The sequence below is a fragment of the Acomys minous genome, assembly GCF_964271855.1.
Source record: "Acomys minous genome assembly, chromosome: 3".
Taxonomy (NCBI): Eukaryota; Metazoa; Chordata; class Mammalia; order Rodentia; family Muridae; genus Acomys; species Acomys minous.
The window spans coordinates 66376229-66663174 of NC_140485.1; the positions used below are offsets into that span (position 1 = coordinate 66376229).

At 51.5% G+C, this 286946-nt stretch overlaps 1 protein-coding gene across 7 annotated transcripts; it reads left to right on the forward strand.

The window, feature by feature from the left end:
* The first annotated feature begins 28344 nt into the window (after positions 1 to 28344).
* On the forward strand, positions 28345 to 161710 carry NFATC2 (nuclear factor of activated T cells 2). Of its 7 annotated transcripts, none has more exons than XM_084777932.1 (11): positions 28345 to 28732; positions 63073 to 64102; positions 67157 to 67328; positions 98653 to 98855; positions 100216 to 100388; positions 111954 to 112094; positions 128639 to 128694; positions 129183 to 129309; positions 131192 to 131887; positions 150539 to 150624; positions 157643 to 161710. In XM_084777932.1, the coding sequence occupies exons 1-10, from the start codon at positions 28663 to 28665 to the stop codon at positions 150580 to 150582; spliced, it is 2712 nt and encodes a 903-aa protein (XP_084634058.1). In that variant the 5' UTR covers positions 28345 to 28662; the 3' UTR covers positions 150583 to 150624; positions 157643 to 161710. The 7 variants fall into 7 exon arrangements, with proteins under 7 accessions (XP_084634058.1, XP_084634057.1, XP_084634059.1 ...); XM_084777930.1 differs by lacking the exon at positions 28345 to 28732 and adding an exon at positions 42357 to 42678; XM_084777931.1 differs by lacking the exon at positions 150539 to 150624.
* Positions 161711 to 286946: the final 125236 nt, after the last annotated feature.

The following is a 286946-nucleotide window of genomic DNA, read 5'->3' on the forward strand; positions in this document are numbered from 1 at the left end:
AGTGAGATGGGTAAAGACACCTGATGCCCTGACCTTGATCCCTGAGAAGATGTCCCCTGACCTCCACATGTGTACCATGTCGTGCATATACACACATGCACACAAAGACCCAGAGCTATTGTTCTGAACTATTTATGCACTTGACTTGTAGGTCAGTGACACCATCTCCAGTGTTTACAGCTATATTTGATTTTCTTTTCTAAATCATTTGTGTGTGTGTGCATGTGCATGCATGTGTGCATGACTGTGTGTGTGTGTGTGTGTGTGCGCGCGCGCTCACAGGTGCCCAGCAGAGGCCAGAGATACTGATCTCATGATTGTGAGCCATGATATACAGATGCTTGAAAGCAGGAAGTGCCATCCCTGTAGTACTTGGTTTTTGTTTCTTTAAAATTACACTTCTTGGGCTGGTGGAATGGATGGGTCAGCGTGGGGACCTGGGTTTGAGCCCTAGCACCCAAGTCAGGCCTGGTGGTGCATGCTTATGAGTCCTAGCCCTGGGGACAGCAGCCAGCCTAGCCTAATGGTCAAGTTCCAGGTCCCAGTGAGAGACTCCACCTCAAAAAGCTAGGGGTGGCACCAAAGCTGAATTCTGACCTCTTCACAAATGTGCAAATACACATGTGCCTGCGTACAGCCATGCACCCCCATGAAAACACACACACACACACACACACACACACACACACACACACACACACACATTCTTTCTCCCTTAGACTTCACTTTTTTTTTTAAAGGAGAGAGCTTTATAAATGCAGTACATTTTGTTTCTCGCCCTTTTACTGTGAAGCTTTTTGTTGTTGTTGTTGTTTTATATCCTTTAACTATTTTCAACAGTTATATCCATTTCTTCTTGTGGGGGGGCGCAGCAGTGTCATTGTTTGTGGGAGGATACTGCCACCCCAACGTGGAGCCCCAGAGGCCTGCTCTGGTCACGTCATGGGGGCCTTTCCTGTGTGGCTTCCCTATCTCGCCCCTGGTGACTGTCCCTGTGTGCTCAGCGCTGGCTCCTGAGTGCAGGCTGGGCTGTGTCAGCGCCTGCCGCGCTTGTGGATGAGCTGGGCACGTGGTACTAGCAGGAGTGTGTGCGGGGACCACAGGCTGGCTTACCCACGAGCCCCTTGCTTCCTCGGTGACTGCTGTGTGTGTAGGATGAGTTCCGGGCTCACCAGGGCAGCGCTTTCTGATGAAAGTAGAGACACTGGCGCACAGCGTGTTTTCATTTACTTTGCAGGAACGTCCAGATGCTTCGACTTCCCAGTTCTGTGATGACATGTGTGATTGGCTCGGTTTTGGGGCGATCCGTCTCCTGCTTTGCCAGTGTAGTCTGTTGCAGCTGTCCAATAAGGCTTGCGTTCCTTCTGCCTTTGGGGGTCACTTTAGCCTATATGGGCAATCAAACAGGCATGTCTGATCGCGCTTCTGTTGTCTGTCTATCTCACGGCAAGACAAATGTAAATAACTTCTCCCAGTCGAAAGTTATTTGTGGGGGAGCTGGGGGCACAGCTTAGCCAGAAAGTGCCTGCTGTGCAAACTCAAGGACCCGAGTTCAGATTCCAGGTGCCCATGTAAAAGCCAGATGTAGTTGTACAGATCGGTAACCCAGATCTGGGGACGCAGAAAGAGAAAGTTCCCTGGGACTCAACAGCCGGCCAGTCTGCCCGAACCAGTGAGCTCCAGTTCAGTGAGAGACCTTGTCTCAAGTGAAGTGAAGAACAGGCAGGAAGGGACTCAGTCAGCATCAGCTCTGGCCTCCACACCAGGTGCACGTGTACACATGCACCCGCACATACATGCCCATGCATCCAAACACTGGTGTGTACATATACATACTTTATTTGATTTCTGTAAAACAAGACAATCAAGTAGCACATGTAGACATGTAGTTCCTATTTTTTTTTTTTTTTTGGTAGCTGGAGCTGGCCTGGAACTTTCTATGTAGACTTGACTGTTTCTGCCTCCCAAGGGTTAGGATCAGAGGCATACACCACTGCACCCTATGGATATCAATTCCTCAGGAGACATGTGACTATCAGAAGGCACCCTCCAGTGTCTCAGCTGGTGAGCAGATTCTGGATGCTACTTGGCAGAGGTCAGGGTGCACAGAGCACCCCACGAAGAAGTACCTGACGTCCAATGACAAAGCTGCTGAGCTTGCACAGCCTCATGTAATGGGCTCGTGTCAGTTGGCCACCACGATGACAGTATGAAATGGCCTGTCTGTGGAAGCACACCCAGCTGGCCAGTTTTGTCAGCAGCGTGGTCCCAGGGAGGGCATTCTTCATTATGAATCAGTTAGAAATGGTGACTTAGTTGTTGAGGTGAGCAGCAATGCCCTGGGCAAAGTGGTCACAGGCAGCTAAGGTGACCACTGTGGTAACTGTTAGTTGGATTGCAGGACACCCTTGATTATTGCCCAGGCTGCTCTTGCACATCTCAGCCACCAGGGGGCACATGAGGACTGAAAAGTCACTGGATGCCCTGCGTGCAGCTGCCGGAGGAGTTCCAGACGCTTCCTTCAGGCCTCCAGAATTTATTTCGTGGCCAAAGGCTCTGTTAAAAATGTACATTTCTTTTCATGTTGTTGAGTAGACTATTTTGCTGTGCATAGCATTAAAAAAAAAAAAGGATGGCAGGGGAGGGAGTATAGGAGATGAATATTAATTTGGTATTAACTATTTGCGCTTTTGAGCAACTGGCATCTGGAAGCCATGCCAAGTCCCCGTTGAGGATGACTTGCTTTAGAGACGCAATGTTCCGATACCCTGAGTACTTCAGCTGTTTTTGTTATGAAACTTTGCAGGGTGACATGCGGCCTGGTGGTGTTTGCGAGGTGGCCTGGGAGTGATGGATTGGTTCACCTCAAAATAGAACTGTCGGGCTCCAGGCTTTCCAGAAGTCGGAATACAGTAACAGGATTCATTCAGGCCCTGCTAATTTCCGACTTTAAATGAGTTACATAACCTAGAGGCCCCGCCTTCGCGCCTCTCAAAACCACCCTAGAAGCCACGGGGAATCTATCATTAAAAGACAGAAATAACTCTGCTGGGCTCTGGGAAAAAAACTTGAGTTTAAAAAAAAAAAGAACTTGAGTTGCTTTTTTCCCCCCTTCTCTGATACTTCCCTTTACTTCCCCAATTTTTTTTCACCCAAACATTGCATACTTTTTTTTTTTCTTTTTTGGTCAGATCTTTCCATGGGATTTTGTTTTATTTCCCATGTGGCTGTGGTTGAGAGGGCAACTTCAGCGCTTCAGGGGGCTGGTGAATATTTGGAGGATCACGAAGTCCCAGATTGGGTTTCCTTCAAAGCCCAGGGTTGGGGTTTCTCCCCTCCCCGCTCCCCTCTTTTATGAGTGACCTGTTCCATAGCATCTTTTGCAGACTGCTGCCTGCTGGCGTAGATGCCCACATGAGGCTCCTCCCTCTTCTCCACGCTGAGGTTTGATTCTGAAAGAGACTCCTCTAGAACTTGGGGGTAACTGAGTCACCATGACGTCACCCACGGCCTGGGCTTGGGCACAAGCCAGATCCCTTGCATAGCATTTGGTTGCGGGCTGTGTCTGTCCATAGGAAGAGCTTGGTGTTCTGAGCTTGCAGGAGGATGAAGAGAGGGCCGAGCGCCTGGGGATCTTTCCTTTGAGAAAGACCGGGGAGTTTGGGGTAAAGAGAACGGAGGAGGGGGAAGGTGGGGGATGGATTATGCTGAAGTTTTTGTACATTTTTTCCCCTAGCCTGTGGGGACAGAGCCTCTACTATGTGTGAGTGAAGAAACACACATCGTGCTCTTGGAGGAATGGCGCCATTTTCCTCTGTGTGTGACAGGCACGTGGTCCACTAAGGATTCTAGTGCCCAGTGGCGGTGAAGCTTAGTAAACAAGGCAGGGTCTAGGCAAAGGGTAATGGATGGGAGGCAACGAAAGGCAGAAAAGCGCTGCTGGGAACCGGAAGGGAGCCGTGGAAAGCCCTAGAAGGAAGGGCGTTTGGGCAGTGATATGCAAAGGTCCTGGGGTAGGAAAGGCCCCACAGTAGGAGAGCTGGAGTGTCATAGGGCTCACAGGCCCCTGCAGGCCAACGGGGTCTTAGAGCATCAGAGACATCCTGATGCACTTGAGCCGTGTCCGTGTCCGGTTTTCCTACTTGACTCATTGTCCCGTCTCCACCCCTAGCTAGTAGCGCTCAGGCGAGACCACCTCTGCGGCCTGTCCTGCTCATGCACACAAGCCCAGCTGACTCTGAAAGCAAGAGTTTGGGTGAGGTGCCTGTTTGCTTTCCAGGTAACCACCACCAAAGAGCCTTGCCCAGCCTGTGGCCTGGGTGCCTGGGTGCTGAGGTGACTTCTTCCTCAAGTTCTGATGCAGAGATCAGCCACTTGGAAGTAAGAACAGTGCGCAGGAAGACAGAGGAAAGCCCCACCGTGTGTGCCTCCTGTCCCCAAGCGTGCTCGTTTGGGTCAAGTTTTGAAGGCGATGCTTTGTGCAGTCAGAACCGTGGCGCCCAGGCCGCATTCATGCCCCCCTCCCTCCCCCGAAGACAGTAAGAAGAGCAGGCTGCAGGAAGAATGCAGCGAGTGTCTTAAAGACAGGCAAAAATGTGTCCTCATTTGTCCTTATATAGGAAACAGATTTGTAAAGAGGCAAATCGGAGCCGCTAATGACACCCAGAACCCCGTGGATTCCAGCGGGGCTGGGCTGGGCCTTCAGTTGGCTCCAAACAGCTCATCAGCCGGAGAGACTGAGGTGAGTGATTGCCCTGGAAATGAAGCAGGAATCCTTCAAAGATGTGGCTGATAATCAGAATCTAAGCTGCCACTCTGTATGCACATAACTTAGCATAATATCGCCAGGCAGCTCATCAGCAGGCACATTAGAGAAAATGGCCCAGGGCCTCCAAGAGCTGGCCCAGCACACACACACACACAGCCACGGAGCCTCCTGCTCTTCTTCTAGGGCAGCCCTCATGGAGACCCTGCCAAAGCCATGCCTCGGGGCTGGGGAGCTGGCTCATCCCCAGTCTGCACAGTGCTTGCTGTGCACGCATAAGGACCTGAGTTTGGATCCCTCAGAACCCTGGTAAAAACTGCACAGCAGCCGCAGACGTTGAGGGCTAAGCCAGCCGGCCTAGGAGAATCAGCAGTCTCCAGATTCAGTGAGAGACCCTGTCTCATAAAAGCAAGATGCAGAGCTATTGAGAAAGATACCTAGATTGACCTGTGCCCACCTAGCAGCATGTGAACATATGTCCTTGCACGTGCGCGTGCACACACACCTCCCACACTCACCCCACAGCACTATCTTGCTTCTTAGCCAGAAGGAGCAGAGGTATAAAGGAAGTTGGTGTCATACCAGGAACACACCAGCATTGGGCATAGGAAGCAGAGAGCATGGGTCAGAGGCCAGGCGGGTTTGCCCAAACCCCAGTTGGAAAGCCACTTCCCTGACTTAGCTGAGTGGCCCCGGGCCAGTTGCCTAACCTCTCTGAGCTTCAGTTCCACACCTGTCCTAAGAATCAGCAATCAGGCGACAAGGCTGGAGGTGCAGACATGGCCAAGGTTCTTTTCACTGGCAGTCTGAGTGGGTGGCCAGAGACATCGTCCCACCCAAGCTCCGAGGTCCTTGTCAAAACTGGCCCCTACCTGTCTGGCACTCTGGAAGTCATGTGCCTTGCTCTCTGTAGGTTATCAGGCCTGCGGTGTAGTCTTTGCTCCAAGGTAGACGGTGCCTCACCTCTCCTGTGCCTGGCAGGCCGGGCACCCAGCTGGAACATAGTCCCCTATAAGGCTGAGTGAGGCCTATGTGACCACAGGAAAAAAATAAGGTTGCCTCTCCAAGAATCTGTGTACTCAGGGTTTTTAGAGAGACCGCATGGAAGTAATCAAAGTGGAAAATGATTTCAAACTTTTTTTTTTACATTAAAACATTCATTAATAAAACAGAAGGCAGGATTTGCTTGAATTTAATAAATTCCAAAGCTCGAGGGGCGGGATGGGGAGGGATTGGCTGGTGCCCACATGAGGACGGTAGCTTTGTCCCTGACTTCTGCTCCTGGAGTCCCCAGGAGACAGGGAGGGGTACTAGATCCCACATTGTCCCTAGCTGCTATGTCTGGCCCAGGGCAGGGACTCAGCCTTCTTGACGTCTGAGAGCTCTTCCTTTGCTTGGGTCAATGTTTATAAAGTCTGGAAAAAAAAACGTACATAGCATGAAACCATGCAACTAAACTGTGCAATTCAGGGGATGTCACATCATGGAGCTGAGAGCAGCCTCTGGGGGACGACTCAGGAGCCTGAGGGGGTAAGGAGGCTCTGCCTTTCTGTCCTGTGTCACAGCTGCAAAATCCATTGCCCCTGTCCACACCTGCATCACGCAGGGCAGGTGCCCCAAGCCCTATTGTAGATGAGCAAACAACACTTGAGGGTAGAGCAGGTTCACAGAGTACTAAGAAGACATACCCAAACCCACTGTGACATCATGGAAAATTCCCTAACAACACACTCAAAACAGATGGGAGTTTCTCCCTGTGCTGGTTAGTTTTAACAATCTGCCACAATCTAGAACCACATGGATGAGAAGTTTGTTGAGAGATTTTTTTCAGATCAGGTTGGCCTGTGGGCATGTCTACGGGGGATTGTTTGAATTGTTAACATGGGAAGGCCCAGTCCGTTATGGGCAGCACATTCCCTAGGCAGCAGGCCCAGAACTATGTAAGGCTGGAGGAAGTCAGGTGGGTAAAACACAAGCAATTGGGCACTATGAGCACACCCGCTTTCTTCTGCTCTTGACTGTGACTACCATATTTTTCAGACCATAAGACATATTTTTTTTCCCTTCCAAAAGTGTGTGTGGTGGGTGGGGATTAGGGTATATCTTATGGTCCGATTCCTGTTTTTACTGTTTTACGGCTCTAAAAACTGGGTGTATCTTATGGTCAGGTGTGTCTTATAGTCTGAAAAATACAGTAGCTACTTGAGTTCCTATCTAGATTTTCCCCCCAACAATGGATTGTGACCTGGAACCATAGATAAGTAATCCTTTTTCTCCTCTATGTTGCCTTTTACAAAGATGTTTTATCACAGCAACAGAAAGGACCTCTAGAACACTTCTATTCTCATGTAAGAGAAGGTTTGGGCTAGGAAGTCCGTGGGAGCAGAGCTGGCTTGGAAACTGTCCCAGGCACTGTTCTATGCCTGTGTAGAGACTCCATGATGTAGGCAACCTATGGAAGGAAGCAATGAGGGCATGCGCACAGCCCCAGAGCCCATCATCATCATGGCAGGGAGCTTGCGGACATGCTGCTGGAGAAGTAGCTGAGAGCTACATCCTGATCCTCAACATGCAGGCAGAGAGAGACTGGGCCTGGTGTAGGCTTTTGGAATCTGAAAACCCACTCTAGGTAACACCACTCCTCCAGCAAGGCCACACCTCCTCCAGCAAGGCCACACCTCCAACAAGGCCACACCTCCTCCAACAAGGCCACACCTCCTCCAGCAAGGCCACACCTCCTAATGCGTCCCAAACAGTTCCACTAATCGGTGACCTAAGTATTCAGATGTAGGCGCCTATGGGGGCCATTCTCATTCAGAACACCACAGAAACCCAAGCTGCACCCTCATTACCTTGATATGGCTGCCCGAAGTCTCTGAAGGTCCAGCAACAGGGAGGACAGGAGAACGTGGGTGCTCTCTGTGAAGTGGGGCTTTTCCAGACTCCCCACCCCACCCCAGGCCGTTTCTGCTGACATCTTGGTCAAACAGCCCCATTGCTATACCTGGATTACAATAAGGTTGGGAATGTGGTTTTCACTCAGGGAAGCCCTATTTCTGAGGTAGGCAGGGATGCCAGGGGGGCAAACAGCATTAAGGTGGGAGCATATGAGGGCCCAAGGAGCCTTGCCGTATGCCTGCACGTTTTCCTGTATGCCAGAGGTGTCCATGTACTGGAGAAATTAAAATATGTGGGCCCAACCTGGTCAAAGGCATTTCTGTCTCTCTTTTGACCTTAACAATTTCATAGGTTTTTTGTTTTGTTTTACAACTTTTTCAATTGTTTTCAACTTTTAAAAAGCTTAAATCAGCCAAGTATACAGAGTGGACCTAGGTCAGCTGCACCCTTGAGTTTCCATGCAGATTACATTGTGGAGCGAGGTGGATTTGCATTGGAGAAAATGGGCCACCCATTCTCGGGGACTCTCCTTTGCACTTACAGATGGCTAAAGGAATATGGATGTGACAAGTGTTGGCAACGATGTGGAATGTGAGGTCTCCCACTCTGTTCCTGGGTGCGAGATGCAGCCATTACAAAACAGCGAGGTAATTTTGGAATGGTTCTGTAATACCGGGCTCCCTCCATGTGCCTGGCCTGGAGCGCAAAGATGGCCCATCTGAGGAAATGGGCCCAACAGAGTTTTAAAATAGCATTCTCATCAAGATAAAATTTATATGCCATGAAATATGAAATACCTGAAATAGTTAAATTCAGCACTGTCATAGAACCAACAAGCAGTTGCCCTCCTTGAGAAACAAAATCACATCCACACAAGAAGTTTTGTGCAGATGTTTACAGTAGTAATATCGGTAAGAGCCCCAGAGTGGGCATGATGCCAGTCTCCATAACTAGCAAGCGGGTAAATATAATGTGGTATGTCCATACAGTGGAATACCATTCAGCAATAAAAAAAGGATGAAACATGGTGCATGCTATAATAAGCAGAAACTTTGAAAACCACAAGAGTAAATTAAGTTGGTCATGGAAGAGCCCACTTGAACTACACAAAGTGTTGGAAGAGGCAGATCCATGGGAAAACGCTTAGTGGTGGTCAAGAAAACTGGATGTTTAGGGCCTTCTTGTGAGCACTGAGTTTCCTCTGAGCTGACAGTGATTGCACAGGTCTGTGAGCTTGCCGGAAACTACTGACTGCAGTTTCGATACGGGACTCCTGTGGTGTGCGGATGTGTATCTCAATACTTCTGCTTTGTAAAACCCTGGTTCCCAGCCATCCTAACAGGTGTGTGTGCCCTGAGGGTGCAGTCAGTATCTTCCACGAGCTCAGCTGAAGCCCACAAAGATCTGCCCTGGCGCTGTGTCTCATTTGTCCATTAAAAAGCAAAACATTGCAAACGGCTATGGTGGCCCATGCCTCTCCTCTCAGCACTCGGGAGGCCGAGGCAGGAGGATGGCAGGTTTCTGAGCCAGACAATTTCTGTCAAGCAAACAACAAAACAACTCCCCAACCCCCGCGAGAATCAGATTGTTTTCTTATTGCTGAATGTCAAGAATTCTTTATTTTGGACATAGATATGCCCAGGTGTGTGAGGCGCACCTTCCCCCACACCTTGTCTTCTCATTCTCTTTATCGCCCACATCTGGGGTTGGGCCATCCTGGCAGCCATGCTGTGGTGTGCGTTTCATGGTGGTTTTAATTTGCATCAGCTTGCCTCTGCGTCTGGCTTGTGGGTCCTGGTTTAGCTATTGTGCCCACTGTAGCTTCATAAATGGGCCCTGCCTGCAGAGTCCTTAGAAGAGGGCCCTGTGCTCTAAGAGATGCAGAGAGCTTCTCAGGAGAGCCAGGCTGGGCAGCTATCGGTTGCCCACCAACCCCTAGCATGGCTTCAAGGCTGCTGGTGACAGCAGCCACGTCACCCTCTGCCAGTGAGCTGCATTCCTTGATGGCATTGTCTTGGGAGGCTGAGACGTCCCACCAGTGATGTTGAGCGATCCGTTTCTCTGACTCCCAGAATTCTCTGGGGACCATCTTTGCCTCCATCCTCGACATGGTTCCTGAGGGGATTGCCACACTCTCTAGCTGCTGTCACTGTGGCTGTTCCCACCTTCTAATTACGAACAGAACCAACCTCAGGCTGGGGCACAGGCCTGGTACTGTGAGTCACCCCGTGGATGCCGTCACTCTGAGGAGGACAGCTCCTGGGTTGTCTGAAGTCAATGCTTGGCACTCACTGTATGAAAATTATTGCATGCTTCTGGACACAGGGAAGCTTCCAGGCTCTGGTAATGTGAGGATTCTAGGCCTGTCCCAATAAGCTAGAGCATCTACCAAGGTATGAGGGCAGCAAGCCTCCTCAGGTCTCTGCCCAGATGCCTCTCCTCAGAGTGGCCATCCCCAACCCCCCCCCCCCCACCTCATTAGGCAGCCCTGTGACTTCCTCACCAACCCTCTGCCTCATTCACTGAAATGTAAAAATGGTTCCACACATTTGGGATTCTGGGTTCCTACAGGAAAAGAGTGCCTGGTGAGTCTTCAGTGGATGTGATATCAAGTAGAAAACAATCTAGGTAGGAGGGCCCAGCCCACTGTGGGCGGTGTCATTCCTAGGCAGCTGGGCCTGAGCTGTGTTAAGACAGGTAGCTGAGTGAGCCAAGGGAGTGATCCACTAAACAGTGTCCCTTCCTGGTCACTGTTTGCCTTGTACAGTGCACCCATGGCGTGTCTGAACCTGGCACAACTCTGGTTGCATAAGGCAGAAACCTGTATCAGGGAAACATGAATGTCTGCTTGGAACTCAGGAGGAGGAGGCTAGAAGGACCAGTGGAGAAGCTGAGAGGACCAGTGGAGAAGCTGAGAGGACCAGTGGAGAAGCTGAGAGGACCAGTGGAGAAGCTGGGAGGACCAATGGAGAAGCAAGTAGGGAGTGCTGTCCCCACTGGAATTGTTCATGTTAGAGTGTGAAACTCTTACATGGGACTTGGGTCACATGACAGGGTGTTTTTATTGACCGTTCCTTCTAGACCAGCTGCAATAGGGATAAAGGTCCTGGAAGAGCTCAGCTGCTTTTCCCTGGAAGAAGACGAAGGATGCTCAGGCTTGTGGTGGTGGTGACACTGGCTTTGCTACTGAGTTCTGTAGCAGACTGTGGTCTTGTAGGCTCTAGTTGCCTACCCTGTCAAAAGCAGCCACTGGGGTTTCAGGCTAGTCGCTCTCCCAAATCCCTGGGGAGAGCCTTTGGTAGCAGAGGGAGCATTCTTTCAAGCTGCTGCATTGGTTGGCTTTGAAGACTTTTTAAAATATGAATTGTTAAAGTTGTTTTTTTTTTTGCCTGTGACTGTTTTGCATGCATGCATGTCTGTGTACCACATGTGTGCCTGGTGCTTGTGGAGGTCAGAAGAGGGTTCTGGGTCCCCAGGAACTGCAGTTGTCGACAGTTGTGAGCCACTGTGTGGGTTCTGGGAACTGAAACTGGGTCCTCTGCAAAATGACTGAGCCATCTCTCTAGCCCCGGGCTTTGAAAACATGGCATGCATGTGTAGGTCAGAAGACAACATTGTAGAGTTGCTTATCTCTTTCTACCTTTTAGTGGGAGGAATTCTGGGAGGAACTGAACTCTGGCTTAAGTAGCAAGTTCCTTTACCTGTTGAGCCATCTGACCAGCCTGGTTGGCTTTGAAAACTTAGAAGTCCGAATAACACTCATTGGTCAATGCTGCAATACATTGCAGACCAATCAGTGTGGGCCTTAGTATTCAGCCATGGAAGAGCATGCAGGTGGTAGGGCGGCCTTGCTTCTGATCTCTCAAGGTGTACACATGAGAACAGAACTCACAGCCATCACAGCTTGGAAATGGGAGTCCAGATGTCCAAGATCTTCATTCTAGAATATTCTTCATAGTTGCTTCATGTAGCCACAGTTCCACGGGATAGCTGAGAGGAGGTTACCTGTCACCCAGCCAGTAAGCTCAGCCACCCATAGAATTAAAACTAAGGGGTCTAAGTGGAACCGTGGACCTCGAGACAAACCAGGTGTTACCGGCAATAAATCAACAGAGGCTGTGGCCGCACCATGGCCACGAGGTGTTGGCTGAGGCATGGTTTAATTGTAGTACCAGGTGAGCTGCGTCCTGCCCTTCTGGGGCAGCCCCCCTCAGCTGTCACCCCAAGCTTCTCTTCCACAGGCCTAACAGTTGCATGGTCAGACTTTGTTGCTCGTGTCTAACCTGCTCTGAAATGGAGCAAGTAAATCTGAGGTGCTGAAAGAAATACTGTAATTGAAACGAGGCTCTCAGGAACATTTCTAGGCTGTGGAGTGAATTAATGTCTCAGGGAGCTTGTTGGGGGGGGGGGAAGAACAACCCCTTCTCTGCACACACAGCGTACTTCTCAAATTCTCTTGTAGGCACCAAGGGTTTTAATGGCGGTGTAAATCAGATTTTACAGGCCACAGATTTCAAGCATGGGGTTCATTAAATGTGTGAAATCTGACATTTGCTTCAGGGCGTGGTTAGGGTCCTGGGGAATCAATCATGATTGGGTAGGGCTTTCCGATCTTGTTCAACATGCTAGCAGTCTGGGGGAAGTTGCACGAACAGGCCAGGCTCTCTGCAAGCCTTCCTCAAGGCTGAAGGTCTCTGCAGTCAGCCAATGGAGCAGATCCCAGCCTTGCTGCACCTGCGCTAGGCAAGCTGCGAAAGCCAGGGGTGCATTCCTGTAGTAGTGCGTTCCTGTGGTTCGTGGAGGGCCCCTCTTAGGTCTGTGGCTGGTTGGTGAGCACCTGCCCACGTGGGAGCTCCATGCTGGCCCTTGAGAGCCTAAGGATTACCTGGCCTGGTGGAGCTGGCGGTTTAAAGAGCGACAAACACAGAACGCATAATGCCTACATTCAGGGGAGTCCCTAGGGCGTTCTGAGGTCCAGATGTTGGCCGGAGATTTTGCTTTTCCCGGGCAGATCAGGGAAGGGCATTTAGGAGGTGATGGAGACAGGAGGGGTGGATGTGAATCTAGTGGGGTAAGAGTTTGGGGTGTTAAGAGAGGGGATGGTGACAAGGCTGAGAATTGTCCCCATCCACAGTTATAGTGACCACCATTCTGAACTAGCATACCTACGGGGATGAGGACTTAGAGCATGCATACACCAAATGACACACGTGGCATAGGCTGCGGAAGGCAGACCACTGAGGGTTCATAAGTTTCTGGCTTCAGGCATTGATGGGTCAGGGCTGCCACTGTCTCCTGGCTCTGTGTTAGTATCTGCTGCTTTCTGTGCCCCGCCCCCCGGCCCCACCGTGTCCCACTCATTTCTGACGGCAACCAGAGCCTGCCCCTCTCTCAGTGGTACCAGCAAAAGCGCTAGGTCTGGATTCATGGGCTTGTTCACACATTCTTCCCCAGGCACCATGGGCAGCATATACAGTGTCCTAGTTGGCCAGTTCCAGGCCACGTGACATTGAGGAGCCACAGGTGAAGGAATTTCTATCTCAGTCCCCAGGAGAAGGGAGATTGAGCAGGTCCTAGAGAAACTTCAGGGTATTGATAGAAAAGATGGGGAAACCAATTTGCAGAAAGCACCCTGCCTTCTGCATGGGATGCCCGCCTATGGAGGCAGTAGGCTGGGTCACTGCAAGTCTAGAGGAATCCAAAGGATCCATATTGTTACAGGATATTTGATTCATTGTGGACCCCAAGATTGTGTCATGTTGGGGTGATCTTTTTAAGCCCTGTGTAAAGATTGTCTTCGTTATATTCCAATGCTGATTTCTGCCCCAGCAGAGAGCTGAGTACAGGCCCGACTTTGTATTCTTTGGCTGCGCCACATTTTGTAAACGCTCCCTTCAACACCTTCTAATTGGTTTTAATAAAGAGACGAATGGCCTATGGCAAAGGCAAGAGAGGAAGGCAGGACTTCCGGCTGAGAGAGGAATTCTGGGAAAGATCAGGTACATAGTCGGATGTTTGAAATTGAGGAGAGGTAACAAGCCACGTGGCAGAGCATAGATTAATATGAATGGGTTAACATAGGTTATAAGAGCCAGTTGGAGCCAGGTATGGTGGCACACGCCTATAATCCCAGCACTCGGGGAGGTAGGAGCAGTCAGATCTCTGTGAGTTCAAGGCCAGCCTGGTCTACAGAACGAGTCCAGGACAGCCAGGGCTACACAGAGAAACCCTGTCTCGAAAAACAAAAAACCAAACCAAACAAAAAACCCAAATAACAACAAAAAGAGCTAGTTGGGAACAAGAGTAAGTTAAGATCTAAGGCAATTATAAACAAATACAAGTGTCCACGTCATTATTCAGGGCTGGGGCAGGCATAGAAAGTCCTAAGGGTTTTAGTGTTCTTTACTGGAAAAACCTGTTTCTAGTTGTGGTGTGGCTCAGCCTTAGCACACACCTTTAATCCAAGAGCTTTCTGCTTGAATATTGTAAACAGGATTAAATAAAGTCAACCATAGGTCAAGAGGTGGCACAAGCAACCAGTTGACCAGGAATGAATATAGGATTATTAAGAAAAAAAGATGGAGAGGAAGAGGAAGTCAGGACAGATATAGAGATGCACAGGAAGTAAAAGGGAGGGACGTTCAGTTTGAAGGAGGTTGTTTGAGATGGCACGGGAGAGGGGGCATTTCTTCTGGCATGTCGGCTGAGGAGGGAGGTCAGCTGGGTGCTTCCAATGTCTCCTTGAGCTTGCAGGCTTTCACTGCAGCATCTGGCTCCCAAGGCTTCATAGGTAAAATCAAGTGATTGAGATTTTTGCTAAAAGCAACAAAAGGTACTTCTGTTTAGGTCAGGCAGAGCTGAATGATGGTGTCGCTCATCCATTCAAGTCCTGTCCACAGGGAGGGAAAGGGGGCCCTGGAAATAAGAGAAAGCTGTGAGTTCTGAGCAAGAGGGCCCACCTCAGAGGGGCTGCCCAGAAGATTCGTCAGCCATGAGTGGGGCTCAGTTGGTGGAGTGTTTGCCTAGAGTGCATGAAGCTCCTGGCTCCATCTCAAGTACCTCATAAATGGGGTGAAGGTGTAGGCTTGAACCCCCAGCACTCAGGAAGTGGAGATAGGAAGATCAGGAGTTTGTGGCCATCCTTGGCTGCATAGAGAGTTTGAAACCAGCTTGGGCTGTTGATGCCTTGTCAAGGTGAATGAATGAATGAATGCATGAATGAATTAATGGAGTGGATGGATGGATGGATGGATAGATGAGATTGTGTTTATCTGTCATGAAGAGGGCACTGTGGGCTCTGGCCCAGCTTCGTGAAAGGCGCAGAGATCAGAACACAAGGCAGATTCTACTAATAGGTTGAGAAGCAGTGTTTTCAGAGATTTTGAGACACTCAGGCAAATGTTAGAACAAAGCTGAGTAGCAAGGCACGCCCGCCCGTTGTAGAGGGAGGGTCACTAAAGTCCCTTTGACTGACAGGGATGGATAGAGCCGGCTTTAGGCAAGCCTGTATCCAGGCACATGGGAGGAGCTAAAGATGACAGCCCCATCTGGCTCTTCTAGATGTGTTTTCTTGAGTGGGATGTCTTCCCATGGATGACACCGTGGCCTCAGCAGCTCCTGTCCCGAACCTCATGAACTCAAAGTTGAAGGCCTGAGACCTGAGATTCCCCAGTGCCATACCCCTAAGAACCCCATGGAGAGTGGCTTACCCACCAAAAAGAAAGGCATGCTGGGAAACATAAACAATGAACACCATTACCCTGAAGGTTTCCCATCACAAAGACCAAGTACTGGCTGCAGGAGACAACGGGAAGCCATAGATGGTTGCTGAGCAGTCGGGGAGAGGTCTTAATGGTCTGGGCTGTAGGGAGGGAGGGCAGGAACTGAGGCCGTGACTTGGGTGGGAGGCTCTGCACGAAGGGAGGCTGATGGGACTGCACTGGTCAGAGGTCCTAGGAATCTGCTGGCCTCTTGGTCAGGCCTGTGTGTGGCAGTCCTGGAGGATGAATGAGGGAACTCCCCGCCCCACCAGGAGAAGCTGGGCCTTTGGGAGAACAGAGAAGCTTCCATTTGGGGGCCAGTTGGGACTCAAAGGCTCTGGCGCCCTGACTCAGTGGAGGGCGGGGCAGCCCTCGGAGCTGGTGCCATTTTCCACAAAGCTTTCCAGCTGCTGCTTTGTTCATTTGCTTTATTTATTTATTTACTTTAAGTGGTAACAACAAAGGAAACTTAAAAAAAAAAAAACGCCAACAAAACAAAACAAAACAAAAAACCCAACAAAACAAAACAGAAGCCAAGAAGTAAAGAGCCACTGGGTAAAGGGCCTGGGAAAGGCCAAGGAGCGGGAGGTAGGAGGCTGGCACCTGCCCCAGGTGACCCGAACTTCCTCTATGCTATCTGAGGCTAGCTCTGCCCGGCCTGGCGGGTAGGAGCCCACTGGTCTGCTGCCTGCAGACCACGTGGCTCAGAAGCCCTGGCCTACATCCTGCCTCCAGCCAGAGGTCCCAGGGGCTGTGTGGGAAGCCTTAGCATGGGAGAGCCAGGCCCTCCTTGGGCCCTTCTGCCCAGGAGGTCACTGCTAGGACTCAGGCATGCAGGCTGCCTCTGTTTATTCACCTGTGAGGTCTTCCAAGAGCCACGCCACACGGGTGGTCATGTGACCGTTTCCTACTATGAGGCTGGGCCCTGGATCTTTACTGCTAGGACAGAGTCCTTGCCAAGAGCAAATTATGTCCCAAGCCAGGGAGTCTCTGGTCTATGGAGGTGGCAGAGCCCTGGAAACCATTATACCTTTGTTGAAGGGGTTAGGCTGGGTTGGGCTTGAGTTCAAGTGGGCAGACACTGGGTCCAAAACAGTGGGAGCCCTGGGTAAGACCCGGGCTGTCCAGTTAAATGGGAAGGTCAAGTACAGAGTGATGCATTTTTGTCAGTGTGAGTGCATCTCAACCATTGCACGGGTGTGCTCATGCTGAGACACAATCACAGATCAACGGACAGCATCCAAAGTGTACAAGGGATGTTTTCAGCCTGGCGAGAAGGCCCATGCTTGTAATACCAGGCCTTGGGAATTGAAAGCCAGGCAGTTAACATCATCCTTGGCACGGGTCGAAATACCCCGACTCAATAAACAAAACAAACAAACAAACCCCTCCACACAAAATAATCTTAGGCGGAATAAGGCTCATCCCTAGTCCCAGGGCTGATTCTTATAGGCTGGAACCAGTCACTCTGGATTCTGATTGGCTAAAACCGAGGGGGTGGAGTCAGCCTTTTCTGAACTACATAAATAGGGCCCCAGAAAGGCTTCCTTTCCTAGTAAACTTGGAAGCAGGGGCTATAGAAGGGTGTGAAATTGAAACAGAGCTCATGACTGCACAGAGAGGCCTCTGTGCAGCAGGAAAAGCCTCAGCAGGCATCTGTCAGGAAGATGGTCCCTGTCACATCCTTCAAGCTGGACTTCCTCATTCTAGGCAGACCACTGGGGGTCTGAGGCTTCCTGGGGAGGCTCCCACCTTGTATCCTAGTTCATTTCGCTCTTGTGCAGGTGCACAGTATGTGCCACACACTGAGTGGGCACTTGGCGCAAAACCCAGTGTGCGAGAGCCTGGTTGGTAGGTTCTGAAGTTGGTGGGGTGGGCGTGGGGGTCAAGAAGGGAAAGAGGAAGAAAAGTTGTAACTAGGTAAGGTAGAATTTCTCTTCAACAAACTGCTGCCTGGTCCCCTGCCCAGCACCCCTTCCTTTGTTTTAAGGGCCCCTTTCTTTATCTCCCAGCCCAGCCAAGGCCTCCAGAGGACACATGGAAGATCGTGTTAAATGGCTCCCAAATGGGGCCGACATGAGACTCTGTGGGAAGACTTGGATCTTCCCACATCTGTCCCCTGCTGGGAGAAGTTGCCGTCCACACATGGGCTAAGGCTGGGCTGGTTTAGGAGGAGATTAAGAAGTTGGCGTGGATTGGCCCTCAAGACAGATACATCTAGATGAGCTTTAAGCTCTCTGGAGTCAGGGGTCAGTGAGCACTCTGTGAAGGGCCAGCTGGTAAGTGTTTGTATCTGACCACATGGGCCCTATTGCAACCGTTTTATTGTCCCACGTTGCTATTTCCGTAGGAGAACAGCCACGGCAGCCTGTGAACACAGACATACCTTTGTTCCAACAAACTATAAAAGCAGGCAATGGACTAGAATCTGTAGGGCTGTCAGTCCCCGGACTAGGATGAAGAAATAGTAAGAAAGGTGAGGGGGATGTAGCTCAGCTTAGAATCTCCCAGTGAGAGCCTAGGGGGGGAGGGCGATGTGGCTCAGTGCTAGAGCACTTGCCTACGATTCCCCCAGCGAGGAGCTGAAGGTGTGGGTCAACTGTAGAGCAGCTGCCTAGAATCCCCCAGTAAGGGGCTGAGGGTGTGGCTCAGCGGCAGAACTGAGCCTAACATGTTGGAGCTCCTGGGTTCCATCTCTCAGCACAGCTAAACAAGAAAAGAAATAATATAGACTGTTTAGTATCCCCCATGGCAGGATGCTGGTATTCTAGACTGCGAACTCTCCTAAATTTTAGTTCATAGATGATGTAATGGGCATTGGGAAAGGGCCTGTGCCCTTCAGCCTTGCCACCATCACAGAGGCGATAAAGCACATCTGCCCCTGAGTCACCCCCTGCTGTTGGTCACCACCTTCTCTGCCATCGCAATGCATCCAGGCTGTCACATAATGGGCGTGCTCAGTGCACACTCCAGGTCAGGGGCTGCTGCTGTGATATGGAAGGACATAGGTGAGTGCGGGTGTGGTCACTTTTCCTTTCCAGAGGCAGTGGAGGAACCTGATCCAGCAATTCATCCCCAAGGAGCCGGATGTGCTATGGACTAAGATTGGTCACAGGGTCAGCCTCCTTGGCTACTGTTTCTCTTCACTGAGAGGCAGTTTGCCATGCTGCGAACACACTCGAGCAGCCTGGATGACACTTTGAGGAGGACCCTCTGGCTACAGGCCAGCCTCAGAGGCCCGTTGCCTGGCTGCCACCTTGGTTCCAGTATAGCAATGGCCCCCTCAGTTCAACCAAGCAATGCTGGGGCTGCCTCGCAGTCAGAATGAGTGTTCACTGTTGCCCAAAGAATCCAAGGTGAGGAGTTTCCTATGTGAGAATGCTGAGATGGTCATCAACACATGGGCTCCACTTTTCTACGCACTCATTCATTCACCCATACACCCACCTATCAACACAGCCACTCGCCTACCCACCTGTCCACTCATTGACACACCCATCCTCCTACTCATCTGTCTACCCATCTGTTCTTCCATCTATCCATCTACCTACCCATCCACTGATATTACCTCTCATCCATATCTACCCATCCATCTACCCACCTGTCCATCATCCATCTACCCATTCATCCATCCATCTAGTCTCCCATCCATGCACCTCTTCTCCCCATCCATCTATCCACGCATCCATCTATCCACGCATCCATCTATCTACGCATCCATCTATCCACGCATCCATCTATCCACTCATCAGAAGGGAAGGAAGTTTCCTCCCTGTCTGTTGTCCCATGGGTCTATGCTCTCCCACACAACAAAAACTAATCTTTTTCTGCCAGGGAGTATGGGACTCAGAAGCAAGACCTCAACTCACATGTGTATGATGAATTAATCAGTCAACTGGAGGCACAAGCCAGGGTAGGACACTTGGCCTCACGATCCCAGGGCACCCTGAATAGCACGTTCTGGCCTTCGGTCCTCATTAGGCCAGGAGACCCCACAGGGCTCAGAGCCCAGAACAGTTTCAACCAGCTCAGTGACCGAGCAGCCAGCCTGGGCTGGGGAAGGCACTGTTTACCTTGGAAGGTTCTGTGTCTTTTGTAACAGTCACTCATTGTTGCTGGGAGCCCAAAAATACTTTCATTAATGGAAAAATAGGGTTGGCTCCACAAAGCAATATTTTGCCAACTGCAGAGGAACTGGCGGAAGGTTCCGAGTACATCCTCAGGAAGTGTGGCTTCTTATCTCCCAGGGGCCCGTGGGGAGGCAGTGTGCTGCCCAGTGGGGTGTCTGTACCTATCCATGTGGACTCCCTCCGGGGACGATATCCTAGGCTAGACCACACGGAGATAGTTTTCTCCAAAATGACCTGGTCCCATTCTGTGCTACCATCTGGACACATGTGCCCCAGGTTCCAGATAGTCTCATTCAGGGTCACCTAGTGACATGCCCTCAGCCTGCTGGAGATAAAGGTGTGGACCCCTGGCCTCCCATCAGCACCTCCTGAGAGCAGGTTTCAGTGCGGTCTTGGTCAGCTCTGCGGTGAGAGGGTGTGGCCAATGGAAGCTTCTTGAGGCCATACTCCCTGAACTCCAGGTGTCTGATGCACACCAGGATGTGTGTGGGAAGGGAACAGGTGTTTGTGGTAGTGTAAATAGGTGTTTATGTGGGTCGATGTATCCATGTGTGTGCATGTGGAGGTCAGAGGTCACTGTCAGGTGTCTTCCTCTATTGCTTGTCACCTTATTTTTTTTGAGGCCTGGCCTCTCACTGAACCTGGAGCTTATTGCTTTAGAGAGACAGGCTAGCCAGGGAGCCCCAGGATGGGCTCTTCCTGCCTCTGCCTCCCAGACATGCACAGTTATGCCTGGATTTTTATGCAGGTGCTGGGGGAGCTCTGAATTTGATTGCTCACACTTGCACAGCTAGCACTTCATCACTGAGATATCTTCTGGGCTAGCCTGTGCTATTTTAAGCCTTGTTATGGATCCTCATCATGGCTCTCTACCTGGATAGTAGTCATTTCATTCTGGTGACAGGGAAACTGAGGCATACATAAGCTAAATGGTCCCTGACCCTAGGGAGATGCAGAGTTGAAGTTTGTACTCAGGCCAGATTCTAAGCACCAACTCTGGCTGCCTTCCTGACACCAGCTTGTCTGATCATGTCATTCGCTGTCACTCTCCTCGATGGCTCCCAGGGGCTCTTAATATAAAAACCATATTGGTACGATCGCAGATGTAATTGTTCTAGCCAAAGTTCCCAAATAGACATGGCCTGGACAAATCAGTTATTTATTTCTCTCTTACAACAGAGTCTCTGGGCAGGAGATTTGGGGTTGCTATGGAGACTCCATGATCACCAGAGGCCGAAAGGACCTTTGTGTGTCAACTCTGCCTTCCTTACATGCTTTTTACTTCATGGTCCCAAAATGGCTCCTATCATCGACTCTAGCTTTACTGGGAAGAGGAAGTGAGAAATATGCCCACCCTTTTTGTGGCCAGATTTCTGTTTCTCTGCTATGCGGCCTAGGACCAGTCATTTGGCCTTTTTTTGTTTGTTTGTTTGTTTGTTTGTTCTTATTCTTTCTAAGGCTGTGAGGATTGAATAGGTTAATGTGTCAAAAACTTAAAGATAGGCCCAAGCACAGTGTGATTACTCAGTACAGTTTGGTGCTTATTGCTGTTCGTGGGGACCACCTCACACCCCCACACCAGCCTGTGCACCACCCCACATGCTGTGAGGTTCCCCCACGTCTTCACCTGGCAGTGGATCCTTCATTGTGCAGCCTGCCGGCACCTCTCACCTGCTGTGTGGAACACCCGGAGGGTGTGCCTTGCCTCCCAGGTTCACCTCAAGTTCAGGGACACAGCAGGTGCCCAGAGAACTCATCCCGTGGCAGAAGGACTGAACTCAGCTCTTGACTTCTGAGAGAACTTCGTCAGCCTCAGGCAATTGTGCTCCCAGATGTCTGCAAGTCCTCTTCTCTGGCCTCACTCAGCAACACTCAGCTGGGCCTTGGTGAACCCCTCAGACCCCCTGACTGAGACCACCTCTTTCTCAGTCCGTACTGTCTTCTTGCTCCACTTTGTGTCCATTTCTGGCCACAGCTGTGTCTTCGATGTTTGTTTTTCCTCTGAGTGTCCCCCCACTGGGCTGCCAGCTCTGAGTGTCACCCCCACCCCCACGCCCACCGGGCTGCCAGCTCAGCGGGCCAAGGCTCTGTCTCTGGTTTGCTCATAGCTGCATCTCCAGTCTAGCCTACCGGAGGTTTGCCAGAATGTTTGTTGAATGAAAAAACAAAAAGAGGCTCCATAGAGCACTGAATTTTTAAAAAAATAAAATTCCAGTTATGAGCATCTCAGTCTTTTTCTTTAAGGAAAGAAGTCCTGCTGGGCCTTGGGTTGAGCCGATAGAGTGCTTGCCTAGCCTGCATGATGTCCTGGGTTCAATTCCCATCTCTGCCTAAACCAAGTGTGGTGGCACATGCCTACAATCCTAGCACTTTTGTGGTGGGAGCAGGAAGATTAGGAGTTCAAGGCCAGCCTCGGTTCTATGTAGCAAGCTAGAGGCTAGCCTGGGCTATCTGAGGCCCTATCTCAAAAATGAATAAACGAATGAAAGTCTCTGCCTCTGCAAAGGAGATTTCCCCCAGTCTCCATTTTCTTCTGCCCACAGCAGGAAAGAGAAAGGCAAGTTGACTATGAGCCAGTTTCCTCTCTCTCCACGTCAGCTCTCCAGCTTCTAGGAAAATCTTCCCCATCTCTCAGAGGGGGAGCCCGGGGCATTCTGAGGGCTGCCGCTGGCGGGCTGTCCCAGCCCAGTTCTGCAAGCTGGAGCTCTGGGGGGCGGGGGTGGGAGGGTACGTGGGGGAAGAACTCGTAGTCAGCAGCCCATGCTCTCTCCAAGATCCTCAGCAACCTCCCGATGGGTTACATTCCTGCCTGGGGACCCTGGGACCAGTGGCTGATGGAGAGGCAGCGCCATTCAGCACTTGCGAGTTGGAAAAAGCGGCGCTGAGGATTATTTTGGGAATAGTCAGGCCGGAGCTGCTCCAAGTACAGATCAGAGAAGCTATTAAAAGCAAGACAATGCACGCCGCGAGGAGTGGGCTGGGGAGACACCTCACTCGTGGCTGCAGCCACGGGACGGGGCGTTCTTTCCAGATGAGGTGAACCTTTCCGTCCCACGACTTGGGGGAAAACCTCCCCGTGGACGGCCTCCGCCTGTTCCTTTCTCCTTCCTGGCCCCAGGAGCCATCTAACTTATCCACACCTGAGCCATGGATAGTTGGTGTCCCCTGCAGCCTGCCGAGCAGGTGGCTGGCCATACTGTCATACCCAGCTGTCAGTTATTCAGTCAACAAATATTAACCAGACTCAGGGGTGAAATTCTGGAGCCATACCACGACTGGCCATTTTCTCACAGTCTACTGCCTACTATTTGGGACCCTGTGCCTCAGTTTCCTCACTGGCAATAGGTGGGTTTATAGGTTTATAGGAGGCTTCATCTGAAAGTTATGAGGCCCAAATGAGTTGTGTGTGGCAGGCTCGGGACAGCCTGCCAAACTTGCTTTGAGGTAGACATGAGATAGGACTACAGAGCAGGGACCACCCGTTCTAGAAGTCTCGCCAAGCCCTGAGGAGGACACACAGGCCTCTATTTTCCTAGTCTGGTGGGAAGATGACTCATGACCAGTAAACAAAACTGACGAGACAAGCTGGGCCTCTGTCATTCACTCAACGAGCATTTTTGAGGCAGGCCATAGGCCAGGCCTCTCTCCCAGTGCTGAGGACATAGCCAGGCCATGAAGCCAGAGCCCTGGCCTGGGGGAGCTGACATTTTGTGGGAAGGTGGGGCACACAGACAAGACATAAGTGAATGTAGACTTCAAGAAAACAGTGCCATAGAGATTCCAGGCATCGGGTGAAACCTCACTGGGATGGGACAGGGGCGGCGCTGCCGCAGCTCACGGGAGCATATTTCAGAGAGGGTCATGGGAAACTGTCACAGAATAGTGCTGAAGTAGGGTGAGCTGACACACACCTGTCATACCAGCACTTGGGAGACTGAGAGTCAGGAGTTCAAGGCTAGCCAGAACTACATAGTAAGACTCTGTCTCAACCTCCTCTAAATCATGGGGATGACATTTAAAGAAGCCAGCCACAGAAATGTGGGACAAGTGCTCCAGACAAGGAGTTGGGCACAGGACAGGACAGAGGAGATCTGCAATCAGACAGGGAGGCCACGGTGGTAGCCTTCAGTGATCTCTTCCACACTTGGTGGCTTAAAGGACAAGCTTCTACCTCACAATCTAGGTGGCCCAAGGCCATCCTGAGATGACCCCTAGCTGTGGCTGCAATCACATTTTAGGTTGGCTCTTGGCAGGTGGCCTCACCAAAGGCCTGGCTGAGTGTCCTTTACCCTACATGCTGGCCTTCCTGGGAGAGTGGTCCAATGCCATTGCCTGCAGAGTCCCACTACAAAGGATGGAGACACCAAGATGGGTGGCCAGGGACCTCTGCAGACTGGAATGGTGGTCAGACTTTATTGTTGGAGGGAGGGGACACCCTGACAGGAGGATATTTGCTTGAACTGGGTTTTTGTGTGCTGCTGTCCTGGCACGGTGGCTGTAAGCTGATGTTATTAAGCACCCACTGTGTAATCAGCACCCTTGGCCATGGCCTCTTCTCCCTCAAAGGAAAGCAGGGCCGCTGGGCAGGAGAGGGAAGCACGACTTTAAAGGGCCTTGTCCCTGTTGGTGCCCTCCACCCTCCTGTCATGGCTAGGCCCACGAAACCGCAGAGCGCAGACATCTTTGGCTTTGTTATTGCTTTGAAATGGGGTTTTGCTATGTAACCCAGGCTGACTGTGAACTCACAGCACTGCCCCTGCCCCAGCCTCCCAGGAGCTAGGACCTCAGGCAAGTGGTATCACCACACATGGGAAATCCTTGCTGGGCTGTTTCTCATAGCAACTGAGGAGACAGAAAAGCCTGGCAATAAAGAAGAATACGTGGTTTCTGGAGCTCAGTGGCTGGGGTTCAAATCTCACCTCTGCCATTGGCTGGTGAGGCAACCTTGGGCACGTTGCATAACCTCTCTGTGCCACATTCTCTGCTCGATGAAATGGCCACCATGAGGTACCACAAAGCTTCCATGAGCTAATGGCCGCCTCGCAGCAAGCGCACCATGTCCGTTGTCCGGTAGCTGTCATAAGCCAGTAAGCTTACAAGCCCACCTGGGCTATGTATAGAGAGGACATGGGCTCTGCATGCGCAAGTGAAGAGACGCACGAGAGCCCCTCTGAGCTGCCCTGAGTCCTGGCGCAGTTGCCAGCTCGGGCAGTGCTAGCCAGTGGTATCCTGGCAGGAACACCTGCAGGTCTGTTCATGAGGCTGTAGGGAGGGGCACATCTAAGAAAAGGGTCTGGAATGATTCAGAGTGTCCGGTGCCCAGATGTGTCCCAAGGCCACCTGGATACCTCCCCTTTGCTTTGATTCCATTTCTTTTCGGCCGTTTCCCCTCACATGCTGGCAGGTCCCAGGTCCAGCCGAGGGCCTCTATTTTGGGGAGTTCTCTTGGATAATTTAGTGGGCGGAAGCTCCCCCCAACCCCCCTTGGAGCACCCCCTCAGCAAAGGCGGGTGCTCCACAGAAGTGAAAAACAGTGGGTGGTTCAGTTCAAAAGGACAAAATATTTCTTGCTCTGGCAGTGAGAAAGGAAAGAAACTGTCTGAGGAACTTAAGAGGAGCTTTGGAGGGGGCCTAACGCTGCTGCGGCTCATGAGGGCACGTTGGGTGACTCAGCTGTTAGGCCCAGGCTCCAGCCTGGTAGTATTAATTGGGCTTTAAAAAGGGAAAAACGCTTAACTGTGACAAAGAGTGAGGGCCATAAAAAAAAAAAAGTGGCTAATGCTGATTCTCCGGAGTTCCAGAAGGCGTCCCTCATTCCAGCAGCTCCAGGCACCTGTGGAGATGGGGACTCGCCTCCAAGGCCTGAGCTTGGGTGGGACCCGAGTCTAAAATTATCCCCGATAATGAGTCCGCCAGAGGAGGCCCAGAATGCAGGTTTCCTGCCTCGCTGCTGGCCACGGAGGCGGAGGTTCCCAGGGAGGCCTCGGGAGGCAGGGGCTGCCGAGCCAAGAACATGGGCTCGCAGCTGCCAGAGTTGGGGTCACCTTGGGGCCAGCTGTGTGAAAATGGACTTTTGGAGTATTGATGTGCTCATCTGTAAGTAGGGTTCACGATACCCTGGTCAGTGGCAATAATAACGGAACTAGTTTTTTGTTTTGTTTTGTTTTAAAGGGCTTTGGATGGGTGTGGTGGCCCATACCTGTACCTTCATTTCTCAAGGAGGAGACTTGAGGATTCTAAGTTTGAGGCCAAGCTAGGCCATGAGGACTCTGTCTTTAAAAAGTAAAAATAAGAGGAATGAGCGTGGGTGAGATGGCTCAGGGGGCAAAGGCACTTGCTGCCAAGCCTTACAGCCTGGCTTCAATCCTGGAGCTCACACAATGGAAGGCGAGAACCACAGATTGTCCTCTGACCTCTTTGTGCATGCCACGGCACGTGCACACTGATATACCCACGTGATGAAATAAATGTAGTGAAAAAGAAAATGAATACGATTAAGTGCCCAGGATGGAACCCAGGGCCTCCAGCATGCCAGGCAAGAGATGTGCGTCTGGCTAACCAAGTCTCCCAGAAGGCTTTGTAGCTAGCTGGCCTGGCTTAGTCTCAGGAAGAGAGGCCTAGAGGTGACATATGAAGACAGTCAGGCAAGCCCAGTCCCCACTTAGTCACCACTTACGCCTTGACCGTGGGAAGGCTTTATTATTTTTTAAAGATATGTATTTTTAGCGTCTATTATACACCTCACTGTCCTCAGCATGTCCATTAAACACGTTCATTTGACTCTTTTCAGCTCTGGGATGTGAGTCTTGCTAGTGTCTCCGTTTTACAGGGCAAAAATGTGATGACAAGGCAACTTCAGCAGTGTGGGACCTTTTGGATTGTCAGAACCATGCTGCCCAAGAGAACTTTCTGGAAGAATGGACGTGGTTTATGTTTTACTGTCCGGTGTGGGAAGACACCTGGTTTTGAGCACCTGCGATGCAAGCTCGTGCCATCAAAGAACTGACTTTGGCCTACCACTTACTCATTAATTACTTTCCTCTTAGCCATGTGTGGCTGGCGGCTGCCATGTTGGGCTGTGCAGGACTGGATGCCTTTGCAGGAGAGGTGTGAGTGGGGATTTAGAGACCTGGCACACAGTAGACACTGAGTTAGGGGAGGTGTTCACGCATAATGTAGTGGCTGCTCTGTGGGAGGTAACATATGGTTAGAAGCGAAAAGCAAGCGGTGGGGTCTCATTTATGCATATGACGGCCAAGAGGTCTCAACCTGCCTCGGCCTTTGTCTGCAACCTGGGAGCCCTAGGTTGGGTGTCCCATTGCTGTTGCAGGAGATGGGTACGGAGGCCGCAGAAACGGGGCCTCTTCAACAGCTACGCTGCGCAGATCCCCACGCACTGTCTACACATTAGTGTCTGCTGGCTTTCAAACCATCTGGAAAGTGGGTGCTTACAGAGTGGCTGGGAGGAATTTGGGAACCCTGAGACTTGGTTTAATTGGAAGGCAGCACAACTCCCTTACTGGCACACAGTAGGTAGACAGACATGACTGCTCTTCGGGATTGGTACACCATTACTTAAGCTGGGCTGCCAAGGTCCACCCTGGTGCATGCAAACTTCAGAGAGAGTCAGTCCCCTATGTAGGAGTGAGGTGGGACTTTCTCAGGCAGGGTTCTAGTTGGTTTTGGTGGTGACTCTGGGATCTGCCTGGGGTTGGAGGAGCTGCTGTGAACCATGCATGGAAAACAAAGAGGTCCCATGGGTGAAGTCGGCTCCCGTCCCCTCCCCCCCATCAATATCTCTCAGAGTTCAAGTCTCTTGTCAGAAGGGGTGATGAGTCATTAGCCTTGGGAGCTCCCGTGTGTGTGTGTGTGTGTGTGTGTGTGTGTGTGTGTGTGTGTGTGTGTGTGTGTGGTGTGTTTTAATCAGAGCCCACAGCACTATTTCAAATGTGCTTTTCAAAGCTGGCTCTATCTCTGAGCCCAGAAATTCCCGTGGTGCATGCAGGTGGAGAAGGGAAAGAGCAACTGCCCAGCCCAGCCATCCTGTGGGCTGCAGCCCAGCCCATTCCTTCGAGCCGTGGCCCACAGGTGGGAGCCACGTGTGTACCATCCCACACATCTCTTCCGTGGCTGCAGAGGTCCTGACATCTCTCCCCTCTATTTTCCTGTTTATGCACAGCATGCGTAAACACATGCGTTGCCTGGTTTCGGCGACTCTTTTTCAGCCTTATTGCTGGACCCTCCGAGTAATACTGGAAACCTTGGATTTTCTAAATGAATCTAAAAATAAACTCTTTGAGGGGAAAAAAAATCTTGGACAGTTGGCACAGGCGCCATTATTTATTTCTTTCCTTCGTCTTCCTCTTCATCCCTGAACATTCAAGAACATTCAAGAAAGGCACTGAGTGGTCTAGAGGGGCACCCTGGGCAAGTGTCCAAGGGCTCCTGGATACCCCGGGGGTGCTGGCTGAAATCCTGAGCAGCTTCCTCTGAGGGGCACCCTCTCGGAAAGTGGGGTGTCAGGAGGCTGGATTCAGGCAAGGCTGCAGCGGGGAGGCGGTGGCTGTCTGAGTTTGCACGCAGCTCCTGCAGGGCCTGGCGGGCCGCGCCCCCACCCCTGCGCGCCTCCCTCTCCCTGACTTTTTCTCTGCCCCGAACAATCAGGGACTTGTGCTTGGCGGCCAAAGGAGCCACGGAGCTGGCTGGCTGCGGAGGAGGCGACGTCATGGATTCCTGAGTGTGAAGTTTTCAGGAAAGCCCTTAGTTTTGGAGATGGACGGGATCCAGGGGTTTCCATGGCGCTGAGTAAACAGGAGGAAACAGTGAGGGAATCCCGTTATTTTACTGCATTGAAAGCCTATAAACACGGAGCGCGGGGAAGGAAGTCGCGTTGCCGCTGGAGTAAGCGACCGCGAAGCGCCGGGAGCCCGGGGAGTCTGAGCCGAAGCCCGGAGCACGGCAGCGGGAGCACGGAGAGCCGGAGCGGGAGCACAGGAGCGGGAGCACGGGGAGCCAGAGCCCCGGAGCGGAGCCTGGGCTCTGCAGCTTCTGCGCTGCTCCGCCGCGTCCCAGCACCCCGTCCCCAGCCCGCTGAACCCGGCGCCTCCAGATGCAGCGCCCCGCATTGCGCAGGCCGGGTCCCCGCCAGCCCCTCCGCACCATGGGGTCTGCGGACAGAGGTAACCGCGCCGCCCTCCGCATCCCTACCTGCATCCCTGCCCGCATCCCTGCCTGTATCCTCTCATCGCATCCCGGCTCTGCTGCCCAACCCCCCCCCCCCCCCCCCCGCGGAGCACCACGCTGTCCCTGCTCGCAGGTAGATGGGTAGATGCGGTCAAACAGGGGTGCACGCACGCATCCTGGCCAGGGCAGTGACTCTTAAGAAGTGTCTCTAGGCGGGATTCCGTGTGTGTGTGTGTGTGTGTGTGTGTGTGTGTGTGTGTGTGTGTGTGTGTGTGTGTGTGTGTGTGTGTGTCGGGACACCAGGAAAGGGGGGAGGTCTTGCTGCTAACCCCTGGCTGCTTCTGTTGCTGCTCTTGGCTTTGACAGCAGAGGCCATCGTCCTTGTCATCATTATTATTTAGCTTAAAAAAAAAACAACCCACATTTTGCTATTTACTAATACAGAAAGACTTCACTTTCCAGTAGTCTCATCAACAGATGCTCTGGGCCATTCAAGCAATTTCATCCATTTTCTCCCCATTTTGGGGTTTGTGTCTGAGGGCTCTTCCAGCTCCCCCAACCCAATTTAAAGAACAAAATACCACCAGTTGGTCAAAGGGATCACAGGCGCCCCCACTGTCCCCGTTCCTGCTCTTTTTGACTCAACCTTGAAGCCATTCAATTTGGTTCTGCTGGGAGGGAGTTGATGCGTGAGAATACGATATGAAATCTAGCCCATCTGGTTGGGATTGTGAGGGGTTTGGTCTGGGAAGTCAGAAATCAGGCCAGCCTGTGCCGCAGGGACAGGGGCACCAGCGAATGGGAAGAGCTGAAGGGTTAAGCGGAATACATCCGCGTAGGAGGAGTTAGCTTCGTGTCATAAAATCCGAGTTGAACGTAGGTTTTGTGCTCTGCGTAGTGGACTGAAGTCCCGGGGCGGGGGTGCGCGGTGGGGGCGCAGACAAATGACAGTTTTGGCCAGTGGATTGAGGTGGAGAGGGGGCTCTTGCTGAAACCCGATCCAAGCCCCACCCCCGTTAGGCAAAAGGTGCGCTTAGCCACCTCCAACCTCAGTTTATTTTTAGTGGAGCGGGACTTTTGAAAGCCAGATCCTGTCTTTTTACTGGTACCAGTTTATCCAGTCCTCTGCCAGTGTTTAAATGGTAGTGCTGCAATGATACAATGACAAGAGAAAAAAAAAATACTAATATTATGTCAGGTGTCAGGGTGGTGTTGCCAGACAGGCCATGCATATGTGAAGGTCTTGGAGTGTGCACCCCCCTACCCTCCCTCACCCCAACAACCCAAAAGTTAAAGATGGATGCTCTGACAGTGTGGGAGGGGGTGCCAGACTTAGTTCCATGAAGGAGGAAGAGAAGGATACAGAGAGAACTCTGTTTTGTGCCTTACTGTGGCTGCTGAGGGACCCAGCATTCTCTGCTCTGAGCTGAGAATGTTGCTCCTCTGCTAAGGTCTGGAAGGACGCATACCTTGTCTCACTCCCCAGTCAGTTGTCAAGTGTGCAGGAACGGCAGGCATGTGTAAGCCAGTGTGCTTGTATACGCAGGACACAGGATGACAGATTGGTCCTGGCAAACATGACATAGCAATACGGCAAGCAGAGAGCCAGCATCACAAACAGCTGGCTTGTCTAGCCAATCACTATGCCCTGCATAGGAGTTCCCAGAGACAACAGCTAGGGCATGGTTAGACTCAACTGCCCTCTGGATGAGCATGCCGATGGGCAGTCTCTAAGCATAGACATGTCTACATGGCAACAGCAAACTTGCTGTGGGGCATTGGTCTGAAGCCCCCGGGGAGCTTAAAGATGCGAAAGAGGTGTGTTCGGTGTTATCTGAAAGGTGATGGAAAGTATTTTAGGAATAAACAAACTTGAGATGAGCTTTGCTTCCTCCTAGGCCCCAGTTCCCTGACTTCTGCATGGATTAGGAGAGCTGCACGGCTACCGCACAGCTGTGGGCTATCAGGGGGAGTAACTTAACCGCTCTGTGTCTTTAATTTCTCCCTCTGTAAAATGGAGCCTCTAGGGAGGGGGTTGTGGGAGTCAACAAACCCCTACCACGATGCTTTTCTCATCACGGGTGCCCTGTAAACCCTAGGTGCAGTTTCCACCACAGTGACGACAGAGGCTCGTGCGTAATGTTGTGTGGAAATTGGACACCAGTGGAAATTCTTTGAACACATGTGCTTTGGATCATGCCCTGCCCCCTTCTTTTGAAACAGAGTCTCATGTAGCCCAGGCTAGCCTCAAATTCATTTTGTGACTGAGGATGACCTTGAACTTCCGATTTTTTGCTTCCACCTCCAGAGTGCTGGGGTAACAGCTCTGAGCTGCCATGCCCAGGATACAGGGTGCTAGAGATTGGACTCGGACAGTCTCTTCACTGACTGGACCGCATCCACAGTCCCTTAGAGCTCTTAAGGTATTCTTTTTTTAAACCTACTGGAGCTTTGAGATGACACAGACTGGGCTAAGACAATGACTTCAGAAGCCTCAATTTCCTCATTTGCAAAAAATGAATAATGACAGTATAGCCTTTGTGGGGTTGTCGCGCGCGCGCGCGTCACACGAAACCATGCATATAAAAAAGCCTTAGCTCTGTTTCACATGCGGTGAGCACATACCCAGTGTTGGTGTCTGATGGCTGAAGGCAGCAAGGCCAGCGTTGCCAAAAGTCACATACAGAAGGAGGAGCAGAGGGCCCGGCCCTGGATGAGCCATGGCTGTCCCCTGTTGACTTTGTGTTGACTCAGAGTTGTCTGGGGCTGTCTGCTTTAGACTTACCACGTCGTTTCCTCCTCAGAGGCTGTATTTGAGGTGCACTGTACTCGCCCTCCATGGAGGAGGGGAGAGAGGCACAGAAAAAGCAGTAGCTGGCTGAGGGTTACCCAGTAAGAAAGTGGCCGAGTCAGTTTGAAGCGCAGGCTCAGCAATCTTGGATACTTGCTGACATCAGCCTAACTTCTGAATGCCATCGACATACATATAGCTTAGACCTTGGCTCTAGAGTCTTCCTACAACCCCAAGATGTTCTCTGACACATTCTGGAAGGAAAAGAGAGACACTCGAGAGAATGAAGACGTCGTGGACAGGGTCAGAGAAACCGAGGCAGACAGAAGGTGCCGGGTCTAGCCTCGCCTCATCTTAGGACAGTAAGAGAACATTCTCCCTGCATTAGAATAAGGTGGCCAGCAAAGAAGCTCAGAGCAGAGCACCACCAAGGCCCCTCCCTGGTTAGTTCCCCCCCATGGCTTCCCAGGCAGCCCAACCTGCAGGGAGCCTTCTAAGTCCAAGTCTCCCCAATGCTCAACGTTGCAGAAGGAAGCTCTCCAGTGAGAGCTTTTCTTTACAACACTGAGCCAGAATTTTCTGGAGCTGTTTTCTTTTCATGACTTGTTCTGTGAGTCTCCAGTGGATCTCAGAAGAAATTTATGGTACCCCAGAAATCAACATCCTAAGTGCTGGTCATGGAGGTCCAAGGAACCTCCCTTTCCTGTGCCTCAGTTTCCCTACAGATAAGAGAATAATCGTAAATGTTGAGCTGAGCACTGTTTAGAACAGCTGCCCTGAGCCAGGTATGGTGGTGCACGGAGACTCATATAGGCTCACCAATCCTAGAGCAGCTGACCTGTCCATTTCCTGTTCAGCAAGCTGAACACAGTGGACAAGAGTTTGCTCTTGTGCTCTGGGCAAGTGCATGCCTGCCTGCACATGTGTGTACACATGTTTGCATGCACTTGTACATGTGGCTGCATGCGTGTGTGTGTGTGTGTGTGTGTGTGTATGTGTGTGTGTGTGTGTGTGTGTGTGTGTGTGTGTGTGTGTATGGTTGGTTAAGCTGGCTCCTTGGGGCTACTGTAAATGGCCATCACATAATACTGCTTTGACAGGAAGAATGTCTTTCTGTCCTGTGCTAAGGAGCAGAAGTCTGGAGTTGGGGCCTTGCAGGCCATGCTTTCTGAAGGCTCAGTGTGACCTTGCCTGTGTCTTCTGGCTTCTCGTGGTTGGTGGCTGCATTGTGTCTCTGTCTTCCTGTGGCCTCTGTGGATTGGTGCTCGCCCTTCCGAGGGCCCTCGGCTTGGGACCAGCCTTCTCGGTTCTTGCATGGTTTCATCTTCACTGGTTCACATCTGCAGAGAGCCTCTTCTCCTAAGCATCTGAAGTGAAGACTGTGAGCTTTGGGCTTTGGTGAAGTGTGCAGAACAGGACACCACCAGCAGTAAGCTCTTCATTCAGCCAAGGCACCTCCTCCTTGCTCAGCCCCGAGAGGCGTGCCACACTGTGCCTGCAAGCATGCAGAGAAGAACTTTGCCCGCAAGAGGAACAGTGCTCCCAGGCTCCCGAGGAGGCTGTGGGCCAAAGATGGTCTCTGGGCAAGCTTGAAGCCCAGCCCAAGGGCAGAGAGGAATAGGATGGAAGCTGAGAACACAGATGTGGGCCGGGACAGGTCATGAAGGATCCGGTAAGGGGTCTGAAGCTCACTATCAGGATTACATGGGAAAATCCAACAGCAGTAGGCTGTGTGGCGTCCTTAATCTCAAAGGCTAGCACTGACTGACGAAAGAGGGCTGCAGCCTGTTGGAGCGGTTGCTGGGGAAGCTGGTGAGAATCCTGGACAGGAGACAGAAACCAGTGTGGAAGGAGCAAACAGTCAGGAGTAATAATGCCTTCCTGCCTATAAGCTGGTGGCTCCACTGCTCCCCAACTATGCTCTCCCAGGCCCGGTGGGGGTTCCATAGGAATTCTTTCTATTTCAGCAGCTAAGTTACCAAACACCACCACCTGTCTGGACTCCAGTTTCCTGAGTGGGAAGTGGTGTGATGGTGATTATAACACCCACAGTGTCCTCAGGTCTAATGGACATCTTGTCTGAGGGACATCTAGCCCTCAGACTAGACCAACCGGTAGCTTGTGCTTGCTGCCTCATATGCGTGCGTGCGTGCGTGCGTGTGTGTGTGTGTGTGTGTGTGTGTGTGTGTGTGCACACACACGCACGCAAGCGCGCTTGAGTGGGCACTCACAAGCACACACGTTACTGTTTGCTGACCTTGGACTGTGAGCCCAGTGCTAGGATTACTGGCATGCACCATTCTGCCCAGCTTCTTTGTTTTATTTTAATTAGTTAATTAATTTTTTTGAGACAGGACCTTGCAATGTATCCCTGGTTGGCCTGGGCGTGCAGGCATGGGTCACCACGCCTGGTTTATGTTGTTTAAATTTAAGCTATTACCTTTTGCCCATCAAAGGAGCCGCCAGGGTCCTTCCTGAAGGATGATATATATTTTTGTACCAAACCCAGGAGTCTTTCTTCCTGCTCTGGATGACCCACGTCAACCCTTAGCCTGAGTATGAAGTGTTTGTTTCAGTGCCGGGCAGGGCAGGCAGAAGAGCAGCTGGGGTGCAGCAGTAGGCCAGCGTGTTTGTATTTTCATGTCACACAGAGCCTGCTGAGAATCTGACAGAGGCCCACAGCCGTGAGAGGTCCTCACATGCCAAGTAGGCAACTGCAAAGGTGAAGGCTGCTGGTTGCATAGGAGGAGGAGAGAGAGGGGGTGGGTAGTGGTGCTGGGGCACATAGCTTGCAATAGGCCCTGGACCAACCCCTGGCATAGCATAAAACTGGCATAAAACCCATTCTCAGCATTGATCTCCTAGTCACTGGAGACACAAAGGCACACCTCTCATTCCAGTACACTAGAGGCTGAGACAAGAGGACCAGGAGTTCAAGGTATCCTTGACTACATAGCAAGTTCAAGGCCAGCATACAACCCTGTTTCAAAAAAGAAAATACACTGAAAATTAAAGAAAGCGGTGGGGCAGGGAGGATGCTGTGTGCCTTGTTTTGGAGGGGAACAGTGGCACTCCAATACTGAGGTCTGTGGCTCAGCATCTGTTTCCATTACTGCCTAACTTCAGAGATTGTTGGGTGTGGTAGTACACACTGGTAATTCCAGCATGGGGGAGCTGAGGCAGGAGGATGATGAGTTCCAGGCTAGTCTGAGCCACAAAACAAGACCCTGTTTCACAAATGCAGTTGACTGGGATGTAGCCCAGTGGTATAGTGCTTGCCCGGTGTGTGAGAATCCTGAGCTGGAGCCACAACACTGCTTAAAGGGAAAACACCGTGTCCCCGGTGATGAACAGATTGCTCCTGAGAGTGGCTTTGTCTGAGTGTGGAGCAAGTCATTCCAGGGGTCAGACACAGAGAGCAGCAAGAAACCCAGTCACCAAGATGAGCCACAGTTAATGTGACAGTTTAAAAACAAAAGTAAGAGCTGGAGAGATGGCTTAGAGGTTAAGAGCACTGACTGTTCTTCCAGAGGACCTGAGTTCAATTCCCAGCAACCACAGAGTGGCTCACAATCATCTATAACATGATCTAATGTTTTCTTCTGCCATGCAAGCAGAGCACTGTATACATAATAAATACAATTTAAAAATTTTAAATATTAAAAAAATAACAAAAGTAAATGCCAAGTCTTACAATAACCTATACAAATTATAACAGTTTCAAATAAAGGCAGCATGGGTATTGTTTGGCTCCCGTTTCCCTCAGAGTCTGGTTCATCTCCGAATAGACCTGACACTCATCTTTAACTCCGAGGAATTTGCTTGTCACAGGGGCCTTTTGTTCTGTATGCATCTTGGTTTCAATAAACAAGGTATAAAATACAGTATAAGGGTGGTGAGATGTCTCTCCGGGGTAGGAGTGCTTGCTGCCGAGCTTGGACGACCTGAGTTCAATGCCCGGAACCCACATAATAGATGGAAGTCGCTTCCTCTGCCCTCCCCATATGCACCATGGTGTATGTGCGCACACTAAATAACTTAAAAGAATGTAGTTGAAGTATTGGGGTTTATTGGTGGCATCAGACTTGTAGTAATCCTCCTGCCTCGCTTCTGGAGTGGTGGGATTATGGGTATGCAACAGCCCGCCTGGTGATTTTGATCCTTTCCTCCCACCTGGTAGCCAACTGCCTCTGTCAGTGAGTTTCACAATTAGCATCTAGAGCAGCAAAGGCATCCCAGGGTGTGCTGACATTGGGTGTGTGTCCCTGCGTTTCCTATTGGGTTCACAGTGCCCAGCTTCTGCCGGTCATGGAGGCCGTCGTCAGGATGTGAGGTCTGTGTCCAGAATTTATGGCTTATTCCGTAACTGCTGCAGCCAGGATCAGGGCGGTGCACAGAAGGAAGACCCCACAGCATCCTGCTCCAAGGTTAGCGAGGGTTTAAGATGCAAAGGCTGAGCGTTATGCCACGTTCAAGGTCCTCCTGAGCGTGGGAGTGCTGGCGACTGTGCACGTCATACCCCAGGAAGCCGATGATGACTGTTACTCTGGCTGGCAGTGAAGGAAACTGAGGCACAGACAAGGCCAGTGTCCTGTACTCCAGGAAGAGATCAAATGGGACCCAGGCCACTCGAGTTGAGCTGTTCTTATTTAGTGCTTGGTGCTGGCCCTGGTGGGACATTTATGTTTGTACCCATGGGAGCAACTGGCCTTCTGGAAGGTCAGTTTAGAAGTGTGTGTGTGTGTGTGTGTGTACACGCATGCTCACAGGTGCGTCCCTGGCTCCTTATCTATACAGTTACCTTATAAATGTGTATTTTATTGTTGTTTTTCTGTCACTTATTTCAGGGACTCTCGAATGAACTTAGCGGGACACTTCCCTACACACAGGACAGGCTCTTCCCTCTTCTAAAAACTCCGTGTGCACGCAGTGTGCCTCTGGAGCCATCGCATCAGATGAAATGTTTGCCTAGTAACAGTGACAGGTCACGTACCCATGCTTGGGGCTTGGGTGCAAACATGCAAAGTGACGTTGCTTTGACAGTCTGACATTGCCACAGACTACCTGTCCTGGGCCACCACATCAGCCAAACAGGGAGTGGCTCTTCTCATATTTTGTCCCTGCTCTGTCCCCCAGGGGGAAGCATTGGGCCTCTTACCCAGTCTTCATCCTTCCATGTCCTGGGCATCACTGAAGACTTGAGGAGATAAGTGAAGAGCCAGGAAGCCAGGGAAAGCCTCCCTTCCAATGTCTTGGGAGATAGCTCAGCGCACAAAGCCCTTGCCCTGCAAACACGAGGCCTTGAGATCAACCCGCAAACCCATATTAGAAAAGAAAAATTTCAGGTGTAGTGCTGTGTGCTTGCAATCTCAGTACAAGGGAGGTGTAGACAGGTAAGTCCCTGGTACTTGCTGGTCCACCAGCCCGGCCTTACTTGGTAAGCTCTAGGCCAGTGAGAGACCCTGTCTCAAAACAAAGCAAAAAGGTGGACCGTGTCAGAGGAAGGGCTGTCCCCTGGCCTCCATACACAAGCACACAGGTGAACGCGCTCACACACAAACCTGGATTTCATATAAACAGTGGGGGGAAAATTGAATATAATTATTTCCACATGCAATATTTAGGACCTACGTTTAAAATAATTAACTGTCTAAAAATCAGGATCTTATATTTTTATTTGCTAAAATTGGCTACCCAAGATATTCAGATGGAGAAAATGGACACCCCTTGCCCCTGCCCTCCAAGTACACGCATTAACGCTCAAGAATAGGCAACAATGGATTAAATACATATGCGTGTAAAGGATGCTGCAGGGTCAGGCCTAAGTGAGACAGGAAGCACGAGAGGAGACAGAGGGCATCCAGGGTGGCGTCTCTCTAGGGAGGTGATGTCTGAGCTAAGACATGGCCCAAAAAGGGTGCAAAGACCCTGTGGTGGGGTCATGCTGGGCATTTTCCAAAGCCAGTGACTGATCCACAGGCAGAAGGCGCAAGAGAGGGGGACGGTGGCTCAGCACGATACCCTACACAGCTGGGCAGCTGACACAGAGCCTGGCTTTTCTTCTTCATTCTACACTTGGCAGGAAGCTACTGGAAGGCTTCTGTATGCATGTATGCACGTATACATATTTAAAATAGTTTTACTTACGTGTGTGCATTTGCGTGTCTGTGCACACGGTTGTGGGCTCTTGACAGAAGAGGCCATCGGGTCTCCTGGAGCTGGAGTTACAGACAGTTGTAAGCTTTATGATGTGGGTGGAAACCTAACTCAGGTCCCTGGAAAGAGCAGTCTGTACTCTTTTTTTTTGGAGAATGACATAATTTTATTGTTTCTTATGGCTGAGTATATTATTTAGTTTTCTATTGCTGCAATAAAATACATGACCAAAGGAACTTATAAAGTGTACAATTATTTAGGCTTATGGCTTCAGAGGTAGATTCTTTATACATACATATATATATATATATGCATATATATATAATTTATTCATATCACATCTCAATTGTTATCCCATCTCTTCCTTGTATCCTCCCATTCCTCCCTCCCTCTCGCTTTCCCCCTACTCCCTTCCCCTATGACTGTGACTGAGGGGGACCTCCTCCCCCTGTAGCAGTCTGTACTCTTAACTGCTGGCCATCTCCCCAGCTCCTGGTATGTGTGTGATTAAGATGTATTTCACGTGTATAATTGTTTTTGCTCGAACGTGTGTACAGGGCCCACAGAAGCCCACTGGAACCGAAGCCATAGGTGGTTGTGAGCTGCCACGTAGGTGCTGAGAACCAAGTCAGGTTCTCTGCAAGAGCCACCGTCCTCCTACCCACGGAGCCGTGTCTCCAGGCCAGACATATATTTTTAAAGGACCCTTCTTGCTGCTCTATATTCAGGCACATGTGGAAAGAGATCCAGAGAGGAAGCTGCTGTGCTCATGCAGGCGGGAGGAGATGGGGCCTGAGGAGCAGGGAGATGAGTGATGGAGTTGGTGAGAGATGGCCAGGCTTGGGGTGCATTTGGGAAGAAGCTGCCCTCTGTTTTGAGTTTGGATGTAGGATAAGGAGAGAAAGCAGGGCCATTCTGGCTTTTGGTGGACGAATGGGAGGGCCATACATGGCCTTGGGGGTTAGTGAAAACAACACAGCCTCAGGGATTGGTTTGGGAGACATTTCCTTTAAGATGGTGTAGACATCAAGATGGGCCATCTGAGCCTGCATGTTCTGGAGAGGCGGAGCTGGGCATAGTGCATTGTCTTCTTTCAGGTCCTCCAGTGTTTCCTGTGCTCCTGCCCTAGGGCCTTTGTATATATTGACTACTCCTGGCCTAACTTCTATTCAAGCTAGTGCTCCCAGTTTTAGGGACCTGAAGGCTTCCCTGAACTCCCCATCTCCCCCAGAGTTCCCTAACGTGATCGCGGTCACACCTTTTTTTTTTCCTTCCATGGTAGTATCTACTTGTAATGGGGTCAGCGTTGGTGGAACTGAGCTGCGTTCCTGGGCTCCAGCTCAGTCAGTTATCAAGTCTGCTGCGAGCTTCAAGCCGGTGACATCCCTGGCTTCCCGCTGTGCTTTTGTTGGGGGTGGGTAGGCTGAGGACAGGAAGAGGCTTTTATAGGGATGTCAAGGGCTGAGCAAGAGAAGGGCATGGCTCCACTGTCAAGGCCTCTGTCTCAGCCCACCTGGGGCCTCCCCATACACAAAGGCCATGTCCTCTGCTCCCAGGGCTGGGCCTGAAGAGCTTGGTTATTTATTCTAGCATTAAAAGTACTCATTCCCCCGTCCCAAGGCCCGAGCCTTCAAACCAGCCCTGAGAAAAGAAAGCTCCCTGGCTCCCAGTTCCCACAAGGACATTGCTGGTGCAGGGCCTGGGCTGAGCCCTCCCTGTAACAACTCTGTTACTCTGCCTTGGTGCGGAGGAGCAGAGTGAGACGGTCTGAGAAGCCCACTTTTCTAGAGAACAACCAAGTTCGTGCTCTGGGTGCAAAGTGTGGACTGGCTCGTCCCAAGGCTGGCATGTGGGTGTCAGTGGAGAAGCCATCTTCTCTTTGTTAGCTTAGCTTGCTCTTGGGGACAGCAAGACCAGACTGGAGAGCAGTAGTAGGTTCTTGCCCTAGCAGTTGGGTGGCCAGGTTTAGCCTCAGAGAGGAGGATAGTTAAAGGAGAACCTATACGAAGAATGCCATTCATCCATCTCTTCCTTTATCCATCCACCTGTCCATCCATTTATCCATCCATCACCTATCTATCTATCTATCTATCTATCTATCTATCTATCTACATATTCACTCATCTAAATGCCCAACTATCCATCCATTTGCCCAAACATCTCTCTATTCAAATATCCACCCGAGCTCCATTTATGTGTACATCCACTATACATGAAGCCGTGAATAAGGCGGTCAGGGCCCAACACCTTAGCGGATCTCATAGGGTCTTTGGGAGATAAAATTCTCTGATGAGCCAGGCCCAGGCCTTTCCTTTACTTCCTTGTCAGGCATAATGGGACAAAGGCATTATACTTCTACCAAAGATCATTTTAAGAGCAGCTTCTCAGGGGCTGGAGTAGAGTTCAGTGGCAGAATGATTGCCTAACATTTATAGGACCCTGGGTTCAGTTCCCAACATCGAAAAGGGAAAGTAGCTTCCCAAATGGATACCCTCGGGGAGCAGTTAGCGGAATACAGGAGGGAGGATTCTGGGCAGGCACAGGCAATAGAAGCCCACTTGATCAGAAACTTTAGTCATTGTGGCGTAGAGCAGTGGTTCTCAACCTGTGGGTCCTGCCTCCCTGGGAGTCAAAGGACCTTTTCACAGGGACCTAAGGACCTAAGACCATAGGAAAGCCCAGATACTTACATTACAGTTCATGACAGTAGGAAAATTACAGTTATACAATAGCAACGGAAATAATTTTATGACTGGGGGGTCACCACAGCACGAGGAGCTGTATTAAGGGGGTCACAGGATCGGGAAGGGTGAGGACCACTGGGGTAGAGGGATAAGAAAGGATGGGTGGGGGCGAGGGAGGATTCCAGAGCTTTCCACCACGGTTCTCTTGTTTTTCCTTGGCCAAATTTTAGAGTCTGACCTTGGGCCCCTGTCCTAAAGGATGTGGGAAGAAGATCCGTTTCCTTCTAGAGATGTGGATATTCAAGGTCTTGGCTAGAGTCCCCACCCCTAAGACATTGGCTGACCCCACTGTGATACCCTTTTATGCCCTGACCACCAGAAGGTGCTCTGTGACCCTGGAACCCATTTTGTTTATATATTTTATTTTGTTTTTATTTTCGGTTTTTTGAGACAGGGTTTCTAAAACCGTGTAGCCCTGGCTGTCCTGGACTCACTTTGTAGGCCAGACTGGCCTCAAACTTGAAGCGATCCACCTGCCTCTGCCTCCCAAGTGCTGAGATTAAAGATGTGCGCCACCACTGCCTGGGCCTGTTTTGTTTTGTTTTAAATGCAGATTCTGGGAGCCCTGTGCCCAGCTTTTTAGCACTCTGGTTCAATTGGTGCCTGGTGGGGCTTAGAAATTAAATGTTTTAACTGGCCTCCACCAGATTCCAGTGTATGTTGGGGAGTTAGGAAAGCCAGCTGTGCCTCTTTGCTTCTGTGTCCTGTGACAAGGGCAGTGGGGTAGCCTTGCAGATGCCCCCACGCGTCAGCATTTGCAGCCAGTACTCAGCAAACAGATCTGAAAAGAAGGACAAGTGTTTTTGGTTTTGGTGGCGAGAGTTTGTCTCTCTGTGTAGCCCAGGCTGACCTCAAACTGGAAGCAGCTCTACTGCTTCTGCCTCTCAGGTGCTGGGATTATGGGCTCCCAGGACCACACCCAGCTCAGTGACGGGTAGCTTGAGGCAGAACTCCATGGTGGAGAAGTGACTTCCCCTGAAGAGTGCCTGTCCTCTGCCCTCCTTCCTCATGGCTCCTGCTGCAGGAGTGCAGTCATAAAGCCCGAGTTGACACGAGGACTGGAGGGCCCCACCCACCCAGACTTTTGATCCTCTGCTTTCCTTAAGTCTTAATCATCTCGCGGGAGGCCAGCAGGGTTTCGATCGCACCCCGGCCTGGCTTTTAAAGAGCTGTTGTGGTGACATGGGGCACCGTTGCCCGATTCCCCTTTGCTACCTCGTTTCTCAGTTTGAGAAGTTATAAGCTGGGAGGCTCATTGGAGGGCGGCCCTGAGCTCTTCAGCAGCCATCCCATTTTCACCTTGGGGGCTTGGGTCAAAATTTCAGATTCCTGGGCTTAAATCCAAATTTATGGAACTGAAAGCCATTGGGGGGGTGGGGGGAAGGAGCCTGATGATCTGCATTTTACGTCAGCAGGATGTACAAGTTACCTGTCAACCCTGCCTCCCACACACCAGACCACTTCCTGTTCTCACTGCAAGGACAGGGTCCCCACATCATCATCAATCAAACGCATCGCGTGTCACTTCCCCCTGGCCGAGTCCTCTCCGGTTTGCCAAAAGGAGTGATGATCTTTAGCCCTAGTCTGTCCCACCGGGCCACAGTTGCTGCTATATGCTGGGTGGCACGCAGTAGGTGGCCCAGGCCTGGTCAACTGAGGTTGGGGCTTGTAAATCAGAGACAGACACTGCGCCACAGCTGTGGGCATGCCAAAGAAGACAGGGTGCCCCTCCCCAGCAAAGGAGAGGAATCAGTAAAGGCTCAGCGAGCAGTCCCTAAGGTAGAGCTCACGGGCAGTAGCTTCTAGTGGGACCCTGGATCAGGTGGAGCAGAAGTTGCCTGGGCCTGTCGCTCAGGCCAGACCAGGCTGTGCCCCTCCCCGTCCGGGCGTTGCCCCGCCCCACCAGCCACCGCCGCCCCGCCCCCCCGCCCCCTCCAGGCTGCAACAGGTGCCTTGAGCAGGAAGCTCGCGCCACCCGCTCCCCGGACGCGTCCAGGACCCACTGAGCCGTGAACCATCCTCAGCCCCGGCGTGTGCCCCAGGCACTGTGACCCCGGTCTGCGCGAGCCTCCTCCCCGCACAGCGACCCTCTCCGGCTCCGCAGCCCCGCCGCCCTGAGCCATGGACGCCCCGGAGCCGCAGCCAGACCCCGACGGCGGGGACGGCCCAGGCCACGAGCCTGGGGGCAGTCCCCAGGACGAGCTGGACTTTTCCATCCTCTTCGATTATGACTATCTGAACCCTATCGAAGGTCGGTGGAGGCTTCCCCCCTGCCTGGCCCTCGAGCACTGGCGGGGGGGACAGGGCCTGGGAACCCGATGCAGGGCTACCTCCGGTAGCCTGGTGACAGGGAGGGGAGCTGGAGACAGTGGCCGAATCATCCTGAGGGGGCTGTTTCCTGTTCCTCCTGAGGGTCGCTGTTATAGCAAAGGGTGGTCAGGTTCCCTGGACACCTCAGAGGTAGTGAAAGTGATGTCTTTGCTTTTTGCTCTCAGAGAGTGGAGTCCGTGGAGGGGCGTGTGCTCAAGGATGACAGAAAGGCTACAACTGAGCCTGACAATCTTGCCCCTGAGGCTGTGAGACAGTGGCCCTGCGGCATCCTGGGAGCCGGTTGTTGAGGACTTTGTGTTGAAACTAAGGAAGAGGCTTTGTGCCTCATGCTTGAGGGTGGTTTGCCTTTGGTGCCAGGAGGCTGGCCCATTTCCTCTCTGAGTTTACCAGTCACTGCAGGTGGACCAGCCCCAACTTATTAAATGATCTTCCACTAGCCCCTTGCCCAGTGCTTGAGTGGATGGGGCACCTGGCCGAGAAGGACCGGCTATTTCAGAGTTCAGTCTGGGCCTCATTTGTCCCCTGTTGCTGGGCGTTGGACAAATGCCCCTGTCATTTTAGTGTTCCACAGCATTTGTCAGAAAGCCATAGCAGCCTTTACACCTAGTGTCACATTTTCTGGTTAGAAAGCTTGTTGTCTGGGAGCAAACAAGAAAAACCTAACTAGGTTTCCTGCTTTTGACAGCCCAGCTCATGCTTGTGGCAGGCTCAGGGACAAGCCTGCTGGCAGCTTCCAGATGCCTCAATGGCTCCAGCTTACTGGCATCTGATGCCTGGTGCGGAGGAAGGGCTGTGATGCTGGCTGGGGAGGATGTCTGTTGTTGAGTCCCGGTACCATTAACTCCTTTCCCCCAGCAGGGTCCTCATGGGCAACTTTGGGGAGGGACTTGCTTGGTGACCATCTTTATGTTTTGGCTAGAGATGATAGTAATAGTTGAAGAGCTAGTGTTCTGGGGACAGCCTTCTCTTGAAAAGACACAATTAGGAATCAGTCAGCCATCCACACATCAGTTCTCTCTCTCTCTCTCTCTCCCTCCCTCTCTCTCTCTCTCTCTCTCTCTCTCTCTCTCTCTCTCTCTCTCTCTCTCTCTCTTAGGTGAGGGTGGAGGGTGAGGATTTCCGGGGAAATAGTTTCCAAACCAAATCTGGTGGGAGGTGCTTTTTATAGTTTTTCTTGGCAAGGCAAGCTTGGTGGCCAGCAGATCGGTAGCTTAATGACCATGGGAAAGCCTGGTAACCTGTGTTGTTGTTGTTTTTTTAAAATAATAAACCTTATTTTGAGGGTTCCAGTTTCCCATTTATAGAAGCATCCCAGCACCCCTTCCTTCTTGCAACAGGCCTCTGACACTTTAGCATGATGTATCTATTTAATATGGATACTCTGTCATTGAGAAAAGTCCATGCTTTTTCAGTGATTGTGTGTGTGTGTGTGTGTGTGTGTGTGTGTGTGTTAATAGCCTTGAAGTACTGTGTTAGAAATAGGTGCTATAGACATGTTACATATTTAATTTATTTCTATAACAGGATATCAGGGAGCTCAGGCTGGCCTGAAACTAGACAGCTTTCTGCCCCAGGATCCTCAGTGCTGGGGTCACAGGCCTGTGCCCCCCACCTGTTTTAATTTTTTTATATAATGTTTTCCTCATGCTTAGATTAGGGATAGCCATGTTTGGGAGATGATCACAGCAGGGCGGGGCATTATCTTCGCATGTCAAGGATTCGCACCACCAGCCCGATTCATTGCTGCCTACCTGACCTTCCCCGCAGTCGTTTCTCCCTGGTAACTCCTTTCCAAATTGTGCTCTTAGGAGAGTCCCCAGGTGAGACACTTACTCAGGAGTGGCAAATGACAGCGCTCTGGGCATCTGTGGGGAAAGTGCAGGTGGTATCAAGTAGCACACGAGGAGGCAGATGTGAGGTACTCCAACTGTGGAGTCATCTCTGAAGGCCACCGCTCCCCATTTCTTCATGGTGTGGCTCCCCAAGAGCTGAGCTGACCTTTCCCCTGATACTAAGCCTTGGTCTAAGATGCTAGTGACCAACGAAGAGCCTTAAGTTAGCTGCCCACGAGCCCGGCAAAATCCACAGGAGGAAAAGGGTCAACACCATGGCCCGTGCTGAGTGAAAATCCCTAAAAGGCACATAGGGAAGTTTGGGGGAGGTCGGGCCATTGGCAGCAATGGGACGTGGCTGCAGCTCTCACTCCAGGCAGGTGCTACTTCTGACTCCCAGTTTACAGAGGAGAACCTGAAGGCACAGAGACTGGGGCAGGGGGTGGTAAGTTCCTGGAAAAGGCAGAGCCTGTCAAGGGCAGAGCTGCAATCTGAGTCTAGGCTTTGACAGACTGTGGGAGTCTCTCCTCCACTGCATGGCGGACACCTGGGCCGTGGGGCCATGACAACCAAGGACAGGAGTAGTGGTCTAGGGCCAGTCATTTAACATCTTTGGACCCCCTGCTTGCTTATTTGTAAGTGGCTGATGTAATACTTCTGTCTGCTAGCACACCTTGAGCGAATTAACCCACTGAAATCAACCACAGTGGGTTTTGTCTCTAGCATCTATTAAACTCTTGCTTTCACAGCCATGAGTCATTCCTCAGTCACTCAGGCAACTAGTCTTCTAAGCACCGAGCATATGTTAGATGCTGGGGAGGGGAGGGTGGGGACCAGGGAAGAAAGACCCAGCACTACCTATGCTGAACCAGCATCCTTAAACAGGCCTCTCTCTCATCTTCTCTGAGTGCACTGGCTGGTACCCGAAGTAAACGATTACGTCAAAGTGGAGACGGTAGGCATCTTTGCCTTTTTAAAAAATAGTATTTTATTTTCACCTATGTGTATGGGTATGTAACTGCATGTGGGTATGTGCACCATGTGCATGCAGGTGTCTGTAGAGGCCAGGAGAGGGCAGTGGATAGGCTGGGACTAGAGTTGCACTTGGCTGTGTGAGCGAGCCTCTAGTATAGATGCTAAGGACTGAACTCTGGTCCTCTGTAAGAACAACAGACACTCCGGACTGTTTCACTATCCCTCCAGTCCCCTTTGCCTTGCTTTTGACCTTGCTGGGAGGACCTTGGATGCTGGTATAGGGTTCAGATATATGTATTTGTTATGCTCAGAAGGTATCCATTCCTGTGTCCTGGGAATTTTATTAGGAACCGGACTCTATTGGCATAAAAGGCTCTGGGGTGTCTATGTGGGTATGTGCACCCACATATTGGTTGCATATTGGTTCATATAGTAAGAGGTCATCTGCGCATGAGCATCTAAGTATATACTGTGAGTAAGACCGTCATTCCTGGTATAAAGTCTACTTGGCCGCTGTGTATATTTTCTTGTGGTGGTCCTATCAGTTTGATTGTATCCTGAGGCCCTTTCCAGCCATATTCCCCGGGCGGTACTTATCTCTGCTAATGTCGTGTGCACTTGGCCCTAGGGTTCTCTCCTTTCTATGTCACGGGACTCCTGGGAGTCAGTTCTCTTCTGTCCCAGGGACTGAACTCAGGTGGTCAGGTTTGGTGACAGCCCCTTTACCAGCAGAGCCATCTCACTGGCCCTATTTATGTCGCCGCTGTTTCTACAGGAGTCAGTTTTGGTAAACCGTATCTAAGAAATGATCTCCTTCATCCAACCCAGTTTCCAAATTTGTTTGGCTGGAGAGGTGTCAAGAGCACGCTCATACCTCTGCTACCCAGATGAGACATCCAAGTTTATCCCATGTAAAGGGTAGAGATAGGGTTACAGGGTCATGGCAGCTGCCAATCCCACCCTGGAGGAGGTGTGCTGCGGTTGGCAGCCCCTTCTGTTAGAAGTCCCTTGGGCATGCTCAAGGGGGTTCAGTGTACTCTTTCTCCTTCCAACTTGGAATTCCCGGGTCACCTCCAGAAGGACATCACCTGGGTGCTGTGTTGGGGACAGCTGTGCAGCAGTGCTCACTGCCAGTTTGCCTCAGTGGATCTGATTCAGTTCCTCCTCAGACTCCTTTTTGGCTCAATCATAGAGGACCAGCCTTGACCTTCCAGAGGGCAAACCAACACTTCCTGATCAATTGTGTGTTGCTTTTCAGAGTCTGTTTCTGTCACCCTTACACTGGTGGGGGGGGGGGGTCACACTCTTTGAAAAAGCTGATTAAAGTCACAGACACCACACTGTCTGTCTGTCTGTCTGTCTGTCTGTCTGTCTGTCTGTCTCTCTCTCTCTCTCTCTCTCTCTCTCTTACACACACACACACACACACACACACACACACACACACACACGTTTGCGTGAACGGGCTCCATGAACACACATATGTCCTGAGCGCAGAGTCAGCATGCACGCACCATCCACCTGCGGCCCCACTGCCATGTGCTTTTTTTTTTTTTTACACCACTCTTGAGGGAGTCGTGGGCCGATCCCTGGTGTCACCTGCACTTCAGCTTGAGAACACCTGCTCCCAACCCATTCGCAGGGGACAATGAGAACCTCTCATCCTTACAGCAAACACATGGCACGCTGGTTGTGTGCCGGGCCCAGTGGGCGTGGGGATGAATGAGACCCGGTGCCTGCTTTTTGCCTGGATGCCATGGAGCCGGCACGGAACGCAGCCTGGTAAACAAATGGGGACAAATGAGGTGCTGTGATATAGTAACTGGCTTTTTTTTTTTTTGGTGCTACTAAAAATAGGCCTGTATGCTAAGTAAGCTGGCTTGCTGGGGACACGTGACATTCAGAGGTACTGCCCTCTGTGTCAAGTTAAGGACAGGCCTCAGTGAGCCTGCTTTTGGACAAATAAGGTCTCCAGGTGCCCCCAGGAGAGGTGAGAAGAGGCCTCTAGCCTGTCGTTCTAGCTTGAAAGGCCACTGTCTCTTATTGCTAAGCTTTCATCAGGAGCAGAGGCACACGCACCCTGAAAGCAGCGGATCTTAGATGAGCTTCAGGCCTCTCTAGCCCCGGAAGGTGCTGTGAGCCAGGTGCAAGAAATGTAGCCTCACACATTGGCCCGTGCAAGGCTGGAGCCAGGGTACTTGGGGTCTGAGGCTCTGTCTTCAGCCTTTCTTTCCAGCACACAGCCAGAGTGTCCCCAGAGCAGCCCATAGCGGCGGTGTCCAACTGTGTCCAACAGGCCCTGCGCACTGCAGCACTGGTACACGGCCCGGTGGGAGTGGGAGCGTCCATGCACCTTTCTTGAGCCCATACTCACCAGCCAAACAGAACTGGCGGGGGAAAGAAACCAAACAGGACATGCTGGGGTGTTCACGCCTCTCTTCCTTCTACGTTTTTTGTCTCTTCTTTCTTTTCTCTCTTTCTCCTCCTCCACCCTCTCCTCCTCTCTCACCTCATATAGCCCAGGTTGCCCTCAAACTTTCTCTGTAGCCAAGGATGACCTAGAACACCTGATGCTTCTGTGTCCTCTTCCCAAGTGCTGGGATTACAGGAGCGAGCCAGTACACCCCGTTTATAAGGGGCTAAGGAGGGAACCCCAGAGGATGTGCAAGCTAGGCCAGTACTCTACAGAGATGAGCCACATCCCCCCAGCCTCTGTTTTTGCTTTTTTTCTCTGCTATGCATGCGTCCTGGGGACACCTGAGCCCTTCTTCCTTCTGACTGTGCAGGTGAAACCAAAAAAGCCTTGGCTTGACTTGTTGGGGGGCCAGGGGGGCGGGGAGAATTTTGGCTGAGCAGAAATGCCAGGCCTGCGGCAAGCAGATCAGTGCTTATCGATCAGGTGAAGCTAAGGTCTCTTTAGCGGGCTGCTGGAAGCCACGTGACTTTGGCTCCTGGCTCGAGTTTCTTATGTGTGCCATGGCTGGTGAGGACAATGGGCCCCACTGGGGGCAGAAGTGGGGCTTGGTTCAGTGAGGGGTGGGACTCTTGTCCCCGCAGCCCGGGCTTGTGACTGTGGATGGTCATGGGCCCTGAGAAATCAGGCTGCCCTAAGCATGCTGGCTGCAGAGAGACGAGAGAAACTCTTCCTTAGCCCTTGATGAGTCTTTAACTAGAAGAGAAGATGAGCTTCTCTTCTGTGGTGTCTGTTAAGCTGCCTGGTTCCACAGCAGGGGAGGAGGGGGGCGGGACTAAGCAAGTCAGTGAACACAGAAGCCTGTTGGGTTCTGACTCAAAGGCCCTGGACCCCTGCTGGCTGCAAATGCTTCCTTGGTTGTTCACTGTCTGTGGCTGGAAAGTTCTGGAGGCCACTTTTCTGAGTGATGCAGGTTACTCCCAGGTGTTGTATGCTGAGCCATGGCCCAGAAAGAACCAGCCTTGAAAACTTAGCTCCTTGATGAGTGCACTGTGGCTTTCCCTCAGAGGGGACTTCCTCCCTCCCTGGCACAGGAAGTAGCCTCAGGCTCCCAGAGAGCTTGAGGCCAACTCACTTCCCTGCCTGCTGCACCCTTAGAGCTAGGGCTTTGCTGACAGGTTCCAGACTGAGTTAGGGCACCAGGCTTGCCTCAAGCCTGGGCTGTTCTGGTATGGCCCAGGCTGTCTGCTAGTCTACCTGGAGCAGGGGGAAGGGGGCACTGCCTTTGACTTTCCCTCTGGCCTTTTCTTACTAAACTTACTCCCTCACCACCCGCCCCCACCCAAATGCAAAAGCAGAGGTGATGGTACAATGGGCCCTCTCATCCACGTCTCCCCTCCCTATGGCATCTCCCGTCAGCGACCTTAAATATAACTCATAGTATTTTATAGTTAATAGATTAGAAGGGGTCAAAGCTATGGACACCTACCTGCAGGGCAGTGGTGGTGGCGCACACCTTTACTCCCAGCCCTCTGAAGGCAGAGACTGGTGGATCTCTGTGAGTTTAAGGCCAACCTCGTTTACAGAGTGAGTTCCAGGACAGCCAAGGTTACACAGAGAAACCCTGTCTCAAAAAACAAAAACAAAAACAAAAAACAAAAAAACAAAAACAAAAAAACCCCCAAAAAACCAAAAAACAAACAAAAAACAAAAAACAAGCAACAACAACAACAACAACAAAACAAAACAAAACCATAAATGTAAGTAAGTAGGTAAGCAAGCAAGCAAGCGAATAAACAAATAAGGACACTTGAGAAAAGTCAAATATGGCTGTTCTTGGAGAACCTCAGGGCATTGGACCCTGGGTCCCCCAGTATCGAAACCCTTGGATAGAGTGCATAGTGCCCACCTTCTGGCTTCAGTAACGATAAAAAAAAAAGTTTTCAGAGCCATCAAGATGGTACCGCTGGGAAAGGCATACTCTAAGCAAAGCTGGCAACCTGAGCTCCGCCCCCAGGACCCACATGGTACAAGGAAAGAAATGACCCCCAAAAGTTGTTCTCTGACCACCATGTGCATATCAGAGCACACACACTAGTAATAAATGGAAATTTAAAAACTAAAAATGGTACCAGCACCATGGCTCAGCTCATAAAGGTGCTTGCTATGAAGAAGGATCCCAGGAATCCCCCTTAATTGATCCCAGGAATCCACACGGAAGAAAAAAACTGACTCCTGCAGGTTGCCCTTTGACCTCCCCATGTAAGCTCTGGCACACGTGTATATGCGCCATGCACATGTGTACACACACACACACACATATACATAGATACACAAACATAAAATAATGTAAAAATTTTGTTTTAAAGGAAATTCTTTTAAATAAGTAAAATGTTGTTTACCAGGGTTCAGCACAGTTTTGGGGTTGGTTTGTTTTGAAGCAGGGCCTTTCCGTAGCTCAGGCTGGCCTCAGAGTTGTCGAGGATGACCTTGAACTTCTGATCAGCTTGCCTCCAGGACCAGTATTCTAGTTTGCTTTTTGTTGCCGTGAAACTTTGACCAAAACCAACCTGGGGAAGGAAGGGTTTTGTTTGCCCCGCATGTCCTTAGCATAGTCCCTCACTGAGGGAAATTAGGGCAGAGCTCAAGCAGGAACCTGGAGGCAGGAGCCGCAGCAGATGCCACGGGGGGGGGGGGGGGGGGGGGACGACACGGGACTGGGGGTGGGGGGGGTGAAGGGGGGGCTGGGGGGGCTGGGGGCTGGGTGGTGGGTGGGTGGTGGGGGCTGGGTGGTGGGGGCTGGGGGTTGGGTGGTGGGGGCTGGGGGCTGGGTGGTGGGTGGGTGGTGGGGGCTGGGGGCTGGGTGGTGGGGGCTGGGGGCTGGGTGTGGGTGGGGGGAACTAAGGCTCACCTCCTCTGGCTTGCTCAGCTACCTTTCCTGTACAGCCCTGGCCCAGCTACCTAGAGGTGGCAGCTCCCACAGTGGTCTAGGCCCTCCCACATCAGTTAGCAATCGAAACAATGCCCAAGTTGGCCGAGGCAGGTTTTCCATAGAGGTTTCCCTATGAGCAGCCACCACACACAGCTTATGAAAAAAGCTGCTTGTAGAACCCCGGGGCCTCTGCCTGCTAGGGCCACACTGTACTAACTGACCCCCAGTGTACTAACTGACTAACACACCCCCAACCCCCAGATGTTGTCCCCCAACATTTTAAATGCACAGCTACAGATGGAAAAGGCAAGAATAGAAACAGCCAAAGGACAGAGTTATCCTTAAACCTAAAATCGTTAGCATCTACTGTGTAGCACTCAGGCCTCAACTGTTTGTTTGGTTTTTTTGTTTTTGTTTGCTTGTTTTTGTTTTTGATTTTTTTTTTCTCATCCAGCCCTAAAGAGCCTTGCATTGTGAGTGGTTGGCCCAACCATTGCTCTCTTTATCTTTTGAAAATCCCAGTCAGTTAAATTTCTTACTGTTTATCTGTTAAAGAAATAAGATCACATCCCAGGGCTATTCTCTGTGTCCTGGATATTGCTAGATGTGCCACCCTCTGATTTTTTTTTATTTTTTGGCATGTCTCTCTGTTCTTTATAGATTGGCATGTAGTTTGTGTGTGTGTGTGGGCATGCACACACATAGTGTGTAGTCGTATGAGTATGTGACTGCCTGTGAAAGCCAAAGATAAACTATGGGCGCCTTTCCTCAGCAGCTGTCTCTCTGACTTGTTTTGTTTGAGGCAGGGTCTCCCACTGCCCTGGAACATACCATTTTAGCTGGGCTGGCTGCTCAGCCACCCCTTAGGCTCTGCCTGGCTTCACTTCTCCCCTTCCCCCTGGGCTTTGCCACTACGCCTGGCTTTTTTATGTGGGTGCTGGGCTCAGCTCTGCAAGCACTTTACCAACTGAGCCGTCTCCACATCCCCTGGCATTTACTTCCAAAACCCAGAGCCCTGGACCTTTAATGTGTTTTCTCGATGCCTTTTAGCAGGCTGAGCTGGAGGCAAAGTAGGGGAGTTCCTTTTCCTGAGCGGGCACTGGGGCCCAGCCTGCCTTCTAATCTAAGGATTTGGAAAAGGGCCTGTTTTAGTTAATAAAGTACATTTCTCCTAGCCAGCCCTTCCCTGTGAATTTTAATTGAGCTATGCCTGAGCGAGCTTTCGGAAGGCAAGAAAGTGGCCTGCAATGCATGGGATTTGTCAGGGCCTTATCAAAACAGACCTTCGGGGGCATGCCAGCAGAAGGGGGCTGCTCAGTGAGGGAAGCCTTTAAGCCTTAAATGTTTGCAGCAGTCATCTTAAAGGCTGAGGGAAGTGGGGTGTTTGCCTGCCTGATCCTCAGGAGGTGGGCTGCAGGTCTGAAATCCATGGTGGGGGTGGGTGATGGCACCTCTGCAGGGTGGCTTGGGAGGAATGTCTTAATGACCAGGTGTGTGTGTGTGTGGGGGGGGGTGGGCACTGTAAGTGTACCCATATCTGGAAACATGGTCCTCATGTTATAGTCGGGGGTTGGGAAGGTATAAATAAGATGTGTCCTGTGAATAAGTCATTGGTCTGAGTCCCTGGCTGAGGGTTTCTTGGCCCCATGGTCCCCAAGGGGAAGCTTTGCTTGCAGGGGTCAGGCTTTTGATGGAGTGCGGACGAGCAAAGGGTCTCAGCTCCTGGAGGGCAGAGGCTACAGGGAAGCCATGACTGTCCAACTGCCTCCTCTCACAAGGGGCTGCCTCGGAGTGGGTGGGCTTTGTCCTGTTCCTGTGTGAGACTTCTCTGAAGTCTATTTTTGGTGACTTCTTCTGCTGAGGAAGCTGCACATCCCTGTCTGTGTGAAGCTGTTGATGTGATATTCAAGGCCAGGCAAGCCTAGTCTATGGCTAGAGAGCTCAGGTGGTTTAGTTATTGGCTGGGCACGGTGGAAGAAAGCCCCCAGGGCAACAGTACAATCTTGGGTGGGTTTACGCACGTATGTGCTTCTCTCTCTCTCTGTGTGTGTGTGTGTGTGTGTGTGTGTGTGTGTGTGTGTGTGTGTGTGTGGCCTTGGGGGATTCCCTGCACCTAAGTTTCAAGTTTTCTCATGCGTAGCAGTGAGGTTGATAGTACCGGCCTCTCAGCTTGTTAAAGCCTGCTGAAATGGAACACATGCAGGCTCAGTGGACACCAGCTATCAGAAAGACAGCGATCAGGAAGGCGACTGGGATCCCGGAAGGCAGGAGGACTCCAAAATGCCTCAACAGCTAGAGGTCTTGGTGTCCTCTGCTGAAAGGAGACCTTGAGGCTTTGCAGGGTGCACTTGCCCCTCATCTTCTGATGCAGCCCAGGGCACCATGTTTTTGCAAGCATCCTGCCAGCTGCTGCTCTGCAAGTCTCCTTGCTCTGGTGCGCTCCCTTCTGTGTCAGCGTCGCGGGCGCCTGGCTTGGTGGCAGACTGCCGGGAGGCACTACCGAAGCTGCCTCTGTCTGTCTGGTGAAGGCAGACAGCTGTCTTCCCTGGGACAAGGTCAGCAAAGATGAGAGGGTGCCAGGAGGCCTCTGCCAGCACCTCCATGCTGGCGAGACTGGAGGGTAAACGTCCCCTCGCCTCCTCTGGTGTTCTTGGACCCGCTGATCTGGGTGGAATTTCTCAACTTTCAGGGCCCCGTCTGTGTCTGTGTCACCTCTGAATAAAGGGTGTGACAACCTGGATCCTCTCCTTCACACACATGACTCATTTACGGGGAATCCAGTCTGTGCTGTCTTCTGTGCAGTGAGGGAGGGGGGCACGGGTCTGAGGGCTTGGGGGAGGTTTGCTGAGAGTCCCCTTCATTACTTAGAAGCCATCAGTGACTCTTGAAAATGCTTCTCCCTGTAGGCTGTGAAGGCAGCCAGATGGGAAATCCGCTGCCTTCCTGCCCTGCTGGTGGGGCTCCTACAGCCACATGTGCAGGGGTTTAGTGGAGTCACAGGCCTCTGTCCTCTCTCCTTGCTGCCAGTCTGTGTTGCCTGGCAGTGGCATTTTGTGCACTACCATGGCGACAGACTGGGAAGCCTCAGAGGTAGACCTTAGCTCTGATCTCATGAAGCGGTGGGTGGGCTTGGAATAGCCTAGGTAGGGACCTGCAGAATCTGCAACCCACCCTGCTGTGGGCCTGAGACCCCTCCCCCACAGCACTTCCTATAGGCTCCCGAGTGAGGTTTCTATTTTCGTCATTCTATCCCACTTCCTAAAATTTCTGCCTGCCTGTGCTTTCAGACACTTGAAAGATTGTTTCTATGCTGTCCCTCCCTCCCTCTCCTTCTGTCTGTCTGTCTGTCTGTCTGTCTCTCTCTCTCTCTCTCTCTCTCTCTGTGTGTGTGTGTGTGTGTGTGTGTGTGTGTGTGTGTGTGTGTGTGTGTGTTTTTCTTTTGAGACAAAAGTCTCAGGTTGGCCTGGAGCTAACTTTGTAACCCAGGCTGCTCTCAAACTCTCAGAAACCCTCCTGCCTCAACTTCCCAAATATTGGGACTACAGTGTGCACATGGTTTCTCCCCCCTCCCCTCCTCCGCTCTTCCTCCTCCTTCTTCCTCCTTTTCCTCTTATTTTCAAAAGCTCTCCATTGGCCAGCAACCTGGCAGTGAGAGGTGTCCTGGCCTTGACCATGCACAGCCATCTGGTAGAAGCCAAAAGAGGAGAGGCTGGTGGAGACCACTCAGTGGCTGGGGTGTGATTTTTTTTTTAACCTTCTCTGAGCCAAACAGAAGGAATGAGAACATTCTAGAAGAAAAGAGTTGAGATCTTAGGTTGTTGGGCCAGTGATGGCCCCACATCAGGTTCTGTCCTGGGGGTGTGTGTGGGGGGGCGGGTTGTCACTTCTCTGTGGCATAGTTAAGGTGTCACGATTCTAGAAATAGCCTCTTTCACGAGAAGTTGTGGGGGTGGGTGAAGAGGCCAGGTTGCCTCAGACTGTCTTGGCTCTGCAGCGTAAAAACTGTGTAACTTCAGACTGATAACTCACCTTCTTTGACCCTCATTTTCCCCATCTGTAAAACTGGGAAAACTACATTCTCTGTTTCACAGTCTTCTTGTGAGAAAACCCAGCGGATGCCTGTTGGTTGTTGTGTGATGCTCTGTGGTATAAAGCAAATGGCTGTTTCCAGGTTCTGGCTATTATGAATAAGGCCGCTATGAACATGGTTGAGCAAATGTTCTTGTTGTGTGCCGGAGCATCTTCTGGGTATATTCCAAGGAGTGGAATACCTGGGTCTTGAGGAAGCCCTATTCCCAGTTTTCTGAGATAGCACCAGATAGATTTCCAAAGTGGCTGTACTAGTTTGCATTCCCAGGGCCCCGGGGTCCCACTCAAACTAAGGCACCAGCCAAGGACAATATAGGCGGTAAACTTTAAACCCCTACCCAGATCTAGCTAACGGGCAGAACATTCTCCACAGTTGAGTGGAGAGTGGGATATGACTTTCACACGAACTCTGGTGCCTCATATTTGACCATGTCCCCTGGAGGGGGAGACCGGGTGACACTCAGAGGAAGGATAGCAGGTTACCAAGAAGAGACTTGATACCCTATGAGCATATACAGGGGGAGGAAATCCACCTCAGGAACAGTCATAGGGGAGGGGAATAAGGGGAAAATGGGAGGGAGGGAAGAATGGGAGGATACAAGGGATGGGATAACCATTGAGATGTAACAAGAATAAATTAATAAAAAATTAAAAAAAAAAAGCAAATGGCACAGGTGTGTTGACTCTTAACACTTCTGTTATGACAGGCGACTCATTGAGTCACTAACACTTCAGCGAGAGTTAGGAGAGTTAGCAGCTTTACTCTGAGGCAGCTGGGGGGAGGGAGGGGCACAAATCACTAGAGGAAGAGTGTTCTGGAGCTTTCTCTAGCTACTTCACGCATGTCCAGAAGCCAGCACAGTCGGGGATGCCAAGAGAATTCTTGAAGTGCTGACCAGTCCATTTTATTTTTATAAAATTCCTTCCTCTTTTTACAAACCGCCTTTGAAGAGGTTGGGGCTAGCGTGTGCCACACTGTCAAACCAAACAGAGAAACCATAGCATGGCACGTCAGAATTGTTGTTTAAAAGATTCACCCAGTGTCTGTTAAATGTGTTTGGGGCTTTGTGTAGAGCCGAATTGCCCTGTGGCAAACCTGTGTGTTACCCATGAGGACTTGGAGTGTACTCAGGTCTCCCATGGGGGAGGGGGTCTTGGGCTCTTTTGACGTGATGAGCAAGGCCTGGCTGCTGGTAGGACCGAGTAGGTGAAGCCAGATCATTGTGCCACCATTTCCTTGTAGGTAGGCAGGCAGTCTTGATCTTTAGTTCCAGAGAAATTGGCAGAGGACACCCCATGTATTCTCAAGGCCCTGCCTGACATTGAGTGAGCCCCGGGGCCCAATGGCAAGAGCGTGGTATCAGTGAGCGACAGCTTCAGGGAGCAGCTGTAGAAGCAAATGGCCAGTTGAAGCTGTGAGGAGCCAGAGGGAGTAGGGATGAACAAAGGGGTTACAGTGCAGCTCCTGGAGGTGGCAAGCCAACCAAGGATGCTTCCTTAGGTTCCAGGGTGTGGCGCACAGGCAACGCTTTAGGCAGACTGAGCCTCTGCCGAGCGCAGGAAGTATATAGGTTGGCGCTTTGAAGCTCAGAGCCACAGAACCTCGGCTTCAGTTGGTCTTGCTAGGCTAGGGACAGTTGGGTGGCCAGCTGTTGGAGTGGGTAGGCAAATAGCTCAGCTCCACACCAGCCCCTGCTAGGGAGTATCCTTAGGCTGGAGTGGGGCCAGATTCCCCAAGCCCAGGGTGGGCATGGCCCATCAGTTCCTAAGGACTCTGGGTAGGTAACACTAGTTTGTTGTGCCTCCACTTCCTTGTCTGTGGAAGGCGAGCAGACAGTCCATACTGCTCGCTCGTGTAGAAGTGAGTCAGCGTTAAAAGCCAGTGTCTGCTAGGTCCATGCCCAGTATTTTATCTACCCGACACCTGCACTTTTGTAATTAGTATAGTAGTAGTAATAATAATAATAATAATAATAATAATAATAATAATAATAATAATAATAATATTCTTCTTCTTCTTCTTCTTCTTCTTCTTCTTCTTCTTCTTCTTCTTCTTCTTCTTCTTCTTCTTCTTCTTCTTCTTCACAAAGTTCCCCTTCTTGGGGTGGAGGGGCAAATAAGTGACTGTCAGTGGACCTCATCATAGGGCTGGCTACTGTAGTCTGGTCTAGCTATTCAGGAAGACAGTGGCTCAGGAAAAGGAAGCTGGAGCCATGGCAGGGAAGTCTGGGCAAGGGGAACAACGAGTGCAAAGTGTGTGTGTGTGTGTGTGTGTGTGTGTGTGTGTGTGTGTGTGTGTGTTGGGAAACAGGACAAGATAGAGAACCCAGAGCAGCCACAGTTCCTGCCTGCCTGCCATCTCGAGGGTAGGCCAAGCATTTCTCATGCATGGCAGGAGGCATGGAGTGCCCCATAGTGGGCCCATAGGGAGAGCTGTCTCTTTTTTTAAAAAAAATTATTCATTTACTTGATGTGTATGCGTGTTTTGCCTGCATGCATGCTGTACACCTCGTGTGGGCCTGGTGTACAGATGGTTAGGAGTTGCTAAGTCTTGAGGGCCTCTCTAACCCCTGGGTTCCCCTCAGCTGCCTGTGTGCAGGGTCACCGAAACCTGTGCCATCTTGATGGTGCTGGCAAAACAAGATAGTTAGTACTTGACAAACCCCATTCACCTCTGCCTGCCTCACAAATTATACCTCAGAGAAAAGCAGTGGGAGGGCAGGGTGGGGGTGAAATGCAGGCTTAGAGCCTTTGCCTAGATGACGCACTGCCCCCACCTTGCTAGTACTACAGATTAAGCGGCCGAGTGTCCCACTACTGAGGTACACCCCTGCCATTTTCGTGGTTTAATTTTACATAGGGTCTTACTAAATTGTTCATGCTGGCCTTGAACTCACTCTGTCATTCAAGCAGGCCCTCACTAGGCGATGCTCCTGCCTCAGCCTTCCGGAATGGTGTGAACTATTCCTTTCAAAATAAAAGTTAAGATGTGGGGCTGGACAGATGGCTTAGTGGCTAAGAGCACTTGCTGCTCTTCCAGAGAAGTCATTTGCAACTGTAGCTTCAGGGAGCTTTGATGCTCTCCTCTGGCCTCTGTGAGCACCTGCACAGACACGCACATGCACACACACAAATAAAACACAGTTTACTGGCAATGCCGCTATGCTATAGCCAAGATCTTGCAAAGAGGTTTATGGAAACCCTCCTGAGAAAACTGGCAGTGAGTTGTGGGTCGGGGATGCGTCAGCTTCCATCTGGGCTATAGGAGGTGAGTTGTGGGTCGGGGATGCGTCAGCTTCCATCTGGGCTATGGGCAGGTGAGTTGTGGGTTGGGGGTGCGCTTGCTTCCATCTGGGCTGTGGGCAGGTGAGGACAGGGAGGCCCAGTATACACACAGGCTGTTTCCAAAGAGCCCAAGAGCGAGGATTCCAGCCATTTACAGGGAGATGTTAAAGGCTCATCATTTGTGAGTTTTGCTGTCAAATCCTAGGGAAGGCAAAGGCTATTTGTTACCTTCATTCCCCTGATTGCTGTTAAACATTTATAGACTTGGGGAAAGAAAAGAGGAAGAAAAAGGAAAAGAAAAAACAAACAAACAAACAAACAAACCCTGCCACCAGGATAGATTAATACAGCGTAAACAGTGCAATATTAGGCTCAGTGGGTCTGGCTGCTCCTTGGGACTCTAAGGCAGTGTGTGCATACACCTGTACATGCCTGTGTGCGTGCATGCGTGCGTGCGTGCGTGTGTGTGTGTGTGTGTGTGTGTGTGTGTGTGTGTGTGTATGCGTGCGTGCATGTGTGTGTTTGGCTTGCTTTCTTGAGACAGGGTTCTACTCTGTAGTCCAGGCTGAATCTGAAGTCACAGCATTTCTCCTACCTCAGCCTCCCAAAGCTGGCATTATGGGCACTACCACACTCATGATGTGTGTCCACTCTGGCTGCAGTACTGGATTGTTTAGAACGTCCCAAGTCATGTCCTTGAGGCGGAGAGTTGTAAAGTGACTAGAATCTCCAAACAGGGCTGGTGTCTGGTTTGGCTGGTCTATAGAAACTGGGTTCTTAGAACATCATTGAACATAGATTTGGTGCTGATTGGCTCTGTGTTGTGCTATCTGATGGAAAGTGTGTGGTGTGTGTGTGTGTGTGTGTGTGTGTGTGTGTGTGTGTATGCAGCGCCTGCTCGAAGTTCAGATGCACCTTCACGCTGCCTGTGCATCGTATGAACTCGAGCCCTGCAGACCCAAGCTAGAAAAATCAAAGCCCCGAAGGACTCAGACCTGCTTTTCCTCTGTTCTAAGTGAGACTGTGGGGCCTGGAGTGGGTGGGGACTTTTCTTCTGCCACTAGCCAGTTAGCAGCAGAGCAAGGCTGGCTTCGGTTTCCCGCCCTGTCAGCAGAGTTTCACTGTCACATGTTATGCTCCATGTCACCCCCACCTCCCGCCACCTGCTCCACAGAAGCTAATTACGTCTGGGAAATTAAGTTTGTTTTCTCTGCACAATACAGAAAAAAAATTTTTTTTAAAGTCTCCTTTTAGCTGGGCTGGGGAGATAGCTCAGTGAACAAGCATAAGGGCCTGAGTTCGGATCCCAGTGCCCATGTAAAAGAGCTGGGCATGGCTACACACTCCTGTAATCCCCGTGCTGTCAGGCAGAGACAGGAAGCTCCTTGGGGCTTGCTGGCCACCAGCTTAGTTCAAAAAGTTCAGTGAGAAACCCTGCCTCGAAGGGAATAAGCTTGAGAGCGAGGGAGCAAGGTACCTGACATCCTCCTCTGGTCTTGTGTGTGCCTAGATACGTGTGTGCACGTGCGCTCAGGCACACATGCACGCACACGCACTCCCCCCCCCCAGATGTGCCCCCTCCCCTTTTAGACGCCTTGTCCTTTCTTCTGTACTGAATCTTAGTAGTCATTGCTGCCTGGTGCAGAAGGACTTGTGCAGGCCACTGTTAGAATGGGCCATAGCCTCCTCCCCCAGCCCCAGGGCTGTAGACACTAACCTGTGGCTCCCTCCTGTCCCACAGCTGTGATTGTCCACATAGGATGGACCTCTGACGTGCTCTTAAGGGCTGTGGGTGCACATTTGGGAATTTTGATGGATGTCACTCACCCAGCCACCATTTCTACAGATGGTGCCCTCTGCCTCGTGGGTCAGGCAGTGACATTTGGAGGAGTGCTGTCGGTGTGCACCGCTGTCGGTGTGCCACTCGACTTTAATGGGAATGCATTCTTTTACTGAGGAATGCTGGCGGCCCTCTCTGTCGAAGGGCCCCGCCTTGTGCCAGCTCCCATTCAGGTGGCAGCGGCTCCGTGCTTCTCAGGAGAGTCGTCATGGCATCTCTGTCAGGGGAGAGACAGACTTGCTAATCAGTAGCTCATGCCACAATTACTTCACTAGAATTGGGAGACAAACAGGGTGCAGAGAGCAGGCACCCCTGGGAGGAGTGAGTTAGGTGTTCAAGCTCTATGCAAGCCCAGGGACAGTGACGTAACTTGTGGGTGTGGGCGAATAGAGCTGCTGGGGCTGAGGGAACAGCAACTGCAAAGTCCCAAGGCCAGAAGGAAGTGGGTGCTTTCCCCCCAAACCCCACTTTGCTAGGAACCTAGGGAGAGGAGAGGCTGAAGGAAGGTGGCCAGACAGACCCCAGCCATGTTGGCTAAAGTAAGGTAATTTGTCTCATAGAGACCGTGATGGGCAGCCCTTCGGGAGATCGCATCTGCAACGGGCACACCATCTGGGCATTCTGATGTCAGTTCAGCTATGATGGAGTACACTTCCTCTATGGTGGCCTGGAAGAGGTACACAGAGGCCAAGGGTCACCAGACTGTCCACCTCAGCTCCCCAGAGCAGAAGACCCCACTCTTTGTGGCTTTGCAGGACCCTGGGCCTGATTCTTTTATTTGTTCTCTTGGTCACTTCACAGATGTTTGTGGAGGCCTGTAAGTGGCAGGTACTTGCTGTGGTGGGTGCCAGGCAAATGAGGCTGACCCATCGTGGATGGGGAAACAAACCTCCGTGGAGCTTAGGTCTAGAACCATTAACTTCCACAAAGAGCCAGGGAGTAGATATTTTAACATTTGTGGCTTACACAGACCCTGCCAAAAACTCTTAAGCTCTTCTGTTCCCAATGAAGAGGCGAGCCCTAGGCCCTACGCAAATAACAGACATGGCCGCGTACCAATAAAACCTTATCTCAGCAGACAAAATGTGGGCCCTTGGGGTGTGGTTTGCCTGGCCCTGGCTTAGCAGGACTAGTTCACTAAGCACATATGTATCAGATGTGGTGCGATCTGGGTGGTGGGTGCAGTGGAGAGGTGGCAGGAGACGGGGCTGGAGATGATCTTTTGGAGGCTCTCTATGGAGGTGAAACAGACACATGGAGTAAGGGCAGCATTCCTAGGAAGATTCTGAAGGAAGAGGAGAGAGTTTGCTCAGGGGCTCTTGAGTGGGGACAGGTTGAAAAGTAGGTCTTTCTCTGAGCTGTTCGGGGGCGGGGGTGGGGCTGGGTACTGGGCACAGATGGAGTGGTGAGACAGGCTGGCGAGAGGGACAGACAGGCCCCACGATGACTAGTATCTAAAGGGTCAAAGGAAACACTGAAGGGAAGTTTCCATGATGGGCTTTGGTCAGAGGAGACCTAGGGAGACTGGGGACGGGTGGCTCAGGATTGACATGCTGTGTAGGGAACACGGACTCTGGAGCTGAGGACGTGAGGCCGACCCCGCCACAGATGGAGAAGTAGTAGTGGCTCGGCGTCGGTGTCGGTTAGTGAGGACCAGCGTTCCTTGGTGGCTCTGAGGAGATTCCCTAGTGAGGAATGTGAGGGGTCAAGCTTGGGGACCAAGTGACAGAATGAGGTGAAAGAGCAACATAATCTACTGTGCTGACACTCTTGTCAGTGGTGGGCCCTTGTGATGAGACGGGAGCAAGCCCACATGGCTGCTGCTGTTACAGAGGTATTTAGGTCACCTTATATCCCCTCCTGTTAGTGGTTTGAGGGCTCTATAGCCATGATCTTGACTTTTGGGGACCAAGGGGCTGCTTTGAAGGAGTTTCTGCGTTGGCTACTTCTGTTTCTTTGAGGACTTCTCCCCTCCTGGGCCACATCTATAAAGGGACATGAAGGAGCAGGGAATCCTGGTTCTAGAAAGCCTGCCATGTATGGGTGTGAACATATCACAGACTCCATGGATCCCAGACTCCATGGATCCCAGAGTCCATGTGGCGCCTCTGTGTCCTGTGGCCACATCATACATGTGAAACAATGAGGCCAACTGCAGCCCCAGAGACGTAGCAAATTCTAGTAACGGGGTTGTGGCCCACACTGACATGAAATAACCTCAGTCGGGAGAGAGGCTCAGAGTATAAGCTAGTAAGCCGGGGTAGTAAACTTCAGCTGTGGGTCTGTGGCGCTGTGAGCTAAGGGCGATATCAAATCTACTTTAACATCCTTTCGCTGTGTCTATGTATGTAGACATGTTGACACAGGTGTGCACCGTGTATATGGGTGTGCACACACATATGTATACATGCATATGGAGATCAGACGTTGAAGTTGGGTATCTTCCTCAAATTCCCTCCACCTTATTTTTATGACAGGGTCTCTCCCTGAATCCGTAGTTAGCTGATTTGGCTACACCAACTGGCCAATGAGCTCTGGGGGGTCCCTGTCTCTGCCTCCCCATTGCTGGTGTTAACAGAAGTGCTCTATCATGCCTGGCTTTTGTGCAGGCCCTGGGGATCAAACTCAGGGGCCTCATAATCACATGGCAGGACAAAGCATCTGTCCAGTCCCTAAAATTCATTTCTGAGGGGTGGTTTTAGGCCTCAGCTTGGAGGTTCCGAGGCCAGTTTGTCTTCCATAGATGGTGGCCAACACCTGCCGTTCTGGACTTTATTGAGGGAATTTGGGACAAAGAGGCTTCACTTTACTTGTGGCAAGCTCAGAGTTTGGTATGGTGGAGTATTAAAACCAACCAGTGACAGGAGGCCACGCCCAGCCATGACTGTGACTCTGCACCCCAGTTCTGTTTTAGAGGCTTAAAGACCCCCTCCCCCTTCTCTTTCCAGAAGAAACGAGCGCACATAAGGCCATCAGCTCACCCTCGGGACTCGCATACCCGGATGATGTCCTGGACTATGGCCTCAAGCCATGCAACCCCCTCGCCAGTCTCTCTGGCGAGCCCCATGGCCGGTTTGGAGAGCCGGATAGGATAGGGTTCCAGAACTTTCTGAGCCCGGCCAAGCCAGCAGGGGCTTCGGGCCCAAGCCCTCGGATCGAGATCACTCCATCCCACGAACTGATGCAGGCAGGGGGGGCCCTCCGAGGGAGAGACACCGGCCTGTCCCCCGAGCAGCCGGCCCTGGTCCTGGCCGGCGTCAGCCCGAGGTTCACGCTGCCCGTGCCTGGCTTCGAGGGCTACCGCGAGCCGCTTTGCTTGAGCCCCGCTAGCAGCGGCTCCTCTGCCAGCTTCATTTCTGACACCTTCTCCCCCTACACCTCGCCCTGCGTCTCACCCAATAACGCCGGGCCCGACGACCTGTGTCCCCAGTTTCAAAACATCCCTGCTCATTATTCCCCCAGAACCTCTCCAATAATGTCACCTCGAACCAGCCTCGCCGAGGACAGCTGCCTGGGCCGACACTCGCCCGTGCCCCGTCCGTCATCCCGCTCTTCCTCACCCGGTGCCAAGCGGAGGCATTCGTGCGCAGAGGCGTTGGTTGCCCCTCTGCCCACAGCCTCACCCCAGCGCTCCAGGAGCCCCTCGCCACAGCCCTCACCTCACGTGGCACCCCAGGACGACGGCATCCCCGCTGGGTACCCCCCCACGGCCGGCTCTACTGTTCTCATGGATGCCCTCAACAGCCTGGCCGCCGACTCGCCCTGCGGGATCCCCTCCAAGATATGGAAGACCAGTCCTGACCCGACTCCTGTGTCCACCGCTCCGTCCAAGGCGGGCTTGGCCCGCCACATCTACCCTGCCGTGGAGTTCCTGGGGCCGTGTGAGCAGGAGGAGAGAAGGAATTCAGCTCCCGAGTCCATCCTACTGGTACCACCCACCTGGCCCAAGCAGCTGGTGCCGGCCATCCCCATCTGCAGGTGAGTAGGGTTTTGAGAGCAGTTCTCAAGTGGACTCTAACAGGTGGTTTTCTTGTCGTTTACATGGAATTTAGTCACACAGATGACACTTACTAGCTGTGAGTACCTGGAAAGGATGTTCCCTTCCCCAAGGATGTTCACTTTCCTCATCTGTAGAATAGGTACTGTGGGTGTCTCTGATACAGCAGGTGGTTGTGACGGTGTTATTGCACAGTATGCATAATGGCTGTCCCCGAGGGGACATCATTTACTCCTTCACTCAGCAAGTACTTATAAAGTCCCTACTATGGGCTGGATTTCTTTACAGGAGCAGGTAGCTGTGAGCTGGCCAAACGGGCCAGTAAGCCTGCCTCTGTGGGGCAGTATTCAATGCCTGCTTCCTTGTTTTAAGAGGACCTGTGTGTGAGGGCATCTGTTGCCTGTCTGTGCACTGAGCTCGGTGATCAGGAGGCTCAAAGAACAATAAATTACCCTGCTCAATCCTCAACTAACTTAAGAACCAGGCAGGCGGAATCAATGAGTGCGGCTCACAGGGTAGAGGCTTTGGGATGTGTGAGGCCTGAGTGTGTGTCCTGGCTCTGTCATTCACTGCCTGCGTGCACACTGGCATTGTGCTGCCCTCCTGCTGTTGTGCCTGCGGCAGACATTAGTAAACAAGTATGATTCTTTCACTGAGCACACTTACGAGACTTCCCAGAGCAGACATCACTAATCAATAAGACCTCTTCCCCTACCCCAACCCCTGCACTAGTACAGAGCACATTTTTTGGGCCTTTGTTCATTTCCTGTGAGATGAGGATAATAACAGTAATTGTTTCATAGTGTCTTTTCTTCTTTAAGAACTAGGTAAAATGACACGTGTCAGAGTCCTGGCTTAGAGCCTGTGCAAAGTAAGAGCACAGGAGAGGAACAACTCTGTTACCCTGTTCTTACAGGGCCTCTTAGTCTCTGTCCCCATTGCTGTGCTAAAATCCCAGCAGATGCAACTTAAGGAAGAAAGGGTCTGTCTGTTCTGGCCCACGGATCCAGGGCACAGCCCATCATGGGACCCCAGCCTAGGGAATGGTGCCTCTCACTGTGGGTGACTCCCCCCACGAGTGGCACATCTCCCAGGTGAATGCAGAGATTAAGTTGATGGTTATGATGAACCAGCACTCTGGAGCTCCCCTGGGAGACCTCTAGGAAGGACCTCTTTCCTCACAGGCCTTGTGCCAGGAGATTGAACTCACGGTAGAATGACAAGAGTGACATTGGTAACCACCATTGTCCAGGCTGTGTGCCTGCAGTACTGTGTAGCATCCTGCTCTGTCCTCATGTCAACCTGGCTTATGATTATTTGGCATTATATAAAAAAGAAATCTCATTTGGATGCTGAGGGGAAAGGTGAGTGAGGGGTTCATGTGCTGGCCTCTCCTCTCTGCCCTGTCTGGCAGAAGAAGCACAGGAGGTCACTGTCACACGCTGTCACCATCCCCCCCTGTGCTACCCACACACGGAAACTCTCACCTGATTAAGCACTGCGTTGAATTGAGTGGGTGAAGCCTGGCTGAGCCTGTCAGCACCTCACAGGCTACTCTGAGTGGGAAAGGATACGCTTGGTGGATGGTTGGTCTCGGCCGTATGCGAAAACCAGGATGTGCCACAGGATGTACTGCCTCAGAGAACCTTGTACTGTGTACATCTTTGAGACGACACTGCTTATCTGCCCACTCATCCACCTATTCATCCATCCATTTACCGACCCATCTCACCCATTCATCAATCCATCTAGCTAGCCACCCACCCATCCACCCATCCAACCATCTAGTATGAATGTGTACACGTGGTGTGTATGTACACATGTTGTATGTGTGCTTCTGTACATATGACATGTATGTATGTGCCCATGTACATGCGTTTGTGGTATGTCTCTGTGTTATATGTGTATGTATATGTCCTTGTACATGTGTCTGGTGTGGGTGTCTGTGTATGTGCATCTGTATGTGAGCCTGCAGCTGTATTTATAAAAATGTGTGTGGTGTGTGTATATGTGTGTCCCTATATATGAGTGGGGTGTGTGTGTGTGCATGTACATGTGTGTGGTGTGAATATACATGTGTGTGGTGTGTGCGTGTACATGTGTGCACATGAGTGTGTGTGTATGTGTGTATATGGATGTGTGTGGTGTATGTATGGATGTGTGTGCCTATATCCATGCATGTGCATTTTCCAAGGAAAGCTATTAGTGCTAATAGTTGTCGGTTACCTCGATGCTAAGCTCCTCATAGGCCTCCAGTATGCCCACTTCACAACTGAGGAAACTGGGACCTAGAGAGTTGCAGGCATCTGTTCAGAGTCACAGGGGAGCGGTGTTAGGGCAGGGACCTGCACTTGATTATGAAGCTCTAGTCATGATATTGATTGTCCCTTTGCACTTCATGTGGCTTCATGTGCTCTGGCTCCTCCATCCCAAGCTAGATTCCTCTCTGTGCTTCTAGAACCCTCCACTCAGTTAGTGATCATGAGTGGACCTGAGCTCACTCCCAAAGGCACTGCTCATCGAGATGATCGGATATAGAGACTCAGGTATCACCTGGTCTCTGCCGTACGACTGTGGGAGACTGTGCCTAAAAGAGGTGAAGGATTTAAGTCCACGGTGAGGTAGTGACATACTCCCAGCTTCCTCTGAAGTGTCCTGCACTCACCTTTGCCCTCTGGAAAAGGAAGCGTTCAGGCAGAGGGGCGTTTTGAGAGGTCAAGGTTGGGTTCTTCACAGTTCCTAGAGGAGAAACCATTACAGGCGTGGAGACATACAGGAACCAGCACATGATGGAATGAGTTTCATCCTCCCAGCTACACTGGCTTCACCGGGATGAGGAGGAAAGTAAAGGGAGGAGCTCTGCCTTGTGAAGAGCTCTCACTATCACTTCTGAGCGATCGATGGCCCCTCAACACTCAGCATTTCACTCTTCTACCTCTGGGCAAAAGTTTCCAGAAAGGGGGCCGTTTACATTTAGTGTACAGACAGGCCGGTTTGGTTTTGCATCCTCATGACCAGGACTTTTCTTCCCACAGCATTCCCGTGACTGCATCCCTCCCTCCGCTAGAGTGGCCGCTCTCTAATCAGTCAGGTTCCTATGAGCTGCGGATCGAGGTCCAGCCCAAGCCGCACCACCGGGCCCACTATGAGACCGAGGGCAGCCGGGGTGCTGTCAAAGCCCCAACGGGAGGCCACCCTGTGGTGCAGGTATGGACTCACGTTCTCTTACTTCTGTGTCCTGCCCTCGGCAGCAGGAGATTCACTCCACATTGCCGCCCCTTGTGAGATGGCAGACATCTCAGCTTCTTACTCCTTGGAGGCAAGAGAAGGCTGAGACGCTGTGTGTTGAGAGCTGACTGGGGAAGTCTCCAGGGCAGGGTGGAGAAACACGATGTTCATGTGGAAGATGGTCCTGCTTTTATTTCTTTTTCTTTCTTCTTTTTTTTTTTTTAATCAGGCTGGCCTCAAACTCACAGAGATCCACCTGCCTCTGCCTCCCCAAGTGCTACTTTTTCTTTATGATGGAAAGATCGCTAGAATTTGGCAGAGCTGTTAGAACTGTGAGCATTTCTGCTTGCTTTTTCTAATTGACATCCTTTATGGCTGGGGCTTGAGAGTAAACCTGAGATTTGTACAATTAAGTAAGAGGTGTGATTTGTCCACCCCCCCCACCACTTCTAAAATAATTGAATTGAAACATTCTTCAATTTGTATGATCTGGTTAACTAGGAAGTATTGACAGATATTTAGGTTCTGCTGTGTGAACCCAACACAGCTCGATTAGCCAGACTCTCCTAAACATTTAAGTTACTGTTTATTTGTATCTATCTTACGGTGGAACTATTATGTCGTAGGGACCTGGTCATTGTGTTCATAAGCATCCTAGAGGGGGATTGTGAGTTCCAGGCCAGCCAAGGCTATATGGGGGGGGGGGGAGGGGAAGAGGAAAAAAAGAAAAAGAAAGAAAACCCATAGAAATTTCAAAGCAGGAATATAAACCCCTAAACCCTAAAATTCTCCCTAAGTGTACTGGGCGTGTGCCTCTTGTTAGGACTCTTGACTGCGATCAAAGCACGTGCTACACAGGTGTGACAAAGCCATTTTGAAACCTGTTGTTCTGTACAATTAGTACATGTCAAGGGGGAGGGGAGGCACGGGCTGCTCTCTGACCTGGCCGTCCTAGAACCAGTTTCTTCTGTTCATAGACCTTGAGCCTCACCTCCCCCTTTCCTATGTGTCTTGTGGCTGTGACTGTTGCCCTGACATTGGAGTTGACATACAGGGAGCGTAGGCTAGATTTTGCTGTCTTCCTCTAACAGTGGTCAGTCAGCCCAAGTACTGGCTGGCCACCTTGAGCATGTGTCCCCTGATTGTACAACTGGTTGGTCAAGAGGCATCTGTGGGAAGCCTCGGTTGCTTCTCACTACGGGCAATGCACCCTGGGCAGGTCTGTTCCTGGTGGATCTAGGTAAGCACTGGCTTTGGACCCTAAGTGGCTAGGGAGATACTGACCATGGCTTGACCCCAAGGCCTGACCTCTGGCCATTGGTAGGTCAGCTTCACTCTGCTGAGCTGGAAAGTGCCACTCTCACTTTATTTGCAGCCTCTTAAGTCCCCTGCTGTCCCCATGTCCTCTGAGCTCACACAGCCCCTGGCCGCCTCTTCCCTGACTTGACTTCCTTGGATTTCAGCGGTAGCAGCCAGGGAGGCTGTTGGCTCAGGGAGGCTCCATGCTGTTTGAGCTCCACTCCCAGGCCTCCAGGGGATACCTTGTGGGCCTTGTAGGCCTCCGTGCCCTCAGGACCACAGTCAGTAATGTGCTGTCATCTCCCACAGTCATTGGCCTTGTGACCTTTGTGTCTTATTTGGAGTCTCTGTGACAGGAGGGCTACTTGGTTACCAGCCATTTTAACACACCTCAAGACTACTTTCTGGGGGAAAAAAAGTCTGTTATTATTGACAAGGCTTCGTTGTTTGAGGAGGGGACCCTGGCCTGCAGGTTGCTGGGAGATGGGTCCTGACGGAGGAGCTCCCTAAAGGCAGATGAGGAGAAAGGGACCATAAGAGACAGCTTGTAGGTATTGAATGCCTGATGCCCAAAGAGTAGCCAAGGCCCATGAATGGCCTTGCATAGTCCACCCAGCACTGGATTCATTTGTGATGCTTTCCTACATCTGTGCCATCTGCGGGACTTGGCTTTGAATATGAGAAGAGTTGTGGCTCTTTTGTGAGGTGGGGGTGGGGCAGGGGTGGGCCTGGAGGGTAGTGGAAGAGTGAAGACTCGAACCTTAAACCTTCAGACTGAAAGTCTGATGCCTTACAGATTGAGCTATCCCCACTCTTTTTTGTTTGTTTGTTTGTTTGTTTGTTTGTTTTTGTTCCCGGAGCTTCAGGCATGTAAAACAGAGGAATGAATTCGGATGGGGCAGAGGCTAATGAAAGTCTCTCAGGAAGGAGCTGGGACTGAAGACACAGGACCCTGGGTGAGGCAGGGCTCAGCTTGTGCCCAGGAGCCCAGGAGGCAGAGCACTTGAGATGAACAGAAAGAGGCTGGTGTAACTAGAATGTGAAGGGCCGGGGCAGGCGGGGCCCAGGCCATGGTGTGGGGGGCTAGGGTCAGGGGCATAGACCAGGAAGAGGACACAGGACACTCAGGCTCTCATTGTCCGTGTGGAGTAAGAGCTGAGGGGAGGAAGGGCCTGGGAGACTCCTTCAGAGGGCTCTGTGCATTTTGGCGCCTGAGCCGTTTTCATTCACTGGTCCTTTGATGCATAGTTATTGAGTACCTGCTGTGGACCAGGCACAGTTCTGGGTTCTGAGTATGACAGGAACCCAGCAGCCAGAATCGTGCGATGGTGAGCAGCTCGGAAGCATTTGCCACACATGGGACCCTGTCCCATCTTTATTAAGGTGAGGTCTCAAACCTTATTCAAGGTCCTTGGTGTTTAAGGACAGAGCTCTAGTTGCTTCAGCGCCTTGCTTGTCATCCACACATCCTGGGCAGCTCAGCCTGACTTCCCTCTCACAGAGACAGCCAGTGACCGTGCCTCCTGTCTCTTCTCTCTCTTCACATCACCTCCTGGCCTGGCTCTGACCCTCTTGTAGCCCACTGGAGCCCAAACCTACCTCCCCCGAGGCGTCTGACTGGCTCTGGCCAGAGGACCATGCCACCACTGAGGACAGTTGACTGAGGCTTGTGGCTGGGAAGCCATGTGAAGATCTGGGCTCAGGAGATCAAGAGAGAGACAAAGGATGCCCGGGCCTGAGTGGAGGGATCCTGCTGCTCTTCCTGGATCGCAGAGGGCTGCACTCCAGCTCTCAGTGGGGCTTTGCACTATTCATCCAAGGTTGAGCCATGGAAAGTTCCAGAAGGAGAGTGGGCTGGATGTCAAGCCCAGAGGAAGACTATCCCTCTGCACCCACGGTTCATGTCCCTCTTTGGGCCTGTGACTTTGTAATGTGAGTTTTCAGAGGCTGTAGTCTGTTCATTTTCTTCAAAAGACACTAGGTGGATTAGTATTTAAAACTTTATTGAATAGAGTATACTTACTGGGAAATGAAATATGGGACACCCCGTGTTTTTAGCATGGGGAGCAGATTTTAAATAGGGAGCTATGTGACTGGGGATGTGGTTCCTTGTGATGTCTTTGGTAGATGGCTCGCCTCGCAGGCATGAAGCCCTGGGCCCCATCCTCAGCCACTGCATAAACGGAGGGTGGCGTTGCACACCTGTAATCCCAGCACACCTGTGGGATCTGGGTTCACAAATTCTGGAGGAAGCATGGGGCTCTCTCAGGACTTCGTCACAGATGGCTGTCCCCTCACATCAGGCCACAGGTCTCAGCTTTCTGAGCCACGAGCAGTTGCCAAGCCCCTGTGGCTTCTGTTAGGAGACTGGGGAAGTCAGCAGGCTTCCTGTATCTGGTCTGCTGGAGGCCTCCAGGATCATCTGTTGAATTTCAGCCTGTCACTCACTCTGAAGCTGTGCAGAAGGGAGAAAAGCCAGCTGAGTTCCCCTTCCTGGTGAGGTTAGGGAACAGCGCCCCTCAGGCAGTCTCACTCACGTGTGTGTGGTCTTCTCTCCGATAAGTTTGTGAGCTCAGGGCTTCCCGCTTCCTTTTTAGATGTGTGACAGGAAGTGGGTCTTGCTGATGGTCATTTGTCAGGGGGGTGGAACTGGTGTGCTGTCATCTGTGGAGGTGTAGGGGTAAGGGGGTGGGGGATAAGGTGGGCTCAGATGGGAGAGGGAGGGGAGTGGGTGGCCTCCCCTGGCTCAGACTTCAGAAGGGGAGGAGTCTGGGGGAGGGCGTGCCCTGAGGTGGCTGGAGAGCATTTGTTCATACATTCCCTAATCTCTGTTCCCACAGAGATGACCCAGTGACAGACCTGATAAAAAGTAAAAGGTGCTGGTGAGAGGGCTTAGCAGCACACATGCGTCCCATGGCATGTTTTCCTGGTTGGGCTAACTGTAGCTGAGACCGTCTGTCTGTGTAAGGGGACATCATCCTGTCTATCCATATGCAGACTCTTCTTTATTTTCTGTGGTTGTGGGAGGCACCTTGTATGTGACTTGATTCAGCCCCCCCTTTTTTTCCAGAAGATAAAGATGGGGAAAGGTAGGATGGGGCAGCATGTGAACACGGAGGCCCTGTTAGGAGAAGCTGCCTCAGAGTCCTGCCCTCTGTCTCTCCTCATTACCTGTCCCCCTTGTGGCATTACTAGTTTGATCAAAACGTTATCGATCCCTCAGCCCAAGCCAATGGCATCAGTGAGCCGCCTGTGGCTATGTGACCTGCCTGGGGGTTGCTGTAGTTGTGGTGACCTTAGGATGACACATTTAAAGTGAGCAGAAGAGGTGGGGTGTGTGTGTGTGTGGTAAAGCAGTGTCCAGCTGCAGACACCAAGGTGATGGGACTCTCTGTGGGCTCAGCTCCTCCCCCAAAAACACCCAGGAGAAGAAGGCTGTGCTTCGAGCCTCTCTCAGAAGACAAAGTATCCCCAGTAAGCCTCGGTGAGGAGAGAGACATTCTCTTCGGGTCTAGGCAGAGCATAAAGGCTTCCAGAACACGTTGGAGAAGCCATTGTTCCCCAGAGGGAGTGACTTCTTGGGCTCTCTCTGAGCCTGTGTGTCATCTTGAGAGTGACACTCACAGTGAGCTTTCTTCAGTGACCTATTTAGTCTGCAGTGACACCCTGGAGCATAGGTGGTAGGATTACTATGCTCATTTTACAGGCAACAAAACTGGGGCACAGCACTGAGGCAATGCGCCTGATGTCACCCAGGCTGCGGAGATTGCTGAGTGTGGGTGGTCAGAAACCAGGGCCTGTGCTGTTAACCGGGAGAAGAAAGGGAGCAGTGTGTGTGGGGGACGAGGGATGCGGCTCTTGCTGGCTCTGGGGCACTGGGTGTAACTTATGGGGGGCAGCCTTTATCTTTTGGACTTGTTTTTTCTCATCACGTCTATTGGTATGTGGGGCCGGGGTATAACTGGGTGTTAGGGTGCTTGCTTGGAGGAGGCCCTTCGCTTCTAGGTACCACACGCACACACACAAATGGACGAAGGCTGGAAGATGGCTCGTTGGCGGAGTGTTTGCTACATGACTATGTAGACCTGAATTGCATCTCCAGGGCCCACAGGGAAACGGGGTAGCTGTGCATGCTTGCAGTCCCAGTGCCAGAGCCAGGGATGCAGAGACGGGAGGGTCCCTGAGGCTTGCTGGACAGGCAGACTAGTGGAAACTATGAGCCTCAGATTCAGGGAGGCAGGACAGTGGACACGGCTGGGCCCCTCTGAGCACGGCTGGCCCCTCTGTGTCTGGCTGTCTCTGAGGGCATACAGGATCAGATTCCACCATCACGAGGACGAGAGACTCAGTCCCAATTTATAGATGTAGCAAGAAGCGAAGGGAACTTGAAACCGAAGCCAAGAAGCCTAGAGCCCGGCCTTGGCTCTGACTTGGCTTTTGTCAGCCTCTTTACCTGTCCATCCACAGGGTGTCTGCTGCTCCCACATGGCTCTGAAATGACCTAGGCACAGAAGAGAAACATGGGACAGTGTCTGGCCACTTGGAGTTCCAGTTGTGGGGCTGATATGAGTGACTTGGGACAGATTTCAGGAAGGTTTTCCTGCAGCAGCTTACAGGGTGCCCTGCTGGCCATGGTAGTGGGCAGTGGACAGGGAGTTGCGTGTCAGGCTTTGTCTTTGTCTTGCCCATGTGGAACCCCTGGGAAACCTGTGGGAAAAGAGCCTCTGGCTAAGCAGTCCTTCAAAAGAGTGGCCATTGGCGGCGAAGATGGCTCAGTAGTAAGAAAAAAAACACTTGTCTTCAGATACAAAGAGTGAGTTCAAATCCCTAGCACCCAGGTAAAATGCTGGGGGGCAGCTGTGCATGCCTGTAGCCTCAGTGTTGGGGAACAGGGACAGAAGGACACTGAGAGCCTGCTGGCCAGCCAGCTAGATCCATGAGCTTCAATTCTGTGAGGCGTCGTCTCAGGACAGTAAGGTAGAGTGATGGAGAACAGCTGATGTCCTGCTGTGGCCTTTCCATGCATACACATGGGAGTGTGTACACCCAAACACTCAGGTACATACAGCACATGTGCACATGCACACTTTTGCATGCACATACACAAACAGGCAGAGAGACACAGAGAGAGACAGAGACAACACACACAGAGGTAGAGACAGACACACAGACACACACACACACACAGTCAGAGAGACAGAGAGAGAGACACACACATACAGACTGGCAGAGAGACAAAGATGACACACACACACACACACACACACACACACACACACAGAAACAGGGACAGAGAGAGACATAGACACACACAGAGGCATAGACAGACACACAGAGAGAGACACACAGACAGGCAGAGAGACAAAGATCACACACACACGCAGAGACAGAGACAGGGGACAGAGAGACACAGACAGACACACACACACATAGAGGCAGAGACAGACAGAGAGACAGGGATACAGACTGACACCCCCCCCACACACACACACAGAGACAAAGAGGGGCGGGATGGTGACCCTATCTGCAGATCTAGCTCCCTTGTCCTCAGATGGCCTTTGTGAGCCTCCAGATGCTCTGTGGCTTTAGTGGGTGTGGGGCTGAGGCCTGGGCTAACCCTGCAGCAGTTGCTAATGGTGCCACGAATGAGGCTCCAAGCTGACTTGGGTGGCGCCAGCTCTGTCAACAACTCTTATTACTGGACAGTGAGGTTGGGTGGGTCGGTGGGAGCGATGGCTTCTCAGGGGTTCTGGGACAGTCACAGATGTCAAAGATGCTCCCTTTGAGCTCCTGGCGGACCCTAGCTGGCTTATGTCTAGGCGCTGGCTCAGGCAGGATTGCTATCTCTTCTCTGTTACTAAGGAAATCAGTGGAGCTTGGAGGGACTTCCCCATGGAGAATCTTATCAGGAATAGCATGCCGAGCCAGGGCCTCGCCTTCACCAGCAAGCACCCTGTCCACGCTGTACCCTGCCATTGGCTCTGTTGACAGGTGAGGATGCAGGAGCTCATAGGAGTTGTGCTCTCTCTGGTGACACTGATCTCCTTGGGGTGACACTAACACTGTCTTACGGGGTCCCTGCAGAGATTAAATGACTTAGCACAGCACAGTACAGGAGCATGTAGCCACCTTGCTGTGTTCCTCAGTTTCCCTCTGTGGCCTCCTGTGAGGATAAAGCTACTAGTGCTGGCTCCCACATGGCAACTTAGAGTTCTCGCCCCACCCTATGCTGGGATACATGTGATTCTGTGGTGACACGGATGTGACAGACCTGTACTAAGGTTGTGCTCTATAGTACCTCTGCGGTGACCTTGCTCTCAAAAGGTGGTGTGACACTGCCGCTACCATCCCAGGCTTCAGATATGAATCCAACCTCGGGAGGTCAGGGCATGTGGCTCCTCAACTTGGAGACCTGAATTTAGGATCGAATCTTGCCTGTTGGGCACCTTGGCTCTAGGTGGTCCCCAAGCCCAGTGTGTAGAGTGAGAAGGGATTGTGATCCTGCACACATGGGCATAAGCACACACACAGAAATGGTATGTTCCGTAGGTAACCACACATACGTGTGCATGTATCCGTAAGCCTATCTGAGATTCCTCTATAATAGTAGACATGTGTGCACACACATAAATGTCTTCTATATAATCATGCACATATGTGTACACACACATGCTTCTTTGCCCTCCTGCTTTGTTGGTGTGGAGCTTGAACCTGGAGCCTCCAGTGTGGTTAGCAGGTGTATTGTCATTGAACTCTGTCCTAGACCTCATCTTTTCTTGCATGCAGGAAAACACGAAGGATTGCAGGGTACCCATCCTAATTGGTGGGGGCTGCTGGCATCTCTCTTCCACATGCCTGTCTTTGCGCATGCCTTCCTGGGCTTAGCTCCTGGGTCTCTGCTTTGCCCCAGCTTTATTGGGGTAGCTGATGACACTGTGGGGAGGAGATGGCCTTTGACCAGTAAAGCTGGCCCATTGCTCAAGGACCTTCCCCTGTGAAGATGGATACAAGTCTTTTGGTGTTTCTAGGCAGGACTTGAAGACACAGGGAGGTTAAGTAACATGCCTAAGGTCACACAGGAAGTGGGCGAGCCACAAGTTGAACCCTGAGCGGTCTAGCTCGGAGGCCTGGCAGCCTAACTTCTTGGGCTATGACGGAAAAAAAAAAAAAAGAAAGAAAGAAATCTGTAAAGCTGTAGGAATAATTTTCCAGATGGCTCCTAGGGCTTTAGTGTTTGAAAAGTTCAGTTAAGAAACGAGTCCATTCCCAATCCTTCTTTGTCCTTGCCAGGTTTTTGGGGGTGCAGGCTGGATGGAGAGTGCTATCTCCCTGTGATGCTTCCTTCCCTGCCTGGCCAGAGGCTGCTCCCTAGTGTGGGCAGGTGTTGTAGTTAGGCTTGCTGTAATAAAGCACAGGCAGAACCCACCCTGCTTGGAATGTGTGTGTGGTTATCTCATTTTGGGATTATAGCCCATCACTGAGGGAAGTCAGGGCAGGAACGTGGAGGCAGGAACTGAAGCAGAGGCTGTGGAGGCTCGCTGCTTCCTAGCTCAGCTGCTTCCTGGCTCGCTCCCTGTGCCTTGCTCAGACCTCTCTCTTCCACAACTCAGGACTACCCGCACCGTGGTGACATCACACAGAATGACCTGGGCCATCCCATATCAATCATCAATCAAAGTGTCCCGTAGACAAAAAATGCCCAGAGCCTAATCTGATGGGGGCATTTTCTCAAGCGTCCCTCTTGCCAAGTGTGTCTAGGTTCCCACCAGGTTGACACAAAACAACCAGTACAATGGGACAACACTGGACCTCAGGGCAATGCAGGCTCCTGGATCTTGGTGGCCGGGGTGCTCCCAGTATTTCTAGGTCTTGAAAAAGAACACGGGGAGTCTACACAGCCTGTGCTTGGCCCTGAAATTCCGCCCTCTCTAACGGTATGCTGTCCCAAGTTCAAATGGTAACCACGGACCTGTGCCTCAACACATGTGGGGCTCGCCTGTATCTGTGGTGTGACCAGAACTGCATACTATGGTGTGACGAGAACCACATACTATGGTGTGAGGAGAGGCAGGCGCCTTGTGGCCTCAGTTTCCCCAACAGCTAGGTGGAGAGAATGAGCCTAGCTTTGCACAGGGCTGAGCACAGGTCACTCTGGTTCCTTTAGGGGAGGAACTGCATGGCCATGGTGAGAATCTAAGTCCTGAGTATGCTGCACAGGATAGAGCCGCCCTGCCCCCCCCCCGTGACCCCCTGTTCCCCTCCCCCTTCCAGCCCCCCCACCCCCACAACCTGGGTGGCTGCCTCCTCTGCCAGAGGCCTGACTGCCACCTTCTAGACCATCTGTTTGTGCTGTCTAAAGGACCCAGCTGGAAGCTGGGAAGTTTTACATCCCTCATGACTCCTGGGCCGCCGCTGGAATCCCATATTTCCATCTGATAGTCATGGTAAAGCCATGCATGCCACCCAGTGAAGGCCGTCTTGAAAACCTACATCATTAGCGTCCAGGAAACCTCGCCTCTGCCTTTCCCCAAGCCGAGCCATGTCAGCTGAGGCATCGGTAGGGCACCTGTTCTACCACACATCCGCTCACCTCTCTTTTGTCCATCAGAAAATGGCACAGGGATATGGGGTTACCAGAGGATAGCGTGTGGGTGCAGTGTAGCAACTCGCCACTGTGCAGGGCAAGGGCTGTTTTCTTGGCAGCTTCCGCTACTTAGTGAGTGGTGATTAGGTCCTGGGCATGGCCCCAGCCCTGTGCTGGATGCTCCCTGTGCCCACAATGGGTGGGGCTCAGGCATGCTCTGAGAATGTGGTGGAGACATGGGCTGCTAAGAGAGAGCCCATGGCCCCAAGTGCTCATGTGCGTGTCAGAGCATGAGGTATAGTCCCTCACTTGCCTTTCCAAATACAGTTGTTTTGACACGTAGTGATGCCTCCTTGTTGACAAAAAAAAAAAAAAAGAAAAAAGAAAAAAAAAAAAGAGAGAGATCTGTTGTGGCTTTGGTATAGTTTTGACATGGGTGAGTCCTAGTGACAGAGACGTGTGACCTGCAGAGCCTGAAGGATGTCTGATCTTGTCTGGGCAGGACAAAGGGATAGAGAGGACAGATTGAATAGACCTTCACTTCTGATGGAAGGACATGCACAGCACACAGTCCAATGTGTGTGTGTGGGGGGGGGGGAGTGAAAAGAAAAGAAAAAAGCGGGGGAGGGGCGACTAAGGGCTTGTGAAGATGCTACTTGGCAACTTCCTGCCAGTGATATTTAGGTAGAATTGGAGTATGGGGAGGGAGTCATTGATGCCACCGTCTTGAGAGAAAGTACTGTAGCAAAGGAAAGAGTCAATGCCAAGGCTGAGGACACTGCTTGCCTGGTGTCCACCTTGGACATCGGCATAGAGGTCGGAACCTGTCAGGGCTGACTTGGGGGTTTTGGTTTCTACGTGAGTTTTGCTGTGACGTAGCAAAACTCAGAGATTTCTTTTTCTTTATAAGACGCCGGAAGAGCAAAGTCTCCAGAAGCCCAAGGAACTCTTCAGTGAAGTGTTAAGACAATTCTCTGGTAGGCAGCCCAGCAGTGACCATGTTGTGTCATTACTTAAGCGGGCACATACCATGCATGTAGATGAGGGAGGGACCCAGTCCCTCAGCATTTGCAGCATTTGCTTAGCTACCCTGCAGCTTCAACATCATCACCCAACAACCTGCAGGTATCGGATGCAGAGATGGCGACACGCGCCCGCCCCGTTCCTTGTCTGTAGCATGGAGTGGCTTCCTCTGCCGGCAGCTACCCTTCCCCCCCCCCCCCCATCACCAGCTGCGCTTGTGTGTTACTTCTTTACAGCATGCCCTTCCTTCTGTCCACCGTCCTGCTCCCGTCCACCCATCATCCCCTCCACTTGTCACACGGTAGGCGTTTAATCAGCTGTGTCAACTACAGACAAAGTGAGGGTCCCCGTTGCTTCTTTGGGGCTCTCAGAAGCCCCACTTGCCTCGGCCTCTCAGATGCGCCATGCCCTAAGTGTTGGGCGATAGGCATGCGAGGATGGCCTGCCCGCCCCTTGGTGGCTTTCCTCTGCTTAAGGAAACAGAGGAAGGAAGCAGCGATGACTCACAGGGGGCTCTTCAGTTCACCAGGCCATAGGCAGGCTTTTCAGGGCCCACATCTCCGTGGCCCAGGGTGCCCCGGGCTGGCCTGAGGCTAACAGAAGTCGTGACTTCATGGGGGTGAGCACAAGTTAGTTTTATAAAATGAAGAAGACGGAAGAGAACCTTCTTTTTCACTTTCCTTTTTTAATCGAAAAGTATGCTGTGGGTGTTCCCTTGCGGTTCGCCGTCAAAGAGAGCATTGTCTTTGAGCTCTGAGTTCCCCTTGGGGCTTCGATGTTGCGTGTGGCTAACTTTAACTTTGAACTAATGCTTTTAGGGCTGGGCTTGGGTTGGGGGTCCCAGGCCTGGCTCTGAACAAGGGAGCAGGCTTGTTCATTGTGCCAAGTGAGCAAGCTGCCCCATCTCGTCTTTCCTTCCTGTTCTGAGGTGTCCTCTCCTCCCCAGCCCCCCTCTTTTCCTCTGTGAGCACAGGGCAGAGTGAGTTGAAGCTGGACACAGTGACCGTCCCTAGGGGCCATGGCTGTGAGCTGATGAGCAGGGACCAGGAAGCAGGATGAGGCCTAGGGCAGGGGTTTTCAGCAGGAATCTTGGGGAGGAAAAACTACAGACTCATATTGCGGTGGCATGGTTGGTGTGTTCAACCTGGATCCAGTATGTGGGAGGCTGAGGCAGGAGGATTGCTGTGAGTTTGAAGCTAGCCTGGGTTATATAGTGATCTTGTAATTAAAAAAACAAAACAAAACAAAACAAACAAACAAAAAACAAAAAGAAACAAAAAGAAAGAAAAGTCTGAGTGATCCCAAAGCATCTCTGGACATGTGCATGCCATCTTGGCCGAGGCTGTGTTCTCCACTGCCTTTTCTTTTTGGAGAGGTTGCCAGCGTTCTTGTTAAGGGCAAGGTACACAACCTTAGACCCTGGGCGTGGAATTGGTTTGTAGAATGCCGCGTCTTAGGAAGTGTAACAGCCAGAGGTGGGCTGCAGCGATGTTTCTCGGTGGGAGACTCTATCCTACCTCAAACTCTAGCCAAGCTGCAGAGGCCAGTGATGCTGCCCTCCCTCTCTCTCTGCGGCCTTCCCATCTCTGGCCAAGGTTGGGCAGTAACATTCATTTAGTCAGACAGGCGTTTGCCAAGGGGTCAGTACCCACAGGGGGCTTGCGAGTTGCTTGAGGCAGAGATGGGGCGAGTGAGGTCACATGGGTAGTTTAGTGAAAAAGAGCAGCAGAGGGGATGGCTCTGCCAGGGAAAAGAAAATGTCCAAACTGAGCCATGGCAGTAACAATGTCCGCATTTGCCTTGGACAGCTGGGTTGCTCCTTGCTGGGTGCCTCGGGCAGCTCCCTTGGCCTCTCTGGGCTATGGTAGAAATGAGGTGTCTAGCATAGGGCTGGCTTGTCCTGGACTTGAAGGGGCTGGTGGCCTGAGGCCAGGGCGCACTGAGGGATGTTGATGGTTTGTCAGGGGTTTAAGTTGATGATAGATAGTCCTGGGGATGAGGATAACTGAGTCCTTGGAGCACTCTTCAGGAGCCATCCCTGCTGGTCCTCCCCACGGTCCACAAGGCAGGGTCTGTTATCCTCCTGTACTGAGGCCGGTGGCGTGATGGATGTTTCCCAGTCTTACGCATCTCAGGCCCGACAGCATCAGCAGCCAGAGGTAGTGTGTCCCGAGTCCACTCTGAGCTTCCTCCTACCATCCAGGACAGTGGGGGGGAGATTCTTGCTTGGGGACCTGGGGTCAGCACAGGTGACAGAGTAGTGTCCTGTCCCTGATACTCTGTCCTCTGCAGAAACAGCCTGGACAGCCTTCTGGTTGATGGTGGCATTGGATGATGGTGACCATGGCTCTGGCAGTGGGGCATCCTCATGGGATGGAGAGCTCTCAGAGTGGCCTTTTGTCCCCAAGAGGACATGAGAAATACCACATTCCCCCTTAAGGACAACTTAGATCCCCATCTGCAAAGCTAAAGCCATCTCTCCGAATTATTGCCCGTTTCACATCTCTGGCATGACTGATGCCACCAACTCTCATCCTAAGTTCACAGTGGCCCATAGGGAGTGAGAGTGGTAATGCAGGAGACGTAGAAGAACACTTACAGGGGGCCGGTTGTACCCTGGTATTAGTTCCGCAAGCCGTGTCTACACAGACGCACTGAGTCATGGCCACCCTGTGAACAGTATGCGCCTTCTCAGCTGACTCAGCTGACTCTTCTGACACACGGCCCAGGCATCTGTGTGATGGCCCAGGCCTGCAGCTTATGCCCCTGTTTTGCAGTTGGGATTTGCACGTAGTAGGGTGGGCTCTGCTCCCACTAGGTTCTCTTGTGGTCTCAAGGTGACAAAGCTGGGGCCCAGAGGAGTTAAGTGACTAGAGAAATCGTGTGGGTTACCAGAGGCTCAGCAATCCACACCCCCACTGTGACCAGAACGCCAGGGTGCAGACTCCTGCATGGGTGCTCTGATGCCGTGCTTATGAGGCACTGTGGAGGATGGAGATGTGGGGGACATGAAAGGCACTCCCCCGGCCTTGACAGGCGGCTGACAATGCGGATGCCACTTGGAGCCAGTTGAAAGCAAGCCTCCTCAGGAAGTGGATCGCCCTCTGGCCAGGCGCTTCCTCCCTGCGTTTGCCTTGCGTGTGAATGAGTTTAAAGCTCAAGCGAGCAAGCCCTGGCCTTGCCCTGGGTGCCGCTGCTTCTCGCGGTGCCTTTGAAACCCTCTGCTGCCCAGGCCCCTTATCTTGGCCCGTGGCTGGTTCCAGGCCGGAAAAGGGAAAAGGGAAATTCGGGGAGAGGAAGGCCCTGTTGCTGGCTTTGTGTTTGGTTCTCGTTAACAGGGGCCTGGCCTGGTTCAGTTGTTTGTTTTCCCACTTTTCAGCGAGAAGGGTGATGGATGACTGTGTCTCCCGGCCTTGCCACATGCCAGGGCTCACTCACGCACAGGCACCCACTCATTGGGCAGAGATGTCCCAGGCTCGGGGCTGAGGACCAATCCACAGGTCTGTGTCTGCACAGGGGGATGAGTGAGGAGAATAGAGCCAGGCTGGGGCTCCTGGGGGCGGGGGGTGGGGACTATAAGGAGCACTGGCCCAGGCGATTTGATAAACACCTTGGTAGCCGCCTTTCTGTTCTTTTCAGATAGAATCTTGTGCTACAGCTCAGGCTGGGCCTTGAACTTACAGCAATCCTCCTGTCTCTGCTCTTCCGCCCCAGGACTGGAGTTGCAGATAAGAGTCACCATGTCTGGCTTATGTTTGCTTCCTCGCCCCCTGTTGCCCCCCACCACCACCTTTTTTTGTCAAGTGCTGTGTTGTGGTCTTCTCCCGCCTGAGGACAGGAACCCCTAGATGGGCAGAGCGGGGGTGTTTACAACATGGCAGTGGGCACGGCCGGCCTAAGAAGACGCATGTGATGCTCACGTGGCTGATGGAGAAAGGATCAGGCTGTAGTAGGTCCCTCCCACGTGGTCCACGAGGAGGCACGAGGAGGCTGATGATGTCATCAGAGGCAAGAGTGGCAGCCATGTCCCCCTTCCTGCTCCACAGGCAGGGGAATGACTCTTACTTGGAAACAAGCCCCATGGGAATGGGCAAGCTCTTTCACCTCTCAGCCCTTGCTCTGCCCCATCCCCCAGTGTGTACCCCCACGGACACACCCTGCAGTAGGGAAGGCGCCAGGCAGATAGACAGCCTGAGAGGAATGTCACCACCAATTTCTGAAAAGTGTGCTAACTGTTCTGGGCGAGGGGGGGGGTGTGTGTGTCTCACCTAGCACTTCTTTACCCCTCCTCCCAGTCCGTGATGGGCTCTTGTCCCCTCATCTTGTCCCCTTGAGCAGTCACAGGTCAGTCTAGCTTTCTGCATAGGCTTGCTGAGCACCCAGAGTGAGGTGCAAGCGGGCAGGTTTCTTAACTCTCTTGGTGATGATCCACTGGCCTCTAGGACAGTGGCTTTCCACTGTGTGTAGCTCCCACTGCTGCAGCTCCACAGCCCCAGACACATTCGAAATTGCAGCACCTTCCCAGATGGATATCCAACTTGGTGTTCTGCAGACTGGGTAGAGCCGATGTTAGCTAATGCGTCAGTCAACGTTTTTACCCATCATAATCAATGGCACACTTATCATTGCTTTAGAGTTACTTGTTTGCATATTTTGTGCACACGTGCATATGTATATATGTTTGTGGGAGTGCACAAATGCCTCATGTGTGGAGGGCAGAGGACAGTTTATAGGAGATAGCTCTCTCCTTCTACCATGTGGGTTCTGGGGATTGAACTCAAGTCTTCAGACTTGGCTGCAAGCTCCTTTACTTGGTGGGCCATCTCACTGGCCCTGGCACCTATTTTGTGAACACCTTTGTTTTGTGACGGATCATCCAGTTCCCAGCAGTGGCAGGGGGTTCCTGTTGAAATAATTTCTGCAAGTAAAGATATGAAATTAATGTTAAATATTAAATAATTAATAGACCAGTAAAAGACCAAATCATGGCTGGAGATTGACTGACATCTGGAGATCGAGGTCCTGGCTGTTTGTGGGTGAACTTTGACCCTGCTGTCAAGGTAACAGTCACTGAAAGGGCTATGGAGCTAAGCTTGTCTGGGCCAGAGCCTGGTTGTTGTCTTCATAGTTGTGTGGCCTTGAGCAAATTGTTCCCCCATCTCTGTGCTTCTCTCTCTTCTCATGTAAATTAATAATGTCCCTTTTGGGGGTTCCTGTAGGGACCCAGTGAGTTGACAGAAGGTGTCTTTACTAGGCCCTGGGTATGTGACTTAGCTGCTGTTGCTGCTATTATGGCTAATTATATGGACCCCACCCCACGGTTGGACGCATTTCCCCCAGCATGGCCCTTCTGCTGGCGAGACGCTGCTCAGCAAACATTAGTTGCCTTGAATTTTAAATCATCACAAAGCTGCCAGGCTTGGCACTGTAGGACCAGGAAAAAGCAATTCGGAAACCAGACAGAAAGCAAGCAGGGATTTTATTTCCAGCGAGCGCCACCATCACCCCCGTGAGGGTCAGACAGTCGCCTTCTTCCCGCCCTACTTCCCACCCCGCTGGGAAAAGTTCTAGTGAGTAAGATGGTGAGGAGATCGGGGTCGGTTTCAGCCCTGGTTCTGGGCACGAGCTTCTGATGCTGTTTATGGCAGCGTCGTTCTGGGCAAATCTCAGGTCTGGCTTTTTAGACGCAGCAGCTTAAAGAAGCCTTTTTGTGGGCTCATGCGTGGCTCAGTTGGTAGAGAACTGGCCTAGCATACTCAAGGCCCTGGGTCCCATCCTCACTCAGCAAGGCAGAAACTAAAGATGGTGTTCCATACACCACCTGTAATGACAGTGCTTGGGGACTAGAGGCCGGAGGATCAGGAGTTCAAAGTCATCCTTGGCTACACAGTAAGTCTAAGGCCAGCCTGGGCTATGTGAGATCCTCTCTCAAAATCAAAAGCAAGATGAAAGCTAAAAGCCCTTTGGGGGGCAGATGTGCACAGGCATCCGTGGTCTGTACAGAGACAACACTCAGGAGTCTGTGCACCTTGGGTGTCTTTTAAGTGGAAACCCTCCTCAGCTTGGATGGCATGTCGCCATGGTGACGGATCTTTCAGCTGGCCTTCGCTTTGGCTGCACTGACCAGAAACCCCAAATAACACCCTGGCTAGACACCCAAGAAGACATAGCAAGTCTGAGTAGGCCGAAGTTCTATGACATCATCAGACTCCTGTTCTACCGGCGGTCACCTCATGGGACCAAGACAGCTGCTTTGACTGTCGCCATCACACTCACATACATAGAGTAAGAAGGCTGCCCTCCCCAGCTGGGCCAGCTTCCATCAGGAACCCTTTTGACAAGTCATCTACACATGTCTGCTAAGACCTCATTGGTTTCACATAGACACAGCCGCCTTCGCCTGCAAAGAAGGCCGAGCACTGTAGGTTCTTAGCCAGGTCACTGGCATGGTCGCACAGAATCCATTTGTCAGGAGGGAAAAAGAAGGGCGAATAAAAGATGCGTGGTGGCTGGCAAGCGGGGGACATGAAAGGGACAGATGGCAGTGCCAATTTTAGACTAAAGCTTTATTGATTTCCTGCAGCTCAGGGTCCAGAGATGGCCTTGGTAAGCGTGCAGAAGGACAGACTTAGGGAAAGACCCTGGTGATAGATAGCTGGCCGGCCGCTGGGACCTTTGAGAGTCTCCTTTGTATAGGAGGACACCCCACCGCCTGCTTTCCCTGCAGTGGGTACAGTCTCTCCCTGGCCACCACAGTGCATTAGTAAGGAAGAAACAAAGCCAAGCCCTGGCCTCCTCATCTAGAAAACCCACACAGGAAAGAGGTCTTAACTCTCCGTACTTTGCAAGTGGAGCTGGGCTGGGGAACCACGGGATAAAAATGGGAGACTCTGGAGGTTGGTGCTCCAAGAGCGAGTGAGGTGCCTGAGTCGATTTTCAGCCTTTTTTTTTTTTTAATGACAAAGGGTAGTGTCTGTTTACTGCAGAATTTCAGAAAACATTTCTCTTGAGGTCCTGAGGAGCAAAAGAAATCAGACTGGGGCTACTCCAGGCAGGCATCTTCCAGATAGTAGATGTCGTGGGTGCAAAGGCCCTGAGGCAGGGGAGCAAGGATGCTTTAGAAATAGTCAGGAGATGCATCTGGCTGCCTTTGGGAAGTACAGGGAAGGAACAATGGCGGGCAGAGCTGGAGAGAGAGGCAACACTGGCGCTGTCGAGGCTTCACAGAGCATGGACTGCCTTTAAGACGATCCTCCGGTGCAGCAGGACAGGATAGTGGTGGGGCCAAGGCAGGGAGAAGGTGGGAAGTGTAGCACAAGGGTAGGCTGTCGCTCTAGCACGCTTCCCTACACATTAGCTGTCACTAGGATGATTTTTTTTTGTGTGCCCCAGAGGACGTCTGACAGCATCTCGAGACGTTTTGTTTATCATAGTTTGGGAAGGCTCATTGTCAGCTAATGTGTGGAGAAGTGCATGATGCTGCCACACTTGGACCCGCGCCCCACAACAGCTATGAGGCCGGGAAGTCCTCACAGGCCTTACATGGGGTTTTGATAATCCGCTGTCCCCAGCTGCCACGGCTTCAATTTGTTCCTCAAAGCTCCTGGCTGAACACAGGATCCTCAACGCAACTTACGCGGTTGCAGAATAACCCTTTGGTGAAGGGATCCATGCCACCATTCACACAGAACCGGTTCTTGTGGAAAGCAAGCCCTCTCTCAACCTATCTTCCCCTTGTCAATTGCCCCTCACCTTGGGCCAGGATGTTAGCAATCAGAGATGGAACTTGACAGCCCCTTAGCCATGGACTTGCTGGTTACAGAGAAGCAGGAATCTCAGCAGGAAGGAGTGAATGAACCGAGCTGCCTCCTGTGGAGCGGTGACTCACACGGGCCAGGCCCCAGCCTCCATCCCTGGTGAATGAACGCCAGGCCACAGAGCCTTATAAGAACTAGCTCCTTATTTCAGGCTGATGCGATCTGTTGATCTTCCAGTGGCCCCACCTCGCCAGGTCTGCAACACAAGCATCTCTGCCCCGTCTAGCCAGCTCCAGAGAGCTGTGCCCTGTGTAGCCCTCCAAAAAACCTACCCTTTGCAACCCAAGAAACTGGATCTTTAAAAATCCCAAAATAGAGTTCAGAAAGTTACACATCACGTCTGTCTCCTTTTTTTTTTTTTTTCTTTCTTTCTTTCTTTCCCTCCTGGGGCAAAAATGAGTCAGAATTCTTGTTACAGCTCCAGAGCCGCCTGGCCATTTGGTGGGGGCACAGGGAGGGTGGGTAGGGGACATCTCACCTTAGTGCAGTGGGGTGCCAACTGGCTCAGCCCTGGCTTGCATTTCACAAGTCCTGCCCTCCGCTACTACTCCAGCAGCTTGGGAGGAATCTTCCAGCTTTCCTTGCAATGAAAGACGAGAGGCCAGCTCTTATGACTCGCCCAGATGGCCCATCTTTTGGTGAATCGTTTATGTGGAGTCAGGAGGGGCTGTGTCATTGGGGTCGGGGGACGCAGAACAGAGCTGCCAAGGGCTATCCTGCAGGAACTCAGTCCTTCTCCTTGGAGCATGCTCAGATAACTGCACAGCGTTCTTTCTGTTTCTCTGAAGGGGAAGAGGTTGGAAAGGGTTTTGTGCTGTAGCCCAAGTTGGCTTTGAACTCCTGCTTTGGCTTCTCAGAGTGCTGGGGTTATGGGCATGGGCCATCTCTCCTGGCTTTCATGGGGTTCCTGAAAGCTCTTTTCATTCCTTAGTTCCCCCTCTAGGGATGTGCTCTCTTCTTCTTGGCTTCTCAGAGTCCAGCCTGTATAGACACTTGCTACCTTGTCCTTCGATGTCAGGCCAGGACCCTGCACAAGTGACCACCAGAGAGTTGCGTTTGAAGGATGCTTCTCCCACCTGTCTGGCTTTCTGGTGACCATGTGAGCCATGGCATGGCTTGGCCTCCCCTTCCCCTCACCAGATCCATGGGGGTTCTGCCAAATTGCTGTCTTTTTGACTTAGGCTCAAGGTTGTAAACTTCATTTTTCCAGCCTCAAGTTTGACTCCTTTCTTGACTCTGGGTGTAAGTGGCCAGGTATATGTCTCTTTCACAGGGGTGGGGAGTATGGGGGGAAGCATTCCTGCAGATCGGCCTGGAGAGCAGGGAATTTAGTTAGAGTCTGCAAATGTGGGGACTCTCCCAGACTGGAATTAGCCTCTTCCCTGGGGCTTTGGGAAGACGAGCCACTCCCTGTATTAGTCAAGAATAGCCATCACATGCCACATAAGATCAGTCTGCTCAGTCCTTCAGCAGTTGCCTAGTGCACGCCTACACGTGCCAGGTGCTACCCAAAGCACTGGGGCAGAGTTGGATGAGCTTTATTCCAGGGAAGTAAGCGAATGCATAATTAAAAGTTGCTACTGCAGCCAGGCAGTGGTGGCGCACGCCTTTAATCCCAGCACTCGGGAGGCAGAGGCAGGCGGGTCTCTGGGAGTTCAAGGCCAGCCTGGTGTACGAAGTGAGTCCAGGACGGCCAAGTCCACACAGAGAAACCTTGTCTCAGAAAAAAAAAAAGTTGCTGCTGTGAGGAAGGGACTAAGCTGTGAGATGCCGAGACTGCCCTGTTTTAGCCGGGCTCCTCAGAGAAGGCCCTGTGCTTTGATTAGCTTTACCAAGAGGAGATCCTCCACTGAGGAACTGCCTGGGTCAGACTGGCCTGAGGGTGTATCGGTTGGCGATGGCCTTGAATGTTAATCTACGCAGGAGGACCCAGCCCACGGATGGTGGCACCATTCCCTAGGCCCTGAACTATTTAGAAAGTTAGCTGAGCAGAAGCAGGTTTGTGATCCAGCAAACAGCATCCTCCATGGTCGGTGCTATACTTCCTTGCCTGTGAGTGAGTTCCTTGGGCAGATTTCATGCTATGTGGAATAGTTAGTGGGGCCCTGCCTTCAGGTTCCTGCCTTGGCTTTCCTCCAGCAGTGGACTATGTAAGCCCATTGGCTTTTTGGTTAGAGTGATTTATCACAGCAACAGAAAGAAAGCACGGGACCTCTGCATTTGGGTGGATCCTGAAGGGTAGAGGAGAAGGGTCGGGGACAGTCATGGGAAGACCCAGAGGACGAACACAGGAGGCTGAGGGAAGAACATGTACGAAAGGCTCCAAGGTAAGAGAAACTCAACCTGTTTAAGGAGCAGCAAAGAGGTCATGTGGCCAGACCAGGACACAGGAAGCTGAAGCTGGGGGTGGCGGCCAAGCCCGGACCACACCGGCTTCTGCAGGCTGCAGGCAGGTCTTGGAGTTTTCTTCCAAATGGCCCTGAAGAGCATTGTGTTTTAGAACGGAGGGATGGTCTCCAAGTCTAGAGGCTAGAGGAGATCAACTCTGATAACCCGGAGTCTCCCAAGCCGGTGGTGGGGGAGGAGTCTGAGCAGAATGCCCCATGTGTTGAGTGTTGGGGTAGGAGCTTTTACAGACAGCGCCAGCTCCTCCCCGAGCCCTTTCTCACAGATGCGGAAACTGAGGCTAGGACATGGAAACCCTTTCTGACTTCCAACACCGTAGGGAGCCAGGTGCTTGGCAGTAAACTGATCCAGACGGCTACCCACAAGTCATCGCTTTGTGGACCTTATGGGCTCTGGGCGAGGAGAAGCACAGAGAACAGCCGGGAAAAGTATGGGTTTGGCCTCAAAACAACACACACCCAAGGGCACACAGAAATTGATTTCCAGAGGCTTGCAGACTCAGCCACCTCTTGGCCTGGAGTAGGCTGACGGGACCTGTAGAGGTGTGTCCCCCAACCTGGGTACGGCCTCCAGAGGCCCCTAGGTTCTGTAGAGGTATGCCCCTCAACCTGAGTACGGCCTCCAGAGGCCCCTAGGATCTGTAGATGTGTGCCCCCCAACCTGGGTACGGCCTCCAGAGGCCCCTAGGATCTGTGTGCAGGAGGCCAAGGGAGCCGCCCCCAGCCTGAGTCCGTGAGCTCACATACCCTGCTCAGGGTCTCCACTGTTCATGGGCATGGTGATTGGAAGCAAATTTTGCCGCCTGGGGCTGCCAGCCTCCCCCCCCCCCCCCCCCCCGCCCCGCCACCCCGCCACCCCCTAAGCTTACTGCGCACCGGAATCTGCTTCTAATTTCCGCTAGTGTGAGAAATGGAGAATGACTTGACTCTTAATTTAGAATATGAAGAGAAACTGACACGGACCGGTTTTGGGGCCCTGCAGACTATCTCCTTCTCCTTCTCACAGTCCCGGCGTGTTTGAAAACGTACCCCTTCCTGCAGCCCCAGGTTCCTGGGGTCTCTATTCAGCCTCCGCATGCCCATGGTCTGTGGCACCTACTGTATACTGTGGGTGGACACAGTTCCTGTTTTCATTGTACTCTGGACATGCTGTCTCCCCTGCTGGGAACAGGGCAGGGCAGGTACCAGCTGTGCAACCAGCCTGCTCATGCTGAGTGACATGCATTGTGGGACACAATGGTTGCTGTAGCCAGGCCAGTTTTTTTTTTAATGGAAGAGGAAGGGCTGGGGGAGGCATCAGCCCCTGGCCCCCACCTGTCCCTACCTGCTACCCTGATCACACCTGAACTCCAGGCTTCCTGTGGAGGATGAGACGGGACAGCTAAGCTGCCACCCTTGGGGACAGTGTCCTAGTGGGGGAGGCAAGGAGATGAAATGAACACACCCTGCCATGTGGGGCGGTGATAGACGCAGGTGGGTGGCGGGTGAGGTGCAGCCAAGCAGGTGGGTAGAGAGTGTTGAGGGTGTGGTGCCCTGTGGGGTGGGGTCGAGAGCAGCAAGGGCCAGCCCTGAGCGTGTAGGGACAGCCATCCCAGCAGAGGGAGAGGTTAGCATGGAGGTCCTGGGTGGGAGTGTGCCCCGCCTTGTTCCGAGCTCTCTGAGGCAGTGGGAAAGGAGAGAGGGTATGTGGGGAAGAGGGTCTCACATGGGGGGACTTTGCCTCCCCCATTCCCCCATGTATGTATATGTGTGGGTATGTATGTACGTACATATGTATGTATGTATGTTTGTATGTATGTATGGTGTGTGTGTGGCATGTATGTATGTGTGTGTATGTATGTATGTATGTATGTTTGTATGTATGTATGTATGTATGTATTCATTCTGGTGTGGCCAAGTGAGCATTTAAACCTGAGGACAAAATTAAGTGATGTTCTGCAGGAGTCAGCTACCTTGCTGCTTGAGGCAGAGTCTTTCACCGGCCTGCGGATTAAGCTCAATCATGCCAGAATCTACCCATCCCTGCCTCTCCAGCACTGAGGTTACATACAAGCACTCCTTATCACTATTCCTGGCTTTTAAAAACTGAATTCTTGGTGTTAAACTCAGGTCCTCATGCTCGTTGAGCAAGATATTGTGTGTCTCCTCAGCCAAGGGCTTTGGTTTTCGGTGGGAGTGAGACCTCTGTTCTTGAGAGATTCAAATGGAAGAGTAAGCAGGCTCTGGCCAAAAATCGTGGAGGTCATTGTAGCCACCACCATGTGGCATATGAGATGGAATGAAGGCAGCCAGCCAGCAGCTTCTTTGATCTGAGAACCAGGTGGCAGACTTAAGTGGCAGTTAGGAAATTAGATGGAAAGGACTCTGGGGGGTGACCCAATGGTAGCGAAGCAGAAGAGGCAGAAAGTGCCTGGTGTGTGTGTGTGTGTGTGTGTGTGTGTGTGTGTGTGTGTGTGTGTGTGTCTGTCTGTCTGTCTGTCTGTCTGTCTGTCTGTTCCAGTGTGTGCATGTGAACTGAATGAGGGTAGAGTGAGATTAGGGTGGCAGATATGAACTTTGACTTCCATATCCAAAATGAAGCTCAGAACTTCGGGGCTCTGTCTGTGTTGCTGAAACTCTCCTACCCACATGGCTCTGTGGCTGAGGACTGCAGTAAGGCAACCCCGGGGGCCTCTCCTTCAGCATACAAACCTTGAGGATGGTACCCTCTCCCTAATAGCCCAGATTCAACACACACAAAAATGCTACTTAACATTGTTCACGTTTGATTTGAGGCAAATTCAAAACAGTTCCTTTGGCTGGCAGCCAGCTTGAAAATCAACCCCACGCTTCAGGGCTGAGTCATCCCGCTCCCAGCACAGATGTGGTCCTCGATGTACGCCAGCACTGCCTGGGACGGCTCAGCTTGATGGCACTGCAAAAGCAATATGAAGGCCCCTGATGGGGGCACTTTGAACTTGAGCTGGGGTCTTTCCTCAGGCTGGCAGTGTGTGTGCTCTCATCCTCTCCTGATGCTGGGCAGCAGGGGTGAGATGCGGCCTCTGGCTACTCCCTGGCTCCACATGTGCCATGTGGATCGGCTGAAGACCCTGTAGGGTCCCTATGTGCAGTACATCTGCCTTGTATACTCATCTCATCTTTCCTGACCGCCCTGTTAGGATGCGCCCGCTGGACACAACCATTTGGTGCCTTGTGAAACAAGATCCAATGATGAGAGGGAATGGTTATACTGAATCATTAGATGAGCTGATATGTAGACCACAACCCCCCAAATGTGGATCTGCGTACTTAAGAGAAAGGCGCACATCTTCAGCCATGTAAGAGGAAAGCGCTTTGGAGGCCTGTGGAGCAGTGACGACTGTAGCTGATAGTACAGTGTATGGTTTTCAAGTGGCCAAGAGGCTGGGTGTGGCAGACCTGCCTGCTTGCTGGCCTGCCCTCCCAGCACTTGGCAGGTGAAGACAGGAGGATCAGGACTTCAAAGCCAGCCTCTGATGCACAGCCAACCTGGATTATATGAGACCCAATCTCTCTCTCTCTCTCTCTCTCTCTCTCTCTCTCTCTCTCTCTCTCTCTCTCTCTCTCACACACACACACACACACACACACACACACACACACACACACACACACGGCTTCTGCTTCCCAGGATTGTGGGCATGTCAGCCATCTTCACTTTCATCTAGAGTAGGGTCACTGTTTTCCTCCAAGCTCTGTTCTACCAGCAGCTACTATGAGAGCACGCAGAGCACCATTCATCCAGTGGGTCGCAAAGTAACTTTCCTTGGGTTGAGCCTAGCTCGTTCATTCAGAGGCTGCGATGGGAACACATGGCGGACAGACAGTCTAGTCTCCAAAATCTCTCCCTCCTCTGATCTGATTTAGCTAAGTGAGCAAGGCCAGGGTGGGATAGCTTATTAACCCCGCGTGCCTTTGCCTGTAGTTTGCTGGTCCTGTCACCTTAATGGGAAAGTGTATTATGGAGCCACACTAGACTGCAGCATGACCATGTGTCACCCGTGCCCTGAGACCCTTGTGGAGTGTGCACAAACACACTGCATCCCAAAACTGTCAGTCCCCGGGGTGTCATGCGCAGTAGAAGTGTGGACCCCCAGGGCGTGGAGCCTCCTTCCCCACCAAGGCCACTGGGGCTTTCCACCTAGTCGGTCAGAGGCAGCCTCAATGCCCCAGGCCACCCACAAGACTTGTCCTTTGGAGAAGCTGGGGACGGCCAGAGAACCACGTGACAAAGCTCTCCCTGCGATGAGGACAATGACGAATGTGAAACTTTGAGAAGATGAATTGGGTTTGTGAGGCCCCAGTCACTCCCTGTTGGGAGAAGGGGGTGGAGTGGCCACACACTGCCCTTCTCAGACCTACAGGGAGCTCATGGGAAGGCTGCGGTTCCAAGCTATGTGGGGCAAAAGGGCCCTGCGCACCAGTAAGGGAAGAGGGTTGGTCACATTGCCACGCAAGGAAGACCAGTTCTTACCTGCTGACTCTTCCTGCTAGGGCCCCATGCCTGTGGCTGTTGAGTGTCTCCATTCAGCTGCCCCAGCTTGTTTGGGAGGGGGTTGCCCTTCCCACCTATTTTTGGCTCCTCCGTTGGGGTCTTTAATTGAGCCATCAGTGACATCCTCTAAGGGGTCCGAGAAGTATTACCTCGTGGTACCTGCATGAGCTCTGGTACCTGTGAGGCTAACCAGTGAACCTGCGGAAGGGATGTGCGGAATGAGCACACCCCTCATTGACTTGAGCATCGGGCCACTCTTCCAGACTCCCACTACTCTTAAGAAGTGGGCTGGAGGTGACGTGCGCGTGGCATTGAAGCTATGGAAAGCCCAGCTCTGTCTATTGTAGCAGGCTTCCCCATCGGCCAGAGGGCGGCTTGACGTTCCAAGATGTCTGTGGCTTCTGAAAAGGAGAGGAGGGAGCTGTCTCTTTTGCACGTGTAGAAGGGAGGGCGCGCGCATGTGTGTGCACAGGTGTGGAGGTCAGAGGCCAACACTGGCTGTCATCCTCGGGTGTGGTCCTTCTCGGTTTTTTGAGACAGACGTGTGGATCTTGAAGTTCACCAACTCGGTTATACTGGCTGGCCAGTGGATGCCAGGGATGCTCCTGTCTCTGCCTCCCTGAGCTGCGATTACGCACGCGTGTTTTTTTTTTTTTAATGGGATATCTCTAGGCAGCGCAGGCTGGACTCATTCTTTGAACTCCCTCCCCTGTGCCTCCCGAGTGTGGGGATCACAGGTGGAAGTTTCCATGCCCTGCTCAGGCATCTCTGTTGAGGAACAACCACTTGGCCCCTTCCAACTGCTTGTGTCCCCTGCCTTCTCCTTGTGTCTCTTGCCACTCCTTTTCCGTCTTCCCTCATTCAGCCAGTTGTCCCCTGGCGCCAGCTTGCATTCCCCCTGAGGACCCGTGCTCTCCTGCCTGGAGATGTAGATGAGCGAATTAGCCATTGTGTGGAGAGTTTGCCTGGCGGGGAAGCAGCCGTGGGACCAGACAGTGGTCACACGCGCTGGCTCTGTCGCAGTGTTGACTGGGTGCGTGCGCTGTTCAACCTTGGCAAGCCTTGGTTTCTTCACGTGCAAAGTAGGTGGTGGCTGGGCGGTTCTCGTCAGTAGCGACATTGTGATGTGTGTGAGCCACTGGGTGCCTCGTTTGGTACGAGGGAGGTTGCGTCATGAGCTGCAGTGTCACTGCTGAAGGTGGAAGCTCCGCCAACACACGCTCGCTAGCCGTCGGAACAGGGTGGGTGAGCTCCTCACTACTGTGGAGCTCAGGCGCAGATGTGTCCCCAGAGCCAGGAAAACATAAGTCTGAGTGCAGTTGCACTCACTCATAATCCTGTGCTGGAGAAGCAGAGACAGAGACAGCCAGACCGCTAGCATTTGCTGGCGGGCTAGCCTAGGCTATGTGGTGAGTTCCAGACCAGGGAGGGACCTTGTTTCGAAAAAGTTGATGGTGCCTGAGGGATGATACCCAAGGTCCTTGCTACACACACACACACGCACACGCACACGCACATGCACATGCACATGCACACGTACACACACACGCACACATGCACGCACACGCACAGATGCACTCATGCACACATGCATGTCCAGACACACGCCTTTCCATTTGGTGTTTGCCAGTTGTGTTAGGAACTCTTTCTATGAAGGCTGGAGACACCAAGTGATGTCAGCTGGCTTCTGAAATCCCTGGGCATGTGATGGTTCCTTTTCACAAGGCTGAGGGAGCCCAGGCCTAGGTCTCCTTGTGGTTTATCTGCAGAAGAAATGCAGTGAATATCTGCATCCGTTCAGAGACAGTGGCGCGTGCAAAGGTCCTGAGGTCAGAATGAGCTTGGTGTGTTGAGGCAATAGGAGGAATTAAAGCCTGGAAGGGTGGAGGGAGGAAGCAAGGCTGGGCTGGGCTCGGGTTTGGGGAGATTCAGGCGGCAGCCAAGTTAAGACTTTAGTCTGAGGCCGCAGGAAGCCCTCTGAGGGTTGTAAGCTGGGGAGTGCCCGGATTTGATTTGCATTTTTAAAAGATTACTCAACTCATCTCTGAAAGACCAGAAGAGGCAAGCAGTGTGCTGACAGACGCACTAATGGGAAGCAATGCAATGGCCGCTCGCTTCGGAGCGCCAACAAGGATGGAGTGGCTGCACTTGATTAGCACACGTCCTCCAGATGTTCCCCATGTGTCCCCTCGCTGTGCAGCTCTGCTCTTGTCACGGGAAGAGGAAGCAGCCTGGCACTAACACTCACAGCCACCCCTGCCAGCCTTTCTTCTGTCACCGTGGGCCGTGTTTACCTCTGATGAACCAGGGAAGCCAATCAGGAAACACGCTTATCGTGGTCCCCACGCAAAAGCCCTCACAACGAGGAACAAGTTTCTCTCGGTGCGCCCTTCCTTTGTTTGATCGGTGCCACCCGAGAGCAGTGGGCGATCTGCAGACAAGTGACTGGCATTTCACCTTTGCTTGAGGCTGCCACTCCTATCGGTGCTGTGGGTGTCAGCCCGGCGGGCAGGCCAACCCTCAGCTTGACTCCCATGCCCAGCCTGCCTCCGTGTGGCGTCTAGCAGGGGCCCTGGAGCCTATACCACTCAATAGAAGACTCTGGAAAGATGGAGGGAAACGGATAGTCACCACGGGCCACTGAGGTGGCTGCTGGCCACATGTGGCTAGTGAACATTTAAAATAAGCTGAGCGAGACCCAGAGGCTCTTCTCGTTGTACTCTGTTGCCGTGATAAAACACTTGGCCCAAAAGCAAGGTAGGAGGGACAGGACAGGAGCGCCTACAGGAGCTTGAAGCAGAAACCTTGGAGGACTGCAGCTTGCTGCCTCACTCACAGGCTTGTGTTTATCCAGTGTTCTTACATAGCACACACTCACAGGCCCAGGGAATGGCGGTGCCCATAGAGACTGGGCCCTCGGACATCGGTTACCAGTAAAGATGACTCCCATTGAGCCTCCCTTCTCAGGTGACTCCGGCCGTGTCCACTGTGATGGTACATGTGTGTGGCCAGTGGCTCTGCACTGAGCAGCATCGTTCTAGGCCAAGCATCGTCCCCATCACCCCGGAGCCTTCCTTTGTTCTTTTGGTTGGTTGGAAAGTGACAGGAGATCCTGCTGAAGTCCTCTGGGACCCGCCACTTGTCATGGGCCTCCTCAGTTTGCAGTATAGGAATGGAGGAACGGGAGCGTCAGAGAGGAGGCAGGAGCATGTCATTATCTCTTTTTGGTTAAGATATACCTAATTATTTATTCCTCTTGTACCATGCAGTATGACGTCACTGTCCTCTTTGGTCACCTCTGCAGTCTTGGACTCCTTCTCCCCTCACGGGGGTCACAGTGTGGTGGTCTGTGTGGAGCACATCTTCCCACACCCCTTTCTCTTGCCCGTGGATATGTAAATAGGTAGAAATGTTCTGTATTGTTTTATAAGTTGTAGGTTTTGACACTTCCCCCTCCTCTTAAAAAATGCATTTATTTACACCCCGCAGCTTGCTTGTGAAAGTTGGAAGAAAACCTATGAGAGTTGTGGGTCTTCTGGAGAGCATCTCAGATCCTCAGGGTCGGCAGCAAGCGCCTGTACCCACTGGGCCGTCCTCTGGTCCCCCCTCCCCCCCTGCCCCCCTCCCCCCCACGCCCCCCCCCCCCCCGCCGCCAACAACATAGAGTAGACTTTTTGGAGTCACTCTGTGGAATAGATGCTTTTGAAACTGCTGCTTAGAGTTGCGCTGTCTGAGCCTACCACGTTAGCCCAGTGTTTGTGGACCTCAGAGTCTGTGCTTTTATTTGCTTACAGCTTTCCTGTGTGCGTCTCCCACGTGCATGAGGAGTCTCCGGGTTGTATGTTGACCGGTGCATGACTGGGTCACAGCGTGTCTATTGTCAAGTTGGTGTGTGTGTTTATTGGCCGCAACTCCAGGGCCCTTCATGATGGTGATGCCACATTGGGGGCGGCTGTTGGAGGTGGGGCTCCGCCTCAGCACCCTTCCTGTGGACACTGTTCAAGAGTCCTCATATCATCCACGGGCTGGCCTTCTGTTTGCCAAGCATGACGTGTATTTTCCTTGGGTCTTTAGTTAATTTTGACTTGATTGATTGCACAGTTGTCTTGTTCTTTCTTTCTTTCTTTCTTTCTTTCTTTCTTTCTTTCTTTCTTTCTTTCTTTCTCTCTTTCTTTCTAAGTATAAAATCTAACTGGGATATTGTCAGGTGAAAAGTGAGTTCTGTCTACAGACCTTCTCGGGACCCTGGTGACCTCTGGTAACAAGAGCTGTGTGAGTGTCCCAGTTCTTTCCTCCCCACCCCCATCCATTCCTCTCCCTCAGCCTTTCTCTTTGAGATCAAGGTTTCTCTGTATAATAGCTCCGGCTGTCCTGGAACTCATTCTGTGGACCAGGCTGGCTTCGAACTCACAGAGTTCCGCCTGCCCCTGCCTCCTGAGTGCTGGGATCAAAGGTGTGCACCACCACGGCTGACTCCGCCCACTTGCTCTCTAACCGCTAGAGTTGTGCTTCTTCTCATCGTGTCTATGTTCCTGTTGCTTTGTTCTTTCCCGGCGTGTTTTATTTTTCTTTCCATGTGTTGGTTACACGCACTAATTGGTTTCGCTATGGCATCTCTGTACCTATACAGTGTATTTTTAGCCTTTCCACCTGCCCCCCCCCCGTTACCTCTTCTCATTCGGTCCCCTCCTACTTTTATGTCTCTTTATTTACTTTGATGACCAGTGAGTTTTCCTCGTGCTGTTTACAGGAACATGGGCACCTACAGCAGCTATACCACGGAAGAAATGTCTCTCTCCCCAGCTACCACTAACTTCCAGCAGATACTCAAAGAGGGAAGTGGCCTCCTGAGTCCCTCCCCCACAGATGCTGTTACCAGCCAATGGGTTGCGAGGGTGGCTCAAGGGGAGGGGCTGCAGATTGTTTTCTGTCCTCACTTCCTGGACCCTTTGCCAGTGGTTAAGTGCAGTTTCTCCACAAATGTACTTCTGATCTGTATTGTTTCTTGTGGCTGATTTTTTTTTTTCCGAGACAGGGTGTCTCTGTGTTAGCCTTGCCTGACCTGGACTCGTTTTGTAGACCAGGCTGGCCTCGAACTCACAGCAATTCGCCTGCCTCTGCCTCCCGAGTGCTGGGATTAAAGGCGTGTGCCACCACGCCTGGTTTTCTTGTGGCCGATTAAAAGTCCAGTGTGTGTGTGTGTGTGTGTGTGTGTGTGTGTGTGTGTGTGTGTGAGTGAGTGTGTGTGTGAGTGTGTGTTTATTTAATGTATACGAGTGTTTTGCCTGTGTGCCACATATGTACCTGGCACCTGTGCACGTCAGAAGAGGGTGAGGGTTTCCTTGGAACTGGAGTTACAGGTGGCTGTGAGCCTCCATGTGGTGCTGGGAATTGAACCTGAGTCCTCTGCGAGAGCAGCCAGTGCCCTTAACCTCTGAGCCCCCTCTCTCTTGGCTCCTTAGCATCCATTTTAGAGGGAAATCCCTGTAACTTACTTGAACATTCTGTTCTGGCTGGACACCCAGCCTGCTTCCGGTCACGCGTCCATCCGGGCCGCACGGCAACCCCACGCTCCCTCTCTGCCCACGCGCTTCTCTGGTCTCTGGGGGTCAGGCAAGGGCAGCCATACCCTGCACACTAAAGGTTCTGTTTCCTCCCTTAGCTCCACGGCTACATGGAGAACAAGCCGCTGGGGCTTCAGATCTTCATTGGGACAGCAGACGAGCGAATCCTTAAGCCGCACGCCTTCTATCAGGTACACAGGATCACGGGGAAAACCGTCACCACCACCAGCTATGAGAAGATTGTGGGCAACACCAAGGTCCTGGAGATCCCTCTGGAGCCCAAGAACAACATGAGGGCCACGTAAGGCTGCGCGGGGAGTCGGGGCGCGGCTTCTTGGGAAAGGGAGCAGGGCCTGAGTGACAGGGTTGAGGGATCTCTATGAGGGCACCTCACAGTCACTGCTGGCGTTGCCGGATCTTGGAACGACCTGCCTGATTTTTCTATTTAAGAAGTATTATATGGCCGGGCATGGTGACGCACACCTATAGTCCCAGCTCTCACAGGAGGCAGAGGCAGGCAGATCTCTGTGAGTTCGAGGCCAGCCTGGTCTACAAAGCAAGTCCAGGAGAGCCAAGGCTACACAGAGAGACCCTGTCTCACACCCCCTCCAAAACCCAGGAACTAAAAAAAAAAAAAAAAGTGTCACATGAAAGCTGGACATAGTTGCACACACCTATAATCCTGTCACTTGGGGATGTGGATGGAGGCAGGAAGACCTGGAGTTCAAACTATCTTTAGCTACATATTGAGTCCCAGGCTAGCCTGGGCTGCATGAAACCCAGTCTCAAAAAATAGGACAAAAAGATCTGTGGTACCTAAAGACGTTTTTCAGTGACACACGTGTCAACATCAAAGAACTTTTCTTTTCTTCTTCTTTCTTTTCTTTTCTTCTTCTTTCTTTTCTTTCCTTTTCTTTTCCTTTCTTTTCTGAGACAGGGTTTCTCTCTGTAGCCTTGGCTGGCCTGGACTTGCTTTGTAGCCCAGGCTGGCCTCAAACTCACAGCGATCCGTCTGCCTGAGGGATTACAGGCGTGCGCCACCATGCCTGCCATCAAAAGAACCTTTTATAAGGAAATAAACTCAGGCATACAGAAAGGCCCGGGAGGGAGGATACTAGAGCTCCAGGGCTCCCATTGCCAACAGGGTCCATATTCTCTTCTCTGTCTCCTGTGTAGAGCTGAGTCCTCTGAGGGATGGGTTGATCATGTCCTTGGCTTTTACAGGTCTCAGTGGGTGTTTCCAAGGAGCAAGGGAGCTTTCTCCTTTGTTACATTCAAGAGTCCAGGATACTCTGGCATTTGCAGAATAGCCTTGGCCAGTTCTTCCAGCTGCCTAGTTGAGTTTTTCTGATGCTTTTGAGAATAGAAACATTGACATAAAAAATTTCCCTAGAGAAGCAATCTCTACACAGGAGATTTTTCTAAGTACTCTGTGAGTTTTCCTTTCCTTTCTTTCTTCTTTCTTTGTTTTCTTTTTCTTTGAAAAAAAAAAAAAACAACTCAGTATCTTGGTATACCCTTCTGGTTGTAAAACCCACGGAGCTATTGCAATTCCCCACTGTGTCTGGGTGGGGAGACGGTTAGCCACCTCAGGCAGGCTTGTGGGTGGCCGTTTGTGTTCGCTGAGATGGCTCTCATGACCTGGCCTCTCCTCTGCGCAGCATTGACTGTGCAGGCATCCTGAAGCTCCGAAACGCTGACATTGAGCTACGCAAGGGCGAGACAGACATCGGCAGGAAGAACACTCGCGTTCGCCTGGTGTTCCGCGTGCACGTCCCGGAGCCCAGCGGGCGCATCATCTCCCTGCAGGCGGCATCCAATCCCATCGAGTGCTGTAAGTCAGAACCCCCGGGGCTGGGTCTTTCTGGGGAAAAGGGCCACATGTGAGCGTCCGCCCTGGGCAGGTGGTCTACAGGAATCCACGGGACTTGAAAGGACATTTGGTCTGTGGTGACCAAAAGGGCAGACACTGCACCCAGGAGGTTTTGATCTCTGTTTCTGTTTGCTTATGGAGTTGTCTTGTGGCCTCACTGGGGGTGGGGGTGGGGGTGGGGGTGGGGGTGGGGGTGGGAGGAAGGACAGCTAATGGGAGCTAAGAGATGTTGATGGCTTTGTTTAGAAGATATGAACAGTTTTTTTTTTTTTTTTTTTTTTTTTTTTTTTTTTTTTTTGGTTTTTCGAGTCAGGGTCTCTTTGTAGCCTTGGCTGTTCTGGACTCACTTTGTAGACCAGGCTGGCCTCGAACTCACAGCGATCCGCCCAACTCTGCCTCCCGAGTGCTGGGATTAAAGGCGTGCGCCACCACGCCCGGCCGATATGAACAGTTTAAATATTGCACGTCTTTAGACCATGCAGACACATTTGCATTAAGTTCTTGGAGCACACGTCCCCTTCTTTCTTCTCATCCCACCCCCCCCCCCAACCTCAGCTTTGAGCTGTGACTCTGCAGATGCCGTGGAAAGGACTTGACCATGTGCTTACAGCAACTCCGGGTCGCTGCTTGGGACCATTATACCCATTTCACAAGTTAAAAGACTGAGTACACAGTACCTGTGCCCAGAAGAAGTGGGTCTGGGACTGGAACCCCAGAACCTTGCAGACAGTAGTGGCGTTTCACCCCTGCCTGCCGGCTGAGGCCTGTCTAGGGCCGAGGGCAGGGACCATGCCAAGCACTGGATATTCACAGAGCAGTAAGATCCTCTGCGCCCAAGAAGCTCATAGTCTAGTGAGGATAAAGGCTCCACCTGCCCCCTAAAGATGGATGTAAAGTTTAGAGGAAAATTTCAGAGCCTGGTACAAAAAATAAAGTTCTTGAGGAAGATGCTGGGCAGAGCACACAACTGGCTTCTTCCAGGCTTCAGAAGCAGTCACTGTGAGCTCCTGCTAGTTTCTGCAAAGTTTTGCTGTGATGCATGATGAAGCTTGCTTTTGCTCAGGGGCACACATGTGCACGTGTGTATGTACGCGTGTAGTACTGGGGATTGAACCCAGGACCTCCTGCATGCCAGGCAGCTGCTCTAACACCAGGCTACCTTTCCCACACTTGTACAAGCTTTTTTTTTTTTTAAATGAAGCGAGGATCTGACTAAGTTGCCGGTGATAGATTCGAACTCTCAATTTTCTTGCCTCAACCTCCTAAGCAGCTGGGATTCTAGGCCTGTGCCTGGGGTGGGGGGCAGATATCTGTTACAGTTTTGAAAGTTCAGCCATTCTTTTAAAAAGAAAAAAGGAGAGGAAAGAAACAGCGTTTCATAGATAAAAAACAAAAAAACAACAACAAAAAAAAACCCTGTATTTGCTCTTTCAGTCTGTCTTTAAGGACATTTTATGTTATAATCGCGTTTCCCGTTCAGTTACTTTCAATATCATCTCATTCGTTGTTTTACTGGATGTGGTAAAAGTTTGCTTTGACTGCTGTACATCAGTTTCCTGCAGTGGCCAGGGAGATGGAGGAGGGGAGGGTAACAGAAGTAGCTGAGCGGGGCGGACAGGAGGGTGCAGTGGAGACTGGGGACCACAGGGTGCCCTGTCCTTCCCAGGAGGCTGCTGGGAGCTGACACGGAAACATGGTTTCAACTGCCCAATTCCAGTTTTAAGAGACTGAACAGGGAACAGCAGCAACAAAAACTCCCAAGCTTAAAAAAAATGACAGCTGGGGAAGGAGAAGGCTCAAATGTAGATTCTGCACTGAGCATGCAGAAAGCCCTGGGTTCTCTCTCCACCCTGCCCCAAAAACATTCACAATGCAGTACTGATTTAAAAAATAGCAGTAAATTTAAGTTATACTCAGAGGGCCAGGGAGAGGCTCCCGTTTATCAGGTGGTCTTGAGCTGTGCATGAGCAGAGAGGGTAGGACCATGTGCTATAAGAGCAGTGGAGAAGAACTGAACCCCCCAGGCTGGAAGCAAGGACGGAGGGCAGCCTCTGCACGCACACTACCAGAGCCTGGCCTAATGGAAACCCGGGAAGGGCCAGCAATAGCTTGTCACTCATTCAGGCAAAGCTGGGCGCTAGTGAATCTGTGCTCAAGAGTTGGGAAACAAGAGAGCCACCAGCAGGGAAGCAAAGACAAAGGACTGGCAGCTACATCCTCACTCCTGTGCTCTGGTCTCAGGCACGGCCCTATCCTGTTTGATTTCAAAAGTCTCAGGATTGTTCTAGAAGGAAACACAGACTCTTCCTTCATGAGTTTTGGAGGTGTTGAGCTGACAGGGGCTCCTTCACGGTGTAGGCAGACCACCCTCAGGGTGGGACCGTGGTCGGCTGCAGGGTAGGGGACACGGAGGACGTGTAACTCTGCTTTCTCCTGGGCTCCTGAGGTCTTCAGGAGCCTCTATGAGCCGCCCTTCAGCAAGGTTGCCAAGGCATTCGGAAATCCTTTGAACCTTGCGATCTGTTGGCTCCCCCGCCCGTTTCAGCCACCTCATCTTCCTCCTTCTGACAGATAAGGGAACCTGGCCTTTCTTGGTAAAGTGATTCACCATTTTACTCAGTAGTAGCAAAGCCGGACTCCCAAACTTTCTGGTTCCGTGAACTAGCTTCTGTTGGCTTCTCTAATGCCGTTTTTCTGAGGGGTGGGGTGAGGAGCATCCTCAGCTGCTGGCCAGCTACCTACCGTCCCCCACTTCTCGTCCTGTTGGGTTTTATTGCCCCCTTTGGGTTCTATTCTACATCCATGTAAGGATGCTCCCTAAGAGTGTGCTTGGCTGAATTGGTTTGTTTTATTGCCCGTAGGCAGATAATGACTACATATTGACAATTAGTGACTCACACCCGTGGACACAGAAGGTGGAAGATAAATATTTATTGTCTAATTGACTTTACACTGTTGGGGAGGATGAGCTGGTAAGAAAAACATAAGTGGGCTGGCCCGTATTTACAGGGCGAACTTATTTATTTTGGAAAGGTGCCTCCCATGCCCCAGCTTGGGGAGCAAGAATATGTTCTTAGATCCTGGCTTTAAAAATATGTAAGAGGACGCCGAGGGATGCCGCTGTTTGGACAGTGGTCTTGTTGCCTCTTGTGGTTCTTCTTGCCCCAGCTCAGCCTCAGGGGCTGTGGCTCCCCGCTAGCCCGGCGCCTGTGTTTCTCAGCACCCAGGCATCCCCCAGACTTCTGATCAACGATCTTAGCTTCAAATCCACCACCTTCGCCTTCGTAGGGGAAAAGCATGGCTTCACCCTGGGCCAGTTCCTTAGGCTCTCTGAGCAGTGGTCACGCCGCTTAAACCACAGACACTTATCTTCCCTGGATGTGAGGCCAGAATCCTGCCATAGGGTTGGAGGGCTGTACCTCACAGGTGTCTCTCCTGCACTCCTGTGTGTGTGTGTGTGTGTGTGTGTGTGTGTGTGTGTGTGTGTATGGCTCAGGTGTCTGCCCCATCCCCTTGGGGTCCTGTCCTCTCCAACTGTTGGTGTATCCTCCTCAGTGGGGGGACTTAGGCCCTACTTCAGCCCTGGATATGATCTTACCCCATCTTGACCCTGCTCATGTGTGCAAAGACCCTAGTTCCAAGTAAGCCCCTTCTGGCTGTCAGGCACAGCCAGGGAGGGGGTGGGGTGGTCACTCTTCAGCCACAGCTCTTCCTGATATGGTTCTTCACTTCAGATGCTCCACAGCTCCCAGTGGCGGAGTCCTGCCTTTGCCGACGGCTCCACACAGGCAGGTGCTCAAGCTTGACTGAACTCTATAATCATGTGTGGGTCAAACATACACACACACACACACACACACACACACACTCACTCACTCATTCACACACGTATACACAACCAACACATGTGTACACACAATACACATAACATACACATATGTGCACATACAGATAAATAACATGTGAATGCATGCATGTATGCACATATACATAGTCATATAAACAACACGAATGTACACATGTATGAAGACATACACATACTTAACACACATGTACAGATACATATAATAACATGAATGTATGTACACACGTGCATATTCATATACATGTATATACAAATATTTACACGTATGCACACATATATACACCCATGTGCACATGCATGTACATGCATAATACACATATATACATAAATACATAAACACAATACACATATATGTATATATACATGCCCATACACACATAAATACATACATATCTATATGTACATGTGCATACATGCATACACATATTATATACATGTGCTCACACATATAAATACATACATTTGCACATATATGTGCAAACAAAATATGTATACATGTACATGTGCACACATATATACACATAAGCACACACATACACTCTGTCTCCACTTAGGGTATGGTCTTGGAATGGGGACTTTTAAGGAGGTTGCCATATGTCTGAAGTAGGACAAAGAGAACTTGTGACCTCCCTTCCTCTCTCTCAGCCCATTACTCGGTCGGCTGGCTCCTTACCCGCCGACTACCACACCCCGTATGCCCCTCCGTATGCCAGGGCAGGGCAGGTGTTTGCACAGCCTGTCACTAGCACTGGTTGGTCTAGGACATTGAGGAAACACGAGGGAGATGCTGTCACAGGCTTCCCAGTGGGCCATGAGACAGAAAGGCGACGTCTATAGGTACTGGCAGCCAGCACCATGAGACCCTTGTGAGCTTCCTGTCTGTAGTCCCATGGGAAAACCTTGCTGAGCCTCCAGTCTGTGAGTCACCGCAGCCCTACTCAAGACCTGGGGATCTTCCCGGCAACCTGCAGACCCCTCTGCACAACTGCCTAAAGCAATTGTGCAGAGGCCCTGCCCACCCAGGACACAACATGAGCTCACTTTGTCTCTTTTGCAGAGTGGAGGTGGGCTCGGGTTTGTGTCTCTGACACACGCATTTCCACTGAGGTGTAATTAAGAAACTGTAGGTTTCACAGAGGTGCCATTTGGTTGAGTGACTTCTGACAATAGCAGACACCCTTCAACCACCTTCAACCAAGACACAGAGCACTGGGCCTGTCAGGTCCCAGTTACCCCCTCAGCTGCTGCTTCTTCCCAGGCCCCACAGAGAGGCAGATCCTGGTTTGCTACCGATCACGGATGATAGGCACCCCCCAGTTCTGCAACCTTGTAGAATGGGATAAACACACAGGCTGGGCATTTGGGGACCCTGCTGTTCCCCTGTCCCCCTCCCCCCAGTACTTTATTTCTGAGCCTGTTCCTGCTGCTTGGTTCAACATTTTACCCTTATGGGTGGCTGAGCAGTGTTCAATTGTAGGAATACAATGGCGTAGTTAGCAGCAGTGGTATTGGCCTGCCCCACGTGTGGGTGTCAGGGTAAAGATATGAGCATTCTTTTGTAGACAAAGGCTTTCCTTTGCCCTGGTAAACACTCAGGGAAGGTGTTGCTGGGTCCTTGGATGTCACACATTCTCACTTATACATTTAAAAATTTGCATTACAGGATGCTTCAGTATCTTCTTTGAGAGTACATATACATGAATATATACACATGCATACACACACACAACTTTGCACCCTGGAGAGGGGCACACAGGCCAGGCCTCTGTCAGCTTCTGCCACCCGAGAGACTTGTCAGCAGAGACTTGGGCCACTTTGAGTAATACCAGGGGCCACAGGAGAGTAGAAAGGGTTTAGAATAGTGGTTAATCCCAGGGAAGTTACTTAACGCCCAAGGCCTCAGTTTTCCCTATCTGGAAGATAGGAGTAATTACAGTACCCACTTGCTGGTGTGTGGTTAAGTGTGCACATGTATGTGTCACATAAGAGTATGGTTGTGATCACAGCTGTAGCCCTACTCTACACCCACACCCCACACCCCCCGCATTACCCCTGTGGTGGTCTAGAGTGGACAGTCACCTGTGACTGACAGTCCCTGTAGCACTACAAAGCAGACTTGCCATGCCTCTGGCTGCCACCACATCATCACAGGGAATCCACAGCCTGGGAAACTGCAGGTGCATGAGAGCCTTCAGCAAACACAAGCTGCCCCAGGGAAGCACAGTGGGCCCCACACCCTACCACTCAGGAGGAGCCAGGCTACCAGTTGGGGGAGGAATGAGAAGCCTGGCAGAAGTTGCCAAGAGAACTGCTCTGCTGAGGCACAAGGACCCAGGTGACTTTCCGGCTGATTGACATTTCACCTTGCCTGATCCAGCCACATGGGAACAGGCAGACAGAACCGCGCCGCATGGAATGCACACAGTGTGCCCACAGACTTGCATGTGCCAGCCCTCTCCGGCCTCATCACCCCGTGGGCCCCTTGCTTCCTCATCCAGAAATATCCAGACATATTTGATGAGCACTGTCGTGCACCAGTGACCCGGACAGGCCTGATCCCTAGAACCTATCACCTCAAAGGTTCAGGAAGGCTGGCTGCTTACTGCAGCCCTAGCTTGCATAGCAGCGGGCCGAAGCCCTGGCTCTCTCCTCTGTCTTTGTAGCTAGAGCCACCACCCCCTGCCCAGTGATGAGGGGACCCATCAGTGAACTGGGGTTCATGCAGCCTGTGGGTAGAGCTTTATTAGGGATGTTGGAGGGTGTCCATGGCATTAGGAGAACATCAAGGTCAGGCCAGGAAAGAAAAGGAACAGAGTGTAGCCTATACCTGGGGCCATGTGGATGGGGTGATACGGGTAGGACCTATCACCTGTGGGGTAACTCCTCCTCTTCTCTCCATGAGGAGGCTGAGAGCTCCAAGGTCACGTGGTAGCACCTACTCCCTGGTGGGCACATAGGAGAACCTCCAGGGAAGATGTAGTGAGAGGTCACAGTGAGACTGGGCCTGGATACAGCAGCTCCTTCTGGCCCAGTCTGGATCTGCTGTTCCAGGCTGCCATTCCAAGAGAGTGCCCTGTGGCCCCACACTCAGGAAAGGCCAGTTTGGGCCAGTTGACTGGGAAGGCAGAAAGCGCCTCTGGCCTTGTTGCTGGGTGAGTGTCCCACATGGCTTCTTCCAGTAGCTGAGTCCCAGGCTGGATCCAAGCCTTTTTCATCTGCCCTTCTTCCCACAAGCTTTCAAGTGTGTCCCGTGATGCGGTGCCCTCGACGCTGGAATGGGAGTAATTCCTGCTCTTTGGGCAATAAAAGTAAATGCAATAAACACTCAAGCAAAGAAAAGAAGGGAGAGATGGAGAGATTTTCTGAGGCCCCAATGCTACATGTCATCAAGCTAGAATTGGAACTCTGTAGGCACGTTGCAGCATCCTCGTACTGACAAAGGGCCCTCATCACTTAGTGTTAGTGTACATAAAAAAAAATCATAACATGCCAGGACTCGAGGTCCTCTCCGTGGTAGTAGTTGCCCCACACTGACAGAACCCTGGCTCTGCACAGACACCTCCCCAGACAGCCTTTCCTGTGTCCCCCCCTCCCAAAGGCAGAGTATGGTCTTGGCCAGTCACCCCTGTAGGCGTGGGAAAGGACCCATGAGTTTTCCCTCAAGAGCTCTGAAGTGCTCACTGCTTGGCTGCAGGTCAGCTCTGGCACTGGGAAAAGTGAACCACTGTGCCCAGTGGATTCAGAGCTTGTAAAAATATGGGACCCTGAGACAATTTATGAGGTGCCAGAAACTGGGAGGGAGCAGCGTCAAGAGGCTTGGGGGCCACCTGGACGCTTAAACAGGAACCTGGGTCTGGTTTGTCCCCAAGCTGGAGCCAGTTCACAAGGATGGATTTGAACCCAGGCAGGGTTTGCTTAGAGAACTAGAGACAGGAAGGTTTGGATGGCCTGGAATCTCCAAACAGCTGAACGGGAGCTTTGGAGGCTGACGAGAGCAGTGGGAGAAAGTCCAGGAGACCCAGGGACTTCCGGGAAGCCCTCTGGGGTCCTGCACGCTGCTCCAATTAGCAGTAGTAGCTGGCGGAGGTTGCGTCAGGCAGAACTGCAGGCCCCAGGAGGGCCGTTCTCGCTGCCACTCAGCTCTCCTCAGTTCCTCTTTCAGAGGCTAATTGGACCGCTTCACTTTGCTGAGGGGGTTCTCCAAGGACTGGGGTACTGCCTGGGAGGAATTCCCCTGTCCTCGGGTGGCCTCTGCCACGTGGAACTGAGCCCTGAAACGTCTGGGATAAGCCCGTGTGGGAGGGTGGGTAAAGTGCACACTTCTGGCCTCTGCCTAAAGTATGCAGATATAGCGGGAGTGGCCAGGCGGCTCTGGATTTTTAGTAAGCACCGCCTCAGCCTGACGTTGGTGCAGAGCCTGGGAGGCCCCCTTTCAGAGTCAGCACACCTGCCTTAGGGATCGAGAGCCACCACCGAGAAGCCTCAGAAACCAGTGATGGACCTGGCCGCCACTGTACCTGAGATCGTGCCAAGCTCAGCACTGTATTGTTCCTGCATGCTAAGCATGCATGGGACAAGTGTTGCACCCCACACGCAGAGGGGCTCGTTGTACCAAACAGTGGACAGTAGTGCACACTACAGCTCATTGAGGGGTTATCACATACTGCCTCAAGTTACACGTTCCTGGCCACACTAAATTCCTTTTATACAGAACAAGATTGCAAAGCTCCATTTTTCTGGCTAATAAGGGGAGGCCACCCGTTGTCTACTCCTTGTATCCACCCTGGACGTTCTGGTTGAGATGAGCTAGTGTGCCAGCTGTGTTCTAACCGTGTCTGCTACATACACATGATCTACCTGAAGCTTACCTGTGAAGCAGGTAGCAGGCACTGCTGTCATGCCACAGAGAAGACCCGAAGAGGTGAAATGACTTGCCCAGGGTCATTAAGCCAAGGGATGGCAGACGTATGACCCCCCCATCTCCCACAGCAATGATACCAAACATCTGGGACCGCTGGGATTGTTTTCTAAATAAGCACAGCTGGGTCCTAGCCTCAGACTCTTTAAGTCAGAATCTCTACAACTGCTACTCTTAGCTAGGAGTGACTTTGTGGCCCTCCTTCTCCAGGGGACACCAGCCGTGTCTGTACACATTTTGGGATGTCACAGCTGGTAGGCATGGCACTACTGAGACCAGTGAGAAGAGGCCAGACATTTAGGGTTGACTACTCAAGGAGTGCATGGCCTGGCCCCACAGTAAAGAGGGGTCCAGCCCCAAAGTAGGAGACATGGAGGCTGAGAGTGTACATTTTAGAGGTCCAGTGCGGTGTCGGGCTGGAGCTGGGGAGAGACCAGATGTTCGCGTCTCCCATGAGATCCCATGCAGAAGGCTTGGCCACATCTTGGGTGTGACGCTGAGGCCTCTAGGAAGGTGGCTAGCTCTCTTTACATTTTCGTTAGAGGCAGCAACCCCTTCAGGGAAGAAGGTAGCATTGCAATTGTGCCTAGGTGGATGCTGCTGCCTGCAGGCAGCCCGGGAGCTGTATGGAGAGGGGGGCTACCCTCTACCCCCATGCACAGTACATGGTGAGCCATGGCAGGCTCCCACCCCTCGGAGAGCTCACCCAGCCTGGTCCCAGCCTGGCTGGCTGCAAGCCCTTGGCTGGCTTCCTCAGTATCGATGACTCAGGTTTCCCACCTGTAAAATGGGAGGGGTGGCTCTTGCTGGAGTCTCCAGCGCCAGCAGCCCCTAGCCCCCCTCCCCCCTCCCATACCCCCTCTTCACCAAGGGTGACTCTGAAAAGCTGTCCCTGTAGCTGCTGTTTTCACCCTGCCTTAGCAGTAGTTCAATTAGAAAGGCAAGGGGCTCCCACACTGAGAGACAGGCTTAATAACATGCCCATGTGGGAGGAATTAACAGTTTTATCCCTGGCCCCTCAACACATCCTGGAGCCCACAGGTGGTGGGATGTGGTGTTGGCTCTGAGCAGAGAGCCAGGCATCAGGACCATGGTGCTGGGCAAGTCACTAGGACATGGTGGAAGCCTTAGGAGTCCTTAGGAGTCTTAAGTGCACCTGCTGCTCAGTTAAGGCCCCTACCCCCAGCCCTGGGGACAGAGGAAGAGGGTGATATGTGCAGACACGGAAGGAAAGGGTTAAGTTTGGGCCTCAGGAGAGGCTGCTGCTCAGGCTCCCGGCTGGCTCCCGGATGGGGAGGTCCAGGGGCCCTGGCATGGAAAGACCTGGCCCTCTGCCCAGCCCTCAGCTCCAGGAGAGGAGCCAGGAGCTCACGCTGACTCACCAGGAAGGCAGGGCTGAGGAGGGAGGGAGGGAGGGGCCTGAGGGAGTGGGAGGGACCTGGCTGGAGCTGGAGTTCCTTTGTCACCTGGCTGGTCACCCACCTGCCTCTATTCAGGCCTGCAGCCTGCAGCCTGCAGCCTGCCTACCATAAAGGGCTCTGGTGCTGGGCGTGCTCCAGAGGATTCCCTTTGCAACCAGGCAGGAACCAGATAGGGACTTGCCCCCGCTGGATGTGAATCTCTGCTGTCGACTTCCTCCCAAGGCTGCTATGAACACCTGAGCATATTGTGCAGGCCTGTCCTGCCCAGCTTTCATTCACCGCGGCGGAGATAGGAGAGACCTGTTTACCTGTGCTCAGCCACCTCTAGGCTGAGGACAGCAGGCATAGGGTGTCTGAAAGTGAGCCTCTCTCCAGAGAGGGGCTAAGCAGGAAGGGGCAAGGGGAGAAAGGGAGTGGGGTGGGGTTGGAGGCAAGGAAGTGGAGATGTGGCCCAGGGAACCTCCCTAAGGAAGCCAAGTTGAGGAGGACCTGAGGTGATGAGGGAGGAACTGCTCACACAGAGTGGGGGCAAGAGCTCAAGAGAGTACAGACATTCAAAGGAGGTAGTTTGCAGAAGAGGTAGCAAGGTGGTGCTTAGGGGTACAGCGCTTACCTAGCATGCCTGATAACCTGGGTTCCGCCCTCAGGAAAATACACACATGTGTGCACATACTATCTATCTGTCTTTCTGTCTGTCTGTCTGTCCATTCGTTCGTCCATCCATCTATCCATCATCTGTCTGTCCATCCGTCTGTCTGTCTGTCTATCTGAGAGAAAAGAGAGAGAGAGAGAGAGAGAGAGAGAGAGAGAGAGAGAGAGAGAAAGAGAGAAAGAGAGAGAGAGAGATGGAATGTTCTAGAAGTTCTAGAAATTGGTGGGAACATAGTGATGGAGGGGGACTTCTGGAGAATGATGTCAAGGGCCAGATCCTAGAGTGAATAGCTTATGGTCAGAATCACCCACAAACTTCCTCTGGATGTGCGCCAAGCTCACATGGACTGTGAGTCTGGGTTGAAGAGTCTAAGGAAGAGACAACTTGAGCACCGGGGACCTTAATGAAGGCTCAGCTGGGCCTACCCCTGCACAAAGGAGAATGAAGACCCATTCTGTCCTGTTCCTGTTTCTTCTGCAGGGAAGACAGCCATTGCCCTGGAGTCTTGCAAACAGGGTGCCACTAGAGCAAATTGGCTCACGTGGCCTGTGGTTCTTCCACGGATATGGCATTTGGAGATCCCCACGTCGGTCTTCGACCCCACCCTCACTGCTGCGACTCTGGAGCCGATTTCTCTGGGTCATGGTGTTTCTTTTTCTCTTGCCCTCAGCTCAGCGCTCTGCCCACGAGCTGCCCATGGTGGAAAGACAAGACGTGGACAGCTGCCTGGTCTACGGGGGCCAGCAGATGATCCTCACAGGCCAGAACTTCACTGCCGAGTCCAAGGTTGTGTTCATGGAAAAGACCACAGGTCAGTCAGTGGCTTTCTTGTGCTCTCTCAGTTCTCTGAGACAGACAGAAGTGAGCCCTGCACCACATTCCGGCCCACGGGGGTAACTTCCTGTTCTTCTGGCTCACCCCGCTGTGACCCACAGCCATGCGGATCACCGTTGGTGTGGGTGACACACTTGAATTGGTCCTCGAATGTTTCCATATGGACTGAACTTGGCCCCTTTCATCAACCTTGCTTTTGTTTCGATATTTTTCCTCACATAGCCAAACATTAAAACTAAAACCCTTTTCCTGTTATTAAGAAGGGAAACTGAGTCTTTGCAGCTCTGAAGTGGGTGCTGGAAGACCGGGGGTCGTTGTGAGGTGGGTGCTTTGTCACTGAGGTCTGTTGCATACGGGGAGCAGTGTGGGAAGACGCTGATCAGGGGATGGGGGTCCCCTTTTGGAAATGTGAGTGTTGGGTCTGATAAACTCCAGGTCTCCTTAGACAAACCTAGGGCCTCGGCCATCAAAGGCAAAGTGTCTAGGATTGGACGGCCATGGGGTCTAGATGGAGCGGCGCAGCCTGGCTAAGGGTAGCATTTAGGTCTCCATTAGACTCTTGCGAATAGATGAATCACAGGATGTCCTCCAGTGGGGACAGTGAGCGCAGCAAGCAGGTGTGGGAAGCCCCAGTACTGTCACAGCAACGGGAAGACAGCAAAGCAAACTCTGTGAGAAGACTGAGGTTTGATGGTGAGCAATAGGTAGGGGGCTCTGAGGCACTTGTATCCAGGTGGCAGCAGGAACAGGAGACACACTAGGGTTGGAGCTGACAGCAAAACTGACAACATACCCTGTCCCCAGGTGGGAGGGGCTTATGGTCATATCCTTTCCCAGACACAGTTGACATTATTGCTGGGCATGAGTGGTGGGACCTTCAGTGATTGGAGTACGTTCCCAGCATCCTTTACTCTCCCACCTAAGTCCCGATGACTGAGATGCAGGCAGTGTCCAGTTTGCCCTGACAAGCAGCATCGTTGGCTTAAAGGTCACTGGGAAAGGTGGGAAAAGAACAGAAGTGAGTGTTAGGAAGACTCAAAGAGGGGATCATGACCATGTGGCCCACTGGATGCTCATGCCGAGCGGGGAGCAGGAGCTGGGGTTGGAGACGGCGGCTGATTCTCTCTGCTTACATGGAAACATTTTTTTGTGTCTGTATGTTCCCGTTGCATGAATGTTTGTGCCGATGCTCCATAGTCATCAGAATCTGGCTATAAACAGATGTGGCACATGCATACCTTATTAATGTAGTCCTTTTTTTTTTTTTATTGAGACTGCGTAACCCAGGAAGAGACGTGGTTCTGTTTGGTCTGGGCATGCATGTTAGTTACGTTTCCCATCGCAGTGATGGACGCCTTAGCAAAAACAGCTAAAGGATGGGGCTGCCTTGGCTCACAGCTCCAGGGTCCAGCCTGTCACCAAGCAGCGAGTCACACTGCACCTTCAGCTTGGAGGCAGAGAATCTGGAAGGCTAGTTCTTCTTTTAATTTGGTCAGGCGGTTAGGGGTGAGTCTTCTGACCTTGTTTAACCCTGTATAGCTCACCCCTCACAGGCACACCCAGAGACTCGTCTCTCAGTTGACTCTAGGGCTTGCCAAGTTGACAACGGTAACCATCACAGCATAGTGAGGCGATAGGCTGCCTTAGCAGATGCCCGAGCGTGCGGTTGACACGAACTGTAAATGCCCAGGTAACATTCCTTCTCCAGGGTCTGGACACTATCATCAGGCCTGCTGTTAATATCAACAAGAGAAACATGGCACCACACTACTAAGATACCAATGTTTGTTACTCATGTCCAAGGTGACAGGGCCTTGGTGTTGGCAGGAAGGAGCATCTAAGAAAAAAATGGGAGGATAGAGCCTACTGAGTCCCTCCTTCTGGGGGCTGCCAGCCAGCTCCGGGTGTCTGGGTCAATAGCTTTGAGCTGCTTGCTGAATGAATGCGTGAGCGCCGACTGGCTGGCTCTAGCTGCTCTTCAGCCCTCTTGCTTTCCTGGGCCCGCCCACACCTTGACCTCATCATGAGGTGAGGTGAGCCAGTGGGCATAATCATAACGGCAAATTTCTCATCCAACTCAGTGTCCTCAACCTGATGGTCAAGGCCAGGACCCTCACCTGTAGACAATATGCACCCTGGGCCTATGGTTTTTGCCTCCCTCTGTAAACTGAAGAGCCGGTCCTGCACCTGGAGGTGGGGCCAGCCGTATGGGATTCGCGTGCCCTGAGAGCACAGCTTTTGGTTATTAATTACTCATGGTTGTCTCGGTGGCCCTCCGGCCTCCTCAGAGCTCTGGCCACATTCCCTGTGTGAGGCCCAGGTTGTCTGTGTGTGAGTTTGGGTTGGACAAGCTTAGGAGGTGGGAGAAGGACTGCCAGCTGCACGGTCCCAAGCCCAGGCTTTGAGGTCAGACTGCGTGACGGTTGTTTTTAATGTCAACTCGTCACAACCTGGAATCACCTGGGAAGGGAGTTTAATGAGGGATTGTCTAGATCTGGTCGACTGCTGCATCTGTGGAGAATTGTCTTGATGTGGGAAGATACAGCCCACTATGGGTGGTGCCATGCCCTAGGCACAGGCGTGAATAAAATCTCCTTGCAAATAAGAAGCAAACAGGCAGCACGGGTGTACTCATGTATTTCTGTTCTTGATTACGGATGTTGGGTGACCAGCTGCCTCGAGCTGGGACCTTCACAAAATGATGGACTCTGGCCCATCTTTCGAAGCTGAATAAACCCTTTCTCTCCTGTGTTGCTTCTTATCAGAATATTTTATCACAGCAGCAGAAATCAAAGCAACCAGAACTTTATTGCCATCCTACCCTGGGTAGACTACTAGACCTCTCTGAGAAAGGACTCTTTTGGTCAAATGCAAGTGATTTACTCTTCTGGGGAGCTGAGAAAATGGGAGGAGGGCATACGGGCTTGGATCTGCACCCGGGGCTGAGCCCATTAAGACTGTTCACCAGACGTGAGCTGGGCAACCCGCTGTCTCAAGCCCCTGCCTCTGTGACGCCCCATGAAAAGATGGAAGTGGAATAAACCCATCCTATCCTTTGTTATCATTACACTTGGCAAGGGAAGAACAAAACCAGGCGCTCACCCAGAAAGCCAAGAGACACTCAAAAGCGATAGCCACTAGTCCTGAGCCACGCTCTGTTTTAAGTGCTTGCCTAGCTTACGATCCAATCCGATGGCCTTCCAAACAAGCCACTTCCCCTAAAGTTCTAGAGCTGAGACTAAGCACAGAGAGGTTGGACAACTTCATGAAGATCACACAGCTGGCCCATGGTAGGGATAAGCCTGAAGTCCAGGCAGCCTGACTCCAGGGTCTATGAATACTCAGACCTGGGTTGATTTGCTCTTAGCCCCTCCCCTTTCCCCAAAGCTCGGACTTGAACCAGGTTGTAGTGGTGGAGAACCAAGTTTCGGCCAAGCTGTTGATACACTGTCTGTTTCATTGGGGAGAGTCTTTCACATCAACGCCAGGATCTCAGGGACCAGTGGGGCCTTCAGAGGCATCCCAAGCATCCCCCAAGAAGTGGGCTTCCCTGAGAGAGGGCTGTGTGCTCCTCTCAGCACTAGCAGGGGTTACCTTTATGTTTGCAAGGCACAGAGTCTGCTCTTTTGACCCCGAGGGTTCACCTCCTGCAAGGGGGATCCCTGTAGCTGAAGTTGGTTTTTCCAAAACCGGCCCTGTACCCATCTCCATGGACACTTGGCCAGCAGGCGCTGCATGCAGGGTGGGGCGGCCGAAGTTTTCCAAGGCAGGGGAATCCCAGCTGCTGTTCCCATTAGGAAAGGTGACAGCTCCAGGCTAATCTTAGCCCCAGAGTTTGGTCATCGGCACTGGGAGCCTCAGCATGCTTTTTATAGCTGTCCGCTAAAAAACGAGCTTGGCACTTTCCACTCCCATCCAGAAAGACCAGCTGAGGAGGTGGAAAAACAGCAAGGAGAGGGGCCGCAGGGTGCTTGAGTTAGGAGAGCCCTGTGTTTTGGAAAGTGTGCTTCTATTTATAGCAGCAGTCATAATAAGAATTATTATGAGTTTTGGTCCTATTTTTAATCCCTTGTAGGACCTGCAGGGGCCCGTGAGACTCTGCCTTCGCCCACCCCTCTGCTCTCAGCTGGTCATCTTGTCCCTCTGCTTTCCAGGCTGTGGAGAAACCCTCGTTGTTCTGTCTTCAGATGCTCCGTGCTTCTTCCTGCCTCAGGATCTTAGCATGCGCCGTCGGCTATGTAACACTCTTCCCCTGTGCTCGCACACTGTGTCGCCTCTTACTTGGAAGTCGCTTCCCCTGAGAGGTGTTCTTGCTCAAACCCTCCTGGCTCAACCCGCAACCCAGTGTCACATCTCCTACTGTCCCACTGACAGTGCCACTCAGCGTTCCGTTTGTCTATCTGCTTTCTCTTGGGTCCACTTGGTTTCCCACACTGGACTGTTGGTTCCTTGGGAGCAGGGACTCGCTATTTGCTGCTGGACTCTCAACTTCTAAAATGGTCTCTGAGCATCTGTCACGACGAAGGAAAGCAGCGTCCTTCTTTATTGTCCCTCCAGCCTTGGGAAGTGTGTGCACTATCCCCATTTCCCAGACAAGTTGACTGGGGTTCAAAGATATCAAACCGGGGACTCTGGGTTATCCCCAACTGGAGAAAGATCTGGAACCCTGGAGTGCCATTTGCCTGAGCTGGAAAGATTTCTCCTGTCATGTCAAAGAGAAGTCAAGGGAATGACCAGGGATTTCTGTTTCTGTGTGTTCTGCAAAATAAAAGATGCATAGCCTTCCAGGGAAGGTCAGGCTGGGAGGCCAGGCTGTTCTTGCCCTCTCTGGGAACCCTGGCCCCTGGCCCCTGGCCTCGAGCAGAGTCGGGGGTCCCAGCAAAACATTGCAAAACAGGAAAAAATCTAAGGACACAAAAACACAAGCGGTGTGGTTGAGGAGACAGGGTTACCATGGCACCAAGTGACTCTCGTGGCTGGTGTGAGCCAATGTTTTGGAAGGTTCCTCCATGTGACACAGGGTTTTGGAATTCTTCAGCTGGTAAGTCCTTCTTAATTCAGGCCCCTGGCCCTGGCCAAGCCACTCCCGGGCTCTCTGTGTCCCGCGGGGGCGTAGGCTGGACACAGGCCCACATCAAATTACTCAGCTCTACAAGTAAAATTTTTTGAAGCGGGTTTCTTGTTTTGTTGGATGGTTTTCTTGGCTCAGTCTGATGGCAGAGGCTCCCATCACCTGTCGGGAAGGCAAATTGATTTTTTTTTTTCAAGAGGAGGCGTAGGCGGTGGAATTCCCTCTTTCCCACTGAGTCACCGAGGCCAGCGTGACTCACTTTATTACTCCCAGGTTCCCAAAGCAGATATCGTTTTAGGCTTTGTTTAATAAATAGAATCATGTATGTGCTTAAAATACATTTTGAAACATTTTTGCTCAATAAGTACTTTTCCATGAATGAGAGTGATGAGGCAATTCAAGGTACCTTATCAACAGCCTCTCCTGGACCTGTTTCTCTCCTTGGGGTGTGGCTTCTTGGGGCCTGGGTGGGCTTCTGTGAACAGTACTGACTCCAGGCTGGATGGCATGACTAAGGCTCAGGGGACCTTTGCCCTCAGTGACTCACTGAGGCCGCTGTCATACCCTCTCTCAACCCCCTCCAAAGACAGAGGCCAGACAGCAATCCCGAAGCCTCGCCGGAGACAGAAAGCATTTTATTTTTGGATGGCTGAGTGTGTGCCTGAGCTCCTGCCTCCTTGCATAGACCAGTCTCTTGAGGTAGTTTCCTCTCGCCTAGGCTTACTCCTGGACCACTTTCTCTGATAGGCATCCTTGCCCAAGCATCCTCGTGGCTCATCCGCATTCTGTGTGGAATCTTGGAAAGAGGCCAAGGAGGAAGGAGTTTCCTGGTTAACTTGAGTCAAAGTGTTTGCACCCTTAGAAACTGGCAGCGGCAGATGCCTCTTATCCCAGGGCTTGGGAAGAGGGAACCAGATGACACTAGGCTGGGAGGGCGCTTGCCTAGCACTCACGCAGCCGTGGGTTCTCTCCCCAGCTAGTCTTTAAATCCAGGCACGGCGGTGCTTGTCGGTACTGCCAGCCCTTGGAAGGTGGAGGTTGGAGGTGAGAAGATCAGAAGTTCGAGACCACCCTTAGCTATAAAAGCCAGCTCTTGGCCCCCTAGGGCTCCATAATACCCTGTCCAAAACCATAAAAAATGGAAAGCACATAATAAGAAAGAAAGAAAGAAAAACCTGTCCCTGGCACCAACAGCCTCTGTGAGCGCCTTTCTGGTCAGTGGCTTCAGAGTGGCCATCAAAATCCCCAATATGCCCTCCGTTATGTTCTTCAGGACTCAGTTTCCCCAACTCCAAAACAGGGTCAGTGGTGTTTTAACATGAACAGGGGGTAAGGACTGCACATACAGGCATACAGTGGGTGCACTGGAGGCATCAGCCGCCCCTCCTGGGCTAGTTCTGATCTCTCCACATGGGGACTACAAGGCAAGGCCCATTGCTTCCTTGGCTATCAGAAACATCCCTCCCGGCACAGTGGACGGTGTCCCCGTTTCACGTGGAGACCCTTCAGACTTCTGAGCCTGGCCAAGCAGAGCTGGGGTGATGGCAGCTCCTTCCCTTCCCCCACCACGGATGGAGGTGCTGAGTCACACAGCAGTCCACAGACTTCCTTGAGGTGACAGTGGAGGGCAGGGCCCCAAACCCCAGTTTCCTGGTTCCCAGAGCTCCTGGTGTCTGCAGCCCGCTGCTGTTGTCTGTAGATGATGCTCAGCTCTGAGAACAGAGGCTGCAGGAGGGGTGGGGATGAAACAGAGCTCAAGGCCTCTATGGAAGGTTGACAGCCACTCACTTGGCCCACCCCGCCCCAGGGCTTCCACATCCACCTCAGGGTATTTATTGAGCATCTACTGTGTGTCAAGAGAGGCATGACAGATAAAGTGCCTGCCTTGTGGGGGTGGAGCACTTTGGGCTTGTTTATGAGCAGGGCACGGAGTCTGCAGCAGAGCTGGGGGATGCAGGCGCTTGCTTGCTGTGATCTTCAGACAAGCCACGAGCTGCTCTCAGGCCTGCATCCCAGGCAGCAACAAAGAAAGGAGCACACATGTTTGTGGGAAGTGGAATTTGGTGTTCTGAGGTCCGAGTGTGACTAGACAGCCCCTGCTTTCATTGATGAAATCTGCAAACTAGGCGTAGAGATCAGAAAGGAACTTTCCAGAAGAGATGGCTTTGAGCAGAGCCTTATGGGGGGGGGGCGGGGCAGGCAGGGGGACAAAGAATGCAGGCACTGTAGAGAAGTGTCTCAGACCAGAGGATCTGTCCAGGATCCCGGGCTGTGATGGGGATGGGCACAGTGGACAATAGAGTAAGGAGCACCAGAGAGAGACATCTCTTCTGTGGCCTGTAGGCATGGAGAGGAGTTCGGTTTTGTCCCCAAGGCAGTAAGTAGAGAGTTGGAGGTTTCCAGTGGAACATGTGATCTCGTTACTGGTTTTTTATTTGTTTGTTTTGGGTTTTTTGTTTTGTTTTGCTTTGTTTGAGGGGTTTGGGGTCTTTTTGTTTGTTTGATTTTTCAAGACAGGGTTTCTCTATGTTATCTTGGCTGTCCTGGACTCACTTTCTAGACCAGGCTGGCCCTGAACTCACAGCAATCTGCCTGCCTCTGCCTCCCAGGCGCTGGGATTAAAGGCGTGCGCCACCACACCCGGCTTCGTTACTGTTTTAAGATCTCTCAGATGATCCTCAAGCACAGACAGGAAGAGGAGAGGCGAGCACATCCTGAGAAATGGGCGAGGCACTGCCATACTGGCCTGGGATGAGCCCCTCTGAGCCAGTGGGGTCAGGAGAGAGACTTGGTGTAGGAATCCAGTGGATTCTCTACAGATCTGTGTAAGTCAGCCTCAGCTTTCCTGTCACCATAAGAGCCTACCCAAGGGAACATCCCTGACCTCCCTGACTGCCACGTTCTAGGAAGGACCCACTTTACTCTCCTTAGCCATCATAAAGCCCAGGCCGAAATGACGTCAGCATCCTTTGTTTAGATAGCGCTTGAGGGCAGGGCCCTGAGGGCTGCCTCGGGCCTGCTTTCCTACGTGAACTGACACTTGGATCTCCTCCACACACACTCCAGTCCAGCAGCAGCTCAGGCCCAAGTGCTGCCTCTGTTTTCCTTCCTTCTGAAAGCTGGCTGGCTCCTCCTGGGATTGATGACACCATCTGCTCTTCCAGGCGACAGTTGGGGCTCAGCCTCCTTCCCCAGGCCTGCTGCTTCCTGTGAGCCCCTCCCTTGCCCTTCTGAGCTGCCAGAAGACATAGAGTCACAGGTCTGCGTGTCTAACACAGCTCCCTTCCTCCTTCCCTCCCTCTCTCCCTCCTCCCTCTTTTCTCCTCCCCCATTTCTCTCTTCTTCTGCCCATCTGTTTTGTTTGCTTGTTTAAGACAGGGTCTCATGTAACTTAGGATAGCCCTGAGCTCACTATGTAGCTGAAGAGAACTTTAAACTTCTAATCCTTTTGCTTCTACCTCCTGAGTGCTAGGATTTCAGGCATGTGCTACTGTGCCCAGTTCATGACGGACTAGGTATCAGTACCCAGGACCTGTGCACAATAGGCAATCACTCTACCAACCAAGCACTATCCCCAGTCCTGTCCATCTGTTTATCTACGCATCCGTGCATCTGTCCACCCATGTATCCTCATCCATCCACACAGCCATCAATGCATCTGTCCACGCACCCATCCATGCATCCATCCATCCATCCATCCATGTATCCGTCCGTCCATCCATCCATCCATCCATCCATCCATCCATCCATCCATCCATGTATCCGTCCGTCCATCCATCCATCCATCCATCCATCCATCCATCCATCCATCCATGTATCCGTCCATTCATCCATCCATCCATCCATCCATCCACCCATGCATCCGTCCATCCATCCATCCATCCATCCATCCATCTACCTACTCACCCATCCATCCCTCCATCCTGCCTCCCTCTCTCTAGCCCCCAACTAGCCCTTCCTGCCTCCATCCCCCCACTCCTCCTTTCATCCCTCCCTTCATCCATTCATTTGTCCTTCCCTCCATCATGCCTTTCCTTCCTCTGTGCACCCTGCTAAGATTGCCCAGTGAGGATACCCAAAGCCTGTGGTGTCTGCTGAGCTGAGCCTCTCACTCCCACCTTTCCTTACAGTCTTGCTAATGTTCTTCTATCCCCAGCCTCTTTTCCCAAAACTCCTGGCTCCTTTCCCCCCTCTGACTAAGGTTGGAAGGCCCCCCCTCTGTGCTGGCCGCCAAGTCCTGTTCTCTTCAGATCAAGGGAGTTTCCCCCAAATATCTGTTCCAAAGACCAGTTTTTTTTTTTTATTATTTCAACTTGGAATGGCAGCCATGTACTGTGTCCTCTGGGGTCTGTTCCACAGGAGCTGGTGTACGTGAGCTCAAGACCTGAGTGGGGTTGGGAACTGGGGAGTGCAAGATGCTGGGCTGAGGCCCTGATAGTACCTTGGAGGGGGTAAATGCATGAATTTTGTATGATTTTTTATTTGCTCCCCCTACCTTTCCTGCTCCTTTCCCAGTTCTTTCCATGACTGGAGCTACGGCAGCTGTGGCATGAAGGTTGGAGAAGTCTAGGTGGTTCTGAGAGCCATGGGGAGCAGGGGGGGCACAAGTGAGGTGGCTATGTGGACCAGAACGGACAGGGAGCAGAGGCAGGGTCCCCATTCCAAGGGAGTGAAGACCATTGGTCTCTGTCATGAGTTCTAGTGAGAGGCCAGGTCCTGCCTCCCAGTCTGGGTAACCCCTGGAGGGCACGAAGATGCTCATCCCTGTCCCTAGCCTGAACAGGGTCTACAGTGTGAGCAACATCTGATCTGGGCCAGTGTATGTATGTGTCCAGCATCCAGCTACTGTGATTGTGGCCCCAAGGGTGCCTGTGGATAGGCAGATAAGCAAGGAGTTGATGTATTTATTTTTTCCTAAGAAAAACTGTTTTTAATTGGAAAAAAAAAAAGGTAAAGGGCCTGGGAATGCATGTAGCTCAGTTGGTAGAGAACTCATCTAGTTTGAGCAAGGCCTTGGGTTTCATCTCCAGCACAGCCTGCAACCCTAGCACACTGGAGGAGGCAGGAGAATCAGGAGCTCAGGGTCATCTTCAGTTACGTACAGAGTTGGAAGCCATCCCAAGTTACATGAGTTCTTGTCTTGGTTAAAAAAAAAAAAATTAAAGCGCAAGTAGGTTAGAGCCAGAATCGTATTCCACGAGTCTTGAATAAGTGAGAGGAAATAGGAGGGTGTTGCCACATTTCTCCTCAGCTAGCTAGCCCAGCCATAGGCGTGGCCTGGGCGTGGCTTTGACTTAGGCTCCCTGCCATTTTTACTCTGTTACTTTGAGACGGGGGTCCAGCTATATAGGTTAGACTGGTCTAGAACTCACAGCCTCCTGCTTCTGTCCATCAAATACTGGAACCACAGCATTCCCGTGTCTGTAGTTGCCTAAGTCCATGCAGCCATGTTTATAGACTCACAAGATGGCCTCATGGCACACATATTGGTCTGTAGGTCCCAAGCCAGGTTGCTTCTTAATAAAACAAGTGTGGTTTTAAGTTAGGAAAATACATATCTGCCTTATTCCAAGGACTTCCCAGTATCGGCATAACTGATATCTACCTGTCCGTCCGTCCATCCATCCATCCATCCATCCATCCATCCACCCACAGCCCATCCCTCTACATCAGCTCACTCACCCTCCCATGCATTTATCTATCATCCGCCCACCAATCCATACATCTGTCCGTCCTCCTACTTATCAATCCATGCACTCATCCATCCACTTACTCTTCGTCAGTCTATACACCCACCCGTCGATCCATCCACTTGTCCATTCTTTATTGGCCACAGGCTGCCATGATGGATTCAGCCAGCTCTTGTCTGTGGGTTCCTTCTGTGACCATTGTATGCATCGAGCAAAGAATGCACCATAATGAGACTCTAGCCCCCAAAGCCTGAAACAGGGACCCAACCAATTCTCCTTCCCTAGAGGCAAGCGTGAGACCCCAGGTTCTAAAGCAGAATGGCAGTGACACCCATAGTGGCCTGAGCTTTTGGATGAGCAATTTTTTGAAACTGCCTATTTTAATACTCAGCCTGATTCTTGGAGGAAACTAAAACACAGAGAGGTTTAGTTTAGCTCCCACTTGAAGACCTCACAGGCAGTTAGTGCTGGCTGCAGGAAGGACTTGAACCTGGTCAGAGTGAAGTGAGCCTTAAGGAAGCATCTGGGGGCTCGTTTAGAAGGCATTGAGCAATGCTCAGAGAGTAGGGATAACATCAGTGCCCCCATGGCCCTGAGGACTTGAGTATCTTTGAGTGTGATGTGCAGGGAGCTAAAAAAGCATGGTGCGGAGACCCATAGCAAACCACACACTTTCTTTAGAGCCCAGCCTCAGAGTGAGCCTTCTGGGTAATAAGGCTAAATAGGGAAGATGACTGAGGCCAGCTTTCACTTCCTGCTGGGGTGCTAGCTGTGCTGCTCAGAACTGAGTACAGGCTCTGTGAGCAGGCATAGCCAGGCTGGGGCCCTGAGCTCCTGCACCTTGAGCCTCTGGGGCCTGAAGGGTCAAAAGGCAGAAGGGAGACCCTGGCTTTAGTTGGCTTTGGTCATTGCTAGCTGCATTTCCATTTGTATACAGCCTTCTCTCTTCTTTTTCCTCTTCTTCTTCCTCTTCCTCCTCCTCCTTCTCCTCCTCTTCTTCTCCTCTTCCTCCTCCCTCCTCCTTCTTGTTTTCTCTCTTCACCTCCCTCCAAATCCTCCTACCTTAGCTTCCCAAGAGCTGAGATTACAGCCCTTGAAAAGACCCATTAGGATTATATATTTTTAAGTCTGTGTATGTACACCATGTGAGTGCAGTACCCACAGAGGCCAGAAGAGGGTGTTGGGTCCCCTGGAGCTGGAGTCACAGGCAGTTGTGTGCTGCCATGTGGGTGCTGGTAATGGAACCTGGCTCCTCTGCAAGAACAGTGAGTACTTCCAACCACTGAGCTGTCTTTCTGGTCCTCCAAAAAGACCCATTTTTCAAAGCAAAGCAACAGGGAGCTATGCTGCCATCTCCTGTAAGAGACCCCACCTCAACACCATCCCTTTGTAGATTCCAGCTGTGCCCTGCAGGTAGATGTTCATAATTGCAAACAGAGGATTCCTGTTAGGCTCTGACTTTAAAATGTGTGCATTTAGGGTTTTTACTCATGCTGAGATACGTGCCTGTGCTCAAATAACCTGGGGCTCCAGCATTGAACAGCCTCGACTCCACCACGCTCTTACACAATGCTGGAGCCTGCTACTTGGTTTGATCTATGCGCTCACTAAGAGATGTAAATGCTCTAACACCCTCGTGTTTTAAATTGGAGACAGAGAGACATAGCATCTTATCCAAGGCCACACAGCTAAAGAGGGGAAGCAAGGATTTCAGACCAGGTCTGTTGTTGCGAAGTTTGGAATAAAATGGCTGAGTGCCACAAGGGTCAGAGAGTTGGCAGCGTCACAGGGCATTTCTGAAAAGCATCCTAGGCAGTGTGTCTTATGGGCCTGCCAGAGCACTGGAATGGGCACACACTTCGTCCTGCACCCATGTTCTTCCCACAGTCCTTACCTGGGCACCTCCAGAGGGCCCTGCTTTGCACAGCAGCATCCTCAGGAAACCCAAGTCTTAAAAGCAGGAGCTGAGCCGGGCAGTGGTGGCGCATGCCTTTAATCCCAGCACTCAGGAGGCAGAGGCAGGCAGATCGCTGTGAGTTCGAGGCCAGCCTGGTCCTCAAAGCAAGTCCAGGACAGTCAAGGCTACACAGAGAAACCCTATCTCAAAAAAACAAGAACAAGAACAAGAACAGGAGCTGGGGTATGGACTGCATGGGGGGGGGACCCCCCCAAAGCTGCCTGATCCTGCCAGCTCCAGTCTGCAAGCCCTGTGACCCTAGCTAGTGACTCTCTTCTCTGTCTGGGACTCTTAACTTAACTAGTGAAGTAAAGGCCAGATGTGCCTTCTGGGTGGCATATGGAGGAGCAGGCTGGAATCTGAGGACAAAAAAAACTTTGGGACCAGGGCAGGTATTAAAAGTTAGTTAAGAATGGTACTTAGGAGCCGGGCACAGTGGTGCATGCCTATAATCTCAGCACTCAGAGAGGCCGAGGCAGGAGGACTTCTGTGAATTTGAGGCCAGCCTGGCTTACAAAATGAGCCCAGGACAGTCAAGGCCACACAGAAAAACCCTGTCTTGGAAAAAACCAAAGAGAAAAGAATAATGCTTGGGACAGCCAGGCAGGAGCTGAGGTATACAGGACCCTTCAGGGCCATGGCAGAGCTGTGACAGTGTCCAGGAGCACAGGAGGCAAGAAGGGTTTGCGAGAGAGGTCCATGAACCTGTCGTTGCAGTGGGAGTGACTGCAAGTCCTGCCTACCGACCCTTTCCCGGCATCGCAGAGTGGCCACCTTCCTCTGCCGCTCCCCTTGAAGCCTCTGCCTCTCTTGCTGTTAGGTTGGGTTGGAGTGTCACTAACAGCTTGTGCCTCTACACAAACTTCCTTGAAGCCTTAGGTTCTGCTTCTGATGGTTCTAAACTGACTCATTTTCACTCGAGCTCCGATTGGCAGCACCTCATTGGGTAGCCGCACCCATCAGTGAGAGGGTGAAGACTCTGTCCTTTTCTAGGGGCATAGACCCACAGAATTATCTGCCGCAGCCCATGGTGATACCCTTCCGTGAGCTCTGCCGTTTCGCACATCAGTATTTTCTCTGCCACAGATCAAGGATGGAAGCTGGGCTGGAAGCCTGTGGTCCCAGTTCAACATCTTGACAGTTCTTCAAGGAATTCTGTGTCCTCCAAGGATGAGCTTTGGAAACCCAACCAACTGTATCCCTCCCCTTCCTTTTCTTTCTTTCTTTCTTTCTTTCTTTCTTTCTTTCTTTCTTTCTTCCTATTTCTTGAGAGTTACTCTGTAGCCCACTGGCCCCTGTCTCAGCCTCCTAAGTGCTCCTCAAAGCAGTTGAGGTTCATGAGCTATTCACCTCAGGCAGTGAAAGGCTGGACAGGAGGGGGACCCCTCACTGTTCCCTATATGGGCTTCTGGCTCAGCATTCACTCTCCTGTCAGTGATCAAGGCTGGAGCCCACAGACCTAGCTGTGTAGCTCGGGTCTCTACCAATGACGTTGGGTCCGTCTGACTGACGTGAAAGAGAGGGTAACCCTGACCAGATTTGTCTTGGCCTTTTCACACTGCAGAGCTGGATTTTTCTGAGGTGGGGCCATATGACTTTGGCGTCTGTTTGATCACCATTTTTCCTGCCCTGGAGTGATTCTCCTGGCCCCTCAGCAGCTATTAGAGCTGATAACATTTTTGTGTATCTCATTATGGCTACTTGCCCCCCCCCAATATGGTCTGTAGATAGCCAAGACTGTCACCTGATTCTTTCCACAGGGATCTAATGACTCTCCCTGTTGTCGTGTGTGTGTGTGTGTGTGTGTGTGTGTCTGTGTGTCTGTGTGTCTGTGTGTCTGTGTATACGTGCATGCATCTATGTGTGCATACGAAGGCCAGAAGTGATATGACATTACGTATCCTCTATCATTCCCCATCTTACTTTGGGGGTGTAATGTATGCGTGGGCACATGTGCCTGTGTGTACCAGAGTAGCAGCCAGGGGAGGACCTCGGCTGTCCCATTCTATCGCATTCCACCTTATATTTCTGAGTTGGGGGTCTCTCACTGACCCTACAGCTATGCTGGCACTGGTGAGCCTCAGAGACCCTTCTGTATTTACTCGCTGCATCACTGGGGTCACAGGCACTAGTGTGGCCATACTTGACCTATATTATGTAGATGTTAGAGCTCAAATTCACAACTACACCTCATTGAACCCAGGCCAAGACTGGAGCCTTGGTTGTTCCCAAGCGTTGTGGCTTATCTCTTATTGTAAGAACTTCCAATTGCACTTGTTCTGTAGCAATTACAGGATTTTTGGGGTGGGGGTGGGGTGGGGGTGGGGATTGTTTCTAGGCCAGTTAGTTCAAACACTGCTCTCGGCCCACCTCCCTCTGGCTAACCCCCAGAGCTAGGAGGCCTAAGTGATTACAGCAGACACTAGTAGCTTTGCTCCAGAAAGAGACAGGGTTCTGAGGCTAGATATTGGGGTGTTCTCTGTCTCACATCCCACTGTGGTGAGCACGCTGAAGTCTACTAAGTCAAGGAAGCCCTTGGGCTTTGACTCAGCATTTTCCAAGCATTTACTAGCTTCGAGAATGTTCCCTTTCTCATAAAACCATTTAATATCCTTCAGCATTCGCGCTCCACAAACACCCTGGAAGCTCTCATGGAAATGTTTTGTTTCAGTGAAAACTGCCTAGCGGTCAGTGTAGGTGGTCAGGAGCGAAACCTATAATTTGAAAATAAAGAGTTTTGTTTGGCCCTGTTTGCTGGCCTTAGACTGGGGGAATGAACAGCCCTCTGCCCCTGAGAAAGAGAGGCTACTGCTCAGCAGAGCCGTCGCACCCTCGACCGTGACTCATGTGGGAGCCCAGTGAAGGTGCGGGTGGGCTCGGGGGTTTTCTCACCTCCTGGTGACCCCTGACTCAGGCACCCTCAGGCCACCTGTTCTGTCCTGATTTAGAATGGGACAGCAGATGACGGGGACATTGGGAACAAGCCGGGACCATACTGAGGCTCCTGAGATAGCCTTGGGATTGAGGGCCATTTGGAAACAGACAAAAGGTGCCGCAAAGACAAATGTAAAATCAGGTGCCGTGGAGAATGGTGACTTTATTTTAAGGAAGAGAAACAGGCATTTGGATTGGAATAGATTCCGAGGGTGGAATCTGCAGCTGCTTCAAGTTTCTGCTGTTCTAATGCTGTTTCCTACTGGGACACAAGTCTCTCTGGCAAAGGAGCTTTAGAATATGTGGACATACAATTTTCTCTTATACACACACAACTAACACACACACTCTCTCTCTCTCACACACACACATACACACATACACACACACACATTCTCTTTCACACACACACACACACACCCCTCTCTTACACACACACATTCTCTCCCTTACCCACACAACTCTTTCCCACACATACACAACTGTCTCTCTCTCTCACACACAACTCTTATACACATATTTGCTCTCACACACAACTCACACACACATTCCCTCTCTTACTCACGCATACACATTCTCTCTTTCATACACACACATTCTCTCACACACACAACTCTCTGACACACACACACACACACACACTCTCCCGTATACATACACACACCCCAACTCTCTCACACCTACACATTCTCTCATACACACATTTATCTTCTCTCTGTGTCTTTCTTTAACACACACACACACACACACACACACACACACACACACACACACACCTCGCTAAAGGGATATGGGGGAGAATGTGGCATGGTGGACTCCATTTTGGCTTCTACTGTTCCTTCAAAGGCTGTTGTTTTTGTCTTTTCCAGATGGGCAGCAGATTTGGGAGATGGAAGCGACGGTGGATAAAGACAAGAGTCAGCCTGTAAGCCCCCACGCCAGCCACCCGAGAGCTCAGTGTCCCCGCTGAGGCCACTGTCCCCTGTTTCCCCACTTCCTCTCTCCTTCCCTTCTTTTTTATTTTCCCCCTCCCCATTTCCTACCCTTCCTCTCCTCCCTGTGTCTCTCTCCGTCTCTCCCTCCCTTCCTCCCTCCTTCCCTCCCTCCCTCCTCCTCCTCCACATTGAGCTTACTAGCAAGTACAAGCTGAACTTAGTGAGTGGGTCACTTACGGAGCCCCAGGTCCTCTGGTTTGTGACAGTGACATCTTCACACCTTTTGCTACATCAACTTTCCTTGCCCAGATAAAAAGTTAAATTCCCTTTGATCAATTTTCTCCATAAATGCAGGGAGCAAGCCAGACCGCCGCCTGCCGTAGGGTGGCCTGGGTAGACACCCTGGGGGATCTGGGTAGGACTGCGGCAGGCACATCGTTGCCTGCAGTCAAGTTCATGGCAGCCGCTTCCCTTCCAGAACATGCTTTTTGTTGAGATCCCCGAGTACCGGAACAAGCACATCCGCGTACCCATGAAAGTGAACTTCTACGTCATCAACGGAAAAAGAAAACGAAGTCAGCCACAGCACTTTACCTACCACCCAGGTGAGATGTTCTCCCTGATAGCCTTCAATTGACAGGCAGCACAGGCCAGGGGCTCAGGACTCCCAAGAGCTGCTCCCAGCTGCGTTACCTGGGGACAGTGACTCCCTTCCTCTGAGCCTCAGTTTTCTCTTGCGCTGGTCTGCACGTCCTTGTAAGAGTAGTTCCTGTCTGAGCCACGGATGGCAGCTGCCACTGCCACTGTCATCCATGTCTTCCTTGGTGGTGGGTAAGGGCATTTGCAGGCAGCGAAGCGGGTGTCTCTTGCTGCCCCTCCTTGTCCTAGGTTTGGTCACATTCAGGTGGGACCTGCTCTAGAACCCTCAGGGTCCCTGACTGTCCCCACATGGTGGTGGTGCGAAGGTCACTTGAGGCACAGCCAGACCAGAAGGTCTCATTCATGAAATTCTGTAGGCCAGAGAACGTGGAGCTAACTTCCCAGCATGGTTCTCGTGAAAACTCCAAAAACCCCAAGCTGATGGGTTCAGTGACTATAGTGGGTGCAAAATAAATTGAGAAAAAGAAATTCACCCTTGGGAAAGTCCCCCCAACCCGTGTCCCCACTGCCAACCCATAGGTTAGGGTTTTGCACAGGCTTGCTGGCCTGTGAACCTGTAATTGAAAACCCCAGTGTGTCACTGTCCCCTGGTCCACACATCAGGCCTTGGTAGGCTCTGCTTCAGCAGGGTGCATGGCAGGCTTGGGTGATTCCTATGAGGACCGAAGTGACATGCTGTCAGGAGCAGAAGTGGCCTTCCTTCTGTGGGCCCTAGAGCGGCAGCAGGGCCTTGCGCAAGTCTGCACGTGTAGCAGCCCTTTCAGCAAGGAGGTTGTGACCTCGGCTCTCCGGTGTTCCCCCCTCGTCTGCAGCAGCAAGGCCTCCCTGGGCTGAGCCTCAGTGCTTGGCTGGTACAACAGGACCGCAGCAAGGCCCAACTCTCAGGTCTCTAGCTGTCCAGAACTGAGATGCTGGCCTTTGAATGACATTTTCAGAAATGATCCTGGAGTCCTGGAGTCAGAATTAGGCTCCTGCTCACCCGCTCCAACCCTTGACTCTCAGGAGGCCTCCCCTCTCATACTCTGTGATGATTTTGCCACCCATTTGTGGAATTGTCCTTCCCTCCTGGTCCCGGGGATGCTTAAGGGGTGGGGGGGCGGTGTTGGAAAGGATGATAGCTGATTTTCTCATTGCTATAACCAATACCTGACAAAAGCAATGTAAGGGGTGAAGGGTTTATTTTGAGGGGTCCCGCCTTTCATGGCAGCAGGAGCGTGAGATGGCTCATCAGTGGCATTGCATCCTTAGTCGGGGAGCAGAGAGGTGAATGCTTCGGCCTCGCTCCCTTCCCCCTTTTTTATTCAGCCTAGGACCCCAGCCCATGGGATGCTGCTGCCCTCGCTCAGGGTGGGTCTTCACTCACCCCAAATAGAAATGACCCCTCATAGTCACACCCAGAGGTGTGGCTGAGACCCTGTCAAGCTGACAGTGAAGACTGAACATCATTGGCTGTGATGGACAGTGCCCTGCAGGAGGAAACACAACAGGGAGATGGTGGGGACGTATGGGTCAAGGTGGGGTTACCACAAGCTTTCTCTTCTTGGCGCCCATCTCAAAGAACAAGGCTGTGCAGATTCCAGCAGAGGGGAGCCTACACCCCCACCTATCCACAGCTGGCAAAGACTGTAGTTCAAGGGCATTCCAAGGTCAAGTTTCACCTGGTCACAACCCCAGGGGGATCTTGTGGCCCGAGGCTGACAGAACAGCCATGCTTCTATACTCTAGGCTTCTGAAAGCAGGTGGCTCCCCATCACTGTCCCTTCACCTTCACACACATTCATGGGTCGCCATGACTGCCTCAGCCCTGTGCTTTTCTCTCTCCCACAGTCCCTGCCATAAAGACGGAGCCCAGCGATGAATATGATTCCTCTTTGATCTGCAGCCCTGCTCATGGGGGCCTGGGGAGCCAGCCGTATTACCCACAGCACCCGATGCTGGCTGAGTCCCCCTCCTGTCTTGTGGCTACCATGGCCCCCTGCCAACAGTTCCGCTCTGGGCTTTCATCTCCCGATGCCCGCTACCAGCAGCAGAGCCCCGCAGCTGCCCTTTACCAGAGGAGCAAGAGCCTGAGTCCGGGCCTGCTGGGCTACCAGCAGCCAACCCTTCTGGCAGCACCCTTGAGCCTGGCCGACGCCCACCGCTCTGTGCTAGTGCACGCTGGTTCTCAAGGCCAGGGCCAGGGCTCCACCATGCCCCACACATCCTCAGCCAGCCAGCAGGCCTCGCCCGTGATCCACTACTCACCTACCAACCAGCAGCTTCGTGGTGGGGGTCACCAGGAGTTCCAACACATCATGTACTGTGAAAACTTCGGCCCCAGCTCTGCCAGGCCTGGCCCACCTCCCATCAACCAAGGTCAGAGGCTGAGCCCAGCCTCCTACCCCACAGTCATCCAACAACAGACTGCCCCGAACCAAAGAGCTGCCAAAAACGGACCCCCAGTCAGTGACCAGAAGGAAGCGTTGCCCACTGGAGTGACGGTCAAACAGGAACAGAACCTAGACCAGACCTACCTGGATGACGGTAAGAAGCTTTGCTTCCTCAGTGTCCCCAAGGAAGGTGCTCTCGATGTCCCCATCCTAGAAGGCCCCATATGCCCCAGTCAACCCTGCCCCCTGCTTGGGCCTCAGTATCTCCATTTTAACTTGAAGGCAGAGAATAAGATAACCTTTAGTGTCACCCATGCACAGTCTCCCTGCGGGAGCTTGGGGATGGGCGCTGGCAGTCGTAGGTGTCCCCTCCCGCCACTCAGGAGAAAAAAAAGCCAATGAAGGGAGTTCTAGCCACTAGAGGGTCCTCTGAGGTCATAAACTGGGTCTGTTTCTCCGCTTTCACTCTCCCTCTTCTTGGCCAGATTTAGATGGAGGGCAGGAAAGCAGAGAGCAAGGAAGACGAAGCTCCCTTTCTTTCCCACGGAGGAAAATCCCACTCTTCTGTGTATGGAGAGAGGGGTGGAGGGCGAGGAAGGAGCACAGCCCTTGAAAGGGGCTCTATCAGGAACATGAATAGGGGCTGTGGGCAGCTCCGCCACGTGCTGCCAGGACACAGAGACCATTGATGGAGGGTAGCAATGGGTTTCCGCTGGGGCGAGCTCAGCTGATGGGGTGCGGGGCCAATAAAAGGATGGAAGAAGGGCTTTGTATGGTGGTGCCCCCAGCTTGTGGGCACATAGCCTGGCCAGAGGCATAGCTCGTCAGAGCAGCTACGGCAGGGCTCTGGGATAAGCAAGGGGTCCCCGGAAGGTAGGGAGGGTGGGGTAGGTAGAGGGGATTTCTCTTCCATTTTGAAGCTTCAGAAGCTAAGAAATCCGGGGTGAAGATTTCTGAATCGGAGAAGGGAACGCTGAGTGGCCAGCTGCTCCTGCCTCTGGCTCCAGCCTGCAGGTCATGGGCAGTATCACGGGATACCTGGTCGAGCATCCCACAGCCAGAACATTGAGAGCCAAGAGTGGTTTGGATCTGGGGACGCTCTGTAACATGGTCTTACCGTCTTGTCATCCCTAACCCCCAAATCTGAAATCTGGAGAAATCTAGAATTCGAAGATTTCTGGGAATCATTTTGATACTCGAGTTTTGGATTTCAGGACATTTTGGATTTTGGGGTTGGGGCTGTGTACTCTGTATCTGAAAACACAAAGAACAGGGACGGTTTAACTCCCAGGAGCCCAACAGGGACCAAGCAAGGCAGGGTGATCTAGAACAGTTGCCATGGTTACCAGGGGACCCTAGGACTGATTGCAGACATATGGGTGACAGGAAATCATGTCAGTTTGCTCAGAGGCTTGCCCAGCCTGGTTACAGGGATGCTCTGAGACATCTCTCAGATAGAACTGTCAACCAGAGCCAAATCTCTACAAGCAAAGGCATTTGGGATGCTTAACTAAAGCATTGCCCTGTGTGCCTAAACAGACCAAGCCAATAGCAGTTAATAATTGGAGCCTGACAGTCAAGTGCAGCAGTGACTCCCTGCTCCGTGACTATAAGACCTTCAGGTGAGAACTAGTCTTGCTGTTTGATTAGGGTCATGGGCGAAGAGAGCTCCACAGAGCCTAATGGTAGCAATTCCGAGAGTCCCTCCATCCCCCCCCTCCTGCCCCTGCCACTGTAACCTCACTCCATGTGGAGGGGGCAGGGTTGGCCCCGTTGGAGGCAAAGCACTTTAGGGCTTAGTGTCTGAGCAGGGCACGCACTACCCAGCAGCCTCTGGGGAGGTTGGTTTAGTGTCTGGGAGCAGAGATATGCAGGCCCCTCCCACTCCCACCTTGTCCACCATCTTGCATTAAAGATGAAAGCTAGTCACCTCAGCTATGGAACTGGAGGGAGTGACCTTGGTGGGTCAGAGGAGGTCACCTCTGTCTGCCACAGCCACAGATCCACGAATGGGATGGCGTATACTCCAGAGGATGTAGCTGGATGTGGGGCCCCTGTGGGGCCTCCAGAGGTGGCCTTCTAGAGACAGGCAGGCTCACAGATGTGTCGGGCTGAGCACCCCTCCCCGAACATGATTGCATCTTCATGTGTTTCTTCACAGTGTCTGCCCTGTCTCGTAATAGCAGAGAATCCCCTGAGGGGACATTCTGGGGCATTAAAAAGTGAAAAGGTTGGGTTGTGACCTTGACTGTCCTGGTTGACATTAAAAATCTGTAAGACCAGGAGGCGCCCTGGCACTTCCTAGTCAGTAGGATGTTACACATTTGAAGCAGAGCCATTCCCATGGTCTTCCGACCTCCGCTAGCCCCCAGCCTTGGAGGTGTGGCCCATAGCAGGTCTGCTCTGAAGTCCAGCACTGGTCCCTCAAATGCTATATTCAAGTTTCCCCATTGTTGCTTTGTCTTCCCTGGGCCTGAGCCATGGGCTCCTAAGGCAGCAAGGTATCACTGGCCACTTTATATTTGGTGCTTGGCTGGCCCTGTTGCCAAGGCTCTGCTCAGTGTGGCCTACTGCATTCCGGGGTGAGGTGGGGTAGAGTTTAGCCCTTGGTTGCCAAGGTCCTGGCTCCTCCAGAGAGACCTGGTCTTGCCCCCAGGAACAGTCCTACACGTTCCTCTGTGACCCGGGGTTCTGAAGTCTTGGTCTGTTGTTTGGGGTTTATTGTAGACAGGTGGACTCAAAGCATGCTTCCATCTGCCTGAGGGTGACTGGGTTTGGGGTCCTTTGTCATCGCCTAGAGCCAGAGCTGGCTGCCCAGAACATGGGCTGCACACCAGCAGAGTGTGGTCTGGGGACAGTGGACATCAGGCGTGGTCTCTGCACAGAGGCAAACACTGGCCTTGGAGGTTTGCTCTGCTACTTCCCTGGATCCAAGGAGCTCTACACCCAGTACTTCCAGAGGTGGTGACCAAGTGTCCTGCCATGTGCCCCTCTTCTGGCCTGTATTCCTGTGTCTTCTTGCCTTCCTAGGCCTGTTCCTTCTTGTGCTGAGAGCTCACCTGCTTTTCCTACTCTGATGGTTAGAGATGCTTACGAAAGTTTCCTTGCAGTGGGAAATGTGTGACATCCCAGGTATGATAGGTCCTCTTTCACCCTTGACCCTTGACATGTGGTCTGTAAACACTGACCTGCTTTCTCCTGACTCATGGATCCTTCGGGAATGGGTCTGTCTTCCGGAAGTCCCAGATTGGACTGGGCCGTTCAGGCTGCACAGGGCAGCCGGTCCAGTAACCGAGTCCCTCCCCATCTCTTCTCCATCCTCTCCAGCTCTCCCTACCCTCAACCCTTCCTTCCCCTCCATCCTTGGCCTCTGACCTCTCCCACCACTCATGGCCAGACCTTCACATATTTGCTGGCTGCCTCCTGAGCCAGGCCTTGCTCTGGACATTGGGCGGAAGCAGGGCTAGGAAACAAAGCCTTGTGCTTGTTATGTAGATATAAGGATACATAGACCTGTGCATGCCAATGGCTAAGAGCATGAATCATGGCAAATGAGGGATGTCACACAGGTCAGGAGCTGGAGGGCAGCTGGGGGTGGTAGGCGTCGCCACAGGAAGGGCTGAAGGAAGAGCATTTCAGGGAGTGGCAACAGCAGGTGGCATTTGGAGTCCTCTCCAGGGGCTTGAAGACAATGGCTCTGGCTGCCTTTGAGAAACTGACTCTAGGGAGGCAAGAGTTGGAAGGAGAGAGTCAAGTTCATGTGTCATTTCCAGGATGGCCAAAGATTTAAAGTCACCTCCCTTATCTTTGGATTTCATTCGTCAGTTTCAGGTACCCGATCAGCCTCAGTCCAAAAAATATTAAATGGAAGATTCTGGAAAGAAATAGTTCTACGCGGTTTTTCCTATAAGGCCTTGTTCAGTGTCCATGGTCCAGTTTGTAAATTAAGCGTCTTCACAGATGTGTACATTTAGGTAACACAGAGCATGCATAGGCTCAATACGGTCTGCAGTCTGAGTATCTCAGAGCCCTGCCTGGGATTTGCATTCATTTTAGACACAGTTGGCAAGGAGATGGAGCTGAGGTATGCATCTTTCCCTGAGTTGGGTTGTTGGAGAGGCGTATAGAAATGCCAAAGTAGGGCAACAGTGTAGGTCACCTCTACCACTTCCTCAGTATGAACCCAGGGTGTCTGTGAGCTCTGTGCTCAGGCGTAGGTCCTTGGGAGTGATGTCAGAGTGGACTCAGAAGTGATTGTCACCAGTGACTCTCGATAGTGGTGACTCCTCCTGGGAGCCGTGTGGATGTCACAGCTGAACTGTGGTTTGGAGGTCATCAGGCCAGCTCACCACCAAGTCTACCACAGGCCCTGGGGGGCATGAGCATGCCCTTGGGTCTTAGCCACAAGAAGGGGACTGTGGGGGCAGAAGGAGCAGAGGCCCCGACTCAACAGACATCCTTGATGTGTTTCTCCCTTCTTGGGAGAGAGGATGTGGTCTGGTGCTTGCTGGAGCCTGGAGGTGACCTGTGGGGGACAGCTTATATATACTATGCACACACGTGAGCCAGCATCTACTGGTGTGGGAAACACCAGTTTGAAAGCTGCTTCAGCTTTTATTCTTCATAGGAAATGCATGAACAGGACGTAGCTGGATGAAAAGGGAATATTTTCCACTATATTTACATAGTGAACTATAGTATCACCCATCCCAAAATCAGTAGTGTAGTGTCACACACACATGGATCACCCCCAAATTACAGCATGGATCTTCATCGAATGCTTTGTGTGTGGGAGTGGGTACTCGGCTTGAACCTTTTTATGTGTGAGGCAAGTGCTCCTACCACCGTCCTTTTTCCACTTTTTATGTTTTCTTAGCCACCGAGTCATGGGATACTGGCATCGTAAACAGACTGTGTTTATGTACCACAACACTCTACTGGGTATTGACGACCTGTGAATACGTGAAGTGTTTTTTCACCCTTTTCCTTACAGCAAATTAATGCTGGTCCCTCGGGGACAAGTGTAATTCGCCTTGGGAACATCCGTCTGGGGGGAGGGGGGCGGATTCTGTGTGTGATCATGCTGATCCCAATTCCTTACCTTCTGCCAAAGGAGCAGCACACATCCCCTGTGCACAGGCACTGCGAGATCATTGGCTGGCCTGGACATGGAGGACAGGATGTCTTATCTACCCATCCCATGACAAGCAGGGCTAGTTCTGGCTCATGGGTCCCATCTCGTTTTGGAGTATATTGGGTCTAGAGGTTCTGTTTGGGCTTCCTGCCTGGGTGTCTAGCCTGGGTACCCACCTCTGTGGTGAAAGTGGCCTCCAAGTCTCAAGAATATTGTAAAACTTCCTGGAAAGGGGTGTGTGTGTGTGTGTGTGTGTGTCCTCACCTTCCACCTTTATGGAGATGGGGGTCTCTGTTGTTCTTAGCTGTGTAGTCTGACTGCAAGCTCCTGGGAGCTTTTCTGTGTCCACCTTCCATCTGGCTGTAGGAACGCTGGGATCACAGGCACGTACTACCACTCCTGGCTTTTAGGTGGGTCTCTGAGATTAGAACTCAGGTCTTCGCCCTTGCTCAACAAGTGCATTACCCCCTGAACCATCTCCCCAGCCCTCTGTAGGGTCTTTGACAGGGATCTGCAAACATGGAAAGAATTTAGGTCACACTAGTTAGATCTTTCTGCCCCACCCCCAATAGCAGCAGCATCAAAATCATCATCCCAGTGGACTCTGGCTGGGGTGGGAGGGAGAGAGACCCCAGACATCAAGGGGGATGCTGGGCTTGGAAGAAGAGCTGTGAGGTTGACTCAGCCTGAATCCCTCTCATCCTTCCTCTTGTCAATTCAGCAAAGGCTCCTTAGAAAGTCCCAAAGTCAGAAAACCCCACCTGTGTAAGACAAACCCACAGAATTGGCAAGGGGTACTGTTTGTGGACCACTTAACTGAGCCTGCAGCATGTCTGAAGCCTCCTCTCCCCAGCAGTGGCTTTGAGGACCACTTAACTGAGCCTGTGTTGGGTCTGAAGTCTCCTCTCCCCAGCAGCAGCTCAAGTTTGTCCCTCGGTGCACCTCCACCCTGTCCCCTCTGTCCATAGCTGTGCCGCTTAAGCCTTTCAGCGCATTCTCTCTGTGCTCCAGGCTGCTGCCTCGCACCATGAAGCCGCCTTCCCGTGGCTGCTGCCGGCCTCCAATGAGCTCTACCTGTCTCTGGGATTCCGTAGGGCAGATGTTTTCAGAGGACCAACGCTTGCCTTGGGAGGTCAAAGCACAGAAAACCTTTCCCGGAGTGGCTACCCTTTCAGCCTGCATTCCAAAACAGGTCCTCCATAGGTGCCCGGCACGGAGGACCAAGATGGCTACTGCCCATGCGCACCAGTGTCTTTCATTATGAGTTACGTGAGCTCTATCGAACAGCCACCTCCTCACAAGACTGCTTTCTCCAAGTCACAAATTGGGGAAAGGGGATCAGCCTGGGTGGGGGGGTAGCTCAGCATTTGGCAAATGTCACAGAGGGCTCTCTGTTTACTTCAACTCCTATTAGGACAGAGGCAGAAGGGCCCAGCTGCCTCTCTGCCTTGGTGAGCACCCATGTTTCTGGACCCACTGGGCACCTCACTTGGGTCAGGACAAATTGCTACAGCCCCTCTGGGGGAGACTGGGGTGCTACTGCATATAGTGCTGTGGACTATGATGAGCCTCTGTCTCCCAGGCCACACCTAATGTAATCTTGTGTGTTAATGTAATACATAAATATCTATTTATCCTCCTCAAATATCTGCTCTGGTTGTGTCCGACTTCTCTATGGAAAAGCATAATCCCCCAAAAAGGGAGTTCGTGGCTCACGGCTAGGAACTGATTGGTCAGCATTTAGCCACTCCTGCCTTCTGTATTTTGTTCTGTCTTTCCTATCAGTGAATCCACTTTGTGCAGCTGGTGGGGTTTTGTTCTCCCGGAGGGCTAACTCCCATCCTGTGTCTCTTTTGTGAAGAACTTGTAGTTTTTCCCTCCAGCCCACGGAGCCACTGTTGGGTTTCGCCTTTGGGCTTTGCGCTTTGCCATCCCGTCGGGCTTTGCTTCTTTGCCCTGGGTGCATCTGATGTGGCTTTGGCACCTGGGGAAGCACTTCGGTCTTGGGGAATGATTAAACCATCAACTTGGCTCTCTCCCACAGCGTTTTTTGACACCTCTTTAATTTTTTATTGATCTGGGGATCCAATCACATTGAGACCGTTTATAAAGGCAGGGCCAGGCCTGCTTCACTCATCCGTTCTGTTTGTAGGTAAAGTGGAAGACACTCGGGGTTGGGCGTGAGGGCTGTCTGTTCCCGTCCTTAGCCACGAAGCCTGCCATGCTTGGCCTGATGTCTGTTTCATCTCTTCTTTGCTGCTCTGAAACTAGATCTCTGGGCAGGCGAGCGAAGCAGAGCCCCCCACCCCCACCCCCTGGGTCATGTTGCAGCCAGTGTGGGGCATCCAGCTTGGGTCTATGGCAGGCCCATTCGATGCAAGCACTTTGGACTAAAGAGCTTGCTGTGAGCTAACAAATGGGTTTCGTCTGTGGCCCTTTGAGTCCGCTATCCCAGAGAAGCCGGAAGGACACTCCCTGCTCGCTGGTTTTCCAAAAGTCTGGACAAATAGGGGGGTTCTGTTGAATAAACTGAGGGTGGTAGGGCGCCTGTGAAATGTCCAGCAGCTGGCGCGTACAGATTCTGGGAGTTGATAACATCTTTTGAATCCTCGGCTTTATTGGGATCCCAAACTGACTAAATAGCTCTCTCCACATTTTCGTAACACACAGGCTGAGTTGTAGTCAGTCTCATGTGGAAAAGGGGTGGCCTGCTGGTGTTCCCTGGGTGCCGTTAGCCTGAAGATTTTGCTTGGCCTACCCACACAGTATTTTGTTTTGTTTTAATTTAGATTAGGTGCCAGCATTAACGAAGCAGGGAATTGTACAGAAAAATAGACTTCCAGCGTCCCTTAGAAAAGCCAAGGATCTGGCTACTTGGGGTCCACATTTCTCTCAGCATCCACCAGGAGTCAATCAAAGCCAAGGCAGGCCCCGGGCATAGTGCCGCCTGCAGACAGCAGCTGTGCACACACCACCTCCTGCATCATGGTGGAAGGCTGGGGCCTGGCTCCTTACAGCACACCCACACCATCTGCTGTGCCGGCCTGGCCTTGGCTATTGACCTAACTGTGGCTGGCTAAGGCAGGACCTGCACAGGTGGGAAAGCTCTCACTGTCTCTGCTTGCCTGCCTTCCTTCTCCTTATGCCTGGGGGACCTTTAAATGAGTTAGACATTTAAAAGTCTCTCTCCCTCTCTCCACCCACCCACCGTGTGTGTGTGTGTGTGTGTGTGTGTGTGTGTGTGTGTGTGTGTGTGTGTGTGTGTGTGTGTGTGTGTACACATGTACACTTGCATCTGTGGAGGTCAGAGGGTCAACATCAAGTCTCTTCTCTCTCACTGGAACTCTCTGATCTGGCTGCCCAGCGAACCCCAGGGATCCAGGAATCTTCCCAGGACTGGGATTATGGGATTATGGGATTCCCAGACTGTTTACGTGGGCCTGGGTCCTCATGCTAGAACAGTGGTCACTTTACTGCTGAGCCATCTCCCAGGCCATCTTGCTTACTTGGATGACTTTATCCTGTGATGCATTGGAATCCGCCCAAGAGAGTGCTGTTCTCAGTTTGTCTTGCCCCGCACTACTCCGTTGCTTCTCTGTGTTAAGTAGCCCCCCCCCCCCCCGCAAATGTCTCATGAAGATGAACTTATCACAGCTTTTATTCAGCCATTTTTACTGCAAGAAACATAAACTTGATGGTTTGTCCTGTGGAATTTCTTTTCTTTCAACCTCTGTCATCCCTGTGGGGAGGCTGGGCCTGGTCCTCTGCCTTTAGAAGTCCTGTATGTCAGCCTGTTGTTGGAGAGGTGTGACACAGATGTCCTGTATGTCAGCATGCTGTTGGAGAGGTGTGACACAGATGTCCTGTATGTCAGCATGCTGTTGGAGAGGTGTGACACAGATGTCCTGTATGTCAGCATGCTGTTGGAGACGTGTGACATAGATGTCCTGTATGTCAGCATGCTGTTGGAGAGGTGTGACACATAGATGTCCTGTATGTCAGCATGCTGTTGGAGAGGTGTGGCACAGATGTCCTGTATGTCAGCATGCTGTTGGAGAGGTGTGACACAGATGTCCTGTATGTCAGCATGCTGTTGGAGACGTGTGACATAGAGGTCCTGTATGTCAGCGTGCTGTTGGAGAGGTGTGACACATAGATGTCCTGTATGTCAGCATGCTGTTGGAGAGGTGTGGCACAGATGTCCTGTATGTCAGCATGCTGTTGGAGAGGTGTGACACAGATGTCCTGTATGTCAGCATGCTGTTGGAGACGTGTGACATAGATGTCCTGTATGTCAGTGTGCTGTTGGAGAGGTGTGACACATAGATGTCCTGTATGTCAGCATGCTGTTGGAGAGGTGTGGCACAGATGTCCTGTATGTCAGCATGCTGTTGGAGAGGTGTGACACAGATGTCCTGTATGTCAGCATGCTGTTGGAGAGGTGTGACACAGATGTCCTGTATGTCAGCATGCTGTTGGAGAGGTGTGACACAGATGTCCTGTATGTCAGCATGCTGTTGGAGACGTGTGACACAGATGTCCTGTATGTCAGCATGCTGTTGGAGAGGTGTGACATAGATGTCCTGTATGTCAGCGTGCTGTTGGAGAGGTGTGACAGTCAGCTTCCCAGTATTTGAAAGGCTGCCTCGCAAACGGTGGTACCTCCTCATTAGGAGGAGTGTGGCTTCAGGTGGCCTTGTCCTTAGCGGTTGGCGGCCCTTGCTAGGGAATGCCTCCCTCACCAATTCCCTGGTTAACTGTCCTGGGTGCCACTTTGTTCCCATTTGGCCATCTCTTCCTCCCCTGTGAATTGGAAAACATCTATAAAGGGAAACTCCCCTGCGCCCACAATGGGAGAATTCAGACAGATGGGAACACCAGATGAATGCCCCATTATTTACCACTTTAAACATAATAGGTCAGTTTATTAACATCCTTCCCGGGTGATCAGTTAGGATTGTTTGTGTGTGATTTATTTGGAGCCATTATGAACTCATGGCCTTAGCATAATTGATGTTTTAAGGTTTGAATGGCCGATTGGAGCAGGTCTTTCTGTCCCGGTCATCGGTCGGACCTAAATAAGGACTTCCTGCCCTGTCTTCCAGTGCTTAGCGATGTGCCCAAGGCCTCAGGCAGGAGAGAGCCCTCCTGCGTGCAAATCGCCATTTGCATGTTTCATTGGCTATATGAACAATATGAATATTTTAAGAACCAAAATTATATACTACTTATTGATGCTCTTCTAGTACAGGGTTTAACAAGAGTCGTTCTGACCTGTAGCCCCTCTGGTGGGTTAAAGGAGACTGGCCGGCTGCAACCCCGCGTCGTGGCTCTTTGAAGGAGCCTGAGGATGCGGCTCGGTTGACAGAGTACAGGATGCCCTGGGTTCCTGTAATCCCAGCCCTGGGGAAGTGGAGGCAGGAGGATCAGGAGGTCAGATCATCATTGCTTTACATAGGGAGTCCAAGGCTAGCCTGGGCTACCTGACCCGGGCTCAAAAAAAAAAAAAAAAAAAAAAGAAAGACTTAAAAAAACCTCCCTACTTTTACCAGCCATTAGAAGTGAGAATTTTTAAAAATGACATAAAATGTAATGTAGTGTTGACAGTTTCAGTTGCTCTGTAAATGCTCATTATAGATAAAAAAATTTATAATATATAAATACCTCAAGCATAGATATTTTACAGGTTACTTGCTAGTTACAGTGTGGTATGTATGTGATGTATATTTCATCCTGAGTCTGGCCATCTTGGTGTCTGGTCACTTCCTGTGTAGTCATGCCCTGCCCCCTCTCTGTGACATCTCACACTCCGTAAGAGGTACTTGTGCTGTTTTCTCTTCTGTGGTTTGGGCTTTGGCCCTCACAGGAGGGTCTGCGTGCGGCATTATCAGTGAGCAGCTGGCTCCACTTCAGCCATGGTGGGGTCTAGGCCGTCTCATCCAAGTGGCAGCTAGGGGGATTCTGGAAAGCATGGTGCCTGAGCCCCACATGTGCTGTTAAACACACCCTCACTCCGTCCGCATGGATGGCACCCCGAATTCCATGCTTGTGGTTCCCCTTCTGTTCCTGCTCAGTTGTCCCGACAGTTCGCTTAGTTTTCGGGCCTGAGAGCCCTCCTGGAAAGCAGCCTTTCTATGAAGTTTCCTGGAATTCGCTTTTGATTTTCACCGTAGGTGACTGTGGCTTACTTGCTGCTGCAATTCTTCCCTTTTTTTTCCAGCCTCGAGTTCCACTACATGCTTTACTTGGCCATCCTGTTCCTGTCCCCAGGTGCTCTCTCCTTGCTGTTAGAGACAGCCCTGTGGACTTTCCTTCACCTCCTAACATGCGTAGCCATAATTACTTCCCAGGTGAGACCAGCCTGTGGAGTTGCTCAGTGATGCAGTATTTGCGCTGATGTGGTTGCATCAGTAACAAGCCGCCTGCTGCTCTCCCCTGCCACAGTGGCCGCTGATTCCCCTTTTCCCTTTCTTATTGTTTACTTGTGTTTATGTGAGGATATGCACCTGAGTGCAGGTGCACACAGGAGCCAGAAGAGGGCGTCAGATTCCCTGGAGGCGGAGTTACAGGAGGTCATGAGCTGCCCAAAGCGGGCACCAGGAGCCAAACTCCGGTCCTCTGGAAGGGCTGTAGACACTCTTAACCACTGAGCCCTCTCTAACTTCACGCCTTTCCATTTCTTTGCTTTAACTGGTCTGAGGTGAATGATGTCTTTTTTTGGTGAGCAGTTTTGAGTTCTCTTTAGCTAAGTTCACTTCTGTTAAGTTTGCAGTTCATGTGACCCTGGTTAATCCTCTCCTCGCTGTCGCCAACTGGCAGCAGGTGTCACCCAGGTCCTGAAAGGCATACAGGGCCCCACTGTGCCCTGCAGGATCAACACTGTTGGACCTCAGGCTGTGCTTTTTATGACTCAGCAGTGGCCCTAAGTTCACCAAGTTGAGGGGCCAATGAAGGGGACCATTCTTTCCCTACCTCGACAGCTTCCACTGTGTCACCTTCTAGGCACCGGAGATCTCACATCACCTTGAACAGTTCTGCTTGGGGTTGGCATGCAGGGCCATAGTTTTCTGAGTTAATCACTCATAGTCCCATCTGCTGAGATGTCTAATCTTCCCCCATGAGCCTGTGGCTCACAGGGGCTGTCAGTGGCTTCCTCACACAAGGGCAGAGCTTTCCTTGGACCTTATCCCCTTGGTCAGTTTCTGTCTAACCGTCTTATACTTGTGTCAACTGACAGTGACATCATCATCACGAGCATCACGGGAGCTGTGGCGACTTGTTAGACCTCTTGTGGGTTCTAGGACCAGCTGGCTGTCTTCTGTCTTCTGCCTGTGGGTCCGTCCATTTAAGCAGTTCTCGGGGCCCCAGGACTACACTGAGTATTAGGGCCACGAACTCTCTAGCACAATTAAGGAAAAGATCTTGTCAAGCAGGTGAACGGTGTGGGCCCAAAGCTCAGGACATTGTCCTTTGCCTTATGACCAGGAAGCACTCAAGACAGATAGCCTTTTAGGATCAACACCAGAGGGGTCCCCTTTGACCTCTACATGCACCTGCACACACACAGAAACAAGGCCCTTGTGGGTGGAGCCACACTACCAGCACCTACTTCCCAAGGGCTGCTATTAGCCTTGTGCCTGGAGTCTTGCTCTGTCACATCTAAAGCCAGGTGTCTATAGGCACACTGGTTCTTGCTCACATGTCTCAGATGGGACAAAGTGAGATGACATATATCCAAGTATGAGGCCTGCACAAGACCTGTATGCTATGGTTCTCCAGCTATCCCGAAGGTGAGCTTGACTGGACAGTCCCTCATATCCTGAGCATCCCTGACACACAGACCTGCTCCTCCTCAGGCCTCTTGACAGAGCTCTAGGTTGTTGAAACATTGCCTACCCGAGGTGCCAGGTGGGCCTGGGTAGGTCAGAGAGAAGGATGCTGGGACCAGGCCACACAGCACTGCCGTGTGTTGCTCGGATCTTGCAGGCTGAACGTCTCCATCTGAAGGGAAGTAGTTGTTTAGCACCTTGGGGCTTGGTGCAACCTGCTCCGTCATTCCCCCCCTGCCCCCCCCGCCCCCCCCTACCCCACTCAGCAACTTGCTACTGCCTGGCTAGCACCTCTGCCTCTTACTTGAAATGGAGGCTCGGAACTGCTGTGTTTACTCATCCCGAGAGCTGGGGACAGTTTGGGACAAGGCATATTTTTTTTCTCAGAAACCCTGAGGCCTTGCAAGTAAGTTGTCTGGGTGCTGGCTGCTGAGGTTAGCTTCCTGAGGCCGAGGTTTGCAGCACTGGGTGAGTCAGAATCCTATTCCACATGTGGTCAGCCTAAGGCAGCTGGTGCCTCCATGGGGGCAGGGTGTGATCTTTACTTCTGATCCTCCCATCCTAAAGATACAGATACTACCAAAGGGAAGGTCCTTAGAAGCAGGAAGAGGACCCATGTGGATGTAGGATGGATGTAGGCTGAGAACGGCCATCTTCTGCACAGGCTCCCATATTGTGGATGAGGAAACTGAGGCTTGAGGCTACGAAAATGGACTCTCTTTCCCTCCACGGCTGTAACAACATGCTGCCTGGGTCTTAGCCACTACCAGTGCCCTCCAAAACCTAAAGTTAGGAACAGGTGTTGTCAGTCCCATGAAAAGATGTGGCAGATTTGGACCCCAGCAGACTGGCTATGAACAGTGTCTCCCTGTGATGCTGGTCCTGAGTTGCCAGCCCCTCCCCTCTTCACATGGCCTTCTACTGAGCAGTTAGTGCCTTCCATTGATATCTGCCCATCCTGGGGCTGTCATGGCCGAGTAGGACGGACAGCTGTGAGGTAAGGCCACTAGCTAGAAAGAGCTGGAGGCCGGTGAGGATTCCAGATGTAGAGAAAGATGGGCAAGGATACATACAGGCCAGGCGGAGGTGACAGCAGCATCTGCTCTTTGGGTAAAGCCCACCACAGGCAGCCCCTGTGGTCCTGGGTGGGTGGCCCCTTAACCTTGAAGCCTGCCACTAAGCGTGGCTCAGGACATCATGAAGGAATTCACTTGGCAAAGCACGCCTCTTGAGACGGCAGTAGTCAGACTGTATAATGAGATCTCACAGACATCCGCCTCCTCAGTTTTGGGGGCTGAACGCCCAAGGTCAGGGTAGTGTGAACAGGCTCTGTGATGGGGTTTTGCTTGGTTTTACAGATAAGCCTTCCTGCTGTGCCTATGAGTGAGACATACAGACTGCTCCTGGGGTCTCTTTGGAAGGTACTGCTTCCTCACGTCAGCCTCACCTTGTGTTTTTCATGAGGCTTGGCATGGAACCTAGGGTCTTGTGCGTGCTAGGGAAGCTCACATCTGCACCCTCTTATCTTCATCCCCAGACTGGAGGACCCATCTTCAAAAGCCACTACACAAGGCTTAACAGCCCACAGTACGAATGTGGGGCTCAGAGAGTAGTCAGAAAGAGAGCTGGGCTGAGTGGATGAATCCGGGCAAAGGCTATGTCTGAAGCAAAGACACGTGCGCATACCACACTTGTCACTCCAAGCAGCCTCTGAGGCATAAGTAACCAGAGCTGGGCCAGTGCGGCTTCTTTCCAGCAGGTGATGAATCTGGAATGCGGAAGGGGAGGCACGGGTGCCTGGAGCAGCCTGTGGTTAAGGAAGAGTTTAAATGCCCAGAATACAGAGCAGATGTGGTGGCAGGGGCCACAGCCCAGGTGTCTGTGTATAGGGGGGTGGGGTTACCCCTGGACATGTGTGTAGGCAGCCCTGTGCAGTAACTGAGACTACCGTGTATGCACATAGGGGACTCCACTGTGAGGAAGTGGTGGCACTTGTGGCAGGACATAGAAGTATCTAGAAAGTGAATTTATGGGAGGGTCAGAAACTACTCAGTCACTTCACACATGATAGTAAAGTCTCTTGAAGCCCAGTCAGGACTTTAGGGGAGGGGGGGTGGGCACTGAAGGACCTGTGATGTGAAGACGGGATGTGGGGGAAGCCTTTCTTACTGCCTCTGTTCCCCCCCCCCCCACACACACACACCTGTTACTCCAGTGGGAGGCCTAAGCTGCCCTCCCCTGGCCTCAATCCCACCGCATGCACACATCCAATCTCAGAAGTTATAACGCAGACTTTGACTAAGCCTTTCAGCCCCCACTGAGAATCATGGCTTCCCAAACAATTAGCTATGTCTTCATCTCATTTGTGGTCGCGGCTGCTCTGCGGGTTTGGATGGCTGTTTCCTGAACTCTAGCTCCCCAGCACCCAGCATCTTGCATCAGCCCCGATGTCGAGGCGGCAGCGCTTGCTTCACAGCCTGTCTTTTTGAAGAGTCTGGGGTGGGCCACCGTGGGCTGTCAGAAGGAAGAGGAAGCTGACACGCCGCTCCCTTCATCAGCCTTCTGTTAGGCTCGCCGCAGAAGCAGCTGTGTGGTCATTTGATTGATAAGGGAGGTGTTGCTTAGGAGAGTTGAGCTGGAGGGATAGAACCGGGCTGAGGGGCAAACTCAGCCCAATTCTTGACAGAGAGGCTGCACTTGCTGGCGTTTCTTCTCAGGCTTCAAGTCGACATGCAGACATCTGACTGTCCAGGGAGCAGGCTCTCTACCTGACCTACCGGGACCTTAGAGCCCTCAGACTGAGCAGCTCACTCAGTCTGTTTCTGTTTCCCTTTGGCGCCACAACTCTCTCACGCACAGCACTTTGAATACATGCCAAGACTTCTACTCCTGTGTTGCCTGTGGTCCCAGGAGTCAGGACGCTGGCCAATGACAGGTCCTTGACTCTGGCGACTCCTTGTGCGTTCATGGTAATCAGCGTGGCTTGAGCAAAGAGTTCTTTACTGTCTACTCCACAGGGCTTATGGGCAAAAAGTGTAGTGTCCTGTTCAGGGTTCCAGCTGTGGCTTTGTAGGAGGCCCCCCAAGTTGACCAGTGGCTTTGAGGCATCTGAGAGGGGTGCCTCCGTAGTATGGAGCTCTTGAAGTTCATCTCCATGTTGCCAGCAACTAGTCAGAACTCTCACATGGGTCTGTGGAAGCTTCTTCCCATTGGAACCCTCAGGGAGATAGAATGGTGGGTCTTAGCAATCAGCGGGTTCAAGCCACCCCCCTTCTCCTCTTCATAGGCATTGCTAAGCACAGATCGTGCCACAGAAGTGTTCATATGGTTGTTGTACAATTAGGGAAACTGAGGCTCTATGAGAGATCACCTGACAGTTTGACTGCCACAATGCTTTCATTCCAGCAGCTTCCAAAGGTAGTAATCATCCTTCCTTACTCAGGGTATCCTGAAGGTCTTTCAAATTTGGGGAACCCTGAATGGGACTCCCTGGGGCTGGCTCCTGCCTGGCAGGCTCCCCAGCTCAGAAGAGGGATGTGGAGTGGAAGGGTTTTCTGCCTCTGGAAGGCAGAGTGGGTCCAAACCCCCAAAGGGGCTCCTCAGAAACCAGAGCCGGCGTGTAGGTACCAGAGAAAGGTCAATGGGGGTGGGGGGCTTGTGTGCCTTGGGCCATGTCATGGCTTTGTAGGGACAAACCCTCCTTTCTTGGTCTCAATAACTTGGCCTGAGAACAGGGTTCCAGCAAACCGCAAGCCAGGGGAGAGGCGGCAGTTGGTGCAGCCTGCATCTCACCAGCACAGAGGGATGGGTGGTTGGAGGCAAAGAGCCCAGCCAAGCTGTAAGCATCAGCCTGAGAGAGGCCCTGCCTCTGGCTTCACGCCTCTGCTTCCACCAAGAGCAACTGAGAAACCTCATTACTAACAGGAAGCCTCTCCCGGCTCACACAAACCTCAGTGAGGGGCGCTGCCTTTTTGAGGTACAGGCTCCCCTTTTTTGGTGCCAGCTTTTGAGTCCATGGAGGCAGGACAGGCAGGGCCTCCTGACTGTAGCACTAAGTGGCTCAGTGCTCTGACCTTGAACCTATGTGTATAACAGTACTTTCCTCTCAGGGCGGCTTAGCTGGTGTTATGGGGACATACTGAAACCCTGAGGCATGTGGTATTTCTGATCTGAGGTTTTTTTTTTTTTTTAGGAACAATAAATGGGGGGTGGTCACCCTGCTGATAGCCAGGACCTAATCTAGAGGCGAAGGCAGTGGCCACTGGTCTCCATTCCAGGGCAAACCTAGAAGCATTTGTGCAGAGAGGAACACAACCTGTGAGAAAGTGTCGGCGGATGCTAAAGGCGATTATCTGTATTTCCCACAGCGGGAACAAGACTGGCAGTGTAGTTCAGTTGGTAGTGTATTTGCCTAGCAAGCTCTGGGTTTGGCCCCACATATACCAGACGTGCAGGTATATGTAATCTCACCATTAGCAGATCAGAAGTCCAACGCCATCCTTAGCTACATACTGGAAGCCAGCCTAGGATACATATGACCCTGTCTCAAAAGAAAAGAAAAGGAAAAAAATTAAAAAGGCAAATTGAAACAGAAGTAGAGTACATTTGGGAATGAGGGGAATAGTGGATTTTGGCGAGGTACGAGCTTTTGAGTCCATGGAGGCAGTTAGAAGGTTCGGGAACTGCTTTGAGCCATGTAAATTTTCAGCTGTACAATAGACATCCTAACTATGAAGTCCATGGATGTTGGCCTGAGCCTAAAACCCATAAGGCAGCCATTGTGGGGAAGGTTATGTTTTAATACCAAAGGAATGGCCTGATAGCACCTGCTCTGGATTTTGGAGGAACTATCATAGTGCAGACAGGAAAAGCCGGCCAGCCAGGGCTGCCTGGGGGCACCATGCTCCTGGAACACTGGATAGCAGCCATCTATGTCTCTAGAGAGACTGGGACAGGCAGGGCCTCCACATCACTTACTGGACTATGAGAGCAAATGACAACACAGGCCCTCTAGTCTCAGGTCAGCCAGGAACCAACCTCACCTCGGTTGGAAGTTCAGGCCTGGCTTGTAGATGCCGGAAATAAACTCCCCAGCTTGGATGAGGCCGCAGAGAGGCCTGACTCTCCTTGAGAGTGGATTCCATTTTGGAGGTCCCTTCACCTCCCAAAACAAAAGCCCGCAGAGGCCCACAGCTCTTTGCATCAAAGGGGGCTCAGGCCTGTGTGCGCTCTCCAGAGGCGACAGAAAAGACAAGGACTCTGAGAGCTTGAGTGACAGGAAGTTTGCCCCAAGTGGAAGAGAAGAGACAATAGAGGGGTTTAAAAGGCAATGATGGGTCTCAGTGCCCCCCAATGTCTTTACTGCTCTGAAGGGCAAGAGGCTTTGAAGAGGGGAACTTTGGGGAACTTTTTAGGGGTGCACACTGACCTCTGAGGTGCTGTCTCTGGGAGAAGGACGTCACAGTAGATGGGTCCTTCCTGGGATTTCTTTTCTTTAGCCTCTGGGGGGCACCATCTTTATTCTATCTCTGTGCTGGGCCATGGCAGCCGGCAAAAGGCTTTCGGTGTTGCTTACAGATGTGCACAACCCCTCATCTTGCTGGTGTATTTGCCTCAGAGGTCACCCCCTCTTTGCATTAACATTTCTTGTCTCAGGGTACTGACCTCAGTTGCTGGGTTCATCCAGGCCTGAAAGTTAAGATGCTACGCAATTGGCCTGAAACTCCAGTCTAGGGGTGAGGTTCTGTCCTGGGTGGTGTAGCTGGAAACAAAGTCTAAGCATGGTAGAGTTCAAAGGTAACTTCCTTTTCTTCTCAAAAATGATTTTGCACATCTTTTTCAGAGCTGATAGACACACACCTTAGCTGGATACAAAACATATTATGAGACCGAGTGACTGGTCTTTGATCCGAGAAATCAAAGTGAAAGGTAACGGATTCTTCTACCTTCTCCCTGGGGTCTCCGGCTGTGTTTGCTTGCCTCAAGTTCACGGTTAAGTCAGAGAGAATGCGCCAACCCCAAGACCCTCTCTTCTCGTTGGCCAGCTGTCCTTGTGGACCCCACTCCTGCTCACAAGGGCTGGACAGCCTCAGTCTGTGAGGTGGGGGGTGGACGCGAGGGTTTGCATGCTGTCCTGGGGGACCCCCGCACCCTACTGGAGTGGCCTTCAGGGCCAGTTGTTCTAATACAATGCCATGCACACGCAGCTCTCCTTTGGAAGTGTGGTCTTAAGTAGAAACCCTAGGAAACCAGCCAGGAAGTGTTTCATCTTAAGCATGGCCCCAGGGGATGGCCTTTAAGTTGTTGCTCATGTGCATTGACCTGACCCGTGACCAGGAGTGAGAGTGTGGCTTCCCGGAGTACACGGTGCCCTTGCTTGGCTTCCTCCTCTCCATCTGACTTCATCGCCTCTGGCCTCTGGGTCAGGTGGGTCAGGTGGCTGAATCAGACTGGCTGGGGCAAGCTTGGGAGGCTCTTTGACAATATAGTCCCCATGGGTTGAGGAAGAAGTCAACTTGACTTTCCTGTGCCCTTGTAATGTGGTCAGCCCAACTTTGTAGCTGGCACCACTGAGCTCCTAGGCCAGTGGTTAAGTTGGTATTGTTGTTGGGGTGCTGGGCTATGGCCGGCCTGCCATGGCAACCCTCTAACCTCTCAGGCAAAGTCCAGATGTCCATGGCAGAGTCACACTAAAATCCCAGTAAAAACAGTGAGTAAGCCAGGTGGTGGTGGTGGCGCATGCCTTTAATCCCAGCACTTGGGAGGCAGAGGCAGGTTATCTCTGTGAATTCAAGGCCAGCCGGGTCTACAGAATGAGTTCCAGGACAACCAAAGCTACACAGAGAAACTGTCTTAAAAAACAAAACAAAACAAAACCCAAAAAAACAAAACCCCTACAAACCAAAAAACAGTGAGTAAAAGCCATGTCCACACATGAGCTAGCAGCTCTTACCCCCACTTCCCTGAAGACTAGGGATAAATGAACCCTTGGGTAAGGGCAAGTGCTTGTCCCATCCATCGAACAGCAGGGATTCAAACCTTGCTGTGATCAGGAGCATTCATGGTAGCTGCCATTCCCAGCTGAGCATCCACCCTGGCCCAGGACTCAGGCTGATTTAAAAAACAAAAAACAAAAAACAAAAACAAAAACCAGAGATTGTGTATTGACAGTGAAGTCCTTACCAGGCCATCCGGGCTAATAAAAAACAGAGATTGTGTATTAACTGAAGTACTTACTAGGCCGTCAAGGGTAGATGGTGTTTCTTAAGTCTGGGAACTTGGCAGATGCTCCAGCCATCAGCCTCCCTCTTCCCCAGTATTCACCTGGTCCTTGACCTATCATGGGATTTTGTCCTCTTCACTGAGCCTATGCCAATAGCCTGGCTATGTTCTGGAAAGTTCTCTAGTGCTTTTAGGTGTCCAGAACCCAGGAAGGGGGCCAAGGAAAGATGCAAAGGCATTTCTGCAGAAAGGGCGCTCCATAAGAGATCCTCAGATAGCATCTCTAGGTTATGAGTGACAGGCAAGGCCTGGTGTTCCAGGCCCAGAGCTGTCCCTTGTGTCCAGAGGAGACTGCCCCAGGAGCTTCTCCTACATCACCAGATGTGATGTCCTCCTGACCTGGCCACAGCAGAGGAGCCAGATATGGGGGATGGGGCGGGGGCTCTCCAGGCCTAAAACACAGCCTCTGGCTTCCTGTCCTGGCTACAGTTTGGTCTGATGGTAGAAAACAGATGAGGTTTTGGGGAGATGCAATGAGGCCTCCCTGCTCCTTGCTGTAGGTGCCATTCCAGAGTCGGCAGCTAAGGGAGTGGGCTGTAGGAAGAACCCCTGAGAGTCCCTTGCCTTGCAGCTCTACGTAGGGGGGGCCTCCCATCTGCAAGCTCAACTTTGAGAGCCTGGTTCTCTGTTAAAGAGAGGAGGCCAGCAAGGAGATGCCTGAACACTCTGACAAACCTCCCCCCCCATGAGTCCACTCTAGCATCTAGAACAGCAGCTCTCACCCCGTGGGTCATGACCCCCACAGGGGTCACATGTCAGATATCCTGCACGTCAGATATTTACATTACCATCTGTAACAGTAGCAGAATTACAGTTATAAAGTAGCAACAAAATAATGTTATGGTTGGGGGGGGGGGTCACCACAACATGAGGAGCTGTATTAAAGGGTCACAGGGTTAGGAAAGTTGAGAACCACTGATCTAAAACGTCACCACTAAACCAACCCAGACTAATTTTTAAGTAATAATACTAGTTGAGGCTCTGGCTTCCTCGGATCAATGAAACCCAAAGTAAGCAAAGAAAATTAATTTACCTCTTTGCCATTGGCAGACTATGGTGGTGAGGCTTGATCTGGCCCCCCATCCTGTTTTGACAATAAAGTTTTATTTAGACACATTGATGTTGATTTGCCTATAGCTGTCTCAATAGTTGGAAAAGGCCCCCAGGACCCACAAATCTGAAAATAGTAAATAGTCCTTTACCAAAAGGTTCCTGGCATGGCCCTTTCAGTGTGTGTAGCCATTTTTATTGATTCATGCTCTTAAAGTCATAGTGCCTCTTTGTTTATGAATGACTGTCAATGATACTGAAAGATGCAGTGATTTTGATATTCTGGGTGGCAGCCTTAGGGATCAGGTTTAAAGTCACACTGACATTAGAGACACGTTTGTCCTCAGTCCTTTCCCTACTGGGGCTAGCTAGCAGCACTGTCCCTCACCCTGTCCTATTCTTAGAATATGGTGCTTTCGGGCAGACTACCTGCCCCAGACCCTGACCACTGCAATTTAGAAGCTACCTGGCCTGTTCCTGCACAGAATACAGTGAGGATTCTGGGGCTCCAGGAACAAAAAGAAGTGAATACTGAACCTCACAGAGCAATTCTGTGGCTGCAGATTGAGTGAGCTGATAGAGGGAGATGGGGGGGGGGGCCTGGATTCAAATCTTGACCTGCTACAGCAAGAGACCACCAGTCTCTGTGGCTTCTATCAACAGCATAATCATGTGGCGGGGGTGGAGGGGTGAGGAGGTGGGGGAGGGGGAGGGCGGAGGATGAAGCAGGCCCACCATCCTCAGAGAATCTGCATGGCTCATTCTTCTGTAGATAAAATTTCTAGGCTAGCCGTAGTCACCCGAAACACCAGGTGTGCGTATGGCCCTACACACAGCACAATCTGTGAGCCTTGTGGATCCCACCCTGACTTCTGGTGGGGAGGCGGGGTGCGGCGGGGTAAGGGCAGGCACGGGCAGGTAGGTTGCTGGAACCAGGACAGATAGGAAGTTAGACACAGACAGCGGATAGGGCTCTGTGTGGCCCAAGGTAGGAAGAGAAGGGCACTGTCTGAGGGGAGATACTCAGGGGATTTATGTCTGAGTCCCCCTTGGGGGCCATACCCAGTTCTGACATGAGACCTGAAGAGTCTAGCCCTTTTGAAGATCTGTGTCCCCGTGCCATTGCTGACTATTTCCTATGTCCTAGGGTACAGGATACACGCAGGCACGCAAGCACAGTCAGCAGAAGCAAGTTGGCAGGAAGGGAGGGTACAGGAGAGCAAGGAAGCCTGGCTGTGAGGAGCCTGTGTCCGGAGCTGTGGATGGCACGGGCAGGCTATATAAACCTTAGAAGAGGCGGGGATGGCACCAGCCTGGTGGGTGACACGGGGGACCAGAGGTTTGATGGTGGTATGAGTTGGAAGCATGGATGCTGGGGCTAAGCATGCTCAGAGCGTGGTGGGAAATGAGGTCACACAGGGACAGATCACAGGATCCTAAGGGGGAGTCTGGAAAGCAGGTGGGGGGGGGTAGCCCACAGCAGGAGTTCTGGGTATAGGAGAATTCCGTCGTGATGCAGAAGGGAGTGAGGGAGAACACAGAGGAAGAAGGTGGTGACAGGGCTGAGATGGCTCCCCTTCCTAACAGGAAAGATAAAGGACAAACTGTCACAGAGGGCATTCTGGATTCTATCCAAAGGGTAGTGGGCCGTCTTTACCCTAGTGGCCTACAGAGGGACACCTGGATGGAGAGGTTTAGCAGAAACCCTCAGAAAGTGGAGCCCAAGGTTTCAGCCTAATACAGAGCAATGCATTTGCCATCAGCTGGTTGGTATGCATTCTAGAACTTTCTCACCAGCAGTCAGCAATACAGGTAGGATTTTATAGAAAGGAAAGCCACTACCAGAGAGGTGGCTGGGAGTGAGTGGGTTCAACTTGATATCAACCTCCTCCCCCACCCCCACCCTGGCCCTCAGTGTAATGGTCTGAAATGGGAGTCACTGGCTGAACATTCTAGAAGTGGTTGGACGGTAGTTCTCAGCTGGTAGGAAAAGCTGCACCTCAAGAGAAGGCAACACCACCTCTCCGGCTGGTGAGAGGTTGTCCAGCCTTGTGCTCCTCAGAGGGAGCAGACCCTTTGTGAGAATCCATGGTGCCGGAAGCAATGCCGTTCCACTATTTTTAGCAAACCTGGGTTGCGGGAAGTTGCCCTGAGGGGTTGGCAAATCTCACTCCAGAAGCAATCAAGGCCACTGGGATCCTGACTTTGGATAACTTCACAGAAGCTGCCCAATCCCTGCCCTGTGCATTTGGCTCCCATTCCATCCCCAGAGGCTGTCAGCTCACTGGGCCCTGACAGTGCTGCATGGGCAGGGCTGGGCTTGGCATCCTTCATTCAGATTGCCGTTTTGGGCCCCAAGGAGTGAGCTGGTACCTGGAACACAGCACTACAGTACCTGCCCACGTAGTCTAGTCAGCTGCCCATATTGAGTCCAGCCCCTGAGGCTAATTAACAGGGCCGTTTGACATCCAGAAGTGTGTGTTACACACTAAGGCTGCAAAGTCCATTCTTGAACATACCCGACATGTCTAGTGACCTGTACTGCAACCCCACACCCATTCTATCCTGAGCACTGTGGCCGTTGACTTGATGACGTATCCACGCTCAGAGCACTAGGAAATAGTAATATTTTTGGACCCAGCTTACAGGCTGAGAAACAGAGGCACATAATGGTTCTATCAGTAAAGCCAGGCTCACTATCAAGTCACATGGGAAGTGCTATTCTGACCCCAACTCTGACTCCACCATGTGCCTGAGGAGCGCTGTGCCGAGCCCAACCCTTGTGCAAAGTGCTGAGGGTAGGGCAGCGCGCTCCTGACCATGACCGTGACCGTGACCGCTAACAGCCGCCAAACACCATGTACCAGGCTGTTACCCATCCCCATGGTTCGCATCCTCAGAGCGGCTCTCACAATTCCACTCATAGTGTCACATGCCCATAAGCCCAGCACTTGGGAGACAGAAGCAGGAGGATGCCCATGAGTTCAGGGCCAGCGCAGTCTACATCATGGGTGCCTAGACTATATGCCAAGACCCCCATCTCAATAAATAAACAAACAAAGCAAAACCAGCCAGTGAGGCAGCTCGGCAGGTGAAGGTACTTGCTTGATAACCCACGTGGTGGAAGGAGAGAAGGGACTTCAGTACATTGACCTCTGACCTCGACTTGCATGACGTGGCACATCTTTTACCTCATCCCCAGCACAGGAGTTAAATGTGAAAGAGAAAAAAGACCGATCCCAAAAGGAATGCGCTGCTGTCATTCCTACCTTAAGGACAGGGAGCCCGAGTCACAGACCTGTAGAGGCACAAGGCCAGTCTGGCTCAGAGACAAACCTGCATTAGTGTCCTTTAAAACTGTACTTATCCCTGAGCTGGAGAGATGGCTCAGAGGTTAAGAGCACTGGCTCCTTTTCTAGAGGTCCTGAGTTCAATTCCCAGCAACCACATGGTGGCTCATAACCATCTATAATGGGATCTGATGCCCTCCTCTGGCATGCAGGTGTACATGCAGGCAGAACACTGTATACATAATAATAAATAAGTAAGTATATATTTTTTAAAAACTGTACCTATCCCTATTGACGTGGGGATCTCAGACTCATGCAGGCAGTGGCCTTCCAGGAGAAAGCTCCTCAGACCCCACAGAGCCCAGAATAGGAAAGATCTTGTCTCTGGCAGCAGCTTCTCTGTCCTCGATGCCGTTTTTATCTCTAACCCTCAGAAAACAGCTCAGATGAGAAACAAAGGCAGCTGTGGGAAGAAAACCCTTGTCCACCCTGGGGTCAGTTGACAAAACGCCACCAAAGACGTACACGTGCTTTGGGGACAGGCTCTGCAGCCTCCTGTCTGCTGGTGATGAGAGCAACTGATCTCTGGGGGGTGGTGGGGGGCAAGGCAAAGGGGAGCCTGTGGCCAGATCCTCTGTCTAGGATCTCCCCACCTCCCCATTCCAGGAACTCACACCTCAGATCAGCTGCCCGGTTGGCACAGGCTGGATAGCATCTCCATGCCAGGGGCTGGCACCATGCCTGCAGTTCCTGTTGGAACCACATACTGACCAGGGAAGCAGACTGACTGGCTGCTGGTCCCTCTGAGGACCCCTCCACTGCCAGAGCCTTGGAGCACAATCCTTGAGTAGTGGGGGAACCTCTGGCTGTGCTGATTTAAAAAAAAATTATTTAAGTGGGCAGCCAGTTAGCTATGACCATGGACTCTCCTCACCACACCCCTGTCTTTTAAAGGGCCCTGAGTTTGGGGGCTTTAGGGGTTTTATTTTTTATTTTTCCATCAGATGTGATAGGATCACATGCTAGGCACTTTAAGAACACGGTAATCAAAGAGGCCGTTGGGTAGATACATGGTGGCTTAGGTACATGAACTAAAGGACAGAAAGGGCAAGAGCTGAACACGCTACCACACAAGCAGTCAGCTGTGGGGTGTTAGGGGGACCAGTGGTACGTCACTATGTGGGTGAGGCATTTGTGTTAAAATGGTTAAGTGATTGTCACAAGGAAGTGTCCAAAAAGCACCATCTAACTAGATGCTTGATTTGGGTGTCATCTCACACATCTTTGTTTTGTTTTTTTCCTCCCCCCCCCCCCGCCCCTTCTAGTTAATGAAATCATCAGAAAGGAGTTTTCAGGACCCCCCTCCCGAAATCAGACCTAGAAACAGACATTATCGCAAGATGCCTCCCACTTTGGACCCCTTCTGTCGCCTCCTGACATCTCTGACTGGAACACCGCCTGTGGGCAACAGCGCAAGCTGCTGGTGTGGGAGCGTGCTGCCTCTTAAAGAGCATCTCAGCTGATGTCCACAGTGACTGGATGAAAAAGCAACTGCCTGCTGACCAAAGCCCTATCCTCAGCTCAACAGGATGCTGAGCCTGAAACCTGGGGCTCTGCTGGTGGGGGGAAAACTGGAGGACTGTGCTAGAGCCACAGCCCACAGGCATGGCTCCTCTCTCTCTCTCTCTCTCTCTCTCTCTCTCTCTCTCTCTCTCTCTCTCTCTCTCTCTGGTCTTTAGACAGAGAAACCAAAAGACCATGGCACAAGAGTCCAGCTTCCGGGCTTAAGAGTCTCAGATAGGAGCCGAAACTGGACCATCGTCTATGCCCCAGCTGGGCCACAGCAAAGCTTTATTTCCAATTTTCTCTTTCCAAAGCCAAACTGCCTCGCCCTGACAGGACCACCTGTTCCAGCTTCTCAGCCTTAAGTTATAACACGTGTACGTTTGCTAGCTTCCGGGGCTTTTTATTTTGTTTTGTTTTCTTTTCTCTGCTCCAAAGAGCCAACTGAGGAGGCTGCAGGCTGAGTCAGCTACTCCCTAACCCTGCTGCCTGCATCAGACCTCCGCTGGGACCCAGCCCAGGCTGCCTGCTGAGAACGATGCTTCTGAAGGCTTTCTCCACCTCCTCTGCCCACAAGCTGGGAGACCCTTCTGGGTCCTTGCCTCGACGACCGTCAAGGAGCTAAAGCCACCAAACCCAACGAGACCTGCAGGTGTTTGTCATGACTGCCAACAAACAGAACAAAAGGGCTGAAATCCCCCTCTGCCCTAAATTCAAAGCCAGCCCCCACTGTTCTGCTTTCTACCTGAATTCCTCTAAAGCCTCTGTAGACTCCACAGCGCCACAACAGGAGCTGCACGTGTGTGACTCAGTCAGTCCGCCCCAGCAAATAATGCCTTAGTGTGATCAAGCCATGCCTGGCCAGGTTGTGTGTCCTGTGGGATTCTCCACACTCGCTCCCTGCTTCAGGCACACCACAGTCTTCCTCTCCGATGCAGTTTTTTGTTTTTTGTTTTTGTTTTTTTCTTCTTCTGCTGCTGCTGCTTCCAATGGAGCTCTCCCAGTCACGTGAGCAAGATCATTTTCTCCGCTTGCCTTCACCACAGATGGTGAGCAGACATGTGAAAGAGTGACTTTCTCGGCTTTACCTGCTAGGCAGAGCACCTGAGAAGCAGGCCGCGGTGGCTAATACCCATGGTGGGTGTCTTCCACCCTAGTGGTAAATCTTCTCCAGAGCTGGGCCAGCTACGGATGACTCTCCAGACAGACCGCATGCCCAGGGCTCAGCTTGAGCATGGAAAATGACTTTGTGGTCAATATCTAGTCTTTTTTTTTCCCTCGCAGCACCCCTGGGCCTTCCCTCCACCCGCCCTGAATATTGACCTGAGCTGAATTCTCTTTTGAACCCCAGAATGTCCACCGGAAGTTGAGCATGAAGTCTCTGTGATTCTAAGTACTTCCTGCTAAACAAGAAAGCCTTTCCGCCGGCCCTCTGCAGACAGCAGCTTCTGACTGGAGCGACGCCTGCTTCTCTGGGGAAAAGTGACAAGGGTTTGGTGAGCGATCAGTTCACACTTGCCCTGGCTGGGAGCCACTTTTTACACATGAGGGAATCGGGCCTTCCTCAGATGTCTCAGTGTTTTACCCAAGTGCCTTCCTGTCATTGTAATGAGGAGTGCAGCTGCGTTGTCCGCGGGAGGAAAAAAAAAGGGCTAGCTCAGATCCCATTCCTCTTCTAACCGTGTCAGCAAAGGGGTTCCCGGTAGCTGAGACTCCCCTACTTTCGTGTGTGTGTGTGTGTGTGTGTGTGTGTGTGTGCGCGTGTGCGCGTACGCATGCACACCATGTGCATGTGCATACAATGCTCTTCCCCTTACACTATCTTAGCTGAATAGTCTAAGAAACCTGCTCATAAACAAATCTCCCAGATAGCCGAGGAAAGCAAGCAACATTTGTTTCCAGACAAACAAGCCAGAGAAAAGTATATGAGTTGCAGACAGCTATCAAAAAAGTTTGGTCAGCCACCGACTCCAGGGGGAAACTTTGCCAGGAGTGACTGCTGTAAGCTGTTTCCGGAACAGAAGATGCAGTGTGATCTAAGAGAGTAAGAAAATAGGTGCCCGAGTAGTGAAGATGGGTGTGCCGCACGTGGGTCAGGAGGGTCGAAGCGGAAGTGTGTCCTTGCTCAATCCATGGTGACGTTAGAGTGGCACTCTGACAGGTCAGTGTTGCTGAGTGTGGTACTTAGTCTTCACAGTCTGCACAGCTTCCTGGTTGTACAAAGGCGCAGCTGCTGGGAAGAGTATATGTCCACCCAGATCAGTATGGTATTAAATTTTATTTTCTTACCTGTATTTTGATGCTTTTTATCTGCCCTCAAAATATCTCACCCCTGTTGGAATTAGAACATGTTTATAAATGTTCCTTATAAATGGTCAGGTGTCTTCTTAAAGGTCTATTTTTAAACATCTATATCTTCATTTTCTGTAAGAGAAATGGTATATTCTTGAATGTTTTTTTTCATTCCAGAAAACAAATCCAAAGACTCACATTAGGTCCTGTCAGGACCTTGGGACAGGGGGGAAGGGGGCTTCATAGGAGTCTTTTTCTTGCTTGAGGAGGATACTGACTCCTCCATCCTCAAGCCAGGGTTGCTCCTGAGACTTGCACATGAAAGGTTTAGTGGGTGGTTTTGATTTAAAGCCATAGAACCCTGTCTTCTCATGGACAAGACCCTACAGACAGGCTGATACTGACAGAGCCAACCGTGTGGTGTGTTCACAGGTGATCGATGTGCAGCATCTAAAAGACAGCCACTTTTCCCTCAGCTCACTGTAGCCATGGCCAAAGTGAGCTGCATCCTCCCGAGCCCTGGGCTAGCTTATTCACATGAGGGAGTCTGGTCACCCATTGTCCATCACCACCATCCTCAGCCCCTGGTGGCTCATGTCACACAGGGAGGTCGGAAGCCAACGTGTCTTAATTGTCATTCAGAACCTAAGGGAGATTGATTTGGCTTAACCGTGCACCACAGTGCTCAGCATTGACAGACCATGGTGTGTGCATGGGGGGGAGGGGGGAGCTGCTACTTCACAACTGTGTTCCTTTGGCGCTCCAGAAAAGACTCGGGGTGGCCAAGCTAGGGTAAGCATTCCTGACCTCTTTGCTGGAAAGGAAGCCCCAAGACCCCACCACATCCATCCTCACCACTGGCGTCTCCCAAGCTTGGGCATCAAACCTCACGGACCTAATCCAGGCAGCCGCAGAAGGAGAGATTCTCCTGTAGTCGAGCCAGCTGCTGTGAGGCAATATCGCCTTCACCTACGACCAACTCACCTGTGCCTTGATGTACAGCCACCGTCATTGTCTTAATCCAGTTTGTTTACGGCTAACTCTAGCGATGGGCAGGCCCCTGTGAGATCACACCGGGGTCCTGGGAACTGGAATCAAAGGGTTAACAGCTGTCTCTATGCAGCCCTGGGGCAGTTGGGAATAAACTTCCCTGCCCTGCTCTCTCAGGCTTTTAGATGGACTGGGTGCACGTGATGCTGTTGCCATGTGAGTAGGAGCCCCAGCACTCTGATTGGCCAGAACATATTATGGGAGTATCCCAGACAACAGAGAATCCCATTCCCCTGTCACTTCTCAGCCCTCACAGGGAGTCTCACAATCCTCCTGATCCTCCTGTTCCGGGAGGTTGCCCCAGCTGGGCCTGAAGGCCAGGGGATTGGGAAAACCCCAACTGTTTTGAGGAGTCAGAATATATCGCATTCCTATGCAAAACGATTTTAATATCCAGTTTCACGTAGTTTATTTTTGCTATATGTAAAGTATTTTTATACGGCTTGTATGATGACAGCTTAGCAATAAACAGTTGAGAGCAACTTTAACCCGGGTGTGTCTGCTTCTCTGGGGGGGGTGGGGTGGGAGAGGCCTTAGAAGTGGGGCAGACTACAAGGAATGTTTTTGTTTGTGTACTGTAGAGTATCAGCTCAGAAGGGGCCTGCTGCCCAGGGTTGCATGGGCAGGAAGCCTTGCCCACGTGACAGAGCCACAGGTCAACTCAGGTTTGCCCTATCCTCTCCATCCAGGCTCTGCTGTACCTGTTCCCCTGGTCCTCTCTTTGGGGTCATGGGCAGGAAGAGGTTTATGAGTCAGCCTTAGGCCAACTTCTAAAAAGTCCCTGCGTACCTCAACTTGTTTGGAAACAGTGGGATGAGGGATGGAGACTTTATGTTTGAGCATCTAACAAAACATTGCCAGAGGAGAGAAGAGGCACCCTTTATCATCAAACCTAAAAACATGTTCCAGAAAGTTCCAGGGCTTTCTAGCTGCCTTCCCCCCTCAGAGTGGCCTTTCTCCTTTCAAAGTAGGTGCAAAGAATCATCATTTCGTAAATCTTGATGTTATTCAAACACCCTCCACCCTTGAGAGCTATGCTCTGAAATCCTGGGGTCTGTGCCTCAGAGACTTACTCTACACAACTATGGTCTGCCTTTGCAATGTTCTAGACCCCACGTCCATCCCTTTCAATGCCTACAACAAGCAGGCTTCCCAACAGATATTTCAAGCCCTGACAGGGAGTTTCATGGATCCTTTGGGCGGCAAACACCTACCCTGAAAGTTCTCAGGCCCCCAAAGAGGCTCTGGATTCCAGAAGTTTCCTGGTGAGCACATAGCTCCTGGTAGCTGGTGTGGGACCCTGTGAGGTAGGACATACAGAATGCCACTAACACACGCTCTTGGGAATGACCCACATGGTTTGAATGGGTAGGGAACCCCCCCCCACCTCCACCACCACACACCCCGAGCTCACTCTACCCCTTATGGTGTTTGTTGTAACCATGGGCAGCTGTCTTTCTTTTCCTCAGTTCTGAAGCCTTTCCATGCCTTTCCTGAAGGCCTGTATCAGCAGCCAAAGATGGGTACAAGACTATACACCCACTCAAAGTAGACCTGTCTTCTATGTCTCAATGCAAGCTCCACTTGACAAATGTGTCCCATCCTCAGTTTTCCCCCATACAAAATGAGGACAGTAGTTGCCACCTCGCAGGTATCAGGACCCTGACATACACTGGCTCATATTTGCTGTTGGTTTGCTGTAGCATCACTAATCAGACTTTGGGCTTCATTGCTGAACCTTGAGCTCCTGCAGGGCCCCCATTTCACGTGAGATCTGGAAAAATATAATAGAGGTTACAGTTTGTTTGGTTTTTTTTTTTTTAACTAGACCATAAGAGGGAAGAATGGTTCCCATCCACTTTTTCAAAACTCCCCAAATGGAAAGGAAGCACACACTTGGACATCCTGAGGTAACAGTCGCCTTGCCACGTGAAGCGGGGTGCAGTTTTACAGGACAGGTTTGGCAACAAGTGTGGACTTCAGAAGGCTTGGGGGAGGAAGGAGGGCGGATGCCAGCACAGCCTCTCTGGGGTCGTAAACCAGAAGAAAGCACAGAACCAGGTTGAGTCTCAAACAACCAAAGACCGGAACCACAAGAGTCATTCATCATCGGTAAATGAAAGTGACGGCCACAGCCATGGTGAGACAGAGGGAACTGGCCTGTAAACCTCATGACATTTTGTGGTCCAAACATGAAGTTTGGACAAAACTTTCCCACCAGAAGGCCTATCTCTGAGCCCACCTGCCCCACCTCCTGGTAGCACTCAGAGTAGAGTTGTGTGTACATGGCCCAACCTAGAGGGACCACCAAGGAGACTGCCCCCATCCCGGCCTCTTCAAGAATTCCTTCTTCCTGCAAATTCTATACTCGGAAATCACACAGTGCATCCTGACCAGCAGATGTCCACACTACCTGGTCCTTAGCCAGACTTTGCGGAGCAACACTAAATCGCAGCCTGTGTGACAAATTTGCCAAGTCCCCTCAAGCGCCCCACCAAGAGCGAAGTAGCCCCACGAGATGCTGTTTCACGGCCTTTGCTCCTCATGGTACCAGAGCCACATAAGACCAGGAGTCCCAGGATTCCTAGGACCACTTTGGACAAGGCTGCACAGACCCCTTTCCAAGATTCGAGATGTGTGCACATCTGCATGACTTCCCTGTGCCAGCCACAGGGCATTTGTAGTTCCCTGATCCCCAGCCTCCACCTCTCCCTTCCTCCCCAGCCAGTAGCAATGGCATCCAAGTAGTTGCTTTTAAGGCACAATGAGGCAGTCACTCTGAGCACCCCCCACACACACAACCCCATTTCCCACAACTAAGCAAGTTCTGTGGCTCTATCTCTGAGGTGCTTGTCCTCTTCTCCCTGTGTGCCCAGTGACCTTCCCTCATCTGCCTGGAGGACAGGGTGATTCCTGGAGTTCCCCAGACGTTTCCCACCCATCCTGCCCACAGCAGAGCCAGGCTAAGCCTCAAGACACCTCATACCCTGTATCCCACATCTGCCTTTAGGCAAAGCACCTCATGGTCCTTGGCTTTTAGATCTGGAGTCTGGGCAACACGCCCAGCCATCTTCCCTGCTCCCCACCTCTACTCACACCACACCACCGTCCAGTTCTTGCTTTTGCTTTCTTACCATCAGAAGTGCCCACTTCCTAACTCCAGAACCATTTAGAAAGATATGGCTCTTCCTCCCCAACTATCAGGTACCATGTGAGGGCCACCACGCTGAGCCCGCTGTGCATGGAAAGTGCTGGTGGGGATGTCAGCATGCTTCCTGTTTCACCTTGTGGGTCCCAGGAGAGAAGGGCAGTGCTTGCCTGGGCTCAGGGCTGCCTCCCCAAGCCAACACACAGTAGGATGTAGCAGGGGGTGGAGTGGGATGTGTGTGAATAAACGGACGTCAAGACCAGCTTTGACATGCACAAAAGGCAGACAACCACAGAAAAATTAATCACTTCCTAATATTTAACCCGTTTTTCAAAGCCAAACAATGGAGTCCAGAGAGGATTTTCCTCCACCCCACGGGGCTTGATGTGTTCATTTCTGGTTACACAGCGGTTGTTTTCTGGCAAAGACCAGCTCCCTACGCTGCAGAAAGCAATAACGACAGGACTCCCTCTGGTCCCTGAGCTGCCAGGCCGTCATCTGCTCCCGGCAGCCGGCAGTCACCTGCGGCCCTCCTGCCTGTAAAGCACTCTCTGTTGTAGCTCAGTAGCTCCTAGGGGACAGGTAAACGAAGGGCCCGCAGCCAGCTGCTGTTTACTAGACAAATGTGAAACTGGAACTTCCCCAAGGAAGGAGTTTGCTAAGGTAAGAGACCGACCGCTGCCGTGGGGACTCCACAGCGCCCTCTGTAGGCCGAATGAGAACACAAGCCAAGCTCAAACCTGGGGTTCCCAGAAACTCAGGCTCTCCTTTATGCTCCACATGCTGACAGTGGTTCCCATGACCTCTGAGTACCACAGGGTCTTCTGCACGGACCTGGCCCTTCCTGAGGCCCATCCTGCCAAGACTACTTTGGGATGTCCTTTAAGAGCCAAAAATGTGAGATTCTGGATGCCGGAGTCGCCCATCTCCCAAAGCTCACGGTCTCATCCTGCTTTTTTGCTTTGCTTTTTATCATGTTCATAATGGCCTGTCAGGTCCCCCTTCTCTGGATTCCAGGGGCCCCTGAGACCCCCCACCATCTGCACCTTTCCTCTCTCAAAATGCTGCCTTTTGCCTTTTGCCTTCTGCCTCCTATAGCTTATGATACAGAAGACCCCATAGTCTCCTCTAACGGAGACCCAGCAGCTCCCAAGCTCAGGCCACCACACCCCAATCTTCACCTCACCCTGCAGGCCTTGGAAACAGTCATAGGAGACACTTCAAGCATCAAAGGTTTATGTTTGCTGTTCTGGGGATCAGAAGTTCAAAGTGGGGTTCACAGGGATGCTCAGCAGGCTGGGGTCCTCCCAGAGGCTCAAGAGAGGATCCCTTCCTAGTTCTTTTAGCTTCTTAGGCAATAATACAGCTTCCCTGAGGACAGGGCTCCCAGCCTACACCATCTTCTAAGTCAGTTCTCCAATAGCCGGTCTCCACGAGACTTCCTTTGGCTGATACTGTCTTATGATCACACAGGACGCACCTGGGCAGCCTAGGTACCCTCCCCAAATCCCCTGTGATCAGTAATCACGCCTACCATCCCTTGATGTAAAAAGCAGCAAGAGTCACAGGTTTCAAGGACTGTGGGGGGCATCTTTAAAGGGGTCTCTGCCAGCTCAGAAGTGGCCTGGGGCTGCTGGGGCTCTGGGTGGGGGGTTGTCTTCAATTTCTTTCTGGCTGCAGGCTGTTCTTACTGGGCCACTGTTCTTATCCTAGTGGCTTTCACATGAGCACTTTCTCCTGCGGTGCTCTTGCTTGACGCTTGGCAGTTCTGTCATCAGAGGGGTCCCTCCCCTGTGCTCTGGAGAGGACACTGGGGTCTCCCTGTTCAGGGTGCACCAGACTCACCTTGGAGGCTTCATATGATACTACCCAGACCTTCTGATATCAGCAGGCCACAGAACTTTTGTTTCCAACAAGGTCCTGGGTGACATCCTAAATGCATGAGCACTGACATCAGACTGCCACCTTCTCCATTTGGAGCCCCAACTCTTTTTTGAAAAATATATTTTATTAATTTATTCATATTACATCTCAATTATTATCCCATCCCTTGCATCCTCCAATTCCTTCCTCCCTTCCATTTCCCCCTTACTGCCCTCCCCTATGACTGTGACTGAGGGGGATCTCCTCCCCCTGCATATGCTCCTAGGGTATCAAGTCTCTTCTTGGTAGCCTGCTATCCTTCCTCTGAGTGCCACCAGGCCTCCCCATCCAGGGGACGTGGTCAAATAGGGAGCCCCAACTCTTAACAGTCTTCTCTTTCTAGCATCCAAATCCTGGGACTTGGTGCTCTGACTGTCCACCATTCCCACCTCAGCTCTTCCCTGAACTTCAGTTTCTCCCAGCATGCTTCACGTGACCCCAGCTGCTTAAATCTCCCAGCATGCTGTCCCTTCCAGCCCACATCCTGGAAGTGACAGAGAAGAATCAAGCTGCAAACTCTAGTTCATACAGCAAAACTACAGACCGCTCCTCCTCGCCTCTGCTCTGGATTCTCCCCTCCCCAACTTCACTCCCTTTCCACCCTCTCCCGATCACCACTTCGCATCCTATCAGGAACAGACTGGAAGCCATCTGCCTGATGAGCTACCTCCCGCAGCCATCCCAGTGGCTCCTCTGGTCCCCAACCCTCTCACGTTCTCAGAGGACAAGCAAGCAGCTACTTGTGCTTTCAAAAGCAGTGTGGGTTGTAATCCCCTTAATTGCCTTGTCTCTGTGCAAGACACCAAATGCTGCCCCACCCACATGCTCCAATGCCCCTTCTTTTCTTCCCTCTATTTTTTCTCTTTTTTGAGCTAGTGTCTCATAGCCGAGGCTAGCCTCGAACTCACTACCTAGCTAAGGATGACTTGGAACTTCTGGTCCTTTGGCTTTCAGTCTGGGATTATAGATATGTGGCACCACAACTGTTTATGAAGTACTAGGGATCGAACTCAGGGCTTCGTGCATGCTAGGCAAGCACTTGACCAGCTGAGCCACATCCCCAGCCCCTAGTTGCTCCAATGGCTGCACAAATTATTATTTGACTGGCTAGGTGGTCTCGCTCAACACACACACACACACACACACACACACACACACACACACACACGATGTTGAGGAAAACAGTTTGTGGCTTGATTGTCTTTGCAAGGAATGAGCTCAAAGCAGCTCCGTGGCCCCCAAGCAGGACTTCTCAGACTGCTTAAGATGATGACCACAAAGGAGGAGGGATGGGGAGGGGGGTGAAGAGGGCAGTAGGGGAGGGGAGTGAGAGCAAAATATAACTTGTGAAACATGCCATTAGCAAAACACATTACTTTGTATGTTTACTCTAAAAGTAACAGAAGACCCCTGTGACTGTCTCCTAGGGACAGCAGAGACAGGCCTTGCCCAGAGTGCTTGACCTGTGTGACCCTTTGGAGTAGCATGTGGTTTGGGACTTATGTTGGAAACTCCACACTTTGTAATGTCAAACAGATGACCACCACAGAGGACCAGCGTGCTGGGAGGCACAGCCTCATCTGGCAGGTCTGAAGCAGGCCCACGGTTTGCGTGGGAGGGCCAGTCAGGCTCACCTGCTGTAGCCCCGCCTCCTGAATACACCTGCTGTAGCTCTGCCTCTTGCAGTCACAGACACAGATCATTTTTACCTTGGGAGTTCAGAGGTTTGGAGTGTCCATCAGCTCATGAGTTCAGGATATGGACGTCTCCTGGGTGTGTCGGGAGATGCTACTCTGCCCCGAACACAAGTCCTCCGCCTAACTCCCCTGGCCCTGCTAGCACCATTCTCACATTGGCTCTGGGGAGAAGACACGAGCAGATCCACTTTGTAGGAAACTGAGGCTGGAAGGGGAGACGTCACCTGACCACAGTCAACTAGCCAGCGAGACATAAAGAAGAGACTCAGCACGTTGGTGTGCATGCATCAGGCGCCCTCACTCTTGGTCACCCCAGAAGCGCCATCACCCACAAGAGCAGCCTCTCCCCTGGACTCTTACAGCCTGGCTGATTCGCTCAGAACACCTGGGGCAGCTGCCCAACCCTTGTGTTACCGGGTTCCGGGGGAGACCTGCCTCCTTGGCCCATGCTTGGAGGCCAGTAGATGTCCAGATAACCAGCGCTCCTTCAAGCTTGAATTCATAGCAACTGTTAGCTGGTTGCGGTATAGCTTGTGCTGCACCAGGGTAGGGGTCCGGCTATTCTGATGGTGCTGTAAAGCCGATTTTATCCTTGATTCTTGGACTATGCAACAATCTATGGCCTGGGCAGGTACTCAGGCCCACAAGTGCTCACACAGTTACTTCTGAGGGGAAAAAAAAGTTGTAATGTTAGGAATTGAACCACAGGCCTCAAGCGCTGAGCTACTACTCCCCAGCACCGTTTGTGCTTTTAATTTTAAGGAAAAGTCTCAGTAAGCTGCTGAGGCTGGCTTTGACCTTACTCTACAGCATGGGCCAGCCTTGAACTTGCTTTTTTTTCCCCCCCTGCTTCAGCCTCACAAGGGTCTGGGATGGCAGATCTGTGCCACCAACTCTGCCTCTGAGACTCTTAAGAGCAAGCGCCTATGCACAGTAGGGGAAACTGAGGCCCTGAGAATGATAACACAAACCTAGATGCGTCTCTTCACGCATGCCACAGACATGGACCAGTTACAAGCGCATGCCTAGAGTAGGTGTTTAGACACAGCTGTGGGGATAGCGCTTGCATACAGGAGGCCCAGAGATGAGCAGCAGGGGCCATGGAAGCTAAAGCAGCGGGGCGAGTGGTCAGGGAAGGTACAGCTGACACCAGACTCTGCCTGGTCCAGGATCCTGTCACTGAAGCTTGCAGACAGCCTTTCCCACTCTCCCCGGTAGGCAGGTGGCTCAGGTGACACAGCCCACGACCGCACAGCCAGCTGAAAAGTGTCATCAAATTTGCTGTACCACCTCCTCACCCTGACTACACTGGGGAACATTAGAGCCATAAGGGGAGTGGCCTGGGAGTCTCCCCCATCCTTAAGGTCTACCTGAAGCACAACCAGGGACTTTCTTCACAACCACAGGAGAGGAAGCTGCATGTGGAGGTATAGGCCTGCCGTCCCATCTCCTCAGAGGCGAGGCAGAGGGACTGGAAGTTCAAAACCAACCTGAGCTACAGAGTGAGCTCAAGGCCACCACGGGAAACCTGGTGAGCCCCTGTCTCAAAACAAAACATGATAAGAGGACAGGGCTTGTTGCTCGGTGGTAGAGTACTTGCTTAGCATCTGCTAGGTCCTAGGCTGCATGTCCAGTACCCCATTTCCCCTGCCCCCCCCCAAAAAAAAACTAGCCTAGGGAGTGAAGCAGGTGAGATTTGTTTGAAGGGGGACTCTCAACACCTGACTCTGACAGAACACAAGAGTGACCTTGGAAACTGACTTCCCAGTCCAGTGGCAGGAAATGGCCTCCATGTCTGGGGGGTGGGGGTGAGGGACAACAACACCTGTGTACCCAAGTGAGTTTAATTGTCAGGCTTTATGATCCACAGTGACGGCAAGCCTGCCTCCCACAGAGCTCCACGCACACCAGTGAGGGAGACACGTCCTTGGGGCCCAGCTACCCAGCGTGAGCTGACATTTCCTTTCAAGCCAAACTTGAACTTGGAGGCCCCATCCTAAGACGAGTAGTGACAGCCTGCCATGTGGTAAGCTGGAGGAAGGCCTCCAGTGGAGTCCCACTGCCCCCTAGAGGAGCCATGAGTGCACCACAGCTCCTCAGGGATGTCCCATCCCTCCTCAGGTCCCAGCCCCAGGACAATCCTTCTCCTCACAGGGCTCCCTCTGTAGCCCCAGGGTGGTGTGCTCTGTCCCCAGAGCCACCCCGACTCCTAGGAAAGTTGGTGAGACACACAAGAGGGTTGTGGAAGACGCTGTGGGGACAACAGCTCGTGGTTCACAGGGACTGGGGCAGCAAGGTTGTCCTGTTCTAGCATTGTCCTTCCAACTCACCTGCTACCTGCTGTGCTCCAACCTCCGACTCACAGTGTTTCCCAGCTGCCACGCCAGCCTATGCCCCCAGTTCCTCTCCTTAGAGCACTCCACCCCACCACACCCCTAGCCACTGCCCCAAAGACCCTACCTAGCCTGCACTGGCCTCACAGACAGGCTTTATTCTGTCTGCATAGTGGATTTTCCCCCTTGCTTTCCTCTTTTTAACAGACAATTGAAAAATTTAAATCTCTATTATAACTTTTAGATTTTTGCTTTGTTTTAAAGAGCACAGATGCTTTGATCCCACGCCTCTGGATCTCTCTTGGTGACAGTGAGTGACAACTGAGGAGGAGCAGCCCCTTAGATAGGGCCACTGTCCATTCATCTTTGTTCTGTTGTTCCTGCTGACTCCATCTAGGCCCTATTGGCAGTGGGGTGTGGGGCGCCCCACCCCCGCCACACCCATGGGACACCTGTGCGCCCGCGTCTTCTGTGAGCCCCACTCAAGGCACCAGCATGCAGAAATGGAAAGTGCACTGGACAAGACTGTAACCGTGGCTACTCCTATCCAGCCCTCAGGACGCGCAGCCTTCCTGTCGCCTCTTCAGGAAGCAGTGCTCTGCCCTCCCCTCCTAGAGGCCATCCCCACTGCTCCCATCTTCCCCCTGCAGCCCGCCTGCATTGGTGTCACCAAGGTCCACCTCCCCCACCCACCCCCGACCGCCCACAGCCTCACATTATACATGGAAAGTGATAGAAGTTCCATCAGTGTGTGTAGGACGAACGGCCGAGTGAAGATGGGTAAGTGCGTGAGCGAATGAATATAAACAAATGAACGAAAGCGGATGGATGGTGATGAATGTGTGAGGGGACCAAAGAAGACGAAGGCATGAGTGAGTGAATGCAGCCGGACAGGTGAGTGAATGCTTAGGAGAATGGCTGGACGAGTGGACACAGTTGCTGTTCTCAGGGAGCCCCGCTTAGGGGGCGCACAGTGCCCTATGAAGTGGGCTGGATGCTGATGACTGCCCTGTTCCCCACGGCCTACGAAGGTGACTTGTCTGGAGAAGGGACATGTAATAGGTGGACACGTAATCCAGGCCATCCGGGACCATCCAGGCAAACTAAACCCCCTTAGTGAGAAGGGCGGGGGGTGGGGAGACAAAGACAGAGGCAGAGACAGGAGTTCCACAGCCACAAACTAGTGAGGGCCAGGCCTGGTGATGCAGGCTCTCTTGCCAGTTCCTCTGACACTGAGGCAGAAAGAAGAAAAAGTGTTAAGGCCTGCCTGGGCTACTGAGTGAGTTCAAAGCTAGCCGGAGCCCCGTGTCTCAAAGTAAAGAGCGAAAGGAGGGCTTGTGTGGTTTAAGAGGTTGAGTGTTTGCCTCGATGTCATGACGTCCTGCGTTCCCTCTCAAGGGATGCTAGAGAGGAGGCGGGCCCAAAGGGAGCAGACATTCTCCTGTGAAGGGAGGATGGTTTGGGGACAGCTTGATTTGACCTCCAGCAGGAAGAATCTTAGGCCCCCTGGTTGGTGGGGATTTCTGAAAACAACACTGACACTAACACATGTTGAATGTCCCTTATCCTCCCCACCTGCTGGGGATCTGCACATTTGCATATTCATAATGAGACCTCTCTTGGGAATGGGGCATCATCATCATCATCATCATCGTCACTGCCACCACCATCACCACCATCATCTTTGGCATCATTGCCACCACTACCATCATCATTATCATCTTCATCATCACAAAATCATTGTCATCATTGTTACCACCACCACCACATCATCATCACCATCATCATCATCACTACAATATCATCATTGTCACCACCACCACCACCACCACCACAATCATCATCATGTCCATCACTGGCCTAGGTCAGTTGTATATTGCAAAGCATGACAAGAATAATGTCCCCACTCTTATTCAGGCCAAAGTCTCTGAGAAGCACAGGAGGACTGTGTCCCAGGCAGTGGTGGAACACACCCCCTGCCCTGGTTACCATCCCCTCCCCATCCTTTTCCCCATCAGAGCCAAGTTCTGTGGTGTTGCAGGATGTTTCAAAAGTGATGTGAGCATATTTTTGAGGTCGATGTCTAATCAAAAACACGACTCCCGGACGGTGGCCTGGTTTAGAGAGAGAAGCCGGGTGAGTCACCATCCCAGCCATTTGAATGAAACAAAGACACAACAAGCGGGGCTTCCCTCCTATGCCAGAGTGGATGACCTCAGCCTCACAGACACACAGCTGGAGCAAATTAGGGGATAGATCTTGGGTTCCCCAGATAGCGAAGGCGGCCCCAACATGACTCATAGAGAGGACCACAGAGATGCTGCGGGAGCCTCGAGGAGACCCCAGGCAGGGGAGGAGACAGGGGAGTGCAGCCAGGAGACAGGGTTGCAGATCAAGGGGACAGTCAAAATGGGAGTGTGGAAAAGACCCCAAAGGTGGAGGCATTTGATCTCTGTGATGTTGCTCGGGGACCCAGAGGACACTGCCATCCCAGGTGGATTTACAGATGTCAACCATGGTCACTGCCTGAAGCACCTTCAATTTTCAGGCTCACCTTCCATCCCCTCTCCCCTGGGAGGGGACAGGCAAACCCAGGTATTGCCCAGGCATCCTGTGCTCCCTTTGTAGCACATCTGTCAAGGTCTCCACTGCCAAGGCTTCTTGTCACACAGACCAGCCCAAGGACAGTGAGGGAGACCTGAGCCACAGAACAGAGGGGTGACACAGCTAAGTAGCTGCCAGGGGTGACTTCAAACTTCTGTGCCACCTCACCACAATGCCTTTGCCAGAGTCCTCAATTCCATTTCAGAGTCACCCAGAGGTCTTTCAGCATATGCATAATTAATATTTGTTTTTGGAAAATGAACTGTTTTCTAATATAAGGACAATAAAACACACACACACACACATACACACACACACACACACACACACACACACACACACGTGGGCAAAGCATTTCATGAGAAAGAAAAACAACACACATTCTTTGTATAAATACATGTATGATGTGTGTGTGTGTGCGCGTGCATGTGTGTGTGTGTAATGCATTGTGGGTCTGTGTGTGCTCATGGAAGCCAGAGGTTGATGTCAGATGTTTCAGTCTTGCCTCACACTATGTGCTTAGAGCTGAGCCTCTGCTACAAGGAGTAAATAAATGTTCTATCCGCTATTTGTCTCACGTTCTGTCCTGGAACGCAGAACCAAACTTTCGACACATCAGTAGATTGTGTCTCAAAAAGTGACAACCAAAAAGTTGCATTTGCCAAAGGGCCAAATAAACAGTATTCGTTGATGGCTTTGGGTATGATGGACCATGGGCAGGAGAAGTGGCTCCATTTCCTCACCTGCAGAGGAGGGCGACCACACTCCTGTCTGTGTCCTGCGCCTCTCCCATGGAGCTGCCACCCATAGCATGTTCACCAATGCCTCTGCCATCCTCCTTTCGAGGTGGCTTTTGGGGACACAAGCATAAGCACAGTTGCTTGGGGAGTTCTCTCACAGAGTGCACTGCTTGTGGGTTTTCAGAGTCTTCAGTGTCTGACAAGAGCACTATTATTTTGCTCCCTCATTGAACCCTCATTGAAAATGTTCTCCCCTCAACACACGGAAGCTTCATCTGTGCTTCTGGCATCCAAGTCGAGGCAAGTCTGATGAAAGGCTGATTTTCAGTCCTGCGTAGCTGATCGCTTATGACAGGATTGCTTCCAGACAGAGGTTGGGGGTGGGCTCTCTACTCTTTATTGCTACTAGGCTGCAATTGGCGTCTGGTAGGACAGAAATCAGAAGACTCCAGCTATGACATACTGTGCACATGTTCGGGCATGTCTGTGTACATGTGTGCACATGTGTGCACATGTGCATTTGCATTTGTGTGAACATATGTGTGTGCATGTACATGTGTGAACATGTGCACATGTGCACATGTGTGTGCATGTGTGAACATGTGCACATGTGTGTGCATGTGTGAATATGCATTTCTTTGGTGGACTCCCTTGATTCCTCCTCTGGAAATTCTCATTATGGTAAGGTTGGAACTCCTAGATTTATCACAGCTGCCTCAACTGTTCCACTTTTCCAGTTTGACCATTCACTCTCCACTCTGAGGTTCCTTCACCTCTGTCTTTCAGAGGTATGACTTTATCACCACCTATTTTAATTTTCACTGAAATATCCCAAGGTGATTATTTTTCTTGACATCAAGAACTGCTCCTTTTGCACAACAACCTGTTCTTGTTTTGATGATGTGAGTCTCCAACATCCTCCTCGAGATACAGACTAGAATAAAGGCAAGTATTTGTTTGCCTTGTCACCTTTTCCAAGAATGATCACTGCCATTCTAGAGTGGAGAAGTCAGACTGTTCACCTGCTTTGATCCTTCCATGCTGGCACATTTGTTTCCTTCAACTGTCTTGTGTTGTGCATTTACAATAAGGGAGGCGACTGTCTGCTTTGGGAGGTGGCATGGTCTCCTCCTTCTGCTCTCCCCGGAATGGCAGAGAAAGTCAGGAGCAGTGTTTATATGCCAGGAACACCACCCGCTGGGGTTTCCCAGAGGCTGAAAGGGCAGAGAGAATACACGTAGGCCAGGGAGACCCAAACTTCCCAAGCAAAGAGAGGATTACCTAACGGCTTGCTTTTCTTACATAGAGGGACATCGGCTGTATTGCTTGGTTTCTCTTTGATGTGACAAAAGCCTGACAAAAAATCATTTAAGAGAGTGGAAAGAGTCCTATTGGCTCACAGATTGAGAAGGTTCACAAGAGCCCAGTGTTGGGATCAGACAGTGGAGGCCATGCCTCATGTATCAGCCGAGCAGAAGCAGGGTCCAGAACCAACCTTCCAAAGTGTCTAGTGACTTACTTCCTCCTAACTCCCACGACGTTCCCAATAGTGTTCTGGCCTGGGTAGCAAGCATTCGACACATGAGCCTGTGAGGGACTCTTCACTTTCAGAAACACCATCCACCTGCCCAAAGGTAGGAGACTAAGCAATGGCATCAAGGACTCAGGCACCTCTTGGTCACCCTTTTTCATAACTGGATCAGGGAAGCAAACACCATCAGAAGCCTTGGGGTATGTCTGCTCTTGGCTCCTGGTCTCAGGAAGACTAGGAGACACAGTTGGAGGTGCTTTGGTTTGATTTGGTTTGGTTTGGTTTTTAGACAGGATATCTCATGTTGTAGTCCAGGCTATCCTAGAACTCCCTATGTAGTCCAGGCTGGCCTCAAACTCACAGAGATCTGCCTGCCTCTACCTCCTGAGTATTGATCAATGCCATGCACTACCACACTCAGAAAGACAGAGCTTTTTAATTGAGGATGTTGCCACCGGGAACGAAGTATGCCATGGGTGTGCCACATGGGAGATGGCACTTTGTGTCTTTTGTGCCACGAGGGGCTGCTCACTCTTCCTTACCAGCCTCGTATGTCTGTAGCAGGGTCCCCCATTTCCTCCCCTCTGCCTGCCTGGGACAGGGGAGGTGACCAGCCTCCCTCTCTTCTCAGGGACAGACTTCTTCCTGTCAGTGTGTTCGGCCCAGCAGCATGTGAGGGAAGCCTCACACATCTCTAAGATGTGTCAACATGACCAAGTTTTGACCAATGGGATAGGTGCTGCCGACCATTCAGGGAGGTAGTCAGATATAGAGGGGAGAGAGAATGTGTGTTGTATGTACCCATGTATAAATGTGTTCACCTGTGCATGCATGTGGAGGCCATAGGAGGACATGGGGTGTCCTGCTCCATCACATTCTTACTCCCTCGACACAGGATCGTTCCCTGAACCCAGAGATTCAATAAGCTCAAGCATCCTCTTGTCTCTACCCATCACCGTACTGGAATTCCAGCTGGGGATTTGAACTCAGGACCTCAAGTTTGCACGGCAAGCATTCTTCCCCTGTGATCTATTACCTTGGTGCCCTGGAACTCTTTTGCCTGCATCATGAAAACCTTACAAGGCCAGGACGGGGACAGTGATGAGGAAAGCCTTGCCCCACAGGCAACCCGGGAAGATGATGCCACAGTTTTTCCAGCTTTTCAGGCCACCAGGCTAAACCCCTATCCTTCTCCCTACTGGTTAAAAATAGCCCCCTCATTTGTGGCTGCCCCGAGCACACCACAGACCTCTGGAACAGCTTTCCTGTGACATCACAAGCCTGAGTCAGGACTGATGGAGGCCTGAGGCAAAGCCTAGGGGTGAGAGATGCTGAGCTCAGGGGTCCTTGGGGTCAGGGCGCAGGTGACTCAGGACACCTGGAAATCCTCCCTCTCAAGGCCTATTACAAAGGGCATGAAGGGAATGGTGGCCATGGCTTGGTCACTAGTGTACCCCTGGTTACACGTGTGCCCTCTCTGCTTCACCACCGTGGAGCTGTCTCTGTTGACACCCAGTGCTGTCATGGTTGGTCATACTCAGAGGCCTAGGGTTTTCCTTGTCCTTGTGAGCACGGGCATGCATCATGTCAGAGGTCCCTATGGCCACCTGAGGGCCTCTGACTCCCAGGGTTCCACTAGGTTGAGCATATCCTGGTTCAGGACTTCATGTATTTATTTATTTACTTATTTATTTATTTCATCATTTATTTGTGCGTGTTTGTATCCACAGGCTCAGGGAGGTCCATAACAGAGCTAGGGTTCAAGCTCACAGTGAAGAGGTCCAACCTCCCCTTGCCAGTGTGATAATGTTCACCCTGAAGGGAGTCTGGAACTGGCCTATTAGGGAGTTCACCAGTCCCTTCCCCCACCCCCTCTCCCCCACCCTCCACTGGAACCTCAGAATGTGACACCATCCAAGTCTGTTCTGGTGTGCATGACAAGCTGCTCCTCCCTCCCTGGGTCCCTCTCAGACCCTTTCCTACTAGTCACCGAGGCAGTCCTCAGCGCTAGACCCCTGGAAGGTGCTGTAGAGAGCTGTTGGTGGCTGGAAAAAGCCATCATGAGTGCCTACCGTCCCATCCCTACTCATCGCCTTTAAAAGAGGAAAGCTGGGGGCCTGGGAGCTGTGGGAGGTGCTAAGCCACTCAGGACCATGTGGAGGCAAGGTGCCAGGACACTAGCTGGGCGCAGAGGAATCCTCTTCCAAGGAAAAGACTCCGGCCCTTTCTAAATTGCATTTAAAAACAAAGAATACATTAGAGAAAGAATGGGCCAGGTTGTTTTTAAAAATCAGAAAAATGAGCCTCCTTCATGTGGCACACCTCTTTTAGGACCCCAGGGAACCAGCCAGGAGCCCTGGCGCCCCGCTGAGCTTCACCTTCAAGAGGAGGCTAGGAGCCAAAGAAAATGTTGAGATATGGCGTAAACTGCTGGTGCCGCCAAACAAATGGGGGGCTCCTTCCAGGGGCAAAGTTGGCAGGGGCAGGCCTGGCCGAGCACCACCCACAGCCTCCGGACCTGCTCTTGGCCCCACTCTAACAGTTAGGGTCTCTGATACACACAGGACACAGGACACGGCACCATCAGTTTCCAGCCAATGGGAAGAGGAACATGCAGGGCCCCCTGGGCAATGTGGGACAAAATGTGCCGTGCAGGGCACTGGCCTGGACATTCTGTTCTCTTCCAGTCTCCTGTGACTTGGCATCCTGCCTTCCCGCCAGCTGTTTACATGTTGTTAGGTAATGAAAAATTGACTCTCGACAATTGCTGGCCTTTTTTTTTTTTTTAACCATTCACCTGTATGCTGTAGGCTCCAGTGCTAAGCACCAACTGAGAGCCCCTAACCCAGTGGGAATGGCTGAGAGGTGCTATGCGTGTGGCTCTTCTCAGGCAGCAGGTACACCACCACCAAATGTCCCCAGCTGCCGTTAGGGTCCACGACAGTGCTGCCAGGGAAGAGGGACCCAGAGTCCCCTGCTGTCTCTCCTGCCAAGTTCAGGAGATGCCTGTAGGTGCCTGGGAGCACCCACCCTCCCTGCCACACTCACCCTGTACTTGTCCCGACTCCCTGACTCACTCATGGTCCTGAAGTCCACAGTCCCAAGAATGGGGTGGTGTGGGATCATGGAGCCAAGTACGGAACCCCTTTTCTCCCCCATTGTGAATGTGTGAATGCCCCCATTTCCCCATCAGACCTCATTAACAGAACCCAAGTTCAAAGGGAAAAAAATGGTTGAGAATCTCCAAACAGTGAAAGGGGCTATCAGAACAAGCTGCTCCTGCCCCCACAGGAAGCAGACCTGTGAGGAACATTCTGGAAGCCTGGCTATTTTTCATATTGAAATTACGTGCATATGTGTAACATGGCCAATTTGGAAGCAGGGTTGGGTGAAGTCTGAATGTGACAGTTACTGTAGAATGACAGCTCCCATTTGTATCAGCTACAAACTTCTGAAAAACTCTCCTATCAACACCGTCCCACCAAACTTCCACCCCGACCCCCACCCCCACCCTCGACTTCTCTGATGACTCCTCCTATCCTTCTTAGACCATAGAACAAGCCTCTCACAGCGAACAGAGACCCTGAACGGCTCCCTTCCCCCTGCCCCTTCACCACCTGTGTTGACTCTTTTTTAAAAAAAGATTTATCCTTCCTCCCTCTTTCCCTCTCTCCCTCTCTCTCTCCCTCAACCCCTCCATCCCTCTCCCTCAACCCCTCCATCCCTCCCTCCTTCTCCCTCCCTCTCCCTCTCCCTAACCCTCCCTCCCCCCACTGTGATCAGGTATGTCTAAGGAGGCAAGAAGTGTTGGATCCCCTGGAGTTAGAGTTACAGACCGTTGTGAGCCAACTATGTGGATGCTCAGAACCAAACTTGGGGCTTTGAGAAGAGTGGCAAATGCTCTTTGTTTTTGTTTGTTTGTTGTTTTTTGGCTTTTTAAGACAGTTTCGCTGTGTAACAGCTCTGACTGCCCTGGACTCTCTTTGTAGACCAGCTGGCCTCGAACTCACAGAGATCTGCCTGCCTCTACCTCTGCCTCTGCCTTTGCTTCCCTGAGTGCTGGGATCAAAGGTGTGCAAATGCTCTTAACCACTGAGCCACTGCCTCTGGGTTCACTTTTGTTCCCAGAACAATCCTCTCCAGATACACACACACACGCACGCACGCACGCACGCACGCACGCGCACGCACACACACACACACACACACACACACATACACACACACACGCACACTGCCTTTCCAGCATCTGGGTCCCAAATCAGTCATCACCTGCCCTGTGACCCCTTACCTGGCCTGTGAGTTCCTCTCAGGAGTCCCTGTCCCTGCTTCCCAGTTACTATGCCCACAGCACTGCTGATGGGCGTCAGCTGCGGTGTCTGAAATCCATCATCAGTGTGGGCACGGACTTTTGTACCCTACCTAGACTAGGGTGGATGGATGATGGCTCACTGTGAAATCCCACCTCAGCCTGGGCTAGCAACTCAAGCCGTACTGGAACACAGTGCGCCATTGATGGAGTGTCACCCGTGGCTTCACCTCTGACACAACAACCAAGTTCCTGCTTGTTAAAGACGCTGCCCGGCTAGACGGACCTAGGAGCCACTCTTGACCCTTCACCTAGTCTGTGAGCTGACCCCTGACTCAGACAACTAGTTGACCCTGGATCTGAGAAGGGTCTGTGTCCCCTAACATCTGGTTGTACCAGGAGGGTCAGGTCCTGCGTAAAATGGTGCCAGGAGGGAGGGGACCATAGTATGCAGCCTTTGATCATTCAACGTGTACCATTACCCTGTGACTGGAAGAAGAAACCCCCTAAGACCACACCTCTAAAGCCAGGCATGGTGGCATAGCCTGTCAGCCCAGCATTGACCCTGACCATGGTAATCAATGCAGACCAAGAGGTTCTAACCTAGACCAAGGAACTCAGGCTCACAGTCCAGTATACGCTAGCAGGAGGCCCTGATGACACATTGGAACAGGTGAAGGGCAGAGCCACTGGCCCAGACACTGAAGGTCCTGTCTGGCCCTATGCCTTCCTGAGAACCTCGCAGCAAATACTACTTGGGGTCAGCTAGTAGCCAGTTACTACCTGGACTCTAAACATTGATTTTTTTTTTTACATTGATTTTTTAAAAATCACAAATAAAACAATGAAATAACAAAATGAAAGCAGAAAGCTGTGGCTTTAGGTTCATTTCAGTTTGGGGATTGTGGGTGTTGGGGAAACAGATGGCTCAAAGCAAACAAGAGGCTGAAGGTTGGGAAATAAAAAGACACGGGAGATGTGATGCTGTCAGCTGGGTTGGGGGGCGGGTCCCCGTAGACCACAGACAAGGGCCCAGGGAGAAAGGCCGTCCCCATCCATACTTAACCCTCTTCCCCTCTAATCCCATCCCTTCAGTGTGCAGGATTGGTGCTATCCACACACCCCACCCACCACCTGTCATGATGTCAACTGTGTCTTAATCTACAACAGCCCTATCTTTACAACTGGGCCCATGTCCCAGCCAGGGCTACACGGATAAGGGATCATAGCCCCAGAAGCTCATAGCCCCAGAGTTCTCTTAAAGTCCTATGGGGGCACAAACCTGGTACTAAGGTCCCAGCCAGCTAGGTCTCTCTAGGGATGGATAGCCCACCCTGTTTTCTCTAATGTGGTAGAAGCAGGGCTCTATGGTGTCCACAGTTCATCAAGACATCACCCCAGCCTTCATACCCATCTTTCTATGGCCCCCACTCTTCATTAAGGATGCCTGGCACTGCCCAGGGTCGGGGTGGGGGCAGGATGAACTTCATTCAGTAACGCCTGCAAATGCCCTTTCTCCCAGCAAGGCCACATTATGGGTTTGGGGGACACACTCTGAGCATACCTAAGAGGGAGCTGCTACCCAATCCACTACAAAGCTGAGCCCCAAACTTTCAGAGCCACCGGTAGTGTTCTTTCTTACAGCTCACCCGCTCTCCATCAGCAAATCCCCTGACCCAGCTTCTCAATGTACCTCAGACCTGAAATCGGGCCCCTCTTCATCCACCATCCCCCAAACTGATTGCTGCTCCCATCCTGCCCTCATGGTCCGTTCTTCACACTACAGTAGAGGGACTCTGTTCAAGTCACTCAGGGCGCAAGCCTCTTCCTTCCATCCAGGAGCCTCCTGAATCAACAGAAACAGATGTCTCAAGGTTACCCAGATCCAGGCCTGTTACAGTATTTTGTAACCGTTCGGCCTACAAAGCAAATAACTGACTAAAACGTACTTTAAAGCTGCCAGCACTTCACTGGGCAGAGTCTGAACTGATTCTAATCTACTTGTAAACTAAACAAACTGTTCTAAACCTTATAACATACATACATGCCAAACACTTGCTATTATGACCCCTGGGCTGGTCCGTGTCCAGTTCCCACCCTCCTCCTCCAACCATCCAAATATTCTCCTCTCTCTCCAACCGGCAAACTTTTCTCCTCCTTTCTTCCAGGAAGTCCCGCCTCCCACTTCCTGTCCTTCTGCCCTGCTGATTGGCTAAACAGCGCTTTATTGATAGTTGATACATTCACTTAGCATTCCTCCACACAGGCCAGGCCCTCTGTTCTGAGGACCTCTTCCTCCTTCATCTGCTTTCTCTTTCTCTATACCAAGCTGTTTCCTCTAAACCTTGATCTCCCTGCCTCGATGCGGCTGACACACTGAGCGGCCTCACAGTATCCCAGCTCAACCTGGCTGATGTCAGGAACACTCTTTCCCATGCAGCATGGCACCAAAAATGTCTTGAGGGACTGGAGAGAATGCTCAGTGGTTAAGAGTGCAGGCTGCTCTTCTAGTGGACCCGGAGTTCAATTCCCAGCACCAACATAGCAGCTCACAGACATCTATAACTCCAGTCCCAGGGCATCCAATGCTCCGTTCTACCAATTACATTTTATTTCTTGGCCCCACCAGTTCTTAAAATCTGTAGTCTCTGGTTGTGGGAGTTGTGGATGGCTGGGCCCCAAGGACATGAGCTTAGGAGGGCTGACCCTGCCACTTGTCTTCCATGTGGTGGCATGGGCAAGGGAGAGATGTCTTCCCCACTCTCATCCCTTGCCACCTGCAACAGGCAGGAGAGTTGACCCAGGATAATGAGAGTGGGAGAGCTGGCCCTGCCCCTCACCTACTGCAGTACTCAGGGAAGCAGGCCCTGTGCCTTGCCTGGGCAGCACAGTAGAGCTGGCCCTGGTTGTGGGGTTTCAGGTGAGTGTGAGAGTAGAAGAGCTGGCTTTGCCCTGGGGTGGGGTGCTGGAGAGCTCACCCTGGTGGTATGGATGCAGGAGACCTGGCTGACTGACCAGCTCACATACCACCCAGGACCCTATGCAAGTCTTTGAGTTGGCCCTCCCCAACATCTACCCCATGGGTGGACTGCTGGAGTTTATGAAGGGGCAGGTCCTACAGATAGATCCAATGCTTCAGGATCTCCATGATACAAGGCAATAATAGGATATCAAAGAAGAGTCCCAGTGAGGAGCCAGTGTTGACAGAGTGTCAGAAGCCAGAGGCCTCGAACCAGACCAATGAGTCATTGCAATGAACATTTGCAAGAAAAGAAATGTGAGACACACTGTGACACACTACAGCTTCCACAGTGATTTTTTTTTACCCTTTTGTATGGGATATTGCAAGGGAGGAGAGCAGGTATGAAGAGACAGGGAGATGAGTAGCATTGAGGTACACAATGTAAAGTTCACAAACAATCAATAAAAAGTTAAATAAATTTTTAAAAGAAGTCTGTAGTCTGCACCAGAGCGTGAGTCTATGGGGGCCTTCGGCATTTCCTCCTCTTCCTGGCACAATAGGACCAGCATGTAGCTAGCACCAGCGTGTGCTCAGTAGCCATACAACCAACAGGAGCAAGGGGTTCCTCTATGTACTTGGGTGACTCTTCTCCTGAGCATGCTAGCAGCGTGGTCAAATCCTTAGCCTCAACCTGGTAAGAGACAGCGACAGCACCCGCATGCCCCTCTCCCATATTGTGTCCAACTGACCAATTCTCCCGGCTAAGAGCCACTAGTCTGGGCACTTGGAATGACATATAGCTAAGTCCCATCGGTACTGGACACTTAGGAGTTTGAGTCCAGTGACTGGCATAGGACACCGGACATACAAGATGGGTTAATATGTACATCAGACCTCTGAATACCAGTGACATGAGTGAGTGACTGAGCCTGATTGCAATATGATGACTCCAGCCCGCAAGCATGCTACCAGGCCCCTGCCTGCTCCCCAAACCCAGAACCCATCCCCCTGCAGTGGCAAGACAGACACCAAAACCCCAAGTGATGTCATGATGCTCTGACCACAACCTAATCAGTTCAAGAGGTGTCTTGTTTCAGGACTCTGGGAATGGGCAGGGGCCATGCCTGAGGCTGTCTCTGACAGGAGCACCATGCCGTCTAGCAGCACAGCTGACTTCAGAAGGACACCCGGCTTTGGCTTGCTTTCTTTGAGTGGTTAATGCTTTTCCATGATACAGCCAGAGAGAAACAGTCCCCGGAGCAGACACCTCCCCTATGCCCCGGGGTAGCCAGGACTGCCTCCAGGATATGAAAATAATACAGGTATAGTATAGAGATCACACATGGAAGTGAGCTGTCGCATACAAATGACAGGTGCCAGTCATGTGTGGGCATACCTCCTGCTCCGTCTTGTTGGAGGCATCCTCGTGTGTTGTCTCATTTAACAGTAGCCTCAACAGGGGAGTTTCACAGGCTTTGCTTTCCAGAAGAGATCACTGAGAGGTGAAGGGTTTACCCAGGTGTCCCTGATCGTGTAGTTCTCATCAGAAAAAAAAAATCACCAATATGTGGTCCCTTATCACAGTGGCTGGTGTCCCTAGACGCTGCCTTTCTCACTGTCCTTGGGCTGGTCCCATGCACTTCTTCTAGGAGACTCTGCAGGTATGCCCACATGCTCCCTGTCCCCATGGCCTCCTCTGGTTCTGCTCTCAGGCGTCAGCTGGTCTTACCCCTGAAATGCCAGCAGAGACTCCTGGAGTTCTGCGGACAGAGTCTAGGCCCCAAAAGAAAATTGAGGTCCCCCTTACCTGCCCTAAGCACTCACAGTTCCCCTCCTGCCATCTTTCCTTGGATGCTCTCTGGGAGAGTGTATTCCCTGCATGCCTACTAAGTGCATTTCTCAAGCACCTACTGTGTGTCTGCTCTTCGCATTCTAGACACTCCCCAGTAGGCACTCTGTCTGAGACGAGTTTCTACCATCGTGGGATGGAGGCCTAAAACCACCACTTTCCCCTCTATGTTTCTCCCTGACCTAAGATAACCCTGACTTTCTGTATTGGCTAGCCAAACTTGAGTAACACCCCACCCCCCAAGTACAGTAGCGGTAAACTATTCATTTTATATCTACAGGAGGAAGGTCCAATGTGGCCCGGCCATGCCTTCAGTCTCCATGGGGCTTCCAGGGCAGTGTCTCCTCCTGGCCTGACAGAGAGGGACCCAGCTCCTTCCTGTGGCCTCCAGCATGGTTCAGCTCCTCGTGGATAGACCAAGCAGCCTCAGGGGCCTTCCTTCCTTCCTCGCGACGTGGTCCTGGGCACAGTGGGGTTTGATTTTAGCAGAACACACCAGAAGCCCAAGTACAAGCTTTAAAAAAGTGAAAAGCTAATATCCTCTCCTTAGAAAGTAGTTCAGTTCTGACACAGCAGGGCTGGGATGTCATTAATGTTTCCAACTCACGCTCCACACACGGAGCCAAGTCATTGCCCAAGATGAGTGCTGTAGCCCTAACCACCATCAGGGTCTTCCAGGCAGGTAGAAGCTGCACAAGGGCTGAGCTTTCAGTGACAGGGGACACTCTGGGGACTTCCACTTACGCCTCACTGGCCCCTTAGTGGCAAACAAGGCTGGTATTCTGGTTTTGTTTGTCTTGTTTGTTTTTTAGCAATATTCAACACACAGTGAATAAAATCAGGGTTCTGTTTTCAAAAAGGGACATGATGATTGGTTGGAACCCCTGCCCATCCCCTGGACAAGCTAAGAATCCCCATTTGTTCTTCTCCCCCCCCCTCCCCCCCCACCCCCGCCGCCCACAAGGAGAAAACTCCAGGCTAATATGCCATCTCTCTCTCTCTCTGTTTCTGCATTTCCAACTACTCACCCATGAGTGCCACCCAGGGGCTCAGCTTTCTTACCTTATATGGGTATAATCCCAGCTCCTAGCTCCTAAATCATCAGCCACACCCAAACCCCACAAAACCCTCTATTTTCAGCTGGGGGCCCATGACTTTGCTGACCTCCACTTGTGAGATTGGGGAACTCACCTGAGAGCTGCCCCTCAATTAACCTGCCTTATACTCTTGGTTTGCCTTGAATTGGTTCATTTCGTCGTCAGAGAAACCTATTAACAATTATCCCTCGTGTCTGGGTTTGGATATGAAGTTGTGGGCAGCCAATTCTGAGCATGACAGTCACCGCCATCTTCCTCACGGTGGCCCTTAAGACTTGCCTGGTCGACTGTCCCTCACAGGAGAGGGTCATTAGAGCCCCACCTGAGATCCCAACTGCTTCTTACCTTCCTCCCTCTCAGCTGCATTCGTTTCTGTCCAAGCTACATGTGGCCTCATGGTCTCATGGTCTTGGGAGTGAAGGTCATACAGAGTGTGGTCAGTTAACTGAATGCAAGTGTTGGGGGGCAGGGTTGGGTTTCACCTACACAGCTGCAGGAAAGTCGTCATCCATGTTGGGGTGAGACTTTCCTCCAATGGCGCGGCTGTCTTGGAGGGGGGTGTCACTTATCCTCCTACAAGAGACCCCCTCATCATGCTCAGTAAGGAAACTCGGAAGTCATTGTCTTCGGAGCTAGAGGGTGGACTCATACTTTGGCCTGTCACCAGTGTCCCTCCTCGTAAATAGATTGTTTTTTAACCATTCCAGGAAACACTCACACGACAGACAGAAGTGAGGCCTTAAAGGGCTTGTGTTGGTGGTTTGGGGTCCTGCTGGAGGTGACGTGATGGGGTGATGGGATTGTGGGAGCTCCGACCTCACTCCTGAATCAATTTATTGATGACTTCCTGCCTAGGGGGTTCTTGGGAGGCAGGGCCTGGCTGGAGGAAGTAGGTCAGGGTAGTGGGCGGGGCCTTTGAAGAGGATGTCCAGCCCATGCCCTTCCTCTCTCTCTGCTTCCTGCCCACCATGAGGTGAGCAGCTCTGCCCCTCAGTGCTCTTCCACCATGACAGAGAACCTCATCACAGCCTGTCATCGGAGAACCGGCAAACATCTGCAACCATGAACCAGAACAATTCCTTCCGCCTCTGTGTCTTTCCCTCAGCGTTTGTATTGATACCCTGACAAGTGCCCATCTCTAATCGAGAGTGCTGTGAAAAAGTGGGTACCATGCTGAATTAACCCCAGTGGCCTCCAGAGCTGTGTCACACTGGGTGAAAGCCATTAGTGGGCCTGGAGTCTCAGGTCTGTAACGCTAGCTGTTTGGGAGGATGAGGCAGTGAACAAGGCTATACACACTCATTTGAGATCTTCTCTCCTAATGGTGCTCATGTCATGTAACCTCTGATACCTCAGTCTCCTCAACTAGGAAAGTGGGCTAACACAAAGACATTGTGGTTAGGACCACATGTGACAGCTGTAGCATCCGCATCATATCTGGGACCAAGAAGGCATTTAACAATGTCACCCAATACCTCTGCCTTTGTAACCTGAAGAGAGACTGTAGAGCTCGCCTGCCAGGGCCTTGGGTTGCCCCAGAATGCTTTGCTGGCCTTTAAAACCCCACTGTCTCAGATCCCATGAGGTTGGCTGGAGGCCCGGAGTGAATGTGGGCAGCAGGCAGGCATCTGTGCCAGGAGGACCTCCCTCAGCCCACTGCAGTTTTCCACTCGCTGGGTCTGGATGGCCACAGTCATGATGGGGCTCTAGACTGTGGTCCCCCGAGGAACAACATGTCCCGGGCAGAGCATTCCAGGCTGCCTGTGGTGACTCATGTGTGACTGTGGGCAGCTGAGACCAAAGCTGCCACGCTTGGCTGCCAAGTGGGTCCCGGCTAGTCCTATGCTGCTGGGGGTCCAGGAATCCATGGTTGACCTCTGCCCTCAGAACTCTGAGCCTGTTCTGCACAGCAGGCAGGGACATCAGCCATGCTCAGCGCTTCATCTCAGCCCTGACCTCCAGTGTGGTCTCCTCAGGTCCTTGTCCAGACCCAGGGCCTCATGGGGGTTCTGATACCCCAGAGGAAACAGTTCCATGCTACCAAACTCTAGATGGACGACCACAGGTCCTGCCACATGCTAACCCCATGTCTCTGAGCAGCTGCTCATAGTAACCCATCAAAAGGGATGGGCGTAATGTCTGCCCTACTTTGTGAGGTCTGTGACCATCACTAATTGAGCTGGACCATGGTCCTCTGTGACTGTCATCACTTCTGCAGTTTCTTGGACCTCTGGGCATAGCCCCTTGTCCCCTCTCTGGCCTCCTCCCTTACGTCTGCCCCGTTTGCCTACTCTGGCTGCTTGGGCCTCTGCCCTGAGCCTTGCTGCATGTGACTACCTGCCTCAGGACCTTTGTGTCTGCTCACCCCTCTGCCCAGAAGGTGGTCCAACATCTCTCTCTCTACACCAGCCCCTTCCAACCCTTTAACCTACTGCCCTCTGACTTTTCATCATGGCCGTCCCTGGCCACCTTGAATAAGATTACTATTCTGTCATGTATGGTGTCAAATGCCTTTAATTCTAGCATTCTGGGGCTTGTGGGGGTGGGGGTGGGGGTGGGGGTGGGGAGTGGAGGGCAGAGGTAGGACAATCTCTGAGTTCTAGGCCAGCCTGGTGACTATAGCAAGTTTCAGAAAAGCTAGGGGTATGAAATGAGATTTTTGTCTCAACAAATAAATGAATGAATCAGGCCTAATACATAAGGTGGCTCAGTCAGCGAAGCATTTGCTGTGCCAGCCTGAGGACCTGAGTGTGGATCTGTAGCACCAACACAAGAGCCAGGTCATCCCAGAGCTGGGAGGGCCCCTGGGCTTTCCTAGCCAACCAATCCAGCCCACCAGTGAGCACGCCATGTGGAAGCCGGACATGAATGACATGTCTTCTCCTATCGCCCTCCAGTGAGAGGCCTTGCCTCAAAACATGAAGCGAAGAGCAGGAGAGGAAGACATCCGGCCTCCACACTTACACATGTGCTCACATGCACCAACATACACAGGAAAATAAGAAGCCCCAAGCTGCCACCTCACGCTGTCCCCCTCAGAGTAGTTCCTTCCTGGGCACACCATCTCTGTTGCTCTGGGGCACTGCCCCCAACTCTCCTCCTGATTTAGTTATCTGCTGCTGCATAACAGATGCCTCTGGACGGTCCGCGACGTGAAAAGAAAAATGCTGGCCAGCTGCCCTGCCATCTCTCTGAACCAAGAGGCCGAGAACCCATGAGCCAAGCAGCTCAAACCAAGATCTCAGGAAGTGACCAAGCTGTCACCTGTGGCCACATCGGTGGAAGGGTCATCATGCCTGGGGACTTCCTCTAAGGCGACATCCTAAGCTGACTGGAAGTCCCCACTGGACAGTTGGTGATGAGAGAGAGCAAGATAGGGCACGGATAGCCCATGGCTTCAGCCTTCACTGCCGTCAGCTCGCCGTCCCTGTGCTAAACAGACACCAGGAGGAGGGTAAGCAGGACCATCGTGGAATTTCGCCACCATGCGTGTCTGGGTCTGTCAACTTGACACAAGCCCTGGGAGGGCTCTCAGGAGATGGGCAGAGTGTGAGCCTTGAGAACAGCTTACAGAGAAGCCGCTGTGGCAGCTGCCCATCCTGGCTTGGCCAGCTCAACTACTAAAGCTCACAGGACCGATAGTTAACCCTAGAGTGGTCCTGCCCGCACTGCCTGGTCCCCGGGAACAGAGGCATTCACCCAGGCTTGCATACACGCGTTCATCCATGTTGGCCGTCTGATAGGAACTCCAACTGCAGGGAGATCACAGCTTCACAGGTGCTCCTGTGTACCACACATTGGTTTTTGGTGTGCAGGTGTTGAGTGGGTTTGGTGTGTATACCTGTGATGCACGCACGGGAGGCCAGATGTCAAAAACATGTCTTCTTCTATCGCTCTCCATTTAAAAAAAAAAAGTTTATTTATTTATTTATTTTGGAGACAGTGTCTCTCACCGAACCTAGAGCTCACCAGTTAGCTAGGCTGGTTGGCAAGAAAGCTCTGAGGAGTCTCCAAACTCTGCAAGTGGCCAAGCTGTCACCTGTGGCCACATCGGTGAAAGGGTCATCATGCCTGGGGACCTCTTCTAAGGTGACATCCTAAGCTGACTGGAAGTCCCCACTGGTCAGTTGGTGATGAGAGCTCTGGGTTACAGGTGCATGCCACTACACCGGGCTTTTTGTAGATGGCAGAGAGTCGAACTCAGGTCATTACAATTTTGCGGCAAGCACTTTGTCCACCAACCCATCTCATCTCCCCAGCCCCGCAGCTTGAAAGCAATGCTACCCATGTCCTGACAGATTGCTATTTCATTTATTGATTGCCTAGGACACAAGCACTGAAACTTACAAACCTTGTCCATGTGCAGTGGAGTTTTGTTTGTTTACTTGTTTTTGTTTGGTTTTCATTTTGTTTTGTTTTGACTTGGCAGTGCTGGGATTCAAACCTAGGGCCTCACACATGCTGTCTATGCTCTCCCACTGAGCACCATCACCGCCTTCTGCCAGGAGGGGGTGGGGGGTATGGGGTGGGGGTGGGGAGTCTGGGGGTTAGGGGGCTTTGGGATGAGGGGAGCAGTTTCCATTCCATTTTATACTTAAAGCAATGCAGTCTCAGGCAAGTTAAGGCACTTGCCTTACACCACACAGCCTGTCCTTTCAATCTAGGTTTTCTGGCCTCTCCTAGCATGACCTTAATATATATTGTGTCTACATTTAAAGTCAAGGGTTAAGAAGTCAGGGACAACCCCAGGCCCCTCCCTGCCCCCAATCATTTACCTTCCAGAGTATTAGCTGGAGGCTTCAGATGGTGCAGGCTCAGTGGGGTTGATATTTCCAGAACTCTCTTCCCTGCATAGTTTCTGATTGGCATGGGCCAAGGAAACCTTTTGGGGGAGATGGGGTGCATATCCACACGGGCATCCTGGGGCTAGCTTCCTGACTGGCAGGGACAGAGGTAAGCCTGACCCTTTCACGTACTGCAGTCCTTCCCTCCTTCTGAGCCCCGTTGACAAAGATGTCACTTTCCCCTGCAGACTCTGGAACAGGCATGGTGGCAGGCCATCAGGGAGGTCTTAAAGGGGCTTAGCCTCAGGGCTTGTCCTGTCCCCTCCCACTTCTTACCTGTCCCTCCAGGTGGCCCTGCTGATCTCAAACCCAGTCCTAGGCACCAGCTCCTGCAGATGTGGGAGGTTAAGCCCTTGCAGCCAATTTTTCCAGTGCATTCTCTCCTCCCCACTCCAAGCCATGACATACCCCTGAAGGCCAACTGACACCCCTGGGCTTCCGATCACTGGCCCATTGTTTTCCGATGCCTAATGTGTTGGGCAGCCTGGCTCACATTCCGCCTGGAGGTTTAGAAACCACAGGGAAACAGTGTGGAGGGACTCCCTCTGCCTCCAACCCAGACATCTTGGGTTTCCCAAGGCACTTGGCAGTCTCCGCAGACCTGTCCCAAGGCTCTGAAAATAGGAAGATCTCAGAGCTGGCCGCCAGGGAAGTGAACTGTCTAGTGGAAATCCTGATGCCAGCCTGTGCCTGGTGTCGCAAGGCTGTGTGGCCAGCCTGGAGGGACGCGCCACACCACAGGAAGTTACGTGTCTGGCTGGGTACTGCTAGTGCATACGACACAGTGGTTTAAACCTTTTCCAGATGCTCAGAATATGAGCAACTTCAGTTGTGCAACCACAAATATTGCATGCCGGAGCTCGTAGATGTGTGGATGCGCATGCACTAAGATGCCTGCGTTAGAAATAACTCACAGAGCAGTTAGCAGGAGGGTCAGGCTCCCATCTGCCTGAGGAAAATACGGAAACTATCAAATCCCTTTGTATTTGGCAACTTGTCAACAAGCTGACCAAATACCATTTCATAGCCAAGCATGGTGGCACAGCTCTGTCATCAAAGCTCCTCAGGATTCTGAGGCAGGAGGATTATATGTGTAAGGCCTACCTGGACTACCGAGTGAGTTCAAGGCCAATCTGGACAAATTAGAAAGAGCTGGCTTTAAAAGTCAAAAGGAAAGCTGGGCTGTAACTTGGTGGCAACTCACAAATATTAAATAATAAACTTGCCAGGTGTGGTGGTGCATGCCTTTAATCCCAGCTCTCGGGAGGCAGAGGCAGGTGGATTGCTATGAGTTCGAGGCCAGCCTGGTCTACAAAGCGAGTCCAGGACAGCCAAGGCTATACAGAGAAACCCTGTCTCAAAAAACCAAAATAAAATAAATAAATAAACTTTATTATTTGTATCATTAAAGTAATGATCAGAATGGTTGAAGCATTCAAATACTTCCCTATTGCTCTGAGAGACCCAGTAAGTGAACTGAGGGTCTGAGCCCTCCACACCAGAAGCTGATCCTAGAGTTTAAGGACTGTCTTAACTCAGCGCTTCTCAACTTGTAGGTCGAGACCCCTTTGGCGGGTCAAATGACCCTTTCACCGGGGTCGCCTAAGACCATCAGAAAACACAGATATATACACTATGATTCAGAACAGTAGCAAGATTACAGTTATGAGGTAGCAACAGAAATAATTTTACGGTTGGGGGTCACCACAACATGAGGAACTGTATTAAAGGGCTGTAGCCTTAGGAAGGTTGAGAACACTGGCTTAGCCTGACCGGGGGGGGGGGGGGGGGGGGGGCGGCAGGCCTGTACTGGCTCTCAACACCATTAGGGGGCACTGTTGAGGGTCAGTTACTTCTGTTCCTGGTTTCCAAGTTCACTGAGGGCATACGGGACATTGTGTGTGTGGTGAGTGGCTGGGGGAGGGGGAATGGGGGGGAGGCAGGGGGGGGTAGTGGGGTGAGGATTTTGCAACTAGAGTAGATTTGTTCTCCGCACAAGTAGGCCTCACACAGCTCCCTGGAACTCCAGCCAGGCACTCCTGCCCTCACGGTGACTCCCAAGTGGCTTTGTTGCCCTTTTTGGTCATGGATACCCACAGAGAATGCCACAGTCCACGCTGGCAGTGTTTCTAGCTGTCAGAGATGCTGGTGACCAGGCAAGTGAACCCAGCTCCCACGACCACCCACGCGGCTGCATTTGCCCGGTGCAAGGCCTAACTGGCCAGGTCACAGGCATTCCTGCCAGTCTACTGTCCAGCAGCAGGAGCTGCTTGTCCCTGTCCACGCGGCCCTTTGAAGGAAGGCGCACTGCACTGCAAGATGACCTGAGAAGCATGCAGGAAGGGTGTGGGGGCCTTGTCTCCATCCACAGGGTGGAATGACCTGGGACTTGCGTGCCTCAGTCTTGATTCACGGTTCTCCCTGCCACTGTAGACAGCTTCTAGATGTCTCTGCCTCACTGCCAGGCTCCTGCCCCAACCCCACACCCCTGCTTTGCCATGGAGAAGCTGCAGGAGCTGTCAAATGCAGATCTCTCACTCCATCCTCATGCATCCATCGCGCCCCGCCTCCTGCAGTGCTGTGGATGGAACCCAGGGCTCCCAGCATGTAGGCTCAGCCGTGGGTTTTCCCAGGATCTGGCTCAGTGTGCCGGGTCTTTGGCTCACTTTGATTATGTAACTTGGCACTACACCGGTCCACGCATTCCCTCTCTCTTAACTGAGTGTCCCCCATGACTCTCCCTCTTCTAGGCTCAAGGACACAACACCAAACATCGCCAACCAATGCTATTTTCCAAATGGGGCTGACTTTTAGTTCAGGAGATGGACCAGGGGTGCATTATCAGATGTACAAATGACCACATACCGTCCCAGGCAGCTACCTATGACAGCAGAGGTGGCAGGGCAGGAGACACAAGGGCTTCCCTGAGGGACAGAGACCTAAGAGCAGCATTCATGGCCAAGGGTACATCAAGTTCCTAGGCACTGAGGCCTGAGGCCATGGCGGAAGGAGCCTCGAATATCTCAGAACTCCAAAGGGCAAGTGTGAGGCTGTAGCTTTGAGGAGGAGATAAAGGGTGTGAGACAGAGCCTTTATCACACAGTGCCTTGTGGGAGCTTGGGCTTGCTCTCTGGTACAAGGAAGCTATTTGTGATGGCCACGTTTATTTGTTTGTTTGTTTATTTGTACTAGCTGGCCTGCAACTTGTTGTATAGACCAGGCTGGTCTCAAACCCAGAGATCTGGCCACCTCTGCATCCAAGTGCTGGGATTAAAGGCGTGCAATCAAGAGGACACACCGTGCTTGCCTCTGGCGCAGCTCTTGGGTTGGAGATCCATCAGTTCGCTTGCCACCAGGCTGGGGGAAATGGACTTTCTAAAGGAACCCAGTGTTGCTGTGTTCCCCAAGGGCAGCTCGGCTTCTTCCCCACAGACCCACTGCAGCACAGCTCTAGAGAGATGTGAGGCTCCGTGGGTAAAGGAGCCTGCGGCCAAGCCGGATGACACAGGATTGAGCCACATGGTGGGAGGACAGAACTCACGGGTTGTCCTCTGATCTCTACGCACACTATGTGGCACATACGAGCCCCCACACATACACAATGATTAAGTGTATTAAAAAGAAAAGAAACTTTTCTTCTTGGGGCCCCAGCAGATTCCTGGAGCCCATGGTTCCCCCTTCCTTCCGCCTCCCTTTTCTTCCCAGCTTCAAACCTGCAAATCTTCCTTCCTCAAGCTCTTCAGCCCCCAGATCCCTGTCCTGCGTCCTGGGTCATTGTGTCTGGCCTTGTGGGCAATTTCTTCAGAGACAAAGCAGAGCAGATAAATTAGAGCCTTTTGGATGAAGTCTGCCTCTTTCCCCTCCTCCACCAAAAAGGGAGTAGTGTCCTGACACCCACCTTTGCCTTTCCACACAGGTGTGTGTGTGTGTGTGTGTGTGTGTGTGTGTGTGTGTACACATATGTGTGCATGTATGTATATGAGTGAGTGTGTACACAAAGTGTGTGCATGCATGTGTGAGTGTACGTAAGTGTGTGCGTGCACGTGTTATGAGCATGTGTGTGTGCACAATATATGCATCCATGTGTGTAAGCATGTGTGTGTGCATGTGTGTGTGTGTCCTACACTGAATACACCTCACCTTTGTCTGCCTCAGACCTCCGTGCTCCGCTCCACACCATTTGAAGTGAGCCTCAGACACTGTTTCTGAGAATGTGTGCAGCTGGTCTTTGATTGGGCTGCCAACCTGTCCCGGGCACTCTCCGCCATCTCTGTAGCTATGCTTGGGTGGTTTCCAGCATTGATCTGCCACACTCGTGCACTGGGACACATCCCCCTGGGACACATCCTCCTGGGACACATCCTCCTGCCTGCCTTCAGCAAACCATGAGTGAGCAATGTTTTCCAGGACATGGTGAGGTAGGGAGCAGGTGCCCTCAATGATGTGCCTGTGTTAGTTTGGACTTCACGGGGTTAAATTATACTCCAAACACTCAAACTGGGACCAGGCCAACCAGTGACTTTCTGTCCAAAAGCCACAGGCTAAAGTAGCCAGGGCTATACTTGAATTAAAATGCTAATATTTACAGAATATGGGACAATGTCACACAAGCCAGAACTGTAGCTTTCTGTGGGCATGCTGCTGCTGAGATGGCCTGAGGAAGAAGGGAGAAGTGACTGCCCTCCCTCTAGTCTCTCTGCCAGGCCACCTGATGGCCAACTTCCCAGCTGGGGAGCCTGCAGGAGCCACCTGACCCTGGATGACCTTGTCCCCTCTCTTAGATGACCTCATCTGCTGGGTTTGGTATCACCAAAGGCTGTGGAAGTTACTGGGCTGCCCTGCACCTCCCAGACTGGGCTGTTGCTGGTAGCAGAGGAGGTCTGTGAGGCTTTGGGTTCTTGGAAGGGATTGGAGGGAGGACTCAGCCTGCTTCTCGAGCGTTCTTGGCACTTAATACAAGTGCAGGCTACAGATTTAGGGACTGTGCGGTCCTATCAAAGGTCTCAGTCTCCAGGTGTGGAGGGAAAAGGACCTGCAGACAGAAACCTGACGACTGAGGCTTTGATCCACTACATCTGTGTTCACTCAAACAAGTAAGGGGGCCAGGTGGTGAGTGCGCTCCAGGCAGACTGTGATGTCATTGGGCCACCTGGGGTTGTGTTCACAGAAGGTGTTTGGGGTAGATCTGAAAGCTACAGACACCAAAATAGGGCTGGGCTACAGGTAACTCAAAGAGGAGCCCCGAGTGGTGGCCCATAGCTGTCACCAGCACCCAGGAGGTTGAGGCAGGAAGATTATAATTTTGAGGCCACTTTGGGCTACATAATGAGACCTTGTCTCAAAGTAAAGGAATACGTATTAGAGAAGGGACGTGTGGCTGAATAGAGGAAGAGGGATAGGAGGATAGGAAGGGTGTCAGGAGGAGATGGTAGAGGGATAGGAGGGCTAAAAAAAAAAAAAAATTAGAAGGCACCACCCCGATGTGCCAGTGTCCTGTCTTGACTAGGCCAAGAGTTTCTGCGAGACCCATTTCACCTAGAGATGTCATTAAGCCACACCTTCTGGAAGGTTTTGGGCCCAAGCTTGGCCCCAGCCCCAGCCCCATAAGCAGCATCTTCTTGTCGGCTGTTGGATGTCCTGGTTGCCAGTCCCCATCTCCAAGGCCCTGAGGATGTCAGGGCAAGCACACCACTGAGTGTTCATCCCCGAAACAGCGCTTTAGTGAGCACCAAACTCTATTCAATACAACCTTGACCACCCCTTTGGACAAATAAATAAATAAATAAATAAATAATGGGGGGGGCAGGAAGAAGAAAAGAGGACTAATTATAAATTTAAGCAGGCTGCTTCAACCTGAAGAGAGAGATCCTGATTAGGTGTCAAAAACCAAGACATCCCCAGATCTAAACAAAAGCTGATTTATGCAAAGTGCAAGCTCATTACAAGTCAATTAGGACTGAGATGAGCTCTGGGGACAAACAGCCTCTAAGGATTCCACCCAGGCCCCCCCACAGCCCAGGTAGAGGCAGCCCTTCCTTTCAGGTTTCCCATACCCTGCCCATCAGATGGACACAGCCGAGAAGGTGTGCATGCAGAGACTGGTTCCCAAACTCCGCCCATGGACACCAGAGAGCCTGAAGAAATCTCAGCTGAAGAGATTTGTGCAAATTCAATTAAAAAGAAGTAAAGTCCACCGCGGAAGCAACTGTCTCCTGATGGGATGGTCCTGCAGACCAAAGCCAAGGCTGGGCACACAGCCCCTACAGGAGGTTGATGGAGACTCCGCTCCTGTCCTGGTAAAGCTGGCCAAAAAGCTCTATCCTTTAAAATGAACGGAAGAAGGGGATTGAACTGGCAGAGGTGGGAGGACTCAGCACACAGTAGGTGCTTGCCCAGGTTAGGACTACAGCATCTCCTAAACCTTGGCCATCCCAGCAAGGAAGAACACTTGGAGGGTTGCAGCACTTCCTTTGAGTGGCCACCAGAGGGCGAACGTGCCTTGCTGACATGGGCCTGGGCGGGGGCGTGTGTGTGTGTGTGTGTGTGTGTGTGTGTGTGTGTGTGTGTGTGTGTGTGTGTGTGTGCAGACTTCTCTTGCACAGCTGCACAGCACCCTTCTCAGAGGAGCCTGGCCTGGGACCTGCCCTCTGGGTACAGCCACCACTGCTGTGGGTGTCCTTATTACACTTTGGGCAGAAGTCTAATTTGCTAGAGATGCCCACTTGTGAAGTTTCTCTGCTGGCCCAGAGGGCTGCTCCCAGTTTCCTCCCGTTCTTAGTGTCCTACTGGGTCACATCAGGTCAAGGAGCCCAGCCTGTGGGATGAGTTATGACTGATGCTCTGCCTCCGCCTGAGATGCCCAGTGACCCTGTGCAGCTGTCTGGGGCTTCTGGAAGATTCTACTTCCTATCTGCTTGGCTGAGGCAACAGACACTTCTCCCCAAACCCCGTCCCACTTCTCCTCTACCTTCACCCCAACACACACACACACACACACACACACACACACACACACACACACACACACATCACTGCTGGGTCTTGTCAAGGACCGGAGGCAAAATGGCCACAAACTGACTGGCCACTGGTTGGTCTCTCTGTCTAGAAAGATCCTTAGCAGATATCTAAACAGCAGCTCCTGTCATTCCTTCTCAGCTTACTGCTCCCCGCAGAGGCCACTGTCTCTTCCACTCGCACTATGTCCCCTGAGCGTCTCTCCTCACCTCTAAGGAGACAACAACCTTCCTCATTCTCAGTCAGGCCTGTCTCTGGAAGTCGCCATGCAGTTGGACAGGTCACAGGAACCTAGGAGGGGTGCTGGAGGAGCATGGGGTGCTGGAGCATGGGGCGCTGGAGGAGCATGGGGTGCTGGAGCATGGGGTGCTGGAGCATGTTGACCTTCCTATGGGGGCCTCCTTTGAACAGGGGGGCTCTACTGTTATGTAGTCCTTGACCATGATAATGGGCCAAGAATTCACCAGGAGCTGGCAAGAGGGTCAGTGAGTAAAGGCACTTGCTGCCAAGCCTGAAATTCTGAGTTCAATCCCCAGATCCACATGGTGGAAGGAGAGCACCAACTCCCACAAACTGTCTTCTGACCTCCATAAGCATAAGTATGCCAGGGTACACACACACACACACACACACACACACACACACACACACACACACTATACACACATATACACACATACACACATACATACACATACACACATACATACACACATACATACACATACACACATACACACACAGAATGTGATAAAGAATTCACCAGAACCAGCAAGCACTCCGTGGCTGTTGGTGGGGTCCCTCCTTCACGTCTCCCCCTCCTGCCCCCACACAGCCCGTATCCACCAAGGTCTCCGTTCACCTCCTTCTCAAATGGATGTGCTTCCAGGCTTTAGAACTCCGCTCGGGAGCCCTTGAGTGAACCAGGCAGAGGCCTTCTGAAGATCACAGAAGGCCATGGCTGCCTGCGGCTTCTCCTCAGCTCAGCACTGAACCTTGATTCCCCAGCAAGCAACCTGAGAGGAACAGGGACATTTACAAAGATTTGCTGCTTTTCCTCAAGTTCAGACTCCAAATCGAACATGGCAGTGGGTGCTCTGGGGTCACAGGCAGTGCTGGCTTCTGAGTCCACACTTCCCAGGTGTGCACGGAATGTGCCAGTGCCCTAGGCACTCTAGAGCTGCTGCTGTGAGGAAAAATGGTTCCCACGGGGTGGGGGTGGGGGTGGGGGTAGGGGCCGCCCTTGTCCATAGTCAGAGCACTCAGGACGGTAAGGCAGGAGTTCAAGGCCAGCCTGGCTTACTAGGGAGCCACTGTCTCAGAAGCAAAAAAGAAATCAATAGGGGTTGAGGATTTAGCTCAGTGGTAGAGTGCTTGCCTAGCAAGTGTAAGGCCCTGGGTTCAGTCCTCAGCTTTGGGGGGGGGGGAAGAAATCAGTAAAAAGAAAGGGCCTTGTCACAGTAACAACAGCCTCAAGGGGTTTTGCCTTATTTGAAATACACAGATATAACATTAAGAAATGTTTAGAACATTTGTAAAGTGTGAGGTGCTAAGTTTCAAGAGTACAATTGGAGTGAAAGAGTTCCCTGTGGTCATACCCCAGCACCCCCATTCATCTCCAGCCTGAATGTCTCTCCTGGTGTTACAACTAAGCAGTTTCCAGTGCTAGAATAAAATATCCGAGGCTGAGCCCTTTAAAAAGAAAGGGGGCAGGGCAGGGCCTGGTGAGATGGCTCAGCAGGTAAAGGTGCTCACTGCCAAACTAAAGACCCAAGTTCAGTCCCCAGGATCCACATGGTAGAAGGAGAAAAGTTGCCCTCTGACCTTCATGTGTGTTCCATGACATGTGTTCATGTATGTATATATGTATGTATGTATGTATGTATGTATGTACATGTACATACAGAGAGAGTGTTTGCTTAAAAAGAACAAAAACAAACTTATTGAGCTCCCTCCTGACCCATCACTGCTTTTTAGAGAATTATTTTCATTTTATTTTTTTGGTTTTTTGAGACAAGGTTTCTCTGTGTAGCCTTGGCTGTCCTAGACTCGCTTTGTAGACCAGGCTGGCCTCGACCTTACAATGATCCGCCTGCCTCTGCCTCCCGAGTGGTGGGCTTAAAGGCATGCGCCACCACGCCCGGCTACTATTTTCATTTTCTGTGACAGTTTTATGTAGCTCTCGCTGGACTGAACTTGTGGTTTCTCTGCCTTCTGGGTACAGGGATGACAGGTGTGTGTCACTATAGCCAGTCACGAGGTTGCTACACCTTATGTGATTTGCACACCATTGGATATGAGTGTGAGGTGTCTGTATGGACAGAGATAGGCAGAAACGTGAGCATCAGAAAAGACTGCTCTAGCTGCCTCCTCTTAGCAGCAGGCATGGTAACCAGCCAGTCTCCCCCTGTCAGCCACAGTCATGAACACCAGAAAATCGAGAAGCTGCTGCAGCCAGAAGGGACGGGGTTAAACATGCCATGGTGCCTGCACTGGGGCCCAGAGCACAGGGACCATGCTGGGGTGGGGGTGGGGGTGGGGAGGTGGAGAACTGGTCAGGCCGCTGTCCCAGCTTCCTGTTGCCACTAGAAAAGTTGTCACGGCTGTAACCCAACTTCAGTTTTGGAGGCTGAAGTGGGTTAACCTGAGCTAACACCAAGGTATAAGCAGAGCTGGGTGCTTCTAGCCTCACTAGCCCTGCCCCTTGGCTCAGGCCATTTTCAAAGTTGGTGGTAGAAAGTCCTCTCCTCACTTACTCTGAGTCATCCATCGCCCCTGGGGCATCCTGCAGGCCTTCCTCCCATTAGTAGCCCAGGATAGCTCACAAAGCAGGACTTACAGCACCTCTTCTGGACGTTTGGGCCCTTATCTGTATCTCTGGATCTATAACAGAAGCCCACCTGCAAGTCTCTCTGCCACACAAGGTGACTGTTCGCAGGCTGCGCACTTTGGATGTTGGTCTGTTGGGGACCGTCATTAGCCCTACCACCCTCACCAGGGTTGGTTATTGTGTCCTGGTGATGGCAGAGGAGACTGGGTGAGGGTCCTTTCCCTCTTTACAACTTTTTTTTTAATTAAAAAAAAAAAGATTTATTATGTATACAGTGCTCTGCCTGCGTGTACAGCTGCAGGCCAGAAGAGGGCACCAGATCACATTATAGATGGTTGTGAGCCACCATATGGTTGCTGAGAATTGGACTCAGGACCTCTGGAAGAGCAGTCAGTGCTCTTAACCTCTGAGCCATCTCTCCAGCCCCTCTTTACAACTTTTACAGAGATCTAAAATCGTTACCAAAGTTCAGGGGGGCTGCCAGGGGGGAGTGGGACTGAGCAGATTTGAAGATGAATAGCATTTGCCACATGTGTGTGTGCCTCCGGCCCCAAGTGAGCTACTTGACACCTCAGTGTGTCTCTGCTCATTTGGTGCTAAGATGGGCACTTAGGGGCTCAGGGGAACAAACCCAGTGACGAGAGGGCAGGTGGCTTCTGGGAGGTGGCCCAGGGCTGAGAGAATGAGGAACACAACTAAGGGGTGAGATGGGTGTTTGGGAAGAAACGAAGTGAACAGCCGCAAAGTTGGTGAGAGTAATGTGTGCTTATGAGGCATGCAGGGGGGAGGGGAGGGGGGAGGGGAAGGGGGGATGGGGAGGAGGGGGAGGAGGAATTGGAAAGGGAGGACAGATGAGAGAAGGGAGGGGAGGAGGGAGGGAAGAAGGAAGGGGAGAAGCAAGGGTATGAGGAGCCAAGGTAGTCCTGAGTAACTGCACTGCACTGTTGACACGGGCGCTTAGGCCTTGTATTTAGAGGGTTCAACGGCAAAGCCTCTCCCCTGGGTAAGGCTTGGGAAAGGCCAAGCCTTCCTCCCACCCAAGAATCAGTGTTTATAAATATTAACCAGTGAAAGGGGGAAAAACTACCGATTGCAGCTCTCTCCTCTGGGCGTTACAGCCCCAGACGACTCACCTACAGAGACCTCCCGGCAAGCCTAGGTAACTCCATGCCCTGCGCTGTACATAAGGAATGCTCTGTGGCTCCAGATTGCAGGTTGAGGTTGTTGGTGCGGTTCTGTCAGAGTGAGCGCAGCCCACTTGATCCCAGCTTTTCTTGTACACGGATCTGTGTGGGTCTGTGTATCCTCACCGCCCTGGTCAGGTTTCCAGACCCTTCCATGCAGATTGTTACAGAAGGTGGCAGCCCATAGTCTGGGGAGAGATGAAGCCAGTTCCCCGGGTTCCCCGGGCAGATTTCGAGCTTTGTGGTCTAGTCCCCACCTTCGGGACGTCCCCATTGCCTAGGTGGGTTGGTCCTCCTTCCCCTCCTCCCCCCAGCAATGTTCTTCTGCAGCCCCATCCCTTCACTGACATTGGCGCCCTCTTCAGGTTTCCACGGGCACTGCATACACATGCAGAGGATGGCACCCAGGATTTCATGCCTGCCAGGCAAGCGTTCTATCCACCGAGCTGTATCTTGCCTTCTCTTTACATTGGAATCATCCACTTGGTTCTAAGAATAGGTTGACTGGCTAGGCTCACTCACAAGCTAAGAGACTCGGTTAAGGAGCAGCAGTGACCATCAGTAAGTACCCCTGGGGACCTGAGGTCCTACCTTCAAGAGGGGATGGTCAGGAAACCTCAACATCCACCCACCCATGCCAGGAACTCTTTCTGGCATGTCTCCTAAGCCTAGCTCAGCTGGGGAGGCATGAGTTCACGCCCAAAATGGGATTTCCCACGCAGAGTCACACGGAAGCACCCACCATGTAGGACTCAGGAGGAGACACCTGTGGTGGCAATCTGGCCTCAGCCCTCAGAGCTCCACTCAACTGCTGCCAGGCCTCACAGGTCCTCGGGCTGTGGAACCTCGCAGAGAAGTCGCCTGTGGTGGCGTTTGCGGGATGAAGCCAGTGTGTGCATTTGGAGATAGCAGCCGATTCCATCTCCCGGATAAAAAAAGGAAGGCATGAAGGAAATGACATTTACGTGCTAGGAAAACCATCCTGCTTTGAACTGCCTCCGAGGAGGGAGCGTTTGACGTGGGCGGCTCTTCCCCCGCCTCGGGCTGGGAGCATCTGTTGGGCTGCCAGCCTGGCAGCAGGGCCGGCTCCATCCCAGTGCCCAGGGCCACCCCCACCTCCATCTGCTGCGGGATGGAGATACCAGCCTGTGTGCTCACAGAAATGGGGGGCTGGGGAAGGAAACTGGTACTGGAATTGAAGGGGTGCTAAAGTTCACTCCTGGGGTTCTTCTGGGAGTAGCCAGTGGGTAGGTAGTCACTCTGAGCTGAGGAGCAGCCAGGCCTGGAGGCTGTGGGAGCTGGGTACCCTAGCAGCCTCTTTACACATGGGCTCAATCACCAAGCCAAGGCTCAATTTCCTCATTTGCAGAATGGAGCCAAGCCTCTCCCCTAGGCAGCTGCAGAGCTGAGGGTGTGATCACCGACCCCAGAGCCCATGATAAAGGGCATGAGCCTCATCTCGGTCCTAATCCTCCAGAAGGGTGGCTGTGGTGTTTTGAATGAGAATGCCCCGCTCCCCACCCCACCCCACCCCCGGAGGCTCATGTGTTTGAATACTTGGCTCCCAGTTGGTAGAACTGTTTGTGAAGGACTAGGAGGTGTGGCCTTGTTGGAGGGGGTGGGTCACTGTGGATGGGCTCTGAGGTTTCAACAACTTGCCAGGGTTCTCGGTGCCCCTTACTGCCTCCTGTTTTCGGATGAAGACGTGATGAGCTCTCAGCTGTTCCTGCCTTTGCTTCGCCATCATGGACTCTAACCCTCTGAAACCATAAGCCCCATTAAATGCTTATTAAATGCTTTCTTTTATAAACTGCCTTCTTGGTCATGGTGTTTTGTCACCATGATAGAAAAGTAGCTAAGACAGTGGCTAGTTACAAACGCAGTAACGGATGCAACCGTTGCCCGTCGCTCAAAGCCACCATGTTTACAATCTGCCCGCATCTTCTGGAGTCCCATTCTCCACCAGCCCACCTCATCGCTCATTTCTGGTGCCCTGAGTGTTCACCCCCCCCCACCCCACCCCACCCCACCCCCACCGATGTTCACCGTTCCTCCCACCACCCCAGCTCTGACCAGGACCAACTCTCCTCGTTCCAAGTGTCACTTCCTCAGGGAAGGCCCTGCTTGGCCTCCCTCAGAAGCTCACCAGTCACACTACTGCCATCTGCCCTGGCTCCTCTCTAGCAAACCACCGCTGATGTAGCTGGCCATTTATTTATTTATTTAAGAAAAAAAAAAATCTCACGTGTCCCAGGCTCCCGAGAACTTGATAGGTAGCCAAAGAGAACTTCCGGCCCCTCCCCCACCTCCCCAGTGCTGAGATCAAAGACCACCATGCACCTGATTTAAGTGGCCTTGGGGATAACCCCAGGTTTTGTGCCCACCAGGAAGGCGCTCTACCAACTAGCCTCTTCCCCGGGCCTCCCTGTTGGTCTTCTAAGCAGGCTTGGTACTCCCTAAGCTAACAATTTCCCTTTTGTGCTTAAGGCAGTTTGACATTTATCAGTCACTTGCTGTTCATTTGTCCCCACTCAGAGCAAGTCCCTTACCCACTGAGTTCTAGGTGGATGGAGCTAGTGGGTCTGGGGTGAGGAGTGCCGGCCAGAGAAAGCTCTTTCCAAATTCCTAGCTCCTCCAGGGACAAAGCCTGTGTGGGTCGCTGCTGTTCTTCCATGACCATAAAAGACCCCAAGACAGAGAGCAGATCCAGTCAGGGAGAGAGAGCCTTTGTCCCAGAAGACCAGCGCCTCCCCCACAAAGAGCCCTCTGGAGGAAGCTGCCTGCTGTGAGGACCCAGAAGAGAACCGTGAGTCTTGGCCTGCATGTTTGGAGGAGAAGCGGACTTCTTCAGCCTTCTCTGAGGAGCCAAACATCTCCAGCATGCAGACATCGCCCACCTGCCATCTGTCCCAGGTTGAGTCTGGCCTGCCTCTCGGGGAGCTGAGAACTCCAAAAATGGTCCCCAGGGGCCAACAGGGCCAGGCCAGCCCCCTCCAGCTGGCACAGGCTCGCTCATATGAGCCCACAGAAGGAACCAATTCCAGAAACACAGCCCCAGCTGGGTGCGCCCAGCCCCGCACCCCCAACCATGCTGCAGATCACAATTAACAGCTGGGATGTGAGACACCAAAAAAAGGCCTCATCGGGAGTGACGGGTGACAACTCTTGGGAAGAGTGACAGCTCCAGCTCTCCTGGGACCTTTGACGTGAGAGATTGATCTCTCCCTGCTGCGGGATCTTGTGTCTGGGTCCTCCCTCCTGCCAGGAGCTGAGCTACCTTGGGGGACCTCAGCCAGGCTCTCTGCCCAAGGATGGCTTAGAAGGTGGGGCTGGAGTGGCCTGGGGGTGGGGCCTTGAGGACACAGCCCTGTCCTGAGCTTCCCCAGGAACAGCTCAGTGTTAAGGAGATCCAAAACTCCCTCCACCCCTTACCAGGCCCTATAGGACAACAATCATGTGGAGACGTCTTGCCCGCTCCCCCCCCCAAGAGCCCCCAACTTGATGGGATCCGCATCTTTCAGCTGGCTTAGGTAGTGTGTGTATGGGGGGAGGGTCCCTACCCCACCAACCATCCTCCTTCTCCTCTCTTCCTTCTCTTTCTCCTCCTCCTTCCCCGCATCAGCACCACCGCACTCAGCCCCCACACATCCTAGCACCGTGAGTGGTGTTTCTAACCACACCAAACTCCAGCGTTTTCTGATGCCTTTCCCTCTGTCCATCCTGAGGCAAATGTCTTCTGCCATACTTAATCTTCCATGTCCATCTGACAGGATTTAGAATCACCCGGGAGACTGGTGAGGCTCACTTCTGGGTTGTCGGCAACATCACTCCCTCACGTTGAGGAAGAAAAGCCTGTGCTGACTGGCCATCGCCGCCTCTGGTCTGAGGGCCAGGGCACAGGAAGAGGGGGGTGAGGGCAGCCAGCCAGGTGCTTGCCTTCCCTATCCCCTGCTGGTCACCCATGATGGGACTGCTCCACTCTGCTCAGCTGCAGCCTCTCACCACGATGGAGCAAGTCCTCTACAGCTACGTGCCAAAATAAGTCCTCCGTCCTCAAACCAGAACGTGGTCAGAGCTTTGATCAAATTCGCTGACATGGCAGCCACCGGGCTGCTTCTCCTCCACCCCGCTTTGGCTTTTCCAACCTGGAGCCCCTGCTGCCACTTTCAGTGCCTCTCTCCACTCAGCACTGAGACTGGTCATCCTGAAGCCGAGATCTAATTCTGTCTCTTCTTCCTCAGGCTCTTACAGAGAGGACCTATTGCCAGAACAAGCTTCCACTCCCTGTCATGGCTTACAAGAGATTCCCCCCTCCCCCTCCCACTCCCACTCTCCAGAGCTGATTTCAATCCTGACACGAGATTGGTCTTCAAAAACATCCTCTGAGCCACTGTACTTTTTTCTGCCAAGGACGTAACTGGGTTTGGTGGGCCATGTGGTCTATTGCAGGAAGAAGCCGTAGGTGTGTGTGTGCATGAATGGTTGTAGTTGTGTGTCAATAAAACTTTATTTACAGAAACAAATGGGGGGGCGGGCGGATTGGGACCACAAACCACATTTCACTAACTTCTGCTTTAAAACCATGAGCAAATTACTAATCAGGGGCATTACCCATGCTGAAGTGTTGGGAGACACGGAAAGGATGTGGCTGGTGTAGAACCTAGCACCCAGGATTCACTCACTTGGGGACCATGAGCGTCAAGACCAATATAATAATATTCTTCCTTTCTGCGCTGTTAAGGGATCAGATGCCATGACTCCATGGAAAGAGGCTACATGGCTGAGACCCTTTCATTCTCAAAAGTCTGACGCACACTATGTTGTATATGGAAGGTTCTGGAAACCAAACCAAAACAAGGACCTACTGTGTGCCAGGCACTGACCTTCATGATTTCAGTTCTTAAAGTCTAAGAAAATACTCCCACCCTGAGGCAAGTCTCAAGTTTTCAAGGAAATGAAGTGAAAACTCCACACAAATGCACACCTACCACGCACCTGCAGCCTCACTCACAGGCTCCAGGACACCCAAGGGCCCAGCAGCAAGCTCACCTACAAAAGGTGCATCACCACCCAGAGTGAGTTTCCACCCATCCCTTCTGCATGTCAGCTTGCCCCTGTGCTTGTCAGCTGGCCTAGCACACAGAGGGCATTTTGGGGTGCTGCGCATCTTGAGTTCCCTCACTGCTCTGGACCAGGTCCCCTCCATCTCTTTAATGAGACCCAGGGTGTGGAGAGTAGTGAAACTAATTCCTTCTTTGACCATAGGAGCTTCACAGGATCCTGGTGTTAAGCAGGTTGTCCTGTGCCTGGTTGAAAACCACAACAGAGAAGGAGTGTGTCCTGGCCAGGGACTGTGACTCTTGTCACTCTCTCAGCCTACAGGACTCTTGTCCTGAGATGCCCGCAGCTCCCATGCCTCTATTACGCGCGCACATACACACACACACACACACACACACACACACACACACACACACGCACACGCACACACCTTTTAAAGGGAAGAAGAGGCTTCCTGGATGAAGTTGAAGAGGATTAATGATGACATCGTTAACTGTCACAGAACCTACCGGTGGCCCTGGTCACAGCCTGCCTCACATCTCATTTAGATTCCTACAGTGTGTCTCATTTCCTAATGAGACGGAAAGTTCCAGGGGGTAAGCGTTAGGTCCCATAAATACGGCCAACAGTGATTAATGGTGCTGAGGTGCCCTGGGCCCTGGTGGGCAGCTGGGAACATAGACCAAAACGGAAGAGGCAGCTGGCTCTGCGAGGCAGAAGGAAGAGCAGATGGTGACAAAGAAGCGTGCAGCCAGGAAGGATGCTGGGGTCAATAGTCCAACATGACCACATGGCTGCGGCAATCGAAGAGTGATTTGTGCAAACCAAACGCACAATAACACCTGTGGCCCCAGCACTCAGGCGGCTGAGGCAGAGGGATCACGAGTTGGGGCCAGCCTGGGCTACACAGCTAGGCTTTATCTCAACAGAAAATTAGTCATCCAACTTCAGGCTGGATGACCCATAAGCCTTGTGGTTCGTTCATGGCTCTAACCATGCTATCTGTGACCCTCTGTTTCCGCCGCCCATTCCCAGCATCCTCCACCGGGCTCTTGGCACCTTTTCCAGATTCCCATGCCAAAGACCATACGCACACTGATAGGCTGTTCAAGATTACATACTTGTTTGTGAGCCAATAACCATCGGAACCAATCAGGACTCAGTGTGGACGGAAGTGGGAGGGGCCAATTTGTCTCAGCAGGAAGCTACAGAGAAGAGAAGGAGTGGCTGCTGACAGACACCCACAGGTCCCCCTCAGAACCAGGATAGGGCATTCCATTGGAGCTGGTCCCCTAAGCCTTTCCAGTGCCCCTCACTGGACTGCACTGCTCAGGTGTGCTCAAGTTTACTCCCAGTCACAGTGACAGGAGCAGAGGTAACCTCACCAGGTGTGGCATCCGTATTTACCAGTCAGGCCTCCCCTGGTCAGTCTTAGGGAGGATGGTCATTGTCACTTGGTGGATTCAGATCTGAAAGCTGGAGAACGGATGTAGGTTATCTCTTGAAGGTGTTGGCTTAAAGCACAGGGTCAAGGTGTCACCCTGCTGTCCCGGTTTCCAGTTTGAACAAGCTCCAGCCCTACCTTGGCCTACCTTGGTGGGTGGAGCTTCAAGGTGGACATGAGAGTAAGGCCCCTCCCTGTCACCCAGAAGGATCTGTGCTTGCCAAGTCTACCTCCAGTACTGCCATGCTGACCCAGCAGGCAACCCCCTCCACACTGCAGGGGAACTCGGGTGGCCTGACACACACACTAGGTCAGCAGTTCTCAGCCTGTGGGGTGCAGCCCCTTATGAGGGGGGTGTCAAACAATGCTTTTACAGGGGTCCCCTAAGACCATCAGAAAACATTTGCCTCGACATTCATAATGGTAGCAAACTTACACCTATGAAATAGCAATACAAATGACCATGGTTGGGTGTCACCACAGCACAAGGAGCTGTATTAAAGGGTTACATCATTAGGAAGGTTGAGATCCGCTGTTCTTCTAAGTACACGGCAGCTCCAGCAGCGTCACCCCAGGTTGTGTTCTGTTAGTATGAGCACAGCACCATTTTTGGACTTGGGGGTGCTCACCTTTGACCCCAGCACTCAGGAGGCAGGAACAGACAGAGATCTGTGAGTTTGGGACCCATCAGGTCTACACCGGGAATTCTGAGCCATCCAGGGTTGCATAGTGAGACCCTGTCACAGACCACCACCCTTTTCCAGACTGACTGTGGGGGTCTGCTTTTGTGTCTCTGTAGGGGGAGTTGTGTGACAAGCACATCCCCCTCCAGGTGGCGCTAGAAAGGGCTGGACAATGGTGATGGCCCACTAAAGCCAGAACATCCCTCTGCTGGCCGTGACCTTTCAACCTACTTCTTTTGCTGGACCTCATACCTGCCTGGCCATCGGAAGCTTGTGTTTACCACTCTAGGCTTCTGTAAACTCAGTGGTTTCCTCTCATTCGATGGCATGGTTTTTTTTTGGGGGGGGGGGGCTTGACTGCTGTATAGAGCAACTGTGTCATCACATCACAATGTCAAAGTGCCTGATGAGCACAGGGAGAAATTTAGACTTCGGGAGAGCTTGACACACACTGCTGCTGGCGCTATGTCTGAAACAGGTTTCGTGTTAAGAAATAACAGCCAAATCCTATTATTCATATCACTTCGTCTCCTTTTCGGTTCCACGTAGCTCGATGTCAGCCTTAGCCCGAGATCACACGTCCTCACACAGACAGGTGCAGGCTCTGCATTCTTGGAACCCTCCCCACAGACGAGGCACAGTGTCGTCGCACACGACAGACAAAAAACGGAGAGAGCCAGGAGGGGGTCCTCTCATGGGATAGTGTGTTCCGTTACTATTAAATATTTTATACATGGCAACTCCAGCTCCGGGGACTCAACGCCCTCTTCTGGCTTCCATGAGCCCCAGGCATGCATGTGGCACACGTGACACATGTGCAGGCAAAACACCTAAACACATGAAAATAAAAAATGACTTATTTAAGAAAAAAAATACCACGCTCTCTGGCATGCCTTTAATCCCAGCACTCTGGAGGCAGAGGCAGGTGGATCTCTGAGTTCGAGGCCAGCCCGGTCTACAGCACATGTTCCAGTACAGCCGGGGCTACACAGAGAAACCCTGTCTTGAAAAAAGAAAAACCAAACCAAAACACTACATGCTTAGCTCCGAATGACCCAGGGAAGGCTGAGCCACAGTCTCCTGTCCCTTTAGAGGAATCTTTTGCTTTGCTGGAGTTACATCCTCTAGGCTGAAGGTGGTATGTTCCGCCCCGCCCCCGCCCCCGCCCCCGCCCCCGCCCCCGCCCCCGCCCCCCGCAGCTGACCCCACACTGACTGCAGCCTCACAACAGGACCATTGCAAAACCAGCGGCTGGAGATGGCGCACGGCTTTTGGAAAGTCTTCTCTGTTTTAACTCTTTGCCTTTGCTTGGCAAGCAGCCACCGTGGAAAAGGGTCGGAATGCAGATATGACGGCAGGAGCTGGTGTAGCCACCCTGGGCCATGCGAGAGGCACCATAGTGGAGGAGGATGGAACAAAAGATAGAGATGACCTGGGTTTCTGTCGGTGGCAAAGCTGCCCTAGTGGCCCCATATGCTTTACACAGACTGTCGACCAAAAAAAGACATGTAGGCACCACTATTTCGGGATTCCTTTTCAGTACCCGGACTGTGTGCGTTGCTGCATTTACACAGTTCCCGAGCTTTTATAAGACTGCTTCATCGGCTTCGTTAGCAGCCGGCGCTGGGAACAAAGAGCCTTCTCTCAGGCGTCCATTCCCCCGGGCGGCTGTTTGCGTGTCTCCCCGCGCCAGGTGCTAGGATACTGAAAGTGGAAATGCCCAGATGGCTCACGTTCCTGCTGTTCCCCGTCCCGGGCCTAGGACCGGTGGCTTCCCCAGCCTACCAGCCTACTGTTGCCTCGCTGTGGCACTGTTCCGCGGGCTGATGGCACGCCGTGCTTCCGCATTGGCAGACCTGTCTGCCCTCCCTCCCAGCTGCCAGCAGCCCTGCCCTCCTCTGGCCTTACCTTCTGTATTTTCTGTGGCTGCTGGAACTTTTCCTGTACTCAGCTCAGCCCGGGCCTGCGCTGTCCCCTGTGTGTCTCCTCTGCCCAGCATCCTGGGGGGCCTGCTAGGTTCCAGGTTCAGGCCCGGATTGTTTACAGTGACACTGGGCACCCTGGATCCTTCTCCTGGTGGTGGCCTATGCACATTGCCGTGTCTGCCTCTGAGCTTCCTGGTGGTAGGGGACTGGAGAGTGGTTGGGTTGATGTGTCCCCACTGCTGAACTCCCAAAACTGACCCAGATGGACTCTGAGGGCGTCTCATGGTGATGGGTGAGGCCTGGAAGCCCAGTGGTATGAGATGCTCTAGCGCAGTGGTTTTGTTTGTTTGTTTGTTTTAGATGCATTTATTACTATTCAGTGCTTTGCCTGCATGCATACCTGCACACCACAAGAGGGCATCAGATCTCATTACAGATGGTTGTGAGCCACCATGTGGTTGCTGGGAATTGAAACTCATGACCTTCGGAAGAGCAGCCAGCGCTCTTAACCTCTGAGCCATCTCTCTAGCCCCCTGGGGCAGTGGTTCTTGACCTGTGAACCACGACCGCGGCCCCTTGTTGTTGGAGGTGGTCGGACAACCTTTTCACAGGGGCCACATGTCAGATATCCTGCGTACCAGATACTTACAATTCCTAACACCAGCAAAATTACAGTTATGTAGTAGCAACGAAGATAACTTTGTGCGTGGAGCCACCACAGCATGAGGCAGTGTATTAAACGGTCGAGGCATGAGGAAGGTTGAGAACACTGCGCCAGAGGTCCGTGAACCTGGAAGTTCCTCAGCTGTTTCTTTGTCAGATCAATGCCCCTAATGCTTCCTTAGCAGGGCTGCCCAGGAGCAATGGGGGCTGTCACTGCACGTGTGCCCTCCCACCTCTGCTCACACTTTCCTGAGAGGATAAATAAAAAGACACAGGACTGAGCCACATGCTCGCTGTCAGTGTGGCAGTGACGGTTGGAGCAGCTTTCTCCAAGGGAGTCAGATATAAGCTTTGGTGACAGAACTGGGCTGTGTCCTGCAGCAAAGATACCTAGGGACCTCAGAGGTCTCAACTCCACAGGCTACCTGTAGCTTGATGAATACAGTCCCCTTCGTGTCCCCAGGGTGGCATAGCAGCAAACCTTCTCCTTCCGAGGCTTTGGATGTGACATGTATCACAGGACTCCTGAGACCATGGCTGCTCTGATTTGCGTTTCATGTCACCACCCTCTTCTTGAGACAGAATAATAGATTCTTCAAGCTCACACAGTCGTCATAAGATGGGCCCAGGGGACAGCCTTGCCTGAGGTTTCCATCATTGCTGGGGGGCGTGGGCGTGGTACATCCTGTTAAGGTCTGTGTCGGGTAAGTCCCCTACCTTCCTGGGGACTGGAGTGAGACTTCCTGCTTTGGCACAAACTCCCAGCATCATGCTTAAGCCAGGAGAAAGGGCTTGGCCCAGGAGGCTGAGTCAGGAGACTTACCTTGAGTTTGAGGCCAGCCTTGGCTACACTGAACCACAGTGTGTCCCACATACTCACAAGACAACACAGAAGTGGCTACAAGGAAGAGCAGATGGGGGTTTAAGATGTGCTGTGATCCAGGAGAGGGAACCCCAAAATGCTTCATTGAAGACCACTGGCCATAGCTATGGGGTCTTTGAAATGATGTGTTGCTCCAGGCTACATAAATAAAAAGGCCTGGGGAAGAAAAGAGATGTGGACGTTAACAGGAATGTTTCTTCCTTGCCTCATCTCCACAGGCCTGGAGGAGACACCAGCACAACGCCACTGTGAGCATCTTGCCTGCTTGCTGGCACTGTCCCTGAGACCGCACACCAGAAGAGGGCATCAGATCCTATTACAGATGGTTGTGAGCCACCATGTGGATGCTGGGGATCGAACTCAGGGTCTCTGGAAGAGCAGAGAGTGCTCTTAACCTCTGAGTCATCTCTCCAGCCCATCCCTGATACTGCAGACAGGCAGTTCATACAGTCAAGGTGTGTTAGCTCTTGATTCTGGAAGGTGAGGTCAAGGGGCCATTTCTGGTGAGGTGCTTCTTGCTGGCATCTTCTCTTGTTGCTGGTGGGGCCTCCTGGGTCATGTCAGTTGTTCGTTCTTTCTTTTCTTTCCTTTCTTTCTTTCTTTCTTTTTTCTCTCTCCCTTCCTTCCTTCCTTCCTTCCTTCCTTCCTTCCTTTTTTCCCCAAGACAGGGTCTCTCTGTGTAGCCTTGGCTGGCCTGGACTTGCTTTGTAGACCAGGCTGGCCTCGAACTCACAGCAATCTGCCTGCTGGATGAGGAGTGCTGGGATTACAGGCATGTGCCACCACACCTGACTGCAGTTGCCCTTCTTATTGCAATGACAAAATACCAGGCAGGGGCAACTTCAGGAGAAAGCATCTCTTTCGTGTAAGAAGCTCTGCCTGGGCTTTAAGATGAGAACGTCCTCTGTAACCTCGGACGTTGGAACACTTGGTCCCCATCTGGTGGCGCTGTTTGTGGAGGCTTAGAAGGTGTAGCCTTGCCGCAGGAAGCACATCACTAGGGACAGGCTTTGAGGTCCCCAAGACTCTCGCCACTTCCCAGTGCACCCTCTCGGCTTCCTGTTTGCACTTTAGGATGTGAGCTCTCAGCCGCCACTCCAGTCGGCAGGCTGCCTGCTGCCAAGCTTTCCCACCACGATTGCGGCAGAGTTTAATCTCTCACGAGCTATAGCTGCAAATAAACCCTTCCTTCCGTGAGCTGCCTTGGCCATTGTGTTTTATCACAGCAACAGGAAAGTAACGAAAACACACACGGGGAGGTTCTAAAGACATGAAATGCCATCTGTGGCAACATGGTAAGCACCACTGTGGAGACTTCATCGGAGGACATGTAGGACAGCTGCGGAGAAAAATGACCCAAGGAGAGGAGAGCCTCAGCCTGGGGTAAAAATACCCTACAGCTTAGGTAGGAAGCCAGAGTCTTGTTTGATTAACAGGTCTTCTTGAGAGACAAAGACAATGTGGGAGATCTCTGGAAGGCACGGCTGTGTCATGTGACTTTGACAGTCACATGGGGACACACGGCTCACCATGGAAGTGAAAAGCACGGCCATAGCCCATGACCTGTGGCAGCTGGTAGAGCAATCCTGAAGGGTGGCTGCCGAGGGTCAACTGTGACATCTGGCTACCGTGACAGAGGCAAGGGACCTGAGGCATCACTCTCGCTAAGGTGTGGATATGAAGATCCTCCAAAGACTCATGAGTTGAAGGCTTGGTCCTCAGCTGGTGGTGATATTTTGGAAGGTTCTGGAAACTTTAGTAGGTGGAGCCTAGTTAGAGGAAGTAGGCCACTGGGGTTGGGGCCTTGAGGGATGTCCATCATCCTGGGCCATCTCTTCTCTCTCTATTTCCTGTCTTCTGGGAGACAAGCAGCCTTTGTCCCATGCCTATGTCCCCACAGTGTTATGCCTTTAATAATTAAAAATAAGATATAAGATAATAAGATGCCAGGCAACAGAGATTAGATTATATGAGGCTTATTAAGTGAGCATGGGGAGAGAAGAAAGGGGGGAGGGGTACCCTAGAGAGAGAGAGACGGAGAGATAGGGAGAGAGAGAGGAAGAAAGAGAGAAGAGAGAGGAAGGGAGTAAAGAGATAAGAGAAGGGCGAAGTGGGTCTGTCTTTTTACATAGCCCTGGGCAAGGCCACGCCCCATGGCAGGTAGGCAATGACATCACAGATAGGCAGACTGAGGCAGAATCCTAAGAAAGCCTATGAGTGAAACTGAAGAATTCCTCTCTTCAAGTTTTTGCATATGAATATATATATATATTCACAGCTCCAGAAAGCTAGCTAACAGTCACCCAACAGCTGGTATCTTCTGTGGTGACTCACTACACAAGACAGTGAGGCTCTGAAGAGTGAGCCAGTGGGCAGACACCCAATCCAAGCACCATGGTGCGTGGATGCCACAGCAGCCCTAGGTAGCCACAGGGCAGAAATGCGTTCTCCAAAGACACATACAAAGGCAGTCACATCCATCACAGCCAACAATGGGGAATGACTTGAGCCACCATCAGTAACTGGGTGAACTCAGAACAAAGCAGCCCAGGATGTAGTTCCGAGCCAACACCTAGTGGGCGGAGGCCAGAGGTGCTGCCACCTAGTGGGCGGAGGCCAGAGGTGCTGCCATCTAGAGGGCAGAGACATGATTGATTGTGAGGCATGGTGCATATTATACAAACTGAGCCAGTTCTTAACCAAGATTCATTCTGTCAGTATTCTCCAGAAGAGTGAGGCTATGCAGTCATGTTCTAGGTAACTTCTGAGGGTAGAGAAAGCTGTACCCAGAAGCCACGGGCTAATACATGAAAACCCCAATGCTGGGGATGGGCTGCCTCCCTATGAGTTGGTGGTGGAGGAGGCTCCAGAGACTCCAAGACAATACAGGTGATCACTACTTCTGCTGATGATGATGGTAAGCCCGTGTTGCTGACGATCAATACCACATGCTCTGGCTGTAGGATGTTGAGAAACCAAGCTGGACGGTCCGGGAAGCTTCCTTCCCACTGGCTAGTTTTCACAGTGGAGGGAAGGTGCCATGCGGCTGCTTGGCAGGCTCATCCTCAGCAGTGTTACTCCGTGGTGGGGCAACAGAGGTAACTGTCTGCTTTCTGGTTGGATTTGAGGATGCTTTCATGAGAGAGGCTTTACATCTGGTGCAGTAAACCCGGCCAGAAGCCATGGCTTGGGAGCTCACTAGCCGAGGAGCCACCACTGTTGCTCTGTAGGGAGAGGATGTGCCCATCACATTGCCTGCAACGGCCAGGACCGAGCTACCCAAACACAAAGAGATGGCACAGAACCCCGGCCTACTTAAAGACTGTCCCTTAGAAAGTCGATGTTTGGGGAGGGTCCCTAAAGGTCTTGGTCAGCACTGTGAAGAGACACCATGACCAAGGCAACTCTTATAAAAGAAAGCATTCAATTGGGGCTGGCTTACGGTTTCGGAGGCTTAGTCCATTATCATCATGGCAGGGAGCACGGCAGCATTTGGCAGGGGGGTGATGGGGGAGGGGCAGGGGGAGGGAGTAGGAGGGGTATCCTTCCAGCCATCACGGGTGGCAGGGAAATGATCCGTGTGAACCAGGCACGTGCGAGTCTGAACCCAGCAGTTTATTTCAGGCATACTTAAGTGCAGTGCGCTTCTGGAAAAAGGACTTCCCGGCAGCAATCACTCCAATCCCATGTGCACAACAGCGCTTAAGGTGTGGCTCCATCGATACTCTTTTGCAAAGCACATGTGACCTCTACCACGATGAAGTGCTCTTCGGCAGCTTAAGGGAGGGCCTGCAGCCTGGTATGGTCTCTGACTAAGATAGTGCAGAGGTCCCCAGGCTATCAAGTACAGGTGACCCCTCCTGGGATAAATATTCTTGTGTGTATGTGTGTGCGCGTGGGTGTGGCCTACAGATAAGGCAGACCACCAGGATATTATCATCTACTCCCGGCTTCTGGGTGGGAAACAGATCTACCTACGTTCCCTCCACCGAGGAGACAAGCCTGCGTGACTAACATTCCCGGTTTCCCCGGGGCTTGTCTGTAAAGACTCATGCCTTCTACTGGGAGTTCTACATCCTGATCCACAGGCAGAGAGAGAGAGAGAGAGTGAGGGAGGGAGGGAAGGAGGGAGGAAGGGAGGGAGAGAGAGAGAGAGAGAGAGAGAGGGCCTGGGCCTGGGCCTGGCCTGGGCTTTTGAAACCTCTAAGGCCACCCCAGTGACGCACTTCCTCTAACAAGGCCACACCTCTGAATCCTGCTAATCCTTTCAAATAGTGCCACTCCCTGGTGACTAAGCATTGAAATATATGAGTCTATGTGGTCCCTTCTTATTCAAATACCACAGGTCTGTAATGTCTGTTGATAACCCCCTGCTGTGTGACCGCACACTGGTCTCTGTCCCTCTCTGAGCTCAGAAGTCAGTTCTGCAGTGGTGAGAAGAGTCAAGTGAGGATATTCAAAAGAGACACTGCATCTCTCTTTGGGTTGAGGCAGGATTCCTACAGAAGAAGGATTTCAGCTGACTCTCAAGCTGGGAGAAGGGAAAGCCTGGTGCCTGTCAGGAGGGCTGGCCTCCTACACAAATTTTTGTTTGTTTATTTTTTGAGACAGGGCTTCTCTTATAGCCCTGGCTATCCTAGACTTGCTTTGTAGACCAGGCTGGCCTCGAACTCACAGAGATCCACCTGCCTCTGCCTCCTTGAGTGCTGGGATGACAGGTGTGAGCCACCACTCCCTGCTCCACACAGATTTTTCTAGCAGCCCACACCACCCTGTGGGAGCTCCTGGAGCCCAGACAGATGTGTCAGTGGTGTGCAGGACACACCTTGGCCAGCCTGCTTAGCCGTGCAGACCTCTGGATCTCTGTTAAACCTAAACTTCAGGGGGGAACCTTGGAGATAGACTTGGAGACCACTGCACCTCTCCATGAGTTCTCTTCCCAGTGTGGCCACACCAAGTAAACCTTTCTCTCTCTGCTTTCCACCGTGGCCTCTTTAATGGGCACCGTGAGGAGGGGCAGCTGGTCCTGGTTTAACAGCTGTCAGGACTCAGGCTCCGGCCCTAACAGCTCCTCTCAGGAGATGAAACGTGAGAAGGGAACTTGCTTACCCTGTGCCGTCTGTTCACCACACAGTGCAAGGTGGCAGAGGAGATTCCCCCAGGGACCACACCCTGTCACCCAAGAGCAATGACCTCAGCTCAAGGCTCCCAAAGGAGCCAGTGACAAGCTGCCTCTGAAGAGGGGTAAGCAGAACAGCAAAATAACCAGATACATTTGGGGCCCTGGACATCAAGCCATCGGGCCTGAGAGGTTTGTCCTCTGCTTGTCCCTTGGGAGGGCAGTTGAGAAGGGGACGCTGTGAGGTTTGGCATAGTGGGACACTGCAGACACTTTGCTATGTGCCCAGGCTAGAGGACCCGAAATCCCTCATGCCCTAGCTTGTGGGAACTGCTTGAGGTCTGCAGCCAGGTGACGCTGGGCTGCTGTGCTCACAGACTGATTGAAATTAAGGAGGAGGTTGGGGGTTGGGAGGCAGGAATGTTTTTGCAAAGCCCGAGGCTCAGGGGGCCTGTGACGGCCCCACCATGTGTCTCCCAAAGGAAGACAGATCAAGGGGCTGGAAGACTTAAGATTAGGACCCTGCAGCTTGCTCATTCTTCCTGCCTGTGTACCCCTCAACAAACTGCTCGGGCTCCAGAGGGGTGACATGAGCAGGAGGCTAAAATGAGGGCAGTGGCCACGCTGAGTGCAGGGACTCTAAAGAACTGGGGGCCACCTGGGTGAGGGCTCAGTGTTTCATACAGAGGGAGGGGCGCACTGGAGTCAGCTCAGGCTGTGTAACAAATGCCACCCCCAAATCAGTTTAAATAGTAGACACAGTGTCCTCCAGGTCTGGGAGCCCAGGTGCCAGGTGGTGCCAGGCACTTGGGTGTTTGTGGGGGTCCCAGAGGGTCCTGCCTGCAGAAGGCCAGCTTTGTTTCCAGAATCCAGGAGAGGCCTCTGCTGTGTGCACAGACAGCGACTGAGCTCAGGGCGCTCTCTCCCCTCTCTGGGGTTCCAGCCTCACCTCCTTATTCTACCTTCATTATCCTATCTCCAGATGGGGGTTAGAGCTTCAAAATGTGGGGGGAGGGGAGCAGAGTAAGACCACACTCAGCCCAAGTTCTCACAGCAGCTTAAAAGGTTCTAGAACAGTCTCTCACTCCCCCAGCCTGACTCCCTCTTTGGAGGACTGGCACACACATTTCTTAGACTTTCTGTGGGTTTTTTTTTCTTTTTTAGATTAAGATAATTTCTCTCCATAATGTGCATAAGAGAGGGAAAGAGCCGTGTTCCAAAGGCGTTCCCAGCTCAGGGCAGGCAACTCATTCATCTTTATTATGAAGGTTCCAGAAAAAAAAAAAAAAAGAAGGCTGGCAGCATAACTCAATGTCTGACTCCTTAGCTCGGCCCTGGGCAGGATCAGCTGCCAGGGCAGGAGTTGGCCTGAGCCGGACACAAAGTCAACAGCACATATGAACACACACACACACACACACACACACACACACACACACACACACCTGCAGAAGTTAAGCTGGCCACATCCTTACCCTGCCTCACACCAAGCAGACATCGCCAACACACCACAAAGAAAACAGGCTCTTTTTTGGGGGGGTCTCTTGGGCCCTCCCAGCCTGGCTCTGTCACCTTTCCAGGGTCCCCAGGACTCTCAGCCTCGGCCGAAGCTGTAGGGCAGCACACACATTAGGGATTGAGTCCGAATGCAAACAGCTTGGGCCCAGATCAAAGGCATCGGCCCTGCACACTCCAGCAGAAAGGGCTGCAGCTGGAGAAAGTGTGGCTTCGGGGCCGGCTGGGGATGTTAGGACCCTGTTAGGAGATGGATTACCATCTGAGCGGCTGCAACGGGAGAGCTTAAGAAGCCTGGAGCATGACAGGCTTTTCACAGTAACAAACAAAACATTAATTAGTTGACATTTTGTCCTTATTCCAGTGTTTCTGTTAGGAGGAAGAATGTCACCTGTTTTCAAACTTTCTTTAAAAAAAATTTTTTTTTGAGAGAGAGAGAGAGAGAGAGAGAGAGAGAGAGAGAGGGCATAGTGGGTTTTCTTTGACATATGGGTGCTGGGTATTGAACTCAGGTCATCCGGCTTGGTGGCACCTGCCTTTATACTCTCAGCCACCTCACCTTTGCCCCCTCTCTAGGAGGATGCTTCTCTAGTCTTATTCCTGATCCTACATGAGCACAACTTTCTATCAGGCTGATGAAAAAAGGGACTTTGTCCCTGCCCTGGCAAAGAGCTGCCACATCCAATCTGCATTCCAAGGAGCCAAGAGCAGTCCAGGTGCGGGGCAGAGGAGCTGTAGATGCTCCAGTCACCACAGCAGCAGAATCCTGGGACCCTGGGCTGTGAGGGGACAGAGAAGAGAACCCGCAGGCCCTGGTCACTGAGCTCCAGAGAGCCACCAGCCCAAAGGTCCCCCATACCCAGGCCTAGCAAGGCCTTCGCCACTAGAGGGCGCCACTTGCTGCTGCTTCTGCAAGGCAAGCATCCAGAGAAAGGACAAGCTGCCCTCCCTGCTGCCTGCGAGCAGTTTCTAGACTGGTAGAGCTGGTGACGGCCTAGACAGCTGGTTGGTGACAAAAAGGCATCCAAACACCTCGAAAATCACTGGTGCTGAAGTTAGGAGGGCAATTGCGATGCGAGCCCCAGACTTTCTTCCTATGTAGGAAGAATGTGATCAAAAAACGATTGATGAGGGTCATCTGGGCGGAAACACCGGAGCCCCCAGGGGAGTACCAACACCCAGACACGACACGCCCCCTAGGACAATTGCATCCTCAAGACCCAGACCTCTGTAGGGCCCTGAGCTCTCTGGGCATCGCTCTCAGGATCTCCAGCTGCCCACCACGCTCCTCCACCATGCTCCAGTCCGTATTAAACTCAGCCTGGATGCCAATTCCCAAGACCATCTGTGCCTCAATTCCAGCAGTTTAGACATGATCACACGTCAGACACCGGCCTGGCACTCAGCACACAGCTGAGAGGAGTGGCTACAGTCCTCGCCTGAATACCACGTCCAAATTCCGTTCATTTCCTGTGAGGAGCACAGACTACCTGCTGAGTGCTGCCCATGGAGCTCGCCATCCTACCCTTGTTTGCTGTCTGTGAACAAGAGTATGTGTGTGTGGCGGTGCACACTTGTGTGGGCATGTGCACATGTGTGCGTGTGGAGGCCGGAGGTCATCACTGGATGCTTTCCTCAATGGTTTGCCACCTTATTTCTTTGAGACCGAGCTCACTGGTTCTACGGGACTGCCTAGTCAGCCAGCCCCAAGGACCCTCCTGTCTCTGCCTCTCTAGTATCGATACCACAGTTGTGTGCAGCCACACACTGCTCTTTCTGTTTAAGCACTTTGCCAACCGAGCCACAGCCACTCAGCTCTGTGAACTTGGTTCTTACTTACTTGTTATTTTGGTTTTTCGAGAGAGTTTCTCGGTGTAGCCCTGGCTGTCCTGGAACTTACTCTGGACCAGGCTGGCCTCAAACTCAGATCTGCCTGCCTCTGCCTCCTGAGTTCTGGGATTAAAGATGTGTGCCATCACTGCCATTGGGCTTGATTCTTTTTTTGTTTTGTTTTGTTTTGTTTTTCGAGACAGGGTTTCTTTGTGTATTCTTAGCTGTCCTGGACTCGCTTTGTAGACCAGGCTGGCCTCGAACTCACAGCAATCCACCTGCCTCTGCCTCCCGAGTGCTGGGATTAAAGGCGTGCGCCACCACGCCCGGCTCTTGGGCTTGATTCTTAATCCCAGTTTAAAGACTCCAAAACAGGGCTGGAGAGATGGCTCAGCGGTTAAGAACACTGACTGCTCTTGCAGAGGTCCTAAGTTCAAGTCCCAGCAACCACATGGTGGCTCACTACCATCTATAATGTGATCTGATGCCCTCTTCTGGCCTGCAAATGTATATATGCAGGCAGAGCACTATATACATACTAATAAATAAATCTTAAAAAAAAAAAAAAAAGACTCCAAAACAGAGGCCAAAGGGTAAAGGAATCTGGCCCAGGGGAAGCCACAAGACCTGGGATTGGGGTACAGGTTTCACTATGGCCAGAGCCACTCCATGGAGCCCCTATCCCTTAGGACGGTCACAGAAGAGATGGGTAAAACAAAGACATTACCAAGAGGCACCAGGGTGTCTCCTGAGCAGAGCGGCATGGGCCTTTAATAGCGAGATGGGAGGTGGGGGAACTGAGGGACACAGAAGACAGAGAGGGGGCCATGTGCTACAAGCTGAATGCAGTAACGAGGAACGAATTCTTCACCGATGCCTTGAGAGGGGAGGCAGCCCAGGCAACACTCTGGTTCAGACCCCAGTCTTCCAGCCTCCAGAGAATACCTCTCTGCTCTTTCCAGCTGCCAGCTCGTGGCCTTTTGTCATAGGAGGAGGGCACGAAGTGAATGCAGCCTGTGCCGCTCACTTCCCAAGGGTATGTGTGGCAGGTTTGGGGCAGCCAAGGGCCAAGGACTGGTGCTGTGGGGAGTCAAGCCACCACACAAATGTCCCTTTCTTCACACTCCATGCCACCAGAATGACAGAGATGGGGCCTGAAGGCCTGGAAGGAGAGCACCAGGTCACTGTGGGAAGAATTGGAGGTTCGTGGGGACCCTCTGCCTTCAGCACAGGGTTACAGAACCCAGGCATGGTGCCCACCCCCGCCCCCTCCGTATTCTGGGAGCCGCACAGACAAGGGCGTAAACCAGTGCTGGGCAGCAGGAGGGAGGGGTGAAGAGCAGAAGGGAGGCTACATGCCCCCCTCCCCCTCTGGGGGGTGGCAATGGGCTGCCCTTCCTCATTGTAGCCCAGTGGAGAAGCCTGCCCATCTCACTACCAATAGCAGCCAACTCTCAACTTTCCAAAACACCTTGGGCCCTCACAGAAACTTCCCAGCCAGGAGCTGTGGTCACTGGAGCTCTCTTTTGGGTTAGGCCAGCTTTCTCTGGGACTCTGGGTCTCTTCCCCAGGAAGGACCACCTGGGGCCATGATTGCTTCACATTGGCTATGCTAAAATGGCATTTCAGGCCTTGGCACTACTTTGCCAGCGTGACCCTCGGGGGACAAGCCACAGTCACAGGAAACAGAGTGAAAGCAAAACAAACTTCCTTCCCTGTGCCTCAGGGTCCCCTAGATGGAGAAAGACAGATAACCTCAGCGCTGTGCTGGAGATCTGCCAATTTCTACATACAGGAGACCTCAGGTGACGATACTGAAGCGGTCTAGTGAGCAAAGCAGCTGAAGTGAAGGAACGCCATGCAGGCCTGTGGGGTAGCCCCTGGCCCATGCCACTCCATAGCTCCTGATGTGGCCAGCTGTATGGAAGCCACAGGCCCCCAAGGATATCAGCATCCTAATTCCAGGCACCCGTGAGCATGATGTGTTAGTGGGACCTAGCCAACTTTGCGGGCTGGATTCAGGTAAGGACCCCAAGATAGAGGCATCACCCCGGGTTATGCAGGTGGTCACAGCAGGGTCACCAAGTCCTCAGAAGATGGAGACAGAAGGTGGGAGTTCAAGGGGATGGAACTGCAACAGTGGAGGTGTCAGGGAAACTGGGGGGTATGAGAGAGATGAGTGTCAGGAAACTGGGGGTATGAGAGAGATGGATATTGAAATATGCAATGCTACAGGCTTTGAAGGTAGAAGAGGCTGTGAGCCAAGGAAAATGGGCCTCTAGAAGTCTGTAGAAGCTTCTAGAAGGTAGAAAAGAAAAGAAAGCCCTTTCCTGTCTTTCCGAAAGGAATACACCCCTGTTGACTCCATCGCAGTCCTTGACCTCCAGATGGCTAGACACCCAGTTTGCATTGTTTTAAGACAGTACCATGTCATCACTCTCATGGCAGACACTGTGTCTGTGGCTCTGGGAAGCTCACATCTCAAAGGAAAAAGATTCTCAAAGCTTCTCCCGCAGCCCCGGGGGCCACCAGGAAATCTGACTGTCACCACTAAGGATATGGGTAACTAAACAGACGTGGGGCTAAAGGGACACGTACATGCGTGTTCATGGGCACACATGGTAGAAGGGGGCCACAGGCTTGGAGACGGGGCCAAAGAGCTGTCCGCTGCTGTCAGCATGGCCAACAGTTCAGACCTTCTTCTCCTTCGAGAAGAGCAGCTGGATTCAGCCCAGAGTCACGCTGTGCTTGCACTTTGCCTGGTTCCTCCAAGAATAACTTCTTAACAGCAGAGATAACAAGTAGGACTTACTGACTTGTTTCCATGAACCAGTCGCCGTCGTCAACGTCTGACACGTGCCCTCCCCCATTCCCACCGCATCCCTGTCCCTCGCTCTCCTTCACCCTCCCCCACCTCTCTCTAATGTTGAGGACAGAATCTAGGTGGCCACTCCCCCCTAAGCCACACCCTCAGCCCTTCACCTGGTCACATCCCCTCATGGCTGTTAGATGCCAATGGTTGATTTTTATAAGGACAGTCTCTCAGCTCTGTCCCCTCTCTCCCAGCTGGTGCCTGTTAGGGGTCAAGGTTCACTAGCCATTTGTTGACAGGGAGGCGCCTGGTGGGAGTAGGACAGACACACCCCCTGGCCTGCCACCTCACTGTTGTTGATGGAGTTGGGAAAGGCTGCAATAAACAGGGCTGAGCTCCAAGAGGCAAGATTTCCAGTCAGAAGGAGGTGTCCACTGGGAAGGGGGAGGGGGCGGAAGAGGCTGATGGAGAGAAACAGAATGAGTTGGAAACTCTACTCCAGCCTAACTGTGTCAGGAGCGTGCCAAGAGTGACACCCAGAGACACCCGAGCCCTGTGAGCTTCCTGGACAAACGGCTTTAGACATTGGACACTCACCAGTCTAAGGCCGAAGCCCCTTCATCAAGGTGCTGCAGAACCCGACCCTCCCAGGACTCCAGAGCAAGCTCTTTCTTGCCTTCGGCGATCCTGGGCTCCTGGGTGGTCACTCCAGACTCACCCCTGTCTCCGAGTGCTTCCCTGTTCCTTTGTCTTGCTGTGAGGACCCCACTTCTTGCCCAAACCCACCTACAAGGACCCCTTTCCCATCTAGATCACGCGCCCACGCACACAGGGCTAGGAGTTGGGTACTTCTGTGCTGGGTACACTATTCAACACACTGTGAACAGCAATGGTCTAACCTGGGAACACAATGTTTCTAAAACTAGGTTGGGCTCTTCCCCAAGGAAGTCACCACACCACACTATGTTGTGATCACTACAGTGGAACAAATGAGAGCCAAGGACGAATGGAGGCTGTGGTGGTTTGAATAAGAACGGCCCACATAGGCTCATAAGTTTGAGTGCTTAGTCATCAGGGAGTGGCAGTATTTGAAAGGATTAGAAGGATTAGGAGGCGTGGCCTTGGTAGACAAGTGTGTCACTGAGGGTGGAATGTCAGATTTCAAAGCCCATGCCAAATCCTTTTTGTCTCTATCTCTGTCTCTGTCTCTCTGTCTGTCTCTCTTCTCTCCTCTCCTGTCTCTCTGTCTCTGTCTGTCTGTCTGTCTGTCTGTCTGTCTGTCTCTCTCTCTCTCTCTCTCTCTCTCTCTCTGTGTGTGTGTGTGTGTGTGTGCGCGTGCGCGCATGCTTGGGATCAGGATGTAGCTCTTCACTATTGTTGAGGCACCTTGCCTGCCACCATGCTCCTGGCTGTGATGATACCCTCTGAAACTGTAAGCAAGTCATGTCTCTTCACAGCAACAGAGCAGTGACAAAGACAGGGAGCTGCCAGCTTTAGGGATGTCATGCACCTCACTAACTAGCCTTCTTCCTGCCTCAGGTGAGCTGCTGGACCACAGGCCAGGAAGAAGGCAAGTCAAGGTCTCAGAGATGTGTGCCCCTCCCAAGAGGCCTTTAGCAGTGTTTCAGTTGGTGGGTTCCCTCAGCCAATACAAGGACCCCAAAATGAAGCTCGCCGAAGGACTTCGGGTATGTACACGTAGCTACCTCGGAGTTAGGAAACACTCCCCTCAGGGTGCTGGCCTCAGCTGTCTTTTGTTACCTCTCCACACTCGCTCCCTCAGGTCCCCTTTGCAGCTAAGCCCATCACCAGAACACCCTCCCCCCTCTCATGGAGAGCTCCCACTTTGAGGCCTTCCTCCGCATGCTGGAGCATCGTGCATCAGCTGAGGGGAGCCTGAACCGGTCCTGACGGCTTCCTAAGTCAGCCCTCATGTTTTCCCTGTCATAGCTGGATTTAGACTCCCAGTTTCTCTTTCTCCTTTGGAAAGAGACCCATGCATTATGGATGAAGGCTATTTCTTATTCAACAGCCAAGAATCACTCTTGGATCAAAATCTGCTCCCTTCCTGCACCCCCAGAAATCAAAGCCTATCTGAGAACTCTCTTTTTTTTTGGCCTGCACTCTGAGGGACCAGCTAGATAAGACTCCCTTAGGGGCATGAAACACAGCCAGGTCCATCTGTGGGGACACACTTGGTGTTCCCACTTTTTATTTTTTCTACTCACTCCATTCATTCATTCATTCATTCATTCAAGTATGTGTGCATGGGTGTACGTGCATGTGTGTGTGTGTGTGCATGCACACAAGCATGCGCATGTGTATAGGCATCATCATCATCGAGGGTCTTCCTCAGTCACTCTCCATTGTATTTTTTAAAATATTTTTATTTTATTTTAATTTATGTGTTTTGGTGTGAGGGTGTCAGATCTTGGAGTTACGGACAGTTGTGAGCTGCCATGTGGGTGCTGGGAATTGAACCTGGGTCCTTTACAAAGAGCAGGCAGTGCTCTTAACCACTGAGCCATCTCTCCATCCTCCTCCATTGTATTTTTTGAGGCAAGGTCTCTCAGAGAACCCAGAGACCACCAATTCAGCCAGACTAGCCAGCCAGGAAGCCCCAGGGGTCCTTCTATCTCTCCACCGGGATCACAGGCATGCCCAGCTTTTCACACAGGCTCTGGGGCTCTAACTCAGGTCTTCATGTTTGTATTTCATAAATGGAGCCCTCTCCACAGCCCCAGGGAACTGATGTTTTAAAGCTTGCTTCCCACGCCTTCTTTGGGAAAACACAAATGGTGCATGATGCTAGCGCACTGTGTGTATGGGGGGGGGGGACTGGAGGTCCTAGGGGCCCAGGCTTAGGAGGTGGCACTTCCAATGAGCCTGTGGCCACCTGCAAGGCTTCAGGGCTCAGGCAAGCAAATCTGAAGACAAGGAGCAGATCCCAAGCACCAAGCTGGGCTGCCTGTTCAAGGACATGAAGATAAAGTCCCTGGCAGAGATCTGCCTGTTCTCCTGCCCACTAAGAAACCCAGATTATTGACTGTTTCCTGGGTGACTCCCTAAAGGATGAGTTCTAAAGATCACGCCAGAACAGAATCAGCTGTGGGAACCAGAGGGCCAGGTTCGAGGCTTTTTGCCAGACTGCAAGGCTATTGGAGCTACAGTGACCCTATTGGTCTTGGTGTTAGGTGCGGTGCTCCAAGGAAGCAGCCACTGTCCCTGTGCCCAAGAAGCTACTGATGATGGCCAGTATTCATGACGGCTACACATCAGCTAGGGGGTGCACTGCCACCCTGGGCAGCTTTGCCAAGACCGTCTTTGATGCCATCTTCCAGACCTACAGCTCCAGCGCTCTGTGACCTTGGGAAACTCCTCTACGTCTCTGTGTACTGTTCCCTCTTTGATAAAGTGGGCACTGCCTCTGTGAAAAAGCTAAGTGCCCGAGATTGCAAATGAAGAATAAAGTGACTGTAGCCTCTAAACCCAAGCAACGAATGAACACTCGCTAGTGAGAAATGAATAAAACGAGCACTTGTGGAGGGAAATGGATCTTCCAGGGCTCAGGATGAATTACCCAGGCTCGGCGCCCTGGGGGGCGGGCCGAATGTGACTGGAGAAGGGACTGCCACAGTCCCTCATCTCTCCAGAGTCAGGTATCAGGAAGCATCGCTCAGCAGTGCCACCTGCAGGAAGGGCCGCACATTTCCGCACCGTCTGTCATCCTCAGCGACCCTTAGTGAGTCAGTGACAAAGACCAAGCCTTAGACTGACTGCGTGTGACTTTCTCGGAAGCCCAAACACTCCTGCACCATAACCACCTGCAATGCAAGTTTCTCCTTTTCTAGGACCGTCCATACTGCCTACTTGTATGTTATGATTTTTAAAAATTATTACGTTTCTGTTCATTGTACACACACTCATGTGCATGCCATCGCAACCATGTGGAGGTCAGAAGGAAATTTTGGGGAATAGGTTCTTGTACCACGTGGGTCCCAGGGTACCCAGGGTATTATTATTAATAATAATAAATATTATTAATATTCCCCCCAACCCCTAACAGGATAACCCTATGGGGACAGGAATGTTGCGCTGTTTTGTTTTGTTGCTTAAGAGGGCGTCTCGCTGTGTATCCCAGGTTAGTCCTGAACTCACACTACCTCCCAGGCTGGCCTCAAAAGCACAAACTCCTCGCGTTGCCCGCCTAAGGGCTTGAACCACAGACATGCGCGTGCTCGTGCGCATGCGCACACGCCCAGCTCCTGGCAAGGATTTCCCTGGGACTTCATTTCCCCAAATCAAGAACAATCTGATGAGTGTGAAAATCCTAGCTAAATGAGTGAGCAAGTGAGCTAGTGCCTGAGTGAAGGAAGGAAGAAAGGAGCGCTGCTAGTGCTGGCACCCTTGAGGGAAAGCGGCGCGCCTGCTGTTCTGGGGCCCCTGATTGGAATTCATCCTGACACTAGTGGGTATGTGTTATACAGATAAAGACGCCCAACAAGCAGAGGAAAAAAGTGGCATAGCAAGTGCACGGCTTCCTGCCGCGAGGACTACTGATGCCTGTCACTAGAGCAACGGGGAGAAAATACACACTGTCAAGTTCAAGCCTCGACTCGGCTCACTGAGACCCTGATACAAGGGGCGAGCACGCAGTTGGTGGGTGGGGCTGCAGAGGCTGCCTGTGAGCTCAGCGAGGAGGAGGACGCTGGGCTCTGCAGGGAGTGGGTCGAAGGGAAAATGACCCTTCGTAGGACATGAGTCACTAGGGTATGGACAAGTGGACAAAGTGACTGAGTGATGGGGGCCTGGAATGGTGAGCTACAACCTGTCCAACACAAAAGTTGTCATTTTTCTCATCGCTGCGACAGAATACCAGCTCGAGGGCACAGTCCGTCATGGTGGGGGGGCGGGGGGGGGCGGAGCAGGAGCCCGAGACAGCCACGTTGCATCTAGAGTCAGGAAACAGATGAATGCTGCTGGTTCTCGGTCCCCGTTCTGCATTCTCCCCTTTTCCGTCGGTCCCCAGCCCAAAGTGCTGCTCACACTCGGAGCGGTATCGCCCTCCCAGGCACACCCATAGGTGTCTCCTGGGTGCTTGCAAATCTAGTCAGAACCATCGTGAGAAAACGGTCCATGGAATGGAATGGACCGTTGGGGCTTGAGGGGAGGTAAGGGACAGCAGTAGGTGCAGACAGGGTTAGCTTCAGGAGGAATGTTCTCGCGGAAGGCTCTATACACTCCTGCGGGGAGCAGAGACTGGGGTTTTGAGGATCAGGTGGCCGCAGCGCTTCTAGACGCCATGGCACCTCTCCATACCTTGTTTGATAGGTCCCACAGCCTAGACACCCGCAGGCTCTGGGGTCCCCCAGTCATCTGCCATGACGGAGTGCTTCCATTGCCTCGTTTCCAAGTCCATCTTTGCCGCGACCTCCTGCCAGCAGGAAAGACGCTTGACACAGGATCCTTCTCAAACACGTTTTATTGGGAGCGCCCCTTGAAGCTGAAGCGAAAGACCCCGAACCCCCCTAGAGCTTGAACTTAAATACCATCTAAAGCAGCGTGTTAACACCTCACAGGTTCAGGCAGAATGCCTAATTAACATATGAATGCAGATAGGTCAACAGCTACACAAGCGTAGTTGCAATTAGCATAGTCCCCCTGACGGGAGGGGCAACTAGAGATAGCTCTAGCAAACGCATGCGTACTGGCAATTGTTTACAGGTAGCAGCACACAGACCAGCGCCATTATTGGGTGTGGCTGGCACAATCGTGGCTGGCTCCTTACACATCTTGTGGAACCACAACCTCACCTCCCCTTCCGACGTGTGAAGTGTGAGCGACAAAGCCCTCAGCAAACCATGGTCCCAACTCTTGGCTCAGGCAGGACCAACCATCCCATCTATGCTCCAAGAAGAAAGTCTGCTGCTCACAGAGCAGTTTGAGTCCAAGCCAGAACAAAAGCCCCAGGAACAATTTTTTTTTCAGCTTCCCTTAAAAAAAAAAAAGGCCAAAATGGCCCTGGGAGGATGTCACATGACAACCCTACCCAGAAGCATCTTTTGTCCTTTGAAAAGCACACTTTTCAGTGCACGTTCTAGGGGACAATTGGCCTGGTTCCTGAAGCCCACTCTAATTGTATGTAATTTTTATAAATACAGTAATTAGGAATTTCTAAGCCTTCTAATAGAAACAGAGGTGAACCTTTACAGGAAGCAAAGGTTTGGGAGGAAAGAGCGTGCGTGCGGGTGCTTTTTGAAAGCACAGACTTCACACCTCACTTGTTGAACCCCTGAGGAGGGCTCAAAAACCAGCCCCCACTGGTGATCACCAGGGCAAAAGCTGTAATCAGCTTTCCCTAACCTGATGAATCTCAACTTAGAGATCAGAGGGCACTTGTGGTGGCTGCTGACTCACAGCACACTTTATACCTTTTTGGGGATTTAGGTGTTCAACATTTAAAGTTTACATTTTTCACATACAAAAAAATAGGGATTTTTCTAGCCAGACAAGGCAGTACACACCTTTAAATGCAGCACTAGGAAGGCAAAGACAGCCAGATCTCCGTGAGTTCAAGGCCCTCCTGGTCTACATAGTAAGTTCGAAGGCTACATACACAGTGGGACTCTGTCTAAGAAACAAATAGTTTTTCAGCCTCTTGTGACCTTTCAGAGGTCCTGTACTCCTATCTGATAACAGTGTGATAACAGCACTCCCAGACAGTGCACAGGACCCCACTTGCCTCTTCTTTCTTGTTCCTCTTTTATGCAACCTTGCAGACTCCCCGCCCAGGGTCCTGAGACTCTCTTGGTTAGCTGCGTCTGCCCTCTTTTCCTCTGAAACAGGCTTTATCCACCTGCCCTGCTGTCTGGATAGACGCACTCTGCTGGTTCTGTTTCCTAAAATAAAACAAGCCAGGCAAAGGACGAGGAGAGGAAACGTGAAGTCGGCTACAGTTTCCATTCACTTAGAGGCCCCGCCCCTGGAGTAAGGCTGGGATGAGGAATGAGCAGGCTGCTTGGAGCAGAAAGGTGCCCAGGTAGCGAGCTGCTAGAGAGCCTGCTTGTTGGGTTCTATCCTCAGGACCGCAGAGAAGGCGAGGGGATGGGCTGGAACGGAAGTGATTTCAACTCAGAAGAGTGAAGAAGGAAGGCCGGCCTCCCAGGCCAGCAGACATGCTTTTCATCTGCTCCTTCAAAGAAGCACAAAGGACGGCAGGCAGGCTCAAGGGACCACTGCCCTCAGAACCCAGCCTCCGTGCAGGGGAGTAGGGCGGGGGTGGGGGTGGGGCGCTTCTCCTGCCCCACCCACACTGTTCATAGCTCAGAAACACTGCACACCAGGGAGTGAAGTCCTGCCCTGAAGCTTGGAGCTTTTTCTTAAAATAAAAACAAACAGACAAACAAAACCTTCTGCCTCAGAACTGACTTCTACAAACATGCACGTTTCGTTTAATTAAAACTAAAGTGTCCCCACTAACTGACCCCTGAGCCGACATCATCACAACAGTCAGAACCCAAGGTGCTCCTGTGGCTCCCTGAAGAAGGCAGGGCAGCCAAGCATTCAACTACATACTGGAGGGCAGAACAGGAAAACCCTCAACAGCCTGGATACAAGGCAAAGAGGTCACTGCACAATCTTTGACATCTTTCCAGATGACTCTACCGAATCTCTTGGGGTGTCCAAATGTGGACCCAGGGCCAGCAGCTTCTGGGAGTTCATTAGGGACACATGCTGTCTGGCCCCACAGGAACAGAGAAGCACCAGGCTCACTCAGGAACTCAGCCGATTAGTGGTCTCAAGAATTCAACTTTTTGCTGGGGCGTGGTGGCACACACCTTTGATCCCAGCACTCAGGAGGCAGAGGCTGGCAAATCACTCTGAGTTTGAGGCCAACCTGGTCTACAAAAAGAGCTCAGGACAGCCATGGCAACACAGAGAAACCCTGTCTCAAAAAAAAAAAAAAGTTCAATATTTGGGCAGGAAGTGCTCTTAAGCTGTGAGGTGCTTGCTGCTGCAAGTCTGCTACAGGGCATGTGTAGAGGTCAGAGGGCAGCTTGCAGGAGTCAGGTCTCTCCTTCTACCTTGTGGGTTCGAGGTATGGAACTCCAGCTGTGGTGTACAGGTATGAGGACATGAGTTTGACACCCCCAGAACCCACATAAAAAGCCAGGCATGGAGGTGTGTGCTTGTAATCCCAGGATGGAAAACTGACAAGCATCCTTCTTTAATTGGTTGTGCACTTTGCCAATAAGAGATGCTGTTTAAAAACAAAAACAGCCAGGCAGTGGTGGCACATGCCTTTAATCCCAGCACTCGGGAGGCAGAGGCAGGCAGATCGCTGTGAGTTCCAGGCCAGCCTGGTCTACAAAGTGAGTTCCAGGTCAGCCAAGGCTACACAGAGAATCCTTGTCTCAAAAAAACAAAACAAAACAAAACAAAAACAAAAAACAAAACCTAACAAACAAACACACCCCCCAAAAAAACCAAAACAAAAACCCTAAGGTACCTGGAAGAGGTGGCTCAGTGGTTAAGAGCACTTGCTGCTCTCACAAGGGACTTGAGTTTGGTTCCAAGAACCTATAAGGGGGCTCATAACTCTGGTCCAAGCTAGGTGTGGTGGCATACACCTTTAATCCCAGCATTTGGGAGGCAGTGGCAGGCGGATTGCTGTGAGTTCGAGGCCAGCCTGGTCTACAAAGTGAGTCCAGGACAGCCAAGACTACATAGAGAGACCCTGTCTCAAAACAAAACAAAACAAAACAAAAAACTCTAGTCCAGGGGATCAGATGCAATCTCTGACTTTCATAGATATAAGACACACACATGGTGAGTATGCATACATGCAGACAAAACACTCATACATATAAATCTAAAGAAAAGGAAAAAGAAAAGAAAAAAAAACAGGTAGAAAGCATCTGAGGGATGTGCCATGTAGATCGCCCAATGGCCTGCGCATGTACATGTTTGTGCACACATGTGCCTCTTTCCACAAATAAATCATCTCTGGTCAGCTTTCTGGGGTCAAAATTTGCATTTGTTTATTGAATGTGTACGGGTACACATCTGCTATAGTGCACATGTGGAGGTCAGAGGACAGCTTTCAGGAGTCTGTTCCCCTGGGTTCTGGATATCAAACTTGCATCCTCGGGCTTGGCCGAGAGCACCTTACCACCAGCCTTTACCAGATGAGTCACTTCACCGCTCTGTTTTATTTTTAAGTGAAGCCAAGATTCTGAAAAGTTACATCGGTCGTGACTTCTACCCCAGAACATAGGATTTCTTCCCAGAAGTAAAGACGCCCTAGAAATCAGATTGTTTTTCTTTAGGAGGGGAACCAGCCAAGTGTCTGGCTTTGCAGCCTTGTTGAGACATCCTTTCTTGGATGGACTTGTTTAATTCCCCCAAATCCTGCTTCCAGCTGCCAAAGTCAGCCAGCTCTGTCGTTAGTGATCTCTTAATAAATGGGACTGGGCCCACCGAGTGGGAGAGTTAACCTTGTCAACTGGATTGAACGTACCTCTGGGTGAGTGTGAGGGCAGATCTAGTCAGTTAACTAAGCAGCTGGGGGTCGGGGTGGCTGGGAGAACCCAGAATGTGGGCAACAGGATCCCATAGGCTGGGGTTCCAGAGGACTATAAAAGAAGAGAAAGCCTGAAATTATAGGTTCTCTCCCTCCCTCCCTCCCTCCCTTTTTCCTTCCCTCCCTCATCCCCTATGAAGTGATCTACCCTACTCCACCTCCCCGCCTTGACCACACTCACAAAACCTTTGAAAACATGAGCAAAACAAATGCCCCTTAAATTGCTTTCTCCGGCTGTGCAGTTACAGCAGTGAAGAAGAATGACTATTGCCCTATACATTCCTATAAAACCTATAAAACCTATAAAAACATCAGCGATTCCAGCAGTCAGGCCAGCAGAAGATTAAAGCAAGCTCAAGGCCAGCCAGGGCCACAAAGCAAGACCCAGTCTCAATAACTCAAAACAAGCAAACAAAGTCATTAGCTTGATGATTTAAAAAAGGCTCTAGCTTCAGTATGGTGCTATGAACAAATAAACAAAGTCATTAGTTTTAGGTGAGAAAAGACTTAAAGAAGACTTAAACATCTAAAATTAAGCAGAAAGGCTGGAGAGATGGCTCAGTGCTTAGGAACACTGGCTGCTTTTCTAGATGACCAGGGTTCGGTTCCCAGAACCCACATGGAGGCTTACAACTGTCTGTAACTCCAATTCTAGGGAATCTAACACCCTCTTCTGACCTCCATGGGCACTGTACATACATGGTGCACAGACCTACATACAGGCAAAATACTCATACCTATAAAATAAATAAGTATATATTTAAACTAAGGGCTAATAAGAGAGAGATGGGCTGAGGCTGTGATATGGTAGTATCAGCACCTGCCTAATACATGTGAGACCCTAAGTTCAATCCCCAGTAACATGCACAACACACACACACACACACACACACACACACAGAGAGAGAGAGAGAGAGAGAGATGCACACATATATACACATACATACACACACAAAATCATATCTTGAACTTTTAAAAAATTAGACATCAACTACAAGTCACCTTTCTTTATTCTTTCTCTTTGTGTCTCTTTGGTTCACATTTGTGTGTTTCCCATGCTATGCTGAAATGAATACACACAGGGAACTAATGGGGCAAACATTTATAAATGCCATATTCGGTGGCCAACTTTGACCAGCAACCTGACTGAGAAACACCCAGAGCATATCTGTGAGGGTTTTTCCAGAAAGGTTCACTAAGGGGGATGAAATCCATCCTGACAGTGGGTGCTCCAGCCTGTGTGCTGAGGTCCTGGACTGAACAAGAAAGGAAAAAGCCAGCTGAGGCCTGGTGTAGTTCTTTACCACCTCCTGATGCACCTAGATATGAACAAGCAGCCTCATGTTCCCACAGCCACAGCCACAATCACAGCCACAACCATAGTCACTGCTGCAGCACAGCCACAACCACAGCCACTGCTGCAGCACAGCCACAGCCACAATCACAGCCACAACCATAGCCACTGCTGCAGCACATCCACATCCACATCCACAGCCGCAGCCACAGCCATGGCCACAACCACAGCCACTGCTGCAGCCACAGCCACAGCCACAGTCACAGCCATATCTACTGCCACAGCCACAGCTTCAGCCACAATCACAGCCACAACCACTGCCATAGCCACAGCTACTGCCACAGCCGCCAAATGCATCTATGGCCCTGCCTTCCCACCATGGTGGGCTGAATCACCTCCCATTATAAGCCAAAAATAAATCTCCCTTTGACGTTGCTTCTTGTCGGGGATCTGGTCACAACAATGAGAAAAGTAGCTGGCACATCACATGGTCTCTTTAGCCACATTATCACGGCTACAGCTTTCATAGCCACTTGAGGACATGCACTGTACTACTTTTTCTACTTTACACATAAGAAAATGAAGGCACAGAAAAATCAGGGAAGGTGTCACCTGTCACACAGCTTAAAAACCCTGAAGTCAACATGGCACTCAAGCCATGTGTCTTTAGACTTGTGCTCTAGCTGCTGGCCACCTCCATCCCCTCCACAGAGCTGGGGCTGTCCCTCCCTGAGGACATCTCTAGTCTCTGCCCTTCAGATGCCAGCCACTCCTCCAAGGTATTGTCACAGCCAGTTACAATTTTCCCTCTCTCGACCTCGGTCAATCCATGCTTTCCCCAAGGGTGGGGTCAAGCTGGGTTTTTTTTCCTTTTTTTTTTTTTTTATTAATTTATTCTTGTTACATCTCAGTGGTTATCCCATTCCTTGTATCCTCCCATTCTTCCCTCCCTCCCATTTTCCCCTTATTCCCCTCCCCTATGACTGTTCCTGAGGGGGATTACCTCCCCCTGTATATGCTCATAGGGTATCAAGTCTCTTCTTGGTAACCTGCTGTCCCTCCTCTGAGTGCCAACAGGTCTCCCCCTCCAGGGGACATGGTCAAATGTAAGGCACTCAACAGAGGAATATCAAATGGCTGAGAAACACTTAAAGAAATGCTCAACCTCCCTAATCATCAGAGAAATGCAAATCAAAACAACTCTGAGATTCCATCTTACACCCATCACAATGGCTAAGATCAAAACTTCAAGCGACACCACATGCTGGCAAGGATGTGGAGAGAAAGGAACACTCCTTCATTGCTGGTAGGAATGCAAACTAGTACAGCCACTTTGGAAATCTATCTGGTGCTAACTCAGAAAAATGGGAATAGGACTTCCTCAAGACCCAGCTATTCCACTCCTTGGAATATACCCAGAAGATGCTCAAGCTGCTTTATAACAGGGGTCCCAGGCACCCTGCAGGGAGGGCTGACTCTCCCAGGACAGTCTGCACCTACTCTGAAAACAGGCGGCCAGTGGCTGAACCCTCTGCACTGACAAATGAGCTGGGGAAACAGGAGGAAGAGACGCCTGTGAGTACCCCGAAAAACACAGCTATGAGGAGGGGCTTCACGAGGCCAATGCGCTAACAGGCCGAGTTAGCCAGCTTCCCGAAACTGTGAAAAAGTCCTGAGATAATAAACTTTCAAAGAAGAAAAGGTTTATTAGTTCCTGGTTTTGCAAGTTTTTTCCATGAGCACTCAGATCCGTACCTCAGAACGTGTGGTGAGACAGGATGCTACGGCAACAGCAGGAAACTGGTGACAGGACACTCCCATGACAACTGAGAAGCAGCAGGCAGGTAGGGCCCCACACTTACTTTCAAGGGCTTGTGTCCAATGACCTAGCTCCTTCCCACTATGCCCCGCCTCTTAAAGGTTCCACTACCACCAAATAGCACCAGGGCTGGAGACTCAACAGTTACTGAGCCTAGGGGACTACTGAAGACTGTAGCGTGGCCTATAGCTCACCTGTCTCTTCAACAAGAGACAAAGCTGATACTGAGTGAGCATGAAGTCACCAAACACAAGCATGCCTCTCTGTGCCAATCAATCGGGACACCCCAGGCGATGCCAAGCTCAGCTCTCGCCTTGATTGCGTGGTTAAGTCATGCTTAACACTGTTGCCTGCTGGTCAGGGAGGCCCCCCTGGTGTTTCCCCTCTCAGGATCCGGCCATGAAGGCAGCTCCCTAAGCCCTGTTTCCCAAAGGAGGCCAGTTCTAAAGGTCAGGACACGAGTCTAGACCCCCAAGCCCTTAAAAACTCCCAGAGAGCAACTGCAATATACACTGTATGCGAGTATACAGTGGAGAAAACACAACCTTTGATTGCCGAGGATAAATGCTCCCCAAACAGCAGCTGCGAGGGGCAGGGGGCCAGGGAGGGGTCTGGGTTCCTATAGGCCAATACAATGAACAAAGGGACACAACAGAAATGTAATGGCTGACAGGAATATCAACCCACTGGTCATTCACTGGTTGTTGGTCCCTCCATTATACACTCTAAGGAACATCCTAGAAAGGAAGAAAAAGAGGGGCTGGTGAGATGGTTCAGTGGTTAAGAGGATTTGTTATGTTTGCAAAGGACAAGGGTTGGCTTCCCAGCACTCACATGGTAGTGGTAATTGACAATCATTCATAACTCCAGCTCTAGGGGTCCCCAAAACCGCACTGCACGTGTGTGATGAGCAGCCATACATACATGCAGACAAAACACTCATATACATCAAATAGATAAGAAGATGATTTTGCGTGGGTTGCTGGTTATCCTCCTGGTACCAAGGAGGCTGCAGTTCCTGCCAAGCTGGGTCAGAATGGCCTGAGAAACAGTGACAGTAGAGCCCTACCGCATGCCTGCCCCAGCTTAAGGACTTTGTGATCTCATTGTGATATCCCGGGTCCTTTCTTAGAACTCTTAATGAAAATAAAGTGCCGCACCTGGCAACGGTGGTGGCGCTTGCCTTTAATCCCAGCACTCAGGAGGCAGAGGCAGCGGATCTCTGTGAGTTCGAGGCCAGCCAAGGCTACACAGAGAAATCCTGTCTCCAAAATAAATAAATAAATAAATAAAAATAAAAAATACAGCTCCACATCTGGTCACTATTTTATGGTGTCCTCTTAAGCTCAACATATACAAGTCTGCAGCTTTGGAATTCTGTGCCGACAAAGACCCTCGTAGCACTGGCACTTGCCAACACCAAACACAGCAAACAGATCTTCCTTACACTCAGGCTGGCCTGGAACTTGTGATCCTCCGGCCTCGTCCTCCAGAACGGAATGCTGGGATAGCAGGCCGACACCACCACACCCAGTACAGCAGGCTCCTCTGTAACTGCACAGAACTGGAAACACCTCGCCATCCACGGACAGTGAAGAGGACCCATAAGGAGGGGTGTGTTGACTATACAAGCCACCCCTGCACCATGTGACCTTCAATAACAGGAATATTAATCCGTGCTAGATAAGTCGGAGACAGGCACTTTCTCAGAAGGCTGCGCTGGCTGAGAAGTGGATATGTAAGCTATGGGATGCTTCAGTCTACACAGGCTATGGATCGGTAAGCCACGCACTCAGGACCTGTATACATACATACATGTATATTTGTTCTTCCCTCCCCAAGACCAGGAAAAGAGGCTTATTTTACTTACGAAGAAAAAAGAAATCATGAATATAGCTAATCAAGAACTCAAGCTTCCAACAGCTTAACTGGTTTTGTTCTGAAAATATAATATGCAAAAATTGGGCTTTGTAAATGGACGAATTAGCCTGCAATTATTTGCTTTGCAGAATTGTGCGTCGTGGGGTTTCTCTACACGGTGGGTTCCCATAGGTGCACTTTAAAAAGTAAGAACTAAGCTGCCAAGGGCGATTTAGTCACCAGTGTTAACAAACTGCAGCAGAAGCTCAAAGATCTTTCTTTTCCGTGTGGGGGCGGGTGGGTGAGTGAAAGGAGGGATTTCAGGCACAATCCCCGAGACTAGTCAGTGTTCTTCAAAGCTGCAAGAGCTTGGCATCCCCCGCTGCTGTGTGCTATGAGTATTGCCCGATGTGGGTGGAGGGAAAGCCCGTGGAGAAGGCCCGGGTGACACCGTGGGAAACTCATCTGTCTCAGAAACACAAAGTCTCAGCAGGGAAGACTGGAGAAGCAGGAGGAACACCATGTCCCAGCTTCTGTGTGTACTGTCAGAAAACTCCGGAGATGCTAGGAGGGGCCTGAGGTACTGGGCAGGGCCTGAGGTGCTAGGAGGGTCCTGAGATGCTGCTGGGCGGGGCCTGAGATGCTGGTGGGTGGGGCCTGAGGCTCTAGGAGGAACCTGAGGAGATAAAAGTGGCTGCAGGTGGTGGGCCAGGTGTGAAGTGCTGAATGGGTCCTGAGGAGACGGAAAGTGCCTGAGGAGCTGGAGATTGTCTTTAAGACCCGTGATAAGGCTACCCATCTGCACACCACACACCAGAAAGGAAGTGCCTTACATGGACTAGCCCACTTAATCACACACCCATTGTACAGGTAAGGAAACTGAGGCAAGAGTGGCTAAGTCCTGATATCAGGTACCTCTGGATTTAGGACTATCCAATTCAGTTGTAGCTGCCAGTCAGCCAGGGATAGAGCAGAACCAGAGGCTAAGGAGGCCTTCTCCACAGCCCCCCAAGATCCACCCTAGTGCTGCAAGGGTGGACACTCAACCAGAGGACAGCTGGCCGCTCTGTGTTCAATTATGGCGGTACACGCCTTTAATCCCAGCACCCGAGAGGCAGGGGCAGGCAATCTCTGTGGGTTCGAGACCAGCCTGGTCTACAAAGCAAGCCTGTTAGACTCAGGTCGTCAGAGTCTATTCCTGGAAGCCAATGAGAGCCAGAGTCCAGAGTCACTACAAAAGCAAAGGAATTTTATTGAGCCGATGTGTTGGGGTCCATCAAGCTCAGAAAAGTTGAGGACCCCCATTCTGCAGAAGCTGAAGGTTTAAATACCCTTTACAGAAGCAGAACTCAGCAACAGTGGTTAGCTAACAACTGATCGGCTAACAAAGGTGACCTTTTGGGGGTTGGGGGTAGTGGACTATGGCAGATAAGCTATGTGGATGTGGCCTTTTCTCGGCAGGGTGAGGTAGACGCAGTAAATTCCGAGCAGGCAGGGTGAGGTGAAGGGCTCTGCTTCAATGCTAACTTGCTCTGTTTGTTCTTGCTACCAGCCTTTGTTAAGGTGGCTGAGCTCAGACCACCTGAGATCTTAGAAGCCCAGGACAGTCAAGATTACATAGAGAAACCCTGTCTCAAAAAAACAAGATAAAACAAAAACAAACAAACAAACAAACAAAAAGGAGTCCCAGCACTTTTCTTTTATTGGTGACTATATAGAGAGGAACCCTGTAACCTTCTGGGTCCTGCCACAGGATGACACCCCCAGGAGAACAGGAGATAATTACTGGTTGGCTAGAGGCAGACTCCACACTGAATCCTCATTTTCCATGTGTGACCTTGGTCCCGTGGCGTGCAGCTGTCTTCTCCTATAGAGTTGTGGAGAGCTTCCTCTGCCGTTTCCAGCCCTGTAATCACACGCACAGCCCTGGAGACCTTTTAAATATCACATCTTCAGCCCATGCCCCGCCCCTCCTCACACTCTGTCATCCACAAGGTGAGTTCCGACTAAAAAGATGATCTCAAGAAAGCATTCAATAGAAGTGAGGTCCGCAGGACTTTGGAAGCCTGTGATGGAGGGTGGCCAGCCAATGGGTGCGAGGTCCAAATGGGTAGGAAAAATAACTGTGTTCTACAGCCTGGTAGGATAATTATGGTTGACAAGCCATTAGGACACATTTCAAAAGAGTTAGGAGAGAGCCTGAATGTATCCAACACAAAGAAGTGATGTCTCAGGTGACAGATATGATAGTCACCCTGACCTGAGTATGGCCCCTTGTACACATGTACTGAATGTCTCACTAGGCTCCATAAGTATGTGTCACTGACACTGGGGTTAGGGTCAAAGCCTGCACTGTGGGGGCTTGTCTTGGTTATGGTCACTGTTGCTCTGATGAAACACAGTGGTCAAAAGGAACCAGGGGAGGAAAGGGTTTGTTTCCCTCACAGGGCCGAGTAAGAGTTCATCACCAAAGCAGGGAGGACAGGAACCTGGGGGCAGGAGCTGATGCAGAGGCCATGGAGGGGTGCTGCTTACTGGCTTGCTCCTCATGGCTTGCTCAGCATGATTTCTTATAGCACCCAGGGCCACCAGCCCAGGGGTGACACCACCCATGATGTTCTGGGCGCTCCCACATCAATTGCCTACAGCTGATCTTAGGGAGGCATTTTCTCAATCGAGGTTCCCTCCTCTCTGATGATTCTTGCTTGTGTCAAGTTGACATAAAACTGGCCAGGATGGGCTCCCAGCCACCTGGGCCCAGATGACCATCTCCACTACACTGATTATAGAGATAGTGATGGTGAAAGACAGAGACAGCAGATGTAGTCAGTGTGGCCTCATTGGGAAGAGATGCAAAAGAAGAGGCAGGGTCTGCCATGCCCCCCCCCAGCCCACCCATGAGTCTTTGGAGTCTTGACATAAGCTTTAGGTTTAAACGGAGCCTGGAGCCTGTGTCATTGAGAATCTCTGGTCAAGGATGGGTCCCTCAGCAGCCCATCATGTGTCAGCTTTAGGCTCCCCTGAACAACTGCTGCGATGTCTTCCTGAGAAACAGGCTCCTCCTCTGGCCAGCACAAGGGCTTCCACCCTTCCTGTCCCCTAGCACTGGGGAGGAGGTGGGGGAGATTTTCAGTCCCCTGATTCAATAGTCTGACTGTCAAATAAGAATGAAAATCCATTAAAATATATCAATAATAGTCCCTGAAATAAAATAAAAGATGCTGTGGAGAGGCACAGAGGAAGACAGAACCATCCTGAAAAGTTGGGGGAATCACAAGGCTGGGCTTCAAGACTCACTAGGAACTGATGCTGACAGAGGCAAATGGACCAGATTCACAGAGCAAGTGGAGCAGACCAGAGCCAGCAGTGGACACACACACACACTACCACCACCACCACCACCACCACCACTACCACAACCACAACCACCAGCTGATCTAGGGTGCACAGGGTTCCGTAAGGAACAGGTGTCCTTGCCACAGACTGCTGGGATGTGTGGGCATTCGCAGAAGGCACTCTCTGTGTGTAGAGCAAACAGAACACATTTCCATGTGTCATCAGATTTGATCCATACAATGAACTCGAAGTCAGGACTTGATATTCCCAAAGACAGATATGATGGAAGGAGAGGTTCACAAGCTCTCCTTGACCTCCACGTGTGTGCTGTAACACAGGCACACACACAGGCACATACATACACAAGCACACACAAACTAACCAAATAAATGTAATAAAAACAAAACCAAAGATATAAGTCATAAAGCACAGAGCATCCAGTGTAGTAGGTATCCAACAAATGTCAGTTCAATTTCTATTCACTTCTTTATATATATGTGTATGTGTGCTCATGTGTGCAAGCACATACATGTGTGCCTGCATGTGGAGGCCAGAGGACGATCCCGGGTATTGTTCCTCACATGCCACCCACCTTGCTTTTTTGAGACATGGCCTCTCCCCAGTCAGGAACTTGCCAAGTAGACAATTCTGGCTGGCCACAGTGCACATGGGACATTCAGGACAACGTTCCAGTCAGTTCTCTCCTTCCGCTATGTGGGTTCCAGGGATCCAACTTGGGTCTTTGGGATTGGCAGCAAGCCTCCCTCACCCACTGAACCATCATGCCAGTCCATGCTTTTAGCCTTTTCATACAGTCCAGAACCCCAACCCAGGAGTGGTGCCACCCACAGTGAGTGGGCCCGCACACTTTAGTGGACCTCATCTAGGGAAATCTCCTCAGTCACGTCCAGGCACCTGTCTCTGGTTGACCTTAGATGCTATTGAGTTGATACTGGAGCTGAAGCCTCACAAAGACCTCTGAGGTGGTGTTTTATTGTTCTTTATATATCTAGAGTCTTGGGTGTATATCACTGAGGTCCAGAGCGGGGAAGTGACTCACCCAGGACTTCACAGCTCTGGGACACAGGGTCCATACTCACAGCCTCACTGGGTGTCTTCTGAACATGGCTCAGGCTGCATAGGGCAGGCACTGGGAGCACTCAGCTTGTGTCCCTGACACCCAGCATCCAGAGGACACAGTGAAACAAGAATCCCCAGAGCTATTGGAGAAGTGCGCACAATCGGGTTTTTAAATGCTTTCGTCTTAAGCATGGTGCTACCCTCTGCAGATGACACAGCTGTGTCTATACTATGGGCTTAAGTTATATTTAAAAAAAAAAATAGGCTGAGAGAAAAATGCTAATAGTGGCTGCCCTTGCCTGACAGGACAGTAGATGGATTTTTTTTCTTCATTATTGCTTTTCTGTGTTTTACCATTTTTCTCCAAGGGGAAAAAGAAGTTAAAAAAAAAAAAAAGATGGGACTCGGGTACCACAGAGGCAGGTCCCTAACATGATGGCCTGTCAACTTGCCTGACCCCTGCTTGGTCTTTGAAGGAGCAGCGGGACCCCGATGATGCTCAGAGATTTTGCTTCAGAGCCAGCACGTTGCCATCCCAACCCTTCCTCCTGACCCTCCCCAGCCACTGCTTCCCTGAAGTTCCCTATCGCTCTTGACGTTCAATTTCACCCAGAAAAAAGAATGAGATGGGGATTCTAAATTGGAACACACAAATGACATTCCTATTCATTATTTAATCTGCTCCCAGATTTGAGCGAACATCTCCAGGGGTAATTACTGCCCGGCTCCAAATTCATTTCTAGGAAGCAGTTGCCAGAGGCCTGCGCAGAAGGTACGGACGTCATGCAATATTTATGAGGTAGCGTTTCCAGGAGAATCTCAGACCCAGGAGGAATCTGGGGAGAGTGCACCCAGAGTACAAGGAAAACAGTGCCTGGCTTTCCCTTTAGTGTTTCAGTATAAAAAAGGAACCTGCCTCACCCTCAACACGCGCACACTGATGGAGCCCCATTAGCGGACAACTCTGAGAAAGGGCCAGGGCCAGGAGACGCCACCCACAAGGCCTCTAAGCTGTAGAAAGAGTCTGGGAAAATAACCTCTTTAAGGACAGGCAAGCTGCTACTGTGCCCGGAAGGAACTCAATGAGCAGACGTCCCTCCACAGCAGATACATAGTGTGTTTTTAAAATGTGACACTTAGTGCCAACTAACAATGCAGAGATGGATAGGCTAGTCTCTACCAATATTAGAACCTTCAGGACCGGCGAGATGGTTCAGTGGTTAGAGATGCTCACTGCCACGCCTGAGTTTGATCCCCAGGACCCACATGGTGGAAGGAGAGAAGTAGCTCCTTCTGGCTGTCCTCTGCTCCCCACGCACACACCGCAGCATGTGTGTGCCCACAACATACACATGGGTACACAGGGAATAAACAAATGTAATGATTTTTTTGAAAAAACAGAAACTTTTGCTTTAGGAAAGATCTATTTAAAAACAAACAAACAGGCCGGACAGTGGTGGCACACGCCTTTATAATCCCAGCACTCGGGAGGCAGAGGCAGGTGGATCGCTGTGAGTTCGAGGCCAGCCTGATCTATAAAGCGAGTCCAGGACAGCCAAGGCTACACAGAGAAACCCTGTCTCAGAAAACCAAAAAAAAAAAAAAAAAAAAAAAAAAAAAAAAAAAACAAGCAAACAGAAATATTGAGAGGAAAGGGAGGAGCAGAGAAAAGGCAAGCTGCCATTTAGGACTATTTATATACGCATATACGTTCACAATATATAACTTCCAGAGGATAAGTGTGATGCTAATCTTGGTTGTCAATTTGACTACATCTGGAATCATCTACAACCTAAGCATGCTTACACCTACGAGGCACACCTGGGCACACCTATGAGGCACACCTGGGCACACCTATGAGGCACACCTATAAGGTGCACCTGGGCACACCTATGAGGGATTTTGGGGAGGGGGGTAGGATCATCTGAGGTGGGAAGACCCACCCTAAATCTGGGCCACACTTTCTTGCGGCAGTCCACATAAAAGAGCCCGTCTGTCTTGTTGCTGAGGCGCTTGCTCCTTCTCTGGTGTTAGAGCCTACTTCCCATGATTCTGACGTATGCTGATGCCACAGCTCTCTAGGAGTCCTCCAGGATGCCAGCTCCAGACTGGGCTGCTGATACATCCAGTCGCATAAGCTGAACTATGGGATTTGGGGCTGTTTGTGGGCAGACAGCCATTGTTGGGCAACCTGTAAAGCACTCTAGCAAATCCCATACACACACACACATGTATATACATATATACATGTATGTATATGTATATATATATATATATATATATATATATATATATATATATATATAAATTCTATCAGTTCTGTTCCTTTAGGTCAGTGATACTCAACCTTCCTAATGCTGTGACTCTTTAATAAAGTTCCTCAGGTTGTAGTAAGCCCCAGCCATAACATTATTTCATTGCTACTTCATAACTGAGGTTTTGCTACTGTTATGAATCATAACGTAAAAACATCCGATATGCAGGATAGCTGATGGGGTTGTGAACCCACAGGTTGACAACCACTGCTTTAGTGAATCCTGACTAATACAATGGATATCAGAAAATATAATGAATTCTCCCAGGCCCATAACAAGGCAAAAGCCCAATCCCAGAATGAAGAAAGACTTGAGCAGACACTGCAAGAAAGGATGTCTACCCACAGCTAGCAAACATGCAAAAACGTGAGCTAAAACCACAGCATGTGACTAACTGGCCACTAGGACGGGCCAAAAGGAACAACCAGACCTCGCATGCCACTGAGCTAAAGTGGGGGGCAGGTGGGGGGAGGAGGGAGGGAGAAAGAGACACAGAGAGAGAGAGAGAGAGAGAGAGAGAGAGAAAGAGAGAGAGAGAACAGAAAATATGATTCTAGCTATATGACGCTTCAGAACAAATAAAACTAATGTTTAATAATAAAAGCAGATCAGTGATTATCTTAGTGGCTGACCCACAGTGGGACACAAGGAACTTTCCAGAGTGAAGGAATTGTTCTGTACCATGAATTAAGGCAACAGCCATGAGTGTGCTGACATTTGTTAAAACTCGTGGAACTGAAAATGTGTGCACCTTATATGTAATAAAGTCAGTTCAGTTTTTAAAAGAAAAAGAAAAAGAAAGGAAAAAAAAGAGTTCATAAATGCCAAGCTTTACCTAAGAAATGAAGAGCGAGGGCTGGGCACACAGGCCAGTAGCTCTCAGGAGTGGCCATGCCCAGTCTACATCCCATAAGCAAGCAGCCCTTCCTGTGTGTGTGTGCATGTTTCTGCATGAGTGTTTGCCTCTAGGCATGTGCATGCAGTGCCCACAGAAGCCAGAAGAGGGCATCAGATCTCCTGAAATTGGAGTTACAGAAAGTCATGAGCCGCCATGTGGGTGCTGGGAATTGAACCCCAGTCCTCTGGAAGAGCAGCCGGTGCTTTTAAGCACTAAACCCTCTCTCCAGCCCTGCTGTTGTTGTGTTTTAGAAATTTATTTTGTTTTTAATTGCATGTACTCCTGTGGAGAGGATGGAGCGTATCCACATGGGCACAGTGTCTGATGAGACTTAAAGAGGGCGAGGGACTGCCTGAAGCCAAGGTTACAGGTGGTGGCAAGCCAGTGTGGGTGCTGGAACCAAATTATAGTTGCTTGGAAAGACGGCATGCAGTCTTTGCCAACTGGGTTAACTCTCCAGCCCCAAAGCCCATGTTTTTAATGTAATCGGGATAATGCCCATTTGGCCCCTGCCCACCCTCCCCCTTTCATTGCCCTGGCATAAATGCCCACTTCTACACTATGCCTTGTGTCTTTTCTGTGTCATTCAACACCGGGTCACAGGGGCCAGAAAGCTGAGGGCACCAGAGTAAGGTCCAGTCACAACATGCCCATGCTCCCACCAGATGGACACTAAAAACCTGGAATTAAAAGGGGATGGGGAGGCTTGAAGATGTTTAAGGGACTGCAATTATTCAAGATGCCAGCATGAGGGGGTGCATTTGGAAGGAGGGGGGAGGAGAGAAGGAGAGGGGAGGGAGGAGGGGGAAGGAAGGAGAGAGAGGAGGGAGAGAGAGGAGGAGGGAAGGAGAGGGGAGGGAGGAGGGGGAGGAAGAAGAGAGAGGGAGAGAGAGGAGGAGGGAAGGAGAGAGGAGGGAGGAGGGGGAGGAAGAAGGGAGGGAAGAGGAGGGAGGGGAGGAGGGAAGGAAGGAAAGGGAGGAGGAGGAAGGAAGGGGAAGGAGGAGGGGGAAGGAAGGAGAGAGAGGAGGGAGAGAGAGGGAAGGGAGGAGGGGGAGAGAGAAGGGGGAGAGAAGGGGAGGGGAAGGGGAGGAGGGAAGGAAGGAGAGGGAGGAGGAGGAAAAAAGGGGAGGGAAGAGGGGGAGGGAGGAGGGAAGAAGAGGGGAAGGGGAGGAGGGAAGGAAGGAGAGGAGGAGGGAAAGAGGGGGAGGGAGGAGGAGGGAAGGAGGACAGAGGCAAGGCAGCATCAGGTCTGGGTTATGGTCCTCTAGGCAGTGTGCAGGGCTTGAGTCTCTGCCCAGAAAACATCTAGAAGCCAGTGGGTGGGAGAATCCCAGTGCTAAAGATTAGGTCAACAGTTTAGCCAAGCACAGTTCCTGTAGGGACCCCCGTCATGGCCACCAGCCAGCCACTCGCCTCTCTGCTCGCCCACAGTAAAAACTGCTGCTGGGAGCCATCTAAGCTGAGAATTAAATAGGTCAAGACAGAGCACCACAGGGAGGAGACACGGCAGGTGCTAAGGCCCTGAGGCAGGACATGGCTGACAGAGGAGGATGTGGGGCTGTAACTGGAGAAGTGAGCAGAGCAAAGGGGCCACTCGCTGGGGGTGTGCTAGGATGAAGAGCTAGAATTTGGGGCTGGAGAGATGGCTCAGTGGGTCAGAGCACTGGCCGCTCCTCCCTCCCATTCAGTTCCCGGCACCCACATGGCGCCCCACAACTGTATAAAACTCCAGCTCCAGGAGATCTGATGCTGTCCTCTGACCTACATAGGCATCACATGTATGTAGCTCACAGATATGCATATGCAGGCAAAGCCCCCATACACAAAAAGTTAAAAAAAAATTAATGAGTCTAGGACAGCCAAAGCTACACACAGAAACTTTGTTTCGAAAAAACAAAACAAAACAAACAAAAAACAAAAAAATTAAGAACTGAAAATCTTAAGAATAGAACAAAAAGATCCTGAGGTGCTCAGAGAGCAGAGTTTACTTCCTGTGCCCTGGAGACAGGAGGTGAGAAATGAGGTCAGCTTGGACCAGACCATTTCTTCTCCGCCTGCAGAACCTAGGGCTTTGTGTTCCCGCTGCACGAAGAACACAGTACTTTGTATTCCTGAGGCAGGATGGATGGAGCGGGGAGACGCTGGAGCCAGCAAGGCTGGCGTGAGTCCCTATTAGGTCAGCCCTGGACTGATGGAGACCCGGAGGGAAAGGCGGCAGGAGGAAGCGTGGGAAGGGAGGGAGGGTGGGTGCCAGTCAGCAGTGCGCGGAGGGAGCATGGTGGGGGTGGTGATGGAAGCTGGACAGGGCTGGTCACCTGGGGAGGGGAGGATCTCAGGTGCTCATGGTGTCCTGAGGGAGGGACAGGTCAGGCAGTGTCGGTAGAGAAGGAACATCACGTATTGCGCTCTCGGCTAACGAACCCCGAGCAACCCACTCCGAGAACATGGAGCTGACGTGAAATAAAGACCTTTACATCGCTCAATTATTCAAAGTCATCTAAATTATTTATCCCGAGCTGTCTGGAAGGCCAGGGATGGAAATGTCTCCTCACACGTTGTGAAATGCTGTGGGAAAGCTCCAGCGACCCCTCCCTCCTCTCCACGGGCAGCCTGGCCCTGCCGTGACATTTCTCACCTCACCTCGGACAGCTCCTGAGGACTCATTGCCCTCCCCTCCTCATCTCATCCCAGCACTCAAAAAAGCTGAGGCAGGAGGATTGTGAGTTCGAGGAGGCCAGTCTGGGCTATGCAGTGAGACCCTGAGTCTGGGCTGCAGCTCAGTGATAGAAAGCTTACCCAGCTACGTGCAAGGCCCTCAGAGAATAAATAATCTCCTCGCTGTCGCCTCCTCCGTGTCCTCAACAGAAACCTCAAAGTCGTCCACATTTGCGATTCCCCTCCCCCACCTCTCCGGGCCGACTCCACTTAGGCGATCTTTCCAAGCATCTCTGGAGACAGTTTTTGTCCAGGTCCCATAACCTCCATGTCACAGCCACATGACTAGCGTTCAGAGAGTCCCACGCGCTGAGCTCAGGGTGGGGCAACTCTTCTGTTGTCCAGGTGAGGAGGGAACAGGGTGGTGCACAAAGGCAGATGCCATCTGCTGGAATAAACACCTGTGAGGTGTCAGTAGGGAGACCAGGCAGGCCAGGGACTCAGTGTGAGTGCCCCAGGAGGCTTGTGGAGACCATTGCGCAGGGCGGGCAGGAGAGAAACCCGTTTGGATTCTGCAGGGTGGCTGGAATCCCTTGTGACCCGGGAAGCTCTGACTTCTTCACTCACAAAGAGGGTTGTGGTGCTCCAAGGAGGTGATGCACCTGTTACACCCCCTTGGCATACTGGGCAGTGGTAGAAAATGACCATCTCATTTAGTGTCATTTCCTGTCCTGCTCCCAGTCCTTGGTGGCATATGTGCCCATGAAGGTGTCCTCCTCGGAATTCCCAACCCCCAAGCTGTTTCTCTTTAGCACAAGAAGAGGAGAGAGCAAGCCACCCCACCACTGCTTCCCTCCCTTCTGGAGGATTCTTGGGGAGCGTATCCTGAAGCCCACGTTAAACCTCTACGGAATTCCATCGGCTGCAGAGTGCCGTGATGAGAGCGGAGAGGCGCCGTGGTTCGGAGACGGCAGACCACAGCAGTCATCTCTCTTTTTAAAAAGGTCTCTGAGGGAGATGATTAGCAAAGGCTAGGCTGTTAGGGGCGATGGGAGTGACAGCTCCATGGCTTTCCAGACGTCTTCAGCAAGCTGACCGTGACTTGGAACCGGCATTCAAGCTGGGCGGTAGACATGAGGGATCACACTGCTGCTGTTAGCTATCTTTGTGACACACAGAAATTGTGGTAATGCTGCCATGGGGCACCAGCCTGCATGACACAGGAGGCTCCACAGCTTCCCCAGCCAGGCTGGTCACACACCATTGGACACTCCATCGGCACAGCTGGGCTGAGCTGGACTGTGAACGCGGAGAGATCCGACACTGAGAGAGTAGCTTCTAGGTACCAGGAGCTACATGATGGCAGACAACCCGGCCCTGACCAACAAGGTCAACCTCAGCTGTCATTCCTCCATAGAAACCACCCACCTTATGTCTTGAGCCAGGGTCTCTCTCACTGAGCAGAGAGGCTCACTGGCTAGGCTAGGCTGAGCTGGATAGCCGGTGAGCCCACAGACCCATCCATCTGCCTGCCTCCCCAGCACGGGTTATAGCTCTGTGGGACCGTGCCCCATTCTCTATCTACCACAGGTTCTGGGGATCTGAATGTGTGTCTCACACTTCCGTGGTGAGCACTTCACCCACTGAGCCATCCCCCTGCCCCCCAACACTCATTTCTTGATTCCTTACCAGTTTTTCTTTTTTCCAGATCAGGATATTGTCATCCTGTTTTGTCATGAGGGTACCAAAATCTGGAGAGGGCAATGGCGCAGGTCCTGGGGTAGTGCAGTCACCATCAGATAGGGCAGGGACAGAAACATTTGCCTCCAAAGCCACTGGGTCCCAAGGACACCAACTCAAGTGTCCTCTAGGGCAGGTGAGGAAGGAGGTGACTGAGAAAACACCCCCACTGGGGACAGCAGGCTGGGATGTTCTGGGCTAGGCTACATTACACAGAAAAGCCGCTTCCGGCTATATCTGGCCTCAAATGACTCCGCTTTATGAGGAAACAGCTTTGACCTGAGTGACACCATGGTGTGTGTAAGTGCTGAGAAAGAGTAATAGCATCTTGGCTACACAAACAAACAGAACCATTAGTCAGAGCACCCTGAGGCTCAAACGGAATAACTCACCTGCACTAATAAATAATGATGCGTATTGATATATCCAACCACAGAGGAGACACTAACATCTATGGCTCTGTCCAGTCATATCAGAAACCATGGATAGAGGCACTCACTTAGCATGCCAGATAGCACCTCTCACCTGGACTATAAAGGAAGGGAACACCCCAACACTGAGACATGACAAGCATGCTCCCCCACCACCTGGTCACCTGTCATGCGTTTCATCCAGGAAAATCACTGCTGCAAAGGACCCCAGCTCTGTCCCAACGATGCAGCTTGAGCAATCTCTACTGCACTTCAAACTTGCCCTCCACATTGCCTGCCAAGGGCTGAGGAGAGCGCTCCGTTGGTAAAGTGCTTGCCATGCGAGCCCGTCTGGTACCCATAGACGGGAAAGCCAAAAGGTGGGCAGGCGAATGTGGCAACATTTGTAAGGCCAGAGTGGGGAGTTTGGCCCCTCTATGTATCCAAGGATGCCTTTGAACTTGTGGTTCTTCTGCCTCCACCTCCCCAGGCCTGGGATCACAGGTGTGCACTGCCAAATCTTACTTCTGCGGTGCGTGATTGGTAAACAGCCCCCAGAAATGTCGCAAAAAGTGAAAATCTTTTTACAGCGCCAAGAGCCTTGGGCAGAAATACACAAAGCACATCCCTGAGCAGAGGTATGCTCTGGGGAAAAGGAGTGTCACGTGACCCGCCCCTATCCCAACTGTCTTGGGGCATCCATGTGGCAGAGCTGAGGTCAGCCGCAGAGCCACCATGCCCTGCATCTGTGTGACCTGGAGCAAACCATGGCCTGCTCTGACCCTCTCTTCCTCTTTGGATTAATAGAAACAGTACATATTGCTGAGGGGGAGAAGGAGCCAGTCAGATAGCGCATGTCACAGGATTAAAACATAGCCCAGTGCAGGATGAACACTCTGTATTTTCTTGTGGTTGCTATGACAAGTGCTTGGTAACCTATTAATGTTTTATTATGAAGTTGCAATGTAATATTGAATCGTATTCAATTGTCTTGTCAGCTCACTATAAGCTGATGGGTTTTTGTTTTGTTTCGTTTTTTGTTTTTGTCCCTGCAAGGCCTGTTTGTGGGAGACAGCCACCAGCTTCTCAATATACATCGGTGAAGTGTCCTCTTGTTTTCCTCCAGCACCCTGTCTGTCTGCACGCTGCCGTCATGATGATCACAGACTAAAGCTCTGAGACTGTGAGCCAGCCCCAGTTAACTGTTGCCCTTTATAAGAGCTGCTGTGGCTGTGGTGTCTCTTCACAGCAACTAAGACGGAGATGCCGCAAGTCCCATACGTCCTTACCCTCTGTGCGATGTACCCCACAGTCTGGTGTTTGAACACTCAGTCCCCAGTTGGTGGTGCTCTTTCCTGGAGGAAGTAACACTGGGGGTGGACTTTAGGTGTGTCCAAGCCCCAGCTATTCCTAGTTTGTTCCCTCTGCTTCCTGCTTGCAGTCCAAGATGTGAGCTCTGGGCTTTCCCTGATGCCGTGCCTGCCGCACCTCCTCGTCATGATGGACCATAAGCCAGATGAGCCCTTCCTTCCTTCTCTAAGCTGCCTCGGTCACGTTTTCTGTCTCAGCAAGAGAAAAGCAACCAGTACACCCCTGAACCCCCTGTCATCCTGCCTGAGACCCACTGTGGCTCATCCCCCAGCTTCAGGGGACATTTCATAAATAAGGGACATTTCTTGAGCACCTACTGTATGTCCAGAACTGTGCTGGATGCTTCATCCCTGTTCACGCAAGGGCCGTTTTACAGCAGCCACACAGGAAGTGGTAATTTGATTTGATTTTGAGACTGGGTCTCCAGTAGCCCTAGGCTGACCCTTGAATGGACAGCACGAAGAAGGCCTTGATTTCTGAGACTCCCCCGCCTCTTCCTAAGTGCCGTGATTAAAGCCAGATCCCGCCAGACCCACTTGTAGTGGGGCTAAGCATGGATCCCAGGACTTGGTGCATGCTAGACCAACACTCAACCAACCGGACTTTATCCCTAACTTAGTGATATTAACTTTGTTTAAAGGTGAGATGCTCTCGGCCAGACATGGTGGCACATGCCTTTAATCCCAGCATTTGGGAAGCAGAGGCAGGTGGATCGCTGTGAGTTTGAGGCCAGCCTGGTCTACAAAGTAAGTCTAGGACAGCCAAGACTACACAGAGAAACCCTGTCTCGAAAAAACAAAACAAAACAAAAAGGTGAAATGCTCTCATAGGCTGGGCGTGGCAGAGTGAGTGCAGCCATGTGCCCTCCCCACTCCGAGTGGAAGTGCTCACTTATGAACCGTGGACTTTTGTCTCAGTCTGATGGGATGACACTTCTCTTGGGTATTGGAAGCTTCTCTCCTTTACTTCCTGTCTTCCAGAACATTGACACCGCCTCTCACTTGTTCCACCTGTTTAATAAGCATGGCATCAGAGTCTCTGAGTCATGGACATGGACCTTAAATGTCACCAAGGACATTAAACAGGAACACTCCTGGCAGCCTTTGGAGAGTCCACTAGTGTTTGGTGGAGATTCCAGATCACTTGACTCTCACTATGTAATAGTTATTGATCGTTTACTATGCCTATGCCAGGAGGTGTCAGGAGTTGCCTCTGGCTCTAAGAACGTCGCAGTCTGATTAAGCACTACACGCCACTTAAGACCACACTGGCCCACAGGATCAATAAAATGACAAGGAAAATCTGCTCTTGGAAACACAATCCACCCAGCAAGCCTCCAACTACATCCAGTTAGTCGATGGTGCTGGGCCTAACTGATGGCCGGAAGATGGCTGTGAGGGTGTGTGTCACAAGCCCGTGAAAAGTGGAAGGAAGTCACCAAGCCGTGCTAAAGCTTCCACGCCGTCTGCACGGCTTTTCCTCCAGCACCACCTGCAGCATCACACCCACGGTCAAAAGGTAAACTGCTAGGGCAAAAATAAAACAGCAGACGGAGATAAAAAAATATGGTAAACAAGTAACACACATCTCAACCATGAATTACACAGCTGTGTGGGAGGGATGGGCTTGGGAAGTCACTCAGGTGACCTATGTAGCAAGGAGATCACCCATGGTAGCAATTCACTGAGAAGGGGACCAAGACACCATTTTCTTGCCAGTTTCCCCAGAGCAAGTGGAAGTGTGGCACACACTCCAGCCACAGTTACACGCAGGTGAGACACAAAAGTCTCAGAAGCGTTCAAGGACCCATTGTTGCTTCTTGGCCCCCCTGGCTTTCTCTGCTTCCCTCCTCCTTGTCTCTGTCCCCCACTCTTTTCCTCCTTAAATATGTCATTTATGTGAGGCACCTCTCCCTCTGTGTGCTACATTTATAATTTATAATTCTTCTGTGACTTCCTGTTTTAAAACCGTGATGATTTTTCTCCAGCCGGGTTTAGCTTCCTCCTCTGGATCTGGGAGAAGGGCTTATATTCAGTATCAAAGGGAATAAAGGTTTTGTCACTTAAGGAGAAAAGGCTTCTTACATTGGCAATTGTTCTTCCAACTTGTGTCTGTTAGGTCTCATGGGAGGGCAGTCCAAATAGCCAGAAATGAGCTCCACCTGGACTACGGGAGGATTTTTAGCAGCTGGATAAAAGCCAGCACTCCTCAGGAACTTGTGAAGCCAGTTCCTGTCTGCCAAAAGGAGTCATTTCCGTTACCCCTGGCAGAAGAGACATATAGTTCCATTGACATATATCTGTGGTGCCTATTAGCATAGTAAAGCCCGTGCTGGCCTCCAGGCTCCCACAAGTACCTGTTACACATGTCACAGTCCACACTAGCATCCTAGCCCCTCAAACCCGCTCCTGTCATAACTCCCTCCACCTCTTGGACTTCTAACTCCCCAGCTCCTCATCCTTATAACTTAGAGATTATTACTATTCTCTGTTCTTGTTATTCTCACATTCCTTTCTGTCTGTCTACCTTTCTTTCTCTGTCTCTTACTCTGATTTATTTACTCTCTCTAATTCTTGCTCTATTTCCTCTATTCTTTCCTATTCTCCGACTTCCCTAGCCCCGGCCATTCCCAGTGTGCTGGCCGCGTTCAGTCAACTTCTTTCTCTCTCCCCTCTGGAGGCTTCCAGAGGCCTCCGGCTGTTCCTCATGTTTACAGTAAAAAGCCTTAACCACACCATGGGGCAGTCATGCTGGCAGTTTCTTTACTGCACCCCCTCATATATGGTTCCTCCTGGCTTGCCCAGAAGCTACAGTCATCCTCCCAAACCTGCGGTCACCCAGAATTCCAGCAAGAGCAGGAGCTTGAGACAGATGTCCCTGAACTGGAGTTGTCACCCCCTGGGGCCTGGCTCATCACCCACTGGGGACCGGATGGGTACCTCCTGGGGGTTGGCTCATCACCTCCTGGGGACCAGCTTGTCACCTCCTGGGAAATGGCTCATCACCCCCTGGGGACCAACTGGGTACCTCCTGGGGGCTGGCTCATCACCTCCTGGGGACCAGCCTGTCACCTCCTGGGGAATGGCTCATCACCTCCTGGGGACCAGCTTGTCACCTCCTGGCGGCCAGCTTGTCCCTTCAAACAATGAGGAATTCTTCACACTACCTGTACTTAGATAATGATCAACCTAGACCACACTGACCCGGACAAGACAGACAAGCCCTTGGTCAGGATGGGCCAAGGCAGGGAAAGCTTGTGCGCTTGCATCTCTCAGAGAGTGCCTAACCACGAGCCAGCTCACCCAAGGCCACTGGGCAAGTCCTTTAACCAAGTGCCTCCTCCACCCCGGGCCCAGCTCCCCACACATTCCCAGAGCTCCTGAGCTCAGCAAGGACACCTTCCTGTGAGAGGCTCCCTGGACTAACCCTTTTCAAAGCTCCTCCTAGCTGAACCTGATTCCCACACACTCAGCTGTGTAGGCTGCCACACGTGTGCTCTGAGGGCACAGGGACCTTCCTTCCTGCACATCTTCCTGAGATCCAAAGGGCTGTGTGATGGCCTCAGCCAGGTTCCTTGAGGAGCCAGCCTGGAGGACCCCGTGGACCATGTTTTCTCAGCTCTTCTGCAACTTTAATGCCATAGCCTCTAGCTGGAGAGCAAATTAGCAGCTATTTGTGACTTAGCTGAAAAGACATTTTAAAGTAACCCCACCCCAGCCAGCCTCTTCACTAGAGTCCCTCCCTTACAGATGCATCGTGATTGTAGAATGCATTTTAATGGACAAATGCTTAAATGTGTTTCTAAAAACAGCTCTATAACCAATTAGTATAATAACATAATATTATAAAGGACTTGGAACTAGTATAGCTAGAATTCTAAATCAGTGACAGTTTCCGCAAAGAATAAGGAAAACCAGGTGACACTGTCATCTAAAAGAGATGACATCACGCCCAAGGCTCCAGTGTGATGGAAGATCAGGACTACGTCCAGGTATTTTACCCTCACTGCTGGAACCACCCCCACACTCAACAGCTCCAGTTCTGGTTTTTCCATGAAAATGATGGTGTTGTAGGGGGCAGTGGCGGAGCACACTTGTAATCCCAATGCTCAGGAGGCAGAGGCAGTTGGATCTCCATGAGTCCGAGGCCAGCTTCGTGTACAAAGCGAGTCTGGGACAGCCAAAGATACACAGAGAAACCCTGTGGAACAAAAATATGGTGTTGAAAGAGCAAAGGGGTTCTTAAGAAAGAGACTCCTGTTAGCCATCAGAGGCTCCAACAATGGGGGGGGGGAAGGGGGCCAAGGAATTGGAATTTCCCTGAAGTCTCATGGAGTGTGATGTCACCACAGGGCCACTTGTCTCCAGGAAGAGATTTCACACTTTGGATGCTCAAGCCACCTGGACACAGGAAATTGACTCTTACCCTGGCAAGTGGCCTTCTTCAAGCCTCCACCCATCTCGTCTGTCTGTCTGTCTGTCTCTGTCTGTCTGTCTGTCTGTCTGTCTGTCTGTCTGTCTCTCTCTCTCTCTCTCTCTCTCTCTCTCTCTCTCTCTCTGATTCTGTTCAGTAACCTACTTCGCTACAGACCTGGGGACATGGCCACATGTTGTGAGTCCACCGCAGACAGCTAGACCTGGAGGAATGACTGAGATCTGACCCGGGCATCACCAGACCCAAGCCCGGCACTGGCGAGGCCTGTAGCCCTCACTTAAGCTTCTGCCCAAGTCCAAGACCATTTGGTTAACTTACTGAGTTTAAACCCAGTCTTATCCTGAATCATAATGTCCACAAAACTCTCGGTTTGTTTGTTTATTTGTGTGGGGAGGAGTGGGCGGGGCTGCACATGCTGTGGCACGTGCACAGAGGTCAGAGGGCAGCTTCCAGGAATCAGTTCTCTCCTGTTACCATGTGAGTTTTGGAGGCTGACTTCAGGTCATCAGGTGTGGTGGCAAGCACCTCGCCAGCCTAAGTTTATTTTTCCTTAGAGATATGTTAAAACAAACAAACCAATAATTTTAAAGTTTTAAGGGGCTGGGATGATACCTAAGCAGGTATAAGAATACTTACTGTGCAAGCCTGAGGCCAGGAGTTAGTATTCCAAGTAGAACAGAGTGAATGTAGCAGCCTGCCTGGTATCCAAGCATTCGGGAGGTAGACCTTGACACCAGCCTCTGGACTATATTCATGTGCATGCGAATATACTCATATGCACACACTACACACACACACACACACACACACACACACACACACACACACACTCACATATGCATGTGCACAGGCCCCCATATACACATACACACATGCACACGCATGCACACACACACACACACACACACACACACACATACATATGCACAGGCCCCCATGTGCACCCACACTTGCAAACACATATCTCTCCCTCCCATATGCAAAAACAAATAATAATAATGTTTTAAATTTGCCATTTAAAATCACCTTGGACACCTGTTGCACCCACATTATCCCCTAGATTTCCTGTGTCCCTTCTGGTCTTCTCAACACCACAGGCTACTGTGAGGAGCCCTGGAGAGATCTCACACAAGATTCCGCTGTCCAGCAGCCTAGAGAAGTGGTAAAGGCCAAGCCGTCAAACCCCTGGGGATTGGGGCTGGGACAGCCATGTGCTTGTCATACAGAAGACTCTACGGCCTTGGCGCACATGTTACCAGGGCCTAAGATGACTTTCTGCACGCTCCTTAGGTGTCTCTCTACCAATACGCCAGATCAAAGGACCTCCACATACTGTGAGGCGCTGCCACCGCCCTCAGTTCAGAGGCGACAAGTGGAGACCTGGGAATGCTGGAAATTGAATATAGCTGATTCCGGTGTGCCATGCTTTCCCCACCAGCCTGCTGGCTCTCCACCATTTGTTCTTTCTTAGTAGTAGAGTGCATAGATTTTACACCCCAAACCCTGCCTGTTAGAAATTCTAGCTTTTAGCTGCATGTGCCAGCTTCCCTTGAAGCTAGCAGTGACCATGTGACTAAGTGCTGACTAACCAGGATGACAGGAGAAATGTGAGCAACTATAGGGAGGTGTCCTTTAAGAAAGTGCATAGGGCTGGAGAGATGGCTCAGCCATTAAAGGCTAGGCTCACAACCATAAATATAAGAAAGTACATATATCCAACTTTGCCCTTTTGCCTTCCTGTTGCCTGAAATGCAGCTATGATGAACAGAGGTGCAACAGTCCTCTCAGGCAAAGGGATGACTGTCCTGGTTGCTTGTCAACTTGACATAACCTCAATGGTGGAATTGCTGCCTCAGAATGTGTGTAGAAAGTCCATGCACGCCTGTAATCCCAACACTCAGGGAGACAGTGGCAGGTGAATCTCTGTAAGTTGGAGGCCAGCCTGGTCTACAAAGCAAGTCCAGGACAGCCAAGGACACACAGAGAAACCTTGTCTTGAAGGGGGGGGGGGGGAGGAAGTCCATGGGTATTTTATTGATTAATGATGGATGTGGGAGGGCCCAGGTCTCTGTGGGCGGGACCATCCCTGGGCACAGTGGGTTTATAAGAAAGCAGATTGAGCAAGCCATGAAGAACAAGCCAGTTAGCAGCACCCCTCCATGGCCTCTCCAGGATCCTGCCTTGAGCTCCTGCTCCAAATTTTCTCTGCGATGGAATGTGGCCTGAAAAATGTAAGGTGAAATTAACCCTTTCCTCCCCGTGCTGCTTTTGGCCACGGTCTTCATCACAGCAATAGAAACTCTAACTAAGACCATGACCTTGAGCAATGGGAGTCATGCAGAATAGAATGGTAGGCTGGGAGGGTCCCGGTATTTGGGGCATCACAAAGCAGTGTCGTTCATCCCTTTGGACTATTACAGGACAAAGAACCTCTGAGTGGCCCAGTCTGCTTCCCTTAGGCCTGTTAGTCGCAGCCCAGAGGTTTTAGGATTAACAAAAAAGTCACAACAAGCAAGGGAAACTCCAGTGTTTTAATGGGGCCCGTCTCACAGAGCAAGCCCCTTGTGTCCTTGGAAACAGAACACCTGGCTTACAGTGGAGCTATGGGAGCCCAGAGGCAGCTGAGCTGGCTGAGCTGGCTTCACAGGTGGCACTTTGTAAACACCTACTCTCTCAGGTGGGCCTGTCTCCGCAGCTGCAGTACCTGCCACCCACGAGCCATCTGGCTGCTCGCTCCGACAGCATCAATTAACAGCGTGCCTTCCTGCAAGCCAGTTCCTCCCCGAGAATTACAAAAACAAAATAGAAACAGCCCTCTGAGTGTGGGGCACTGATGGGTGTCAGATCCGAGCCAGTCAGACTGGCAGATTGTGGGCTCCTTCCTCCCTGAGCGGCGCCTTAGAATTTAGGAATCAACATGGATGGGGGAGCTCGGGAGTTGAAAACAAGCCCAAGTCAGGCAATGTGCCCCGCCCCCACTGCCCTCCCCCACGCCCCCGAAGGAAGCGGGGGGGGGGGGGGGGGGGAGAGGGGGACGGAAGAAGGGACAGCTTCCGGCAAGGACACATTGGACAAGCAGGAAAGGTGTCAATGGACACAGCAACATTTGAGAACGGGCATTTCCGGGACCTTCCTCAGCACTTGGAACACTGGAGTCGCAGCGTGGGCCCAGCGACAGGACCCTGCGCTATCTCCTCATTCTCACTCTTCACAAGATGAACCCCTTCCGGGAGCGCCGGCCGTTCCCAGCTCCCATCCTCCCCCCCCCCCCCGACCTCTTTCTGGGTGTCTTTTTTAAAAATTATTTTTAGTTTTATTTCTGTGTATGGATGTTACGCATGCATATGTGCCATGGATATGCCTGGTGCCGTCAAAGTTCAGAAGGGGCATCAGTTCCTCTAAGAACTGAAGTCACAGGTGGCTCCAGGGAATAGAACCTGGGTCCTCTGCAAGAACAGTCAGTGCTCTAAACCACTGAGCCATTTCTCCAGCTTCATTCCCAAATGGCCTTTGAGGGCTATGTCAATATATGACACTGACCATTGATCCTAACTGCCCTCTCCCTTAGCACCAATAGGGAGACAAAACACAGTTGGCCCAGTCGAGAGAACAGCAACTGATTACAGACTTTCATTCATTGTTTCTCAGATGGTGGGAAATGTGCTTGTTTGTGGCTGGGTGGCTGATATTTATGGAGTTTTACCTGCGTGTGCCAGGCACTCCCTCACTTAAGCCTTGTATGTCACCAAGAAGGGGCTGGAGGTGTTCCTGTGGGGAATTTTTTTTTTCTATATTTTTATATTTTGGTTCTTTGAGGTTGGGCCCTGTGTGACTGGCTGGCCTTGTGCTCCTGTGCTCCCACCTCTCATGTGCTGGGATGGCAAATGTGCATTGCCATGCCAGGCTGTGGGGATTTTTCCAAAGCCACAGAGCTGAGAAATGGCCAAAGCCAGGACTGACCAGTGAAGCCTTGTAGGGTGAAAAACATAAAGCCCAGGATGGGGGGGGGGGGGAGGGAGGGGGAGGCCATAGGGACTGAAGCTCAGGAGGATTTGCATGTGTCATCCATGGCACATAGAACTCATCGCTAAGGCCTGATCACTGTCAGGATCCCACCTCCAGGTATCAACTCCATGGAGGGGAAAAAAAAAAGCCTGCTTTCTACTTGACTGCAGGACCTCCAGTTTCCAAAGCAACCTGTGCACATGGCAGATGGTTGGCTACTGTAGGATGGAGGGGAGAAGAGGTCAGAGGCACAGAAAAAGAAGCTCCAGGGAGCGGCCCATAGTAGCCACCCTGGCAGAGAAGCCCAGAGTAGTTGCCCTGGCAAAGGAGAGGGGATAGTCTGAAAGAAGACATGTGTGCCCCTTCCCTTGGCTATCCTGCTTTTGTCCTGATGGTTTAAAAGACAAAAACAAAAACCAACAACAGCCCAGGAATCCCAAGCTGGGCAAAGAGAAAGACTGAAGCGCAGTGCCAGCCAGAGCCCTGTGCCTGCCTGCGGGGAAGAGACTGGAAACCCTCTGACAGCATGAAGGATTGCAGGCTCGCCTCCTGGTTTTGGCTTCAAAACTGCAGAGAAGGGCAAGAGACCCAGGACCCTTCCTGAGCAGGTCTGCTCTCCTGTATCAATTTGTCTCCTAATTTCTTTTGAGAAGCAGTGGGTTTATGAATCTAAGGGCCCCTAATGACAGCCATACAGAAAGAAGAGACAGGCTGGTGGGTCACAGCGCCAAGTCAGCAGCTGGGCTGGGGCTGGGGGAGAAGGAAAACCTCGGAAACAGGATTTAAGAGGGAGAGGTCTGGGCTGGGTGGTGGTGGCGCATGCCTTTAATCCCAGCACTCGTGAGGCAGAGGCAGCGGATCGCTGTGAGTTCAAGGCCAGCCTGGTCTACAAAGTTAGTCCAGGACAGCCAAGGCTTCACTGAGAAACCCTGTCTCGGAAAATGAAACAAAAAAAGAGGGAGAGGTCTGTTGGCCTCAGGTGAAGACTTAAGGATGACACCAAGGAGGTGATGATCGGAGGAGATAAAGGTGAGTGTTGGGTTTGATGCTCTTATAAGTGGTGGGCAAGGCGTGACCATATTTAAACAAGTGCAGCAGGAGAAGGCAGCCTCGAGCCAAGTGCCAGCCTTCTGCCTTAAGATGGAGTCTCTTATTGCTTAACACTGACTGTGTCAAGCTGGCTGGCCTGTGGGCTCCCAGGAAGTCCCCAGTGTCTGTCCCCCATCTCATCCTATGAGCACTGGGATTACAGATCTATACTACTTTGTCCAGCTTTCCACAGGCTCTCGGGATTCGAACTCAGGTCTTCACAAGTGTGAAGACAGCAAGCACTTTGCCCACTGGGCCATCTCCCAGCCCTGGACAGCATCTTCTTAAAGGGTCTGGAAGCAAGTAGAAATGGGTATACACAGAGGGGACACTAGCCTTGGAAGAACGGGAATCCAATGTGTAGAGTTTGCATGGTGGGGACTTTTGGCTAGAAGCTGCTCACCAATTCAGAAGCAGTTTGGAGTGACAGAAGGAGAGGGCTGCCATCTGGAAAAAAAAAAAAACAACCAGAAAATAAGGATTGATTTCTTGCAGAGAGAGGGAAACAGAAACGGAGACAGACAGATACACAGAGAGAGACAGAGAACAAAACAGAGAGAAAGGAGCGACAGAGGCGTGGAGACACAGGGAGAAGATGAAGCGAGCATTTACATTCCCCAAAGCCTTAGCTGACCACAGAGCCTCGTGTTGCTGGGGAGCCCAGGGGCTGAGGGGGAAAGCTGCAGCTGGGACCTGAGATCTAAGCATGAGTGTTTGGTCCTGCAGAGATGGTTTGGAGGTTCGGTCCATCCACACGCGCCTGCAAGAGAGGATGTCACTCTTCCGGAAAACCTGGACCGTGCACAGCACTGTAGTAGCAGTACCTGGTCAGGAGTCACCAGGCACCACGCATGCAGAGGAGTGTGAAAGCCCAACTCATCCCCCAAAAATAGCCAGACAGGAAATATTCACAGGCCTGTCATCCCAGCACTCGGTGGCCGGAACAGGAAGATGCGGAGTTTGAGTCCTGCCTGGGTGACGTGGCAAGATTTCCTATTAAAATTTAAAAACAGCCAGGCAGTGGTGGTGCACCCCTTTAACCCCACCACTCAGGAAGCAGAGGTAGGTAGATCTTTGTGAGTTCAAGCCCAACCCAGTCTACCAAGTGAGTTCCAGGACAGCCCAGAGCTGCACAGGGAAATCCTGTCTTGAAAAATCAAAACAAAACAAGATGAAAAACAAACAAGCAAAGAAAACTAGAAAAAATAAAAACAAACAAATAAATAAATTTAAAGTAAAAAGCAGCTAGCAGGAAATGAGGACCACCATCACAATGATATCAAGACGTTCACAGCAATTATTAAAATCACAGTCAGCTGGGAGTGGTGGCACACACCTTTAATCCCAGCACTCGGGAGGCAGAGGCAGGCGGATCGCTGTGAGTTTGAGGCCAGCCTGGTCTACAAAGTGAGTACAGGACAGCCAAGGCTAACACAGAGAGACCCTGTCTTGGAAAGACAAAAAAAAAAAAAAGGCAGTCAGAGATTTAAAATATGATCACAATGAGCAAACTTAACCTGGAGAATGTCAGTAGAAATGAAAAACTTTGTTTTGTTTTGTTTAAATGAACCGTAGCTTCCAGGGCCAAAAGATACAACAACTAAAGTGGAAAGTGCCAGACAGATTAGCACCTGACTCAGGGAGAAGGCGCTGAGCGCAAAGGAGAAGCAACAGAAGACAATCGATAGAACGGAGAAGTGGGGGCTTTGGGTTTGCCCTGATGGTCTTGAACTTGCGACAGTCTTCCTAAGCGCTGCACTGGCAGACATTCTGTCACCACATGCTGCTTTTAGGGCTTTTTAAAAGACAACGCTCTTGGCTTACAGTGCATGGGCTTGGATAAAACGGATGAGTCCTCAGTGCTCTACAGGAAAATCACGCGTCAACTCATAATCTCAGGGGGCAGAAGAGGGAGCCAGATGTCCCCAAAACTGGAGTGAAGGACAGGTGTGCTGGGAATAGAAGTGGGGTCCTCCGCAAGGGAAGCCAGTGCTCCTTATCACTAAGCCCCTCTCAGTCCTGCACAGAGGGCTTTCTTACGGAGAGTCTGCGGTGCTCAACAGAAATGATCCCAGTGTCATAATGCAAACATCAGGATGGAGACCACCCCAAATGCCACTTATCTTCCCCAAACTCCCTGCTGGCATTGGAGTGGCAGCACGGAGACCTGGTGAGAGGCTTGGGTGTGAACTGTCACTACTCACGCTGGACAGCTTCGGCCTCCTCCCCCTGCCCCATACAGCCCAGCGATTCTGACTCTAGGTCTGGCCTCAAAGGGTTGAAAGTGGGGCCCACCCCCATACCCAAGTGTTCACAGTGTATGGCAACCAAAAGGCAGAGGCCACCCAAATGCCCGCCATCAGACAGACAAACAAAGCTGTAAGCGCAAGAGGGACTACCATTAGATGGCAAAAACTCGGGGAAATGCTCACGCATGCTGGACCACGGGTGAACTTCAAAACATGATGCCAAGAACAGCTTACAAGCAAAGGGAAAACTATTTGGTGGTTCTATTTGTTTTATTTTATTTATTTTTATTTTTATTTTTATTTTTGGTTGGTTGGTTTGGTTTTTTGAGACAGGATCCTAGAACTGACTATGTAGACCATAGTGGTAAGACCAGGCCGGCCTGGAACTCAGAGATCTGCTTGCCTCTGCTTCTGCGTCTGTCCCTCCTCCCAATGCTGGGATTAAAGGCATACACGACCACACACCCAGCTTAGGATCCTACTCGTCTAAAGTCAAGTTCACGGAGGCAGAAAAGGATCCAGCAGTTTGGGGTGGGGCATTGCAGGAGGTGGGGAGTGGAGAGGGATGGGGAGCTAGTGTTTTATGGGGATAGAAGAGAAATTCTGGAGACGGGTGGTGGTGGCAGCCGCACAGCAGGCGTGAGGGGACTTAGCAAATTGCACGCTCTCGATAATAAACTACAGATAACACAGAACAGCAGTTATTACATATATTAATATCGTTCCATATTAATAAGTTATAAATATTGCGGCAACTTAAAAATCAGGAACGTCAAGTGAGCTCTTGGGAGCCCTCAAAACATGAGGGCTATTTTTAGACTGAAATGTCCCAGGGAATGGGCTCCAGCACCCCAGATCTCAAGAGGAGTCAGGTGTCATTCCCAAGCTTGGGGCCATTAGGGTCAGCAGCTGTGCCCAGGGACTATGGGAAGCAGGCATGAAGTTAAGCACATTGCCTCGGTCTGCAGACTGCGGGAGTATCTCAAAGGCTGCCCTGGCTATTTACAACATGGCCCTCCACAACCGCACTGGGCACGGGTCATATCAATATAGCCATTCGTAGGTAAAAACCACTTCATTTTTGCAGCCATGGCAAGTAGATCCTACCATTGCTTTCTGTTTACAGATGGCGAAACAGAGGCACAGAATGGCCTATCCACCTACGTAACGTTACCCAAGCTGGCTGCCTCCAAAGCCGCCTTTTGCCCCAGCTCCTGTTGCCTCCCTGAGAGACAGCATTCTGTCAGAGGACTTCCTGAAGAAACAGGGAGACTCACTGGACCTCTCTGTATTTGGGGTAAATTGGGCCTCACTGAGGCTGCTGTGGCTCCCTCACAGTGAAGACAGTCCCGGTGTCTGTATGTTTCTCCAGAGTTGCAGGCAGAAAACTTCTGATTGGTTTCCCAGAGGAAGGTCAGGGTTCACAGGCCTGGGGCTGTACCTAAGCAGCAGAGATGGGGAGTAGGTCTGGCCAATGGCAGCACCTCCACCCCCAAGCCCAGAGATGCTCGCCCAGGGCCAGCTGGTACCTGGAAATATCTACAGATGGGTTTGGTGGTCCTGGCATCCAGTGGGTATGATGATTAGCCCAGGATGCTTTGAAGCATCCTTCATTTCGCAGGTCAGCCCATCACAGAGAACCAATGTCTCAGAAGCCCATTTCTGTGAGGTGGGAAACTCTGCAGAAACCCCAGGCGGTGGCTAAGAGCCAGCAGGGCACCTCAGTACTAGCCTCTAAAATTTCCCCGGAAGCCTGAAAATACACACGCGTCGGCCTTCGCGGTCCCCAGGCACTGAGAACGCTGGTGGGTTTTATTTTCTTCCTGGCAAGATCGCATGTTCTAAATTATCGCGGATGAATATGCATCTGCCTCACAACCTGAGAAGCTTCTGCTTCCTAGCCGAGTCCCTTGGGCGCTGGGCGTGAGAACCCTTTTGGGACACCAGTTCGTGTCTTTCTCCCAAGGTGAGACATGAGACCGAGAGTCATGGCCTAGCCCTGCCGGCACCGTCAGAGTCATCTCTGCGAGCCTGGCTCCTCCTTGGTGGAGGTGTGAGCCCTCATCATCCAGCTCAACAGCACCATGCAGCACCTCAGCTCGGTTCAGCTCCCAGAGTCCACGAGATTGGCCTCAGACCTCAGAAGGGCGAAGAGCCTGCCGAAGGGCCGGCGCAGGCGGGCGCAGGCTGGCGCGCAGCAGGCAGAGGAAGACGCAGCTCAGCTCCCACTTCGTCAGAGGAGCCAAGGCTGTGAACTGATTGATTTCACGCTGCCTGGAGGTCAGACCACCCGCCCTCTGCGGCTCTCAGCTGGGAGCTGACTAATTAACTCACTCAGAAACCCAGAAAATGCTGGTTTGCAAATCCAGCCCCATGACCTGTCCCAAAAACCTCAGAAAGGTCCTCTGTAAACCCTCTCCTGCACCTGCCCCACATCACCACACGGGGTGCTCCAGTTTGGGGTTCCTGGGCTGAAATTTGTGTTGCCCAAGTAAGTATGATTTCCTCCGACCTCCATTTCTCCTATAAGTTAAAAACAGAAAAACAAACAAACAAAACAAAACAAAACAAAACAAAAAACCTTGCGTGCAGGTAGGCTTGACTCCCACAGGCCCGTGCGTAACTTCTGCCCTTGAAGCCACACTGCACGTGGACTTTGGGAACACAGCCAACGGCAGCTCCTTCCGGGGCCTTAAAGGGCACAGGTGGGATCTGACAGGCAGATACAATCCCAGCTCTGCCTCCTATCAGCCTCCTCTGGGAACTTCCACAGATTTTCCTCCCCTCTGAGCCTCCCGTCGGGAGACAGTTTTCGTTCCCACATTGGAGGAAAGTGGTACTGTGAGGGCGCTGATGGCCTGGGCACACTTCTGTACGATCACTATTCCTGGTCCCATGGTGCACACTACTCTTAGTCCATCCACACCTGGCACACTGGTGACATGGAAGTTTACGCAGTGCTGGGACAGCCACCGTTTGACCCCTTAGGGACTGGGAAGGGGTCTCAAGTCCGGAATGGCCCGTGGCGCAGCTTCCAAAGCCCTCTGCAAGGGTGAGCCCACCTGATCCTCACAGTGGCCTTAGACTCTGGCAGCTGTTGACTCCCTTTATGCCAGTGGTTTCCAACCTTCATAACGCTGCAGCCCTTTCAGACAGTTCCTTGTGTTATGGTGGCCCCCAATCAAATTATTTTCTACTTCGTAACTGTAATTTTGCTAGTTATGAACCATAATGTAAATATCTGATGTGCAGGATATCTGATATGTGACCCCTGTAAAAGGGTCATTGGACCCCGCCCCGCCCCGCCCCCCAAAGGGATCACGACCCACAGGTTGAGAACAGCTCTTTTGTACAGACCATGAAGCTGATGACCAATGCAGACAACCAGGGAGCAGCTCCAAGGCTCTGCTCGTCCCTCTCTGACATCAGACAAGAACCCAAGAAGGGGGTGGTGAGTGGCTCAGCTGGCAAAGCGCTTGCCTCCCAAGTACAAGGAGCTGATTTCAATCCCCAGAACCCCCATGAAGTGCCAGGCGTGGTGGTGGCACACACTTGTAACCTCAACACTGGTGACGCAGAGACTGGAGGACCAGCCTAGTCCAGCCCAAGGAGAGACCTTGTTCAAAGGAGATGGACAGAGCTCTGGAGGATGACACTTGTGGTTGTCCTCTGGCCTTCAAGCACTCCCCACATTCATGCACCTACACACATGTTCATATGTACATATCCACACATTAAAACAAACAAGAACCTGTTCCGGCTGCCTCAGCGCCTGTGGTGGTTTGAATACGAAAAACCCCCATAGACTCATATGCTCCAATACTTAGTCATCGGGGAGTGTTTGAACTGTTTGAAAGGATTAGAAGGATTGGGAGGAGTGGCCTTGTTGGAGGAAGTGTGTCACTGGGCGTGAGCTGTGAGGGTTCAAACGCCCAAGCCACCAGTCCCAGCCTCTCTCTGCCTGTTGCCTGTGGATGGGGATGCAGCTTTTGGCCACTTCTCCAGCATCTTGTCTGCCACACATGCTGCCTGCCACACATGCTGCCGGCCACACATGCTGCCTGTCACACATGCTGCCATGCTCCCGCCATCATGATCATGGACTTACCCTCTGAAACTGAGAGTCAGGCCCAATTAGATGCTTTTCTTTTGTAAGAGTTGCTGTGGTCATGGGGTCTCTTCTCAGCAACAGAACAGTGACTGAGACAGTGTTCCTCCATGGACATGAAGCCCTGCCAGGCCCCAGGAGGAGCTACACTCTGAAACATGGGACAGATGCTGAGCACCTTCCCGCAATGACTGGTGACGAGGGCATCCTGCGACCCTGCCTGCAGTGAGGAGTGCGTGCATCCCTCAGGCTGCAGAGTGCACAGCGCTCCAGGTGGAAGGTGTATCTGTGGGTGTCAGCTGCCGTTGCCTTTTCTATCTTGCCCAAACCTGCCTGCCTCCTGTCACTTGTCTCCAGGTTCCAGTCACCGTCAAAAGCATCTGTTCTCACAGTGTTTCTCTCCCTTCCTGCTGTTGGGAGCACCAGCGGCAGGATGTAGAAATCCACCTCCCATCCTCCCAGGTACTCCTCCCTCCCAGTGCCATCCCCTGGAGGAGCACCCCACTTCCAGATCACCAAATCCAACTTCTTCGAGGGCCCAGGCAGTGGCACTAGCCTTGGCCTTCGATAGCCGTCCGCAGAGGTCCTTCTGCAAGCACAGCCTCCCAAAACAGCACTGCCGGCTAGGTACAGGCACGCATACACGAGAGCCATGTTCAAGCCATGGCAATTGGCCTCGCACTGTGTAAATTCCACCTCGGTCTTTTAGAAAGAAGAGAGAAAACTGTCAAGGATCTAAACTTTCCATTGTTCATTGAGAGAGAAAGAGAGAGAGAGAGAGAGAGAGAGAGAGAGAGAGAGAGGGAGAGGGAGAGAGAGAGAGAGAGAGAGAGAGTGCAAATGTACCTGCATGTGAGTCACATATGTATATATGTGTGTCTCTGTGCCTGAGTGTGAGTGCCTGCGTGTGTGTGTGTGTGTGTGTGTGTGTGTGTGTGTGTGTGTGTGTGTGTGTGCCATATTACATATATGGAGGTCAGAAGTTGTTTCTGTTCTATCATATGTGTCCTGGGGATTGAACTCGGGTCTTGACAGGAGGCAATCATCTCCTTGGCCCTTTGTTTATGTATGTATATATATATTTAAACAGGGTTTCTCTATGTAATGCTGGCTGTCTTGACACTTGCTATGTAGACAAGGCTGGCCTTAAACTCACAGAGATCCACACTACCTCCCAAATGCTGGGATTAAAGGTGTACATCACCACACCCAGTTTTGTTAAGGCTATTTTAAGCACAGTGTACCAACTCTAATGATGAAAGAAGCCATGAAGAGTCCAGAGAGAGCAAGGCAGGGAGTCCGCTGGGTCTGGGTGGCAAGCGCCATGGGCCAGCTCCAGCCATGTTTGGTCTGGGACAGCCTTGGTCCCCTCCCTGCTCATTTTTGGTACCCAGGAAGCCTCCTGCAGCTCAGTGGGAAGCAATGGGAAAACTGCTATTTTGTTGCTCTGGAAAGGGAGATGGCAGCTGGGGGGACAAAACTACCTGAGTGTGGCAAGTGAACTGAGAATCACAAGCCAGCAGGTGCAGAGGACACTGGCCACCTCGCCCTGTCTTTTCTGTCCCACTGCAACTGTGAGAGACACAGTCCATCCTCTGTGACAGACAGCTGCCATGCAGCCCAGGCAACCCAACTCCAGTGCCCCACTTGCCCAGCCAGAGCTTGGTCTTAGATGAGCATGTGACCCTAAGGAGGCCGATTAACCCAGAGGCTTCCTGAGAAACTTCTGCAGGAGCCACTGAGCGAGGTCTGGAGAGGGTACCACACACCACCAGAGGAGTGGGAATGAGTGGTCAGGGCTCTAGGGAGCCAGTGACTGAGAAAGCAGGAGGGGCGCTTCCACAGAAGGCTCCCTGAGAGCACAGTGTGGTGACACATGTCTGCAATTCAACACATGGAGCCTGAGGAAGAAGCTGCCTCCAGAAGACATGATGTGACCAGGAAGGGAGCAACAGCAGGCAACTTCTTGGAGGCAGCCTTTATACACACACAAATACACACATACATAAATATAACACACACGTATACACATGTATACACACACACCCCACACATACATACATGCATGCATACAACACACATACACACACATATACACATACCGCATACACTTACACACACATACACAATCTATACACACCACATACATACCTATACCTACACATACACACAGCATACACATATACACACACACCACATACATCATATACGTATGCATAAACATACACACAACACACATACACACATTATATACACATACCATACACACACACTTACAGACACACATACACACATCATATATACATACATACACATATACACATATATACTTACACATACACATATACACACAACACACACATACACATATCATAAATATATACCACGCACACCACACATGCACACATTATACACACACTGATGCACACACACAAAAACATGTTCATACACACAAACATACCTACACGCACACACATACAGAAACATGCATGTGCACTCAGAAAGGGCTTCTTGACAACTCCCTCACTGTTTCTCAGCACTTTGCTTGGCCTAGGAAAACTGGCAAATGTTAGCTTATTTTTTCAAGCATCTGTCCTTTCCAGGTGACGCTTGCGTATTGCACTGAAGCATCACAGCCAGGGAAGTGTGACAGTCCTAGACCTACACAGGCTCCTCACAGGGTGAGGTCCCTGAGCAGCCCAGAGCCAGACCAAAAGCAGTAAGCGCAGCCTGTGGGAGGTTGAAACAGGATCAGGAGCTCAAGGCTGTTCTCAACCACTACATGTTCAAGGGCAACAAGTAAATAAAATGAAAAAAAAAAAAAAGAAAGGGTCTCAAACGACTTGCTCCTCCTCCCCCTCCCCCTCCCTCCACCCCTTCCCTCTTCCCTCCTCCCTCCTCCCCTCCCCCTCCCTCCTCCCTCCTCTGTCCTCTCCAAGGACAACCATTATTGATGTCCATGACAACCATGGTCTTGACATCTTTAAGCTTCATATTAACAGCTTTTGTTTATCTTCCATTTATATTAACTGGTTTTACGTTAATACAGCAAGGACCTCCCTATGCCTCGCTCTGCTCACTTGGGTTCTGAGGTCTGTCTCACTTTGAGAGTTGTAACTGGCTCCATCCTGTTTAGACTGGTAAACAGTCAGGTGCTGTTAGCTCACTGGGAAACTTCTTTAGAAGGGGGGTTGCCCCCATCTCAGACCCCAGCATGCTGTCTCACAGTGTCCTGCAGCAGAGCCCTTTGTCTAGGGGTGGGAAGGGAACAGGAAAATAGCCTGAGACCCCTGTGTCCCCAGAGCAGCTGGCAGGCCACCACTCCGAGCAGCATCTGAGCCTTGATCAGTGATGTGAAAGGGGAGGAGCTGCGGGTCCCCATGAAGAGCGGAGGCCTCAACTGCCCCAGCTTCTGCTGCTGTTGTGTTCTCACTCCTCTGTCTGTCTGTCTGTCTGTCTCTCTCTCTCTCCTCCATCTCTCTCATCTCTGTCTCTCATCTCTGTCTCTCATCTCTGTCTCTCATCTCTGTCTCTCTCTGTCTCTGTCTGTCTGTCTGTCTGTCTGTCTCTCTCTCTCTCTCTCTCTCTCTCTCTCCCAGTAGGCTCATTCAGAACTGAAACTGTTGTAGATAAGATAAGGTCTGGCTTGAGTTTGTTTGTGTCTTTGGTGCACAGATGTATGTAATTTTGTTGAAGATGTGTGAGAGAAAACACTGGGCCAGCAGATACCAGTATGATAATCTTTAACAGATAATGCCAGGTTTTTAAGTGTTTGAATGTATGACCCCCACCAAAGCAACAGGTGAGAGTCTCTAATTTTTTTAAAATATTTATTTATTTATTACATACAGAGTGTTCTGCCTCCATATACACCTGTACATCAGAAGAGGGCACTAGATCTCATTATAGATGGTTGTGAGCCACCATGTGGTTGCTGGGAATTGAACTCAGGACCCCTGGAAGAACAGACAGTGCTCTTAACCGCTGAGCCATCTCTCCAGCCCAACTCTCTAATATTTTATACTCTCACTGGTACTTAGTATTGTTGGTCCATTTAATGTCAATCACTCTAATGGACCTGTACTACCGCCTCACTCTGTGTGTGTGTATGTGTGTGTGTGTATACATGATGTTTGTGCATATATGTACATTGTACATGTGTGTATATATGTGACTGTGCATACATGTGTAGTGTGTGTTCATATGTGCATACACGTGTACAAGTTTTATGTACATCTGTATGTATGTATGTTCATAGTTGTGTGTGAATACTTGTGTGGACACTATGTATACATATGTGTACATGTGCATGTACCTGTATGTATACATGTGTGTGTCTGTGTGCATACATGTTTTATGTACATCTGTGTATATCTGTGTGTGCATACATTTGTTCACACACACAATGATGTAGTCCCATCTACAGGTGTTTTATTCATTACTAATGCTCTCTGTGTCTCGCTGAGAAGTTGCTCACTGCAAATCCCTGAGAAGTTCTCTCTCTAAAACAGTGGTTTTCAACCTTCCTAACACTGAGACCTTTTAATACAGTTCCTCGTGTTGTGGTGACCTTCAGACATAAAATTATTTGTGTTGCTACTTAATACCTGTAATTTTGCTACTGTTATGAATTGTAATATAAATATCTGCATTTTCTGATGGTCTTGGGGGACCCCTGTGAAGGGTCATTTGGCCCCCAAAGGGGTCTCAGCCCACAGGTTGAGAACCTTTGCTCACAGCAGAGAGCCCATGAGGAGAAGAGCCGAATGGAGGGGAGAGGTGGCCAGTGTGGATGAGCTGGAAGGGTGACTTGTTCCTAGCTCTCCTCACTCCCAGAAGGCAATTCTCCAGAGTTCCAGCTCCAGCCATGATATATTCTCCAGACCCTTCTCCTGGGCAGGTTCCGCGGGAAGGTTCTTTACTGTTACAGATGGGGGGAAGGCTTGGGGAGTGAGGAGGAGCCTCGTCTCTGCACCTGTACACCCCCTTTAGCATGGGACAGGGCCTGGGCAACAGCATGGACTGCCGCTAATAATGCCGCCAACACTTCTTATTTGACTAATAAAACTTATTTATAGAACATAATGTCAGCTCTGTTTACAATAATGACATATAATTTTCCTTTTAATTAGATGCATACAGCTTTAAACTAACAAAATATTAAGTTAATAATAGCCTGAGTTGTATACAAATATAACAAAATAATGGATTTTATGTTAATATGCCAAAGCCACATGCGTGAAAAGTAAAATTTGAGAGATAGACACTACAGTAGATTCCTTCAGACTGAACAAACAGATACCAACCAGATATGGCCCTGGGAATCCGGGAAGCCAGCACCTAGCACCCAGAGGCCTGGTCCTGGTGCCCCTACCACCCAACCAGGAAGGCACAGGACATCAGCCTCTGGCTGCCAAGAGCGCGCACACACACACACACACACACACACACACACACACACACACAGTGGAGGTGAGGCGAGTCCAGTCCTCACAGGGCCGCACGATGACTTATGAAGCAATGCCCAGAACTGAGTGATGCATCACACCTGTGTTGTCTTCGTTAAGGGCGCGGGAGGACTTGGGCTCCACCACCCGACTTGTAAGTAAGGAATCCCAAATTCTGAAATCTTAAATGAATTTTCCCCAAGTCACCCACCTGACAAAACTAAGTAAATGACTCAATTCACATTTCGATCTCCATCCGTCTGGTTCCTAAGCCCATTCTAGGAATTGCCGGCTTCCTTAGGAGCTGCGCCCGGGATCACAGGTGTTGACATGTTGAAGCTTTGGCTGCCAACTGGTGGCGCTCCTGGCAGGCAGAGGGCGCTGTAGGAGATGGGGTGTCCTTGAAGGAGCTATTGGGAGGCCTGTCCCAGCTTTCTCCTTGCTTCCTGGCTGAGGTAAGTAGCTTTGTCTACCTATGTGCTTCTGGCCATGATACTTTGCCTCTCCACTGCCCCAAAGCAATGATGCCAAGAAACCACAGGCTGAGCCCTTTCCTCTTTTATATTATTTTCATCTCAGGCATTTTGTCACAGCAATGGAAACTTAACTCAAGCAGATGCTGAAGACCAGGGAAGGTCAAGAGACTCTTTATGTTGAGGCCTCTCTTTTATTTTTATTTTTATTTACTTCATATGTGTGTGTTATATGTATATGGAGGACACCCGTGTACACACACAGTGTGTGTGTGTTGGGTCAGTTCTCTCCTTCCACCATGTGGGTCTGGCGAATCGAACCCACTTCTAAAGCAGGTATCTTCACTCACCCATCCTGGGGTCTAATGACAAAAGTCAAAGAGCCCAGCAGGCAGCTGGTGATGCACACCTTCGCTCCTAGCACTGGGGAGGCAGAGGCAGGTTGATCTCTGTGAGTTCGAGGCCAGCCTGGTCTGTGTAGTAAGTTCCAGGACAGCCAAGGCTACATAGAGAAACACTGTCTTGAAAAAACAAACAAACAAACCAAACCAAACCATATGAAAAGAAAAGAGCCAAACAAACAAACAAACAAACAAAACAAACCATATCAAAAGGGAAGAGCCAGGCAAGAGAGGCAGGAGTAGGGTCAGGAGTTCAAAACCAGCCTCAGTTACATGGTAAGTCCAGGGCCAGGAAAGCAAAACAAAAATGATCAGAGGCTCTCCTGGTGAAGCGCTTGCTGCATCTGCTGAGACCTCCATTAAAGACCTTGGTGATAGACAAGGCATAATAGGAAAGCCACCTGCAAAGACCCATGGGGTTAATGTGCACACAGACGGACAGATGGCCTCTGAAGCCACAGAACCACGGACTTGATTATGGTAGCCAAGCAGGTCCCAGGCCCCCAGACTACAGGACAACAAAATGCACTTTTCAACGATTCTCTGATGATGTCAATTAACCTCAGCCAGGCAGGACAGGTAGTTGGATAAGCATAGATCTTCTGAGCTTAATGACATTTCCTCCGCTCCAGGCTGCCTCGGGTCTCTGCGCTAAGGAAACAGCTGCCTCTCTCTCTCATCTGTATTATTTACAAGGAGTCAGGTAGGGGCTTGCAAATCCCTAGGACCATGGAGCCGTGCATGTGTGTGTGCATGTGTCTGTCTGTCTGTCTATGTCTCGGTGTATGTCTCTCTGTGTGTATCCCTATCTGTGTGTATGGGTCTGTCTTTGTGTGTGTGTTTATGTGTGTGTGACTGTGTCTCTATCTATGTGTGTGTCTGCCTGTCTTTGTGTGTGTGTGTGTGTGTTTATGTATGTGTATGTCTGTGTCTGTGTGTCTGTGTCTCTGTGTGTGTGTCTGTCTTTCTGTGTGTTTGTGTGTGTGTGTGTGTGTGTGTGTGTGTGTCTGTGTGTCTGTGTGTGTCTGTGTCTCTATCTATGTGTCTGGCTGGCTGTGTATGTCTGTCTCTGTGTGTGTCTGTGTATGTGTCTGTCTCTGTGTGTGTCTGTCTGCCTGCATGTGTGTGTGTATGTGTGTGTTCATATGCACGCACACACTTTTGACACTGGATGCTGGGAATCAAACCCAAGTCCTCATGTTTTTACACCAGGCACTTTACCCACGGAGCCATCTCCCTGGGCCCAGTTTTCTTTTGCTTAGTGATAACTACTTGAAAACACACTTCATGGCATTCTGCTATTACATGTCGCTAACTTGGCTGCTTCCTGTGTAGCCTAGGCTGGCGGTAAGCTCTGACCTCTGAGCCACATTCATTTTCCTAAGTGCGTCTTTGCAATAAGCCATGCCTGGTTGTTTGCATCCTGTGGTACAGAGGCAGAGTGGAGGGACTGAGGTATTGGGGCAGACACTGTGTCCTGCAAGGCTCTTTAAAAAACCACTGCTGACCCCGAAGGGATGTAAGAGGAAACCATTCTACAAGGAATAGTACAGGAGTATAGACTTTGCCCAGAAAGCAATAGGGAGCCGGGTGGTGCCTTTAATCCCAGCACTCGGGAGGCAGAAGCAGGTGGATCGCTGTGAGTTTGAGGCCAGCCTGGTCTACGAAGCAAGTCCAGGACAGCCAAGACTAACACAGAGAAACCCTGTCTCAAAAAACCAAAACAAACAAATAAAACACCAAAAAAAAAAAAAAAAAAAAAAAAAAAAAGAAAGAAAGAAAGAAAGAAAAAAAAAGAAAGAAAAAGAAAGCAATAGGGAGCTACTGATAGCTTGGAGGGGGAGGAGAGTAATCTGGCCAGTGATGCAGACCAACACACCAGATAATGGCTCCATCCCTTGTCATCCACTCTGGACAGATGGGTCAACTTTCTGCACACGCCTGCAAGCAAGCCTGACACACATCCTGCCTCACTGTGTGCTCTCAGCAAGGTGCCCAGGTGCCCAGGTGCCCAGAAGCCTGGAAGTCTCATCTGGTCCTGTGCTCAAGTTCCACCGTCTCAGGCTACCTGCTGGGCGACCTTATGCAGTTGCTAAACTTCTCTGTGGTTGAAAAGATAGGTAGGCCAACACTCCAGAGAGCTGTGTGAGGAGAACCAGGTGACACAGCTGCCAAGGACAGTTTGTTCTTGTTTGAAAGTGAGAGAAAGCAGATGAATGGACGTCTGCTCTCATTGTAAGTCTGGGATTTGAGCAAGTTTCTGTCCCACCTGCTTAAGGATCTAGCAAACAGAGGCCATTTTTATTACAGTCTCATTTGAACAAATGTTCAATGTAGTCAGGAAGGCCCATGGCCCGAATCGCCTGCGAGGCATCACGGAGATTCTAGGGACAAACCCATTTGCCTCAAATGACAGCAAAGTACATTTGAACTTGAGAGAGAATTTAATTCCCTTGTCCAGTTCAATATTCGGAGTAAGGATTTGGAACAGCAAAATTAGATTTACAGAAATGGGGACAAGACTTAGCAGGTGCCATAGCTGGGCAGACCCAACCATTCCATCGAAGGCTTGCTGCCCCATCACAGTTGCAATGGCTCCCAAAGGACACAGAGAGTGTGGAGAGTTTTGGCTGGGACCAGGAGCACTTTATTCCCAGGGCCTCTGCTTTTGGCAATAAAGACTTCTAAGCCAGAACAGCCTTTAGATACTGCCTAGGGGACTAGGGTTCCCCTGAAAACATGAGCCAAGAGGTTTTTTTAAGAGTAGGGGAAAGCCGGGCATGGTGGCGCACGCCTTTAATCCCAGCACTCAGGAGGCATAGGCAGGCAGATCACTGTGAGTTCGAGGCCAGCCTGGTCTACAAAGTGAGTCCAGGACAGCCAAGGCTAACACGGAGAAACCCTGTCTTGAAAACCAAACCAAAACAAAACAAAACAAAACAGAGTAAAGAAGCCCAGCAATAAATAATAAAATTGCAGGCATGGTTGCACTTGCCAGTGGTATGAGTTACTTGTCTCATGGCTATGACAAAATGCCTGACAGACGCAGCTTGTGCAGAAGGAAGGTCCATTTCGGCTCACAGTATGAGGGGGCAATTCCATCATGGCGGCAAGATCTAGAGGTAGGCACTTTGGCAGCTGGTCACAGTATACCAGGTTTGATTACTGATAATCATACAATGCTTCTACACAGAAGTTAGCTAAACACACAGACTCGTGAGAGACAGATGCCACTCAGTGCCACATGCAGCTGGTGACGGGCAGAACTGAGAAGGAGCCCCGGATGTCCTGACTATGCCATCCTCTCAACCCCACAATGGAGGCTTCAATACGAGGACCAGGACCAAAGAAGCCCCAATGGCTGGGCCCACCCACATCAGACTCTTACACATCATCTCTGGTGCCAGCCAGGGCATCTGTTCGCCTGGAACCTTCCAGAATGCTGCTAGCCGGTACTCACATCCCACCCTTGGATATCTGGGGAGTGAAACAGCATCCCTGTGATTTTGCTCACAGGATCCACCTGCCTCCAAAGCAGGCTCCTCCTGCGTGTGTGTGCTGTAACTACAGACGTCATCTTCAGAGCTTACTCATGTGTGTTTGCGTGTATCCTCTGGTCCACGCACTTTGCGGACATCGTCCTCTTAGCCCTCATAGGGCCGTCATGAGGTAGGGCGACATCACTGTCACCAACACTTGGCAAGAACTAACTTAAAAAGAGAGAATTCACAGAAGCTCGTGTCTGAAGGGCAAGGAAAGCATGGTGCCGGATGAGATGCAAAGAGAGAGCAGAAGTGGGGTGGGGAAGCCCACCTCCTCCAGCAAGGACCCACCTCCTAAAGGTTCCACCACCTCCCAAAACAGCGCCACCACCTGGGGACTGGACAACCACACATATGAGCCGGGAGGGGACAGTTCACACCTCCACAAAGATGAGAAAGGCTGCACTATGAGCCACACAGATCATATCTCTCCAAGAAGAAGTCACACCCAGGTCGGAGCTGACCCCAGCACCCAAGCCCAGCAGCACCACGGCACCCTCCTGTGCAGAACCATTTGATCCCTTGCCAATAAAGACTGTCTAATTGTGTCTCTCCGGTAATTGCTTTCCCTTCACACACACAAAGAATTTTTTAAAAGCACAGATTCCACCCGTAGCTCCAACACCCAGAGATACGTATTTTACTATTTCCTCTCATTTTCACACAGATATAGATACAGATATAGACGGTCCTGTTTGCTTCTTTGCAAAAATGAGCTAAGACCATGTGCACTATTTTGGACCATATGTTCTACCCGGTGATGTATCTGGACCATCTCGCCATAGCAACGCAAAAAAGCAGTGCTTCGCCAATGGCATGCCTGCCCAAGAGCTAGTGATTCACCCATCATCCTGGACACTGATCCAAACACAGACCTTGTCCTTGCACGTGCATCTAGGTGCTCATATCTCACTTTTAAAAAAATTGTGTCTGTGTGTGTGTGTGTGTGTGTGTGTACGTGAGTGCATGCATGTGTGTGTGTGTATGTGTGTGTGTGTGCAGGCATATGCATGTCGCGCTGTACATGTGAACATCAGAAGACAAGCAAGCAGGCTTTAAGTCTTTGTTTTCCACCTTACTCGAGAGAAGTTTTCTTGTTTACCACTGCACACGCCAGGCTACTGGCCTGGAAGCTTGCAGGAACTCTCCTGTCTCCACCTATGATGGCAGGCAAGCACTGCCATGTCTGGATTTTATGTAGATTTGAGGGGTCTCTAAACTGATATTTAAGTTCTGGTAGAAACCCTTCCTGGAGAATTGTGTGCCTTCTGGGCTACCATAGCAGTAATACAAGGAGGCTGGAGATAGATCTGAATTGTTGGAGACTAGAAGACTTTCAGCCTCCTTGATAATAAAAGCTTTTACCTACTGAGCCATCTCTGCAGCCCTATCTTGCTATGTCTCAGGGTGTCTGGAGTCCAAGATCACAGCCCCTGGTGGCTCATTGTTAACCAGCACTGGTCGCTCTTGCAGAGGCTCCATTTCCAGCATATGGCAGCTCACAACCATCTGCAACCAAGTGTCCAGGGGATCCTAGGTTGTCTTCTGGCTTCCTTGGGCACCCAGCATACATGGTGGTGTATAAGCATACATGAAGACAAGACACTCATACATGTAAAATAAATAATAAGTAAATCTTTTTTTTTTTTTAAGGACAGCACCCTCCTCTGAGAACTGACGCATGACCCCAGGCTCTGCCTACAGGCTTCTCTCTCTCTACCTCAGCTTACACAGGGTGCTGCTGTCTTTCCTAACTGTGGCCCATCTCACAGACCTCAGAAAAAGTAATTTAAAAAGCTAGCCTGGTGGTGGTGGTGTGCGTGTGCGTGTGCGTGTGCGTGTGCGTGTGCGTGCCTTTAATCCCAGCACTTGGGAGGCAGAGGCAGGTAGATCACTGTGAGTTTAAGGCCAGCCTGGTCTACAAAGTCCAGGACAGCCAAGGCTACACAGAGAAACCTTGTCTGGAAAAACCAAAATAAAATAAAATTTTAAAGTAATAAAAAAAAAAAGGCATCTTGCTTTTTCTTCAAGGTGTGTGTGTGTGTGTGTGTGTGTGTGTGTGTGTGTGTGTGTGTGTATGTGTGTGTACCCACAGAGACCATCAAACTCCCTGGAGCTGGAGTTAAAGCCATGCACCCAACACATTGAGCTAAGCGGCAAGCACTCTTAGCCCTGACCCCCCCCAACCCCAAGCCCCAAGCACCCTGCTTTAATGTGCTGAGCTTTTATTATTAACAAGGAAGCTGAAAGTCTTCTAATCTCAGACAACTCAAATCTATCTCCAGCCTCCTGGTATAACTGCAATGGTAGCCCAGAGGGCACAAAATTCTCCAGGCAGGGTTCCCATCAGCACTGATTTCAGAGGTGCCTACCAGGTGGCCCTCAGCCACCCGCTTATCATTATTGCCTGGAGAATGGGGTCCAGTCAGGTGGAGAAAGACCATCTGGTTAACAGTGTGTGTGGCCCTGTCACTCTGAGGTGGCCTTTTATGGCTCTCTGGTTTCTGTCAGCTCTGCCTTGCCAACCGACCAAGCTGTCAGCTCAGCTCTAAGCACAAAGCTGCCTGTGTGCCTGGCGCTCAGCCCTAGCTGGAGTCTGGAAGGAGACACCTGTGTGGGGCTTTCATCTCCTCTGGACCAGGACCTGGGTAAGTCTGGCTCAGCTGTAGGCTCACCCACAGGCTACTCACGCTATTGCACTTAGCACACCAGAAAAACCCGCTCACTTCTAGGCCTGTGTGGAAGGTGTGACACACCTGATGATGCCATGTGCCCTTGCCCAGCAGCCTGCCCCCTTCTCACAGAGACACCACCTGTTTTGTTTTTCTTACCCAAATATCTCCAGTCTCTGCTCTTCACAGTCCACTCCACACTGCCTAAAGAATAGACGGAGTTGAACTATGCCCCCGGGAAACTGGCATGGAGACAGAGGGAGGTTGATATGTGTCCAAACCCCGAAAATCTCAATCGTGAGACCAGCAGGAGTAAGGATCTCCCTCCCTGCACTGTGCCCTCATGCCCCTGTGCATGGAGCCCTGCCCCTGCAATTCTCAGAGTATTCAGGCAGCCTAGCACCTGGAATTCCTCCCTATACAAATAAAACATCCACAGCACCTCAGCCCCAGAATGCTATCCGTCTACCCCGAAAACCCCTCCTCACTTCCAAGGCTGGTATAGCCCTTGCTCACCCTGAATAAAGCACACAGGATGTTTCTCTGACTATCATCTATGGGTGAGCTCTGAGCTAAAAGGACTCTAACACTTAAAGGGGTTTTTTGTTTGTTTGTTTGGTTTAGTTTTTTGTTTTTTTGTTTTTTTGTTTTTTCTCCCCTGAGAAGGCTTTCTCCTTCCAGGCACTCACCGCTGGTGGATTGGGATCCTGCGAACCTGCCCGCCCAGGGTGAGCTTCATGCCTTTGAGTCCAGCACCTGTACCAATTGGTGCCTGGACACCCCAAAGGGGAAAAGTGGACCCCAGGCTCTACGACAGGGCCTGGGTCCGAGCCTCACTGACAGGTGCTAGGTTAGTTCCACACCTTCTGGGAGCCCCGGGTTACTCAGCAGCAAAACGGGGACAACAGTAACGTCAGCCTCATAATACCATAGAGACTAAGAGCACGGTGCTCAACACTGTCTCAGAGGCCCGTGGGTTTTACTTCACAGCTACTGACGACCGGCCGCTACATTCCTCTATAATCACCCCCAAAAGAACCGAGAGCTCCTATGTCAACTACCAAATACCCATGGAAACAACCTAGAAAAAATTGTTTGCTTTGCCTTATGGTTTCAGAGGTATCTATCTTGTCGGTCCAACATGGCAGGGAGGGCAGGGTGGAGCAAAGCAACTCACCTCATACTGGCCAGAAAACAAGCAAAGAGAAACAGGAAGGCTCTGGGACAAGGTGCACCCAAGGGCCCGCCTCCTGAAGTTTCCAAGACCTCCCAAACCATCAACAGCCCCAGGTGAGGTGCCCAACACATGAGCTTCCTCAGGGACAGTCTGTGTCCAAGCCCTGTGAGTGGGTGTCTATTGCTGTGACAAAACACCGTGACAGCTGGGTAGATTGGGGGACAATTATTTTTAATTTGAAACTCAGTCTGGGCTGGGGAGATGGCTCAGTTGATAAAAATGGTTACCACACAAGCCAGATGACTTCAGTTTAAGTCGACAGAACCCGCTTTTAAAAGCCAGGCACAGTGGTACATGCTTAAAATGCCTCCCAGACAGTCTAGCTGTACTTGGCAAGCTCCAGGCCAGTGAGGGCCCCTGTCTCAACACAAGGTAGTTAGTGCCTGAGGGGGAAAAAACCCTAAGGTTGACCTCTGACCTCTACAAGCACATATATACACCCTAAAATCCTTGTATAAAAGACACGTTGTGGCCTTACCTGACTCTCGCAGCTGAATAAATTTGCTGTCTCAAATCTGCTCTGAGAATCATATTCCAGAAGGTTCTGGGGCAGAATATGAAGAGTTAAAGAGTCCTATGTACCAGCCTCCACTGTAGAAACTCATTAGGACATCTTTATACAGTCTACCCTTGGAATAGAGTTCTTTTATAAACCTAAGTAATGTTCCCCAACTTAAAATGTCAAACATAAAACACCCATAAAGCAAAGCTTGAATACCCAGCGGGCCTCCTGCTTATGCCTTTGTCTCTGCGACTTTACCTTGCAGCGGACTGCGGCTTTCCTGGGAAGTCATGTTCCCCGGTGAGGCCAGCCTTGGGCTGCTTTCCCATTTGACCAGAGACAGATAGTGGCAAGGTCCCCAAATGACACACAGCCCCCAATCACAGATCCTGAGCTAACAAAATGTGGCGTGGGGCTCTTTCCAGGCCTTGTGTAAGGGTTGCGGACAGCAGGGGCAAAGCAGCCAGTGGTGGCTCAGGCAGCACAAGCTGAGAGCCCACTTATGAGCCTCTGAGTTCCTGAGTTTGGAAGATCCCTACCCCCCCACCCCCCCCCAACCCCCCCCACCCCCCCTATCCCCGCGCCCTCCAATTCCTTAAAATGGGAATGACAAGGGAAATAAATGGAAATGTCATCCAGGCAGCTGAAAACATAAAAGACAGGGTCTAAAGACCAGGAAAGCAGGATCCTCCTCAATCAAATGGATTGGGAGGGGAGCAAGTTCACCACACAGGGCAGCCCCGGTCCCTGCCCCTGGCTGAAACCCATTCATTCTGGCTTCACAGTGCTGTCCTGGCAACAGCAACAGCAGCAGCCAACCAACCACATACAACTGAAGGGAGAAGTCCTTCGGGACCAGCACAGACGTCTAGCAAGTTCTACATGGTCCTTAATAAAAGACAACAAAGAGCCCACTGTGGTGCTACTTAGCAGCGCGGAACCCTGGGTAATCACGGAGGCTGGCTAGGGATGAACGTGGACCTCCACAGAGAGAAGAGGGTTTTTCAAAGATCAAGCAAATTAAAGAAGTGTTTAAGACACAATACTGGAGAGGAAAGGCAGTAGATATGGCACACGGTGGACTTTTTTGTGTGTGCATTTTAAGAAAAAAAAAAAAGAATAATCATAAACCATCAAAGTACTTATCTCTTCCTCACCTCCCCCTTCTCTTCTCTTTTTTGCAGCACTACCGGATGGTACCCAGAGCCTCTTGGTCCTGGAGCAAGACTGAGGGAGTGAGGAAATGGAGAAAGGACAGACACACAGACACACCTACAGAAAAGCTGGAACCGGGTGGACCATGCTGGTTCTTCCTGCTCTAGCGGCATGGACGATGTAGCAATCCAGGACCAAGAAGGGTTTATTATGTACAGTGTGGGGGGCAAGCGAGCCTTGGTAGGAGGTGCCTGTGGATGAACTGACTCAGGCTGTAAAAATACTAGAGGAGCAAGCTGCAGTGGCTCATCTTTGCACACTCATCCTTACACACTCACTGTCAACATTCACTTGTGGACCAAAGGTAGACATCCTTTGCCATCCTGAGCTTCATGGGGGCAGTGGGGAGAGATTTTGCCATCCCCCATGGGCCTGGGGACTGGGTCCTCGACATGGCTGTGCCCGTGTCAACAACACACATTCCCTCGGGACTTCACCCACCCTTTACACGTTCACTCAAGGCTGCCTTGCCTCCCAACACCTTCCCCCCCTCCTCTTTCTCTTCCTCACTCTGTGTAGCGATGCACATGGAATCCAGGGCCTCGAGCATCCTTGGCAAGCACTGTTGCACTGAACCACATCCCCAGCCCTCTTTCTATGCTGAGAAAGGGTCTTACTAAGTTGCCCAGGTGGGACTTGAACTTGTTCTGAAGCCAAGACAGGCTCCAACCTTGCAGTCTCCTGCCTCAGTCTCCTGAGCAGCTGGTCTGACAGGCTTGTGCCATGACAGGCTTGTGCCGGCAGATCATCCTTCTGTCGGTATCATCCACGTTTTCATAATGTACATGTAACCTTATCATTAGAAGAAGAGAAATTTGCAATGTTTACAGTAATAAATAAAAAAAAGATACTTCTGTTATTTCCCCTGGCGCTATATTTATAATATAATAAGCTGTCCTTTATTGAGAGCATGTTATGTGCTCTAGGTGGTTTTATTTTCTAGCGATGACAGCCACGGACATACATTCTTATTATGTGGGTTCACTAAGAGGGGAGTTGAAGCTGCAAGAAGTCACTGTCCTGCCTACAGCCTACCTCACATTAAGGGATGGAGCTGGTGCCAGCGTCTACGGTGCTGACACCACGCATTGCCCCCAGAAAGAGGGTTTCTCAGAGAAGCCCACGGGGAGCCCAGGTGGGCTTGTAGCTCTGGAGACACAACAAACCACAGCGTGTCCCCTGCGATCGAACTCACTAAGTCTGAGATGCTTAGTTAACCAAGTGTCCTGTGTGCCGTGCAGAAAATGGCTTCTGCTTGCAAGTTGCTGTGGGAGAGAATCAGGTGTAGCATGCAACGCAGGGGCTCCTGGGACACTCCCCAGGCTTAGACTGCCCAAAGCTTTCAAGATCCAAAACAGCTGCGCCCCTCCCCCTCCCCCCTACCCCGCCCAGGCCTCGGGGGTCATCGCACCATGTCCTGGGTTCTCTTTGGTTGCTCCCATTTATGAAAGAGAGAGACGCTTGCTCACACAGGCTGCCTGCTGGAGCAGATGGTCCCATCAAATGAAAGATGTCTGGGATTCACAGTTGGCAGCAGGAAGCCAAGCGTGGGGCCTGCCCACACTGGGTTCAACAGGTTTCTGATTTCGCTACAGGAATGGCATTACAGGTCTGACTTTGCTGTTGGGGTGGGAAGTGTCGCACAGCTACCTGGCTCCCGTAGCACTTGTCCCGAGGTTTACAGCAGACGGAGTGCGCAGAGAGCTGGCCCCTGGATCTGGTTCACTCAGGTTCCAGGTGAGAGCAATCCAGGGAAAGGAGTGACTATCACTCCAATGGCAGGGCCACTCTGTGGATGCTTGTGACAGAGACGTCCACAGAAGCACTGCAGTGAGCCTTGCTGGGATGCTGAAAAGACAGGGCCCAAGTGGCTCAGGCACGGTGTTGCTCAGGAAACACTATGACAGGGGTATCAGATCTCGGAGTTACAGACAGTTGTGAGCTGCCATGTGGGTGCTGGGAATTGAACTCCGTGTCCTTTGAAAGAGCAGGCAGTGCTCTTAATCACTGAGCCATCTCTCCAGCTCCCATAAAGTTATTTTTGTTGCTACTTCATAACTACAATTTTGGTACTATTACTAATCATGATGTAAACATCCGTGTTTTCTGATGGTCTTTGGCAACCAGTGTGAGAACCACTGATCTAGACGCTGAGAGGCTAAGACAATGGGAACCAAAAGAGAGGACCAAGAGACTACAAGTAGCCAAAATGGCTGCGTTATATAGGAATCAGAGAGGCTGGGGGCGGGGGTGGGGGAGCCCAGCCCAGTGCCTGGACTGGAGAGTTTAGGGTAGGGGGCACAGGTACATCCAGCCAGGATGGCTCTGGTGGCCAGAGCCTGCTTTGATATGTTAAATAGGCACTTCAGTTAGGCCCTCTCCTCCTCCTCCTGCCTCTTTCTTTCTCCTCCTCCCTGCCCTCCCTTCATCCTCCCCTCTCCTCTCCCTCCTCCCCTCTGCTCCTCCCTCTTCCTCTACCCCTCTCACCCTCTCCTCTTCCCCTCCAGGTTAGCCCTGAACTTCATCAGGCCAGAGTTCCTTGATTTGGGGAAAAGGAGCATCTATAAAGAGTCACGGCCTAGGTACCTAGTCACATCTTCACTTTGTTCTGCAGCCCAGGCTGGAGGGTCATGGAGGGGAGCGGCCTGGTGTGGTGGAAGAGGTTGCTTCAGACCTGGATCCCAGCTCTGCCTCCCATGGGATGGTTTCTTGGTTGGACTATAAACCATCACCTCCACCCCATCCAATGGGAAGCCCTCATCAAAGTGGAAGACGCCTCACCCATCACTGTAACCCCAGATGGTCTAAGATGCTCAGGCAAGAGGTACAGAGGGAAGGCTGAAGGAGTGACCTGAGCTCCTCCCACTTTGAATCCTGCCTTTCTACTCACCTACTGTGTCTGTTTAGCCTTGGGTCCAGTCCTCTCACTCTCACTCTCTCTGGGTCTCAATGCCTAACAAAGGAATAGGCAACAGAAAAAAACAAAAAACATAGCTTAGGGGCTTCAGAGAAACAGAAGGGTCTAGTGGCCGCCATTTTGGAATGTCTTAGTAAGGGTCACTATTGCAGTGATGGAACAGGATGAACAAAAACAACTTGTGGAGGGAAAGTGTTCAGCCAGCTGTGCTTCCACATCACACTCCATCACTAAAGGAAGTCGGACAGGAACTCAAGCAGGACACAAACCTGAAAGCAGGAGCTGATGCAGAGGCCATGGAGAAGTGCTGCTTACTGGCTTGCTCCTCATGGCTTGCTCAGCCTGCTTTCTTATGGAACCCAGGACCACCAGTCCAGAGACGGTACTCCCCACCCCCCACACCAATCAATCACCAATTAAGAAAATGTCCTTCATGCTTGCCTACAATACGATCTTATGGAAGAGTTTCTCAGTTGAAACTCCCTCCTCTCTGATGATTCTAGCTTGTGTCAAGTTGACATAAAACTAGCCAGTACAAGGTAACACAGAGATTTTAAACAAATTCATTCATTCTTTCTTTTTCTTTCTTTCTTTCTCCTCCTCCTCCTCCTCTTCCTTCTAATGCTCGACTTTTATTTCTTTTCCTTGTCCTTTTTTAAATGATTTATTCATTTGTTTGTTTATTTTGTGTGCCTTGGTAGTTTGCCTGTTGGTGCGTCTGTGTGAGGGTGCCAGATCCTCTGGAACTGGAACTACAGACAGTTGTGAGCTGCCAGGTGGGTGCCGGGAGTTGAGCCCAGGTCCTTTGGCAGAACAGTCAGTATTTTTATCTACTGACTCTCAGCTATCTCTCAGCTCCTAGAGGGGGCTTTCAAGTCCAGCTTGGTTTGGTGGCCTGGCAAGCTGTGGGGCCATCATCATTGTGCCTCAGTTTCCTCCTCTGTGAAATAGGACAGTCACAGCCCTCACTGCAAAGGGCCAGATAGGACCAAATTGCTCACTCTCATCTGTTGTTATAAAGAGAGAAAAATCCAAATTGCTCTATTTTACCAATAAAGGCTCAGGAGCCAGA

Excerpts from the sequence above, each read along its gene's own strand:
- NFATC2 (XM_084777929.1), top strand. The coding sequence starts at position 42,549 with ATGGACGCCCCGGAGCCGCAGCCAGACCCCGACGGCGGGGACGGCCCA. Across the intron at positions 100,389-111,953 it reads ATCCAATCCCATCGAGTGCT|CTCAGCGCTCTGCCCACGAG; the intron begins GTAAGTCAGAAC and ends TCTTGCCCTCAG. Across the intron at positions 112,095-128,638 it reads GTTCATGGAAAAGACCACAG|ATGGGCAGCAGATTTGGGAG; the intron begins GTCAGTCAGTGG and ends TGTCTTTTCCAG.